We start from the raw sequence: 288,358 nt of genomic DNA on the forward strand, positions 1-288,358 counted from the left end.
AAGATCCTTAGGGATGAGGTGAGATTACTCCCTTTATCTAATCTTCTGGCACTCAAGTTGGCCCCGCACATCACATTTCAAGGACAAGAATTTCCAGAGGGACTGCTTAGCTGACTTTGCTGAGAAGGGTCATTTTATATTGTATGTTGGCACCTCCATTTTAGTTCAGGGCTTTCACCTTCAATTTCCAAGTAGAAATAATAGCTCAATGGCTTCCCTTTAGTACACATTTGCAAAGAATCACGTGTGGAGGTGGCAGTAAGGCCTGAAACACGGCAGGTCACACAAAGGGTGTGAGGATATTCTGAAGCAAGTCTGGGAAAATGTGCCAATTCTTCCCTCTGAGTTCCTACATTTTGTTATTGGGGGCACACATTTTCAAAGGAAATATCCCATTCATCTCTAACTGCAATGATTCATAGCGCCTAGAATGGCTCCTGTGTTGAAATATCATGAGTTCATAGAGCAAAGTAACTTATAACAAGTTTTAAGAAGTCAACTTTGCAATAGTTGTGGTGATAGCTATGAGGAGTCTTCAAAAAGTTCATAGGGAATTATGTTACAGCATGTATGGGCTTCAGCAAATGTTTGCATTAAATTAAACTTACATTTTTATTTCATTTTCCCCCAATTTTTTGAATTACTCTCATAACTCCATCTCCTTTAATGTTTCTGAATGTACAGTTCTACCTGAAAATTGGGAAGTAGACCTGAAAACTGGTTTGTGTCTTGTTGCTTTAGGATGAATTACCCTTTTTGGGGTTTCAGACACTTGCACAGTCCCAAAACTAATACAACCCCTATGCTTGTATTGATAGTGAAATCTGTGAGGCCTGGCACAAAAACAACACTGAGACCCCAGCTATTCTCTTCCTCTGTGACGCGATGGGCAGTGGACACTGTGAACCACGCACAGTGTCAGCATGAGTGGCAGACCCTAGTCAAAGGTAAGGTTGGTCATCTCTTTCCTGTAGATGTAGGCACTGACTAAGCAAGAGCCATGAATAAACTTTATCTGTGAAAGACACTAAGGTTCCTCATCACTGTATCCAGGGGCAGAGGTCTTAACAGGGAGCCAACATAAAACTTATTTCTTAGACTGCGAATGTGGAGGAAAAACTATTAGACCAAGAACCAGCTTGCTTTTCCTCACCATTATTCACTTACACATACATGAGCACAAACTGTAGCTCAGAACTCTGAAGAGGGCATTTAATGACTGAAGAACCTGTGAGTACTTAGCTTCCCATGAATGAGCACCATAGCTATGAGCTTTCAAAGAGTTGACCCAGAGGACCAAATGCTAACCCAGTCTTTTATTTGTTGGCTCCATCTCTGACTTATAGATGGCAACCTAGTTTTGTTTTATTCCATAGTCCTTCATCTACTTATTGATTCATTTATTCATGCAATCATGATTATTTGAACATGTCTCATTTTGCAAACAAGGTTGATGGATATACAAATGTACCACTTTCCAAAAGGTACAATCAGAATGTATACTGCTTCCAAGCATGAAAATCTTGAGTGGAAAACATGATATGATATATGTGATAAAGTAGAAAATACCACATGACTTACAAGAAGCAGAGTGCGGTTGTTGTGGAAGCTCTGAGAATGAAGAAGAGGAATGGTCTTCGGGGTGGATGTGATGTTAGAAATAATCATGGGGCTGGTGCCGCGGCTCACTAGGCTAATCCTCCGCCTGCGGCGCCGACACCCGGGGTTCTAGCCCCGACTGGGGTGCCGGTTCTGTCCCCATTGCTCCTCTTCCAGTCCAGCTCTCTGCTGTGTCCCGAGAGGGCAATGGAGGATGGCCCAAGTGCTTGAGCCCTGCACACACGTGGGAGACCAGGAGGAAGCACCTGGCTCCTGGCAGCGCGCTGGCCATAGCAGCCATTTGTGGGGTGAACCAATGGAAAGGAAGACCTTTCTCTCTGTCTCTCTCTCTCTGTCTAACACTGCCTGTCAAAAATTAATTAATTAATTAATTAATTAACTGTCAGGCTCCCGAGAGGTAAGGAAACATACTTTACTGAGAGCTGAGAGCACAGTTCAGACAAATGCACATTCGTATGGAAGTGAGTCATTTAGGAAGGGAGTGATGGCAGAAGAGAAACAACCACGGATGAGGAAATTACAGTTGTTTGACAATAGCCTTGATCTTGCAAGCCAAAAAATGGGGACTAAACCCTCAGGAATCAAACACAAGTAAGATCAAATATTTGGCATTTCAGAGAAAATTAATACAGGCAAATGCATAGGTAAGATATTCATTATTTTTAACATATTTCTGGCTTATTTTGGAAAACAATGCTTTGTAAGTACACTCTATTGTCTATCACCACATTTTTCAGTCCATCAATCTGATTGACAGGATACTTAACCCAGGCACTTCACATTGAAAAATCTATCACATGGCTCACAGTATGTGTGTTTAAGTTCATTTTTTAATCCCCTCCCCCCTCCCCCCCAGCAAGTTCTTACAAAGTATTTACCAAGTGCAAAGTTTGATTCTGAACTCTGGTGATTCATTAGTCAGAAAAGGATGAAAGTATCTCTTTCATGAAAGAGTAGTTTCAATAAAAATAAACAAGTAAATTGATAAAAACATTATAATATAGTTTCAGGCAGTGTATGTTATAAAGAAAAACATGGCAAGTTAAAGGTGAATGTGAGGACTATTTTGAATAGAGGAGCTATGGAAGACCTTGCTGAATGAACAATTTTTAAAAATATGTTTATTTAAAAGCTAATGACTGAAAAAAAAAAAAAACAAAACAGAAGATACAGAGAAATAGGGACCTTACATCCACTCGTTCACTCCCTAATGGCCACAAGAACCAGGTCTGGGCTAGGCAAAAGCCAGGAATCAGGAATTCCATCCTGGTCTCTTGTAAGAGTGGCAAGAAGCCAAAGTATTTGGGTCATCATTTCTTGCTTTCCCAGATGCATTAGCGGAAAGCTGGACTGGAAGTGGACATTGGAAGTGGGACATACAATATGGGATACTGATGTTGCAAGTGGTGACTTAGCCTGCTATGTCACAACGTTGAGTAGATAAAATTTGAAGAGAACTGTGAATTAAATGAGAGAGACAGCCATTGAAAAATGGAGAGTGGTGGTTATTTTACGCAGAAGACCAAAAACAGCAAAGGACATCACATGAGGCCTTGAATACCATGATTTTAAGAGTGTTGTTGTAGTGTGAATGAAAGCTATTGGAGAATTTGTTGTTATTTTATACTCTAAGAAAACCTCTGCTGTCTGCAGAACAAACTAGAGCAGGACAAAAGTAGAAGTAGTTAGGACACTTTCCAGGTCAGGAAAAATGGAGCCTCCCGGTAGGGCACAGTAGTGAAGGATGTGAAAAGTACTTTAGATGCATTGGGGAAATTTCTGGAAGCGGAAACCAAGACCCAAGACTTCCTTGGATATTGGGCACTTGGACTGGCGGTTCCTTATTGTTTGGGCCTAAGCAATCAGGTAAATGGTAAAAACATTTATTGAAAGGAAGACAATAGAGAGGAAATCAGCTTGAGGGGCAGGTGCGGTTAAGATGATTGTTTTTGAAAAATTAAGTTTCAGGTGAGGAGATAGGGATATACCTGGAGATCTAGGGAGAAGTTTGCAACAGAGACAATTTAAAGCCATGATCTGGGTGAGACTGCCAGGGAGAGAGTTTAGGGGATGAAAGGGCATCGGGAATGAACTTGAGAAATACCAGCAACTTCAGGGGTCAGCCAGAAATAAAGGAGCCGGGAAAGATGACACACCTCGGATGGAGAGACGTGTGAAGCCAGGTGAAGAAAGTGTTATACACATAAAGATCTGCTGCTCCCAGTGCTGCTAAGAGGCCAGGGGAGATGAAAACTGAGAAACAACCACCAGGCTTTATAATCGGATGTAGCTGGTGACCTCGACAAGTGTTAGAGTGATATTGACAGAGAGGCTGGGAACAAAGTGGAGTAGATCAAAAGTAACATTTGGGGTGAGGAAGTGAAGATAGGGAGTATGACTCATCCTGAGATTTTTGCAATCAGGGTATTAAAATTTTCAGGTGGACACTGGAGGGTGGGTGGACTACATTAGCTTACCTTTGGAAACAGCCAGCAGCCCATTAGGGAGGGAAAACTTGATGATGCATGAGAGAGATGGAATGGTTTTCTTCAGAGACCACAAAGACTTTCCGAAATCTTAGAAAAGATAGGCTACAATGTTCAAGTTGTGGGTTTGACTTCTGGTGGTAGCAGAGAGGGGGCAGTTATTGGATCCAGTTGCAAGGCAGAGTATGGGTACAGATGGAAGGCAGCTTGGCAGGTTAGGTGATGGGAAAATGAGGTCTTCCTTTCTTATTCAATGTTTAATTGAAGGAGATACTGAAACATTTGCTCTAGAGAGAGCCAAGGAAGGAAATGAGCATAGCAATGTAGTCAGGAAAAGTGCTCCCAGGCACATGGCAGCCCTATGTGAAACCCAGATACACAGTTCCTGGAAAACAGTGGGAGCAGATGGGACCCGCCTGACAGCATCCTCCGGAGAGCGAGATGGAGGGATACCAGGGGAGCTCTTTTTAAGTAAAGGCTGACGTGGAGCCGGAGGCTGATTCACCATCTGCCAACAGGCTCTGCTGTGATAAACCAAAGGGCAATCTTTCGAGGCCCATGGAAAGCAAGAGGCTATCCCCAGAAAGTGTGCATGTGCATGTGCACCTGTGCCCCTGGGCCCCGTGTGGGAAAAGCCAGGTAGCACGTTGCCAAGGAAACAGACCGGGCCTGACACTTGGGAGATCCAAGTTCCTGTTCCCTCTCTTTTTTCAAACTTGTGTGTGGTTTTGGACAAAATTAAAAAAGGCTCTGTGAACTTTTGATCGCTCAGCTGTAAAAAGATAAGGGGATATGATGCAGTAAACTCTTTCCCAAAACCTTCCAAGTAGCCTTCCGTCTCCCTCAGGAGAGTTGTGGCTCCTCGGCCAATAGCTCAAGTTCAATCTCTATCTTTGCCAGTCACTAGAGCAGAGTATTTTAGGAAGCAGGGTGGCAGGGCTTGTTACAAAGATCAGCCAAAGCATTGAGAGGAGCAAGTATTATTGTGACAACCACATTAACAAAAGAAAACAAAATAGCCAGGAAGCAGAAATTACGATTTTCATTAGTTTCTTGAAACTCATGTGGCATACACTCAAGATAGTCACAAGGAAGGGCTCCTCCCCACCCCCAACACAGAATACCTGAAGCTGCTCTAAGTCCTCCAAAAATAATGGCTGAAATGTGTTTCTGCCACACTCATTGGCCATTGCACTCAGGACAATTGTTTAGGAAAAGTGGGAATCGTGTGTACATGTTCATTTCTCTCAAGCCACTCCCTGCTCATATTCTTTGATTGACTTGTCTCACACTGGCATAATAGTCTTTCTGTTGCAAGTTGTCCCAATCAATCCAAGAGAGGGGGAGACGGGATAAACATGCAAAAAACTGGCCTTTGGATGTGCTGTCAGCCAGAGAATAACTTGGCTTAAGGCTTTATCATACATATTCTGTTTGCTTTGGATTGAGCCAGGACTAATCCTGTTCCTTAATCAAGAGACACACAGGGACCTATGCTATGGCATAGAAGGATAAGCCTCTGCCTGCAGTGTCAGCAACCCATAGGGGGGCAGGTTCGAATCCTGGCTGTTTCATTTCTGATCCAGCTCCCTGCTAATGACCTGAGAAAGCAGCAGAAGATGACGCAAATCCTTAGGTCCTTGAACCCACATGGTATGCTGGAAAGAAGCTCCAGGTCCCTGGCTTCAGCTTGGCCCAGCCCTGGCCTTTGCAGCCGTTTGGGGAATGAATCAGCAGATGGAAGATCTTTCTCTCTCTCTCTCTCCTTCTGTCTGTGTATATGCCTTTTAAATAAATAAATAAATAAATAATTTTTTTTTAAAAAAAGAGAGAAGTACAATTTTAGGGGCCCAAAACTTCCAGGTACTTGAAAATTAAATGAAGCAAAAATCAGAACAGAAAACATAGACTAAGATTCTAGAACCAAAATATGGCAGTTTTCCTATGAGAAAATATTTAGAACCTAAATTTCCTCAACAACATTCAGAAAATTTTCTTTTTGTTAATTTTCATTTTTTAACTGTGTCATAAATTTCTTTTGAAGCCAAATGAAGCGTTGGTGAAGAATCAATAATTTTCAGCTTACAGCATTTTATTGATCTTCTTTCCTCTTTCTAAAAAAATTTTATTTGTCCAAAGGAAAAGAGCCATAGGAAATAGGTTAAAAGGAAGGAGTCGTGATTTTTTTCTTTACTGCCTTTTTCCCTTTCTAAAGCATAGTTCAAACAAAACTCTCCTGCCAAAGCAGTTAGTGATGGTACAAATCAAAGACCCTCCTTGCCTTGTTGGTGAAAGCAGGTATCTCACTGTTGGGCCCAAAGAACAGCTTTTCATTACGAGGAAGACCAGTGCTTTGTTAACTTCAGAACACACTGAGAGAGAAGGGAATTTCAACTTGGACTCCTTCCTGTTTTTTGTACCATTTAATGCTCCAGCACCACTAGTACTTCCTGGAGAGGTTAAGATGCAATTAATGCCTTATTAAAGAGGACTGTGTAATTGTCCTTGGGGGATGTCTAAGAGAAGAAAGGAATTACAGGAAGAATTTTGGCACAATAGACTTTGCATTAACAAAGCTCCTTCTCTATATTTCCAAAAATGTAGCCAAAAATATTTCATTCCTCCTAGTCAGAACAAAATCCTTGAGGTAGAGAGATTCATGACCATGATGACCATGGGTTCAATGAAGAGACTCGAGGCCTCTGTCCCCACATCTATCTGCTGGCCTTCTATTTCTGCTTTCAGATCAGAAGCGCTCAAGGAAGAATTTTGCCCTAGGGATAGGCAGACTGCAACTGCTGGCATCGAATTATCTGGTGGAAAACAAGCCTGTGCTGTTGGTGGCAGCCACAAACCCATGCCCTGAGTCTTCTCACCTCACTCCATCAAGCCTAAGTGTGATTGTGAGCTCTACTGGAGCAGCAGTCCCCAAAACTGCACACTCTCAGAGGCCCTCCTTCTTCATGCAAAGTGCTGTGGGAGTGCTGACTCCTGCTGTACCCTTAGTGCAGCAGTGCCTGGAGCATCACCATGACCCCTTTAGCAAGATGATGTAAAGCAAAGGAAGAGGAAAAGCTGTACGAGACAAGGATGCAGATTCAAAGGAGGGACACTCCACTAGATATTCGTTTCTGAGTTGGCCTGGAAATCAAACATGGATATCCTATGGTGGTTTTAGGAGCTGTCTCATTGATACTGATCTGAGGGGTGGTAATTGACTAATCTCCATGAGGCCTCTTCTAGGTCTGTTCACTATTGTCCTGATCTTCACCTACTGGAGAGAAAAGGAGCTCTCACAGGAGTCTCAGTGACATTCAGACCCTACTACATGAACTGTATTTCCTTTACTATATACAGCTGTTCTACGGTGTCCAATGGGAGTTCTATTCTGCCACCCTGCTCTCTTTTAAGATTTCTTTAGGACCTAATTTTGGCCGTTTCTCAAAGCTAGTCGTTGGCTGTGACAAAGCTCAGCGTTTTCACCAACAGCTCTAAGTCAGTGTCTAAAATTAAACTCCCTAAGGATGGGGAGTCCTTAGGTGGTAGACATAGTTTTTAACTGGACTTCTCTTCACAGCCATAGTGAAAGATCAGTGCTTCTCATCTCTCCGTAGCAGTTAAGAGCATGCAGTCTAGAATGGACTGCTTGAGGTTGAATGTTAGCCCTATTACTTGGAAACAGAAGAACCAGCTATCTCAATTTTCCCATCTGTAATACAGGGGTGATAGTATATTTCATTTATAGGCAAACTTTTTCTTAAAGTATCAGATAATAAATATTTTAGGTTTCTGCAGACCAAGAGTTCAAATGGAGAATATTATGTAGGCACTTAATGTAACCATTAAAGAATGTAAAAGCTATCCCCAGATTACAGACCATAATAAAACACAGAGCTACAGCAATTCATGGGTCAAAGCTTGCTGACCTCTGAGATGGCTCATTTTATCAGATTGCTGTAAAAATTAAATATGTTGGTATACTTAAAGTTGAGATAGCATTGTAAACACTGAACAAGAGTTGTTTTTTTCTCCTTTCTTCTGTTGTGAAAAAAATAATTATAAATAGGAGGGAGAAAGGTTTAGTCCTCTTTGGCCTATCCTCTAAACTTCTCCTCTTATCATGGTTCTCTATGTCAAATGCCCAATCTCAATAGTTCGATCATGGATGTGGTTGTAAATCTATCTCTCTTTTTGCTCTCAATTGCAATAAATTCTTCCTGCTTCTTCCTTTCAGAAAATGTTAGTCATCCATATATATATATATATATATAATATATCTATGTACATATAGATACATAAAATATGTGTACCCCAAATCCACTCTTTATTTTAAAACATATGTGTGACCATCCATAAGAACTTTACTCACCCTTGAAACACTGTCTTACATGTACAGTATATTTGGCACAGACTCATTGAAGCAGCAGAGGGTAAACACATCCTACATGAACTTTGCCATTGTGAGTTCATCATTATCACAGAGAAATGACTGGTTATTTGATTAGGGAATTGCCACACTAATAGAAAAGACATATCGATGACAAAGGACAGGGTGTCTTTGTGCCTTAAATCTTGCTTACTCTTGTAGGCTTAATTATCTAGTTTCTATGTCCCTCTTAGATGGCAATTAATGTCCTTAATGTGTTGTACAATGTGAATTAATACTGTAACTAGTACTCAAACAGTATTTTACACTTTGTGTTTCTGTGTGGATGCAATCTGTTGAAATCTTTACTTAATATATACTAAATTGATCTTCTGTATATAAAGATAAATGAAAATGAATCTTGATGTGAATGGAATGGAGAGGGAGCGGGAGATGGGAGGGTTGCAGGTGGGAGGGAAGTTACGGGTGTGGGGGAGCCACTGTAATCCAAAAGCTGTACTTTGGAAATTTATGTTTATTAAATAAAAGTTTTTAAAAAATGTTCGATAGTCAGGGCCAGAGCTGTGGCATAGTAGGTTAATCCTCCACATCTGGCGCCGACATCCCATATGGGCGCTGATTCTCGTCCTTGCTGCTCTTCTTCAGATCCAGCTCTCTGCCATAGCCTGGGAAAGCAGTAGAAGGTGGCCCAAGTACTTGGGCCATTGCACCCATGTGGGAAACCCGAAAGAAGCTCCTGGCTCCTGGCTCCTGGCTTCAGATCTGCACAGCTCCAGCCATTGTGGCCACTTGGAGAGTGAACCAATGCATGGGAGACCTTTCTCTCTGTCTTTCTCACTACCTGTAACTCTACCTCTCAAATAAGTAAATAAAACCTTTTAAAAAATTCTTGTGAATGGCCAATTCCACATTTTTATTACAAACACTATCTTTAGTGGGTGTTTTTAGGTAGAGAAATTATAACACAAGATTGCGCCAAACAATGAGCCATTGGCACTGGCTATTTTTTAAATTAATTAACATATTTGACAGGTATGTATGCACGCTCACACACACACACAACACACACACACACACACACACACACACATGGTTAGAGAATGAGAGTGAGAGTGAGTGAGAGAGAGATCTCCCAAGTGCTGGTTCACTTTCCAAATGTTTACAACAACCAGGCCTGGGCCAGGCTCAAGCCCAGAGCCTAGAACTCAATCCAGTTCTCCCACATGTGTGGCAGCTATTTGAGCCATCATCCGCTATCTCCTGGGGGTATACGTTAACAAGAAATTGGTGCAGAAATGGAGGGGCTGAGGCATCACTTTGGGACGCATGTGTCCACATAGTGACTTAACCACTGTGCTAAACACCAGCCCTCATCAAGGGCTATTTTAGATTTTTTTTTTTAATTTTTTTTTTGACAGGCAGAGTGGACAGTGAGAGAGAGAGAGAGACAGAGAGAAAGGTCTTCCTTTTGCCGTTGATTCACCCCCTAATGGCCGCCGTGGCCAGCGCGCTACGGCTGGTGCACCATGCTGATCCGAAGCCAGGAGCCAGGTGCTTTTCCTGGTCTCCCATGCGGGTGCAGAGCCCAAGGACTTGGGCCATCCTCCACTGCACTCCCGGGTCATAGCAGAGAGCTGGCCTGGAAGAGGGGCAACCGGGATAGAATCCGGCACCCCGACTGGGACTAGAACCCCGTGTGCCGGTGCCACAAGGCGGAGGATTAGCCTAGTAAGCCACAGCGCCGGCCATCAAGGGCTATTTTAAAGGATAGATATGACCTGCACCTAAAACAGGCAGGTGTTACTGGGACAGAAGTCCACCTGCTACCTCCCTGTCAGAGCCTCGACCTCTCAATTGCTGTGCTTGGCTGCAGGAATGCCAGGTGGAGCACTGGGTTCCTGTGGCTTCCACCATGTGTTGGCTGTGGTTTCAACAAACAGTAGTGAGCTGACTTCAAGCAGAGATGTGATTTTATACAAGGGAAAATCAAGGCTCAGAGACATGAAGTGACTTAACTAAGGATCCTGTGAGGTGATTGAATTGAGATTTAAGCTCGGTTTTGTCTGGCTATGAAGCCCAAATCCCAAGCTTTCTATTACTATCCCGTCTCCTGCTCAAAACACTCACTGGGGTTAAGCACTAAGACTCTGCTAATCTTTTCCATAAATCATTTTCCTGGTGGTTAGGAGTTGAGCTGAATGGTGACACAGCTGGCTTTAAGGAAATCTCAGGCTGAACAGACAGTGACTAACATTGACCCAAGTCAGGAATAGGGTGAACATCACAGATGATCAAAGATCTGGATGCCTAATGCAAAACTTCTGGATTTACGTGAGAAAGACCTAAACTTAAGTCTCAGTTCATCTCTTTCTCTTTTTCTCTCTGTCTCTGTCACTCTACCTTTCAAATAAATGAATAGATAAATCTTTCTTTAAAAAGTAACAGCTATTACTTAATTTTCAGTCTATGTGATTAAATTTGATTCTTTCCAAATATGATGCATGATAATTATAAAGTAGTAAAAAAGGTAGCAAAAATCTTAACATGCATTTGTACATTTTTATGCAGTGTTCTCAATAAATAAGACTTTCTGGAAAAAAAAAAAACTTCATTAACTAAGTTACTTCATAACTCTGGGTCTCAATTGTCCTATCTATAAAATGGTGACAGTAGTATCTACCTCATGATCTCATACAAGTTAACAATAATGTGTGAAAAGCATTAGCCCCCTAGGAAATGTTCAATAAGTGATAATTAGTATTGTTAGCCCATAATCACTATGATCAATCCTTTAATTGCTTAAGGTCCTTTATCATTAACACTATATCCTCTCAGATGGAACTTGGATTAGAAATTTGATTTTCCATGTTTTGGGTGAATTTTTTTCAGAGGATTTGAAACCTGCCCGCTCACTCTCCTGCTGTGACTAATGAAAAAGCTAGATTCCAGTAAGGTGTTCATTTAACCAACTATTATCTTCAAGGCTAAAGAGCAGCTTGATAGGAAAAGTTCCTAAACACAGTCAATTGAGGGGAAAAGGAAACTGTTACCAAAACACGAAGGCAAATTCTTAGGTAAGCCCATCATTCTGAATCTTCTAAAGAGGTATCTTTTAAAGAGATAGCAGCCTAATAGACTCTTACCAGTTATTCAGAAGCTATATCATTACAAATGAACTGCCTTGACCTATATATTTTTGTTCTCATTTTTAAGAACTCAACTTAATTCCTGAGTCACTTCAAACTACTCTGTAGTTTCAAAAGAGTTTTGGTATTAATCTTCTTTCATTTTGTTTTTTATTTTTAAGACTATGTAAAGAGAGAAGCTCATTTTTCCCTTTGCTTCTATTTACATGCTCATCGTTTATGGTCAGGAACACAGGGCTCTATGTACTTAACAGTAATTTATTAAGTGCATGTATAAAGATGACAGACGCAGTCCCCAGAGTTGGGGATACACGTTGGGGATACAGCCCAGACCCCAGTCTCTGGGATCTCACATTCCAGAGCAGCCTGTTTGTAAGTAAATAGATTTAGCTTATATTAACCCTCCTAAACAGCTAAGGGAGAGAGCAATGCTGCATATTTCATTCAAAATTATCTTTCTATAGGAAAAATTATAATGGATTAAGATTCAATAAAAGCAGTTGCCAGTGCTGTGGAGTAATAGGTAAGACCTCTGCCTGCTGTGTTGGCATTCCACATGGGTGCTGGTTCCAGTCCCAGTGCTCCTTTTCCAATCCAGCTCCCTGCTAATGTGCCTGGGAAAGCAGCGGAAGATGGCCCACATCCTTGGGTCTCTGCACGCGTGTGGGAGACCCGGAAAAAACTCCTGCCTCTTGGCTTCAGATCAGCCCAGCTCTGCCCATTGCTACCATCTGGGGAGTGAGCCAGCAGATGGAAGATCTCTCTCTCTCTCTCTCTCTCTCACTTTCAAATAAATGAATAAATCTTTAAAAAATATTCAATAAAAATAAGCTGAGTTCATTTTTGAGTACTTAACTATGCAAAAGGCACTTGGGTAACATAACAATTACACAACCTAAACTATAGCTATTATGCATTCTAATTGGGTAAAGCAAGCATACACACAGAAGAAAACAAGATCACATTCGAATAATAATTTAAACAATACTGAGAGGAATTTTCATGAGGGCTGGGCATCCTTGGAGGCTCATTACCCAGAGACTTTCTGTGAATTCACAGAGTGAATAAGAAGCAGACTAGGCGATTTTTTTCTGCTGCATTTTTTTTCTTTTACTGTAAGAACAGGGAAAAAACATCTTAGGAAATAAAGCCATTCCTTCTCCTTTCTTTGTCAAAACCTGTGATGACCTCTCTCCCAATCAGGAAAAGGTTTCCCCTGGCAACCATATCTCTTGTCCTCCCCCTCAGCAGGCTGTGTAAATACAAGTTATCCTGAAGAGACCAACTAGAGATTAGTCTTTAACAAATTATCAGTTCTGTCTCACTCCAAATTAGATCTGCACCTGAAATTTTATTTAACAGAACTATATTTCCTATCCATTGCAAACATTATGAAAAAGAGTTTGACTAAGTTAAAAATACATTTATGTAAGAATAGTGGATGTCCTTTAATGTGGTAACTCAAAGCCCTCAAAGTCTTCTGCTTCTCATCTGTAAACTTTTGGATTTCAAATAGAATCATATTCTGGATTTAGATACAAATAAGGACAAATGATGAAATTAAGTAGAACAGCATGCCTTCAGAAGTCGTAGTTACGTGTATGTCTAAAATACACCTAAGCAGTACACAAAGGAGTTAAAAAGTGAGACGTAACATATTTCCTCCAAATCCAAGTAGCCCTTCTATGCAGACACATGCTGAGACTGATGTTATCCTAAGGTTAATCTTGAATCAGATCTAACTTGCATTTTTAAAAATTCAGCTGCACCATACAGCACTTTAATGATTTTTAGGAGCACAATGTTTTACTTTTTTTTTAAGATTTATTTTATTTATTTGACAGAGTTAGAGAGAGCGGTAGAGACAGAGAAAGAAGTCTTCCATCTGCTGGTTCACTCTCCAGTTGGCTGCAACTGCCGGAGCTGCGCCCATCCGAAGCCAGGAGCCAGGAGCCTCCTCTGGGTCTCCCACATGGGTGCAGGGGTCCAAGTACTTCCACTGCTTTCCCAGGCCACAGCAGAGAGCCCGATTGGAAGAGGAGCAGTCAGGACTAGAACCGGCACCCACATGGGATGCCGGTGCCGCAGGCCAGGGTTTTAACCCGCTGCGCCATAGCTCCGGCCCCCACAATGTTTTACTTTTAACATCACATACCACTTAGTCCACACCAGTAAACCGTAGAAATACATTTAAAAACTCCTACCTTAGGAGGTTTTGTAGAACTTGTCTGTGAAAAGAGTACTGTATCAGCTGCCTTTCTCCTCTCCTTTTCGAAGGAATTTATTTATTTATTTAATATAAATAAAATAAATCTTGTGGGATGAAGTAATTCTGACATGACTTGAAATGCCTTCTTTGCCCAGCTAATGGAAGTAGTAGTCCTAGCAAATATTTTAAGAATGGGTGAACGGCTGGCGCCGTGGCTCACTAGGCTAATCCTCTGCCTTGAGGTGCCGGCACATGGGGTTCTAGTCCCGGTCGGGGCGCCGGATTCTGTCCCGGTTGCCCCTCTTCCAGGCCAGCTCTCTGCTGTGGCCAGGGAGTGCAGTGGAGGATGGCCCAAGTGCTTGGGCCCTGCACCCCATGGGAGACCAGGAGAAGCACCTGGCTCCTGCCATCAGATCAGCGCGGTGTGCCGGCCGCAGCGTGCTGGCTGCGGCAGCCATTGAAGGGTGAACCAACGGCAAAGGAAGACCTTTCTCTCTGTCTCTCTCTCTCACTGTGCACTCTGCCTGTCAAAAAAAAAATAAATAAATAAATAAAAAATTTAAAAAAAGAATGGGGGAACAATTTCTTTCATTTCTGCAATCCCTTTACTTTCCACGCACTCAGAGCTATACCAGGACAAATATGCCCCTCACTTCTTGAAAAGTTTGAGGGGCACTGAGGGTTAACACCCTGGCCTGAAGTGCTGACATCCCATATGGGCGCTGGTTCAAGATCCGGTTGCTCCACTTTCAATCCAGCTCTTTGCTATGGCCTGGGAAATCAGTGGAGGATGGTCCAAGTCCTTGGGCCCCTGCACCTGTGTGGGAGACCAGGAAGAAGCTCCTGGCTCCTGGCTTTGGATTGGCACAGCTCCAGCCATTGGAGAGTAAACCATTAGGTGGAAGACCTCTCTCTCTGCCTCTCCTCTCTCAAATAAATAAATAAATAAATCTTTTAAAAAAGAGAGAGAGAAATGTTTGAGTACATAGTAGTTATATGGAATGTAATTCTGGAAAGTTACTTAAGAAAAAATAATTCTGTTCAACTCTGAAATATTTAAGAATTTTCAAGATGAGTGGAATTTAACTGCATCTGTTGAAGTAATTTTGCTTACAATTAAAGCAAAACTGAGACATCCTGACTCCCTACCACCAAGGCTCCCTCCATTTTCAGAGAGCCTCATGGTAGGGCAGAGAGACCATGAGTTTCCCCAATGGGCTGCATTTCTTTGTCCATTTTACCTAGGTATTAACTGATGTACAATCAAAGTCCCTCAAAATAGTCACTTTTTTTCTCAGCTAAATGCTATTATTCAATTTACACCTTTCCCAACTGATTACAATGTTGGATTGCTTTTGCCATCTCATCTGGAAAGAAGGTGGCAGTATTGGAGACAGAAATTATTTAGACATATTAGCAGCTGTCACCACTTTTAGATGCTGTAACAGAGCTTCGGGGGTGGTTTAGGGGCAAGGGGACAAGGGATTGGATCTCATTGCATCTTTGCTTGTGGCAATTGAGAAAAATCTGGAAGCCTCTTGCCGGATACTGTATGACTCCCCAGAGAATTGATTTGGGCCTCTTTGAGAAGCCTATTTCATCCTAGGAGACTAGGTGCATGTTTCCAGTATCCCTTCCCTGCCTGCAAGCTTTTCAGTTCTCATGAAGCTTTTCCATGTACTCATTGAATCAACAAATGTTCCTGAGCTCCTGCTATGAGTCAGATACACTGCAAAGAGCTGGGGATAGCATGGTGACCAAAGAGGATAAACCTGATCCTCACAAACCTTAGACTTAATGAAAGTAAGCGATAGATACAAAATTGTATGCAAAGTTATAACTGTGAGCCATGTTCACAAAAGAGGCTTAACACGGTGCTTTACAGCAGTTTTTGTTAATAGACAAATAGATCAATGGGACAGAATTGAAAGCATAAAAATAGTCTAGTCAACTGATCTTTGACTAAGGAGCAGAGCAATTCAATGGAGAAAAATGGTCTTTTCAACAAATGATACTGCAATAACTGGACATCCGCATGTGGGGGAAAAAAAGAAAAATCTAGAGACAGAGCTTATGAACTTAAAAAAAATTAACTCTGTGGTGGGTAATTTTATGTGTCAACTTTATGTCAAGGGATGCCCAGATCTCTGGTAAAACATTCTTTCTGGTGTGTATTGCCAGAGGAGATTCAGGTTTGGATTGGTACTAGGGAAGCTCACCCTCACTAGTGCAAGCAAGTATGATACAATTCTTTGAAAGCCTAACCAGAAGGAATAAAGTGTAGAAGGGTAAATTCAGTCTCTCTATGGTATTGCTGGGACATTCATCTTCTGTTGTCTCAGTATGAGGGGTCAGAAGGGTTAATAAGTAGTCAGGTTGGTTTCAGTGGAAATGTAGGGTGCAAAATGCTTTCTTCCCCCAAAAGTTATATTTAGCAAGGTCAAAAGTGCCTGCCCCACTCCTTGGAAGCTTCCAGTCTTATCATGAACATAGCAAGGGTGTAGTGACTCCACTTCTGAGCTCCCAGTTTACTGTAAAACAAGTTAGGTATCCCACCCTTCTGATGGCTCTTTGGTTTTATCATGCACAAGCCAGACAGGGTAAAAAGATTACAGAGCAGGTTTTTTGATGGTTTGTCCCTGCCTTGTACTGATTGGCAGTTTCTTCCCCAAAATTGTGCTTAAAAATCCCAGTACCACCAGCCCCTTCCAGTTTTGTCTCCCTTGGAGCCCTACTCCAGGCCACTCTGGCTAGAGATCTCTGACTTAAATAAATATTGCTTTTAAATACATCTCGCTTTTTTCTTTGCGTTATCTACCTGGAAATTCTTCTTCCATGTGAGACAAAGAACCACTGTAATCTTTTCCCCACTGCTGTTTCACCTGTAGCATCAGGACATGGACACTCTTTGTTCCTGGGCCTTCAGACTTAGACCAGGACTCACATCAGCGAGGACTCTGCTCTACTGCACCATTCTCAGGCTTCTGGACTGAGTTATGCCACTGGTTTTCCTTTTTCCCCAGACTGTGAATGGCAGATTGTGGTAGACTGTGGTATTTCTCAGCCCCCACAATCATGTGAGCAGTTCTTATAAGAAAGCTCCTCAGATATCCATGTCTATATGCTTATCATCCATATCAGTATCTCCTGGCTGTTCTGTTTCTCTGTAGAAACCCGATTAATGCAAATTCGAAATAGGTCATAGACCTAAATGTAAAATACAAAGTTATAGAACTCTTAGAAGATAACATAAAAGAAAAATCTAGGTGACCTTGGGTATGGCAATGACTTTTTAGGTACAGCACCAAAAGCATAATTCATAAAAGAAACAACTGGTAATATGGAATTCATTAAAACTAAAAACTTAATGTTCTTTCAAAATACTGCCAAGAGCATAAGAAGACCAGCCACAAACTGGGAGAAAATATTTGCAGAAGACATATTTCATCAAAAACTGTTATCCAATATGGGCAGAGAACTTATTAAATTCAACATTAAGAATAATGAACAACCGAATTTAAAAATGGGCAAAAAGCTGAACAAACCTTCACTAATAAGCATTAAAAAAGGTGATTTCACAATATTTTGTGAGGAAGCTGAAATTTAAAGCACAGTGAAGTACTACTGCTCAATTTTTTGGAGTGGCAAAAATCCAAAACAATGACAATACTAACTGCTGGTGAAGATGTGAAACAACAGGAATTCTCACTCCCTGCAAGTGAGAATGCAAAAATTGCAGTTACTTTGAAAAACAATGTTGTGGTTTTCTACAAAACTGATACACTCTCACCATACAACTCAGCAATTGCACATTTTAGTATGTACCAAAGTAAGTTGGACATTTACGTCCACACAAAAACTTATACTTGAATATTGATAGCAGTTTATTAATTATGTTCAAACTTGGAGGCAATGAAGATATGTTTCTTTATTTTTAAAGAGTCATTTATTTACTTGAAAGGCAGAGTGACAGAGAAAGAGGGAGGGAGAGAGAGTGAGGGAGGGAGAGAGAGTGAGAGAGAGAGAGAGAGAGATAGAAAACGTACCTCTGTTAGTTCACTTCCCAAATGGTCAGAATAACCAGGCTAGGCCTGGCTGAAATCAGGAGACCAGAACTGCATCTGGATCTCTCAAGTAGGTGGCAGGGAGCCAAGCACTCTGGTTATCTGCTGCTGCTTTCCAAGGCTCATTAGAAGGGAGCTGGAATGGAAATGGAGCAACCGGCAGGCATTGAGGCGGAGGCTTAACCCATTGTGCCACAACACAGTCCCCAAGATATCCTTCTAAAAATAAATGGGTAAACCAGAAATACAGACTGTGGAATATTATTCAACACTAAAAATAAAAGATCCCTTAGTCCTTGAAAAGACATGAAGGAAACTTGATTGCGTATTACTAATTAAAAGAAGTCCATCTGGAAAGATCATATCATGTATTATTCCAATGATTGCCATTCTGAAAGAGACAAAACATTTTTCAGAAAAAGGAAGTTATTTCCAGGAGTTAGAGGGGAGAAGATGTAGACAGAGGATTTTTAGGTGGGGGTGAAACTATTTTGTGTGGTGCTGTGTTTAATGGTAGAGTTTAATGGAATATATGGAAAATCTCTCTCTTTGTACGCATTTTTGCTGTGAATTTAAAGCTACTCTAAAAATAAGTTGTACTAAAATTATTTTTGTTATAAAAAGACATTCACACAGTAGCATAGATATTTATGATTAAGAGATACTTCAGGAGAGTGGAATAAGGTCCTCTGAAAATGTTCATAAAACAAAATAGTGGAAAATATTACCAAAGTCAACTTCTTCAGAACTATACAAATTAACCAAAGGCTTACAACAGTGTGAATAGTCTTTATCTAAGAAAATGTGATACTTCTTAGTAAGAACATCCAGGTTTAACTTGGTCAGAAGTTTTAGCTTGTCTGATTCTCGTCCTCTACAGCCCTGCCTCTGCAGCAGCAGACCTGGAAATCAACAGCCTCACACTTTGGTAGACACGAAACCAGCAGTCTAGCAGGGATAGGAAGACACAAGATATAAGAAAGATAAAGTCAGAACTCTCTAAACGTTCCACTTCCCATGAATTACCACTATTTTACTTGTCTGGCGACTAAATACAATTTTTATTCATAGGAACTGCCTTTGTTTGACCTGATTTAGTGCTTACCCCATGTGAATAGTCTATCCTAGAGCATTAGTCAAGGACAATCAATGGCAATTGTTTAACATTGCAGCTGTCCTAGGCTACAGTGCAAGTTAGGGATAGCAAAGATGTTACCAAAATCTTACAAAAAATGAGATGTTCACGGCTGGCAATGTGGAACAGTGGGTTAAAGCCCCAGCCTGCAGTGTGCTGGCATCCCATATGGGTGCCAGTTCAGTCCCGGCTGCTTCACTTCCTATCCAGCTCTCTGCTGTGGCCTGGGAAAGCAGTTGAAGATGGCCCCTGCACCCATGTGGGAGATCTGGAATAAGCTTCTGGCTCCTGGCTTCAGACTGGCACAGCTCTGACTGTTGCCGCCATCTGGGGAGTGAATCAGTGGAATGGAAGACCTCTCTCTCTCTGTCTCTACCTCTCTCTGTAACTCTGTCTTTCAAATAAATAATAAAAGAAATATATTTTTTTAAAAAAATTAGATGTTAGTAGAAATTTTTGCGAAGTTGTGACATATCCCTAGGAATCTAAAAAGGGAAAGTGTATGTATTACATAAGTCTAGGAAAGATCCAAAAAGACCTCTCATCTCTGGGTGCCCTGGAGGCTCTGCACAACACAGAGACATCTAATTGAAAAACTGTTGGCTTATTAAGACATATCTGGTCTATTAGTAACTAAGCACCAAGCAAACTGCACAGAGTGTATGTACATGACAAAGAGTGCAGATTTGATACTGTTGCATTATATTATTTTAAATTATTTTTAATAAATATGACATTTGCAAAGAAGCAGAAAAATGTAGCGTATGCATAGGGGAAAAGTTTATTGAAAGTACCTCTAACAAGGTGCAGGTATTGAACTCACTAAATGAAGACCTTAAATTAATTATTATGAATGTGCTCACAGAACTGAAAACACTATCTTTAAATAACTCAAGAAAAACATGGGAGTGATGTCCCATCAAACAGAAAATACCAATAAAGAAAGAGAAATTGTAAAAATAAACCAAATAGAAATGCTAGAGTTAGAAAGTACAATATCTCCAATCTAAATTTCCTGAAAGGACACAATAGAAGATTTGAAGAGGTAGGAAAAGCAGCCAGCAAACTTGAACACAGGTCAACAGAGACTAAGTTGTCTGAGAAACAAAGGAAAAGAGCAAAGAATGGAATCACATGTACCAACATACCCATAAGAAAAATCCCAAATGGAGAAAGAGAAATTCACAGAAAGAATATTTGTAGAAATATTGACTCAAACTTCCCAAATTGATGAGAACTAAGAATCTGAGCATTCTAAAAGCTCTACAAACTCCAAATAGAAGCTACTGACCAAATAAAAACTTTGTTTACTCCAAGAAAAGTAAAAACACCCACACCTAGAAATATTGTGACACTTTCAAAAGCTAAAAACATGAGTATAATCTAGAAATAAGGTAGCTAAACAATGTTTCCAGTAAGACGAGCAGCTGAATTCTCATTTAAAGATTGGAGGCCAGGGGCAGTAGGATGACATATTTGAAGTATAGAAAGTAAAATAAATAAATAAATAGCTACATTCAATAATTCTGTTTCCTGTAGAAATGATCCTTCAAAAATGAAGGGCAAATACAGATATTCTTAGTTAAAGAAAACTGAGACAGTTGATTGTTAACAGAAAACCCCTACAGAGCTACAAAGGGTGTTCTCTGGGATGACGTAAAAGATTAGGCAGTTGCTGAAATCTGTAGGAAAAAATGAGGAGTGTTAGTAATGGTAACTACACAGGCAATTATGAAAGAATATATATTTAGTTACAATTTTTCATTTCTATCTAATTTATACAAGCATGGCTTGAAGCAATAGCTTAAAACTGTATATATATATATATATATATATATTTTTTTTTTTTTGGACAGGCAGAGTGGACAGTGAGAGAGAGAGACAGAGAGAAAGGTCTTCCTTTGCCTTTGGTTCACCCGCCAATGGCCGCCACGGCTGGCGCACTGTGGCCGGTGCACCACGCTGATCCAAAGGCAGGAGCCAGGTGCTTATCCTGGTTTCCCATGGGGTGCAGGGCCCAAGTACTTGGGCCATCCTCCACTGCCTTCCCGGACCACAGCAGAGAGCTGGCCTGGAAGAGGGACAACTGGGACAGAATCCAGTGCCCCGACCAGGACTAGAACCCGGTGTGCCGGCCCCGCTAGGTGGAGGATTAGCCTATTGAGCCATGGCGCCGGCCTAAAACTGTATATGTTTTAACATAAAGATGAAATATGTATATGTATATGTATTATGTATAACTCATAATATATAGAAACATGTCATATATAATCTTATCTACTCTAATCACATGTCAGAGATTAGTGGAATATATGAGACATACATTATATTAAAAATTGCTGCTGGCCGGTGCCGTGGCTCACTAGGCTAATCCTCCACCTTGCGGCTCTGGCACACCGGGTTCTAGTCCCAGTCGGGGCGCAGATTCTGTCCCGGTTGCCCCTCTTCCAGGCCAGCTCTCTGCTGTGGCCCGGGAAGGCAGTGGAGGATGGCCCAAGTACTTGGGCTCTGCACCCCATGGGAGACCAGGAGAACCACTTGGCTCCTGCCATCGTATCAGCGTGGTGCACCGGCCACGGCAGCTATTGGAGGGTGAACCAACGGCAAAGGAAGACCTTTCTCTCTGTCTCTCTCTCTCACTGTCCACTCTGCCTGTCAAAAAAAAAAAAAAAGAGTAAATCAAAAATAAATAAAAGAGAATGGAAAATAATAGAGAAAAATAAATGAAACACAGAATTGATCATAATTACAAAAGTAGAATTAGACTAGCCAAAATGCTAGAAGGTTCAAATTACTAAAATAAGAACAAAGAATGAGAGGAGATATTTCTCCTAATCTTAAAGAAAAAAGAAAAGATATAAGGAAATAATATTAAGAACTGTTTACCAATGCATTAGGAAATTTAGATGTTCACATAAAAAAGATGCCGGTGAATAAAGGCATGTACACTACTCATGGTGACTCAATAAGAAAAAGAAATCTGAATATATCTACAAATCAAGGAATTGAGTGAGAAGCCAGAAACCTCACACAAGTAACAAGTCTGTCCTATTCGGCTTCTTTGGAGTTTCCTTGAAGATTTAAAGAAGAAATGAGCCAATTCTTCAGAAAGTTCCATACATGACTGGTAGGATTATGAAGTGCTTTCTTAAAAGATGCATTTTATGGTTCGTGGATTGTACCTCAACAAGCATCGTGTGTGTGTGTGTGTGTGTGTGTGCATCACTAAGCAATTTGACTGGGGTTAGCAGCCTTCTTGATTTCCTGAACTAAGGTGTTTCGTGGGACTTGGGGTTTCCATTGCTAATGCTGGGAAGACCCCAGGCAAATGGGGATGTCTTGGGCATTGCTGACCCCTGGAAGAATGTTTTGCTTTAGAGTTGAAGGTCAGGAAGGAAAGAAGTGGAAGTGATGGGGAGAGAATTGCATGTATTAAGGCTTTGTGGTAAGAGGAAGGAATCATTTACGGGACAGATAGGGGAAATTTACTCCTGGGGCGAGGGCCATGTGAGCTTGGTGTGAGCTGAGGCTGCAGAGGGGAGGTAGGGTTCAGGCTAGCATGTCGTAGAGATGGGGAAGCCCCTACGTGCATACATGTCTGGCTTCACAGACGTAACAGAACCCCTGTAAGGACCCGGGTGGGGTCTTCTTGTTCATGTCTCCTTTAGTGTTTGGGACAATGCCTGGCAGTAAAGAGCCACAAGATTGATACCTGGGGACTGTGTAAAAAGCGCAGTGTCTTGGTTTATGGCCTGTGGTTCAATAACGTGCAAATAGATGTGCTTTCTCAGCTTTGTTTTTCCTCCTTAGCCTGTTGCCTGTCCGCTGGAAAGACAAGAGCAAGCATCACAGAGCTAAGAGGAGCCCAGGTGGGTGCTACGCAAAAGCAAGGACTCCAAAGGGAAGACTGCGCTCTCAGAGGAGGAAAGTGACAACCAGAGCTAAGAGTTTTTGGCTTTTAATTAAGTAACTTATGCCTGAAACTGGCAAACCAGTCGCTGTTTCCCACACCTCCCTTGCATTAACATATGCCTGCTTGTCTGCCTTTTCCTGCCTGTCAGGATGGCAGCACCTTGTGCTGTCAGGAGGCCAAAAACAGCTCCCTGGTGGCGATCCAGGAGATCTACATGAAGCTGATCCACATGTCAGTGAGTACAGAAGAGAGAGATGGGAAGAAGCAGGCAGAGAGGGACAGAGGTAGGGAAAGAAGAAGGGAGGAAGTTCATTCTCCAGGGAGCACACAGCACAGGGTGGAAGAGGCTCAGAGCAGTAAGTCAGGAGGAGTGGAAAATGCTACAGCAACACTCAGAACAATGAGATGTGCAAAGAGAATCACTCTATCGTTTTAGTCAGAAGAGAGTCTCAAAGCTTTGTCCCTGCAGGCAGCCCAATCACTAAAATGCTGTTCATGAATTCACCAAGCTCTCTTGGAAATTGCTGATGAGCCCTACATCAGAGCAGCCCAGCAAAAATCACACTCTTCCCCCTTAAAACAGTGCATTCAATGCCGCTTTCTTCTCCTCTGTCCAATTATCCTATTTGCACTCAAAAGGAAAGTTGTACTTGAAGGCAGATTAGAAAATATTTATTTAGAATGCTATTTACCACATTGTGCCAAAGTGACAAGGCTAGGTAATCAAGAGGGGACACTTTTCTTTAGCAAAAGAAAAAAAAAGAAAATTTAAACGGTAGCATCAAAGGCAGTGTTTCTATTTCAAAACAGAAGAAAATAACCTTATAATGAGGAGTCAGAGAGAGCATGGAAGATGCTGCTGTTGCTACATATCTGTCTTCAAAACCCTATTGTTCTAGTTGAAAGGGAGAGTGCAGGAGATGGAGGGAGTCAGTAAATTAGAAGAAAGGGGAAAATATAAATAAGTTATGCTCCCTTAAAGGCACATAGGCGAGATGAAATTCATATTTTAAAAAGGGACCTCTCTCCTAGTATTAAAACTTAAAGAACTTTGCAAAGCAGCTGAATTACTTTGTACCATTTATTCTGTTAGCTTAGTTTCTCCATTTCAATTCCTAGCCTGAGACCACAGGGGAGGGGTCAGTATTCCTTTGACTTTTGTTGTTTGACATACCAGGTTTCTTTTATTCATCTATCCTGTGTGTTTGCATCTATGCCTACACATTCTCTTTAGGGAGAAATCAGTTTCCTAATTTTCTTTTTATTTCAAAATCTAAATAAAATGCACAATAAATCTTTTAGCAGCATCAGCAGGGGCTGGCCATTTAACTCTTCCTCCTGTTTGCTGTGATCCTATTATCCACCAGGTACTACACAGGCACTTCTGCACTGTCTCATTTAAGGGGTTGTTAGCCTGTCAAAGGGCGCAGGGCCCGTTGTCATTCAGGATTTTTTTTCTTCATAGTGGACTTCAGTTGAAGGAAATGAAATGAATTGCTTACTGGCTCTTGTAGCCTTGAACTGCCATCTCTTCAGCTGCTCTGAAAGATCCTCAGAAGATGGTTTGTTATTTACAGCAGTGGCTTTTGGTTTGGTCCTTCAAGTAGCAGCACCAGCAACTACAAGGGACCTGTCACAAATGCAAATCTTAAAACATTATTCATTTAATCTAATTTGGAAGGCAAAAAAGAGACAAATGGGGTGGGGGGAACAAAGAGGGAGAGGGAGAAGGAGAAGGGGGGAGAGAGAGAGAGAGAGTATGAATCTCCCATCTGCTGGTTCACTCCCCAAATGCTTGCAGCAGCTGCAGCTGGCTCATGCTAAAGCTGGGAGACTGGAACTGAATTCAGATCTCCCAAGTGGCTGGCAGCAACCCAACTACTTGAGCCATCACCAGCTGCATCCCAGGGTATATAGGATACAGGCATCCTAAGGGACATCTTAATCATTAAGTCAAAAGTCTGTCCACAAAATGTAGATTTTCAGGCTTCAATTTAGATCTGTTCAATCAAAATTCTGGGGTTGAGGCCCAACCACGTGTGATTCTTCTGCAGGCTTTTAATTTGAAGCAATCGAGTTACAAGAGCTCTGGCAAGCCACCAAACGAAGTTCTCAGGGACATTTCTTAATATAATAGTGGAATTAAGTAGATTCCAATAAGTGCAGAAAGTAAGTACAAAGAGAGAATAAACAGAGGATGGAATGGGCTGGCTTTATTAAGGCTTACTTTCAAAAACTTAATCAAGTACCCATTAGAAAACCCAGAGAAGCCCACCCATTTAATATGTTTCTGAAGAACTGCCTGGATTGTTTGTGAACCGTGACTCTCCTCAGCGTGGCTGATTAGGAAGCAGGTATGTTAACCTCATAATTTGTAAAATTTCCATGACTCTCATTTGCTGAATATTAATTAGTTCCACCCCTCTTTCTCTTCCAAAGGCTTATAACCTTTTTATTCCTCAATTAAGATGCAGAATCTCCATTCCTGTAGCAGCTTTGGCCTTTGATAGGATGCTAAATCCTGAAGTTCCAACTGCATGCCCTGGCTAGACTACTGGGAATTTAACTAGGTTACCTTATGGAAGAACACTATGTTTTATTTATATGCAATAACTTGATATGGTTTTCCAGGCCAGCAATGAGAGCAGATATTATGGTTTCTTGTAACTGGACTGAGGAAAATAGGGCCTTGGGAAGGATGGAAATGAATTTTGCCCGGCAACACAGAATGTTCCTTATATTTAGGATATTAACCTCTTTGACTTTTCGTATGCTTACTTTCTGATGCACTGTTATTTCTACTTCTCAATCTATTGCTCCCAAAGAGGAATCAGGTGCACTCCAACAGTAGGAAGATGCTGGAATGTTTGGCTGGATCCTTCAGTGGCATCAGGCTGCCCGACCAGTGCTCTGATTGTGGACAACTTTGGAGACCAAGTACTGGAATGGGATTCATAAGGCTTGGATGTGAGGGAAGGAGGCTGCATTCTAGATTTACATTGTTTAGCTTTAGGGTCACACAGCAGATACAGTCTCCTCTATGCCCGTAGCAGGGACTCTCACATAGAGATTTTCACCTCATCTGGTACTGCCTGAGAATGTCGGGCAAAGTTTAGTTATAAATGAACATCTCAAGGGTGGTATATACTTGTGAATTCAAATTGTTTTTCAATGGCACTGCATTTGGACAACCCAAAGGGATGAAAGTGTTTCCTTGTTAATTGATGTAGTGTCATCTCTGAATGTCCCTGTGGCTTCCCCTTCATATTTCTTTCCCACACCTGATTAATGTGTGAGAATCTTAGCGAGAAGAGATAGTTAAGGAAATTCAGTTTGTGAGGTGTGACAGGTTGGGATTTCTGGGAAGCAGAGATCAGCCTGCAGGGCTCTAATTAGGGAGTGCTCTTGGGATTAATACCTATGGAAGGCAGGTGGGGAGGTAGAGCTGTGTGGAGATCAAGGTTGAGCTGTGACTCAGTCCCAGTGACTTTTTCAGCTGTGATCCTGTCCTTGGCTCTGGGGTCTCAGATGTCCCTTCAGGGCAGTGCCTAAGTAGGAAGAGGGGAAAGGGGAGCCAGATGTTAATTAATCATTGTGTGTGAGCTGTCTAGAAGCAAATGTGCCAGCCAAGTTGAGAGAATCCTAAAAGATGTCTGTCAGATGAGGGCCCTTCTGGAAGCATTCCTAATAGCTGAGGAATAAATTATTCCCAGTGAGGTGTCTGGGTAGTGCATAACACTGGAGATACAGTCGATATTTTAGAGTCTATCAGATCTTAAATTGAATTCCTCCAGTAAGACCACACTGATACTTGGTTTACTCACAGTAAGTCCTGGAGGCACTCCCCTAAAAGAATCTTGGGATGATCAAATGTGCTAGCTGTATGATTTTTTATAAAAAGTATTTATTTATGTATTTGTGAGGCAGAGAGAGAGAAGGGTGGAGGAGTCCAATCTATTGGTTTACTCTTCAAATGTCCTCAAACAGCCAGGACTGTGCTGGGCTGAAGCCAAGAGGTAGGAACTCAATCCAGGTCTCCCACATGGGAGACAGGAGCTAAACCATTTGAACCATCACAGTTGCCTTCCAGGTTCTGCATCAGCAAGAAACTAGAGTCAGAAACTGAAGCTAGGTACCAAGCCCATATAATTCTCATGCAGGCTTGGGCTTCCTAATGGGAAGCTAGGACTTGCCCCAGGACCTTTCATCTTTCAGTTCAATTTAATTCGGTGGCTGAGAGAACAAGAATTCAAAATGTCTAAGAATATTGAGCTTACTGAATCTTGAGAAATATCTACTGTTACAAATCCTGCAATTAGTCCCTTAATGGTGATCTTCCCTGCATGGAAATGAAGCCCTCTCTGTCTGTCATGGTTTAGTCCATTCACTGGGAGAACTGATGGCAGTCCTCAGAGTTCTGTTGGTGGCACCTAAACTCAGACTTTTCACATAGTCTAGGAACATCAACTAGTGCTAAAGAAATTTGAAAAAAAAAATTACTGTTCATACCAACAAAGAAATTTGATGCTTAGTGTGGTTGTTTTAGTAAAATGTAAGTAGGAACCGTCCAAAGGAGATAGTCTTTGCACGACGTGGTGACTCTCTGGGAGCTATCATAGGCAGTAAAGCGTGTGTTACTTAATTTACCCAGCTGCCACCTATTGCTTTACAGTAGCATGGAAGAAAATAGTAATATAATTTTATATAGGCTTTGCTACTCCAAAATCTTGATGGATAATGATTCTCCTAGACAAGAAGCATATAGCCACAGGTACTACCTGCAGGGTTCAGAACACTGACTTTTTCATCATGCAGATATACTTCTGAAATCTCAGCTCTGTTTTATTCTAACGGCCTTGGATGATGGCTCCTCTGAGCTTCAGTTTCCCCATCTGTAAAACAGAGATTAAAATCTCACAAACCTCACAGAATTGTTTGGAGGGTTAAACGCCATGAGACACCTAGCTTTTAGCACAGTACTAGGTCCAAAGTAATAATTTAGTGTATATTAACCATTATTGTTATTAGTACCCAACAGCTTTGGATTTGTATAAACAACTAAATTCTGTCAACTAACAGGCCTAAGGGAACAATAAAGAGAGATTTGAGGTTCCTCTTGATCAATGAATCCCTGAGCCTTCTCTCTGTTCTTTCTTTTTTAATTTAAAGATTCATTTATTTATTTATTTACTTTAAAAGTCATAGTTACAGAGCAGAAAGGACAGACACACACACACACATGCACAGAGAGAGAGAGAGAATTGTCCATCTGGTTCACTCCCCAGATGATCACAGTGACCAGGCTGGGCCAGGCTGAAATCAGAAGCCAGCAGCTTATTCCAAGTCTCCCTGATGGGTGCAGGGGCCCAAAAACTTGGGCCAACTTCCACTGCTTTTCCAAGGCCATTAGCAGGGAGCTGGATCAGAAGCAGAACAGCTGGGACAGGAACTGGTGCCCACAAAGGATACTGGTATTGCAAGAGACAGCTTTATCTATTATGCCCCAACAGTGGTCCCTTCCCTATGTTCTTAAGAAGTTCTAAACTTCAGTTATTTCTGGATTAGAACCATAACTTTGGAGAGTATTAATTACTGTCAGCTAAAGTGGGGGGACTGGTAGTGTTTCCCGCAGGAAGGTGACCTACACCTCTAGCAACCCATTTTGCTTATTTTCTTGTTACTAACATTACTGAAACAGAACTCATGGGATAAACTGTCTTACACTTCATTACCAAAAAATTACGTGAATTTTGAGTACAAGGAATGACTGTGCCTATTCACTTTTTTACCCCTGCCTTTATTCTTTCCTTTCTTGTCACCCAAAGCAATAATGAGATTTCACACTGGAATCCTATTTAAACATCTATAGTTGGTAAAATGGACAGCACACTTGTGTGTTGGCCATTTGCAAATTAATGGTATATCAGGACAGTCTGTATAAAGATCGGGTATTTTGGCTCAACTAAATGTTAATTCATGGCAAAGAGAAACCCCCAAGCATGCAGCTTGGTGTCGGGTTGCTAAGAAGGCAGTCAGTAGAGAGTTGATAGTTAATTTGGATGAGTAGCTAAATCTGAATAAGACACATTACTGAAACCTCATTCCAATTTCTTGAATCATAATATTTGATATATTTATAAGGCACATGCAAATCATCAGAATCTTTCAATCTTCAAGATTTCATTTCATAGATTATTTATGAATATCTTATTGCAGAATCCCATTTATACCTCCATTGGATTCCTAGCTAAGCAATTGTACTTGTACAGTTCTCACTACATTATGTCTTACAAAATTTTACTATGTGTAAGTAAATGTATCCCCTTTCCCTACATACTCTCTTGTTTGGAAGTGCCTCTCACCAAAGGGGAAATAAGGCAGTGGGATCAGCTAGGAACAGAGAGAGCTGGAAGTATTCTTAGAAGTTCCAAGAATCACAAATGTCAAAGAGAAATAAATTCCTATGAAAATGATAATTCGGTGTTCATGAGCTGCTTGTCTACTATGGCTGAGGCTCTGTTAGATTCTGAAGGCAAAACAACAAGCATCATAACACAGTGCCAGTGCCTGTGGAGTGGGGTGCACCTATACTCATGGTTTAATCATGACACATAACACCTAAGAGACTGTGATTGCAATTGTCTCTTAGTCCTACACATTCAAGAACAGCATGTGATCTTTGTCTACATGTACTCTGTGGTTACATTTTTGTGACTGACTTACCATCACATTTCTGGTCTAGAGAGTACAATGGGGACATTGAGTCATTTGAGATATACCTAACCTAAAAGAATAAGGCAGATTTTTGCCCAAAGGATGCCCTAGAATTATTTCAGCAATCATTCAAATAAATGTATAGCTCCAAATTCGATGGCTTTGGAATACAGCACACATTTGTATACGTAAATTCTAAGGATTTCATTTGAAATCTTATTGTGTGATTTATTGATGATTTTTTTTAGCCATGAGATCATGAGTTGACTGGCAGAGTGGACTCCTGACATCATAGTTTATATACCCAATGAAAATACATGGATCTGATTATTTTTAGCAACTTAATAATCCATATCAATATACACACCTACAAATAATCTGTGGCTACCTTTCACTAGCTGTTAAGATGAATTAATTCCTCTGCATTTTCACTAGAGTATCCCTGTTTGCATGTCCCTCAAGCAACCTCAGAGACACAACCTGTCCAACTTTGGATGCTATTTCCCCTAGGAGAGACAGCACACAATCTGATTTCAATTTGGAATCTGGTTTTCATTGAATCCCCATTGAGACCTCACTCATTCCTGTCTAATGATGGTGATGGGCAGTGACCCAGTTTTGAGGCTCTGAACATCCATCCCTTGAGATTGCAGACTCAAGGCTGGAGTTCACCTGGGAAAATGGGACCAAAGTACAGAACTGACTTACAGTCAGTTATCCCATATCTTCCTCTATCATAAAAAGTCTCCATCATAAAAGATAATTTGTATACAAGAAAAAGAAAGATTACTGAATCTGGGCTCATCACTGATTCCAGTCCTTATTTCTAAGACATGGGTAAAGAATACAAGTCTTATTACCAACCGTCACTGACTGATCTTACACCAGCAACGTCCAAATCTATGATTGGTTACTTTAGGGCACAGTACAGCCTCATCTGATAAACTGCAACACATTGAGTTTTAACTATTTTCAGCAGACTATATTATCTTGCAGGAAACAGATTTATTAATAATACTTACCATTACCCTGAAGGACCCTATGGTTTGGAGGAAGACATAAATGATTTATACTCAAATAATCATAATGCAAATCTGAACATGATACATGCTAGAACACCCTATAGGTATGCACACATTTTTGCAATCAACTTCCTTATTTCTACTTCAGTTGTCATTCCTTTAATTCACAGGCATGATTTCTTCTCTTATCTCCACGACCTGCTTGCCTCCATTCTCACTCTTAATCACCTCGGTGTTTTATTTTGTAATTACTGGCTTCTGAGTGAAAGTATAAATAGGCACTGGCATTGAGGTCTTTTAGAAGATGAACCTGTCATAATTTATCTTTGTGTGTTAGATACACTATAGGTGCTCAAAATAAGTTTATGTTTGTCAAGCAAACAATTGACACAAAGCTCAGAGGCAAGAACTAAAATCTTCATGAAGAACCTTAGAGAACAAGCTGGTCAATGAGAAGAAAGACAAGTTTCAGTAAGCAGAGATAGACAGGATTACTCCAGGAAAGGCATATAGCATGGTCAGAAGGACCCCAGCTTAATCCCTGCACAATATTTGAAGGAACATTTGGAGTTTGATGTTTGATTCATGAAGGGCTACCTTTAGCTCATCAAATTAATAGTTGTTATTTTTTAAATTTTATCTAAGTTATGCAAGTTTCATGTATTTCACATATACAGATTTAGGAATATAATGGCACTCTCCCCCTCCCCCGCTCCTGCCCACACTCCAACTCTTCAGGCAACTTGTACCCAAAGAAACTTAGTTGTGATTCAGGAGAGCTTGGTAGGGGGTTGACAGTTTGGGGTGTTGCAAATGCTATGACTAAGCTATCATGCCGTGTCCTGATTGCTTGGCAAGCAAAATACCACCCCTGAGGTGGAGCCAGAGCATTTTCCTTCTTCATATCCCTTCTCAGAATTTCTATCTAACAGATAAAGCTCTGGATCACCAAACTGTGCTGTTTTTATTAATTGAAACCATAATTATTATAAGATGAGTAGAAATACCTGGTTAATGTGATGATTGACTACAGAATTAGAGCTGGTACTACATAGAAAATATCATTATGAACATTTTCAAAGTAAAACCAAAGATAAAACACATAAAAGGGTTATTAGTTTATTTTATCCCTGTAGGGACTACGACATTTTTGAAATGGGAATCTCAAGAGTCATCAGCTTCCATGGGGTGTGTTGTAGTTTCAGTAACTGAGTAGTGACAGGCTTTGCAAATAACAGTTTGAGCAGTGTCATACAGGTTGAATAATGCAGGAGGCTAAAACACTGCCCAATGGTTAAGTGCAGGTAGATAGACTATCAGGTGTTCTAAAATCCAGTCTTGCTCTACTCCCCATCAGTTTGCAAATATATTTCCTGAATGGTCTAGAAATTGCTTCTATTATGAAATTTACAACTGTCAAAATCACAAGAAGTATCTAATAATATGATTGAGTCTAATTACAGATTTAGATGATAAGTATGGATGTTTCTTCCACTATTACTGGAATATCAAGTCACCTTGACAATAGTAAGTCACCTGTACAACGGACTGTTTTTGAATGCTATTGGCTGAAGTTCTAAGAAATCACATGGCCAGTGAAAAAGGACAAGAAATAAAGTTATTCAAATACAAAGAAGTTGATAGTTTTCTTGTTTCCCCTTCCATTACAGATGATATTCATCACCCCTGGACTGCCTTTTTAATGCATCGTGTTTATTTTTACTTCCAAGACCTGGCATATTGGGTTAACATCATGGCACAGTGGGTTAAGTCACTGTCTGGAGCACCAGCACCTCATATGAGCACCAGTTTTGTCTCAACTACTCTTTTGATCCAGATCCTTGATAATATGTATGGGAAAGTAGGAGATGGTCCAATTACTTGGGTTCCTGCCACCCATGTGGAAGACCCGTATAGAGTTCCAGGCTCCTGGCTTCAACCTGACCCAGGCCTGGCCCTTGCTGCCACTTAGGAAGATTCTCTCTCTCTCTCTCTTTCTCTCTCTCTCTTTCTCTCCCTCTCCCTGTCCCTCTTTTTTTTTCTCTCTGCCTTAAAAAACAAAACAAATAAAAACATGATTTATTTATTTAGGCACCAAAATACACTGAAGGGCTGTATTAGACATGGAAGGCACATTTATTCATTCAACAAAGTATTACTGCCTTATTTCCATGTACAAGATATAGCTCGTGTTCACAGGGAAATGGTGGTACGGGGAAGAGAGGAAAGAAAGGCACTAAGACCAGTTGGGAAATTCAGGTACTGTTCCAGGAGTACAGTGCATTATGGTGGCTGAGGAGAGAGTGTGGTGACATTGATTAGTGCTTGTGAAGAAGGAGGGAATATCAAGAGGATCTTCTACAGAAAGCACCCACAGATTGCCTTAATCTACTGAGAGACTCTACACAGAAATGATTGACAAGTTGAGTGCTATTTGGAAAATATTAGCTTTTCCTGGATGTTTTTGTCATTTCTATTTTCCATCTAAAGAAATAAAAGTGTGAAAGCTTGTTTCATTCTTTCCAATGTATTCATTATATGGCATATGATTTAGATTGAAAATGCCTTAAGGGTAAGGTCTGTGTTTTCTCTATTTACCTCTGCCACAATTTTCTTTAATTTTACAAGAGATTTCGTCATTTATTTGAAAGGGAGAAAGAGAGGGAGAGGGGGAGAGAGAGACAGAATTTCCTATCCATCTTCAACTCCATTCAGTTCTCCTGTGTGGGTGGCAGAAATATTTGAGCCATCTTCCATTATTTTCCCAGGCATATTAGCAGGGAGCTGCATTGGAAGTGGAGCAGCTGGGACTTGAACTGGCACTCATACGGGATGCCAAAATTATAAGTAGTGCCTTAACCTGTTGTGCCACAATGCCAGCCCCTCTTTTTCTTAACTTTTGAGATTTCATAGGGATTAGTAAGTTTTAGGACTGAAAGTAATTGCTTATTCATTAACAGTAATTTAATAAAAATAAAATACATAATAAATAAATATTTGTGCATCTACACTTCCCTCATTTTGATCTTGATTTTGTGAAAAAATATCTCCATATACCTCTTCGTTGTAGAAAAGTGGTGGCAGGTCACCTGAATAAGGACTGACAGCTACTTTCTGGTAACCAGTCTTTCTGTCTCTAGGAATAGATATTTTTCCCTGAAGACTGGAAAAAGAGTAGTGACATTATCTAGTTCACTGGTGCTTAACTTCTCCCCATAGGGAAAATAAGGTACATTATGCACATCCACAAAACTGAACACACTCTCGTGGCATTGACTTACCTTGCCAGTATTTTATGAATCCTTCTAATATAACAAAAAATTGTGAAGCTGAGAGTCAAGAAGTACAAATTCCCCATCAACTAGTTGATTTCCATTAGTTGTCACAGAATGGTTTTCCACATGGGTTCCCTTTTCCTGTATGGTGCGTGAGTAATAGATTCTCTGTCTTCTGTTAGTGAATTAACCTGAGATAAAGTATGAGAAAAGATTTTGAGAAAAAAGCACTAAATGTATATATCATTAGGGATAATAATATTAATATAATTAATAATGATTTGTGATATTACTGCAAGGTCATTTATTTTTATAAAAGAGCAGTCTGGTTGGAAATCTTCCCAGGAGGGCCTCAGAAAATATATTTGGGTCAGAAATAAGACTGGCCCTGATTTCAATTAATAAAACCACTAAGCTTTTAAGAAATCTGAAATAGAGTTGATTAGACTTATTTTTTAATTATTACTACATTCTAAAAGAACATTTCTTCATGTGTTCCTAAAATGTACACATTCATCAGAGTTCCAAGAAGTCAAATGCATAGCATGTTTTAAAATAGTGTAAGTCTCCTCCAAGCTTTCACATAGCTGTTCAAAAACATAATGCCAAAGCAGAAACACACCATATTGCTTCACAGATTTTTCTTCCTTCCTAATATTTAATGTCAAAGTGCTGCTGAAGATTGACAGTTCTGGGATCCCGGTGGATAGCTCTGATCCCCTGAGATTGCTTGACAATCAATCCAGAGAGATTGGTAAGCGGTGTGCTCTTAACAACCAACAACCTTTAGGACTAAAGGATTCAGAAATTTTAAAACAAAAGTAGTTTGCATGTTTACTCTTTCAGTAAAAAAAAAATCTAAATATTTAAATATTATCTCAAAATATCCAAACCAGAAACAATGGGCACACACATTTTGGAGTCATCTTTAACTCCTTCCTCATCTTCTCATTATTTCCCATGAAGCTGAGCTTTGATCTCTGATCTCTTTGAGTATGTGGTTTTCTTGTATGTGACCTAGAAGGAAAGAGAATAACTCATATTGAATGACAAACCTGGATACCCGACAATCCTCTGAGCAAGAGATATCTAATTTTTTTTCTAAATTCTGAGTCGTGGTGAAAGCCTGAGAACAACAAATCTATAGGCAGACACAGTGAGTTGAAAGATAAATAGCTCTAATGATGAGTGAGACATGCAATAAATAAGTTCATGGATATAAGACTTGTTTATAGAAAAAACTTCTCAAGTTGGTTGGGCACGGATGCTCAGCTGTTCGCTAAACATGGGTTTAGCTAGGTAGAGGAGAGGTAATTTGACACAGTAGGTAACGGGATTGACTTGGTCATTTATACCCGTGTGTATTCCCCATTGGCATTTCAGAGAATAAATGCCCTGAGACCAAACTCCAGTCTGTATTCACCATCTATCCACCTGTAATGAGGCCTATGAATCATGTTTCTCTTGAAAGGCAGCCTGATCTGTCACTGCATTTGACAGATGTCAGTCACAGCAGCTGTGAGGAGCTGGTCTGGCATCACTCTTCTGATATTTATCAAATCCAATTCAACAACAAACTCCATGTAAGTGCAGATGCAGATTGCAATCGCTCAATTGTGTTAGAGTCCCGTACAATTTGTTTTCCATTATTGCTCTGGTGAAGCTCTATTCCATTAGAAGACATCAGAGTGGACTATTTTTAACCCAGAGAATTGACACTGCATACTAAGAGATAATGATCTTGGCACAAACTGCAGTCTTTCTCTGTGCGATCAACGGTAGAGGAGGAAGGCCTCCAAAGCTTCCCCTCATGTGTGAGCTAACCTGTCTACCACACTACCACAGTGTGTCATGGGAAAACTAAAACCCCTAAGGGTTTGGAGGTTGCCAAGAAATTGAAAAAGTGTCAACAAATGTTCCTTCTCAGGAAGATTTTCTAAAAACAAAACAAAACAAAACAAAACTTTATGGAGTTATAATATCTTTCTTTAGTATCGTTCCTCCAGCAGAATCCCAAAGTGTTTTATGAGCTATGTACAGGATGTGGGGAAAATCATTTTCCTGGCCATGACAGTCATCTCAAGAAAGATGTGTGGAAAGAGACAGGTAGAGCCCAGTGAAGGAATGCAACATAGCCAAAGCAGTGTCTGATGGGAGGGTGTACCTGGAATGGCCATCAGTCCAAGGTTTTGTTCTTATTTTCCATATGCTTGATGTGACTTTAAGATAACTTATTCTTGTGGAAGATTTTGAATTTCTTTCTGCGGATCATAAGCTTTTATGTACCTCTATGTGCTTCTTCAATGTCTTTGTGTGTGTGTGTGTGTGTGTGTGTGTATAGACTTAACAACAGGCACAGGGTATCTGCAATATCAAGACATGGCCAGGTTGAATAGAAGTCTTTATTCTTTCTTTTTAAAAAAGTATTTATATATTTATTTGAAAGTAAGAGTTACACAGAGAAAAAAAAGGAAAGCAAAAAGAGAGAGAGAGGTCTTCCATCTGCTAACCGGCCACAACAGCCAGAACTGTGCTGATCTGAAGCCAGGAGTCATGAACCAGGAGCCAGGAGCCTCTTCCGGGTCTCCCACATGGGTGCAGGGGCCCAAGGACTTGGGCCATCTTCCACCACTTTCCCAGGCCATAGCAGAGAGCTGGATCAGAAGTGGAGCAGCCCGGACTCGAACCGGCACCAATACCAATGCAGGCACACCAAGCAGTGGCTTTACCCACTACCCCACAGCGCCTGCCACAATAGAAGTCTTCCTATGAGCAAGGCACAACAATCCTGTGAAACAGAAAGGGAAACCATGTTATTAGCATTATTTTACAGATTTTGAAACCATAGAACTATTTTTTTATTTTTATTTGACATGTAGAGTTATAGACAGTGAGAAAGAGACAGAGAGAAAAGTCTTCCTTCCGTTGATTCACTCCCCTAATGGCCGCTACAGCCGGCGCTGTACCGATCCGAAGCCAGGAGCCGGGTGCTTCCTCCCAGTCTCCCATGTCAATGCTTCTTTTTAAGAGACACAGTCAGTAAGCTCCAGAGCTAGAACTTAACTGCAGATTGCCTAACTTAGAGTTCTAGCACACTGTTTCATAAGAATCATGGGAGTCAGTCTCTTTCTCAACTTATGGATCCCTTTTTGGAAACTCAGCCTCTATAACTCTACCCAAGGTAGAACCCACCATAAGCTGCTTTGACACTGACTTAAGGCAGCTATGAAAGGATTCATAGCTGTTGTCTGCCCAGTGCATAGAGTCAGGCACTTGGGCATTTCCACCTTCAGGATTTTCTTTGCTTTTCAAATAAATTTGTCTTCTTTTCTTAGTCTGTGAGTTCACTTTCTGCTCTTCATTGCATTGTTCAATGTCTTCCAGCTATTTCTTTCCTTTTTCTCATTTTAGGTTAGCATCACATACCAAAATAGATCTTTAGTCACAGTGGACAGAATGTGACATCATGTTTACAATCAAGCTCTGTTTAAGAATCTACACAAAGAAGGCAGAGCTACAAAGGTTATGCCTTTCCTCTCTGGCTGACATTCTGCCACAGGCAAGGATAGCACTGCAAATGTAATATTTACTTTCTGAATACAGGATGAGGCCGTGGAAGTCACAACATTATCTGACAGATTTGTATCCATTGTCTTTACTACTCTTTTAATGACAGATTAAATGCAAGCAGTTGTTTCTGGGTCAACACGATCTCTTCTAATTGTAGTCTGTTCTAATCTGTTTGGTCTGTGGCCTTGAAAATAGACCAGACCTTATAGACTGAGTAGAGTCTCTAAACTGTACTGCAAGCCACAGAGGCACTTGGAAGCTGTGGGCTGTGCCTGTTCTATCTAACTAGTACCTCTGAATGTTCCTGTCATTCAAATTCCAGCAGCGGAACAGAAAGATGCAATGCTACAAAGCTTCTCCAAGAATGTACACAAAAGCTAAGTGCTGGTGTGAGGTAGGGGTGTGCCTGTGCTCTAAAATCACTAAGCGTTAGAGTCATTACCAAAGAATTTTAAGTGCCTGCACTTTAAATCTCCAGTGGAACCTATGATAGAAACAGAAAAAGGAAACAGACAGGAAAGGGAGGGAGGCGGAGTGGCAGAAAAGAAGGAAGGAAGGGGAGAAAACAAAATCGCAGAAGCCAAGAGCAACATTTCTGTGATCACTTTAGTTTAATTGCTGCAATACTATACATTGAAAGTCTCCCCAAATCCATCACTTTTTGGGTAATTACTACTTCACCATGCTGAGTTTATAATGGTCCACTTACAGTCATGGAATGGATCAGCTCCCACCCCAGTAGCTGATTCCTCTGGCCTCCTGTTGGCCAGCATCAAGGAGGAGTTCAGGTTACTCAGGGCTGTCACAAAAGATCTGCAGAGGGAACACCAGGTGAAACTGGGGAAGGAAGTAGAGAAAAGAGGGTTAATAGCAGAGGAAAAATGTTGATTGACAGCTACATGCTCTTTAGATGAGAGTGATCTGAGGGTTACCTAAGTCATTTATATTTTTATCTTGGGCCTTCAAAACTATTTGATTTTTTAAAAAGCTGGGAACTTCTCTCCCTGGTCAAATAATAGTTAAATGGAGGACTACTCGTCTCTGGATAGACTCTGAGGCCAACTTTTAGGTAGACATTGATGTGAACAAGAATTCATGGAAATCACTGATGATGCTTTGTGCGTCACATGGATAAGAGGGGTAACTATCAGTGAGAAAAAACAGCAAAAATGTAAGAATGGGTTTTGGTGAAACGGAGAGTAGGAGACAAATAGGAGAGGTCTTCAAAATGTCTTGGAAAACATATACTATGAAAACATTCTATATAGATGTCATGTTTTGGGTATCAAAAATAAGTTATCTTTTCATTCTATTTTTTCATGACCTTTTTGAAGTTCCCTACTATTGGAAACAGGAGGACAGTGTGTTACCAAGTGAGATGGAGCAAGTGCCGCACATTACTAAGTGTGTCCCTGCGATTCATAATCTGAGGCTGCATTTCCAGACATCATGCAACAGAGCTCCTTCTTTTACTGGGGCAACAGATTCAAGACAGCTTCCTGTTCTCCCCGCCTCCAAGATTTTGTAGGCAACTTGGCTTTCTTCCCTCTCATCTACTGCTTATCTGTCTTGCATAGCCTGGCCATTCCCTGAATCTTGTATTACTTGCTTGATTGATTCCTTCGTTCTTTGTTTTTCATTCACACGTGTGTTTATGTTTCCTTATGGAGTAAACCATTGTTGGAGGGCCTTTCCTGAGCTGTAGATGATGTAGCGGCACAGGGAGTGGCACTTTGTGCAGCATGGGTGTAACAATGATATCTGCCACAGGCCAGATTTGTGCTTGTTGGTCTCCTCTGGTGTTCCTATGTCCAAGCTATGCACAATCCTTTACAAGGGATACACATGATCCAAAGAACTGTCTGAGTGGAAGGAGACTTGCCACATGCAGGACTGAGGTGAGGCTGACTGGGCATGTTTTGCACAGCGAAGAGAGGACTGGATTTTACAAGCCTCTTCACAAAAGATAACTGTAATGGTGCCATGTTTTATTGTGAGGTTCAGTGACACTGCCAGTATTACTAAAATAGTCATGTGTGGAGCATTTTCTTTGTGTTTAATACTATACACTCTGCAATACCAGGCAATAATTATTATAAGCCATTGAGAAATTTAAACCATTTTGCTGATGGTAAAATTGAGGCTTATGGAAATAGATAACTTGCCCAGGGCCACCACTTATTACACTGGAAATTTGTAATTTAAACACAAGTCTGTGTGATATCAAATGACACTCTCTTAAACACAGCTTTTCAGTAACTCACAAATCACCAGGATAATGCATGCAATGTGGACAAAAAACATAGTAGATGCTCCATAGATAAACTCTTCTTTTCACCAAAAAAGAAACTCTTCCTTGTCTTCTTTTCTTTTCATTTAGAGGTGGTTGCTGAATCTGGATGGGAGAGACTAAAAATAAGGGTAGGACACCCTGGGAAAGCATTTTATTTCCATATTTGGAAAGGACTACTCCACGAAGTGGTTACTGTGCCCTGATGGGAGAAGCTTACACATTAACAACCCCAAGACTACCTCTGTGAAGATGCTAGCAGAAGGTTCCAGAAGACCTCCAGGATCTTGTTAACCTTGACATTCCATGAGGAAGCCCATGCTGCTTGGGCCACATTTAACCCCATGCTGTCAAGTATGTTTCTGGACTACAGGTGACAACGAAGGAGCTACTCTTGTTTTCCAGCCATGTTGCATGCAGTCTTTAATGAGATAATGAGGAAAGGGTATTGATTAACAAGTGCACTTGTATGTTTAAGACGAATCAACAATTCAGCACACTCAGATTTACACAGCAGCCTCTTGCCTTAGAATGTGAGTGTTTTAATAATCAACTGCTGTTTATTTGACACATGGCTGTCTGGGTAAATTTAAATGATGTGTATTTAGGAACCTTGATATAAACCACTACCTTAGAAACATAGTCATTTATCAGGGACTAAGTTGTTGTTAATAACCTTCCTCAGGGGAATTGCAGGCAAATGGTTATGTATTTGGTGATATTGGGCCTTCAGTCAGACACGGTGAGAAACTTAATCTTCCATTTCAGAAGAATAATAGGATGTTATGTGGTAGAACAGTGACAGGGCCTGCAAAATAGAATGCATTATTCTCTCAGAGTATTTAGACAGAGGTGGGATTGGGGGCATGAATTTAGATTCAATGTGAGCTCAGTTGTGCATGAGAAGCCTTCCAAAGAAGAGAGAGCTCTTTTGGGGAGGGACCATAGATTGCTTCAGTGGTAGACTGACTTGAACATCATCCAGTGTAAGCTTAGAGGTGAAACCTGCATTTGTGCTGATGAGGGAGCTGGAGCTCAGAGAGCTGAAGGGGTGGGGTAGAGTGGAGGAGGTGGTGTTGGAGAAGTCCTGTCCAAGGAGAACCCATGCATGAGTCGCAGCAAGACTACACCCTGCATGGAATATCCAGCCCAGAGATAGCATGGGCACACAGTCCCTGACATAGCAGTGCCATGGAGAGGATGCAGCAAGAACTGCAGAGACCTTCCCCACCAACAGGGACTGGGACAACAAGTGGTATCTTATAGAGGATACAGGGGTTTGAAGTTGCTTGGCATGCAAATGGCATTTACATTGTCAACAATGAAACCCCAAGGCCTTACAGTCCTAGGAAAGGATTGGCTCATTGTTGGAATAAGGGCTGAGTGTGACATTTAGGGAAGGAGAGTGCGCACTGCCCTGAGCAGGCATGTGGCAGGGGTTACAGGGACAGTTGAGAGTACTTGTAGGTGCCCCAGTGGAGTCTGGGCGAGGAGGAAGCAAAGTGCTTCATCAAAGGATCCATAAATGTTAAGATTCTACAGTTTTATGAATTTTGTAGCTGTATGTTTCTTGATAAAATAGCAGCCAACAGTTAGACATCTTTCTATTAGAGGCTGTTTATATTTTATCTTCAATCAAGGTGCCTTTGAGAGAGGAGGGGAACTGAGATGGCATCTCCTCTGAAATATTTTTCCAAAATCTATTAGGTTTAATTAGTTCTTGTACTGCTAGAATAGCCACTCACACATTGTCTCCCAAGTTTTTCTTTGTGTCTGCCTGCCTGGATGCACTTTGGTATTTGGATGCATACCATTTGTGACTAATCTTGATAACTTGGCTATCTAGCACAGTTTTCAGGAAATAATAAATACTCAAATTATACTCAGGGAATAAATAAGTCAAAAATAATGAATGTCATGTATACAGTACTTTATAGTGATAAAATGCATGTGCATCAATTATCTCTTTTAATTATCTCAATTATCCTGAGGAAAAGCTCTGAAAATTATTCATATTTTAAAGATGATGAAGTCTGCTCACAAGGTTAATTGTCCGAGATCTTGCAATGAAGAAGTGACAGAGACAGGAAGTCTTAGAACTCCAAAATCTTATGTTCTTTCCACTTCATCATGTACTGGAGGGGGAAATGGAGAAGAAAGGAAAATAAAAAGACCAAACTATCTAGGATAATTGCCTTAAAATGCAAATTCATTTTGCTCATGCCAACCCAGCTGTCATACTAGAATGCAACTAATAAATTAATGCATAATGCTGCCCACCATCTATTCAGCTGCTGAAGTTACAACCATCATCATGTATAAAAACCATCGCGGACAAGGCTTGAGGTTAAATGGAGCAGTTGAATGATAAAGAAAGAACCTTGTGACTATAGAAGAAAATGCTATCAGTTCAGAGTGAGGGAGCTTTGTAAATTTTCACCAACAGCATGGTGTTAGACCCTAATGTTAGAAGATCATTAAGAACCTGGATTCCAAGGAAAGAAGGAAAATATTCCCAATTAGATGTAAATATTTGACTCCAAAAGCAAGACATTGTTAGTAGTGTAAAAATGTACTAGGACTTGCCAAGGATTTAGGGTTTGGAGTGGGAGATGGGTGGCAATCACTGGGAGAGCTCACAGGTGGTGGATCACAAATGAACTTTGAATTGCAAGTTGATCGTACAGAGCTACACACGCAGGGCCATGGACTTTGGAGGTCACACTGCAAGCAAGAGAGGTGTCTCAAGGTTTTAGGCTCAGAAATGACTGGGCTAGACATATGTCATAGAAAGATCATCCTGCTGACTTTGTGGGAAGAAGCTAAATCCTACCACAGATAGATGTTACAGAGCGGATGCAGTAGTCTAGATCTGTGCATTTATGTATTGATAGGCTACTTGGGGGTATGGTTGGAATGCAGCTTCTGATTGATGATGTATCTGTGGGTCCCAGCATTATGACTTCCTGACAAGCACCCAGTTTTGAACAGGAAGAGGCTAAGTGATAGAGAAGAAGTCACACTAGTGATACTGGAAAGGAGTCGCCTCTGAGACATTTCTGAGGTCCCAGAGAAACCAAACTTTACCTCTCTTGCATTGTTATGTTGTATTCTATCAGGTGTTCCCTAACATCTGTGGCTCAGATATCTGTACAAGTACTTCTAATGATCTTCTTGTTCCAGAAGCTATTTGGACATTTAGGAAGATTTTTTAAAATAGGAATTTACCAAATATGAGTGTATTTCCTAGCTCCCGTACAACATTAAAATTCCCTAAAGGTCACAGATTATATCAGCATCTTCTTGTGCACTCCAGTAAACATAAAGCAGTTGGAACTAACAAATACCTATTAAACTTAGCATGTCCCTGAAGCACACAAAAATACGGGCTTTTTGTTAAATAATTTTTCTGTTGCTTGCAAAAGAAATGGTAAGGTCACAAGATAAAGCAGATCTCTAGAAAAATAGTTTATGCTCAGGCATCTTTTTCAATTTGAAATTTTATTGAATTTATCCTATCTAACATCATGGGGTATTTATTAATGAACATATTCCCCCATAATCTCACTTTAGAAAAGCAAGACCTTACTTAAGATATTTATAAGCTGTACTTTGGAAATTTATATTCATTAAATAAAAGTTAAAAAAAGAGGATATTACTACATACATGCTTCTCCACTCAAACCTTGAGCCCCCATTTGGGGTTCAAAATGAAAATAGAAGGATTCAACAATTTAGTGAGAATAGGGCCAGTTGCGTCCCTTTCAAAGTGATGAAGTCTGATGGTAGGGATGGTAATAGCTGACACCTTTCTTCCTCAAGAGAATGGAAACAAATTGGTTCTAAATTTGATTGAGTTAACCCCGATTCTTTGAAATTGCTTTAGATCCCTGAGCTGGTACAGCCTAGGCATGGACTTGGCTTAAACTCTAGCAGTAAAATATCCTTTTAGTTTCATCAGTCTATAAATGAAGAGGCTACATCATCTAAGTAAAAGGTTATGGCCTTTAGAGATAGACAGAAATGGGTTAAAACTCTCCTGGCCCTATTGAGCACCAGAATCACTGCGTGATTGTGGCAGGTTACGTGGCTGTGCTGGGTTTTGTGTCTTCATTCACAGGAATGGTGAAAACCACACTTGAGAGGCTTGGGTGGAAACTAGAGTTGGCACTGAGCAAATGTTCTCTGTCTTTTCCCCTTCCATCCTTTCATAGTATGACTTCCTCTATGACTGATGACTAGGGTGTGGAGCAACTAAAAGCTCTGGGTGACAACAATGATAAGAAAATAGCTTCTTATCTTGTAATGACCCAAATTGTAGCTAAAGCCAAAGTTTCAGAATGTTCTCTTACTACATAAGATATCTCATACTGTCAAAGGAAGCATGGATAATATAAAGTTAATACTGCTTTATTCTCAATGTTAGGGCAGGTGCAACGTTGTGTTGTTTAGTCTGCCACCTTTTGGTTGGCTGTATAAAAATAAATGAATCTCTTCCTTGATGATAAGGTTGATGAGAAAATACAAATCTGCCATTCATTCCAGTGGGGTCAACTCTGATGAAAATTCTCTTAAAGCAAATTTTGCTTTCTTTTCAACCTTGAGCCATTTCTCTTTTGAGTCCATGATCCTTTCCCTTTATATTTTAATACAGTATTCAACATTCGTTAGCTCTGTATTCTGATGTAATCCACCTATTCTCTTTGGACCTGAATTAACTAAACCCAAATCCTGTATCCATATATGACTCATTAATATTTTAATGAGTAAGTGCTATTTATGCAGTGAAGAGCCTTCTTATCAGAAAAAGTGTTAATAAATTTAAGAATAAGTTCAAAGAAATTATGATTTTTATTAGAGATATGAATGATTGAAAGGACCTTGAGATATCATCCAGTCTACACAATCATTCTGTGTGCTGATAATAGTGTCAAGAAGAATATAATAATCACTCTTATTTTGCATTATACCTTAGAATAAGAAAATTATAAAATTGTTTAGCTGGTTTAAGAATTCTTAAATCATTCTATTATTCGTAGATTGAAGCACAACTTTACTTCATACATTTATAATTTTGTATTCACCCAGAGTATGCATTGAGCATTTAATATGTTCCAATCACTCTACTAGACTCTGGTATTAAAGTAGTGGTCAAAATATAAGTGTATATGCTTATAATGAACTTCTCCTCTAGTGGAGGAAGGTGGAGATAAACAATAAACATACAGATGGGGTGATGTGAGGAAGAAAAACAAGCAGGGACATAGATTATCAAAGTAAAAATACTTTGATAGATAAATTTTCTTAAACTTTTTATTGATTGATTTGAAATGGAGAGAAGCACACAGAAAGAGGGGGTGGGAGGTTGACAGGGTGGGTGAAGAGAGAGAGAGAGAGAGAGGTGCTATTCCATCTTCTGGAACAGTCTCCAAATATCTGCAGCAGCCTCTGGTTGGAGAGAAGCTAGGAGAGTCAGGAACTCAATCCAGGTCTCCCACGTGGGTGGCAGCAACCCAATCACTTGAGTCATCACTGCTGACTCCTAAGGCCTGCATTAGCAAGAAGCTGGAGTCAGGAGCAGAGCTGGGTATTGAACCCAGGTACTCTGATACGGAACAAGGGCAAATTAACCAGTGTCTTAACCCCGAGGCTAAACAGCTGCCTCTAATTTTTTTCACTAACTATGTAAAGGAGAGTAGAAAGAGCAAACTTGAAGGTTATCTCAGAGGAAAGCCTTCCCAACTGAGAGAATACTGAGAAGGGTGCAGGGGGCATTGCCACTGGTTTGTTGAACTCTGTGAGGTTGTGCAAAAGAAGCAAACCAAGTTGAAGGATTTGAGAGTGGAGAGACAAAAGCGTGGCAGAACACTGTGCCTTGCAGGCTGCAGTGGGTGTTTTTTATATTTTTTGTGAGTGACGTGAGAAACCCTGACAGGATTTTGAGCAGATGAGTTACTGAGCCCATCCTGTATTTCAATGATCCTCTGAGATAGCATGGAATGCCAGCTCCGATGGATAAAGAATGAATGCAGGAGAGGATGACTGAGGAGCTGGCACTGTGGCATCGTAGGTTAAGATTCCACCTGAGGTTCTGGCATCCCAGATGGGTGCCAGTTTGAATCCTGATTGCTCCTTTCTGATCCAGCTTCCTTATAATGACTTAAGAAAAGCAGTAGAAGATGGCCCAAGTCCCTGGACCCCTGCACCCATGTGGGAGCCCTGGAAGAAGCTCCTGGTTCCCAGCTTCAGATCGGCCCAGTCCTGGATGTTGCAGCTACTTGGATAGTGAACCTGTGGATGGAAGACTTCTCTCTCTCTGTTTCTTCCTCTCTGTGTCTGTAACATTGCCTCTCAAATGAATAAATGAATTATTGAATAAATAAATAAATACGTAATTTATTGTCTAAACAAGTGAACTGTCCAGAGTGAAAATGGACACTATTCATAACTATTAAGGAGAAATATGGCAGGCATCCTCCTGGACTAACCTAAATGCACATTCACCTTAAGGCAGAGAAACCAGGCAGAACCACAACAGTGCCCCAGGGAGGTGGCAGTGCGAGGGTAAGCTCCCTGCCTGTGTTGGATGTTTTCCTCTGGCCTGTGTTCACCTTGTACTCACTGCCAGGAAACTCGCCCCTATGGAAATCTTTGACGGCCTCCCATGGCCAGTGGCTTCCAAGTGAATTCAGCCAAGGGGGGAACCCAAGAGGAGATGGAGAGAGGGACTGTTCCTTCCCCTGGCTCCTTTCCTGAAGGTAGCCTCAGAAGAGCTGTATCCCCTTCCCGAGAAGGTCACTTCACTTTTCCAGGCAGCCTGTTTACGTAATTCTTTCCCCTTCCAGTTTCCCTTATCCCTTTAAATCTGGAGCTAGCACAAGCTGTCACTGTCACCCCAGGAATCCCTTGGGATTCCCTAACACCCCACTTGGACCCTCATAGTCTTTCTGCAAATAAATTCTTTTTGAATTATCCCGATTTGATGGTGCCATCTGTTCCTTGCAGGGAAATGCCTACCACGGTGTCCATCCCCGAAGAGACCTCCAGTAAGGAATCATTGCAAGATGTGCCTAGCAAGCGGGAGCTCAGGAGCACCGGCCTTGAATGGCCTCCACGAATTATAGCGTGCATTAACTGCTGAAGGAAACAAAGAAAAATCAAACAGGAGACTTTTCTTCGCTGACTCCCTTTAAACTAAGGAATTCATTAAGCAGCCCTTGAAAGGAGGCATTCAAGACAAATCTTAAAATACTGTTTTTCCACTGCTGCCTGAAAAGACTGTTTTATATTTCAAAATAGGTTATGGGATGTCTTTATAATGAGGAGCTTTTCTCAGCAAAGGGGGCTCCAGGTTGTCTCTGCCTTTCAAGGAGGTCTCCTTATTTGCAAGCCACTGGAAGGGATTCACCTCCAGAAGGGGACAAAGAAAGGACCCAGCTGGGTTGTGTTGAAGCATAGCTCTGTGATGTCGCAGAAAGGGGATCCAGGTAAGGATGATTTAAGTCAGAAATAGTTACTTAAAGTCAAGGTGAACAGGAAATTGAGTTTTTGCCAAATGAAATGCAAACTAATATTACATGGAAGCCTAGGATAATAGAGTATTGTATGTACTTTTCAGTGACCTCGCAAGGCTGAATAATCCAGAAATTCCAAATCTTGCTTTTCATAATGTTCTAGGGGAAAGAGGGGTGAGGGAGGGTTAGGGGGTGAAGATAAAATCAAGGAGATATCAGAAAACTATCCCTTTAATCAATACTAAGCACAGTACCTAGCAATGTGTCAGAAATCCATAAGTGTTCACAATAACAGAGTGACTATGCCATCCTTAAAGTTTACTAATTCCAAATTGAAGTAAATTGTTAAAAAGAATTAGTCAGGAGAACCAATAACTTTGCTGCCATCGTGTAATCTGAATACATGGTTGCTTCCTCCAATAGTTTTCATATTCAACTTCTTGCTTTGAATTAATTATTCTGATAATAAACCATAATAATATTGTGATGCTGTCTTCATGATAATACTATTTGTTTTCAACCCCGAATGCTGACAGTGTGCTTTTTTGATTAATAAAGGTAGAACTGATTTTATTGCTAGGTTTATGGGGAGAACTTAGCAATGTTTAAAGCACAAATGTTGTGCCATTTATACACAGACCAAAACTATCAATTGGAAGTCCAAGAGAAGATGACTAATGTTCTTTAGGGACCGACATTGTCCAGCTTCAGCAAAGACGGAGTTCATGAGCATAGCCTGGCAGGGTCTCAGGAAGGAGGAACTAAATGCCTTCTTTTCTACCTAGGAATTCAGTCAATGGATTTGACCTTGGATTATGAAGAGCCCCAGACTCACGTGCAGTATCCATTCACTAACTCCTCCGGATGAATGCAGGTTGTTGGATAACTTCTCCCAGAAGCATAAATATTTAGATATTAGCTTATTGATACCCTTAATAAATAAATTTCAGACCTTTGAAAAGGGAATTACAACTTTGGAACCAATGCTATATCCTTTGTCCCTTACATTGTAATCCATGACAAAACCTATTGTAATGTAAGAGAAAGTCTAAAACATTCTCATTGTGCTTAGTTCTCAGTGGAATAACAGAGAACATGAACTCCTACATTGTCCATCCTACGTATCATCTTACTGATTAATTTAAGTTAATTTTGGCTTTTAAGAGACAAAATAGCTAGTTTTAAACAGGGAGCAACAACACAGATCTCTGTTTCCCACACATAGGCTTTCTCAAGTCACAAACTGTAAAAGTGAAAGATTCTCAACATAAAACATAAGTCTCTTAAATTATTGCCCGTAATTCATTCCAAAATCTTACTTTGGTGCACTTGGCTACTTTTGACCCCAAAAGTTTTACATTATACTCTTTCCCTGGATCGTGATGCATATTGAGTGCGTTGTATATGCAAACTATTTAGGCAATTAAAACCCCAAATATATTTTCTATATAATTTTCAGCTATTTCAGGTGAAAGAATGACTTTGCTCCAATTATCTGAGTAATCTAAGTGTGTAGAATCAGTCTGAGTTTATACCCAGTGCTAATGCTCAAACCATTTTCTTCCTTCTTTCTGAGTGATAAAAATTTTAAAAGAACAGAAAAAGCATTAAATGAATATATTTTTGCGGTCGTTTGAAGGTCTGTAATGAGAACAGGAAATACATAATTGAACAGAGAGTAGTACAAGGCAAGTCATCAGTGTAATAAATTGAAACACACAGTCGTGCAAAGTAATAAACCGGAACACTTTTGCATGAGGTCAGGTGTGTCGCTTTGAAGTTGGACTGCAATTTGCCTCTCCTAAGACAGAACTGTCTCTGATTCTTCATGCTCATTGATCTACTGTCGTTTAATGAGGCAAAGGGTGACCAACAGGTAATATCAGGAAATTTGCGCTAGTACCCTAGGGCTAGAGATCAGCCAGAGCCTTGAACATGCAAAATTAGGTTTCTTTATTCTTGAGTTGATTATCAGGCTGAGCTCAGTGTGCACTGTGACATCTTTCAGGTGACTTAATATTGCCCTTTGACTTCTATTTTCTATAAATGGAAACAACAGCACCAACCAGAAGCTTCCCTCCTATCACTCAATGAACAGCAGATCAGGGGTTCTAGGCTCAGTTTTATCAAGATGCATTTTAGGAAGAAACATTTTTTCTTGGAAAGATGGAATTAAAAGTAGCTCCTCTAAATCCCCAATCACTCTCTGCTTTAATTAACAGGGCTTTTTAGAGAATGAATAAGGTTGGTATGAGAGTTGTATCCTGAAGACCTTTGGAAGGGAAGATAAATTCAAATCCCAGAAGTCGTAATGTAGTTAAGGACCTGTGGGTATGAAAAAAAATGTGGGCAGGTGTCTGGAAGCAAGCAAGGTCCAGTTAGCTAGAGAATTCTTCCCGAAGATGTTTGATGAACTTGACTTTCAGCTGGGATAGCATTACTACCAGCATTTCATTCCTTAATGACTCTCAGGGAGATCTCACAATGTTTTACCAACATCAACGAAGCCTTAGATCCTGTCTGGAAAAGATTGTGCAAGATTTGGTATTCCAGCTACTAAAGGGGCACAGGTTAGGAACAATCTAGTAATAATGCCTTTATTTCAGCTCTGTTCAGTTCTGGACATAAAGTTGAATCTGGTGTCTTCATTCGCAGCATACTTTTTCATGTCAGCAAAATCTCCCCAGGGAGGAGCATAATTCAGAGTGGCTTTGAGGATTTGCCTCCACTGTTAATTGAATTATTCAACACATTTCTTTGGAGCACTTACTATATATTCAGCCAGTATTAAGCATTTTGAGGCCTTGAAATGGGGCTCTCAGACAATGCATCATTTGATAGGGGAGAGAGGAAGAGATAGCACATAGAAAGACAGCAGGACAGTGAGCCCCAGTAGGGAAAAATAGGAAGAAGTCTTGCTTTGTAAGATCCATTTTAAGGTTAACTCATACACTTTTATCATTTTATTTATGAAGATGCATATATCCAGAATGTGGAGTATGTACAAGTTGAAGACAAGTGTCATAGACACTTCTTGTATTACCAGTTACATTTGGAAAATCATTCTCTCACCCCAACCAGTTATTCAGAGTTAAAAGCTAAAAGATATATTGATACTTGTGAATGTATGAATTGCTTGCTTCCTATTATAGCAAAACTAGTAGAAATCTGACCAAAGAGAAGCAATTTAGAAACTTTGTGTTTAAGAGCAACAAATCTAAAATCTTTCAAAAATTCAAGAATGTTCCAATCTGTTAGCAACTAATATTCTTTAAAAAGAAAGTGGTGCTGAAGTCAGCACTGTGGCATAGTGGGTAGAGCTGCCCCCTGCAGCGCCGGCATCCCATATGGGCACTGGTTCGAATTCTGGCTGCTCCACTTCTGATCCAGCTCTCTGCCATGGCCTGGGAATGCAGTAGAAGGTGGTCCAAGTCCTTGGGCCCCTGCACTCACTGGGAGACCTGGAAGAATTTCCTGGCTCCTGGCTTTGGATTGGCACAGCTCCAGTCATTGTGGCTATCTGGAGAATGAATCAGTGGATGGAAGACCTTCTCTCTCTCTCTCTCTCTTTCTCTCTCTCTCCCTCTCCTTCTCCCTCTCCCTCTCCCTCTCTCTGCCTCTCTGTAACACTGCCTTTGAAAGTCAGAGTTACACATAAAGAAGGAGAAGCAGAGAGAGAGAGAAAGAGAGATAGAGAAGTCTTCTATCCAATGGTTCACTCCCCAATTGGCCATAAAGGCCAGAGCTGCGCTGATCTGAAGTTTCAGGAACCAGGAGCTTCCTCCAGGTCTCCTATGTGGGTGCAGGGGCCGAAGGACTTGGGCCATCTTCTACTGCTTTCCCAGGCCATAGCAGAGAGCTGGATTGGAAGTGGAACATACTGGACTCGAACCAGCGCCCGTATGGGATGCTGGCACTGCAGGCGGTGGCTTTACTTGCTATGCCGCAGTGCCGGCCCCATATTAAATCAGTCTTAAAAAAATGAAAAAGTAGTGCTGAGTGTGTGGCAATCATTACTCCCATTGCAAGCCATTTACCATTTTGAGATAGTGCATATATCAACTTGACCTCAAAATGACCTTTCTAAAATTGCAGTTATCTCAAAGAAAACAATGAAGGTACCAAACAGATGCTGAATAGGCAGTGGTTAAATGCCAATTAAGGCTCCCGTGTCCCACATTCAAGTTCCTGGGTTTGATATGTGCCTCTCACTTCTTATGCCAGCTTTCTGCTGATATATACCAGCAGTAAAGGCTCAAGTAGTTAGGCTCCTGCCATTGCCATGGGAGATGCATAATGATGTCCTGACTCCAGTTTGAGCTCAACACAGCTCCAGCTGTTACAGGCATTTGAGGAGCAAGCCAGTGCATGGGAACTCTGTTTCTCTCTCTTAAAAAAAAGTAAATTTAAAAAATACATCAGCTGATCTTGGAAAGCCAATTGGCTCATTCTAGTTCAGTTTATTGTTAAAGAAGCCAAGGTTGAGTCTGAAGTCCCACATCAACTTTACCTATCTCCCTGACTCTAGATTCTTTCAACAAGCCTGGCAATCTGCTTTTATATGGATACAGTCAGAAAGCAAGGAGCTCACACAAGGAATGTACTGCTTTGTACATGCCTTGCTGGGGACTGGAGGTAAAGTTATCTCTTTGAGAAACGATGCTAAATGGGCTGATGTTGTGGTTCAATGAGTTAAGCTATTGCCTGTGATGCCAGCATTCCATCTCAGAGTGTCAGTTTGAGTCCTGACTATTCCACCTCTGACCCAGCTCCCTGCTAATGCAAGTGGGAAGGCAATGGAAGATGGTCCAAGTACTTGGGCACCTGCCACCCACATAGGAGACTCTGATGGATGCGCTTCTAGCTTCCAAAGTGGCCCAGCTCAGGTTATTGCAGCAATTTTGGGAGTGAAACAGTGGCTAGAAGATCTCTCTCTCTCTCTCTCTCTCTCTCTCTGGAACTGCTTTTCAAATACATGAAACAAATCTTTTAAAAAAAGAAACAATGCTAGCAATGGTTATTGCCAACTGCACATTGGAAAGTGACACTCTCCATAATTATGGCTATTCTAGTGTATCAAGAATTTTATTTTTTGTTCCCCAGGCTACTGCTTCTCCCACTCTCTTATACATTTTCACCCTCAACAGAGTTGACTTTTGTTTTTGTTTCTGATCTACCACAACGAGCAACCAGCAGCTGATTATAAAAGTCACATGGATCATTCTATTCTGAAACTTACATATAGAAAGAAAGAGGCAGAGAGAGAGAGAGAGAGGGAGGGAGGGAGAGATGGGCTGTGGGGCCAGCATTCTTGCACTAGATGCTGGGTAAGATACCCACATGCCATGCTGGCAGGAAGCTTGGATTGGACTCATGACACAGCTCCCAGTTCCACCTTCCTGCTAACGCACACCCTGGCAGACAGCAGGGGTGGCTCAAGTTGTTGGGTCCCTGCCAGCCACAGGAGAAAACGGTATGGCATGCCTAGCTCCCAGTTTTCAGCCCAGGGCCTAATCTCAACTACAACAGACATTTGAGGAATGAACCAGCAGATGGGAACACTCTCTCTATCTCTCTATATATCTCTGACTCTCAAATTTTAAAAAGAGTGGGTTGTGTTGATCAGATTGTCCCATGTACTTCTTCTCGTAGGTAACATGTGACTTTTGTATTTTAAACAAAAAGCCGTATTTTTCTCTATCCCTCCTTAGTGTGTTGGTCCTCTCATTAGTTCATTCAATTAAAACATACTGAGTGCCAGATCCCGTGCTAGACACGAAGCAAAAATGATGTGCAAATCAAGCAAACAAAATCCCTGCTTTGATGGAACATTCTGCCTATTGAGGGAGACAGACTTAATTAAGCAATCACACAATTAAATCGAAATTTTCCTGTGAGAAGTTCTTCAAAGAAATAGCACACAGTGTCTTGGTCTAGGTAAGTGTGATTTCTAAAAATCCTTCTTGTGACTATCCCCACTATTCAAAGCAATTTGATTCTTGGGGCTTTGGAAATTTGCACAGTAGCTGCATCTGTTTCTGTTGTACTGTTCTTCCAGTGGCAATGGGACCGGAGAGATTCTCAAGCTCCTCTAACAGTGTGGGGGGATGCTTGGGCAGGGTGGCACCGAGAGCTCTCCCGGGAAGACAGAGCTCCTGGAAGCCAGCTCAGATCAATTATTTACTCACCCTGCAACCTCGCAAGATTCTCCTATTCTTTACCTGTAATTTCCCTTCCTGTGAAATGGGCATAATAATTACCTCTCTTCTATGGCTTGTGTTGTACAAATACCCATGGGAAAGGTTTATAAATTGTGGAGTGGAACCTAAAAATGAAGTATCACTGTCAATTACAATAATTATTGCCATGGATATAATGACAAGAATGAGGAGAGCTGAAGTGAGTGCACATGAAAATCTCATGGTCTTTTTCTCTTAGCCTTGGTTTCCTAACAGAAAGCAGTAAAGCCATGGGTAGCAACTCTTCATTTTTGTGTAGGCAGGCCTTGTCACAGCATGAGTTTTCTAGCTTTGGTGACCATAAATTTTTCACGCCAAAAATTGGGACACGTGATCTGACAAAGGCCTTTTCTCCACAATTTATGACTTTGTTTCCATGAAAATCTATAATAATTACAATACTTTAGATGTCATTGTAATGTTTCAACTTTATATTAAAGAATAAAAGACATTAAAATGCCATTCTCCGAGAAATCTGAGAAATAGTGTTACTCTACTCTTACCCTGCCTTGCAAAAGACAGTGGCAGATTGGAGTTCTGCTGATTCTGGTGGCTTTCAATGCAGGGCAAATAAATCTATCCTTACAGGCCAACTTCTGAAAGGATGATCATCTAGATTCTGAAGATATTTATTTACCTCTGCTGTGATTTAGAGACAAACTCCTCCTGCACAGGTTCCCTCTGCCCTCTGCTGCTGATAGCATATCCCTTTGGATTTATGTCACTACCCAGTACAGGATGTGTGAATTCAGATTGCATTGCTGGCACCACCATGGGGAAGACATATTTATTATGGCAGCTCTGGGTCTTATTTGCATTAGATTCTTTACTGCTTATATTGTTACAACCAACTGTTTTGCACAGTGGGCTGATAGGCAGAGTGTCTCCAGGTCCTATCTATCTACACTGCAAACTTTTGCCTTTGAAATCAGGGAAGAATTTGGGGCCAGCGCTGTGGCTCACTTGACTAATCCTCCACCTGAGGTGCCGGCATTCCATATGGGCAGTCGTGGCTGCTCCTCTTCCAATCCAGCTCTCTGCTGTGGCCCAGGAGGGCAGTGGAGGACGGCCCAGGTGCTTGGGCCCCTGCACCCGCATGGGAGACCAGGAGGAAGCATCTGGCTCCTGGCTTCGGATCAGTGTAGTTCCAGCCGTAGTGGCCATTTGGGGGAGTGAATCAACAGAAGGAGGACCTTTCTCTCTGTCTCTCTCTCTCACTGTCTGTAACTCTACCTCTCAAATAAATAAATAAATAAATCTTAAAAAAGAAAAAAAAAAGAAATCAGGGAAGAATTTGACAGTAGTGGCCAGATATCTGCTGCCTTTCTCTCAGGCAGCAGAGGTCATCTTACCAAAATCTTATCAAAGAACACAGCTAGAGGATGGATCTTACAGCACCAGGGACAGAGAGATCTTCCCCAAAGGGCTGCTCCTAGGCGTGTTTGGGACATCTCAATATTAGAATGTTTACGACCCATAAGAGATCCAATGACTTGAGCTAATAATGAGAGAGAATGATCAAAGGTAAAGTTGGGCTTTGAGAGCATCAAGGCAGACAGATCAAGCTCTGGGGCTGAGCCAGTGGAGGAAGTGTTGAACAGATGTGGGGATGGGCTACCTCTGAGTGGTACTTGAGCAATTTCTCTGACTCCAAGGATGGCTCTTTGCTCCTCTTCATCTATGAAGTGCTATTTAGTAAACAAAACCAAATATTAAGTCATTTCAAGGTCTATTTGCAAAACAAATGACTTATTGTGCCTGATGCTAAGAGTTTAAAAGGCGATATAAGTTCCTGTGGTTGTGAAGGAGATTCTATTAGCTTTTGTTGCTTTGCTTCTTCTTCTTTTTTTTTTTTTTATGAAAACAACAAAGACACAGTCAATTCAATGTAGCTTCAATTTTAGATAATATCTTATAATTCCACTGTGGAACAGGTACCTGGAGTGACATCTTCGTGGATGTCTGCTGAACTAGCTCGTTGTCACGGTTTCCATTCTGTCCATGAGGTACCACCCCTTCCTACTGCATTTCCTGTAGGGAGACTGCCCCAGCTGCCCTCCCACGGACATCCATGCCGGGGAACTTTATTACATGTGGCCTCCTTGTTAGTAAAATGGCACAGTCTTATCTGTGGTGCAATCCACATCCTGACACCATCCTAGGCTCTAGTCCCCGCCACCATGGCGGGAGCCAGGTGACCCCATGGCCCAACCACCAGTGTCAGCTCCACCCTCACCTTAATGGGATTTGCTGCTCCTAATTCCCTGCCCACCTCCCTCCCCCTACAAAGTTTTAAAGGACCTGTTTGTTCTTGCACACATGTCTCTCCCTCTCTCTCTCTCACTCTCGCTCTCTCTCTCTCTCTTTCTTAAACTCTCCTTCTCCCTCTTTCCCTTCTTTGCCCCTTCCCTCCGGTCTATTGGGTTTCCCCACCAATAAACCCTTTCCCTCGCTGGGTGTGTTTTGTGGCAGCCTTACATTCCTCACGTAAGAGCTCACAGCTTCTCACTCAGCAATTACTCACACACATCCCTCGAAAATCTCCCAAGTTGTGCTCTTCCTTGATGCTTAGTACTGGATTTTTACTTTTTTTTTCATTTTTGTCTCAAAATCTCAGTGGCAAATTGCGGGAAGGGATCCTGTGCTGGCGCATTACAAAGGAAAAATCTGCTGAAGCAAATTTTGATGTGATGGTTGCTTGCCAGAGAAATTTGGGCAACTGTTAAAAAAATGCCAGTGATTTAATTTTATCACTTTCAGTCAGCCATGCTAGCTGAGAGAATACTTGGGATGTAATGGACCCACAATGATTTTGTTGCTTGCTGGTAAACTCAACTAATGTTCTTGTCATGTTACTAAGCCCGATTCAATGAGTGGGGGGTGGCGGTGAGTGGGATGCAGAGGGGCTACGTTTGGGCAAGGACCCCCTGAGGTCCAGACCACGCAGGAAGGACACAGCGGCAAAGACTATCAACAGCAAGCAAGAACCAAGGAGAACAGGTAATGGAGAAAGGGGAGGCTGCATAGAGCCAGAGCAGCTTGGAAAGAAAGTAAATGCGGGTAAGACAGCGAGGTTGGCAGCCAAGGAATTCAGGAAAAAATAGAGTGAAAAATAGAGTGAAAGTGACAGTGGAGTGCAGAGCAAGTGAAGTAAACTGTTCAGAATTCAATCCGTGAACTCTGGGCATGTGGTAGATGTTTCTTTTATGGCGCTTACAATAACAGCCAGAACAATGGCTAAGTGATAGATATTGCCTTAAAAATTCCACTGCCCAGTGCTATGATTTCTTTCACTCCCTTGCTAATTTGCATTGCTACCTCAAGGCTATAGCAGGGACAAGGCATGTCTTATGAAGAGTTCCTAGATATGGAGCCAGTGAGAATACTATTGAGGATATATGCTCGGTATGTGGGTCCCAGCCTGCAGGTGGAGCCTGTCCATTAGCTGCCCTACAGACTGGAACAGTAATCCCTCTGCAGGGTTCCACAGCTGAGGATTCAATCAACCAGGGATCGAAAACATTAGGGAAAATAATTGTGTCTGTACTGAATTTGCACAGACATTTTTTCTTGTCATTATTCCCTACCTAATACAGTATAACAACTATTTTCATTACACATTGGACTAGGTATTAAAAGTAATCTAGAGAAGATTGAAAGTGTGCAGGAAGATGTTCATTGGTTATATTCAAATACCTTTGTCTATAGTAACATGATGCTGTAGGCTACACAGTATACATAATACTATAATTATATGCAACTGCTAGTTTAGAAAAGAGGCTTGCGCATCCATGGAATTTGGTATCAGAGATGATCCTGGAATAAATTTTCTGTGGTTACCAAGGGATGACTATATTCAGACTCTTCACAGAAACCTGCATTAGTGATTTTTACCTTTTTCTTTTTAAAGATGTATTTATTGATTTATTTATTTCAAAGACAAAGGAACAGAGAGGGAGAAACACACACACACACACACACACACACACAGAAAGACAGAGAGATCTTTCATTCACTGGTTCACTCCTCAAATGGCCACAACAGCTAGGGCTGGGCCAGTGGGAGTCCTGAGCCAAGAACCCCAGCCTGGTTTCCCACATGGTGGCAGGGGCCCAAATACTTGGGATATCTTCCACTGTTTTCCCAGGCAGATTAGCAGTACAGGAAGTGGAACAGCCAGGACATGAGATGCCCCCATGGCAGGCAGTGGCTTAACACACTGCAGCCCAAACCCCAGCCCCAGATCTTTGGCATTGAGTGGGTTACTGCAATTCCATTTTCACACCACCAAAAACAATCACATGGAGCTGGGTTAATCTGAATGGCATTCCATTTTTAAATACTTGCAGAGGGAGGACATATCATGCATCTTCATTTTGCTCCAGGACTATGAAACAAAGAGAGGGTGGGGGTCATTTTTAACCTTTATAGGGGAATGAATGACTCTTCACTTTCTCTTTTGGAAAACTAGTATTATTTCCTTCTTAATTTTTCCCATGAGAAGTTGAGACTTAGAAATCCTCTCCTAGTGTAGTGGCCTTCTCCAGCTGGATGAAGGTTCTTGGGCTGTCTGGTGGGGAATTTGCTCTTGGCTCTCTTCCTATACTCTGGTTTATGCATTGAGGGGTGGGGAAGATCCAGCCCACGGGCCATATACATCTTGTGGAATCATTTGGTCTGCCCCTGTCAAGGCAACCACAAGAAGGACTCAAGATTCAATAAATCTATAGCACGATAATTTTTTTTAGATTTATTTACTTATTTGAAAGGCAGAGTAATACAGAGAAAGGGAAAGACAGGGATTTCTTCCAACTGCTGGTTCACTCCCCAAATGGCTGCAATGACTGGAACAGCAATGAGCTGAAGCCAGGAGCCAAGAGCTAGGAGGCAGAAGGCAGAAGGCAGAAGCCAGGAGCCAGGAGCCAGGAGCCAGGAGCTTCTTCCGGGTATCAAATGTGTTTGCAGGGTCCAAGAAGTATTTTCTGCTGCTTTCTCAGGGCATTAGCAGGGAGTTGGATCTAAGTGGAGCAGCAGGGAATCCAATTGGTGCCCATATGGGTTGCTGGTGCTGCAGGCAGTGGTTTTACCCACTGTGTCACAGCGCCACCCAGAACAGGCTAATTTTTGAGTTAATATTTTTTCGTATGGTCTGGAAATGATGTTATAAATTTCCAAATGGGTCTTGGCAGGAAAAAGGTTCCTCACTCCTAAAAGATGGTGTCCTCCTCTCTCTCTCTCTCTATCTCTCTCTCTCTCTCTTGCTCTTGCTCTCGCTCTTTCTCTCTCACTGGATACAGTACAGCTCCAAATTCCTTGGTATCTGCTTTTTAGCAAAACTACACTGAGAGAATCATGCTTACAGAAATCTCAGCAATTGTTTTTCTTCTCTAATAACAGAAATGAAGATGGCACATCCTGTGATTTAGCAGGTTCTCTGAATCTTGTGGATTAAACCCACAAAAGCTACTGGGTCTTTCCTGCAGTTTACCAGTGGGCCCAGTAGAGACTACAAGTGGAGTTAGGATGTATAAATGAGCCCTTGATGTGTGTCCAGAAACGGTGGTTGCCTTTGTCACTCTCACTGGCTGATGGTCAGAACAATGCTGCCATGATGAATGAGGTTGATAGCTGTGTTTCCCTTTCCCCAGCAGAGCTGATGCCACTGTTCCTTTTGAGATCTCATCTCTCCTTTGGGAGGGTAAGGTTTGCTGGTTGCAGTGCTTCTAGTTCCAAGTCATTTCCATAGTCATTACATTATTTCACCTCGACAATGAGTTAGATGAAAGCAATTACTAGAAATCCCATCATACAGATGGATAAACTGAGATTAACTGATTGTGGTGCACCCAAGGAGTACTCAAGTATCTGCTTACCTAAATGAACTCCAGAGCTGGGCCAGACACCAGCTTACTAACCCAAACCTGGTGCTCTGCTCTCAGAGCATACGAATTGTACCAAACATGCATATCATACAAATTTTACAATCCAAAGAGATCACCAGACTAGACAGGAAAATAAAATGTCACTGCACAATTGTAAAATGGCCAATCTTCAACTGTAGCTGCCTACTGTGTATCTTTGTCAAAAGTGACAAAACTGAAAATAATGCATGTGTCCTGTTCTTTTTATGTACTGTAGATTGTAGGCTTATAGAGAAGCACAAAGGGGGCTTTAAAACTTTCTGGAAAATGGAGTATTATGAAAAAAACTATCCATAAATTTCAAAAACAATTTGTGCCCAAATGAAAGCTTTAATTCCAATTTCTCACAATTTTTTGATGTTCCCTTGTATTTCTAAGTTTGTGGAAATTAGGGGGACAATGAAGCAAAGAGGACACTTATAAAGCACTTTCTCCAAGATCAGTACTGTAGAGTCTCTTCCAATGATCTTATGTCACCCTGACCCCAAGGAGATCATTTAACCTCTATGAACTTGAATTCCCTTATCCATACAGTAGAGTTATGATACCTTCCCCAAAGCTATGGACTGGATAAAATGGGTTCATACCCAAAAATATTCTCTGTTATCCTTGTAAGTGCTATTTTATATGAAGAAAACACAACTCAGAACTTTGAATACTTGTCCAAGATTATGAATCTGATAAGGCACTAGGACACCAACCCAGGTCCAAGTCCAGCGCTTCACGAACCAGAGTGACATCATTGAAATATTCACATGTTACAGCCAAGAAATTCTTCAACCCTTCCACAAGGCAAACACTCCAAGGCAGAATAGGCAGCCCAAGCTCCACACTGATAGAGAAGGAGGAGGCAGGATAGGAGAAGACTCTTCTCTGTTAGGCAGAGGACCAGGCAGAGATGCAAGAGCAGGCAGCAGGTAGACAGCAGCATCTACTGAGCATCACTGTTCTCCAGAGAAAAACAAGAGATCTTGCCTGAAATCTACAGAAACCAAAATAATGAATAGCCCAATCTCTGAGTCTTTCACATAGCATTTTTTACAGCTGACCAGTCTCTGTTTTAAGAAGCATTGTTTTAAAACACTTTCTCTATATGTCCCAATAATTCTCTTGAGGAGAAATGGATAGTTCCTCTACCCAATTAATTATATGAAAACTTTTAATGTTGATGCTGCAACAGTAGTTGCGTGCACACCACATCAATTCAGTAAGAGTTGATGGTTTTTAGCTTTTCTATTTTAAGATTAAAAGTAAAAAAAAAAAAAAAAACCTCTAAATTAGGGTGATCAACCATGCAGGACTTTTGGCATAAAATAAATCACCCCCGGTCACAGAGGGGCAGACTCCTTTGTGGAACAATCAGGTATCTGTCTGGGAGCCAGTGGGCTAATCTGGATTTCAGTTCTATGGAGCTGAAAGGAGGAAGACAAGCCGCAGGCTGCCTTGGTGAACTCCAGCAGGAGGTGGGGTGCCAGTAGGTCTTCATTAAGGAGGGGGCCCAAGGCTCCGTCATGCACCAATCTCCTAGGCTCTCTAAGCCTGCTTGGAGGTTTAACACAGAGAAGGAATGGGCTCTATGTATACTTACTGCTGTGTCTATCTTGAACCTTTGCAAAATAAATACATAAATATTATTTTCTCTCCCTTCTCTCTGTGGCAGGAAGTCACTATGTCTGAACTCGACCCCCAAAGAAAACTAGCATAATATTTCCTAACAGAAAACGGTGATGGAGGAAAGAAAGACTGTATCCAATGTCACATTAGATAGAGGCTTTTAAAAAGACTAATGCATTGAAAAGCAAATACATTGGCACTCTCCATAACCCTGACATTTTGACAAATACCTCAGTGTCTGCCTGTGTGATCAAATTGATTATCTCCATGAGTTTCCTTCAGAGCCGGTCACCTCTGTGGCACCTTCCTCGTGGTCTTAGGAAGCCCCGGAGCTGCTGCCAGCAGGCTGTTTGCATCCTAGAATCCTCTGCCACCTCCCTCCATTATTCTTATCCTCTGAAAGAAAAGTAATTCAAGCAATGCAGTGAGATCTGTTTTGAAAGTAAGATAAATAGGAGGACACTTCAAAAAGTTCAAAGGAATTGAATTTTTCAAAACAGAATTTCCAAAATTGAATTAAATGGAATCTAATTTCCAAAATGGAATTTCCAAAATGGAATTAGAATATAAGTCTATTTTGATGAAAAATAATTTTGAAATCCATGCATTTTTAACATATAATACACATTTTCTGTGCACCTTCTGCAGACCCTCTCATATGGTTAGGAGAGTTCTTTCGCAGAGGACAGTCTTGTTAGTGGGCCTTCAAAAATCATTCATTTCCTATTCTCTTGAAGTTTGTCAAGAAGTCTGTGTCCAGGAAAGTTGTCCTGGCTGGTTTAATCTCTGCCATACGAGAGACAGCTGTGGAGGCAGCAGGACCCACTTGTTGACATGAGTCTGTGGATCTCATGGACTGAAACATAGAAAATGGTTAGCAAATGTTGGTTGTTGGTGATGTTCTGAGGAGAAGGAGGAGGAGAGGGGGAAAAAGCTTGATCCCTTTAAAGAAGGCAGAGCTGCCAGAATTAATTCACCATAGTCCACACTGAGGTATGAAGCAACCTCATTCATTCATTCATTGATTCAGAAAATGTTTGTTGAAACTTCCCTGGGACTGGAGCCCTGGGCTAAACACTGAATGGTGAGGATCATTGCCCTTCAAGTTAGAGGCAATTTGCCTAATGCCTGTGCGAAAGGACTTCCCTCTATGTTCCATTTGCTAGTCTTTGGCAGGGAGAACAGAATGAGAGGCTGGGCATTGGCTATCAACTCTTTCTCAGAAAAGGATACATTAGAAAGTGAGAGGTATATGAAGGGAGAGATGTTGAAAGCACTCTGGATGGAGAATGTGGATGGAAAGTGTCGCTCCCCCTCTTCGTGGAGGAACGACACTAGACCCTGCGCTGTTCTTTTGTCTGCTCGGCCCTCCCTGGGTTTGCTGCTGGTTCTTCCCGGGTTGGCTACTGTCCCTTCCACCTCCGTGGAAGGGCGGTTCCCCCTGCCACTTTCCCCACTTCCGCGGGGGAGCGGCACACCGCCGGCCGGCTCTCTCGGGGGCTGCACAGGTGTTCCTTCACCTGTTCCTGGTGCATGTTGTCTCTCTCCTCCTTTATAGTCTTCCACCAATCCCAACTCTGCTACCCACACGCTGAGTACGCTACTCTCCTGCAATCAGGAGCAGGTCCTGCTGTTTATTGGTTGAACTGGAGGCAGCTGTGTAGAAGCTGTTTCCTCCTCTCCCAGCGCCATATTGTGGGAGAGCAGATGCATAGAATAAGTCTTAATTCCAGTAACTTAGTCTAGTCCGAGTTGCTCCCCACAGAAGGCACCTAATGCTTGACACAGATGAGTTTCTGTTAATAGCATCAGCATTGTCAGTCATTAGTCAGAAGCTATGCTGCCTCCAAAATCGTCCATTCATGTTCTCTTCTAAAATAACCAGCTTAGTTCAAATTCACATTACTGTTGTTTGCCTGGATTACTATTGCAGCTTCTAACCCATTACTGATGCCAGGCTCATCCAAAACACCTTCTTTTCAGCCACTGGCAGGAGTTTTGTGAGGCCAATAACTTCCCTACTGAATTTTCTTTCTGACTTTCCCCTCGCAATCCATTGCACATGTGACCACTGCATCTAGCCCCCTGCTGCACAACTCTGCTCAGGTAACTCCATGTTACCATATTTAACCACAGGAGGGGCCGGCGCCGTGGCTCACTTGGTTAATTCTCTGCCTGCTGCGCCAGCATCCCATATAGGTGCCGAGTTCTAGTCCCGGTTGCTCCTCTTCCAGTCCAGCTCTCTGCTGTGGCCCAGGAAGGCAGTGGAGGATGGCCCAAGTGATTGGGCCATGCACCCGTATGGGAGACCAGGAGGAGGCACCTGGCTCCTGGCTTCGGATCTGCGCAGCGCGCTGGCCATGGCAGCCATTTGGGGAGTGAACCAACAGAAGGAAGACCTTTCTCTCTGTCTCTCTCTTTCACTGTCTAACTCTGTCAAATAAAAAAAAAAATAAATAAAAACCCACAAGGATATTGTGGTCAACTACTTTATCTACGATTGAATACTCTCTGAAGCACCCTCTAGTGCTACCAATTCCCATTCCCATCCCGTACACCACACGCCAATTAAACTGGACTTCTGCCTGGTTCCTGAAGTCCTCTAGACTTTCCTGCCCCTGGGACTTGTTATTTTCTTCCTGAAGGATAGTCCTAAAAAATTCTTCCTGTTCTGCCTCTAATCGTTTTTTAAACCCATCTCAGTACCTCCTTGGTGAAGCCTTTTTGCACCTGTTTTACAAGTTGTGACAGTTCCTTCTGAAACTGTCTCTTTAAACAATTCAGAAGGCACTGAGCTGTGTTCTCCCCACCAGTTTTCTGGGGGCCCCTTGTTGACACCCCCAGTTTGTGAGGATGCCTTCTTTTCCTTGTGCAACTGAGTGCAGTGTCTTGTATTTATCATGTTAATTTTTGAAATACTAAAAAGTAAATAATTGTCCAAGCATAAAAACGTGGGGAAAAAGAGGAATTGGGAGAAAATGAGGTTCTGGAAGCCTGCCCTAAGACTTCAGTGGAAATTGTCCTATAAAATGGGTAAGAACATAGCCCAGATGATGACAATCTTGAGGACAGGGTGAATGCGATTGACCGTGGCTGCTTTTCTTTGGGTGATCCCTCTTCCCATGTGTATTGCTCCCATCCCTGCCAAGTCACCCTTGGTAATCCGCCTCTAGCAAGAGTCTTTAGATGCAGCTTTGTCATTGTGTTTTTGTTCATTCTTGTGGTTTGTTTTTAAACAGATAAAAAAATACGACTGCCAAAAGGCTGCTTGCTTATTGTGTAATCCAATATACCTGTCAATTGGACTATTACATTCTTATTGATGGCTATCTTTGTTTGTTGTGTGTTGCTCTAAGAGACTACCAAAGACTAGGCAATTTACCAAGAAATTTATTTCCTACAGTTCTGGAGCCTGGAAAGCCCAAGACTGAGGGGCTGCATGTGGGGAGTGTCTTCATGCTACATCATTCCATAGCTGATTGGGGATTAAGTTTGTAACACATGGACTTTGGGGTACGTTCAAACCATAGCAATGGCATCCCTCAAAGCTACCATCAATAGGGATCTCCCTTGTAACCCATCTAAACACTGGCCACCTGGGGTTTGGCTCCACATTCTCAGGTCATAACATGCTGAACCTGGGGCGTGGCCACAGTGAGGCAGGAAAGCATCCTTCATCCACATGAATCTATGGTGGCCACTGAAGAACATGCATGTCCTGATAGTTTCAGCATCTCTGGGAGAGAAATAAGAAACAGAAAAATGTGTAGGCAAAAGAGAAACCAAGCAAAAGCTCAAACTTCCCTACACTCTTTTGTTTCCTTTTGCAAGGAGATGTGAATAATGACACTTCCACCTGCTGCACAGAGCCAAGCCCTTCCTTGTTGTGACTGAGGGAACAGTACCGTGTGAGTGGCTTAAACCTTACCTAGAATCTTCCTTGTGCATTTCCTGACATTTAGGAGCCAAAACTCATTACCTTAAAATTGGCAAAATAAGGTCTCTCCAGTTAATTTTGCCTATGAAACAATTTTCCTATTCAAGAACACTGAACACCAGACTCCATGTCTCCTAATAAAGAGGCCATTAATTCTCTGCTACTGCTCATTATTCTTATTAACTATTCGCAGACTTTTTGCTAGAGGCAAAATGTATCTATTAGAGCCAGCAAACAAGGATTGCTAACATGCTGAGGCCAGCATCCTCACCCCAGCACCCAGCAAAGCCAGTGACATTGAACTCTACCAGCTGGTTCCTGTGCATGGCGTCTGTGCTGCCCTGAACCCAGGACCGGAGGTGGGAGAGAGAGCTGTGTGAGAAACGGAGTTGACAGGCAGAGCCCTCTGTCTCGAACACAGCAAAAAGGGAATTTCTAAGAGTAAAAGTGTAACATTTGGATTTTTATTTAATCATTAACAAAATGTAATGGGAAAATTAGGTTTCTATGAGAAGAGAATGAGTGGAAGGCAGGTGTTCTCACATTGACGCCTCCTGCAAAATCTGTCAAGGTGAATGAGAAAGTAAAGAAGTGAACATTTCAGGGCCAGCATTATGGCACAGCTGGTTAAGCTGCTGCCTTTGATGCCGGCCTCATACGGGCACAGGTACAAGTCCCAGCTGCCCCACTTCTGATCCATCTGCCTGCTAATGTACCTGGGAAAGCAATGAAGGAAGGCCCAAGTACTTGGACCCCTGGGCCCACGGGGGAGACTCAGATGAAGCTCCTGGCTCCTGGTACCTGGCTTCAGCCTGGCCCAGCCCTGTGTGTTGTGGCCATCTGAGGAGTGAACCAGCAGGCAGAAGATCTTTATCACTCTGTCTTTCCTTCTCCATCTATAACTCTGCCTTTCAAACAAGAAACATTTTTTTTAAAGAGAGAAGTGAATATTTCCAAGGCAATTGATTTACTAAATTCTTACCACTGAAATAGAAAGAATTATTAAAGTAAATAGTACATATCAAAACATTTAACTATTTTGGATGTAAAATGCAATGATTTTTACTAATGTTACCTGGATGAAACTATCATAGTAAATCAGTTCTAGAATATGTTCATGTCCTCATTAAGATAATTTTTACCCATTTCCAGTTGATGTAATCCACACCCTTCCTTAAACGCTAAGCAACCAGTAATCTACTTTATATAAACATGTGCCTTTGGAGAACATTTCACAGAAAGGAATGTTCCAAGATGCTGTATCTCGCACGTACCTTCAGATGGCTGGAGAGTGAAGGTGTATTACTGAGTAGTATGCTATGCATGGGTATAACATATGCTGTCTATCCATTCTTTAGCTGATGAACCATGAGGTCATTTCCAGCTTTTAGCTAATATAAAGATTGCTGCTATGAGCAGCTATGAACATCCTCATGCAAGTACTTCTGTGGACGTATGTTTTTATTTGGCTTGTATATACACCTGAGCAAGGAATGGCTATATCATATTGCATTTTATATTTAACTTTTCTAAAAAACTCTCCTTTTCCAGAGTTGTTTCCTCATCTTATATTCCCACCAATGATGTGTTCCCGTTAGCTTCACCAACATTTGTCTTATTTCTTATAGCCATTCTAATGGATAGAAATAGTTCTGGTTTTAATTTGCATTTTTCCAAAAATAATGATATTTTGAGCATCTTTTCACATACTCACTGGCCATTAGTGTCTTGTTTGTAATAGTATCTGTTCATATCCTTTGCCCATGTTTTTAAATTGGGCTATCTCCCATTAATTGAGCTGTAAATATTCTTTATAAATTTATGATGCAAGTCTTTTATCAGATTTATGGTTTGTAAATATTTTTCTCTGTTGTTTGTCCCCTTTTTAATGGTATCTTTTGGAGTGCCAAGATTTCAAATTGTGATGAAATCCAATTAATTAATTCTTTTTTAGTGTCCTATTTAAGAAATTTTCACTTAATACAAAGTCTCAAGATTCTTCTCTTGTATCCCCTCATAGAAAATGTTTCATTCCTTGAGTCTACCATGATATTGAATTGACTCTTTCGTATGGTGTGAACTGAGGGCCAGAGTTCACCTTTTTTTGCGTGGATATACATTTATTCCTGGACTATTTGATGAGAAGACCAGGTCTTCATCAGTGAATCAATTGCCCCAAAACCTTTGCAAAATAGTCATTTTGCACTTCAAGTTCTGATATTATCCTGCTTTTTCCAGATGAGCAACTGGGGCTGGTCAGCAGAACTGGCTTACAAAGTTAGGCCTTCCCTTCTCTTGAGTTTCTGTCATTTCCTGTTCATAAGCCTACAATATACAGTAAATATTCTTACATTTAAAATATATTGTTAAATAAAAATGAGAGAAGGCAGTTGTCTGGGACCAAGCTTTCATATGAGGCACCCACAGATCACGCTAAAAATCAAAATAGAGTCGCTCATGCTGAAGTTTCACACGACGAAGCTGAAATTAGGCTGGTTGTGTGATCCTCCCAGAAACCGGGATTCGAAAGATCACAGCCAAATTTCCCAAGCACAACAGGTTCAATGGCATAATGAAACACCCTCTGCTTGCGTCCTCATATAATCAGTTATTTTTCTAGTGTCCCATTTCCCCATCCCCACCTTACGGGGAAAGTAATTTTGAAACTGCCAATCTGTTCTTTGGTTTTGTTTATGCTTTCTCAACCATTTTTCTATCTAAACCAATCTCTTCTGCTCGGCTCATTAGAACACTTATTCTATTTTATGGAATGAAATCTTGCCTGATTCTAGGATCAAAACTAAAGGCAATTAAGGTCATCAAATTGCTGAATTTGCCCTTAGACAATATTGATAAAGGTTTCAAGAATCCAGTTTTTATCTTTAATGATGGCCTTGTCATTGAAAAGGATGTTCATTATCTTTCTTTAAAAAAGCAATATTTTTAGTTCAAAAATTTTAACAGATCTTATCTTTCAACATTATTAAAGGTGATTTATATGTACAAATCTACACTCTTCCCTGTATTTAGTTATGTTAGCTTGTTATAGTAAATGGGTATTTATGTACTCATTTATTCACACAACACATCTTTATTGAGACCCTGCAATTCAGTGGAACTTAGCAGCCTGTTGATAACAAGCATTCGTGGTTACCCTCCATATTCTTCAGGATGAGCCTCTTGTTAGCTGCTACGCCCCATCCTCTGGCAGAAATCAACTGGACCACACGTTCCCAATTACCTGCTATTCTCTCCCCTCCGCACCAGCAGGGCGAAGCTCAGAAGTCACAAAGACTGTTTTGGAAAGCAACAAGAGCTATCTGAAAAGCATTGTGCCTGAGGCAAAAACCTGTTTGCAGTGGCAGACTCTGTCTTGATTTGTTACTTCACATCTGTCCTCTCACTTGCATGGCTCTATTCCTTGATTCCCTGAATCCTTCCTCCCCGAGTATCTCCTTTATCTTTGGACTACCTGCTTTGCTCTACTTTGTTTGCCTTGCTGCTGTCATGTTTTGAAATTCCCTCTACTCTGCCTGTATCTGGCTTTCTCTGGTCTTCTCTACATGGGTGTGGTGATCTCTCATTTTGACCTACACCTTTATCTCACCCTCTTTGGTTTGGGTTCATTTCTGCTAGGAATCATAGGATTCTAGACCATCAATAACTTAGGTCTGACCTGAAACTGGCTTGTTCCTGAGTGCTTAGGTTCTGTCTTCTATTTCCACTGATATTACCTAGCTTTAATTAATATATTAGTCCACTTTGTGTCACAATAGCAGAATACCTTAGTTTGGGTACTTTCTAAGAGGTTTATTTGGCTCATAATTCTGGTGACTGGCAGGGCCAAATAATATGTTGCCAGCATCTTTTTTTTTTTTTTTTTTTTAAGAGGCATAGATAAATACAGAGAGAGAGATGAAAGACTTCCATATGCTTGTTCACTCCAGAGCTGGGCTGACTTGAAGCCAGGAGCCTGGAGCTTCTTCTAGGTCTCCCATGTGAGTACAAGGAGCCCATGTACTTGGCCAATCTTCTTCTACTTTCGCAGGCCATAAGGAAGAAGAGCAGCCAGGGTATGAATTGGATGCCAGTGCTGTAGGTAGAGGCTCAGCCTACTATGCCATAGTGCCAGCCCCTGTCCTGGTATTCTGTTGAGAGCCACCCTGTTTGTGTCACAAGATGGAAAAGCAAGAAGAGAAATAGTTGCATGTAGAAGAAACCAGGCACTTGGGTTGGCCTGGCTTTGTATCCCTTCTTTTGCGAATAACTTGACTTCTGCCAGACCCCGCTCACTCAGAGGAACCAACATTAAGCCAGTTCCATAATCCATATCCCATGCATTCCATGAACTGGCTTTATTTATAGAAAGAGAAAGACTAGAATAGATCAACTAATGCAAAGAAGGACACACAGAAGATTGTAGAACTCTCTTACTCTTCCATTTCTATTTGTAGATGAAATTACAGACATAGGGTGAAAGAAGAGAAACACTTAACTCAGATGGAGAGAGAAAATGGGTGTTAGTATTTTCCCCTTTTATTTCCACTGTTGTCAGTGGATGATGGGCTTCTTCTCCTTTTGCAAGCCCAGATGGCAGCACGTGAAATTGCCACCCAGTACAGTGTCCATGCGTGGTTTTCAGGGGAGTGTCCCCATGTATTTCATCTATCTGTCACTTTTGTTTACTCTGGTTTATATACTTAACTAATTTGGTTTGACATAATCAGGACATGACCATGAGAAGCAAGATGACGTCTTTTAAATATTTCATTTAATAAGAAAGTACTGAATGCAGACTCCTGTTCATTTTTATTAGGGAAGGAGACTTGGACTAACCTCCATTACTTACAGGGTGAGCATGCATGAATTTATAATAAAATTCTCCAAGACATATGATGTGAAACATCCACACATTAACTAATGGAAATTGATTTAGAATTGTATTCATTTTAACAAGTTATAATGAACTTATTTTTACATTACTTCCAGACACACACTAGCCCTTTAAGTGCCGTGCAATCTAAGGGAAACATGTACACTGGAACAACTTACAGTGGTATTTGCTCAGCCAATGGGTTTGTCTTTTCCATGGCCTCTTGACTGCGACATGGCACTATGCAACATAGTGGATTTCTCAGCAGTTTGGTCCTATTCTCTATCAAAAATAAATAAAGGACTGGAATTCAACTGATTTACACTTTACTGGTTGGTGAAAAATTGAGGATATATGGGAGAACTATCTTGTATTTATGAAGCTGTGGTTTCAATGAGCTGAAAATCTAATTATCTTAATAGCTGTTTTGTATTCAGTTCAGTTTCCAGAGATAAGAATGAAGTTTTCAAGGAAACCCAAGTAAAGTCTCTTTACTTTTCACATTGTACACCTTTAAAGGTGATACATCAACATATGATGTGAGCTCCTTTCTCACCCATAATGTCTGATATTTTTAGCCTCACCCACTTCAAATCAGTTGGTCTTAATGAGGAAAATATGATATGCCACCAAAGTAGAAAAAAAAAAGTAGAAAAAAAATGTCATAGCTGAAATGGCTTTTTTTCATTAAGAATGATTGAATTAGGGTGGTGTTTAGCCTATCAGTTAAGATGCCCATGTCCCACTGGAGTACTTGTATTCAATTAATAGCTCTGGCTCCTGATTCCAGATTTATGCTAATGTAGACTCTGGGAGGCAGCAGTGATGGCTCAAGTGGTTGGATTCTTGCCACCCACATATGAGACCTTGGCTCTAGGCTTCAGCTCTGGACCGGCCCCAGCCATTGCGGGTTTTGGGATGTAAACCAGTGAACGAGTTCAATCTCTCTCTCTCTCTCTCTCTCTCTTTCTCTATATCTCTATCTTTATCTCTATGTCTATTTCTATCTTTCTGTTTCGCTGCTTCTCAAATAAATCTATAAAAGCTAAAAACTATATTAATGCTGTGCCTCTTGGATTAAAGAAGCCCAAACTGGAATAGACAATATATGCAAAACACTTTAAAAAGTTAGTGGAAAATGAAATTCATATGTAAATGTGTTGCAAAAGTTTTTGAAATCCATGCATAGGTTTTCCATACTATGCATGTTCATAAACTTGGTGACCCTTTGTAGGTACTTAGAAGACTAGGAATAGCATCTTGTAGTTATTAAAAAGCAATTTTGGGTGAACTACTTTTGAGCACTCTGAGATTAATTATAAAACTTAATCATCCTAGAATGACTAAATTCTTACTGGTAACATGACACAAGTCTCCATGTCACTAGTATGACATGCACATTCAGTTGAATTCTCAAAATAACTCTATATGGTTGGTAGGTGATGGTTTCCTCCATTATTTATGTTCATGTTATCATAACCCAGCCCTCTTTTTCTTATCAGTAGCCAGTGAATGATCACAGGTGTATCAGTGTCACTAAACTATATAAGAAGTCATCAATGAAACACAGTTCACTTTGCCTCTTGAGAAAATTAGCTCACCTGTTCCTCAAGGTCAATTACTACTGACTTCAGTGCTTTCTCATGATCTTATCTATAAGAGCCAAAAACTTTGTTTCTAAAATCAAGAACTGGTTAGGAGGAATTTTTTTTCCCTGTAATTCTAGTCTATAAATATAGACCTTCGCCATCTGTTGATTCCTTTACTTATTTACAGGTAGCATAAGGCAAAGTGAGACTAACTAGGGAATGAAGTTCTACAGAGTCTACAGCTTTAGTCTTAGTCACCCATGAGGCCAAAGAATATGAGCAGATGTCTTCAAAAAGTACATATGAAGCATTCATAATCTTTTGTTTTTTATAATTTATTTATTTGAAAGGCAGAGTGAGAGAGAGAGAGAGAGAGAGGTCTTCCATCCATTGGTTCACTCACCAAATGGCCACAATGATCGGAGCTGGGCCAGACCAAAGCCAGGATCCAGGATCCAGGAGTCTCTTCCAGGTCTCCCATGTGGGTGCAGGGGCCCAAGTACCTGGACCATCATCTGCTGCTTTCCCAGGTGAATTAACAAGGAGATGGATCAGAAGTGATGCAACCAGAACACGAACCAGCACCCATATTGGATGCTGATGTCACAGGCAGCAGTCTTACTCACTATGTCATAATGTTGGCCCCTACATTTTTATTCCATTTGTCCACAACTTTTAGAAGTGCCCTTATATGGTTTCTAGGTTTGGAGAAACCAAAAGCCCTTGTTCTTCCAAATAGATCTCTGCCTTTGCAGCTGTTGCTTTACTACCACTGTCTTACATTTCAGTACCTACATTAATTCTAATTTAGAATGCTTGTCAATCAATTGTTGTGTCCTGGAGGGATTCAAAGTGGTTAGAGACTAAGAAACAATGAGTATCCCTACGTTTTAGGAGACCCAAAGTCTTGTTCATCCATGCATTCAATGAAATTATCTGAGTGTGTGTATTCTGTCAGTCACTCCTCTAAGGCTTAGGAAATCAAAATTTTAAAGCCATACTTGTCTTCTTATGAACGATGACATTTTGGAAAGGAGACACATGAAAAAAGGACAATAAAATAACTATTTCTGTATCTTGGAGGTCTATAAGCAACACAGTGGAAGCACAAGAAAAGAAATATGAAAATTGTCTGGAAACAGGAAGAAAGGAAGGCATCAAAGTGAAAGAGCATTTGGACTGTACCCTCAGAAATCTAGGTTTACCAGTATACTGGGCCAGAGGGCACCATGGGCAGAGGGGCCACATGAGTGAAGACAATGGCATGATGACGCAGAGAAGCTTCTGTAGAAGAATTCACTATTGAATGAGCCAAGGTCATTTCCTTCTCTTGGGAACCTGGAGGCCATGTAACAGGCACCTTCCTAGAAGAAAAAGGGAGAGCAAGTGCAAGGGGCTGCTCATTTATACCACTGAGTACCTGCAGGGTAGACTGTGATGCCACCTGCAATGAGGCAGCATCTTAGGTAAGAATGAAGCCTTGTTACTGCACTCTATATCAGCCAGAAATAAGGCAACGATCCATGACTTCTGTCCTTCCGATTGGGCAGAGGAGATCTGTGGGTGTGCTTCTGAAAAAGTGTCAAATAAACACCCTCCGCCGCTGCTGCCAGCTCAAATGCTGTGCACTCACTCCTTCCCTGAACCGACTGTGCTCAGAAGCATCTGCTCCTTCTCTGACACATACACAAATATTCCTGTGAGCCTTGAAGCTGAAATACTTTGCAAACTTTGTGCGGTTTCAAGAGGGGCACATTGCAAGGGTGAATTGCAAGTTCTGATTCCAGTCACTGAACTGATAGGTCACAAGAAAACGCAGTTTGCCCTTGTTGAATGAAGGTATTCTTTCAGCAAGTGTGCAGGGATATCAGACATGCTTATTCTGCTCTGGAAGTAGAAAATATTCCAAAGAAAATTCCAGCATCATTCATCCCCAGGAAGGAGGATCCCAGTAGGAACCCATCAGTTGTATGCAAATATCTAGTTTCTTCAAAAACATTATTATATATGGCAACACATGTGAAATGTAATTTCCTAGACACTAAGTCCTTTTGTTGGGTAACCATTAACTATCATATATGTGATGCTTTTCAGATTGCTGGGGCACTTCAGATTGTTCCTCTCTTTGGAGGGGACTTATGAAGAAGATCATCCCAGGAGAGATTTCTTTGTAGAGTATTGAATACTCCTTACCAACATCGGTTTGGGTATTTTCCCCACCAATTAAAAGAAAAACAACATAGAATACAAAGAGAAGAGATTACTAGAATCAGATTTATTGTGTCCTCTTTTTTTAAATTTTTTTTTTAATTTTTTGATAGGCAGAGTGGACAGTGAGAGAGAAAGAGAGAAAGAGAGAGAGAAACATCTTCCTTTTGCCATTGGTTCACCCTCCAATGGCCGCCACGGACGGCATGCTGCGGCCGGCGCACCGCGCTGATCCGATGGCAGGAGCCAGGTACTAATCCTGGTCTCCCAAGGGGTGCAGGGCCCAAGCACTTGGGCCATCCTCCACTGCACTCCCTGGCCACAGCAGAGAGCTGGCCTGGAAGAGGGGCAACCGGGACAGAATCTGGCGCCCCGACCGGGACTAGAACCCGGTGTGCTGGCACCGCAAGGCGGAGGATCAGCCTAGTGAGCCACAGCGCCGGCCCTTGTGTCCTCTTTTGTAACTGACTTTTGGACAAGGGTCACTTTGATTTCTGAGTGGATAAAATTCTAACCGTACATGATGGGGAGGACATGTTGTCATGAACCGGAGGAGGCAACCACAAGTATTAAGGTTTTATGGAGACCTGTGATGGTAAGGTGCAGTGTCTCTGAGTCAATTTCCAAAAGCAGGAACTGTAGCATGAGGATAAAGAGATGTGGAAGATATCCCTCTATTCCTTAGGAAGATATTCAACTCCAGAGACCTCTGCCTAGGATACATATTTTCCATCCATTGTCCTGTTTGATTTCATTTGTTTTATATTAGGTAGTAAGGTTTGGGGGACATTAAATATAGAATGCAAATTTATGCAAATTCAAAACCATGTTTATAAAATTTACTGTGATCATCTTATCTGAATTTCATAGGAAAAAAAATTGTTTAGTCTAATCTTAGGCAGGTTGAAAAGGATGTGACTCAGTGATGACTATGATGTCTAAAGTGGCATGGGTTCCAGGGATCATTTTATTTTACTACAGCATAACTAATATGCCCACACTATTAATTCCCTTTTCTTCTCTGCACATGTGGTGAAAACCTTGGTGTAGAGGATGGCTTTGTATAGCAAAGCACACATGCATGTAGCTATACCTTGCATTCCATCAATCAAGTAGCTGATGTTTAGGTAGAGCTTGCTGTGTGACAGGCACTATTCTACCCACTGGAAATGCAGCAGCAAATACAACGCATGCACATTCTGTCTTTGAGAATTTTACATATTAATTGGGTAGGGAATGCTGGAAGTGTGAAATATGTAAGACAGGCTGTGGTAAATTTTATGTAGAAAAATAGATCAAGGAATGGAGGGAGGAGTCTTAAAGGGGCTATTTTAAATGGAGTGATCATTGATAATTATTAATCCCTAACATTGATGAGGCAGAGTCCCAAAGCCACAGAAGAGGAAAACATTCCCAGGTAGAGGGAACACAGGTGTAAGAGTCCTTGGCTAGAAACAAGCTAGACCACTGGGCAGGAGCCAACTGAAGAAAAAAGGAAAGTAGCAGATGAGGCTGGAGAATCCCCATTGGGGATGTGCATACACAGGTGCTTTTGTAAGGGCGTTTGTTAAATATATGTATTGTGAGGGTAGAGTGGGGAGGTGGCACTGTCTTTTTTTTTTTTTTTTTTTTGACAGGCAGAGTGGACAGTGAGAGAGAGAGATAGAGAGAAAGGTTTTCCTTTTGCCGTTGGTTCACTCTCCAGTGGCCGCTGCGGCCGGTGTGCTGCGGCCAGCGCACCGTGCTGATCCGATGGCAGGAGCCAGGTACTAATCCCATGGGGTTCAGGGCCCAAGCACTTGGGCCATCCTCCACTGTACTCCCTGGCCACAGCAGAGAGCTGGCCTGGAAGAGGGGCAACCGGGACAGAATCTGGCACCCCGACCGGGACAGAATCCGGCACCCCGACTGGGACTAGAACCCGGTGTGCTGGCAAGGTGGAGGATTAGGCTAGTGAGCCGCGGCGCCGGCCCATTCAGGATTAGGAATCTCTAAGTTGAAGATGGCTCAGACCAAAAGTCAATATGTTTCCTGGGTTGTTAAACTGTCAGGGTTTGTAGAGTCAAAAGGCATTTCTTGCATCGGACATATCTATTTAACATTTTATGGCACTGCCTATGCATCAGAACACCTTGAGGCCACAGTCCTCATCTGGTTTGCTTTTGCATTTTCCATAGCACAAAAAGAATATTTTTCCAGGAATAAATGTCAACAGCACTTGTTGAATGGATAAGTGGGTGACATACAATGAGAGGTTATTAGGGCTTGATGATATATAACAACACAACACAACATAACATGGAATCCTAATATCTATCACAAGTTTTTGCTATGGAAAACATACAGCTACCTCTTGTTTAATCACCTTCTGAAGATAAATAGGATTGGCAGGCACAAGTGTTTTCACATCATACGAATGTGAACACAAAGAGAAAACCCTGTTTAGGAAAGATCATTTTTTAAAAAAAATAACTTTTTCTTTTTAGATAATGAATATAGAGGCAGCATCCAGCTCATCATTTCGAACTGCTGAGTCATTGCCACTTGAAATGAATTGAGGGCTGTTAAAGGTTTTATAGAAGAATTCATTAAATATGTATTGAGCCAGCTTAAGATGGAAATTGTTATAAAAACTGGCAACAGTTCAGACAGCAAAACGTTTCAGTTTATGATGGAGAGATTTTACTCCTGCCTGGATTCTATCCTCCATTATTCCATTCAAACTGGCGAGGTGCGATTCAACTGTACCAGGCATGATAATTGCTGTAACTGCTCACACGGCTGTTCTGGGAGCCAAGTAAAACATTGTGATTCCAGCCAGGTGTTCCCTTGCCCAGAAGGCACGGTGTGCATTGAGATCCATGCATTCGCCTAAGTGCTGATACCTTCAGAGTGCTTGCAGGTGAGATTGGAGAGCATTGGAATAAACAAGTGCATGTGCATGCCTATGGCTGCTCACTCACATGGGCACACACACAAGAACTGCATGTTCTTATCTCTGCACTATTTCTGGCTTTGGTGAAAAAAGAGGTGATGAGAAGGAAGGGAGAAGAGAAGGGAAGTAGCATGCTATGATAGAAATAGCAGATGGCTTGGAATGAGACAGACCTGGTTTCACATTCCAGTTGTGCCATTTATGGATTGAGTGACCATCCTCAAGTTACCAAAATCTTATTTCACCTTGTGACTGTATTTGCTCATGTAGTTTTGAAAGTATACCTATTTTGTGCCTGGGATTTAAGAGATATAATTCTTTTTATGTATGCCCATTATTCTGAACAATCATGCCTAAAAACAACAAACTAAAGGAAAAATATGGTTGCTTTTAAATCCTCAAATTCTGTACAATTTGCTCACCAGAACATTAATAAAATTATTTTGATTACTTTTATTTTATTTTAGAATATAACTTCAGTATGATATTTTTAGAACAAAAAGATGAAAGTGACTTGGCCAAAGGAGATGTAAGAAAGGGTAGAGTATGTAGAGAAAACCAAATGCAACAGGACTGAGGAGCTGGCTTTATTCCATCCCTTGTGACACAGACAACCCATAGGGGGTGCTGATTCAAGTCTTTACTGCTTTGTTTCACATCCAGGTTTCTGTTAATGTACCTGGGAAGACAGTGGAAGATCCAACTACTTGGACCCTTCCAACCATGTAGGGGATCAGGATGGACTTTCTGGCTCCTGGCTTTAAACTAGGCAAGCCCTGAAAGTTTTAGCCATTTGGACAGTTAACCAGCAGATGGAAGATTTCTTTCTCTCTGTGTCTCTGCTTCTTTCTCTGATACTTTGCCTTTCAAATAAATGAATAAAGTAAATCTTAAAAAGTGCATAAAGATGGGGGTAATACTTCTAAAACAGAGTCAGGAGTGAGGAAGCGCCAAAAGAAAGGAAGGTGGGTAAATGAAGGACATTGTATTTTCACAGTTTGCTACACTTACTGAGTTAGTGTACTTTGTGCTGAGGTGCCATTACTGGTGGCACACAATTTAACAGTCTGGACAAAATGTACTTACTAACCAATGAGATTTCTGAATTTTACTGATCTCATTGCCTTTTGTGAGTGAGCTCATTTGCATTATGAAAAATAAGATGGAGAGAACAGACTGCACTTAATGTGTACTTCTGAATGTAATAAATAGTACAGGATTGTGAAGAATAATGTGAGGATGCAAACGATAAAGGACTTGGCACCGTGGCTGACATACAGTATATGATAAATACATATAAGTTTCTCTCAGAAGATAAAAGCAAGAGGGTGCGTTTAGCATCGTGAGCAGTAAAGAGACCAACAAACCAACCAACGAGTCTAAAAGCCTTGCTCTGCTTCGCATTCTGCTGGAGTAACCCTAAGCGTTAAATGAGGACAGAAAGCAGCACTAAAGTGGAGGAGTTATCTATCATACGGAGAAAAACGTTGAGAACCCTAATGGGTGTGCAGGAAAGTGAATGCACAATACAGTCTGCCAAATGTCAAGATAACATCTTCATCCCCAACACCAATTATGACTTTTCAACTTGCCAAGGGATTCTTTAATTAGAAATTAGAAAATGGAATCTGGTACAGAAGGGTTTGATATACCTCCTGGGTATTTTTCCACACTGGGACTCTCATGACAGCATTAGGTCTTGCCATATGTTAATCACTTAAAACCTACCCTAGCATTCTAGATTCAAACTTGAGATAATGAGAATGAATGGCAATGAGAGTAAATACATATAAATTATATAACAACCTATAGCTTATGAAGCATTACAGAGACCCAGCTTTGGAGAAGATTTGGGTGGAAATCAGAATAGGAAAATGTCTTCATCCTCTAATTTGCTGTGGATAATCTAAGCACAAGGATTTTGAGATGACTTTCACACCATCACTTGGGTGGACACCTTATGTCTACACAACAGATACTTAGAAAATTCGACTCCCTCGGAATGCACCTGTCACACTACAAACCCACAGAGTAGGTAACTCACATCTAGTGCTGTGGTGAGATGACTTGACCCAGAATTTGAGGAGCTCAGGGTCTCACATGATGTGTGTTGAAAGGCAAGGATGCACAGGGCACACGTGGAAGGCATAGTTGGGGGCAACTCATCCTAGAGGGGAAAGGGAAGATTCCAAAGGGAAAGGATCCTACAAAATAGTCTTAAGCATGCATAAGAGTTAGTCTGGCAAAGAAAGGAAGTGTAAAGGAGACCAATGGAACCAGATAAAGACTATGTGGCCTGAAATAAACAGGAAGATGAAGTATAAGTCAGAAAATGACTATAGATAAAAGATGCAATGGGGCAATGCAATGCAAGGAAAGAGTTTTAATTTAATCTTCTTTAGCCATTAGGATAAAACAGGAGTATTGGGCCACTGCTGTGGTGTAGTAGGTTAAGCCTCCCCCTGAGGCACCAGCATCCCATAAGAGTACCAATTTGAGTTATGGCTGCTCCACTTCGAATCCAGTTCCCTGCTGATGACCTGGAAAAGCAGTGGAGGATGGCCCAAGTGCTTGGGCTCTTACACCACATGAGAGTCCTAGAAGAAGCTCCTGGCTCTTGACTTCAAATTGGCCCAGCTCTGAAAATTGTAGCCATTTGGGGAGTGAACTAGCAGATGGAAGACCTCTCTTTTTGTCTCTCCCTCTGTCTGTCTGTAACTCTGTCTCTCACATAAATAAATCTTTAAAAAATAAACTGAGGGGTATTAATTAGCAGAAGAAAATAGGGCAATTTGTAAGTTAGAACTGAATGCTCTGGATGAGAGAGATTAATCAAAATGAAGTTATGATTATTATTGCTATTATTATTTCTGTAAACCTAAGTTACGTGTACTGTGATTCCCATGCTTCAGCGCCCAGTAGTGAAACTACTTCCCCTCCTGCTTATTGTCTGGTTTCACCTCCCATAACTTTCTCACCTGCCTACATCGCTTGAAATGGGGGCTAATTAAATGGCAGGAGACTATAGAGTCAGGATCATCAGCTATTATGGAAGGCAGAGATGGTATAAGTGTAGCCAGTCTCAGAGGCTTCCTGGAGGAGGCCACTCTGGGAAACATTTTATGCAGCTTGCACAGGTGGGAAGAATAAGAAAGGACTAGGATTATAATCCAGTCTGTGTTGTTAACTCTATGTTTGCCTACATTTTAGATTATTTTACATCTCTACAAAACAGTTTCTGTATTGTTAACATTGGATGGTTGTTGGAAGGGTTTCTGACTGTGGCTGCTCTATGTGATTCTCTAAGGTCAAAGGAGTATCAGGGAGGCTGGTTTCTGTTGGATAGAGAAAAAGTGAGTCATGGATCAGGGGACAACGGATCCAGGACTGCCTTTAAAAGACCAGAAGAAAATGTTCACTAGTACAGAAACTAGCTATTATGTTTAAAAAATGTTTATTTATTTTCATTTGGAAGATAAAGAGATAAAGAAACAGAGACAGAGAGAGATCTTCCATCCTACTGGTTCACTTTTCAATGTTCACAAAATCTGTCTGTTCACAAGACAGCACCAGGAGCCAAGAACTCCACTCAGGTCTTCCACATGGTGGCAGGGACCCAAGTGCATATTAGAAGGAAGCTGATACTGATGCAGAACTGGAACTCAAACCCATGCACTCTGATATGGGAAGTGGGTATCACAGCAGCATTGTAAGCATTGTGCAAATGCCCGCCCAGGAGTTACACCATTCGGAACTAGCTCCCACCAGGGGATGGGACCTAGTTGTAGTGCCTTCTAGAATCTTCAGCCTTGATGAAAATGGAGCCTTTTCCTGAGTATGATCATTGGAAACCAGCTTGTGAGGTTGATGATGTCAGTTGAATTCCTGATACAAACCGCATCACTCCTCACGCTGCTGCGGCTATTTTTAGCCCTTACAGTATGTGCTTTTTCTCAAGGACAACAGGAGTGTTCATAAACTATGCATAGGTCATGATGGCACTTAATGGAGAAATAACCATTTGTTAACAGAGCATTAAATGTTTAATAGTCCATTAGCATAAAATCTTTTTTAAAATTTGGAATATTTTTTTAATATGCCTCATCCTCCTAACCAGATGAGAGATGCAGTATTGAAAATTCATGAAGGTGCCTAGTCTTTGACCCTACTGGAGTCTAGTGGGTTTTTCACCCAATTCTCTGGAAATGTCAAACTTAATCACTCTATAATTATCAGTTAAACAGTCAGCTGTATCTCCTCCTGGGCCCTCTGCATAAACATTTAGAACAATTAGAGACTGAATCACTTTGTGATTTCATGGTGAGTGGAGGTGGAGTGGGTGCACCCTCCCTTGTTGGAAAGGGTTCTCTTGGGGTGGTGAAGGCTACCAGCTTGAGCTGCAGGAGGAAGCTAAGCATCTGTGCTCAGAATTGCTGGCCACAAAGCCCAATTTTACCTCTATATATCTCAGCCGGGGGAATCGAAAGAGAGTTGATAGAAACAGGAGACAAAAAGAGAAAGAAGTGGGTGGTGTTGCTATCCAGAGCTTTGCCAATCAAGCTGAGAAGAACTGTACAGCAGGAAGAGCCAAAAATCTCTCCAAGCCAAATCTTCCCTCCTCCCATGGCTGGTTCAAGCAGGACTCACTGTGGTGCCAAGTGAAGTGGAGGCAGAGCTGTTCACAGAGCAGAAAAGCAGCACAGGTTCATGTCAGATCAGTTCAAAAATCTAGGCTTTTGTCTTCCCAGACCATGCCTTGCTAGAGGTGAGCTTTTTCCCTGTCTAGGGAGAAAACCTGGCATATTAGAATTCTGGATCCGGGAAGGTTAGAGCCCCATAGGCCATGAGATAGCACCAACTTCAGTCCGTTGGTGCCTGCAGGAATGCTGGCCATGCTTTGACCAGAAAGCGGGATGAAATATTCATGATTACAGAGACCTCTGTCCATTTTGTTTTCTCATAACATTGTGTCTCTGTTTTGCAAATACCCTTATGGGCTTTGGATGAAGTATTTCCCGAAGATCAATAATAATTACAATCATAGATCAAAAGTCAGCATTGCCTTTTAAATTAGACTAACTAGTAAAGTCACAAACCAGAGAGACTCAGAATATTCAGGAACCTTAGAGATTGGCTAAAATGGCTCTTTCGTTTTGCAAATAAGGACATTTACAAAGATTACCTTACTTCCCCAAGGTAGCACTGTAGCTGATGGCAGAGCTGTTCTAACAAGCCAAGTATCCTAATCCCAAAGGGGAAGCTTCATGATTAGTCTTTCTTTTTTCTTTTTTTTTTTTTTTTTGACAGGCAGAGTGGACAGTGAGAGAGAGAGACAGAGAGAAAGGTCTTCCTTTGCCATTGGTTCACCCTCCAATGGCCACCGCGGCCGGCGCACCCCGCTGATCCGATGGCAGGAGCCAGGGTGCTTCTCCTGGTCTCCCATGGGGTGCAGGGCCCAAGCACTTGGGCCATCCTCAACGGCACTCCCTGGCCACAGCAGAGAGCTGGCCTGGAAGAGGGGCAACCGGGACAGAATCCGGCGCCCTGACCGGGACTAGAACCCGGTGTGCCAGCGCCGCAAGGCAGAGGATTAGCCTACTGAGCCGCGGGGGCTCCGGCTTCATGATTAGTCTTATTTGTTATCAATAGCAATCAGAAGAACAGCAATTACATTTCCACAACCAAACAGCTTGAGGTAATTTTGTGTTTGGAAAGGAAAATGATTACTAGAAAGCTAAGAAACAGAGTGGTCACATAGGAAAACAGACATTTTTTATAATACTAAAACTGGTAAAGTTGATGCTTTGGTATCCACATAAACATGTTCTTGGACAACTCAAGATGTGTTTTAATTCACATCATTGATATAATTAAATAAGCACTCATATATTTAATAAACAGCTACATGCCTTTATCATATTGACAAAAGGAAACTTAGGCTGTTGTGTTAAGGCTGTTAGTAATTGTATTATTCATGCTGCCCATGTATTGTAATATTTTGTATCAGTTTGTGTTTGTCTCTGCATTTCAAATGCAAAACAATCTCCCTTAATGTTATGATGAGTTGCAAATCAGAAAATACTTATGTTAAAACACTCAAATTTTAAGATTCAAAAACCCTGAGGGTTTAATAGACTTATTTATAACTCTGACTATTGTACATACCTTTTCACATTTACTAAATTCTGCTGTGTGTTTTAATTTGCCAATGTGAGTCTGTTTTAAAATAAATTTCCAGGGTTGAATATCCATTTTAAAAAACGAAAATGATTTTTCCTGCTTAATCACACTCCCATTTAGATGACCTCTGTAGGCAGCAAGTTAATACCTTACAGAAATGAGTAGGTGAGGGAAGGGACTACTCACCTCATTGGTGTTCACTGCAGAATTTCATTAAGAACTGATTTCTTTGTCTTGCTTCTTTTTTTTCTACATCTCTTCTCACATTCTCTTTCAGGAGGCAGTCTCGCAAGATCCAATTCAACCTGGTGTTTGACTGCCCTTGCACCTCAGTGTTGGGGACAAAATGAAAATGACTGGAATGGACTCATCTTCTCCCCTTCCCTGTGACACCCTAACCTGTGAAGGGCTGCTGTTGTGACCACGAATAAGAACTGAGGTGAAACCACGATAGATTGTGTCTCCTCTCCACCCCTTCTAATCCATGTACAATTATTACAGTGTTCTCATGGGTGGACATTTTTTCCTAAGAAAAAATAGATTGCCTTAATGAAAATAGAGTCTTATAAGTCTTCCTTCTTCTTGGGACCTATCATTGTAACATAGCCTTCATGTTTACAAAACATTTTAAAAATCTTTTTATAAAGAAAGATCTCATAGAAGTTCTACATTTTAAAGTGCCTGGAAATGTGCCTCCCTTGGATATTTTAACTTATTTATTATCATACACAAAGTGTGAGTTATTAATTGGGGAGGGTAGCAAGCTTTGTCTACCGGGACCAAATCAGTAAGCATTCTTGGATTTGTATACTAACTCCAGCTCCACTGTGGCCTTGCAAGAGAGAATTAATCAGCACTGTGATTACTAATGTAGCTTCTGCACTGTGTGCACCTGTGTGTGTACCCAAGCAAAATGTTTGGTTATGAATATTGACTAAGTTGATTATCATGGATCCCGTCTACAGGGCTTGGAAAATATTAGACTTTCCCTCAAAGAAACCAGAGGTGCCAGATAAGGTATGTGAATGAAATGTGTGATTAAGAGCATTAATCTTATTGAGTCTCAAACTTCTTGTGATAATCTTAATACAAAATAGAAAGCTCTAGGAAACCAAAAAAATACAAAAAAACAAAAAACAAAAAACATTTGGGGCTTTGGTGGACTACATCAAGCTCTTAGAAAGATGATTTTTAAAATACTAATGTCACAAATGATTGTACAAATAAATTATAGACCATGTTTTTCCATTCAATCACTAATTTTTTTTGGTACAATAAATGTTGGTGGCTGAATATGTTCCAGGCCTTTTCCTAGACACCAGAGTCATAAACCTCTCCAACACAAGACTGGCTTGCATAGGGCTTACATTTTACATTCATTTGAAGTAAAAAAATCAATATTAGTCATGCACTGTTAACAATTCATAAGCAAAATTCAGAATAATAACTAGTTAGAGTCTTGTGGATATTCACAAATTGCTGGATTATATGATTTTCCAGTAACATAAATGTATTTCATATTCAGATAGTCTTAATTGCTTTATTTGTCGCTGAATGAATTGAGACCCTCTGCCTGTTGCAATTTGTCTTATTGATCTGAGTTAGGGCCTTCTCTTTTTCCAGCTTCATGTTCCTCAAGTCCAGGGAGGTTGAGCTGAATGGACAATGCTGCGTCATTGCCATCTGTTTTGCTTATTACCACTATGACTTGTAGATACCTCTCAGTACCACCTCTAAGTGGTTTTAAAACTCAGATCCTTGGGTGTCAGGCATTGAGAAACCATGTGGAGTCTGCCCTTGACCTTATATCTTTTCATTCCACATCTATAATAGATAAAAAAGAAATCTCAAGAAACTTATACCCCAGTCTTGGAGAACTGGAGAGGAATGATCCATGTAAATGAAATGAGCTGCTGGCTTGCTGTGCAGAGCCCTGGTTTGCTATTGGCCATTTCAGAGTCACACACCTGAATACACGGTATTGGAGTTGTGTACATGTTTATTCAGAAGCTAGATTTAGGCTTTTTCAGAAGTACTGTGTGTCTTTTTAACCAAATCATGGTTAAAGAGTAAAGTGATTGGCTCAGTGTCAAGTGGCACTAATCTCATTGACACCACAGTCCTGGTCCCAGACACTCTGCTTTTGTCTTTTGACTTTGACTTGTGCTTACCAACAGGTGAGGCTTTCTTGAAAAAGAGTTTCCTGGAGTCCTTGCTCAAGGTATCAATTGTTTTCATTTCCACAAGGAAAAAAAAATTCTCTCAAATGTGTTCTTTTCTGGAACTTAAATCCTTTACAGAGTGAAGAGCAAATGGGAAAGTCAGAGCCAGGTTTTCTCTTATTGAAGTTTTTGGTTCATCTCTGTACCGTATCAGAGCAATAAGTATATCAATGCATGTCCTTACAGTCCTCTGAATGTGGCACAGTGTGCCATTCACAGCTCTGATCTTTTACTTAATGTTTGTTTATTTTCACCTACTGGAAAGGCAGAATGAGAGTGAGAGAGGGAGACCGAGAGAAAGAAATCTTTCATCTGCTGGTTTACTCCCCCAAATTCTCACAATAGCCAGGGCTGGGCCAGGCCAAAAGCAGGAGCCAGGAATTTGCTGGAGTTCTTTGTGTGAGTGGCAGAGGCTCAAGCACTTTTCATCACTGCTGCCTCCCAGGATATGCTGGCAGGAGTTCCAACTCTGATTTTGCTTTTTAACAACAATAACAAAATACCCTGTGAGCATGCATAGGAACAACGGTCACAGTATTAAATACGGGATGGATACAATGTCTTTTTTTTAATTTAAAAAATATCTAACTCAACTCCAGACACATTAAGGGAGAATGGCCATCTAGAATTTCATTGCTTCAAGTCTGGAGAAAATGAATCTAACAAGCAGATTAAATACACAGAGTCTAAAACAAAGGACAGTCATTATTAGAGGACCTAAGAAAGATGCTGTACAAACCAGAAGGAAGTTTTCCCATTGAGAGGCATATAGAAGGCCTGGCCAGATATATGTGCAGTCTAGACCTACCTATCTCTTTACATGGGGTACTGGAAGAGACACCATAAGGGAGGTGTAAACCTCTTTAGGGAAGACACCCTGTGTTTTTTTTTTTTTCTTTTTTTGACAGGCAGTTAGACAGTGAGAGAGAGAGAGACAGAGAGAAAGATCTTCCCTCCATTAGTTCACTCCCCTAATGGCCACTACGGCCGGCGATGCACCAATCTGAAGCCAGGAGCCAGGTGCTTCCTCCTGGTCTCCCATGCAGGTGCAGGGTCCAAGCACGTGGGCCATCCTCCACTTCCTTCCCGGGCCACAGCAGAGAGCTGGACTGGAAGAGGAGCAACAGGGACAGAACCAGTGCCCCAACAGGAACTAGAACCCCGGGTACCGGTGCCACAGGTGGAGGATTAGCCTAGTGAGCTGCAGTGCTGGCCAAGGGAAGACACCCTGTTGACTCCCATTACCTAGCTGGCCTGGGAGGAGAGCTGGCCTGAATAGGAGTTTAGTATTAAATGGGCAGCATCTCTAAAGGGAAATTTACAGTTCTGCCTGCAGTGTTACTAACCCTAGGCCATCCTCTCAACATTAGTAGTTACTTAGGAAGCTGGACAAAGTGAAGGGCTTTTTCAGCTTAGGGGAAGGACCACAGGGTCTATGGTGCTGATCTAGGAGTCCTTCAAACTCAGGGCACTTCTGTTTCTGGTGGCCCAGTGTTTGGCAGAGCTGAGAGGACTCTTCAGAGGCTGGCTTCTGTCATGACTGCTGTCTGTCCAAAGCCCTGGCTTTCCACATTGAAAACCAAGGCCATTTGGAGTGGACTGGCCTTGTTGAGTACCCTTGATGGCAGATCACTGTGTAAAGCTATCATTAATTGGCCTGCCATCTATACTTACATTATTTCTGCTGCCTAGCTCACTCCTTTTCTTTCTGGTCTTTGTTAAAGTAAACCACGGAGGAAGCCTTTAGGGTGTCAGCCAAGGGTTCTGTCCCTAATCTTTGATGGCCTGAGCTAGAAATCTGTGGTCCCAGTAATGTTTTGACAGTGTTCTTTCTATGAGATAACACTGAGATAACACAATGCTCATGCGGGGAGCTATGTCCTTTTTTTTTTTTTTTTTTTTTTTTTTTTTTTTTTTTTTTTTGACAGGCAGAGTGGACAGTGAGAGAGAGAGACAGGGAGAAAGGTCTTCCTTTACCGTTGGTTCACCCTCCAATGGCTGCTGAGGCCAGCACACCGCGCTGATCCAAAGCCAGGAGCCAGGTGCCTCTCCTGGTCTCCCATGTGGGCGCAGGGCCCAAGGTCTTGGACCATCCTCCACTGCACTGCTGTGGCCTGGAAGAGGGGCAACTGGGACAGAATCTGGTGCCCCAACCAGGACTAGAACCCGGTGTGCTGGCGCCGCAGGCGGAGGATTAGCCTATTGAGCCGTGGCGCCGGCGCTATGCCCTTCTAAATAAGATAAAACATGATGACCACCTTAGCCAAATTGTCTATAAATTTTTGAAGTCATTAGTAAAACTTTTTATCTATCCTTTAGTTTGGTTTGAAAAGGGAGGTTTTGTCTGTCTGTGAAAGGTATTCCTACACTCTGACCTACAACTAATGATTATCTAAAGCAATTAGAGTTTGTAGGAATTGAGATCTGGCAAGGTAAGGAGAACATTTAAAGCATTTAGCCTGGCAAGCAAAAAAGCAGAGAGAGAGAGAAAGAGAGAGAGAGAGAGAGAGAGAGATGAGATCTTGCCAGGATTTGGGATAAGGGAGGATTCATTGAGGCATGGAGCCCAGAGCTCATGGCCTCACTCCAAACTGCTCCCAGTCTCACCGACAAACTGATCTCTGGGGAAAGAAGAACGGCCTAGGGAGATTACTGATGCCATGAACAAGAGTGTCAAATTGTTAAGTCAACAACAGGAGTCACTGTGTACTTACTTCTCATGTGGGATCTGTCCTTAATGTGTTGTCCAATGTGAAGTAATGCTATAACTAGTACTGAAACAGTATTTTTACACTTTGTGTTTCTGTGTGGGTGCAAACTGATGAAATCTTTACTTAATATATACTGAATCGATCTTCTGTATATAAAGATATAAAGATAATTGAAAATGAATCTTGATGTGAATGGAATGGGAGAGGGAGTGGGAGACGGGAGGGGTGCAAGTGGGAGAAAAATTATGGGGGGGGGGAACCATTGTAATCCATAAAGTGTACTTTGGAAATTTATATTTACTAAATGAAAAAAAAAAAAAGAAGAATGGAATGCAGTTTTTGGTCCAACACCCTACTGGGCTGTTGGAATCTGCTGTCTGGTCAAGGAGTCTTTGAAAAACACCTGAAGTGTCCCTGGCCTGAATTTCAAAGTTACTGCAAGCCCTTCTCCTGGTCTCACGTGATGGGCCGATCCCTGCAAAAGGCAACTGATTCAGACCAGACCAACATTCCCAGAGCTAAGATGAGAAGCATGAAGAGTGGAGCCTCTAGCATTATAGCTCATGAGGACTCCAAGTAAGCAGGAGACAGGCACTCAAGCCCAGGGCAAGGTAAGGAGTCATTGTGCCGTTGGGACACAGAGCCCATGGCCTTGCTGCAGACCATGCCCAGTCTCAATAGCGCCACTTCCTACAGGAAATGCGTTTCCCAGCCCAACATGAGTCTGGCTGTCAGGGTTTGGTGTCCAACCTAGAGAGCTTCTGGGAGCACTGGAGTGTAGCCCTAGCCAGGACCCATCAGTTGTGTCAAGGACTTCTCCAAGGACCTCACAAGAGCAAATCCACACAAGAGGGAGCGGGTGACTCACAGCGCAGTGCCCATATGGGCTTTTCTGGGACTGAGGTCCCATAACACCCAGCCAGAGTTCTTCAGTCGTCGCAGTAACTTTTCCCATCCCTTCTGAAGGGCTGATCCACACCAGAGCGAGGGTTTAGAACAGAGTCTCAGCTCCGAGGGATTGCTGTGGCCTGATCAGTGAACTAGCCACTGAGTCTTAAGGCTGGCAGCTGCACTAACCACTTCTAACCAGCTGACAGGGACCCAGTATTCTTGAGAGGGGGAGAGTTACTACGGAGGAGCATGACGTTCTCCAGAAAATAGAGAGCAGTGTGCAAGCTCACCTTGCCGGTCTGGCAAGGCAATCCAATGCTGGCTGAAATTGAACTGGATCCAAGTAACATTGGAGTTGAATTTGAGACATGGCACCAAAACAATGGTGAAACAATGGTGGAGAAAAGATGACCTCAGTTCTCTAACAGGAAAGAAGAAATTCCACACAGACAAGGCAGAAAGAAAAGCGAAGATTTATTTAAATCAGAAACCTGCTGCAGTGGCCAGGAGGGGGACGTTAAGAGACACAGACCCCAATAAATATATTTTAAAAATCAATATCTTGCTAGGATTGAGGTTCACATATTTCTATAATTGCACACAAGCAAAGACCAATCTATTATAACAAAATAAATCTTGACCAAAGCTGTGTCTAAGAGCAGCAGGATAGACAATTAGGGACAGTGAGCCTAGCAGAACTTCTGGACTGTCCCTTGCCTAAGCTCAGGAAAGGATCAAGCTTCTACCCTGATGCTTCACCACCAGAAGGAGGACAGTACAAGTTGAGGGTCCCATTCTAGGAAACTGTGTGCTTGACTGACTTTTTGAGCTGGGTATGAGAAGTCATAGGAGGCACAAGTAAATACTGTTCACAGAAATAGGCTATGTTGTGTTTTCTACAAGAGAATGCCACTAGGCCATGTTACCTTTGCTTAGAAGACAATCCTTGTTAGGAAACTGGCGCAGTTGTGGCCAGGTGGCCGCATGGCCCAGCTACCTGAGCCCCATCCTAATGGGATTCGCTGCTCCTGCTTCCCTGCCCACCCTCAGGCAAAGTTTTAAAAGGGCCTGTTCCTGAACACATGCTCTCTTGGCCCTTCTCTCCTGCTCTCTCTCGGTTCCTCTCTCTAGCCTCCTCCTCTGGGCTCTTGGCTCTGCTCTCCTCTCTCCTCTTCTCTGCTCGAAATTCTCTCCTTGCTAGCTCCTCTCCTCTCTGTTTCTCTCTTATATTCTCTTTCTCTCTTTTTCCTTCGCTGCCCCTTCACTCCGGTCTGTAGGGTGTTCCCCAATAAACCCTTTCCCTTACTCCAGTGTCCGGTGTGCTTTGAGACGGCTAACATTTTTTTTTAACTTTTATTTAATGAATATAAATTTCCAAAGTACAGCTTATGGATTACAATGGCTTCCCCCCCCCCCATAACGTCCCTCCCACCCGCTACCCTCCCCTTTCCCACTCCCTCTCCCCTTCCATTCACATCAAGATTCATTTTCGATTCTCTTTATCTACAGAAGATCAGTTTAGCATACATTAAGTAAAGATTTCAACAGTTTGCTCCCACACAGAAACATAAAGTGAAAAATACTCTTTGAGTACTAGTTACAGCATTAAATCACAATGTAGAGCACACTAAGGACAGAGATCCTACATGAGGAGTAAGTGCACAGTGACTCCTGTTGTTGACTTAACAAAATGACACTCTTGTTTATGGCATCAGTAATCACCCTAGGCTCTTGTAATGAGCTGCCAAGGCTATGGAAGCCCCCTGAGTTCACTGACTCTGATCATATTTAGACAAGGCCATGGTCAAAGTGGAAGTTCTCTCCTCCCTTCAGAGAAAGGTACCTCCTTCTTTGATGACCCATTCTTTCCACTGGGATCTCACTCGCAGAGATCTTTCATTTAGGTTTTTTTTTTTTTTTTTTTCCCCAGAGTGTCTTGGCTTTCCATGTGAGACGGCTAACATTAAGATATAACAATCCTAATGGAGCACACCCGTTTAGCTGGAATTGAAAAGGGAAGTGAATGTTCAAAGTGGGAAGGGGAGAAGTTGGGGTGATGGAGAAGTTTCAATTTATGTACCAGCCATCAACCATGGATTAGGTAGTTTAAAGATGTTCTTTTAAGCATGGACTATTCCTTAGGGTTATGGGATAATTGGAATAAAAATATACAATGATCCTATGTAGGAGAATCAAATATAATAAGGCAGTTCAGTTTTTCCTCCAGCAAAAGGAAACTGATCCTTCAAACCTGTTCTGTAAACGAAGTTTAACATAAAACGAAGTTTAACATAAAAAAAGGATGAAACAAGAAAGTAAAAGAAGTCTGGTTTGGGTTGTTGCTTTTCTTTTGTTTGCTGAATTCAACTCCTAATTCTGCACCAAATTTGTGTGAAATATTCAATGATCCAGTTCTGATCATTTTAAAAGTCTGATATCCTTCTAAGTTGCAATTGTTCTTTCAAGCCTCTATCCAAGTGGTAATTATTGTGGCTTCCAAAGTTTGAATTAAGCCCTGCAGTAACTACTGCTTTTGAATGACTCATAGTGATTCGCAGATTTAGCTGGATGTTTATGATTTAATAGTTTATCCCTCTTCCTCTGTTCTATTCTTCCACTGACCTTGGATGAAATCTTGCTTTTAATCAGGAAAAAAAGTTCATGCAATATTTACAACTCTTGCCACTTGGCAATAAGACCAAGCTCCTACTCATCCCATTGAGTTAATTTAACTCAGTGACAACCAATTTTAGAAATGGTTTTAAATAAGAATATTAATTATCAATAACACCCGAAAATAAAAGCAGCCAACAAGCTTAATCTTAGCACCCCATAGCAATGGTGCTCATTTGTACCTTCTACCGCGATTCTCACACACCTGCAAGATAGATGCAGAGTTATTGTATTTTCTCCTTTGCAGCCATCTCTTTCCCAGGGTCTATCACATTCATCCACATTTTATCAATTGTAGCTTACAAATACCTTTGCATTCTGATTTTTTTTCTCTTAAGATTATATTTCAAACATTAAAAACATTGCGCTCTGGAAAGTGATAACTCTGGTATTATTTTGTTGTTTTCTGAAGAGGCATTTCCTGCCTGAGGATTTCCAACAAATCATTTCAAGCTTCTGTCAGTCTCTGATGACACCGTTTAGCAAGAAGGAGAGGTAAGAAATAAAAAATAATGTGACCCTGAGAGGGAAGGAGACAACAGAGTTACCAAGTGCTGTTGTCTGACAAGGCATCTCTAGGAGCCTAGGATGAAAGCCACACAAATTACTGAAAGCAATTTAAGAAATTGGAGACCCTTCAAGTGTAGGAAAGGAAGATGTAAAGGATAGTGTGGTTTGGAGGAATTTGTTCTTTTTCTCGAGAATGTGTGGTGCAGGTGGTTAGCTAAGTGGCTTTGTGTATTTCCAAAAGAGTGCCCTCTTGGTCTGAGGAAGAAGGCACGTGGTAGTCACTCTGCAGGGGAGGGAAGGCATGGCAGAAAGCTTCTGCGGCAGTCTCCTTCAGCGCTGCCTTTAATCAGCCGTTTGTCCTTGTCCTGACCTTGCAGGCAAGGTTCTTTTACATTGCCTGTGGATATCTCAGCCATGCTTCTCCTGAAATTCTGCTGTCTTTGTGAAGCAGCACTCCCGCTGGGCATAGCAACACAGCAACAACGTGTGTATTCCGTGCATGCATGTGTGTAGTCTCCTAGCCGTTAAGGGGTGAAAAGAAGACAAACTTTCTTCTCCTCTTTTTCGCTGGGGTTTTTACCTGGATTGGGGAAAGAGGGAGGTCTAGAATTACAGTATACATGGCTCATAGGTTGAGAAAAAGCTGAGGCATTAACTCAATTCCTGCTCTGGTCTCTTAGGCTCCAGGGACACAAATGTCATCTTTCTCTTTGGTTAGTTGAAGCAGGATAGAGATGGAAAGAATGAGCTCCGCCTTTTTTGTATGTTGCCGTGTATGTCCCTGGAACATCAGGCTTGTTTACAGAAGGGCGGTATCATATTGATAAAAACCATAACCAGTCTGAATTCTCAAATCATCTTCAATCCTGGGCTCCTGCAGGAGGCTACATCTTCTTTATGTGCCTGGATATTTTTCTTTGTTCCCCTTCCTACAGTGTGGGGGAACAGACTCTGTAGAGGCTCTCCAAGATTCCTTTCAGTTCTAACTCTGCACAAGCTCATGACCTGTGTTTGATTTGCGCTGTACTGTGAGGATAGTGACTCAGGCAGAACTTAATGAGAGAAGCAAAGGGATTATTATTCACCAAGGGCTTACTGTGGACTGAGCACTGAGTTAAGTACTGTGTCTATCCTTTAATCCTTATTGAAGGTGGCAAAAAAATTCGTACTCAGTTTTTAGATGAGGGCATGGGTCAGTCAGATAAAGAGCATTCCCCTGTTTTCCAGGCAGTATGCTATAGAATCTGGAAGGGAGCCCAGCTTTCTTTGACTTCCAGCTCCAGTCCTTTCCAAACATGGTGTTGTCTGGAACATGCTACCCCACAGTCCGACCACATAGTCCTGAGCCAGTTATATCCTAACATTGAACCCTCCAACCTGAGAGTGGTGGCTACAAGAATGGGCTTTGGGATCATTAGGTCATCTGTGTAGAGAACAGAGAAATGCTCAAATAACATTAGAGATATTCTTATTCCCAAGAATCCCATAATGCCATTATCTGAAAGTATTTATTTCAATCACTGCTGTTTTACACATACATAGGCACTTAAAAAACTTCATGAAAAAATGAAATTGAAAGAAGTTTAAAAAATTAAAATTTCTGCATACAATGAATCTTAAAAAATCCTGGAAGATGCACATTTTTAAAATTCTGTGTGTGAGTTTCAAATTTTTTTACACAAAAATAAACTTACCTTTTAATTAGACTTAAACTTTTTTGAAGTATCCTCATACATGGCTACTTCCTCTAATTGCGATTAGACACTATGTACCACTTTGTTTTCCTGCTATCTTTAAGGTTAATGTTGCTTCCTAAACATCTTGAGGGATGCTTCAGCTATCCCACATGACCAGATTCCACCTCACACTCCCTCTGCTCTCACCACACGCAGAACATATGGGAAAGAATAAAGCTACTCGAGACCCAATGACGATTTATTTCTCTAACAAATTTATTTGGAATAGGTCAAAAATGGAACATATTGATTCTATAAAAATTAAGACATTCAGTATTTCAATTCTCTCTTTGTGTGTGTGTGTATTTCCTTTCTGAATAAGGCATTTATGGTTGATTCACTTTGCAAATAAATGCACTTTTGAGTCATTGATCATACATCTTACCATAATGTCACATCTAAATTTCAATTTGATAAGGAATCTATACATTTTCAGCTCCATTTGTCATCTATAAAAGTTCATTATACATCCATAAAAATTTGGAAAGCAAAGGCTTCAGTGAAAGGCTAATTCTAATTAGAAGAAATACATGGTGTATTTTGTGGAAGAAAAGCCAGGCACCATTGTTTGCTGGAGCGAGTTTGCCATGTTAATTTGATGGGAGTGTTCTGTGCAGATGAGAGGGATAAACATCACATGCAGGCTACACTGAAGAGTGTCATTGCCCTGATTGACCTAGGCCTGCAAGATAATCAGTTCCTCCTCCAAAAAAGCTTGCGATCTGAGTGCACTCCCATTTATCCCCAGAGAATTAGCAGAATGAAGTTATTGAGATAGCAGCATGTTGGATCCCACAGCTGCCCTGTAGGTTTACAGCCAGGATGAGCGACCCAGATACCATCAGATGTTAGAGCTTTGCCCTTGTCCTTCCTGACTAAGGTCACTTGTTTTATCACTGTTATTTATTGCAGATTGGATCTGTCTGCTTTATTGTACTGCTACAAATCTCCTAATCATTTTCCCCTTTAGCAGAGTAGTCTGATGATCACAAATGGCTTCGCTGGAGAGCTAGAAAGGTGAGTCTGCTGTTGTGCCCTCTCCTTTCACCTCTGCAAGCAGCAGGTGGTGAGACCCGGGCTCCCCCATTCAAACGGTGTTCTTTGTGGCTGTGGGAGTGCAGATTGCCTGCCTTGCACATGACCTTGTCAGAGCCCTGCCTAACTTCTCAGGGAGACAGCTGGCCCCCATCAGGGCACTTAGCAGTCTAAACCGGCGCTGATGGAGGTGAGCCCTCAACTGGTTAATTCCTGAGCTCTGTCCAGCACACAACTATGAAGAGCTGAGTCAGATAAGAAATCTCTCCTCCTCAGAGCTACAGGCCAACTGTGGAGGATGGGTGAGGCACAGCTGGATTAACCTGGTGTGCCTGGACTCCATTTGCTGTTCAAGATTGCTTTGTCCAGAGCTTCCAAGTGTCTTCTCTCAGCCCTTAGCAAGACTGATTAATGTTCTGTTCACTTTATTTGTAGCCCCTCTGGCCCCCACACAGGACAGGAACTATCCTCGAAAGTAATTACAAATTGGAGGGTGACTGGCCCAGTCCATAGGTTGTGCCTAAGAACTTCAGCTTCTCCTTACACCCACAGAACAGTTGGCTCACTCACCCAGATGTGATGGAGCATGTGTAGGCATTCGAGTTGCTGAGAGTCCAGTTCCAGCTTTTCCTTGTGGCGTTTGTTGATAATTAAACAAGTCACGTCATTTCACTGTGCTTCAAATTTCTCATCTATCAGATGAGCTAATAATAACTAATATTCAGAGTTGTTAATAATAAATAAGATCGATTATAGTGCCTGATATGTAGTAAGTTCCCAATGAATATTAACTTAAAAATTACTAGCTAGTGTAATATTTTATAAACCCCAGCCTTGCTGAGTATGCCTAATCCACATTAATTATATTTACTGATATTAATAATATCATGAACCCTGTATGATGATATTCTTAGAAGAAAATGATAATTAGCTTCAGGGAGCTGTTGACTGTGTGCTAAACTGAGAAAGCACAAGGTACTTGTGCAAAACTGAGGGAGGAGATGCACAAGGGGGGCCCAGGTTGGGCAGAAAGACTATGGTTCACTCATCTGGATATAAAAAAGGGTAAAGCACACGCATGCACCCAGCAGAGTTTCTGTCGAGGACTGGATGGTGTGGAAGGAAAAGACAAAGTGTATTCCATTCAATTGGCAAGAAGGTCACTTATGCAGAGAGCTCCATCAGCCAAAAGAGATGCTCTCCGATTGCCAAACTGAAATAGAATTTTAATTTTCAGATACCAAGATGAAGTATAAAGATGAGGGCAAAGATATGAAAATGAAGGCTGCATAGCCTAAGTAGAAACATTTAACCATAAGGAGCAGAAGCAATCCAGAAATAATCGACAGGAAGTATAAAATAGAGGATCCAGGGAGATTCGATATTACAGCCATTGGTGATCTCTTCCATGTTTTTACCCACACTGTTTTAAAATTTATTTATTTATGTGAAAGACAGAGTTAGAGAGAGAGAGAGAGGGAGAAAAAGGGGAAGAGAGAGAGAGAGAGAGAGAGAGAGAGAGAGAGATTTTATCCACTGGTTCACTCAGCAAATGGCAAATCCAGGAGCCAGAATTTCTTCTGGCTCTCTCACATGGGTGCCGGGGCCCAGGTGCCTGAGCCATCTCTTTCTGCTATCCTAGGCCATTAGCAAGGATGTGGGTTGGAGGTAGAGCAGTTAGGATCTGAGTCCGTACTCATCTGGGATGCTGGTGTCATGGGCAACAGCTTTACCAACTGCATCACAATGCTGTCCCCTACCTACCCTATTTAATTAATCATGGTCATAATGTGATAGATGGATATTTTTTATTCTCCTCTCCTGCACATGAGGAAGCTGAGGGCCAACATGGCTATCTGGTTGGGTCAAAGTCACACAGAAGGCAAAGGGTGGGCCGGTGCCAAGGCTCACTTGGTTAATCCTCTGCCTGCAGCACCGGCATCCCACATGGGCACCGGGTTCTAGTCCCAGTTGCTCTTCTTCCAGTCCAGCTCTCTGCTGTGGCCCAGGAGGGCAGTGAAGGATGGCCCAAGTGCTTGGGCCCCTGTACCCGCATGGGAGACGAGGAAGAAGCACCTGGCTCCTGGCTTCGGATCGGCGCAGCACCAGCCGCAGCGGCCATTTGGGGAGTGAACCAACGGAAGGAAGACCTTTCTCTCTCTCTCTCTCACTGTCTATAACTCTACCTGTCAAATAAAAAAAAAAAGGCAAAGGGCAAGGTCAGAGTGGGCTCTTGAGTTCAAAATCCAAACTTCTGCAGTTAAACAGTGAAGAGCTGCTTTTAAAACATCCTATTTTTAGACTTGTGTAAACTCTATATTTTGGATTCACTGAAATTCTCCATTGGAAGGAGCTGAAGCAGACATGATGATCTCTGTGTCCTTAATTGGCTACACATAGTAGATATGAGATTGAAGGGAAATAAACGCTAGGAAGGCATTTTAGAGATATTAGCTCTTACTGTGATGAATACTTAATTTTAAGATATCATATTACACTATAACTGCAGACTCTTGACAATCAGGTTGAAAGCATAATTTGAGCCAAAAAAAAAAAAAAAAAAGAAAAAGAAAAAGGAAAGAAAAACACAAGGAGCAGAATCATTACCTATTTTCTCACCAGTTTTATTTGGGATTAAACTAGAAGACATTTGAAATGCCACAAGGATAGCAAATGCTTTTTAGGGGAAGCTTAGGATTCATTGGTGAGATCAAGAATAGGGGTCAGTGAAATAAATAGCTCCATCCCCAATCTGCCTCTGCAGCTGGTATTTGGGCATTGATGTGACAAAGGGACAACACCCTTCCTGCAGGGGAATAGGGTCCTGATCTCTCATCTGATGGGTCCTTATGCATTTAAGGCCCTCCAGGCACAACATCTCTCATTTGGCAACATAAAGCTTGTTGTATACATTGGGAGCCATGGCAATAAGCACTGCTCTTATAAATATTAGACTATCAGTTCAAGAAGAAGGTTTTTTTTTTTTTTCTGTCCTCCTTATTTCCTAGAACAGAGGTCACACAGTTGCAGAATGTCAAATCTGAGCCCTCAGTCTACTACTCAGACTACCATTGCATGCCTCCTTGCTCAGAGGAACACACTGGGCACACAATGGATATCAGCCATTCCAGTCCAGACATGGTGGGTTGGTGGTAAAGTCAACACAACACTCATTTATTGAACTCTACAGTGCACCATGCATTGTGCTAGGCTCAGACATAGATACTACAACATAGCATTCACACTGAAAGGGTATACAGTCCAGGTGAGAGACACATCAACATCTACTTGATGCCTACTGTTTCAGATCCCAGACTTGGGATTCCTCCTGCTGTGGCTAGAATCTGTATTTCATTACTTGATACACATGACATTGCTGGCCAGTCAAAAATTAACATTGCATCTTATTGTTTCTTTTCTTTTTTTTCTTTATATCCCCTTCACCTTTGTACCATCAAGATATGGCTTTGCTCTTTTATTTCCTTCCTGTTTTTTTAAAAATGATTTACTTATCTGAAAGGTAAAGTGACAGAGAGAGAGATCTTCCATTCATTGGTCCATTTCCCAAAAGGCCACCATGGTCAGGGCTAGACCAGGCTGAAGCCAGGAGCCAGGAACTCCATCCAGGTCTCTCACATGGGTAACAGAGACCCAAGCACTTGAACCATCTCCCACCACCTTCCCAGGCACATTAGCAGGGAGCTGGATTGAAAGTGGAGCTGTGGGACTTGAACCAGAATTCATGTGTGATGTCTGCAATGCACGTGATGATTTAACCCACAATACCACAACACTGGCCCCCTTGTACTATATTTTCTATCACAAATGTCTATCTTTCTCTCATATACTTTCCCTATGTATATGTATTTTCTCTTCCACTGAACTCATGGAATGCTCTGTCCACATATTATTTATGTTGTATTTATAACTTTTGTTTTTATATTACACTTACAGATGTATAAATCATCTCTTTTCCTAAACTTTAGATATTTAGGCAAAAATTTAATTCTGACTTATCTCTATATCCCTATCATGCCAAGAAAAGTCATCACAGATAGAAATCTCATCAAGTGATTATATAAGTGAAGTAGTGATGGTATAATTTATTTAATTAAATCCAACCCTTATAGACTGAATATCTGCTATTAGCCTTCTCTGGTAGGTGATTGTGAATTTTTATTGGTAATTAACACATTTAACCTTGAGAAAACTAGATATGACTGTTCCTTTTGGTTTTATCCATGAGCTAAGTCTTGAAGGAATTGTCAGATATTGTGGAATCAGTACACTATTCAGATCATTGAAGATTTTCTGCAGATTTTCTAGATCCTTGAGATGAGTTGAAAGCTCATTTATTTGGCGCCTTTCCAATTTCTTGATGTAGGCACCTATTGTTATAAACTTTCCTCTTAACACTGCTTTTGCTGTATCCCATAAGTTTTGGTATGTTGTGCTGTTATCCTCATTTACTTCCAGAAAGTTTTTGATTTCTCTTTTGATTTCTTCTATGACCCATTGTTCATTCAGGAGCATGTTGTTCAATCTCCATGTGTTTGCATATGCTCTAGGGATTCCTGAGTTGCTAATTTCCAACTTCATTCCTCTATGGTCTGAGAAGCTGCATCGTATGATTCTAATTCTTTTGAATTTGCTGAGACTTGCTTTATGGCCTAGTATGTGGTCAATCCTAGAGTAGGTTCCTAGGTTGGATCTTAGAGAACATTTTTTTTTAGGATTTTTATTTACTTCTTTGAAAGGCAGGTTTACAGAAAGAGAGAGAATGAGATAGAGAAGAGATATATCTTCCATCTGCTGGTTCACTCCTCAAATGGCTGCAATGGCCAGTGTTGAACTGGATCAGTCAGGAGCCTGGAACTCCATCCAGGTCTCCCATGTGGATGGCAGGAGTCCAAGTAAGTGGGCCATCCTCCATCTCTTTCCCAGGTGTGTTAACAGGGAGCTGGATTGGAACAGAGCAACTGAGACTCAAACTGGTGCCCATACAGAATACTGGTGTTGCAGGAAATGACTTAAACCCCTGCCTCACATGAAAGCATCAACCCCTAGAAAATATTCTGGACACTGGACCACACCTTGTCTGTCAAGCTATGTTTGCAGGTAAATTTAATTTAAGTAAACCATTTTTGTTGTTGGCTCTCCAAACGCATTAATTCTGGCTTAAGATTTTAGTTTTCTTTTTCTTTTTTTTATTGAGAAACAGCATTGGGCTCTGTACCTTTTTGTATGTATTAATGTTGAATCTAATGGATTGAAGAGGAAGTCACTTTGCCAACTCCTTTCTTTCTTCATAGGGATGTTTTTAAGACTGGGCTTTTGTGTTTATGGTCTTTCTGGCATTGCTATTTAAGCCATTACATATATGTTCCCACTAATTGCTTTACTTTCTCTCTTCCAAATCTGATGGCATTTACACTGACCTCATTAATTAATACTCATCCTGCTTGGTATTTACAGCATTGATTTCCAGTTACATAGAACAAAAATGGGATACACTCTTTAGAACATGGTTTAGGACTTATTTTAACACCTTATAGAGAGTAGATCTCTTCAGACTTTTCCATTCTTACTTTACTAAATTTGTATGGCCTCAAAAACTCATCTTGAAGTCAGAGTCTCAGCCATATCTTCCAGCTGTAAAAATTAACATTAGGAAAGCCTTTCACACTTCAAAAAGTTCTTGTACATATATTAACCCACCTCACATGACATTTCAAGAAGGAGGCATCACTACCTTATAGATGAGGAAACGGTGGGAAATCAAATGCTCTGCTCAGCCTCACATAGGCAACGGTTGCAGAGATTGAGTTTTTTAATGAATTTCAAAAGTTATGCTTTTTTCACTCTATGTGACTCTATATGCTTATGAAACAAAGCATATGTGTAACAAGTCTATGTTTCTACTGCATATCCAAGTAATAAAATCTACCAATAAATAGTCCCCAAGCAGTCCCTGTTTGTGAGTTTATGGTTAATATGTGACAAAGGAAGCATCACAAATCAATGAAGAAGAAGTCAATTGTTCAATAAATAGTGCTGGGAAAATAGACTAAGTTTATGAGAAAAAAGAAATCAATTTAGATCCTCATATGAAGCTAAACATCAAAATAAAATCTAGATGAATTAAAGACTCCCATTAAAAAAGAAATAAATTGGAAGAAAATATAAATGAAAAATTATTTGATCCTTGGAAAGATAAACTGCCCATTCTTTAAACTAATGAGAAATATATCAGAGGAATCAATCAATATCTTGCCTAGACAAAATTTTAAACTTCTTTTGGTCAAAATAATAAATAACCAATAACAAAAGGAGAAAACATTTCCTACATACATGTTATAAAAAGTCTTAATGCCCTTAATATACAAACAGCTCATGTCAATCAATGAGAAAGTCATTCAAACAGTTAATAAGGGAAAATAAAAGAGGAATATAAATATGTGAAGATGTATCCAATGTGGAAATACAATAAGAAGTTACTCTAAAAATTAAGTGTGCAGTATTTGTAAAGGTTCATGAGATAAAGAAACATTCATGTACTTGTAAACAAATTTATAGAGCCCTTTAGGAATGCACTTGAGCTGCATATTAAAAAGTAATAAAAACATTCCTATCTGTTAACCTAGTAATGCTTCTTATGGGAACTTATCCTAAAGATAATTAGAGATGTGAACAAATATGTATATCAAGTAGTATACATAACCTATTTAAAAATATATATTAGAGGGAAATCCTAGCTATCATAGTCATTATTTTATTCCTAATGCTTACAAAAGAGATTTAGAGCAGGTAGAAACGCAAGAAAATTGGTTGAATGGTGAGACTAATGACTGGCTACAATCTATTATGTGACAGTTGAAGAATAATTAATGAAGTTGTAGTCTATCCACATAATTAAATAAACTCATTAAGTATTTTGAAAAATGTTAAGTGGGAAAATGTTATTGATATAAGATTTTAAAGGAAATAGGATACAAATTCATAATTCATATGATAATATATGCAAATACACACAGAGTGGAAAATATCAGACAGAAGTGTGATAAAATGCTAATAATGATTATTTCTTGGGATTAGAAATATGTATAATTGTAAGTTTATTGATCATAGTTGTGGTGACTTGGATAATAGTGTGCATATCCCTCAAAGGCTCATGTTTTGGGAGTTTGGTCCCCAAAGTCTTCCTGATAATGGTTAATGAATAAAGGCAGCGATTTGATCTATGTGTGACTGGAGATGGACCTAGAGGGAAGTCTGCAGATCACTGGAGGCTTGCCTTCAGAAAACAGTTTTCAAAAGAGGTTTGATTACATAAGCTGAGTTTGATCAAACTGTCATTCTCTGCTTCCCGGTTATCATGTAAGCCTCCCCGAGTGAGCATTCCACCATCCACAACTTTCCTAAGATGCCAGATGAATGGGACTGCCCAATCTTGGACTGTGAACCTCCAAAATTGTAAGTCAAAATAAATCTTCTTCCTTCCTAAGAAGTTCCTCTCAGGTGTTTGTTGTAGTAACAAAAAACTAACACACTGGAAAGATCACCAAGAGCTAGCTGAAAAGATTCACGTTCCAAAGTTAATGGTGATTATCTCCTTGTGGTGAGATACTTTCAATTTTCTATAAGAAGCTGGTATTAATCACTGAAAACATTATTTTAAAAAGAAACAAAGGCCAGCAGTCCATAGTAGGAAAAGGTGAGCAATGAAACTTAAAAAGCCTAGCTATCAGCGTCCAGACTAGAGGTGAGGGTGCAGCAAAGTGAGACCTCAATTAACCAACTACAGGAGCAACCACTTCCATATTATCAAGTGCCCTTGGTAGGTGACTGAGTGTCTTCCAATACATACTGTGAGTTGTTTGTGTGACCTGTGGTGTCCAAGGGTCTCAGCAAATACGAGTATGCAGAGCTGGAAATGGGCTTTCATACTCAGACCAATTCTTTCATTTTTAATTTTAATTAAATTAAATTTTTATTTCAAAAAGAGAGAGATTTTCTATCTGTGCTGATTCATTCCTCAAATACACAGTATGGCTGGGACTGGGCCAGGCTGAAGCCAGGAGCCAGGAGCCAGGAACTCAGTGCAGGTCTCCCACCTGAGTGACAAGGACTCAATTGCTGCTGCCTCCCAGGGTGCACATTTTCAGAAATTGGAACTGGAAGGAGAGTTAGGACTCAAATGCATGCACTTTGAAATGGGACGTAGGTGTCCCAACTGCTGTCTTAGCCACAGCACCAAACACCTACTTTTGGGGTCAGTTCTTACCCATTGACACCATCTGAGAACATATTCTATCTGTCCAGCTAGATAGAAGAAGAGAGGCAAGTGGATTCATCATCCTGATCATTACAGTTCACCAACAGCTCACTGCCAGACAAGAGGGTGAACACAGCTAAGATCAGAACCACCTAGGTAGGGGAGGCTAAACTGCTGATCCACAGACACATGATCTAATAAATACTTCTTGTTGGAAAGTATTGAGTCATGGGGTGGTTTGCTATCCAGCATTATTGTGACAATAGTTTTTGATTCACAGGGGTATAACAAGTATAATGAATATTTGTTGATTAGAAAGGTCACAACAAAATCTATGCTTTGGTGCAAGGATGTTTCTTTAAGCCTTATTGAGGTCTGCATGAAACATTTCTCTTGATAATCAACTTCCCATTGTTCAAATGTCATTCTCTCCAGTCAACTCATAGCTTACAAAGTACATAGATTTCACAAGTGGAAAAACACCATGATAAAACACTCAACTCTAGTTCCTGGAAACATTCCACCTCCCTATCACACAAATAATAACAAACCTAACTGACATTAAAATCAATTATAGATCTCCTGGAAGTTTAGCTAGCCTTAAAATGTCTCCATGGCTTCAATCCAATTTGTCCCCAATTTGGGACAATGACAAGCTATACTTTCTTGGACTGGGGATCTGAGACTAGATCCCGGAATCTGGATGGTGTACTAGATGATGGTGTTGTTTAAGACTTCCTAGCAAAGTAACAACTATATTTTCTCTGGGTGTCACTGTAGTATCTCCACAATTCACTCGCCTGCAATACCAACCATTAAACCAAGTGTGTGAATCAGAGGAGTGCCAAAATTTAAAGGCAGATGAGTAAGTGCACATGTACTCATTAAACATCATTAGGTTTCTATCCAAACACTGTTTCAGGGACAAAAACCTTGTCAGCCGATGGGTATAGCAGGCTGTCAGAGGCTGATGTCATCATCCACTTGAATTGCAAAGGAAATAACAAAAAACCACCATTTAGTGAGTTTCCAAATGGCATGAGTATTGTGTTATTTTTCTTTGCACATATGATATCATAATAACCCTGGAAAGTCCATGTTGCTTTTCCTAGTTTACAGAAAATATAAAGCATATGCATTAGTGGAGATTCAGAGACATTATGGAATAGGCTGAGCTCACACATGGGGCTGTGGCAGAGTCAGTGCTCACATCCCCTTCTGTGATACCTTGTAGTCCAGTCTTTTCTGAAAGATACCCATTCCAATTCCCATATCACTGCCTTACAGTGAGAAAACCTGCTGGTTTTGATTCATCTTGGAAGTTACACTCCCTTGTAAATCGACAGATTGGCACTCTGATCTTAGAATAGAATTTAATTTCTAATTAGCCCAGCTCTGTCCTTGAGGGACTCTTTCATTTCTTATACCATGAAGACTTTGACACTTGCCTTTTATATATATCCAATATTCTTAAAGCACTCTGAAAACTATGAATTCTCACCTAGCAATCTGTAGTCGTTTTAATATGAAGATGTAAAGGACAATGAATTTTCTTCATTTGCTGCCTAACATATGGTACTCTCTGATTCTGTTAGTAGAATATGATAATTGCAAACACACGGGATTTAATTATAATGTTTATCATACTATACTGTTCTTGGGTCTGTGATGGTAAATATAAGAACTATGATCCACACACACCTAATAATCCTCCCTAGGCATCATAGCATTTACACACTGTTTCATTCTGCTCCCTCCCCTCTCCCCTCACCCTTCCCATTCTCCTTCCTGGGTCACTTTTGGCCAAATGGCTCCCCATAGACATCCCAATGGAGCCATCTTTTCCTCTTTCATGAGAGTGCCTTGGATACAGTGAGCTGTCTTTTGGAACAATTTTCATAAAATTAGCACATTAAGATCTTATTAATGTTGAGGTTTCAAGTATTACTTTTTCTTTATGTGTTTTAATAGGGATGTGGATTAAAATAGAATTTTTATCATAGGAATCTTGGTATGTATGAAAGCTTATGAGGCAAAATGCATTTCAGAAGGGTATCATTTCTAAGTATCCCTTACTGACATTGTATAGGTCCTGTTTCTCCAGCGACATATTTTTTAAGATTTATTTATTTGAAAGGCACAGAGACAGAGAAGGACACACGCACACACACACACATACACATGCAGAGAGAGAGAGAGAGAGAGAGAGAGAGAGAGAGATCTTCCAGCTACTGGTTCACTCTCCAAATGGCTTTAATAGCCAGTGCTGGGCTAGGCTGAAGCCAAGAGCCAGTAAATCCATCCGGGTCTCCCACGTGGGAGGCAGGAACCCAAATCCTTGAGCCATATTCCTCTGCTTTTCTAGGCACATTAGTAGGGAGCTAGATTAGAAGTGGAGCAGCTGGGACTTGAACTTGCACTTTGACATGGGATGCCAACATCAGAAGCCATGGCTTAACCTACTGCACTACAACACTGCTTCCTGACATGGTATTTTCTTATACCAATTCCATTAACTCATATGGAGATTGTAAAACAGAATGCTTTCCCAAATCCACAAGAAAACCAAACTTAAAACTCAGAATGTTACACTACTGTCTAGTGCTTTTATTTTAATTTTATTTTCTGCAATAACATCTTGACCTGAATCAAGAAAAGTGTGTACACCTGCCTGCTGTAAGATACTTAAGGGAAAATATTAGTAATTACAATAAATTAAAGTGGCAACAATACCAATTTAATTTATACATGATCATGCTCAGTGTTATAGCTCCACACTTGAAACAATGTTAGGTGCATAATAGGCAGACGTTTGTTAAGCGTAGAAATGAAGGAATATTTGTGCATAAACACATGTGTGCTGCACACAGACACAATCATATACAGGCATTCTCTACATAGACACTCAAAGACAGGTACACACATTTATCAGGGAAACAAAATCATTTGCTGAGCTGTGGGGAAATTTATAATATATTATGTGTGATGCTTTCTTTATTTTGTTTTTCTGGAAGTTCCCAGCAAGGGGAACAAATGGTGCCAATTCCTTTTTATTCTTTATAAAACAATGAATCTGATTAATTGGAAGGTTGGTAGATAAATTTCCAAAGGGAATTTTGACATTTGCGTACTTGTATGAGTTATTTCACAATCCTAAAATCTTGAGATGGTGGTTGCCCAAATGGCTCCCTGAAAAACAAGGTCTGGCATAGACCTGGCCCACTGGTTTCACTTTGCTAAAGGGTCACATCTACCAGGTCTATCACCATGTTTGCCAAGAGCCTCAGGTCATTCGGGCATGGAACTCACCTGTCCATGATTCAGGATTTGGAGATATTTCTGCAATTAGAATCATATGGAAGTGGTACAGAAAAAAGAAGGAGAGTAGAATGAAACTCAAGCACCCTGTCTTTGATTCCTACCCAGTGATGTTTCACCTCTCTTCAATATTACACATTTGAATCAGCACTGGTCACCATCACACTTCTCAGAAGGGTCTCTGGCACAGACATAGGAAAGAAGACAGTAGGATTCCATAAACTAGTTTTTCTTTTTCTAATTCTCTCAAGCAAATATCTGACAAACAAGTTCCAAGCTGGAAACTATGGAAGGAAATATCATTTTATTCATCCTTTATTTAACAAATGGTTATGCCATTTTTCTAGATTCTGTTGGTAAAGCAGTAAGAAAACAGTATTAATAAATCTCACCAATGTCAAACATATGCAAAAGTCACAGAAAATAACTAAAGAAAAATAAATAAGTGAATAAACAAAAAATAGGGCTGGAGTTTAGCTCAGCAGCAAAATGCTATTTGGGGGCCAGATTTGTCACACAGATGGTTGAGCTGCTTGTAGCGTCAGAATCCCTGATAAGAGTGCCGGTTTGATTCCTAGCTTCCTTCTAAAGCACCTTGGAAAGCAGGGGAGGATGGTCCAATTACTTAGGCTCCTGTCACCCATGTGGTAGACTAGGATGGAGTTCCTCTCTCCTGGTTTTGGCCTGGTCCAAACCTAGCTACTGACGCCCTTTGGGAAGTGAACCAGCAAATGGAAAATCTCTCTTTCTCTCTCTCTCTCTCTGCCTCTCTGTGATTCTTCCTTTGTTTGAAACACTCTGCCTCTTAAGTAAATAAATAAATCTTTTAAAAAAGACTTGCTACTTGGGATCCCTACATCTCACATCAGAGGTCTTGGGTTCAAGTTTTAGTCCCATGGTTCCCTCTGCCAGCTTTCTGCCAATGCGCACCCTCAGAGAGAGCAGAAGATGGCTCATGTGGTTGTTTGGCTCCTTGCTAAACGTGTGGGAGATTTGATTAGAGTTCCTATTCCTGGCTTTGGGTGGCAAACTCCAGCTGTTGCAGGCATCTGGGGAGAGAACCAGTGGATAGGATATCTCTGTCTCTCTCTCTGTATGTGTCTCAGTCTCCCTACCTTTCAAGCAAATTCAATAACTAAATTAATTTAAAAAGACTACATAAGCCCTTCCCTCCAAATGATAAAGGACATGCAGAGCAGTGGGATGGGGAGGTTTATTTTTTTTTTGGGGGGGGTTGTGTCTACTTTGGAACATATTCAATTTTCTTGCATTGATCAGACATGAGTTGCATTCAATGAAGGTTTGGTGTGTGCATTTGTGGTATGGAAGTAGCAGTTTTGACGACTGAAGTAAGACTAAAGTGGATTAAGCACTTCTTTTTCTTACATAAGCAGATTTGCAAGGTATCAGCAATTGTGCTTTTCTGATAAGATGGCTTCAAAGAGGAAGTGTGGTTACTTGGCAGGCTTTGAATCCTGCCTGTCCTGTTTGTAGGCACAATGAAAACCAAATAAAAGTCAGCTGGGTTTCTATGAAGGCCGCCAAGAAAGCTGTGTGCCTGAGCTGCTCTTCATAGAGTCCCCTTTGTTGAGTCTATTTTTGTCTAAAGCCACAGTTGTATCTGGCAAGAGCTTGCAGACTCACTGTAGTGGGACAGAATCAGTACTGTTTCCTCTTCAGTGAGCAGAGGACTTGCAGAGGAGGTGTGTGTTCACACGACAGTGAATGCGTGTGCCCAGTCACCTCTCTGGCTGTCTTCCATCTTCAGGAAACTGTTTCATCAACTCAAGTCAAGGCTTATAAAGACCTCTTGAAGTGAACATGAAGAAGGAAGATACTCATTCAAGAGTGGAACCCAACTAGTTAGATGACCAGGATGTTTGATCTTGTAACTCAACAGAATTATTCCTCCCGTATTCCAATGTAACCTCTGTTCGAAAGCAGAGAAAGTCAAGGCAGCTGGCAAAGGCAAAAGAAAAAAAAATAGCATGTTTTTTCTTTGAATTAGATCAAGGGAGTCTTGGTCATTGTTGGCTCTACTTGTCTGTCTGCTCTGGCGCACAAAGAACTTTAGAACTTGGTTTCCTGTCGTGGTTTGATTGCATAAAAAGGATGGTCTAATGACACTAGCTAATGGAGGTTTAATGTGACTGTGTGAAGATAGGAAGTTGCGGATTCTCATATGTTGTTCTTTCCTTTATGTGCCTCCAGAATAATGCATTGTTTTAAAAACAAGGAAGCAAAATCATGTAATCATTTCAGAAATGATTATTATTAAATTATTATTATTATTAAATTCAAAATTTATTCATTAGCACACATTACTAAAATTTAGGATAAGAAAATTTCCTTATTCTTCAGAACAAATTCACCAATGCTTACCATCCAATAAGCAGCAAATTCAAAGTTTCAAAAAATTAGAAATCCTCCTGCCAATGTCAAGAAAAAGTCAACAGTATCTGATATTATCATCTTTATCCAATATTTTGCTGGGATTCATATACAATGTAAATTGAATAAAAAACAAAAACTGAATTGCTATTACCAATGGATAACATTCTAATTTCCGTGGAATATTTAGTATGGCATATACAATACTTGAATTGTTAAGATAATTCAGTAAAATTTCTATAAATCTCAAAACAAAAACATGAACAATCAACAACCAATTAGAAATTACAAATTTTAAGACAATGGTAGCTATTTACTGTAGCACCAAAAATATGAGATATGTAGAAAATAAAAGATGTGTGAGATTTATATAAAAAATTACAACTCTTTTCCTCGTGCTATTGTTTCTAAAATTCATATTAAATTATAAGAATTGAGAATTATTAAGATATTTTAAAGAGAAAAAGATATGGCATTCACCACATCAAAATTATGAGAAAGCTAGAGTAACTAAGATAAATCTATCTAGCTTCATGAATATTCATCTAAATCAACAGAACATAGCAGAAGTCTAAGAATCAGCTATGTTTAAATAGATTTCTATATTATAAGGAAGTAACCACACAGATTAAGGTAGAAGAAATATTTACTACTTTACTGGATCAATTAGGTAATCATTTTCTAAGTAGAGCTCTATCCCTACCTCAAGTACAAATGAATAAAGTATGAATGGGGCTAGAGTGCTGTTCACTGACCCTAGGAGTGCTGACAATGCCGCCACTTGGGAGACTGTGAAATGAAGTGAGGAGAGCTCAGTGAAGGCAAACTTACTTCTGTGAATGAAGAGCATGTGTAAAATAGAAAGGTATTGAAAAACTGCAAAAAAGTCCCAAAAATAGAAATATCAAACTTTTCTGGTAATAAAAGCATAAAGATTCAAAAGCATATGTGAGTCACCAAAGCTTAGAAAAAATGCTCCATATGTCATATTAAACAAAAAAAGGCAAACATTTTGTAAACTATTAAACTATTCTCAACAATTGTTTATGGAGAAATAAAGCACTTTAATTCCCAACATTCCCAATGTTTAAATTGCTGAGTACTCAGTAAACATTGACACTGCAAATTTTGTTTATTTCCCTATATATTTGTTATCCACAGTGAGAATTCTAAATGCTTTGAGAGGAATTTTTGAAGATCAAAACACAATTGTGAATTTTCCATAGATGATTTAGATCAGTTTCCATGGTTTCAGCTTGCACAATCATTTGTACATCTCCACATTAATATGCAAAATGAGTACTGCCGAATTGTTAATGAGAACAATATACATCAACCGACATGAGACAATATTCCATAGCCACCAGATAATAAATAGTATAGCTTTGTGTGATCATCCTTGACTCCTTGGTCTAATATGAAGTTTATAGAGAACGAGTTAGAAACATAAGTTTATTTGGTACAATATTTTAATTACATGCATAGTTCTTTAAAAATATACACTTTCTATGACCTTTTGAAGACCCCTAGTGTGAATGGATTTGAAAGTTTTCGCATCAAATAATTCATCTTTTAATTCTATGTTTCCTGAACTTTCTGAAGTTCCCTTTTATACCTTCCACATGAAATGAACTCCTCCAAATAAGAGCAGTGAGACACCTGGGGAGAATAATCCCAACAGCAGGTTCGATGGATTGTCTTCATAGTAGACCAACCACCAATGACTCCACTGGGAAATGAAGCTACAACATTTCCCAAACCAGGAATTTTTCAGTGAAGTGACGACTGCTGATTACCAGACAAATGAAATACTGGTAATGTTAAAACAATGTTAAACAAGAACTACATTGTTTTTCTGCTAAATTGACTGATCTTTGACAATAGAATAAGAAATATTTTTAATATTTCTAAATATGAAATGAGATATTTATTCAAAATTCCAAACTTTTAAAGAGAATCTTTTAACTACATCCAAATTTTATCTGGTAAAATTTCCCTCATGGGACTGTATATGTCCCTTGGGCAATTCTAAGTGTTGCTAATTTCTATGACCAAACATGATGTTTATATTCAATTCTTTTTATTATCATGTCATTATAGTAAGGGAAGTAGTTTGGTATTCTAGTCCTAGTTTACACCTGAAGTGTGTATGTTTTCATCCAAATGTGAGTTAATTTTTTCAACCTTTTATCTGTTTTTCAAGTTGAGTGATTTCTATTGAACTACCTTCCATTTCATTGACTGTCCTAAGTCTTGTCCTTACTGGTATTGAAGCTATCAAATAAATTTTTAATTTTATGTTTATATTTTAATGACAAATTTCTATTTGATTTTTTGTATCATTTCCATTCCTTGTCTTCAAAATTCTATTTTCCATTCATTTCAAGATTATTACCATGTCTTCATGAAACATATTTATAACATATTACTTCAAGTCTCTGATCACTCTAACATCTAAATCATTTGAGATTGGTATTTGTTTATTTTCTTTATCCCTAGGCATTAGTCCTTTAACTAGTTCTTTTTATATGAATTTTTTATTGTACCTTGGTCTAATTTGAAAATCAAGTTATAAGACTATGTTTTGTTGTAATACCCAGGAGAATGCTGTCAATTGTTTGTGTGCCTGCTTTTTTTTAATGATTTATTTATTTATTTGAAAGTCAGAGTTTCACAGAGAGAGAGAGAGAGAGAGGTCTTCCATCCACTGATTCACTCGCCTAATGGCCTCAACGGCCGGAGCCATGCTGATCCGAAGCCAGGAGCCAGGAGCCAGGAGCCAGGAGCCACGAGCTTCTTTTGGGTCTTCCACACAGGTTGCAAGGGCCCAAGGACTTGGGCCATCTTCTACTGCTTTGCCAGGCCATAGCAGAGAGCTGGGTCTGAAGTGGAGCAGCTGAGTCTCGACTGGCGTCCATATGGGATGCTGGCACTTCAGGACGGGGCTTTAACCCACTGTGCCACAGCACTGGCCCCTGTGTCTGCTTATTTGTTTAGCAGGCAATAAACCTCATTAGGCTCAAAATGCAAATTCTGTTTCATTTCATTTCATTTCATGTGTGATGGCTCCAAGTTTCATTTTAATTTTCTATTTAAAAATATTACTTATTTATTTTATTTGAAAAATAGAAGTGGGGTGGGGGAGAGAAAGAGAGATTGACAAAGATCTCACATCTGCTGGTTCACTCAGCAAATGTCCACAACAGCAAGGATGGGCTAGGTTAAAATGAGGACTCAGGATATGAATCTGGATCTCCCACATGAGTGGCAGGGACCCAACTACTTGACTCCTCACTGCTGTCTTCCTCAGTGCACATTAGCAGGGGGCTGTAGCCAGCATCACAGTCAGCAACCAAACCCAGGCATTCTGATATGGGATATGGGCATTCACAGTGAAGTCTTAATCACCATGCCAAATGCAGACCCCTTCATTTTAATTTTCAAAGCCTTGATTATGTTTCTTTGTCTTTCACATGCATGCTTCATTTAAGATGAGCCTGTCTGATAAGGTAGTTTACTTCTCATCCCCTTGGAGATGCTGTTTGAGGTCAGTTCCACAGCTGTGGCTGTCTTAGTCCATTCAGGTTGCTATAATGAAGAAAAGCCATGGGTTGGGCTGGCTTTATGCACCTGAAATGCACTTTTTACAGGTGTAGAGGTTGGAAGACCTATATTAAAGTCCCAAAAGATTCATCATGTGTGGGGACAGCCACTTTCTCCGTTCATTACAGCTGTTTTCTTGCTGAATCCTCAAGGCGAAAGGTTAGGAAAACTCCCTGGAGCATCTTTCATCAGGACACACACACACACACAGACACACAGATACGGACCAGCAACAGTCATTTCTGTTAGAAAATTTCCTCAAAGTCATTGGACTTCATTGTTTTATACAATTGAAATAAACTATAATACTGGTTGTAAGCATAGGCTAGAAGGGTGACATAAACAATGGCATTGAGTGACAGGTAATTATGCCTCTGTCTTTTCTTATTATTAGCTTTTCTCCATTCAGAGGGGAAAGGCCAATTATTCAGTTTATTCAGCTGAAAATTTTAAGATGCAGAAAATCATAACTACAATACTTTGGCAATGAATGTAGATATTATTTTCTCTATCTTGCTCTGCATGTGTGAAAGGAGGGAAAATGGCCTTTTATTTTAGTGATTTTCCAGCAGAAGGTTGCAACCCTATTTAGCCATTGTTAGCAAAGCTGACCAGAAGAACAGCACTCATTATTGTTCAGGTAGTAATCACAATTGGAAAGCAAATCCCTCTGAACTGAAGGATGAGGGAAATAACATATTTCTGCTTCTTGGAAAAAACATGCAAAAGTTAAAGTCTCGTGAAACTTCAAGTTTCAATTTCAACATATCAAGAGCTTATAAGACTTCACTGCCTACCTTACAAGCAGAAAACTGGACAAATCGAAAAACAATTGATTTACCTGGACTTATCAGATAACTGAAGTAGCAGAGAAAACCAGCATCCTAGGATCTGCAGAGACAGAAACAACGACAGAGACAAAGAGAGATCTGCTTACCTGTAGAGGAGGGCACTGGAGCCATTAATTAGTAGACACTAGTAGTTATGATAGATTTCTGGAGGCCCTGTATATCAACTAAAGCCAAAAGAGAATCTTCTGGGACTGTAATGGGCCAAGGGTATACTTGCGTGGGCCTCACCTTCAGAAATTCCATTAGATTCTCAGAGTGAAGATCTGTACAGGAAGAATCATTTTGAGACACAGCAGAGCCTCCTTGGTAGCAAAGAACTACTCTCCAGCAGAAAGGAATTTGCTGGAGTTTTATGTCAGATGGGAGAAGGTAATGTTTCACACAACCACTCCCTTCAGCCTCCCTCTTTCCTACAAAGGGCTAAGATCCTGGAATGACACAAATAGATTGTAAACAAAGCAGCCAAGATGGGGAGAAATGATCGGGGGTGGAGGGAGAAGTTACACAACTGGAGAAACACTTGTAAAAGTCATATTTTACCTAAAGAATGACATCTAATGGATGACTTCAGCAGCATTATCAACACACTTGATCTACTTACTGTTTGTAGTATATTCAATCCAACAAAGCAGAATATACAGTCTCTCAAGTTCACATGGAACATCTGTCAAAATAAACTATATTCTGGGCCATGATCCATAGCTTAACAAGCTGAAATAACTAGAAATTCTACAAAGTGTATTCTTAAGCCACAGTGGAATTAAATTAGAAAAATAATAAAAGAAAGCTGGAAAATTTCCAGAGTTGTAAATTAAATAGTAAACTTCTAATTAACATGTGAATTTCATGATAAAATAAAAATACTTTGAACTGGAGTGGGTATTTAGCCGAATGGTTAAGACATCAGTTAAGACACTCATGACCGCTATTGGACCAGCTGGGTTTGATGCCTGTCTTGGTTCCTGAATATGGCTTCCTGTTAATGCAGAGCCCAGGAGGCATCACTGCTACCCACATAGGGGACCTCAATTAAATTCCTGATTCCTGGCTTCAACCCTGCCCCAGCCCTGGCTCTGTGGGCCTTTGGGGACTGAGCCATTGAATCAGAGTTCCCTCTCTGAAATTCTCTTTGCCTCCCAAATAAGTAAATGAATAACTACTTTAAGCTCAATGAAAATAAAACAAAACTTTTCAAAATTTGATAACAGTGTTTAGGATGATGTTTATAATATTAAATGCACATATTAGAAAAGAGCAAAGGTCTCAAATCAACGGCAAACTAGAACGAATTAATAAAAAAATAAAAATTAAAGAAACTATCAACAAAATTAAAAGCAAGGAACAATAAAATCAAAGAAACCAAAGCTGTCCTTCAAAAGATGGACATAATTTATAAAACTCTAACAGAGAGGAGACGATTCCTAACACTAGAGAGGTCAGGACTATTATGGCTCTCATGTGCCTTAAAATAAGGACAAACACCAACATGAGCATCTTCATGCTTACAGATTTGAAAACTTAAATGAAACCAAATCTTTGAAATACAAAAACTATCACAATTAATGCAAGGAGAAGTAGATAACTTCAGTAGCCTTACATTTGTAAGAGAAGCTGAATAACTAAATAATGACTTTTATAAAGAAGGCACCAAGTCCAAATGGGTTCATGGGTAAATTCTGCCAAACATTTGAGGAATAAATGATGCCAATTCCTTCAAAGTCTTGTCTAGCAAGAACATTCCCTTAAGCTCTCATGGGCTTTTCAGCAAGAGCAGAATGCTTTAAGGGCTGATTCTGAGGTTCAGAGTGATACTTAAAGTAATTGTCATTCTACGAGCCTGCAGTATGGACTGCCTCCCATATTGGATCATTCACTCTTTTTTAATTCTACACTTAATCCTATCCAAATGATCACTTTAACATTTAAAATGCTGTTTTTACCACTCTGCTTAAGGGGATTTGGGGTCCCTTGGCAAGTTTTTAAACTATATCCTTAGAAGTAAATCCACAGGAATACTACAAGGAGTCAATTGTAATATTTTAAATGTAAAAACTTAAACTCATTTGGAGAACCCAAAGAGGTAATGCAGATAATGTAATATAAGTGGATTACAAATGTATGAACCAACCATACTAGAGGGAATGGATGGATAAGGCACTGTCCTTCGTAACTTTGAAAATGTATGGAGTCAATGACACTTGGAACCCAAGCAACTGTATGTAACAATACTATCTAGGAGATAATCTTTTTCCTACAAAGATAATGGGTAGCAGTAAGCATATTGAAACTACAAAAATGATATGTAAATGGATGGCAGATGGTAGATCCAGTTTTCTCACCACTAAAGTTAGAAGTTACAGATAAACAGAAAAAAGAAGTCTGGAATGATTCACAGGATTATGTTTACTCCTTAGAGACACCAGTGTCAACTAATATTTAATGTAATATAGATACAGAAGGATACATATAAAATATTTATAGATGTTTATATGAAGAAGTTAAAAAAAAACATTCATGCACATACTTCCCTGCTCTGCCAATTGACAATATCTGGACACAATTACCATGTAAAATGTTACCCAAGTGATAATGACTACATATACTGCCTAGATCTTATTTATGAAAGCTTTGGGCTATAATTTTTAAAGATAGAATCTCAACTGTTGGAATTCTGAGAGAATAAGATCCCTAAATTTTAAAATCCCTATCATTTAAAATTCTGAAAGAAAATGTTTCTAAAACATAATTCTGGAAGAAATATTTTTTTAAAAAATTAAAAGATATATATTTATGTTTTGTTTTATTGTATTTGAGAAACACAGACATGAGACAGAACCATTTGCAGATCACTTTATACATCAAAATGGGCAATGATATCTTATATTTGCAAGCATAAATACTCAATTATGCTAATGATAGTTACATGGGCATAATAGTTTTGGGCACTGGTATTCATAATGAAATAAAAATTGACAGTATGAATACATATCACCATATTCAGTAATTGTGTTCACAAAGCTTTATAACTGTGTGGTTATCAACTGTTTCAGTAGACAATGCAAGTCTTTTGATGCAATCGATCAAAACCCATGAAAGGTCATCACTGTATATGTAGTAACCCAAAGAGCAAGGTCCTTGAGAAATCTTTTCTTTCACAAATGTAGATGCACAAAAGGACATTTCTTCATTTATTGAGGAAGCTTCAATGTTTTTTGCACATGCACAATATTTACCAGCAAAGTCAACGTTGTGATATTGCACTTTCACAGGAGGCAAATCTGCAGTTACAGCATATAATAAATTAGAGCTCTCTACAAATCTGCACAATTTATACAACATAGAATATTGGAAATAATATGGAGAAAACACATAGCACAGCAATTGTAAAAAATAATGCTGAAAATTTAAAATAGCGAGAAAGCAAAAAGGAACCTTAAAAAACCAGAAACTTTGGCATTTGGAAAAAAGTGTATTGCAGAGATAGATTAGGGGCAATTTCATGGAGAAAGTCGTTAAGGGATGGCCAATGTTCATGATCACTGTATTCTAATACCTTGCATCTAAATGGATAGCTGCTCTTTTTCTCTTGCGGCATTGACTCTCCTCTGAGAATACATTCACATTCATTTTCTGCGTGGTGCTGCTCTTTCTGAAATTCTACTATGATTCAATATACACCAACATGAGCATTCCCTGTGGAATTTTCTATCTTCTATGCCATGCTTTTATATTGTTTTGGGTACTCAGAAATCCATTCTGCATGCACTCATACACAGAGCACAAAGTTGGCAGAAACAGCATTGATAGAGGAATAGCAGCACTATTGCATAAGTGTCTTTTTATCCTCTCATGCACATAATTATTTTCAAGCCAGTCAGTAACTTCACTTGGCTTTTTCAGGCAAATGCAGCTTTAATTCATTAAAATCTCCTGGAATGTCATCAGCTGGAAGGAATGCCAATGCACTAAAATGATGAATTTGTACTCTCATATTTTTAACTTAAGTTTTTGTTGTTAGCAATATTTTGTAGCCAGTACCTTTCCCATAATTTGGTTTTCTATCCCTCATAGGGCCCCCTTTTCCCATGAGAATTAAGGTTGTCAGGATTTTAGCTCTTACGTTTTCAACATTCTTGATTTTAATCTTTGGGGATTATACTTTTCAGAATTTTAGACTTCAATGATTTTGATATTTCAGGATTTCAACATTTAAGATTATGGCATTTGGGAATATAGCTTCTGAGATTATTATTGGCACCGAGTTTTCTAAAGCCATTCTCCAATAAAAGAAACAGGACTTTTGGGCAAATGGTAAGATTATCCTGGGTTAGATTGCAGTTAGTAAGGAAATGCACAAAACCACCAACCACAAAAACACATTAAGGAGAGTATGTCAATGGGACAATGGAACCACATGAAGAGCTTCCAAGGACTAGAGATGGAACATTTTGAGGAACAAACAACAAACAGAAAAAATAATACGCTACTGGATTACAATCTAGCATAAAATAATTTTCTGAGTCTTAACCCATATAAATAAATGATTGGATTAAAACGCATAGTAAGAAGAGATGAATCTCCTATAAAGAATAATACTTAATAATATTTTTAGTAAGGCATATCGCCCTGCTCTGTTAAGTAATGGCTGTGCAGTGAGATTTCCCTGCAAAGAATAAACACAGGAAAGAGTGGGGGAGGGGGAAGAGCACCTTCATAGTAGAAAATCTGACAAGCGCCATATCTACCAGGCACTCAAGGTCAATACCAACAAGATTAATCACGCTGGTAATATGTACCTTGATTTGATGTGATGAGAATGGCACTAATTTTAGTTTATTTAGTTTTATTTAATTGAAAGGCAGAGAGAAAGAGAGACATAGACATAGAGAGTGAGATCTTCCATCCTTTGGTTCATCCCAAATTCATACAACAGCCAGGGTGGGCTGGTCCAGGCCAAAGCTGAGAGCCAGTTTTGAGCCTGCTACTTGCATAGCACTATACCAAGTCCCTGAATCATCTCCTACTACTTCTAGGAATGTGCTGGCAGAAAGGTGGAAAAGGAAGCAGAGCTGGACTCAAGCAGCACCTTCATCATGGCGTCAAACACATTTTTCTTTTCCCCCTAAGTCCATAACCACAGTCTAATCATAAGAAAATTGATAGACACATCCAAATTGCGGGACAGATTACCAAAAACCTGCCTAGAGCTCCTCAAACTGTCGAGAGCATGACAAACAATGAAAGGATGAGAAACTGTCACAGCCAAGGGGAGTCTAAAGAGAATGGATAATTAATTATAATGTGATGTCCCAAAACAGAAGAAATCAGAGCCAACTATAGACTTTAAGTAATTATAATGTGTTTATATTGGTTCATTAATTATAACAAATGTACCATAGTAATGTAAAATACTTATAACACATTAAACTAATGGTAGGATACATGGAATATTCTCATTTTCTCCTATTAAGAACAATATCTTATCTTCTTTCCATTGCTTTGAAATATCATATTTAATGTTCTCTGAATCCTCTGAGTGTTTATATCTATGTGGATCTGTTTCATTAGTCTGTCTTTTTATGTGTCACTAACAAAATATTTACTACAGATTTATAAGATTTATAATAGTTTTTTATCTGGTAAGGCAAGGACATCTTAATTATTCTTGTTTTAAAAAAATCCCTTGACTATTCTCACCTGTTTATTTTTCTACTTGAATTTGAATTAGCCTGAATAGTTTCATAAATATATAGCAAATTAATGTTTTAATGGAGTCCATTAAATTATGTATTAATTTGAAAAGAATTGAAATCTTCTGAATATCGATCATTTCTATCCAGTAAGCAGATATATATTCCTGCTTATATTAGTCTTTGTTTCCTTTAGTAGAGTTTTAAATTTTATCATGTAGATTCTGAAAAATTTATTAGTTATCTTGTGAAGTATGTCATGTTCTTTTGACTGATGATAGTCATAGTTACATTTATTTCCTATTATTTTTGTTTGAATAAAATTGATAGCTATTTATCTTTCATACAATAAAACTGTAGTCAGCTATATTTTGTCTTTTAAGATTTATAATAATTTCTTAATTGCTAGAACTTTACTTACTTATGTTTACTTATTTGAAAAGGAGGGAGAGATCTTCCATCTACTGTTTCATTCTCCAAATGCTTCCAATATTCCTGGCTAGGCCAGGACAAAGTCAAGAGCCAGAAACTCCATCATGGTTTCCTACAAGCATGTGACCCAAATATTTGACTATCACCTGTTGCCCCCAAGGGTGCACATTAGAAGGAAACAACTGGAAGCAGAAGTGGAACTCGAACTCAGGCACTCCTGAGAACTCAGAACTCAGAACTCCTGCTGCTGTAGGGGATATGTGTGTTTCATGTTTTGATTAACCTGTTGCATGCAACACTTTTTCCTCATAACTTTTTAGTTGACATCGTTCAAATTTTAGGTTCACAATAATCATGTAGAACTATCATTCTGTATTTGTGAGTTTTGTATCTGTGGATTCAACCAACCATGTATCAAGAATATTCCAAAATAAAATTGCACTGAACATGCATGGACTATAGACCATAGCCTATTTTTCTTGTACTTCTTCCCTAGATAATACAACAACTATTCACATAGCATTTGCATTGTATCAGGTATTGTTACAATAGAGATGATTTAAATCATGGGATTTAAATGTGCATAGGTTGCATGCAAAGACTCTGTCATTTTATAGAAGTTAGTTGAGTAACCATGAATTCTGGTTTCCACAGAAGTCCTGGAGCAAATCCCCCATGAATACCAAGGGACAATTGTGCTCTGAAGATAACAAAATGTCCCTCCTTTTCTACTATTTCTCTGTAATCTAGTCTATAATCTACACTGTAGCACAGCTGTCAGTTCAGGACCTCTTTTCCTCATCACTTAAAAGTTCATCATTTACTAATCTAACCTTTGAAAAGACACCATCTTTATTTTAAAAGATTATTTATTCATTCATTTTAAAGGGAGAGAGAGAGGTTGAGAGAGAGAGAGTTCTTCCATGCACTAGTTTACTCCCCAACTGCTTGCAATAGTCAGTGCTGGGCCAAGCTGAAGCCAAGAGCCAGACACTTCATCCAAGTCTCCCACTTGGACAGCAGGGACCAAAATACTTGGGCATCATCTGCTGCCTCCCAGACACATCATCAGGAGGCTGGATTGGAAGAGAGCATGTGGAACATTAAGCAGGACTCCAACGTGTCACGTGGCTATTGTTTAACCAAGGTGTGGTTTAACCTGCTGAGCTGCAATGTCAACCCCATTTACACCATAGTTTTAACTGCACACACAGAATCCAGAAGTTCTCTGGAGAATGATGCTAGAAATGCACATTTTCAAGATTTCACATGCCCCAAAATGTCTTTATTTTCCTTACACTGATACTTTTTGGTAGAGTATAATTCCCACTGAATTGTAAGGCACTTCTCTACTGACTTTTTGCTTTCAACTGTTGCCACTGAGAAATCCAATGTCATACTTTTCACATTGTTATGCTCAAATTTTCCAATATCATGACAAACTCAGAAAAGTTCTAATATTTTAAATCTGCCTTTTTCCTTGAAATTTCTGGATTATGTCACTTTAAGGGAGACATTAAAAAATACTCACAGAACTGAGAAAACAGTGAGTTATTTCCATCCAGAATTCAATTTCTTTGATTCTTGAAACCTTTAAGCTTTATTTTGTTAATTTCTTACCCACTGTTTAGTTTGCACAGTTTTTGAAATTTCTTTCAACTGTATAGATAACCTGCTTCACTGAACCCTATAATTTCCCCATTCTTTTTCATTAAATGCTATATTTTTGTCTCTTTGTAGGCTATCTTTTGATATGGTCTCATTGTTATGGTTTAATCTGCTTTTAAGTAGTGTAGTCTCATTTAAAAATGTGTTTTCTGTGTTTATTTTCCATACCAGCTTATTCTTTTAGAGTTGCATAAGTTATCTGACTGCTCCAATTATATTTTTTTTGAGTTTTTTTTTCCTGCTGCTGCAAGCAATATATCTACATATTGAAAGTTTCTTTCTTTATTTTTGTTTCTGTCTTTCCAGTTGAAGGTCTCTTTAAATATGTAGCAAATACAACCCATATTTATGTAAGAGTGAACTATTTAAAGTTTACTGGAAAATACCATGAAGTCCTATGGGGGGTGGGATTAAGGATGATCCCTGACTATCATTATTTCTAGGGCTAAAAAATAGAAGGATCAGCAGTGGCAGGTTGGAAAGTGACCCCATGACTCAGCTCACTTCACGTCTTACCTAACAAATGTGGGAGAGTAAACTACCAACTCCCAAAAACATTTATAAGAATCTTAGCCAGTTCAGCAAGTTCAGAGACAACTGTGCTATGATACAAGTGAGATATTTAGACCAAAGAGCAGCCTGGTGTCTGTGCCTGTATCCTCTTTCATAATCCTTGTAGTAAGAAGACCCAGAATGGAATGGATGTGTGACCCTGAATGTCACACTTTCAGTTGTTTCTGAGCTTCCTTCTGCACAGAAATGTTCTACTTTTGCTTTCTCTGCTTGGTGAACAAACAAAATTTTTGGAAGCAGAGGAGATTGAGAAAGAGACAGAGAGAGAGAGAGAGAGAGAGAGAGAGAGAGAGGCTTTCAAAAATGTTTTGCAACTGTGAAAGAGGGAAAGAGTTTCTTCTTATAAGTAGTTTGTAGGAACTAGCCAAGTAGCCAAGCTCTTCAGGTCATTAACTCAGCCTACTGCAAGGTGGAACTGATTCTGCATTTGATTGCTCTGCTGTTGCTACAGGCAGTCCTTGTTCAGTTCCTTGGACCACTGCCTGACCTCTTCCCTGTCCAGCCTCCGTGTCTCATATCTATTTGCTTCAGGGCTCCAAGGCTACTGAACTGTAGTCTCAAAATATACAGGAAATTAAGGAGTATCTGGCTACAACATTTAGTTAACTTACCTATCCCTGCAAAAATAATGGGGTGTTTTAATTCAGAGAATAATAATCAAAGGGAAAAGATAGAAATAACAAGTCATTCACATGAACATTGATAATGAGGTAGAAATTATGCAATTATGTCACAAGGAGTTGATGCAAATCTTGCTATTCAGATCAGAACATTGACACTAACATAGGGAGAGTTAGACTGAAACATCAACACCTCGGTTAGCATACTGTGTTAGTGCATTTCCCTCCGCAGATGACTGGTGATACCATGTGCACAATGACAATACATATTTATGATTAAGCCTGTGAACAGCTCAGACAAAATCATGGAGTTTAGGGATAGTAAGAAAAGAAATTAGTCACAACCTCACTCTCAACAGCTTTCATGGGTGAACAGAAAAAATAAAATCAGAAATTTTATTACAATGACATGGATATAATTTATTCATGCATATTGTTATTGCATAACTATGAGATGATGCATACAATAGAATGTGTTTGATGTGCCAAAAGTCCTAAAATAATCCTAGATTACTTTACAACATTCCAAAATCATATAATGTCTATGAAAAAATCTAGAAAATCTCTAGAATAATTGAAATATCTGTCCATACTGCACTCATGTCCCACTATGGAAATGAGGTATCAGAGGCAGAAAAGATCTAGGAATCACGTAAATTCATGGATACCGTCTATAAGCATTGGCAGGTGAGTAGGTTGGTATTCAGACACTTGATGGTGAAAACCAGAATACAAGGATGATTGTTCTATGCCAATCTGAAGTGATACAGGAATTGGGTTGATGAGTCTATTCACATGGCTCTGTGGCTCACAAAGACAGGAGCCTCATATGGAGGGCGCTCCAGCATTGAGATCCCTTAATGCTAGAAAATGATCTGTGTCTTCTACATGGTCTGGCTCCTCTGCTATTAAATTCATTGATTGCCATATATTTGGTATATTCTATTTTTGTCTAATTTTTTTTAAAAAAAATTGTATTTAGCAGTCAGAAAGATAGAGACAGAGAGACAGAGAAAAAGGCAGACATACTCACCTGCTGGTTCACTCTCATAATATCCACAGTAGTCAAGGGAGGGGTAAAGCTGGGTGCCAGTAATTGAATTTATATCTCCCACATGGATAGTAGGAACCTTATTATGTGAGCCATCACCTCTCGCCTCCAAGGGTGTCCATTAGCAGGAGCTGGTGTTTGGAACCTGGTTCTAGCATCAGATTCTGATGTGGAGCATGAGGAACATGCCCACTCCTCATCCTGTGTTAAATATCCATGCTGTCATAGGTGCAGTTGTTAACTGACCACTGTTTTCAGCCTTGCCATATTTTGAGTCTTTCTTTCTTGAACAGTAAGAAAGGTTTATTTAAAAACCTTCAAGCTCTGCCGGCGCCGCGGCTCACTAGGCTAATCCTCCGCCTAGCGGCGCCGGCACACCGGGTTCTAGTCCCGGTTGGGGCGCCGGATTCTGTCCCGGTTGCCCCTCTTCCAGGCCAGCTCTCTGCTGTGGCCAGGGAGTGCAGTGGAGGATGGCCCAAGTGCTTGGGCCCTGCACCTGCATGGGAGACCAGGAGAAGCACCTGGCTCCTGGCTCCTGCCATCGGATCAGCGTGGTGCGCCGGCCGCAGCGCACCGGCCGCGGCGGCCATTGGATGGTGAACCAACGGCAAAGGAAGACCTTTCTCTCTGTCTCTCTCTCTCTCACTGTCCACTCTGCCTGTTAAAAAAAAAAAAAAAAAAAAAAAAAACCTTCAAGCTCATGTGATTTTTTTTTACACATTTTTATCTTTCACGCTCCTTGTTTAAGGATCACCTGGGGATTTTGATCAAAATACAATTGTTAACAAGTCTTCCTGGGAGATATTGAACTACTAGGTTTGGAAGATGCCAAATGAATCTGCTTTAAGGTGATTCTGAAATGTGCACCTTTTGTTTCACAAATGGATAATCTGCAATCTAGACAAGTGAAGTAATTTTTTTTTTTTTTAACATTTCACAGTTTGTGCCTACTAGAATGAGGTTCTCTGCATTCACTGACTGGTTTTCTTTATCCTACAATACTTTGAGCAATGACCCATGGTTATTTCTCCTACAGAAAGTCAGGAAGATGGGAAGAATAAGCTGGTACTTTCTGCCTTCAAGCCTTCCTCATTAGATCTCAACCTAATTGCAATAATCTCTTCAAACATAAACATGTTGCTCTATCTCAAATTCAGCAGCCAAGGCTTCCATGCGGGGTCTTTTGTTTGACTGTTCATCAGGAGTATTTTACTGAGAGCCAGCAACTTGGCTCACTTCTCGACTCTGTACCAGAGAGGTTCATTTGTGCTGATTACCCTGCATTTCGCATAAAAGTCATTAAGGATTCTGTTTCAGTGAATAAAAGAATGCAAATGAGGTAATTATGAGCTCCACTTACCTTCCTAACCCCATGTATTGTGCAATCATTAATGCTTTCACATGATCTGTTCACTGGAAAAATCAGGAAGATGGAAGGAAATATTGTTGGGAAAGAAAATAATATTGAGATTTATCCCATAGTGGATCTTTCTTCTGGTTTGAGGATGGGTAGGGAGCGGCTTTTATTGTAAGCTATGAAAAAGACAGCTTGAAAAATGGCTGTGTATTGCTACTCTTAACCCCACCTCCCCTTCGCATAAATTAACTTTGAGTTGCAGAGATTTTCTCATAACAACATTTCACACTTGGAAAGCGACATTCATCTGAGGAACTCTTTAAGATACAGCCATATGATTGTTTTCACTTACTGGACAAATGCATCTTCCCACACAGCATACGTTGGCTGTTGAGTGTTGGAGAACAGAATGAAGTCAGCATGCTTAAATCACACCAGGGTAGAGGACATTGCAGTGCCCGACTCTGACCTTGGGCAAGCTACTGTTCTTTCCTCTTGTGGTGAGTACTTTTCTTTAGTATTACTTGTTCCTCTACATTTGGATCCTGCTTCTCACATTCACATGTGATGATGTGTCCATTCAAGTGTCCTACCACTTTTGCCACACAAGTGGGCATCCTATGACCCAGACTGGTCCAGTCACATGTAGTCTTCCTTTTGCGTGGTATCAGTTGTGCAGAGGGAATCATAAGATACCAGTGATTCCACCAAAGTAAAGATTTGGATTGATTTCATATATGAATATGGAAGACATATAGTCTCTCTTCCTTTGGATCACAAGTCAAAAAAATGTAGACTTGGGACTGCCAGAAACAATCTTTCCTAACATGTGGAAAAAAACCAAGTGAGAATGATTCTAACAAGCAGGGAGGAGCAGAGCTGAGCAAGAGAGAAAGTCAGCATCCCAGGGATAGCCTTTGCATCCATGTCCAGTGTGCCCAAGCCTGGACAATCCTTAGGCTTTCTGGTCAAGGTGGGTAATACATTTATTTATTGGCATCTGGATCTGTGCAACACTATGACTGCTGCTTTTTCCTATCTATATATTTCCTGTTCATGAGATAATAAATCCTCTTACAATTTTAGCCATTTTCTATCATTTAAAACCATTTAAGGGGCCGGGTCTGTGGTATAACAGGTAAAGCTGCCACCTGTGATGCTGGCATCCCATATGGTCACTGGTTTGAGACTTAAAGTAGAAAACTAAATCAGATGGAAGTGAGGTGAAGGCCAGCTAGGATAGGTGGGCACCATTATCAGCAGGAAGGCAGCCAGTCTTTGCTATGTCATGGGAAGCAAATGGTTAAACTGCTCTGTATTTTTGGTAGCAAAATGTTGATATACTAAAGTCTGTTATTGCCTTTGGTAGAGCGTAAAAAATATCATTGGTCTCACTTTGTCTATTTGAAAATGAAAAATACACACCAGAATGTTCCCTTTTTCTTTATGGCTAATGACACATCACTACTGAAGAACACTGGCACTGCACCTGGTATGAACAAAGGCAGTACGTGGAAACAAACCAGGTAATAAGGTTTAGAACCAGAAGACAAAGAATTGGTGATATATACAGACCCAGCTCCAAACTATTGTGTGCATGAACTGACAATCTGTAGACAATATTCTCCTGTGAAGCACTCTCTGCTGTTTGCCTAAAATACCCAAGCTTAATGCAAGATGGAAGCCATCAATGGAATATTTAAGAGATGGTCAAAGTCCTAAAGCCTGTGGCTGAAGAGTAGAAAGTGTAATGGTAAATACTTCATCAGATTTTTAGTGTCATTTACTGACACAATAAACCACCAGGAAAAAAAAATTGCACCAGCAACTTACTAGAATTTCCAAGCAGGCATTTGTGGGCTTTCTCGCCAACTCTGGTAAACAAGGATGTGTGGTTGCAATCTCAAAACCCCGGAATTGCCACCTGCTGCCTCACCCCTATTATGGACAATAAAGTTGGAAGACCCTCTTGAAGAGCAGATCGGATGTCAATCAGATTGCCAGACTAGTTGACACTAGTTTTAGTACCCAACCTCCATTCTACTGCACCTTCTTCTTCCTTTAAGAATCTTGATTTTATCCATGTATTCCTGCTTTGTGTGCCTACCACATGATTCAGAGGGTGCTAAACTCCTCTATCTTTAACTCTCTGAGCCAGTTACAGAAATTAAGGACATTGACTGTGACTCATTTAAGTGTAAGCATGTGTCCAATATTTTGGAAGCATTGGAAGGGGAATAGGAATTTTTCTGGGAAAGTTATGGAAAATTAATTTTTATTTAGAAAGACACATCCAAAGGAATAATTCTGGTGAACTCCTGAACATGTAATATTCATATTCATCTGGAGACCTGGAATTGTAGGAAACACATTGCTCCAAGTATGAGGATAAAGACTTCACACTAGGAGGGGCAAGGCCAAGATGATAGCATCTGGATCTCTGTGCATATATTATGACTAGTGCTTTTGTTTCCTATGTGTTGTCTTTTTTTTTTTTAAAGGACTTGTTTGTTTTGAAAGTCAGAGTTACAGCAAGAGAGAGAGAGGCAGAGAGAGCAAAATCATCCATTTGCTAGTTTACTCCCCAAATGGCAAAATGGTCAGGCTGGACCAGGCTGAAACCAGGAGCCAGGAGTTCATCTGGGTCTCCCATATGGGTGGCAGGGGCACAAACGCTTGGGCCATCTTCTGCTACCTTTCCCAAGCTATCATCAGGGAGCTGGATGGGGTATTGGATCGTCCATATGCAATGCCGCTATCTCAGGTGATGGATTTACCAGCTATGCCACAATGTTGGCCCCTCTTGTCTTATTAAATAATTAATATTCTTAGGGCTAGCACTGTTGTATAGCAGGTAAAGTAGCCACCTGCAATGCTGGCATCCCATACGTGTCTTGGCTGCTTCACTTCCAATCCAGCTCCCTACTAATTGCCTGGGAAAGGCAACAGCAGATTAACCAAGTATTTGAGCCTCTGCCACCCACATGGGAAACCAAGATGAAGCTCCTGGTTCTGGCTTCCTCCTGACCCAGCCCTGGCTGTTGCAGCCATCCATGTAGAAAGCCAGTGGATGGAAGATCTTATTCTCTCTCTCTTTCTCTTCCCCTGTAACTCTGATGCTTAAATAATTAATAAATATTTTTAAAGTAAAATAATAAATACTCACAGTTTTACCTAATTTCACTCAGAGCTTTTTTTTTTTCATTTTTTGCTGCTGAAACCCTCTATCTGGTAAACTATCCAAAACCTCTCCTACTCCCCATGAAGAGAAACCTTTCTTTCACAATCTGGCAAGAAGCAGTGAATTCTATAAGCCATTGTCACTATGCTTTATGATAGCTTTCCTTGATTCACTTTCTTTCTCTCCATCATTATTGGATGTGAATTTGGGAAGTTATCGATGCATACATAAGTATATGCTGAGGAACTGCATCACAGCTAAACAAGAGATTCTGGGTATGAAAGGGAATGGAGTGAGGGAATGTGCCTTTGATTTCTGTTTGCCAGGGGAAAGGAGGAGAATTTTTTGTTGTGGTGGTGGCTGTTGTTTGTTCTATGAGAGACAGGTGGAAGAGGAGTTATTTGGAATTGTTTTATTAAGCGAATTAATTGATATTATACTTTACTGAACTGCTTTCCTTGGGGGAAACAACCACTTTCTGCTGCAGGACTGTCTTTCACTCCTACCATTGTCAACCACACGTGTGCAGCAGAAGCTGCATCAACCACAGTACCCTGGTGCAGTGTACAATGAATGCATTGTGATCTAGGTAGAGTGATGTGTAAGGGTAGTGAGTTATCCAGAGCAATAGAGAGGAGTCCTTATATGAGAAGATTTGATACACAAACATTTGAAAGTAGATGTTCTATTCATTTGGACTGGCAGACAATGTGGGTCTAGGCATCTGTTCTATCATAGTGCTAGTCTAAGAAGGAACCCAATACACAGAAGGAAGCAGAGCCAATGAGAGAGGAAGGAAAATAAACATCATAGTTTTGTCTGGGCCCCTCTATCTTTCCAAGCCGAATAGTCACTACTTTATACTTATATGAGACAGTCAGTGCATTGTTAGACCTGCAATACTTCTCACTGGGTTTTTTAATAATGATTAAAAAAAAGAGTCCTTCCGAGTAAAGCATATGTCATATGTCAAAACTTTAAATGGAGGGCCACATTTGATCTGCTGGTATTTCAACTTCCTTCCCCCACCCTGCAATCTCAAACTAACTAGAAGTGAACAACTTTAGTAAACTTACTGTATTAGATGGAGTCTCATTTTTTTCTACAATAATTAGATAAAAGCCAACTTCATCTATCTCAAATGCTTCAGTGTCAAATACAGGGATCTTATGTTAGCATTTTGATTTAAAGAAGGTCCAAATCCAATATACATTCATTGCACAAAATAAATTAAATCAAAAACTGCATTTTTCCTCAATTAGCTATGCATAACCCCAAACTCCAACCACTAATAAACTTGAGTTTATAAATATCTTCAAATATAACTCCTTAAATGACAGAAATAGGTACAGATAACCCAATAATGCATGCAAGAAATTGTTGGATCTGATTCCTACACAAAACTTAAATTGTAGAGCTAAGATTAACTTAAATATTTGCCTAGAAATAAAAAAAGTCATGCTAAACATTTGTTATGCCAATAGTTTGACTTCTCTGATATGTGTGTCTATAAATTGAATTTTAGACTCTTCAAATATGAACCTTTTAATTTAAAAAATCTTTATTTTACTTGTTGTAAAGGTAGAGTGACAGAGAAAATGAGGGAGAGAGGGAGATGGTGAGGGATTGAGAGAGAGAGAGAGAGAGAGAGAGACAGAGACAATATTTTCCATCTGCTGGCTCACTCCCCAGATGGCCACAACATCCAGAGCTAGGCCAAGCCAAAGCCAGTCCCTCCCAAATGCATGGCAGGGACCTAAGCAATAGGGTCATCATTTGCTACTTCCCCAGGCACATTAACAGGGCTCTGCATTGGAAGCACAGCAGCTGGGACTCAAACTGACACTCATAGGGAATGCCAAGATTACAGGTGGAGGCTTGACCCACTGTGCCACAATGCTAGCCCCAAAGATGAATGTTCTGAAGACCTCATTTCTTATGCTTAAGATAGTAATATCATATCTTCAGAAATAAAAATATTTCTAAAACTCTGTGCTTAGATTATCCTTACTCTTGAAATTGCATGTGATGCATGGCTATATAATTTGCTTAAAAAAACATAAAAATGTTCTCAAGTATTTTCTTTTTTAACTCTAGTCCAGAACATGTCCAACTCTCTCCAGTTCCTGGCTCCTAGTATTCCTACTCTTTCTGCATATTCTGTTGCCAGGGCATTTGCTTTTCAGGTAAGTGAGCTGGATGATGACAGCAATGAATTTAGATGAGCAGGGATAGTCCCTCTTACATAATCCTCCAGATGAGAAAATTCTGGTGCTTTTTTCAATGGCACTTTTCTCTTTAATAACCTTGGTTAGCTTCCCACCACTCACTACATGCAATTTGCCTTACAAAGTTTGTTAACTATGCTCCAATATGTAATTTCAGTCTCATCTACAGCCACCCACAAATGTTGTATCACTGCCAAAGAGTTTCCTTGCCATATCATTCTCTCACGTTCCACACTCACTACCTAAAATTCTCTTGGCCTTATTCCCTGACCAAGAAAATGTCTATTTATCATTCAGAATACAACTTAAATGACAACCCTCTTGAATATAAGCATCCTTCTCTTTCCAGGTAGTATTAGGTTGTGATTTAAAACTTTACTTCCATCTTACATGGTCTCATTATACTACAATTTATTTATATACTGTCTCTCACTAAGCTGTGACTTCCTCAACGTCTGTGGAGTTTTAAATTCATCTTTGCATCACCCTGTATGATAGCTGGCACTTGAGAGAATTTTTCAGATTTTACTGAATGAGTTTGCGGAGTGCATGGAGTGTGGGAGAGTAGTCTGGGGATATGACTAAACACACAGGAGCTGAAATGAAAATAAAACAGAGGGAAGTGATCCAGGAGAAAGAGAATGAAGAACAAGATTAAACATTCTAAAATCCCCCATCACCAAATGAACCCTAAACTATACTTATCAAAACCTTCTGAATGTAGAGCATTTTTATTCACTCTGAAGTGTTCATTCTGTGTTAACTTTCCAATTTTGTTGTGTGTTGTGCTAACTTACATATAACTGTTAAAGAGGTTATATAGTGGAAACCAGATGATAATTTTGAAGATAGAGGTCAGGCAACTAACTGAGCACCAAAAAGGAAACCTGTTAAAATGAAATGAACACTATGAGAAACGGTGACTTGATCAGCCCTTGCCCTGACTGTTGATGAGCAACTTGATATGTTATCCCTCTTAGTATTTTTGTTTGTTTGTTCTACTTAATACTTTTGGTTGAATACTGTAATCAATACACAATTCTTCTTAAGTGCTGAAACTTAACTGAAAAGTGATCGCTGTTAAATATAAGAGTGGGAATAAGAGAGGGAAGAGATGTGCAATTCGGGACATGCTCAAGCTGACTTACCTCAAACGGTAGAGTTAGAAACATACCAGGGGATTCCAATTCAATCCCATCAAGGTGGCATGTACCAATGCCATCTCACTAGTCCCAGTGATCAATTTCTGTTCACAATTGATCGTAATGATAGGACTAAGAACCAAAGGGATCACATAAACAAGAATAGTGTCTGCAAATACTAGCTGATAGAATAAAAAAGGGAGAGAATGATCCAACCTGGGAAGTGAGATACACAGCAGACCCGTAGAATGGCAGATGTCCTAAACAGCACTCTGGCCTCAGAATCAGCCCTTAAGGCAATGCGGATCCAGCTGAAAAGCCCATGAGAGTATTTCAGGCATGGAAAGCCAAGACACTTTGGCAAAAAAAAAAAAAAAAACAAAACACACACCTAAATGAAAGATCTCCATGAGTGAGATCCCAGTGGAAAGAACAGGTCATCAAAGAAGGAGGTACCTTTCTCTGAAGGGAGGAGAGAACTTCCACTTTGACCATGGCCTTATCTAAAAATTATCAAAGTCAGTGAACTCAGGGGGCTTCCATAGCCTTGGCAGCTCATGACAAGAGCCTAGGTTGATTACTGATCATAAACAAGAGTGTCAATTTGTTAAGTCAACAACAGGAGTCACTGTGCACTTACTCCTCATGTAGGATCTCTGTCCTTAGTGTGCTGTACATTGAGATTTAATGCTATAACTAGTACTCAAACAGTATTTTTCACTTTATGTTTCTGTGTGGGAGCAAACTGTTGAAATCTTTACTTAATGTATGCTAAACTGATCTTCTGTATATAAAGAGAAACAAAAATGAATCTTGATGTGAATGGAAGGGGAGAGGGAGTGGAAAAGGGGAGGGTTGTGGGTGGGAGGGACGTTATGGGGGGAAGCCATTGTAATCCATAAGCTGTATTTGGAAATTTATATTCATTAAATAAAAGTTAAAAAAAAAGAAGATAGAGGTCAGCAAAAGTGAACAGAGCCAAAATAATGCCTTTATAAAAAAGGTAGGATTTGAGTTATACATAGACAAGCAGGTGGAATTTATACAGAATTGTTAAATAGATAATATTCTAGTGGATACATCTTCAAGGATCCACTGGAATGTACTATCTGTGACCACAGAAGTCTTGCCTGTACTATTGGCCATTTCATCCCAATGTTCCATAATCATACTTGGACATGGTAGATGCATGATTAATACATGTTGAGTGAAATGCTGAATATCATAAGCCCAATGCCCTCATTTTATCTTTAAGTATGCTAATGTTCTAGCATGTATGAAATTATGGGAGGTTAGAGTATAGTTCCTTCAAGGTCTACAGGCAGAATCACAACCTCATCACTTGCTTTACTTCTTTGAGTTTCAGCTTTTTAACCTGTAAAATGAAGGCAGTGATAGAACCTATCTCAGAGTTATATGAACTCTTACGAAGTAGCCAGAGTGTAGTTGGCACCCATGGGATATTATCTACTAGGTTTAAGTCACAATGATACTCAATGCAGAAATTGAAGAGCTAAGTCTTCTGAGTTCCAGTTCAGACTCATTTTATGGAGATGAGAACAAAGTATTTATTCATAAGAAAAAAATTCAATTGGGTTAGTGAGTTTTCCAATGATGTGGAGAAAACACAAAGTAAATATCTGAAAACTCCCCTTTGGTCACCAGGGAATGGGACAGTGCACTGAATAGAAATTCTCACTGCTATAAATACCTGCAGGAATTCTGCATCATTTCAGTTTCAATGCATCTCATTTTGTTTCCATTATCCCTCCCCTATGTCACCAAGGACATTATGACACAGGTACAGCAAAACTGAAAGGGCAACTATGATGCCAGGGGCCAAGGGAGGAAACTTGACTGAGGTGAAAATAAAAGGAAGGCAAGTTGAATGAGACTCAGTGAACTCACCTAAATGTTGAAGATTCTAAGCAATCTTACTCAAACGTGAATGAACTCAAGAACTGATGCAACTTTGGGATTTTTCCATCTGATGCTAACTCTACTGAAATAGCCAACATGAGCAATATGCATGAGTTTAATTTTTTATTGGAAATGCTAAATCGAAAGGTGGAGAGGTGAAAAACATGAAGGAAACCATGGCATTGAGTGCTTTACACATTTGAGGGAACAGATTTTAAGAAAAAAACAGACACTGACATTGAATAGGATGGAATATGTTTACTACACATTCAAACTCTATTTATTTACATAATAAATGAAATGGTCTGCACTTTGTGATTTCCTGTTTTTTAAGAAAAATGTGTTTTTAAACTCTCATTAAAAGATAACCTGGCCTAGCTGGTCATCAGAAAGCTCCCAGAAGGCAAAATGTTGATGATTTAAGCATAAATGAGTCGGAAATGTTGGTTGCAATTTCCTATCGAATGAATGAGAAAAAGTGCTGCTGGAAAGAGCCATTTTGCAATTCTACTGGACCAGAACCTCCAAAATACTCTCTGAGGCACAAATCACCTGAAGCAATGTTGAAGGAGACAGCAAGGTACTGGAAGAGAGAGAGGAAGATGGAAGAGATTTACTTGGCTGTGTCTTTTATTCCATTTTGTGAGCCTTATTCTGATGATAACTACTCTTTCCCACCTGGCAGGAATGTGACAAAATGAAATTGTTAGTTATTTTGCAATTCCTGTGGGAAACATATTTTTGGAGAGAGCTGTGGAAATTATAAATTCTTAGCAATAACATTAATGTAATAAAATATGAAGGAACCTACTCTTAATTCTAGCCCTCTTAAGATCGGGAGAATTAGTAATGGTTCAGTTCACTTCAAATTGGTGTCTTAGAAACTTTAGAAATTATTTATACAGCTAACATAGGGGGTGAGACTTACTTAGAGGCACTGTTAGTAATTATACAAGCTAGGAATGGAATTATCTTAAAAAGGGGTGGCATATTTTATTTCTCCTAAGTTGATTTCAGTTTTTACTTGAGAGTGAAAGATTTCAACCTCATAGGTGTGTACTTTAATTGGATTTGAACTTAACTCTGATCAAGAAATAATATTCTCCCATTTGGAAGCCTGGACTACAGAGGATTGCAGGAGATTGAGAGTATACATTGGTGATTTTCAACACAGACACAAAGAGATTAGTATTGAGGTTAAGCCTGTTCTCCATACAGTATTTAAATGACTTATGTGATGAAATCAGGTCCCAAAGGGTATCTTAATTTGCTAATAATGGAAAGCCACATGGAGGATCAACCAATCCCAGTGACATTGAAAGGATTTAGCAGGATTTGTGCAGATTAGAAATGGTAAGTATTAATGAACAGATGTCATTCCCACCCAGTTTCAGAAAATGGCAAAATTAGTTTCTGGTATAGTAAAGCATGAGAATGTCATTCCAATGGTAGATGGGTAGGAGGAGAGAAGTAGAAGCAATGAAGAAATTGATCATAAGAATATTCTAAAAACAAATTTACTTTCTCTGGATGTGTGTGTGTGTGTGTTCACTTAGAATTGTAGATCTGGTGTTCTGAAATTTCACAAAGAAAATACATTAATAATCATCTACATATTTACCACTCACGAAATACACCTCAATTAAGTGAGACTTAGAGAATATTTTAAGACTTAGACTTGAAAGGCAGATTGGAGGATATTCAGAATGACTTTAAAAATCAAGTGGTATGAAGTAGTTGTTTTAGCTAGTATTAGAATCTATAACCAACAAATTATGGAAGTTTAAGATGGCAAAAGTTCATAGAATTTCATTTGACCTTAAAACAAATATGCTTAATTGGTGAGCATATTTTCTCCTGGTTGTTATTCACAGTCTCAGATTTTGAATTTTTGGTCTCAGAACCTCTTAAGAACTGGATCCTCCACTGATTGGGCTTCATCCAGCCAGGTAATGGGTATAGTTCACTTCTGCTTATATCCTGTTAGCAAGAACAAGGTACATGGCTCAAATTATGCAAAGAGAACTGGGAAATCCATTTCCTGCATGGGCAACCACTTGACAGCAGGAACTGGAATGCATAACTCTTTGGTACTCAACCATTGGTCTCTACCACAATTCATTCCTTCAACCACCAATTTGCTTTTGTACATTTTTCTACCCAAAATAAAATGCATGATCAGTAAAGGAGAACAACTCTGAATCAATCCCAATTTCTTTTTCTTGTTCAATGTGCAAGATCTCTTTATCTGGTTCATACATGTAAAGCTCATCTGAGTTTGGCAACTTATCAATCAGAATATTATCTGTGTAACAAACACCACCTAGTACAAAAAAATGGAGCAGGGAGACATAATGAAATCAACATTTTTTTTTTTTTTAAAGGAAGGAAGGGGAGGCAGTGCAGTCCTTGATCCATAGCAATGATGAGTTCCTTTAGGACAGGTGTTTTAAAGTTAAAATGACTTCTAGCTTTTAAATTTTAATATCATATACCACTTACATTTGATGCCAGAGATAAAAGACTCAGTATTATGACATTTGAAATGTGATTACAATGAAGACACTAATAGATCCCCAAACTACAATAAAAAAAACTTCATTATACCAAATCATTTTGCAGTTTTATATTAAAGCACACACATTTACACACACCTCCATACACACCTCTATAGCACTGAAAAATAATAATGTAGTGAGTACAATTTCATCATTGGTTATTGACTCAAATTCTGAATCAGTCACTTGGATGGTAATATGTAAAACATGATCAAAAGGAATGGACAAAGTGCAGTAAAACCAGACTCCCAAATATGTTTTTTCATTGTAGTCTTTCCTTTTTGCTGTGCTGAGCTCTTTCACATGGCCTATTGGGAAGCCTTTTGGTAGTTTAGGAATTGTCACATATTTTAATCCAGAGGGATTTAACCCCTGCCCATTTCTAGATCTGTAGGGCTAAATTACCTGGGAAAATCTAAAATTGAGCCTAATGTTTGGATATTGGCTGTAAGAGAGGTGAATAGGGATGAAGACAGATCCAAAAGTCATTTATATTTGGTGTTAGAGTATAATGACAGCTTTTCAATTTTTCCCTTTTCTCATGTGGTTTCATTCAGCCTAACCTCAACATGAATTTATGTTCCCAGGAATATGTAGAAGTACCGCTATGTAGTCAAGAATTGGTAAGACTACATTAATTTTTCCCCTATAATTAACCACTTTATTCAGGTATTTCTGACATGTAAAGCTGTACAAGTTTTGCTTAAAGGAGAGGTTTATTGTCAGGTAGGGGGAAACCCGACAGGATGAAAGGAGAGGGTGAGAGAGGGCAGAAAGAGAGAGGGGTTGAGAGACAGAGAGCACGTGTGCAGGGAAGCAGGTCCTGTTATAGTCTTGTAGGGGATAGGGAAGTGGGATCAATAAATCCTGTTTGGGTGGGGGTGGAGGTGATGCTTAAGGTTGGGCCATATCATCATCTGACTTTTAGTAAGCCAGGCTGGGCTTAGGACAGAAGCTTATTGTGCAAGATGGCGACATGTCCAGGGCCTAAGATGGCTTCCAGGGCTTAGATAAGACCACACCATTTTACCAACATTTATAAAGCAATTGTTGTATGGGATTACATTGGCCTCAAAAGCCCAGCATGGGTGGAAGGATGATGACCTGTCTTCTAGAGATACTTTCTGCTGGTATGGGGCAGTGAGTTACTCTCCATTGGCATGGGGCGATGTCTCAAGCCACAATGTCCTGAGTGGGGAGCGAGTAGTAGTATTTGGTTGACTGCCTGGTTGGTGAAGGCTTTGGTCCATTCCATTATCACCTCCTGTAAACACATAGACAGACAAGGTAGTATAAAAGCCAGGGTGAGAATAGCAGCCAATGGTCATAGGAGTGGCATTAACCAAGTAATTTAACACTTTGTATTATCTGGCCCAATTGATTAATATAATAGCAATATCACAGCTGGTGCCGCGGCTCACTAGGCTAATCCTCCGCCTTGCGGCGCCGGCACACCGGGTTCTAGTCCCAGTTGGGGCACCGGATTCTGTCCCGGTGGCCCCTCTTCCAGGCCAGCTCTCTGCTGTGGCCAGGGAGGGCAGTGGAGGATGGCCCAAGTGCTTGGGCCCTGCACCCCATGGGAGACCAGGAGAAGCACCTGGCTCCTGCCATCGGATCAGCGTGGTGCGTGGGCCACAGCGCGCCTGCCGCGGCGGCCATTGGAGGGTGAACCAATGGCAAAGGAAGACCTTTCTCTCTGTCTCTCTCTCTCACTGTCCACTCTGCCTGTCAAAAAAAAAAAAAAAAAAAAAGAAAGAAAAAAGCAACATTGTTCTCCCAGAAAGATAGAAGTCCCCCCCCCCCCTCTTTTTTTGGTTGTTGTTATAAAGTTTAAGGTCTGTTTGTAATACCATGCCTGTTAAGTGATTTGGCTTTGGAGACCTCAGATGGCATCAGCCAGGGTTTCAGTGGACCTAGTGACCTCCTCTTGTAACTGTTGGAGTTGTTTTGGAGTTTGTCTAGATGATGTTGTGGCCCAAAACTGTTCTTGAGAGCACTACTGAAGAGAGGGAGGCTGTGAAGCTGATCCCAACCAAAACTGGGAGAGAGGCAGCTCGTCTCTTGCAGCAAGGAGTTTGCCTGTAGAAAAAATTCTGAACAATCATACAAAATTCAGTAGGGGGAGAGGACCATCAACACACACGGGTCTGGAGTAGAGCCACTGATATAAGAGTAGAGGGTGGGGCCAGCACTGTGGCGTAGCAGGTAAAGCCACCGCCTGCAATGCCAGCATCTTTTATGGGCACTGGTTTGAGACCTGGCTGCTTCTCTTCTGATCTAGCTCACTGCTATGGCCCAGGAAAGCAGTAGAAGATGGCTCAAGTCCTTGGGCCCCTGTACCCATGTGGGAAACCTTGAAGAAGCTCCTAGCTTCTGGCTTTGGATTGTTGCAGCTCCAGCCCATGCAGCCATTTGGGGAGTGAACCAGCAGATAGAAGACCTTTTTCTCTCTCTTTCTCTGCCCCTGCCTTTCTGTAAGTCTGTCTTTCAAATAATAAATAGATAAATCTTTAAAAAAAGAGCAGAGGGTATGATCATGAAAGAATGAGGCCCCAAGTGGGCTAGACAGGGTCTAGAACAAAGGACAGTCATGATTAGAGGAACTGCTGTCTAAACCATGAGCAAGTTTTCCCATTGAGAGGCAAATAAAAACTGACAGAAGGGACTTGATAATAATCCGGTGGGCTTTAAGGCCTTATTAGTTATGAGGCCCAGACTAATCTATTTCTTCACATGGGGTATATCATAAGGGAAGTGTAAACCTCTTTAAGGAAGGCATCCTTGTTGACTTCCATGAGCTAGCTGGCCTGGGAGGAGTGCTGGCCTGGCAAAGGCAGGTAGCATCTCTAACAGGAAATTTACAGTTCTGTTTGCAATGTTGCTGACCCTACGTGGCCATGCCCTCAGCAATGATGGTTACTTTGGAAGTTGGGCAGTGTGAGGGGCTTTTCAGCTTAGATTTAACAGGGTCTTCAGGTCTGACCTGGGAGTCCTTCAACTCCAGGACAGTTCCATTTCCAGTGACCCAACTCTTGGCTGACAGAGTTGCCAGGGCTCTTCATAAGCTGGCTTTTGCTGAAGCCCTGGCTTTCCACATTGAAAACCACTGCTGTGGACTGGCCTGTTGGGTCTCTTTGATGGTAGATCACTGTGTAAAGCAGCCATTAATTGGCCTGCCACCTGCGTTTACATTGCCTCTGCCACTCAGCCTTCTCTTCATCCTGGTTTTTGTTAAAGTAGACCAGAGGAAACCTTGAAGAGGATGTAATTCAAGGAGTGCTCAAGTTCCATATCTAATTTCTGGTGGCCTATACTAGAAGCCTAAGTCAGAACAGGCTTGTTCTGATAGTGGTTCATCTATTAGGTAGGGTAGACAATGCCAATGGCAAAAGCTATGTTCTCACTTTAACATCAAACATTATGACCATCTTCTGTATAAAATTTGAAATCATTATTAAAACTTTATTTACTTTACTTTGGTCTGAAATGGAGGTTTTGCCTGCTTACTGTGCCCATGGCAAAGTAAATCTAGCTGTAAAATCATAATTTAAGCTCTCATTTTGGCTATGTGATTGTTACAGAAAAATGTTAGGCATTCCTTGGATAAGGTCTAAATATCAAACTGTACATCCTGGAGAGTCCTTCAGTATAGAGTCAGTTTCCCATCTGGAAGAGAATAGAGAAATGAGGGAACAAGTCAGGCTTCGCAGATTTCTTACTATCAATAACTTAATATCAAATGAAAATTTAGCAAGCAATTTTAACTGCTAAATAACTTATGAAAACATTTATCAGAAGGCCCAATGCCTTCTATAAATTTCAAGAGAAGAGGACTTATATTTGGAAACATCTAATACAAGAGTAACTTGTTTGACCAGAAAAATCCACGAACAAACATGTTAAAAATTAAACAGTTTTGGTTTCTTTCTACCGAATTTAACATATCTGATACAGAGACTTATGTCATACAAACCAAAATGTACCTTTGATTAATTTAGCAGGTTAAATTTATGAGAGATTTTTTTTTTTTTTTTTGACAGGCAGAGTGGACAATGAGAGAGAGAGACAGAGAGAAAGGTCTTCCTTTTCCGTTGGTTCACCCTCCAATGGCTGCTGCAGCCAGCGCACTGCAGCCGGTGCACCGCGCTGATCCGAAGCCAAGAGCCAGGTGCTTCTCCTGGTCTCCCATGTGGGTGCAGGGCCCAAGGACTTGGACCATCCTCCACTGCACTCCCGGGCCACAGCAGAGAGCTAGACTGGAACAGGAGCAACCGGGACAGAATCCAGTGCCCCAACTGGGACTAGAACCCAGGGTGCCGGCGCTGCAGGCGGAGGATTAGCCTAGTGAGCCGAGTTGCTGGCCATGAGAGATCTTTATCTACAAGTCAGTTAAAATGGAGTTCTTAGTAAATTTTCCCAATTAGTCATACAATATGTATACATGTATAAAGTAACATACAAAATAAAACAATAACGCAGTTTCAGTAATAGCTTCTTAAAATCTTTAACTTACTTTAAATTATCAATTGATTTGAATTACTTTCTGTTCTTGGTAACCTCAATTAACCATACTTTCTTTCAGTGGGGACCTGTAGTCGGTTATAGGCTTCATCTGCTTACAGAGCCATCCCAAAGTACTGAATACAATAGAAGTCACTGGAAAAAGTCCTTCAGGACACATTTAAACACAGAACCAACCATGTTTTAGTTTTCATGAGCAGCAAATCTGACTTTTAGTGTTTAGAGGAGAACACAAATTGTGGATGACAAAAGACTTTAAATAGCCATCTTTAAAATTGTAAACTCATTAACCAACAAGAGGCACTTGCTTACTCCACACATTATTATTTTTATTTTTTTATTTTTTTGACAGGCAGAGTGGACAGTGAGAGAGAGAGACAGAGAGAAAGGTCTTCCTTTTCCGTTGGTTCACCCTCCAATGGCCGCTGCGGCCAGCGCACCGCGCCTATCTGAAGGCAGGAGCCAGGTACTTATCCTGGTCTCCCATGCGGGTGCAGGGCCCAAGCACTTGGGCCATCCTCCACTGCACTCCCTGGCCACAGCAGAGAGCTGACCTGGAAGAGGGGCAACCAGGACAGAATCCGGCACTCCGACCGGGACTAGAACCTGGTGTGCCGGCGCCGCTGGGCGGAGGATTAGCCTAGTGAGCCGCAGCACTGGCCTCCACACATTTTTAAAAGCACCTGTACTTTTATACCATTTAGGCCTCTGGATCTTTATCATTAAGATAACTGTCATATCTGGTAACACATATCTGGTAACATTAGACTTTTTAACTTCTGGACATTTGTATCAGTAGCATTTCACATCATCGTAACTTAAAATTTAGCACCAGTTCACGTCTTGACAGGACCTTTAATATAACTCAAATAGCCTTATTAGTTGGTATCTCAACAACATGATAAACATATCCTTTGATATTTCCAGGGGCCCAACTGGAAATATTAAGTGCAAAGAATTTGGCACTTTGATTTTTTGAATCCATATCAAAAAGCCAGAGAGATTTAAAGTATCATAGAAACAGGCTCCCTTACCATCATGACATAATATAGACCAAAGTGACCATTGTTACAAGTGCTCAGGTGCTTTAGCATGAGTATACACTCACACAGATCATAACTGTTAAAACTCAGTTGTTCCTAAACAATCAGAGCTTAACAGGACAGTAGAGAACACAATAGATTACTTTAACAGAACAGGAAATCTGTCTCTGCCCATTTTAAGAATTGCAAATAGAAATAATTAGCTCATGCAATCATCCCATAACTTGGAACAATTTTAACAGGGTCAGAACTAGGGAAGAGAAAATATCTTACAGGAGCTAGCTAAAAAACTGACAAAGAATCACTAATTAAACAAAAACTATCAAAAGGAGATGCTGAATATTTTAAACAGATTTTTAGGCTGATTTTAAAATATTTACTAACATATATGTATGGCATAAACCTCATTGCTTTAGCAGAGGAATAGATTTTTCATTTTATGTCAGATAAAATAGATTAATAGTTTTGTATTCAAAATTTCCTTCTTTCATAACCTTCTGTGAATTTCTTACTAAGACCACGTTTCTATACTGCGACCTTTTCCATCTGCTGATTTCCTTGATTTACATTTTGAAATAACCTTTTAAAAATCTCCAAATTAAGACAACATTTAAGCAGAATAGTTCTGCATACAATCCTATAGATTTACTTCTAAGGGTATAGCCTAAAAACTTGTCACAGGACTCCAAACCCATAAAAATTGGTGGTATAAATGTCATCTTAATTGCTAAAATGATCATATTAAATGTTAAAGTCAACATATAGATGGGTTTAAGTGTAAAAGATATCATATAAATAATATCAAGCACCTAATAATAATAATAGAATTAAAAAGTAAGGGAAGTCCAATATGGGAAGCAGTTCACATAGCAGACTCCTAGAATGGCATTCGCTGTAAATAACAGTCTGACCTCAGAATCAACCCTTGAAGCTTCACGGTCTGGCTGAAAGGCCTGTGAGAGCATTTCAGGCATGGAAAGCCAAGGCTCTGTGGCAAAATACGTGCTACACGGCGGATCTCTGTGAGACCTCAGTGGAAAGAAAGGGCCATCAAAGAAGGATGTACTCTTCTCTGAAGGGAGGAGAGAACATCCACTTTGCTTATGGCCATGTCCAAATACCAATGGAGTCTATGGTCACAGAAGGCTTCCATAGCCTTGGCAGCCCACGGCAAGAGCCTCGGGTGATCACTGACATCATAAATAAAGGTGTTAATTGTTAAAGGAATAACAGAAGTCACTGCGCACTTACTCCCCATATAGGACCTCCATTCCTAATGAGTTGTACTATGAAAATCAACCACAAATTTTGTTCCTAAACTGTACTCCATATGTTGTGTGTGTGCATGGGTGCAAACTGTTGAAGTCCATGCTTAGCACGGAGTTAGTCCTCTGTATATAAAGTCAAACTAAAAAAGAACCATAATGAAGAAGGAGATGGCAGAGGGAGAGGGAGAAGGGATGGGAGTTGTGGGGGCGGGGGGGGGGGGGGAGAACCACTGTATTCCTAAAATTGTATCTATGAAAAAATGCACTCATTAAATAAAAACTTAAAGACAACATTTTTAAAATGAGGTCACACTTCAAATTTCAGCCTTAGTTACTTTCAAGCAGTGTTGAACTATTTTTCATAGACAATTTATGAAAACATATTGATGGCCGGCGCTGCGGCTCAATAAGCTAATCCTCTGCCTTGTGGCACTGGCACACCAGGTTCTAGTCCCATTCAGAGCGCCGGATTCTGTCCTGGTTGCCCCTCTTCCAGTCCAGCTCTCTGCTGTGGTCCGGGAGTGCAGTGGAGGATGGCCCAAGTGCTTGGGCCCTGCACCCCATGGGAGACCAGGAGAAGCACCTGGCTCTTGGTTTTGGATCAGCGCGGTGCGCCGGCTGCAGCGTGCCAGCTGCAGCAGCCATTGGAGGGTGAACCAACCAACGGAAAAGGAAGACCTTTCTTTCTGTCTCTCTCTCTCTCTCACTGTCCATTCTGCCTGTCAAAAAAAAAAATATTGGTTAACAAGCCCAAATAGTTTTTCTATAAAATATAAGCTGTTAACAGTACCAACGTTTATATTTAGACACATTTATTATTTGTCTTTACCCAATTTACATTTAATAATTTCACCTAGATGACTGAAGATGCTATTACATCATACCTCCATCTGAAGTAAGGTCAAAATTGCATTTATATGGAATTCTACTCCTTTTAGCTATGTTGATGACATTAAACCAGAGAAACCCATTGTTATCAGACACCTATTAAACCAAGTTGCAAAACAAGTTTCGCAAGTTATTGTTCACCATTATGTTAGGTTTAATGGGAGAGGGCATCTCTCAGAGCAGATGGGCAATGACCTACAAGGAGGCTCCTATAAGAGCCCATGAAGAGACAGAAAAACTGGAGGCCCTACAAAGAGACAATAACCTATGCCCCCAAATCAAAAGCCAATACTAGAAGTGTCTAATACTGAGGCTATCAGTCAAACCAGCCTCAGGGATGAGGGGTCAGGTGGGGAGGTATCTCAAAAAGTATTCAATAACATCTGAGATTATTGGGGCTAGATTCTTGCCTAGAAGCCCCTGGGCAAAATTACAACAATGGGAGCAATCATCACCTGATAAAAGCTCTCCTCCACCAGGATTAAAAGCCTAAACAGTAGCCAAATATGATAACAGAAGTCTTCTGGTGACTCACTAAATAGACCCACGGGCCCTGTGACACTCTGGAAAAGAATCTAACACATATTGGAGAACGTGCAGGGTTACAGAGGCAAGAGGCCAGTTAGGAGACAGAGCTCTGAGACAGAGGATCAGAGTAGAGGGGCTGGCATTTTTTTTTTTAAAGATTTTATTTATTTGAGAGGTAGAGTTATAAACAGTGAGATGGAAAGAAAGAGAAAAAAGGTCTTCCATCCACTGGTTCACTCCCCAAATGGCTGCAATGGCCAGAGCTGGGCCGATCCAAAGCCAGGGGCTTCTTCTGGGTCTCCCACATGGGTACAGGGGCCCAAGCACTTGGGCCATCTTCTACTGCTTTCCCAGACCATATCAGATGTCGCTCCCTGTCTTCGTGGAGGAACGACACAGGACCCTGCGCTGTTCTTTCGTCTGCTCGGCCCTCCCCGGGTTTGCTGCTGGTTCTTCCCGGGTTGGCTACTGATCCCTCCACCTCCGTGGAGGGGCGGCTCCCCCTGCCACTTTCCCCACTTCCGCGGGGGAGTGGCCCATCGCCGGCCGGCTCTCTCGGGGGCTGCACAGGTGTTATTCGGATAGATGTTCCCCCTAGATGTTCCTGGTGCATGTTGTCTCTCTCCTCCTTTATAGTCCTCTTCCACCAATCCCAACTCTGCTACCCACACACCGAGTACGCTGCTCTCCTCCAATCAGGAGCAGGTCCTACAGTTTATTGGTTGAACTGGAGGCAGCTGTGTAGAAGCTGTTACTCCCTTCTCAGTGCCACATTGTGGGAGAGCAGATGCATAGAATAAGTCTTAATTCCAGTAACTTAGTCTAGTCCGAGTTGCTCCCCACAATCAGAGAGCTGGATTGGAAGAGGAGCAGCCTGGACTGGTGCCCATATGGGATACTGGCACCACAGGCAGAGGATTAACCTACTGAGCCACAGTGTCGGCCCCCTCCAGGGCCTGGCGCTTTTTATAATTCACTTGAGGCTTCATGGTGAGAGCTTTAGCAAAGTTGTTTTTAAGCTAGAGAGTACCATCCCTGGTTACTACCTAAGTTGGTGACTAGGCAGGTGAAATCACATAGAAGCATACTGGGGGAATAAAATTCTCCCCAGTAAAACTCCTATGAGGTATTTAGCACATAAGAAGGACCAAACAGAAGTTATCCAAAAGAGGGAACTTAAGGAGGAAGACAGGTGATACCAGAGGCATACTGAAAGTTGTCTATATAAGTTCAGGCCATGTGGAGACTGTATCTAATGTGAGTCCAGATAGAAAAACTGCCTGTCAGCAAAGGGGATAATTAGACTTAAACCCAGAGCTAATGATCAAAATATCTAGGGAATGCTCGCTAATGGGACCAGGAAATCGAGTTTGTAGGAATTAGGAGACCTGGCAAAGTATGGAAGTGTTGCTCCAGGTTGTGCCCAGTTCCCTGACAAATTAATCTCTGAAGAAGGAAGAACAGAATGCAGTTTTTGGTTGACACCCTGAGGGTCTGAAAACCCATCTAATGACCTAATTATCCTGTCTGGCTTGCTCAGGATAAAACAAATAGCCACCAAAAAGGTGGGCTAGGTGACTTGTTTACAGTAAACTGTGAGCTCAGGAGGATGGGATCCCCACTCTCTGGCTATTCTTATTCTAAAATTGGAACAGGAAGGGGAGGGGTGAAGACCAGTTGGAGGACAAGGGCCTGACCTCATATAGACATGCCATTCCCAAACTCACCTCTGCTTCTCCAGGAGGAGAGTGTTAGAGAAGATCACAGTTAGGGCAGGGGGAGCAGACATGGGCGAGGGCTGGTTCTGAGATAAGAGCAAGCGGGAGCTTGGAATTCCCAGGTTAGAGGGGTAGGTACATTGAACAAGACAGTGAGAGCCAAGCAGTGAACATGGAAGAAAGGGGGTTTGGCTTTTTAGTGAGAGCTTTGGAAGTTAAGAGAACTTGAGCTGGAGAGCAGAAAGTGTAAAGAGATGGTTTAGATCAGAGATAGGAGAAAGCTTAAACATAGGGAATCTTCTGTTTCTCTGAAAGCTCACAGACATGGTAGAGATCCCGAATAATATTGGTGTCAAAAGTGCCATTAAGCAGCTTTTTGAACTCGTTGTCAAGTTCTGAGGCCAATCTGAGATTGATTGTGGGATGAGGAAGTTCCCATAGCGACCTGTAGAAGTTGGACTGGCAGCTAACAGGCATCCCCAGTATCACAGCAGTCTGACGGGGAGCAGAGAGTTGGGTCATCACCCACACCCACTGTGGCCTGGAGCTTAAAGCCCATAGCAGGGAAACAGGTTGAGCCAGCCCCACACCCACTGTTGCCTGGGACACAAAGTCTGTAGAGGCACCAGGCTGTAGGCGTTGTGGTGCCTGATCCCGGGACTTCTGGGGCAAAGTTGCATAGAACTGCAACCCATAAAAAGTCACAATGAGAGGATCCTCCATCTACTCAATTTTGCATTGGGAGTTTTGAAGGGCCGGTGTTTGGATGAGAAGCATAGAGCATTCAGTGGCAGGGAAGGAGGTCTGGGGGTATGCTTTGTGGCTTGCAGAAGTCCAGGATCCTGAAACAGCACAGAATCCTGAGGGGAGAGCAAAGTTGACAGGAGAGCCTGGATCCAACTCACGGTGACAATGAAAGGCCACCACAAAACACACCAAACACTGAAGTTAAAGGAAAGGTTTATTGTCATGTGGGAGGAAACCCAACAGACTGGAGGGAGAGGGTGAGAGAAGGTGGAAAGAGAGAGGGGTCTAGAGAGAGAGGAACTGTACAAATTTGATGTAGACAATTACTTGGGAGAAAAGTATACACTCACAAAGTCATCACTTCAAACTATGTCATCGAACTATCTATCACCTCTGAAAATTGTCTGCCAACTTCTTTGTAAGAACAATTAACACAACAATATATTCTATTAATTATATTATTATTAAATGTAGACCCTGTGTTATAGTCCTTATTACCCCACACCCTATTCACCTTGCATAACTGAAACTTGGTGCCCTTTGACCGACACTCTCCCGCCCTACAACCCCAGTAAACATTATGATACTGTCAGGCTCTATGGTTTGACATTGTGGATTACTCATAAAAGTGGGATCATGCAATGTTTTTTATTCTGTGTCCAAGTTATCAAAGTGTAACATCCTCAGGGTCTACCTCTGTTGTTGCACTCAGCAGCATATTCTTTTTTATCTAAAGAACATTATAGTATATGTATATATCACATTTCTATTACCTCTTCTTCTTTCTATGGGCATTTAAGTGGTTTTGATATGTTGACTACTATGGGTAACGCTTCATTGAAAGGTGCAGATATTTCTTGGAAAGTTGATTTCCATGTCCTTGGACATACGAGGGTATTTCAAAAAGTTCATTGAAAAAGGTAATTGTACATTTGGCTTAGGAAAAACAGCTGAAGATGGCCCAAGTGTTTGGGGCCCTGCCATCCACCTGTAATTTTAGGGTCACATCCAGGAAATAATTACAAAATCCAAAGTCACGAAACTTCTCTCTGTGTTTTCTGAGAATTTTACATCTAAGTCTTTAGAACATCTGGAATTGTCTTGTTTTAGTATGAAATAAGTACCTAATTGCATTCTTCTGCATTGAATATCCATTTTTTCCATCACCATTTATTGAAGACTGTCTTTTTCCCCATTGTGTATTGTTAATACTCTTAATGAAGATTAATTGACCACATACATATGTGTGGGTTTAGTTCTGGGTTATCTATTCTATTCCAGTGGTCTATATATATCCATGTTTATGTCAATAACATTCTGTTTTGATAATTGTAGCTTTGAAATATATTGTGAAGTCAGGAAATGTGATACTTCCATATTTGGTCTACTTGCTCAAAATTTCTTTGGCCATTCAGGGTCATTTGTAGTTCCAAAGGAATTTAGTCAGTTTTTTTTCTGTAAAAAATTTCTGTTTCTGTAAAAAATTCCATTGAGATTTTAGTAAGGATTGCATTGAATATATTGATCACTTAGGGTATATATTGAATTCTATTTGGAGAATAAATTATGTTCTTTTTCTTTGTAAAACACATCATGGTTTGTTTCAACTAAGTCATCATCTCATTAAAGGTCAGAGCAACCTCAACATATACCAAGTGTTTTGAATCCTGCTCTACAGTTGAATTTCTCAAAGAAATCAGACATTTGAGTTCTTCTTTGAATGATAAAACAGTAGTTCTCTATTTACGGTATATATAGGTTATTACTCAGAACTATTTAGTTAGGAGGACTGTATCTAAATCATGTCAGAAATGTAGACAGATGAGTAAAATCAGAAATATTTGGTGGATTGATCACAAAAAAGTGGGCTTTATATGTGCAAGCCTAATAAACCATACTTTCTTTTTAATGGAGAGTATCCACTGATTTTCAAAGTATCTGATATGGGATGGATCAGGAAGTCCTTCATCAATGAGAGTGAAGCAGGTTAGCTAAAGGAATTTACCTAGGAATTATTTGGAAGTTGAAAACATTGAATATCTAAGACCATTTTAGTCTGTTATGTGAAAGTGAGTGTGATTGGGCTAGTGGTTAAGACACTGGGTTGGGACTCCCACATCTTATATCAGGGTGCTTAGTTTGAGTCTGGGTACAACTACGGATTCCAGATTCCTGCTAATGCAGGTGATGGCTCATGTAGTAAGAACCCTGCCAGCACGTGAGAGACTCAGATTTAGTTTCTAGCTCCTAGCTTCACCTGCACCCAGCTGGTCATTGCAGGCATTTCGACAGTGTGTCTGCTGATGAGAGCTTTGTTTCTCACATAAATAAATAAACGTGCAAATAAAAAATTTCACACCTGTTACTTTTCCCAAGATAGGTACTCTATGATACGGCTTTTTACTATTGTCATGGTAGGCAAGCTGTGTCAACTCTGCATAGCAATCAACTTTTAGCTCCTCATTCATAATCCAAATTAAAAGGCAAAGATGAAGTAGGAATTGAAGATCAATTTCTTCTGTTTCTGGTAAATTATAATTACCCCAAGTGATATTTGTATTTCCATTTTTGAAACTTTATCTATTGCCTAGAAGTATTAGATAATGTAGCATATTCTGGATAGTCAGACACAGTAAAGAATCAAACAAAATGTCAATAGTTATGTGTGGCTGGATTCCCAAGACTGGAAACCCTATTTACGAATAAGGATTCCCTGCCTTTCTTCTTAGCATTCCACCAATCATATTGATTTCAGCATTAATTCAAGAAAAACAAGAACTGAAAATACTGAAAAGTCAAAATTCATAATATCCAGCCAGACGGGAAATATGCAGATGCAAAAGCAAATGAATTATTCACACACACTATAGGTTGTACTTTTTTTCCATAAAAAAAAGAAAAGAAATGTCTAAGGAATGAAAGTTATTAAACATTGGAAATGATAAGTTGGTAACTGCAGCATGTCTTCAGGAGGCCTATAGGCATGGATGAATTCTCACTGGCTTCACAAACTTGTAACATACTGTAGGGGTTAGAGTAGACAGCATTTTAGGTCTAAGCCTATTTACTTGATAAAATTTTGTCCACTTTACTGCATTCACTATATACCCACGTGCGCACATTTGTACAAGAGTCTTTCCAAAATCCAAGGAATATATTAATTATGAAAAAGCTATATACAGATTTTTTTAAAAAAAAATTGCACTAAATAAAATTGTCTTTTAATTCCATGTTTCCCAATCTTTTAAATTACCCTTCTATGTGTATCTATATAGGAGTGTCTGTGTATTTAAAAGGTACTATTATAGAGGCTCAATATCAGAGCTGAAATTCTAATGAGCTGGAATTAGAATTTTATCTTGTTGAAAGTTTATCAGAGCCAAAAATGTGATTGGAGGAGTCTTCAGAGTTAATGACTAAGACAAGTGACTAAGACATGTGTTCAGTCCAATGGACATTAAAGGGCCTAGAGTCAAGAGACAAAGCCAAGGCAGAATGGAAGCCCCTGAACAGATCTCCACGAGTGAGAGCTGAGCCAAGGAACACAGCAGGTTAGATGTTTCAGAGTCTCCATGGAAGACATAGGGCTGTTTTTAAGCACCACACTAAAAAACTTTAACTGAACATAAGCCCTTTCTTTACAAGTTAGGTTTCCAAAGTATCTGTTCATTGCACTGCTGGGGAAATACAGGTGGTAAGGGAAGACAAATATTTCAAAGATCTAGGTGAAATAGCAGTGAGTGGGAGATAAAAAACAGAGAAAAATAAGTACATCAGAAGAAAAGGAAAATGTATGATTCAAGAAAATGTGTAAAAAGACAAATGGGAATTAGAAAACATCCTTGGGAATCCCATAGCTGGAACTACATTGACAGGGCCTCTATCAGTAATGAGCCTTGGGGGACAGTGGTAAACAATATGAATTCCTTCTTTGTAGGAGAGAATATAAAAGTGAGCCAACTTGGAAAGAATAGAGACAACTAATATTTAACCATGTTCTCATGTTCTGTAGTTGATAAATGCAATGAAATATGTTCTCTTTTTTGAAAACTTCCAGTTCTTGTACTATGTGAGTAAGCCAATATCTTTTATGTATCAAATGAGTAAGCAGCTCATATATTTGATAAATAGTAGAATAAGGACTTAATCTCAAGCTTTTATCACAATTCCCGTATTATTTTCTAACACGGTGGTATAGGTAAACATAGTATGACTATGTGAAGATGAAATTCAGAAAGAGGAGTATTTCATCTGAAAAATTTCTGCAATGGTGCTAACAGATGCTACTAAATACAAAGAAAGTTCAAACTCCTTAAGTGGTTTGTCCAATTATAAAAGTCACATAAAATAAAGAAAATCAGCACCAAAATGATAACTCCTTGAGTTTTTTTAACCTACAGCACGAGCCTCCTAATGTGAACACCATATCCCTGATCAGAACATGACGTGGAAACAAGATTCAGTGGTCTAGAAGGGGAAGGGCAATGCTCTCCTTGGCGATTGCACATACAAACACAAACTCTCCACCGTGGCCTCACCCCTTCTCAGACAGTCAGGCCCACAAAATGAGAGCACAAAAGGTCAGCCATTGAGTGTAAGGGGCAAATTCTGTGTCTTTGAGTAGTCTTACACAGTATAAAGATATGCCTGAAATCCTGGCCTTTATGTATGTCAAAAGCTCAGAGTTGAGAGAACGTTACATTGTGAAGTTTGCATCAATGAATCATTGAGTTTTCAAGTCTTAACATATTTTAATATTTGCATTTTATGAGTCCAATTGGTGATTAGCTTGAATTCTAAAGACTGGACTTAATATATATAGAGATGTGTGTGTATAAACAATTCTACCTATATCTTATATAGTATTCTCTATTCTAGAAGTTCTTAATCACTATAATAGAATACTATCATGTTATCTGTTAATTCATCTATTTCATCATAAACACAATTAGATAACATTTTATTCTCTGATACACCACTTTTTGATTCCAATTATCACATTCTTGTGAAGAAAATTGAATGATAAAGTACATGTTTCAGAGAGGATTAGTGGTTTCTATGAAAACTTTGTCTCTCTCAGGCATAGACGTGCCCATTACAATGAACAATTTCATACACAGTATTACATTCAAGAAATTACTTTAGAAATTTTCTGATTAAGTTTTTAAAAGATGAGCTAAATGAATACTCAGAAAGACAAAGAAATATTTACATATCATTAGACAGTCTCACCATTTACAAATTAACAAATATAGTTCCATAATGCCCCTGAAGGGATATTAGTTCATTAACATACCAAACTATGTTGATCTGAACTCTAAAGAAACATTCTGGATTACAATTTGGTTTTTGTCCAACTAATATGTGATGGTCTATTTTTACATTTGTGGTTCATAAACTTTTCACAGATAAACCATTAAATGTTATTACTGCTGTTATTATTTATTTTCTCTTGTTTTTAAATTTTAATTGTTTTTGTAACTAGTAAACACATGGACATGATTTAAAAAAAATTAAAACGTGGCAATGACCACAACAGCAAACTCTGCAGTGCTCCATCCTTACCACTCCTAACTCTTATTGTGTGATATAGAGAACTAATTTAAACTCTGAACTTTTTTCTTGTTATCTTAAAATGTGTATCTAATATGTTTATACCACAAAATCTTTATTCATTTAATTTAGACATTGTTGATAAATTCCTTACTCTGATGGTTTGATTCAACCTCGAATCTATTTCTCTCATCCTGAAAACATAATATTCCAAAAATTATTTAACTCCACACTTATTATATTGAACTTTATGGCCAGGCAGACATTATTTGCTGTGGGTTCTTGTTGAACACTACTATTAGGATCCTTTTTTTTTTTTTAAGATTTATTTATTTATTTGAAAGTCAGAATTATACAGAGAGAGGAGAGGCAGAGAGAGAGAGAGAGAGATAGACGCCTTCCATCCTCTTGTTCATTCCCCAGTTGGCCACAACAACTGGAGCTGCGCCAATCCGAAGCCAGGAGCCAGGAGCTTCTTCCAGGTCTCCCATGTATGTGCAGGGGCCCAAGGGCTTGGGCCACCCTCTACTGCTTTCCCAGGCCATAGCTGGATTGGAAGAGGAGCAGCAGGGACTCGAACCAGTGCACATATCGGATGCCAGCGCTGCAGGCAGCGACTTTACCCAGGATCCTTTTTTATATATAACATTTCCCCTATCCCCGATCCACAAAGAAATTAACAGATTTTTTTGTTGTTCCTTTAGTTTTTTTTTTCTTTTGGCCAAATTTTCTTATTCCTACTTGGTAAATATTTCAGTTGTCACAATTTTTCACATAGGCAATCTTGCCTATCCATTTACGGTTCCTCTGCTTAACTTGAGCTGTTTCTCAGAACTTGATGTGCTGGCTATTTGGAAGGCGTGTAGCCCTGTTTTCTCGGTCCCCGACCTCCAGTCAACATTCTCCTGAGAATTCCTTTCATTCTTCTACTTTGGGTGCCCGTATCATTCTTTTTCTCCTGGTTTTAGTGGGTCTCGTCTTCTGGCCGCTTCCTGAGGCAGAGTTCACAGAGGTAAATATTTCCTCTAATGGTCTCAGCACGGGCTTTTCCTTTGTCCTTAAACTAGATCCTCAGTTTGGCTGGGTATAGAATTCAAAATAGGACTTTACTCTCCTTAGTACTTTGAAGATATTCTTCCACAACCAACTGGCCCCTGATGGTAAACATGTGGTACCATTTTTGTTTTGGTTATTCTGTATATTGTGGGCATTTTCCAAAGGTATCCTCTTTCCTTTTTCCCTTTCACTTTCTTCTCACTTGATGCCTTTCAATTTGAGGTCCTTTTTTTTTTTTTTTTTAAGATTTCTTAGAATATTTGTACTGAATGAATTATTTGATAATCTCTTTCCATCATTTTGTGTGTTCTTTGTTGCGTGAGAGGGGGAAGGGACTCCTATTAGTGGGAGACAGAATGTGCTGAACTTACCTTCTAGTTTTCTTACCTTTATCATTTTCTGTACATTTCAACAATTCTCCTGTGATAATTTTGCTACTTCATACTTCAGTGCTGATGTTTTAAAAGCCATTGTAGTTGTGCTTGTTCATGGAGTACAGTGTGATAATTCGATACATGTGTTCAGTGGGTAGTCATCAAATCAGGTTAGTGAGCATTTCTATCTCATTAAACTTTAAAAACAATTGATTAACATTCAACAACTGCACATATCTACGTGACACAGTGACATTTCAACACATGTACACAGTGTGTGCCAAGCCAACCCATCAAAGCAGTCAACATTTCCCTTCCCCCATCACACACTATTGGTGGAGCTGTTGAGTTGCTCTCCTCCAACCATTCATGAAATATATAATATGCTGTTATGAACTATGGTCACCCTACCGTGCTGTAGACTAGGAGACCTTATTTCTTCTATCTAAACCTGTTTTGACCTCCATTATCCAAAAACTTTCCTCTGTTCCTCCTTCTTGCTATTTTTTACTTAGAATAACTTTGAATTTTTTTTATTTAAAAAAATTTTTTTTTTGACAGGCAGAGTTAGTGAGAGAGAGACAGAGAGAAAGGTCTTCCTTTTTCCATTGGTTCACCCCCCCAAGTAGCTGCTACGGCTGGCGTGTTGCAGCCGGTACGCTGCGCTGATCCGAAGCCGAGAGCCAGCTGTTTCCTTCTGGTCTCCCATGTGGGTGCAGGGCCCAAGGACCTGGGCCATCCTCTACTGCACTCCTGGGCCATGCAGAGAGCTGGACTGGAAGAGGAGCAACCGGACAGAATCCGGCACCCCAACCGGGACTAGAACCTGGGATGCCAGCGCCAAAGACGGAGGATTAGCCTAGTGAGCCACGGTGCTGGCCAGAATAACTTTGAATTTACAGAAAAATTGCATGGATTGTTTAGAGAGTTCCCTCATACCCTATTGTTAACACTTTATAATAATAGTTCAATACATTTATCAAAACTGAGAACCCATGTTACTATATAATTGTTAAATTCTATGGTTTATATTTCATGTATTTCTTCACTATATTCAATTTTCTACTCCAGGATTTCATCTAGAATACGAAGTTACCTTTAGACATCATGTCTCTTTTGGTCTTTAAGTTATTCTAGAATATGACAGTTTTTCAGATTTTTCTTGTTTTTGATCATCTTTATAGTGGTGATGACTTTTTTAAAAATTAATTTACTTTTATTTATTGGAAATGTGGGAGAACACATGCATGAGAGAGCGAGAGCGAGCGAGCGAGCGAGAGAGAGAGAGATTTCCTTTCCACTACTTCACTCCCCAAAAGCCTGCAACAGCCAGGGCTGGATCTGGCAAAAGTTAGGAGCTGGGAACTCAACCCCTATCTACCAAATGATGTCAAGGACCCAGCTACTTGAACTATCACCTGCTGCCACCCCGATGTGAATTAGCAAGAAGCAGAAGCAGAAGTGGAGTAACTGGAATTTGAACCACACCCTCCGATATGAAGCAGACTTTCCAAGTGGCATCTTAAGCATTGTGCCAAAAAGCTACCCCAGTACAGATTATTTTGAGAAGTACCGATCAGTAATTTTGAAGCAAGACCCTCAATTTGAAACTGTTTTCTCTTTTATCTTGTAGTGAAATTGGAATCACAGTTTTTTTGCAGGAAGATCACAGTGGTGCAGTGCCATTTCACACATATAACTTCAACAGCACAAACAATCAATATAACACCCCTACTGATATTGTCCTTTAGCACCTGGTAAGGTACAGTTTGCAGGTTTCTCCACTGTAAAGTTATTTTATTCTTCTTTCCATATTGTACTCTTTGAAAGCAAGATTCAGTGAAATCTTTGCTTAAGGAATGAGAGTTATATTTTACCTCTAAAATGATAGTAGCAGTGTATATTGCTTGAAATTCTTCTCTGTGAGAGATTTGTTTAATCTCTATTTAGCGGAATGTTCAATTATTTAGTCATATACATATGGGCTCAAGGAAATTCATTTTCAACTTGAATTATAGCTTCATAGTGTGTTATTTACTTGGTTACTAAAACTTTTTTTCAGTTTTGAGCACTGGGGGCTCTGTCAGTTGGCTTCTGCATCCTTTCGACATACCTTTGTCACTGTGTTACATTTGTTTTGCTTTCTTTTTTGTTTTTTAAGATTATTTAAACACCTGTATTACCATTCATGTTCAGATTCTTTTTGTGATACTAGTTTTCATATCAGTTAGTTTAATATCTGAAACACAATTTCTGGAGTATATGTTTGGCTTTGTAAGAAGCTGTCGACTGTGTTTCAAAGTGGTGGTGCCATTTTACAGTCTCACAAGCAACAGGTGAGAGTTCCCCTTGCTTCATATATGTGCTTGACAGTGACTGATATTGCTAGTTTTTAAAAATTTTAAAAATTGCAGTAAGTCTAGTGCTATCTTATCGTTCTTTTTACTGATTTTTAAATTTGAGTTAAAATATATTTGAATAGCTGTCAATATCTATAATTTAGGAATCTTGTATACTTACATAAGTGGACAAATACTAAGTAAACAATGCAATGAATAGTTCATAAGTGAACTCAAGTGTCTAGCACTCACATAGAGCTGTGAACAAAACATTGCAAATAGCAAAGAAGAGTTTTCATATGAAAATTTACTCATCATCATATGTAAAATACATATATAATAATATATATAATATATAATATATATTATATATAATATATCACATATATATACTGTACATGATTCTTTGATGGATTTATGAATTATAAATAACTTCAGTTTATGGTTTATTTGGAAGATCTTTTACTTGTGATTTTTGGTAAACAAATATTCTTATTTTATTAATAGAATCTATTTTCTCTTTTTTCTTAAACAGCTAATGCTTTTTGAAGTTCTGTTTAAGAAATCTTTGCTTAATCATGATCATGATTTCTTATAGAAATTTTGTAGGATTACCTTTGTCATTTAAGTGTACATTCTGTCTGAATGTATGTTGCTTTTGCATGATCTAAGACAGGAGCAAATTTATATTTCTTTTTATATGTAAAGTCAATTGATCCAACATTGTTTATGGATTAGATATTTTCTCTAAGTGTGGCTTGGCCATTTCCAATAAATCTGGTTACCATACAAGTAGAGTTTATTCTCTATCACCTCCTTTCTTCCCTTGAATTGGTTGTTTAGGCTGGTGCCAATGCTGTAGTACTATTTCAAAAGTAATCTCTCTTTTTTTTTTTTTTTTTGACAGGCAGAGTGGACAGTGAGAGAGAGAGAGAGACAGAGAGAAAGGTCTTCCTTTTGCCGTTGGTTCACCCTCCAATGGCCGCCACGGTTGGTGTGCTGTGGCCATCGCACCGCGCTGATCGGAAGGCAGGAGCCAGGTGCTTCTCCTGGTCTCCCATGCGGGTGCAGGGCCCAAGCACTTGGGCCATCCTCCACTGCCTTCCCAGGCCACAGCAGAGAGCTGGCCTGGAAGAGGGGCAACCGGGAAAGAATCCGGCGCCCCAACCAGGACTAGAACCCAGTGTGCCGGCGCCGCTAGGTGGAGGATTAGCCTATTGAGCCGCGGCACCAGCCTAAAAGTAATCTTGATTTTTAGTGTAACTATTTGAGCTCTGCTCTCTTTCTTTAAGAATATCCATGTAAATTTTATATATTAGTCATCTGGATTTTAGAAAGAGCTTGCCACTTTCTTTAAAGAAAGAAAGAATAACAGCAACAACAAAAACCTCTGGGATTTTAATTGGAATGTCTTTGAACTTACAAATCAATTGTGGAGAATTGACATCTTTATAATATTGTTTCTTCCAATCTACAAGCATGGTATTCCTGCTATCCTTAGATCTTTATTTTCTCTTTGTAATGATTTTGGTTTTACATGTAGAGGTCTTCAACACCTGTCCTTACATTCATTACTAAGTGTTTGATGTTTCTTTCATGTTCTTTTAAATAGCAAAGTTTCTATTTCATGTTGTAATTGAATTTGCTAATATGAGAAAAATACAATTGGCATTCTGTATTTTGACCTTGTACTATGTTGCCTTGTTTAATCCACATTTTAATTCCAATAGCTATTTACAGACTATTTTTGAATGTCCGATGCATAATTATGTATCTGGAAATAGTGATAATTTTTGTTTTTCTCTCTCAGTACTTACACTTTTTTTTTCCTGTTTCTCATTAGACTGGCTAGAGCTGTCATTATTTGTTTAATAGAACTGAGGATATCAGGCATCGTTGTCTCCTTTCAATCTCAGGGGGAAATATTTTTTAAAAAAATCACTCTTAAGTCTAATGTTTACCATGTGATTTGTTTTCTAATAGTCTTCATCAGATAAGATACATCTATTCCAAATGTTTTAAATATTATTTACTTTATATGAGAAACAGAGAGAGGAAGGGATGGAGGGAGAGACACCAAGGGAGGGAGAAACAGAGAGGGGGTGGAGGGGGAGAGAGAGAGAGAGAGAGCGAGCGCGCGCAAATCTACAGGTTCACTCCTTAAATTGCTGTTGGAGCTGGGGCTGGACCATGATAAAGCCAGGGGTTAGGAACATAATCTGAGTTGTCCATGTAGATAGTAGTAACTCAGACACTTGTGTCATCATAGCTGCCTCCTAGGATAACCATAAGCAGGAAGCTAGAATCTGGAACAGAACTGAAGTTGGAATCCAAGCACTCCAATATGAGATCTTGAGTGGTATCTTAACTGATACTGTAAATTCTATCCATTTTTAATATTTCAAATTTTATTTATTTGTGTTTTTTGAAATACAGAAAGACAGACAAAGATCTATTCCTAATTTTTTAAGGAGGTGAAGAAAGATTACACTTCTTTGGTTATCATGAAGTCATGTAGAATTCAAATACTTTCTCTGTATTGATCAAGATGATCAGGTGGGTTTTCTCTGTGTTCTATTAATGTGAGTGACATTGATTATTTTTAATCTCAAGATTTACAGCTCTAGAATAAATTGTACTTGAATATGACATTTTCCTTAATTTGATTTAATAATCATTTTGGAAATTTTTCAATAGTATTCACTTTAAAGATTATTTTATCAATTTTTGTGTCTGTTAAAATCCTGTGATGTTCTTTAAAGTGACTTTTAAATATTGTGCCATGAAGTCTCTCCACCTATTCTCTGGAAGATTCTAAGAAAGCTCTATTCTATTTCCTCTATTAAAGTTGGGAAGAATTTACTAGAAGCCAAATTTTCCTTCAAATTTTCTTCTGCCTTCTGTTGATGGTTTCCATAGCTATGAAGAATCTCTTTAGCTTGATGAAATCCTATTTATCTATTTTCATTTCCTGTCTTCTTGGGATCTAATTCAAAGAAATCTCTGTCCATTCCAATATTCTCAAGCGTTTCCCTCGTTTTCCAGCAACTTCAAATTTTCAGATCTTACATTAATCTTCAATCCATTTGAGCTGACTTTTTTGTACTCTGTGAGAGATAGGGACATTTTTCTGCTCACGGGTATCTAATTTTCCCAGCATCATTTATTGAAAGGACTTTCCCTTTTCAAATAAATGTTCTGAGCACCTTTGTCAGAGAATCAGTTGACTGCAGATGTGTGGGATTATTTCTAGGGTCTACTCAGTTCCGTCGGCCTGTGTGTCTGGTTTTATGCCCATACCAACAATGCTGTTTCAATTACTCTAGCTTTGTGAAGTATTTTCTAGTAAGCAGAGTAGCACATCCTACTTTTAAATTTTCTTCAAGATTGCTTTTGTCATTCAGGATCTTTTTTGATTGCATACACATTTTAGTAGTCCTTTTCCTAGTTCTGGGAAAAAATATCAATGGTATTTTGGAAGAGATTGTGTTAGATCTTGAATCATTTTGGGTGGTATGGGGCATTTTAACAATAATGATTCATTCTTCCATTTCTTCATTAACTGTTGCTTTGCACATTTTTTTGAAGATTTATTGTATTTATTTGAAAGACAGAGTTACAGAGAGAGGCAGAGACAAAGAGAGAGAGGTCTTCCACCCACTGGTTCATTCCCCAGATGGCTGTAATGGCCAGAGCTGCTCCGATCTGAAGACAGAGCCAGGAGCTTCTTCTGGGTTTCCCACGTGGGTACAGAGGCTCAAGGACTTGGGCCATCCTCTACTGCTATCTCAGGTCAAAGCAGAGAGCTGGATCAGAAGAGGAGCAGCGGGGACTAGAACCGGCACCCACATGGGATGCCAGCGCTTCAGGCCAGGGCTTTAACCCACTGCGCCACAGCAGCGACCTTGCTTTGCATATTTTGAGGCTACATTTTAAAGTACATGCAAATTTAGGACTGTTTTATTTTAATTTATCAGTATGAAACATCTTTATCTTTGGTGATGCTATTTCATTAAGTCTAATTTTGATAATAGATTAAACAATTTTTTAACTTTTTTTCTTCTTCTGAAGCATATTTTTCAGCCTTTTATTTATAATCTTTCTGAATTCCTATCTCTAAAGTATGTATTTGTGGGGCTCAGCTCAGCTCCTGCCCTTGTGGTCATTTGGGGAGTGAACCAGCAGAATAGAAGACCTCTCACTCTCTGGCTCTACTTCTCTCTGTAACTCTGTCTTTCAAATAAATAAAAAATAATTCTTTAAAAAAAGTACGTATTTTTAAAGGACAACCAGTTAAGTCTTGTTATGTTATCAAGTGTCATAATCTTTGTGCATTAGCACACTCCAGCATTTAGTCCATAACTCTTAATGCCATTCCTGATATATCTGATTGTATTCCACCGAGGCATTAATTGTTTTCTTCTCAGTTAATTATTTTTCTGGTCTTTTTCCTTCCTCATTGCCTTCTGTTACCATCATTAAGCGATTTTTGTTATTTCATTTCCTCATTTCATTTTATTTAATTTTTCATATACATTTATTTCAAAGTTTATAACAACCACTCTTTACATAATAAAGCCTATTATTAATTTTTCTGCTATTCCTATAAAAGACTTTAGGGTGCTTTATTTCCCTCCTGATTGTTATGGGCTTCAATGTACCTTACTCCTTATGTATCCTAAATCTCAGAGGACACATTTATTATGGTTTTAAACAGTTAATTGCCATTTAGTTTTATTCACTTTATTCACAATTTCCTTGTCTTCATTGCTGTTATCCAGATGAGACAATTTTATTTTCTAAAAGTCACCTTTCAGAGTTTATTTTTTGTTACTCTATGGGTGACAGAATCTATGAAGTTCTGATTTTCTGATAAGTCTTTATTTTTCCTTTGTTTTTGAAGTTGACAATGAATATAGAATTCCAAGTTGAGAATTGTTAACATTTTTATGTAAGTCATTATATTGTCCTTTGATTTTCAATTTTTCCATTGAACAGGCAGCTCTCAGTCTCTGCTTTGTAGAAATGATATATTCATCATTTCTCTCTGCTGGCTTTTAAGTTTTTCTCTTATTCTTTGATTTTCAGAAGTTTTACTATTATATGCCAGTAAATGCTATTCTTTTATTTATACTGCTGGGGCTTTATATATCATCTTGAATCTGTTACTTCCTAATTTTAAAATCAGATTTGCAAAAGTTTGAGATAGAATTTTTAAAAATATTTCCACCTCTTACACTCTCCTTTCCTTCTTTAATTCTTTAATTACATGTTAGGCTTTTTCAAAATAGGCAAAATCATTTGTTTCTTATACTACTCTCTGTATTTATTACCTTTTTTCTTTTTTATCACAAATTTAATATTTGTGAAAAGCATAGTAAATTAAAAATGTTTGAGGGGCCAATGCTGTGGTGTAGTGTGTTGAACCTCCACCTGTGGAGCAAGCTTTTATGAGGGCGTGGGTTCGTGTTCCAGCTGCTCCTCTTCTGGTTTAGCTCTTTGCTTATGGCCTGGGAGGGCCATGGAAGATGGCCCAGGTGCTTGAGTCCCTGCACCGATGTGGGAGAACTGGAGGAAGCTCCTGGCTCCCAGCTTCAGATCAGCCTGGTTCTGGCCATGACAGCCATCTGGGGAGTGAGCCAGCAGACGGAGGATCTCTTTCTCTCTCTCCTTCTCTCTGCCTGTAGCTCTAACTCTGACATTTTTAAAAAAAGTTTGAATAAAATGGAGCAATTTTTTTTTCTTAATCCCTTTGAGAATTTGAGGTGTTTTTCCTCTGTCCTATGTCTCCTTTTGAGTCTACTTATCTCAGTTGCCTCCTATTTGTTTATTTTGCTCCTGTGTTCTTGTTAGATTTCTTTTTTTTTTTTAACTTTTATTTAATGAATATAAATTTCCAAAGTACGACTTATGGATTACAATGGCTTTCCCCCCATACCGTCCCTCCCACCCACAACCCTCCCCTTTCCCACTCCCTCTCCCCTTCCATTCACATCAAGATTCATTTTCGATTATCTTAATATACAGAAGATCAGCTTAGTATACATTAAGTATGGATTTCAACAGTTTGCTCCCACACAGAAACATAAAGTGAAAAATAATAGATGATTTTTTAAAATGATGATGAAATCAGAGCAGACCTATTGTCATGTTTAATCCCAGTGAGAGTCAAGTTGGGAATTGATCATTTCTTTTTTTTTTTTTTTTTTTTTTTTTTTACAGAGGATCAGTTTAGTATGCATTAAGTAAGGATTTCAACAGTTTGCACCCCCATAGAAACACAAAGTGAAATATATTGTTTGAGTACTCGTTATAGCATTAAATCTCAATGTACAGCACATTAAGGATAGAGATCCTACATGAGGAGTAAGTGCACAGTGACTCCTGTTGTTGACTTTACCAATTGACACTCCTGTCTATGGCATCAGTAATCTCCCTATGCTCCAGTCATGAGTTTCCAAGGCTATGGAAGCCCTCTGAGTTCTCCGATTCTTATCTTGTTTAGACAAGCTCATAGTCAAAGTGGAGGTTCTCTCCTCCCTTCAGAGAAAGGTACCTCCTTCTTTGATGGCCTGTTCTTTCCACTGGGATCTCACTCGCAGAGATCTTTTGCCAGAGTGTCTTGGCTTTCCATGCCTGAAATACTCTCATGAGCTTTTCAGCCAGCTCCGAATGCCTTTAAGGCTGATTCTGAGGCCAGAGTGCTATTTAGGACATCTGCCATTCTATGAGTCTGCTGAGATTCTCACTTCCCATGTTGGATCACTCTCCCCTTTATTTACTCCATCAGTTAGCGTTAGCAGGTACTAGACTTGTCTATGTGCTCCCTTTGACTCCCAGTCCCTTCACCATGACCAACTGTGAACTGAAACTGATCACCTGGAACAGTGAGATGGCATTGGTACATGCCACCTCGATGGGATTGAATTGGAATCCCCTGGTATGCTTCCAACTCCACCACTTGGGGCAAGTCAGCCTGAGCATGTCCCAAATTATACATCTCTTCCCTCTCCCATTCCCACCACCATGTTCAACAGGGATCACATTTCAGTTAATTTTCAACACCTAAGAATAACTGTGCATTTTTTTTTTTATCTGTTCTACTTAATATGACTGGTTTAGATCTGTAATTGATGCACAGTTATTCTTAGGTGTTCTTGTTAGATTTCATCGACAATGGGTCCCTCTGATCAATGAATGGATGGTTAGATGTATGAAAGGAAGGAAGGATAAACAAAAAGAGGATAGATGGATGGTGATAGATACTGATAAGTAGATAGAAGATAGACGATTGGCCATTTAAGAGTGAGACACCAAAATGTAGACTGGTAACAGAGGATATAGGGGCATGTCTTGTGAACCGTGAGTACCATTATAGAGTAGCAACTGGCTACCTGTTCTTTTTAAATTATACTTATTATATAATTTAATATATAATATAATATAATATATATAATATATATACATATGTACATATATACACATATATACATATGTACATATATAATTATATACAATTATATAACATAATATATAAATTTATATATAAAATTTATAAAAATAAATATATAATATATATTATATAAATAGAAATATATAAAATTTATATATATATATAAATTGACAGGGACCAACATTGTGACACAGCAGATTAAGCTGCTGTCTGCAATACCGACATCCTGTACGGGCGCTGGTTCATATCCCAGCTGCTCCACTTCCAATACAGCTCTCTGCTAATGGCCTGGGAAAGCAGCTGAAAATGGCGCAAGTGATTGAGTGCCTGCACTCACGTGGGAGATCCAGGTGGAGTTCCTGGCTTATTGTTTTGGCCTGGATCAGCCCTGGTTGTTGCACCCACTTAGGGAGTAAATCGGAAAATAGAAGATTCTCTCTCTCTCTCTCTCTCTCTCTGTAATACTCGCAAATAAATAAATAATTTTTTTTGTAATTTCGCAGGTAAAACTATGTGTATTTACAGTGTACAATATATTATTTTGAAGTGTACAAAGTAGTATTTTTTTATACAAAGACTCCCAAGTGCCAATATTTACAGCCAGTTTCTTAGAGATTTCAATTTTTTTCCAGAGAACCTTTCACTCTTCCTTTTTGCATGGAGATGGAGGCTGACTTTCTCGTGGTTTTTCAGGAGCTGGTAGAGGAAGGTGATTGGTGTTGCCTTCGTTCAGGGTGTAATTTTAAGTTAAAGACTCTTTGCTTAACAGAACCTCAGAGCTGCCTTCTCTGTGCTTGCCCTGTTAGATTCAAAGCTTCTCTGCCTTAATCTCACTGGAGTAAAATTTCCCAATTCCTAAATTGTTAGTAAAAGAGCAGTTTTCTCTGCTGGGTGCAGTAGGGCACAACCAGGAGCTCTGAAGCATCTCCCATACGTTTTCACCTAAGCCCCCTTTTCACGCTTACTAGTTTTCTTACCTCCACTTTCTTTGCTACCCAGAGTCTCCGATTCTTTATTCCATCTAGGATTTCTCAGAGCAAATGGGCCTGCTGTTGTTAGTCTACCTCTTTGTAGGCACTTACTTTTGCACTTTCCTCACTGGGCTAAGCCATTTAGATGCTTCCAATGGCACAGAATGCAGCAATAAGAGGTTACAAAAGCTACTCAATATTTAGAACCATGGCCTTTGGAGGTAACTTCCTTCCTCTAATCTAATTGGAGTAGGATATAGTTATGCTGCTAATGCCAGGCCCACTGCATCCCCAGTCTGCCCTGCCCAGCTTTCCAAGCCTACCTTCTGCCCAGTTAAGGCACTGTAGTGTTTGTCCTTTAGCAAAGATACCAGAGTGGAAATGCAGGTGCACCTGAGGTTGTCTTTTCATATCAGGCAGTCTGAAATTCCTTAAATGTCAGAGAAATAGAAATCTACAAATATGAAAAAAGTAACTATATTATTAATTGTATCCAGTAGAATATGTCCTTGGTACTCATGTATTTAGGATACCAAATATAGTAAAAGGTAAGATAACAACACTTTAAAAATTATTGATAGATTCAAGGTGGGCTTCCTCTACTCTGGACAAACTAATGAATTTCTTCAATAAGATTGGGCATATAAAGAAGAAGAAGACAAATGGCACAATTACTGCCATCGTATTGAAAAACATTGGCTTTGAATTCCAAAAATATTTTAAAAAACTTATTATACATGAGATTTAAATTTGTCTTCAAACGATATATTTTTTTCTAAATTTTCAAACAAACACAGATTCACCAAAGGCTTTCCTGAGAAATAATACAAGATTGTTCTGATTTTTTTCTGTATTTTTCAGTTATTTAGATGTATTTTCATGAAGTACTTTATAAACCAACAGAGATTGTGAGTGAACAAACTTGAATTACCAAATTTTTTTATTTTTAGTTGTCACTCTCAATTTGTTTTGGTTTTCACATAGTTCTACTTGAGAGTGAAAAAGCATTTTAATTAAAAGCATTTCTGCAATAGGTGATTAATTGCTTTTTAAAACACAGAGAAGCACAAACAGTAAGCACCAGGACTTTCACCTTAGTATGGTAATATAGTATGAAAAAAATAGTGTCCCTGGATGAAAGCTTTGTATTAAATTTGAATGTCAACAGTTATATCAACAATGAGTATTCAAAAATTGGCTGTGGTAATTAGAGGGTATGGCTAATGTTCAATTGTAAATAACATTCTAAAAAATCCAGATACTTAAAACTAAAAAGAAAATTACCTTTGGTATCTTAGATTATCATTTGTGATTGACATAATGTATTCTGCTCCCATCCTCGGAACAGTAGAGATGAGGTTTGTGAGATGAGGACTGGGAACTCAAAATAAGCTTTTTTGTGATAGCATCTATGTTAAATTCTCAGCAATCAATACTCTTGCATTCACAGTCTAATAACATAAATTGCACATGTGTAATACATGTACACACACATAAATTACCCCTAATGGTGTTTCTGAAAATGTGATCCACAAATGAGCTACATCAAAATAGCTAATATACGCAATAAAACTGATTACACTTATTCCTGGGCTTCACAGCCGACTGGCCCAGTCCTAGTCTCTGAGCCTGAGGCCACAGAATCTGCATGCATGTGACAACCGCAGGTGAGTCTCATGTAGAGCACTTGAAAACCACCTCGGGGAGGGGCTAGAGGATTGACCTGGGCTCGTCAATAGACTCCTTCTATCCCGAGAAAATAAATAAGGACATGTAAATCCCTGTAGTTCATGTGGTCTGCAGAATTCTAATCTCTTCCCTCTTCATCCTTCATTTCCTTTCTGAACAATGCCTTCTGCTGTAATCAAGAACCATTCTCAGAGCTGTTGCTTTGGTTGTTTGTTTTTGTGCCTATTGACTTGACGGTTAGAGGATCAGGCTCTTGGGCAGACACACATGACCTACTTCTTTTTGCTCATCTCTTTTGCCTTTCTTTTATTTATTTATTTATTTATTGACTGACATGCAGAGTGGACAGTGAGAGAGAGAGAGAGACAGGGAGAAAGTTCTTCCTTTACCGCTGGTTCACCCTCCAGTGGCCACCATGGCCGGTGCGCTGTGGCCGGTGCACCACGCTGATCTGAAGCCAGGAGCCAGTGCTTCTCCTGGTCTCCCATGCAGGTGCAGGGCCCAAGCACTTGGGCCATCCTCCACTGCCCTCCCGGGCCACAGCAGAGAGCTGGCCTGGAAGAGGGGCAACCAGGACAGAATCTGGCACACCGACCGGGACTAGAACCCCGGGTGCTGTTGCCGCAGGTGGAGGATTAGCCTATTGAGCCGCGGCACTGGCCTCTTTTGCCTTTCTGATGTGGGTATCAGCATTGAACCATTGCTTTGCAGTTGGTTTAGACTAGAGATGGCAAGATTATTGTTAATTTAGGCAGCATGATTATATTCAGTGCCAATCATGAAGAGCATCGTGCAATACAAATATGTTCGCCTTTTACCTTCTCTGCTTACATGAAAGGATTTCAGGTTATCGAGAACAAAGAGGAAATATATTCTTTCTCAGCCTTCCTCTCTGCTTCCAGCCCAACCGACATCCTTGAACTTGAGTTAATTTTCCTTAGAGAACTTTACTTTTCCTCCTCTTATTTTTAGATTCAGCCTTGTGGCCTTTGTTATTGAACTTGTGAATTACAGCCTCCTGGAGCAACGGGAGCTTTCAGCCTTCACTGAGGGTCTCTTTATGCTGCTCTTACAGACATACATTCTCACTAAACCCCGTTCCTCACATTTCCAGAACAAGCGACGTCCATCCTTTTTCCGATAGTTTTCTGCCTCCCCGGATTTATGCATCACCTGAGTTCATCACATCCTAGCCTCGGGGTGCATTTCCTAATGAAATTTTAAAGCAGGAAGGCCATTCTCTTGTGGTTAAGGAACCAAAATGACTTTTTACATTTGTGTGAGGAATACCAAAGCTCTTCTGCAGGGCTGACAGAAGGAGGGGTGGGGATGGATGGCAGGTGATGCTGCTTTGTGTATCGATAGAGGCAGAAGCGAGATGAGTTTAATTCAGTTCTAGGCACAGTTCAGAAAAAGCAGTGATGGACTGGAGAGAAGACTACTGACTCAGGCTGCAGGCATCTAAAAATAAGTCCTCTTTGTCCTTGTAATTGAACTTGCTGGATTAGCAGTGAGGTAGAGTCATTGGGAATTTGGGCTCTGGTGTCAGATTATGTGGGTTTAAGATTCTGATTTGACCATTTACAAGGTGTAGGCTGTTGGCATGTTGTTTTACATCTTTGTTCATCAATTTCCTCTTATGTGATGTAAGATGGATCATTACTCCTGCCTCATAGGTCAATGGAATTAACTGAGATAGCTGAATTTCAGCATTTTGCACCTAATGAGTGTTTACTAAGTCTGGACAATTGATACTCTTCTGGTAGCCGCTTGGACTCTGCTGTCCACTATAGTAACCACTTACCTTTTGACACTTTCAGCTACCACTTGGCTCCAAAACTCTGGGACCCAATCACTATCATTGTATTTTAGTTTCTCAATTCAGTGGCTGCCATTCTCATTGTAAGGTCTGGCTTCGAAGAGAACAATCACAGAGTCTTCAATAAAGAGCATTTTTGGGCTACAGTGATGAATAACCAGGGTAATATCAATCTGAAGTTGAACAAGCAGATGTTGGGCAGATATCCTTGTAGAAGTGCCTTTTGTTTAAGGTTGCAGTGGTCTCTATGCAAGCTAATGATTTGGACAATCTTTTGTGGAAGTTACTGCCAGGCAATCATACATAAGGACCTGTGATTCATAACCTAACCTTACTTATTTGATTTTTTGTTAGGGTTGACACAAGTCACTCCATTTTCCTACTGATAACATTCACGTTCCTTTCATAATTATCAAAATCTAAGTTAGATAAAATAGCCATGAAATATAGCACAACCCAGCTGGCTTTTGCCAAGAAAAAGGTGCCAGCAGGGTCGTTCAGTGGTGATACTTCTCTCCTTGTCCTGCGGATGGCTCTCGTGTCCCTTTGTCATCCTATGGTTCTCTTCTGTGAGTCTTTTCCTCTTCTAAGGCCAGTAGTCCTATTGGATTACAGTCTTGTACGTTATGACCTTAGTTAATGTTAATTGTCTCTGTCAAACCATATTCCCAAATACAATCATATTAGGGGCAATGGCTTCAACAATCTGAATCAGGGCAGGCACTGTTCAGTCCTCAACTGGTTGACATGAGTCATCTGGTCTGTCAATCACCTTGTGAGTATAACCCCTTTCCAAAAATTCAGAAGTCCAAAAATTTTTACATCTCTTTATTTTTTCTTACTTTCTTTTTTTCACTTTTATTTAATAAATATAAATTTCCAAAGTACAGCTTATGGATTACAATGGCTTTTTCCCCTCCATAACTTCCCTCCCACCTGCAACCCTCCATCTCCCACTCCTTCTCCTATCCATTCACATCAAGATTCACTTTCAATTATCTTTATATACAGAAGATCAATTTAGTATATATTAAGTAAAGATTTCAACAGAGATCCTACATGAGGAGTAAGTGCACAGTGACTCCTATTGTTGATTTAACAAATTGACACTCTTGTTTATGGCATCAGTAATCTCCCTAGGCTCTTGTCATGAGTTGCCAAGGCTATGGAAGCCTCCGATCTTATTTAGACAAGGTCACAGTCAAAGTGGAAGTTCTCTCCTCCCTTCAGAGAAAAGTACCTCCTTCTTTGATGGCCCGTTCTTTCCACTGGGATCTCACTCGCAGAGATCTTTCATTTAGTTGTTGTTTTTTTTTTGTTTTTTTTGTTTGTTTGTTTGTTTGTTTGTTTTTTTGCCAGAGTGTCTTGGCTTTCCATGCCTATAATACTCTCATGGGTTCTTCAGCCAGATCTGAATGCCTTAAGGGCTGATTCTGAGGCCAGAGTGCTGTTTAGGACATCTGTCCTTCTATGAGTCAACTGTGTATCCTGCTTCCCATGTTGGATTGTTCTCCTCCTTTTTAATTCTATCAGTTAGTATTAGCAGACACTAGTCTTGTTTATGTGATCCCTTTGACTCTTAGACTTATCATTATGATCAATTGTGAACTGAAATTGATCACACGGACTAGTGAGAAGGCATTGGTACATGCCACCTTGATGGGATCGAATTGGAATCCCCAGGCATGTTTCTAACTCTCCATTTGGGGCAAGTCAGCTTGAGCATGTCCCAAACTGTATATCTTCTCCCTCTCTTATTCCCACTCTTATTTTTAACAGAGATCACTTTTCAGTTAAATTTAAACACCTAAGAATAATTGTGTGTTAATTACAGAGTTCAACCAACAGTATTAAGTAGAACAAAAAAAAAAAAATGCTAAAAGGAATAACCATCCCATCAAACATAGTGGGGCAACTTCCAGGAGTCATTAATTCAAATGCTGTTTACAGAATGTACTAGAAAACAAGTGAAACTGAGATCTATGCTCCAGGGATGCTGGTTTTTCATTGCTCTTCTATGTGAGTTTGAAATATTTTTTGTTCAAGTAGAAATCAGCACAGGTTATCATTGTATTTTCAAGTGTAACTCAGTGCAAACTCAGTCCCCTCACTTGCTTTGACTTTCTGAGAACTATTAGTTTAATATTTGAGTAATATGAGTATACATCAAAAGCTTTGTGGAAAAATGGAAAAACTAAATTAAAAGGTAAGTTTATTTTCTTGTAAAAATTTGAAATAATGTACAAGTTTCTCATGATACACATTTTCATGAAGTTTTTCGAGGCCCCTTGTATGTGTGGATTTCAAAAAAATTGCATCAAAATAAATTTATCTTTCAATTTCATTTTCCATGAACTTTAAGTCACTATCATTCACTACTGGGGACTTATTTTGTGCCACATACTGGGTTGTGTGCTTTTCATATATGAACAGTAGTCCTTACAAAAACTCTGCATAACCCAACACAGTTTAATGGCTGATACAAAAGCAAGGCTCCATGCTGTTAAATAATCTGCCCCAAACTAAACAGCTCAGGACATCCCCTATTTAAGCATGACAGTCTTTAAATATTTTGTGAGCCTTGACTGTGTTCCACTAAATTTTACACGTTAGGAAAGATAAGGCTAAGCCTCTGAGAACAAATTTATGTCACACCTGCTTACCAATGGCTGCATTTTCTGCATATCTTTAAAAAAGAGCATGCATTTCTAAAAATCTCTGTCAGCAATGAATTGACACCTCTAATGGAACTAAGACATTCCACAAAATATTAGGAAATACCTGCAGTCTAAAGTATAATCACTTTCCTATTCTGAATATCTTTTTTACAGTGATTCCAAATCTTGTTGATTTACAACTCTGTAAAAAATACACACACAGTTCTGAAACATGCAATGTTTATGTATTTTATTCTTCCTCCAAGCAACCCAAATCTCTTGCTGACACATTCCCACAGCCTCCCTGCTTTCTGGTCTTCTTATTCTTTCCTTACAGACTATTTTCAGCACAGAAGCCAGGGCAATCCTTGCACATGCACATCAGTTCATGTGGTCAGATCTCTTCCAAAGAGTACATTCTCACGCAGAATCTGATCAAATTCCTCACCAGTGCCTCCAAGGCCTTGCAGGAAGTGCCTGTCCCATCTGCCTCTTGGAACCTTTATCCTCCTTTTTGTCATCTTCTCACTCTGCTATTCTGCTCCATCCACATCATTAGCTCCTTTTCCTTCCCTCCAATATGTCAAGGCAGGTCAGGAGCATCCCTAGTGACATTTTCTAGATCTTTGCCTGGTTCCCTACCTCCCAACACTCAGATCCTGGTCTAAATGTCATCTCTTCAAAGATGCTTGATCCAATCTCCCTTCCTACAGTACTGCCCTCTCCCAGTCAGCTAGGCTCATTCCTGTTCTGTTTGGCATCTGATTGATTAATGGATTATGTGCGATTTCTTTTTTGTTTATAATTAATATCATCTATCATCATTTGATATGGATTTAGATGTTCTTTAGTTTATTTCTGTCCCACCCTTAAAGATTATATGAGAGTAGAGATGTTGTCATCCTATTTATGTGTATATTCCCATGGCTAAAGAGTAGTTTTGACACATAGAAGACATGTGACATTGTTGAGCAGATGAATGGGTAAATTAAAGGATATTTTTTATTGCTGTATGACAAATTATGTGTTTTATAAAATGTGTACAAAATAGACATTTCTTTGAAAGGATACCATGAAAATACACATGAAGAGAAATTCTGTTTTCTTCTTTATCTCTTGGATACACTATAAAACAGAGGGATCAAAAGAGAGAAAGGAGAATCCCACCTTTTTTTACATTGTTTGTTTCATAGAGCTATTCAATTTATCCTCCTTTTGCTAAAGCATTTATTATAATTACCTCATAATATCTTAAAAACAAAAAGAAAGTCACAATTTGTTCCAAATCTAGGAGATCATTTGGGTCTGTTCTTTCTCCTGACCCTGTGAATCTGGCTGACTCTCCCTCCTGCCCCTGTAAAGCTCACATATGTACACCAGCGCCTCACACCAGGGCTGACTTCCTCAGCCACTTTACTTTACTTGGCAGCACTTCTTGTCTCCCCAGCCTTCTGGCATCTTTATTTTCCTTCTGAGTTCAGCTTCTTATGTTGCCGTATTGAATCTGATTCAGTCTTCATTTGCTTCAAGAAGGAAATGGTGAACATTGACTCTGATGTAGGCAATGATGATTATTACAAAGCCTGACAGATGCACAATAAAACCAACAGACTAGAGAGAAACCATAGATTTTGCTGACAAAAGTTAAAATGTCTAGAGTAACCACTGAAAAAGACATCCAAAGAAGAAAGCTAAGGTCAAACATAAAAAACACCAACCAATCAACCAACCAAACATTCCATCTAGATGTTGGTCAAAGGTGAGGGAGAGAAAAGTAAACATAAACAAACAAAAGCAATAAAAATTTACAAACAAAAAGTAGTAGGAGTTTGGCCTAGCGTGAAGGATGCTGGTTTAGAGACCGTGTCAAATATTGGGTTCCATTTCTTGCTCTAAATTGACTCCAATTTTAATCTCCGAGAAGCAGCAGTGATGGCTCAAGTGACTAGACTCTCGCCACCAATGTGGGAAACCTGGATTGAGCTCCCAGATCCCAGCATCAGCCTGACCCCGTCTGGATTATTCCAGGAATTTGGTGATTTAATCAGTGAATGCAAGTGCTCTCTCTCTCTCTCTCTCTGTATCTCCCTCTCAAATAGAAAAACATTAAAAAAATTATAAACAACAAAATAACTGTTATGTTATTCATAATTTATTAATATGCATATTAATGTGTACAGACATAATTCTCAAGTTAAAAAAGGAATGCTTGCCAGGCACAATTTTTAAAAGTCCAGCCATAATATATAACTTCAGAATTATGTATATAAAACATAAACTCCCGTATATCTGAACATAAGAAAAAAAAATGAAAGATTTTCTTGTTTTTATTATTCAAAAAAGACAGCCTCTTGTAGAGAACATTATTTCTGATATAATTACCTCATATTAATTAAACTTTAAGTTCACTTGTTAAAAATTTGAAGTTATATACAGCAATATTATAGTTTTATAGTTTTAAAGCAATACCTCACAGAATTGCCAGAAGGAAGTATTAAATTGTCCATCATATAAGAGATTTTAACACACTTTTCTCAGAAATCAATAAACCAAGCAGTCAAAAAGTAGGAAGGATATAGAATATGTGCCCCAGAAAAAGCAACTCTCTGGAAGACTGCATCCAGTAGCTGAGGGATTCACTTTATTTTCAGGTAGGCATGCAGCATTTTTCTTTTAAATTGAAGAATCATTATCATATAGAACACATTACTTGGCTATCTCACAATTAAGTCAGACATCTGTGACAAGAAACCCATTTTTAAAGTAAAATATTGAATATTTAAAAATACACTTAAAATCGTGATTCAAATTAGAGAACATTTGGAAATCTGGAAACACTGAAAAAAAATGACTGCAAAAATACTACCAAGAAAATTTAGGCATTTGTGATAATATGGTTTAAGATTTTTTTTTTTTTTTAAGTCCGAATTACAGAGAAAGAGAAAGAGAGAGAAAGGGGTTGGGGGAAGGTATCTTCCATCCTCTGGTTCATTTCACAAATGGCTGCAATGGCTAGAGCTGGGCTGATCTGATGCTAGGAGCCTGGAGCTTCTTCCAGGTTTCCCACGTGGATGCAAGGCCCATAGACTTGGGTCATCCTCCACTGCCCTCCCAGGTACATTAGCAGGGAGCTGGATGGGATGTGGAGCAGCCAGGACTTGAACCAGCACCCATATGGGATGCCAGTGCTGCAGACGGCAGCTTTATCCACTACGCCACAGCCAGCCCCGATAATATGATTTAAAAATATGTAAGTAGAAGTTTGAGGAGCCAGCACTGTGGAGCAGCAGATTAAAGCCCCAGCCTGCAGTGCCAGCATCCCACATGGGCACTGGTTCAAGTCCTGGCTGCTTCATTTCCAACCCAGCTCTCCGCTATGGCCTAGGGAAGCAGTTGAAGATCCAGTTCTTTTCCATGGCCTGGGAAAGCAGTGGAAGATGACCCAAATACTTGGGCCCCTGCACCCACATGGGAGACCCAGAGGAAGCTCTTGGCTCTTGGGCTTCAGATCAGCCCAGCTCTGGCCATTGTGGCTATCTGGGGAGTGAACCAGTGGATGGAAGACCTCTCTCTCTCTCTCTCTCCCTCCCTCTCTGACCTCTCTGTAACTCCAACTTTCAAATAAATAAATAAATAAATCTTTAAAAAAAGAAAATAAAATAACAGATAAAAGTAGAAAATAAATAAATGATGAAAATACAAAAGAATAACAAAAATGTTTGACTCAGTGGTGAACCATTCAAAACATTTTCTTAAAATGTAGAAAGATGGTAGGACTCCCCAGTAATATTACTCCTATTTATTTATTTGTATTTAAAAGATTTTATTTATTTATTTGAGAGGTAGAGTTATAGACAGAGAAAGGGAGAGACAGAGAGAGAGATCTTCCATCTGCTAGTTCAATCCCAAAATGGCCAGAATGGCCAGAGTTGGGCCAATCTGAAGACAGGAGCTTCCTCTAGGTTTCTCATGTGCGTTCAGGGGCCCAAGCACTTGGGTCATCTTCCACTGCTTTCCCAGGCCATAGCAGAGAGCTGGATGGGAAGTGGAACAGCCTGGATTTGAATGGGCATAGATGTGGGACTCTGGCACTGTAGGCAGAGGCTTAATCAACCACACCACAGTGCAGGCCTCACATGAATATCAAAGATACAATTCTAAGAAAATAACCGTATCCCCCTCCTTTTTTCCTTCCTTCCTTTTTAGTTCTTTTAATTTTTGCTAAAACATAATTTCCTTTTGTAAAAAAAAGATTCCTTTTTTTTGTTTGTTTTAATTAAAAGGCAGAGATACAGAGAGAGAATGAGCGAGGAAGAAAGAATCTTCCATCCACTGGTTCACTCCCCAAATGGCTGCAACGGCCAGGGCTGAGCCAGGCCAAAGCCAGGAGCCAAAAGCCAGAAGCTTCTTCCAGGTCTCCCACATGGGTGCACTGGCCCAAGTACTTAGGCCATTTTCTGCTGCTTTCCTCGGCTAACTAGCAGGGAGTTGGATCTGAAATGGGGCAGGTGGTACTTGAACTGGCGACCATATAGGATGCCAGCACTGCAGGAAGAGGCTTAACAGAGTCAGCCCTGCAGAAACATCATTTCAATCCACTCTATACTCACAGGATTAATGCACTACTAACCACAATATTCAACAAGCAAAAAGAATGAACAAGATAATTTAGCAGTTTTGCTGTACTTAAGTTCAATAGCAAAATAATGATTCATATAACATCTTATATAAGGAGAACATTTTACGAAAGGCAATGAAAATATAAGAAACTAAGATTAATTCTAATGAAAATGCAAGAAGTCATCTAAATTAAATATATTTGAGGTTACTGTGATACAGAAAATTACAACGGTTAATAAAAGACATTAAAGAAGTCCTACATAAGTGGAGAGATAGGTCGGTAAATAGAAAGAATCAATACAATAAAAATAGCAATTCAGTCTAAAATGGTCCATAAATCAAATACAATTCCAACTCAAAACCAACGAAATTTTTATGAAATCTGACAAGATCATTTTAAATTTATTAAAAGTATCAAATGCCAGTACTCAGTTCTGAAAATTAAAAACAAAGTCTTCTCCCTCTGCAAGTTAACCATGACCTATTAAGAACAGAATAAAGAAACAGACCCAAGCTCTACGGGAGTGTAAAATACAATGGAGATTACATGCAGAGATGGAGTATTTAATTATTAAAAAAATTCGGGTGAATTGAGTACTGTAATAAGCTGTAAAAATGTAGAAGACAACTATGTGGGAATATTTTAATGCTGTCATGTAGGCAGGGTAAAAAATTTGTAAAAAAGTTCCTCAAACCACAAAATCATAGTAGAATGTTAATAAATTTAATCTCATTAAAGGTAAGAACTTTTGTTCATCCAAAGATGGCATAAAGAGAGTGGAAAGGCAAGCCCCAAACTAGGAGCACCTATTACCCACACATGTGGGCGACAAATGGTTCACATTTGGAACATGCTAGTAATTTCTCAGGATAAATTGTTTAAAAGACAGGGAACCCAACAGAAAAATAATCTAAGAATTTAAGAGGCTTTTCTTAGAATATGAAACTGAAATACTCAGTATATGTATAAGAAAACAATCAACTGCATTAGTAAAACAAGAGAAAGAAAATTAAAACCATAATAAGATAGCATTTTGAAACCAAATAGTTACTCAAATTAGAGTGTCTCAGTGTCACTACTGATGGCCTTGAAGAGCAATACAAAACGCATTACACTGCTGGTGGGATCTTAAGTAGATTTAACTATTTTGAAAGCAATTTGATAGTACCTTGAAAAATGAATACATTGTAGATGCCTTACACCCCAGCAACTGCAGTACTGCATGCATAGCTTTGAGAGAACCTTGAACACACAGAAGATAAATACACAAGAGTAATCATAGCAGCATTAGGTACAATAGAACAACATTCTTTAAAGGAAAATAAAAGTGTGCTAACAGTTCACTGGGCAATTCTGTTGCACCCACACAACAGAAATGTTATACAACACTGAAAACAATTACCTGTAGCACTGCCACAGCTGCAACAGTCAGCGACAGGACAGGAAGTAGCTGCCACACTTAAACTGGGTCATGTGAGGTTAAGGGCTTACAGAGGGTACCTACAATGCTCCAGGTGTATTTCCCCAAGGCTGGGAACAACGTGGATCATAATCTCCCTTACACCTGAAGGAGTGAGGGACAGAAGCAACTGCTGGAACCCCTAATAGGCAACTGGGGAACAGCTCCGCTGGCTGCATCAGTAATCTCCTGTTGAGACCCCACAAGGAGGCAGCCTCAGAATCACAGAATTGATGTCCCCTCCTAACTCCTTCCAGTACCAAGCTGGTAGATGTCTAATATCTGGGGGAAATAAAAGGCTTAAACAAAAGCATTTGCCAAGGGCCCAAATATCCTTCCTCTTCCTTCGTTAGGGCTGAAGAGGACCACCTGGGCTGTTTTCATGATTAAAGAAGACGTGACAGATGAGCTCTAGGGCTTCTTGATTTGAGGCTGGGGAGGGGAGAAAGAGGAGCTGATGTTTAAAAGACAGGGAACCCAACAGAACATCAGAGAGACAGTAGGGTCTTGAGCCTTGCAAGGCGGCTGTCCCAGCTGGAATCCTCACTTGCTTCAAAGGCTACTGATTAGTTGGTAGGCAGGAACCTACTGGAAGTTGCCCATTGCATTCAGCTGTGCTGAGGTCCTGGTCAGCTGGACAGAGCTGTTCCTGCAAAGGATTGGGCTAAAAGTCTGAAGGCGTGCATTGAAGAGAAGTGGAGAATGGGTGTCGGAAGCAGCAGGGAAACGCATTTGTTTGGCGGAGCCTTCTTTTGCTGGACACCAGAGAGCAAGGTAAAGGCCCCAGGGGGATATGAAATGAAGCGATTGGTGGGGAAGGTTGGTTTTAAAGAAAGAAGATATTACAGCATTTTTACATGGATGAGAATCATCAAAATGTGTTGTGTTATGTTTTTTGATCCCTGGTAAAAAAAGATATTTGGGAATTCTCTTTGTAATTTGTTTTCTTCGTTTTTTCTTTTAAAGATTTATTTATTTATTTGAGAAGCAGAGTTAAAGAGTGAGGGAGAGACAGAGAGAAAGGGCTTCCATCTGCTGGTTCGCTCCCCAGATGATCGCAATTAGCCAATCAGAAGCCAGGAGCCAGGAGATTCTTCTGGTCTTCGCACGTAGGTGCAGGGAACCAGGTAGTTGGACCATCTTTCACCACGTTCCCAGACCATTAGCAGATAGCCAAATCAGATGAGGAGCAGCCAGACACGAACCAGCGCCCATATGGGATGCCAGCGTCCCAAGCGGAGGCTTCGCCTACTATGCCATAGTGCCAGCCCCTGTAACTTGTTTTCAAAGATTAGAAATAACTTTTCTAGCTGTTTGAAAGCAGTCAGCACTGCATTCTCCTTTACTGATTGTATTGGGTTCCCTTCCACTCCACCATGTACAAACATTCTCTTCTGTAAAGTTTTTGGAACAATATTCTAAAATTACCCTAAGGAAAGGGAACTCTATTGTTTATGTTTTCAACTACAATGTGAACATTTTTTGAAAATTGAATATAGATCTCATAAGAAAAGCCATACAGAATATGTAACGAAGGGTCCCATATGGTCTTGCGCAAATCACAATACCATTTACTCAATCTTCCAGAATTTTCCCAGTAGATTCATTACATATTTTTTTACCATGGAAAGATTTCTGTTAAAGCACAGTGACTGATATTTTACACATGCACACACATTTATTCATGTATGTACTCAAGTGTCTTTTCATATAGAGATATATATATAGGTAGAGATAGACCCATATATATAGGCACTTCCAAAAGTTCATGGAAAATCACATTGAAAAATAAGTGTATTTTGAGGCAAGGAAAAAAATTGAAATTCATGCCTACAAGGGGTCTTTAAGAAGTCCATGAACATAGTTATTATGAACAAACTGTGCATGGATTTCAAAACCTTTTGCACCAAAATAAACATATCTTTTCATTCCATTTCATGAAACTTTTGGGAGTACATTATACATATGTGTGCCATGTGTATATGTGAATTGTATGTATGTATGTATTTTTGTCTTTTTAAAGATAGATTTATCTGTTTATTTGAAAGGCAGAGAAAGAGAGAGAGAGGGAAAGACTAACAGAAAGAGATATTGCATCTGTGGGTTCTCACACCAAATGCCCACCACATCTGTGGTTGGCCCAGACCCAAGCCAAGAACCCTATCTCGATTTCCCACATTGTCGCTCCCCCTCTTCGTGGAGGAACGACACAGGACCCTGCGCTGTTCTTTCGTCTGCTCGGCCCTCCCCGGGTTTGCTGCTGGTTCTTCCCGGGTTGGCTACTATCCCTTCCACCTCCGTGGAAGGGCGGTTCCCCCTGGCCGCTTTCCCCACTTCCGCAGGGGAGCGGCACACCGCCGGCCGGCTCTCTCGGGGGGCTGCACAGGTGTTCCTTCAGCTAGATGTTCCCCATAGATGTTCCTGGTGCATGTTGTCTCTCTCCTCCTTTATAGTCCTCCTCCGCCAATCCCAACTCGGCTGCCCACACGCCGAGTACGCTGCTCTCCTCCAATCAGGAGCAAGTCCTACAGTTTATCAGTTGAACTGGAGGCAGCTGTGCGGAAGCTGTTTACTTCTCTCCCAGCGCCATATTGTGGGAGAGCAGATGCATAGAATAAGTCTTAATTTGAGTAACTTAGTCTAGTCCGGATTGCTCCCCACACCACATGAGTAGCAGGGACTCAAGTACTTGGACCATCTTCTGCTTTCCCAGGTTCATCAGCAGGAAGCTGGAGAGGAAGTGGAGTAGCTGAAACTCAAACCAGCATTCTGATATGGGATGCTGGCATTACAGGTTGCAGCATAACCAGCTGCACCACATGCCAGTCCTGTGTGCTGTATTTCTATACAGCTATGGCCTTCTAAATAAGGTTGGCTACATGTCTAAATAATTAATTAATTTTGCGAAACTTTTTTTCTGATGGATAATGCATAGCACAAAGCAACTGAGGTTATCCAAAGATTATTGAAACATGCTTTTCAAATGGTTTGTGTATCTAATATGCAAAATAAAACATTTACTTAAGTAGTGATTGTTTTTTGAGCTGGAAAGTGCAGCATCTCTGAAAAGGGGTAGCTAGCAGACTTTGAGTGTGCAGGAGATGGAGCATAGCACAGAATCCTATGTGGGTGATGTAAAATTTGACTTTTGCATTGAAGGTCTAGGATATTTGAGCCATGCAGAGATGGGAAGTTGAGAAGCAGACCTCATGGAAGGAAAAATGGGATTTGTGATGGGAAGTGCACCCTTGGCATCCCAGGAGGCCCAATAGATTCACAAAAGAGCACTGTATGAGGAAACTTCCAGGAGAAAAAGATTCAGGTGTCACAAGTTTAAAGATGAAATATATTTTTTAAAGATTTATTTATTTATTTTAAAGGCAGAGTTGCAGAGAAAGAGGGAGAGACAGAGAAAGAGAGCTCTCCCATCTGCTGGTTCACTCCCCAAATGGCTGCAACAGCCAGGGCTGGACCTGACCAAAGCCAGGGGCCTGGAACTCCATCTGGGTCTCCTGTGTGGGTGGTAGGGGCCCAGCACATCGTCGGGGAGCTGGATCAGAAGTGGAGCAGCTGAGATTCAAACTCTTGCACATATGATATGCTGGCATTTCAGGTGGTAGCTTATCTTGCTAAGCCATAATGCCCTCCCCATAAATATACAGTATTAATATTCAATATTCAAGATAAGTTCATTTTAAATCTGAGCAATAATGGTGATATTACACTCATCGATGTAATAAAGAGTATATAGAAAGGTATATACTTATTGTAATATATAACTGTATTATATACTACACATAATTATGTATTGCGTGCAAATTCATTGTATACCTAAATTCAGTGAAGATGATTTAAAACATAATAGAAGGGTATGCAATTTCACAAAATCCTCCTGGCGTATTCCCTATCCCTGATTTAACATATCAGAAACAACTGCCTTTCATTCTTTCTGCTTTTGTTCTAGATCTCACTGCCACATCTTAAAACACAGCAGTTATTGCTCCATTTATTGCTTTACCATGTTTAGAGAGTGTCCATTCAATGACATTAAAGATGGGAACCTTAGCTTGTGTAAGTTAGTCTGCTTCACACACCCCTCTGCCTTCTCCTTCCAAGTTTAGTCTTTTTTTAGTCTTTATTTTTTTTTCTCAATGGCCATTTAACATTTTACATTCAAATCCCCTTTTTATTGAGTAAAGAATAAAATCAATCAAAAATGCACGAAATAAGTATAACAGAGCATGATTTTTCATCTCTATACTTATCTCCAATCCAACTCTCTATCTGATACTTTCAGAAGTTAACTATTATTCCACATTGTATGTTTATTAGTCTTTGACTTGTGGCTTGGTTTACTGTTCTACCAGACACTTGTAACTTTAAATAATGAAGCCTTTACTTTATCATGGTTTTGGACCTGACATTCATAGACTTGCACAGAATGCATTTATCTATGACTTGTTTTTCTGCTCAATTTTTGTCTGTGAGGTTTATCCAAGTGGTCATGTATTGCCATATTTCATTTTGAATTTCTTTAAGTTCCAAAATAGTCTTTATACCTATCCTGTTGCTCATGCACATTTGTGTTGATTCCAGTGTTTTTATGAAAACAAATAATGCTAAGTGTATGTTCATATTCTTGCACATGTCTCCTTATGCACAGGACTTCCTCCAAGGCAGAGATCAGAAACTATGTATGAAAGGAGCCAGACAGTGGCAGGCCACATTCTCAGACTGCTTGTCACATATTCTTCTTTGACACATCTTTTGTGAAGCTGCTTGTCATATATTCTTCTGCAATTTTTTGTTTATTTGATTTTTACAACTACTTACAAATGTAAAAAAAAAAAACACCCTTAGCTCATAGGCTGCACCAAAGCATTCCCCAGGCTGAGCTGACCCAGACAATAATTTGCCAACCCGTGCTGAAAGCTTTAGTTTTCAGCCATTTAAACATGAGTCAGAGTAAGCAAAAATATTGTGTATCACAATCCCTGTACACATACATGTACAAAAATAAATATGTTATATGAAGCCATACCAACTTCCTATGATATGGCCATTCTATCCCTTTGAAAAACGTTGTATCTATTAGTGATTAATTTTACAGACCACTGGCACCTTCAGACTTGTCATGTGAAAAACACTGCATTGGGAATGGAAGTTTTGGCTGCAGAGGAATCCAGATCTTTACCAGGTAACAAAACGCTTTTCAGAGTGGACACAAATTTGTAGCCCCATCAGAAGAGTGTGAATTATTTGTTGCATGTAATTTCTTTTAAAGATTTTATTTATTTATTTGACAGGTAGAATTACAGACAGTGAGAGAGAGAGAGAGAGAAAGGTCTTCCTTCTGTTGGTTCACTCCCCAAATGGCCGCAACGACCAGAGGTGCTCCCATCCGAAGCCAGGAGCCAGGAGCTTCTTCCAGGTCTCCCACATGGGTGCAGGGGCCCAAGGACTTGGGCCATCTTCTACTGCTATGTCAGGCCATAGCAGAGAGCTGGACTGGAAGAGGAGTAACCGGGACTAGAACCAGTGCCCATATGGGATGCAAGTGCCACAGGCAGAGGATTAACCTAGTGTGCCACGGTGCTGGCCCCATGTTGCATGTAATTTTGTTGGAATTTTATGTTATGGTTTTCTGTTGGAAATGAACGTATCTCATCTTAGTTTTTACTTTTAAAACTGTTTATTATATTAAAATGCACACAGTGTGAAAGTTTCCAGTGTAACTATCTCTAAAGGTACAGTTCAGCGGCATTCATTGCATTTCACACTGCAGTGTAATCATCACTACTGTGTGGCTCAAGTGGAACTGTGTGGGCATTGAACACTGCCTCCCCAGCCTCCCCTCATGGCAGCTACTGGGAACCACTTCCACCTTCTCTCTCAGTTTGGCTTCTCCAGGGGCCTCAGATGAAATCACGAGCAACTGTCCTATTGTGGCTGGCTTTCCATATCGTCCCCAGCTTCACACATATTCTAGTTTATGTGTAAAACGTTAGTTTTCTGAATTTTAATGATCTCAGTTGCTTTTTAATGTATTTTTTCTATTGACATTTCCCCTTTTGTGATGTTTTTTGCCCTTTCTGTCCTTCTTTCCTTCCATCTTGAGCTATTTTATATATTCTTTATTCTAATATTTTTTCAATTGTTAGAACTCCAATGTGGCTAGCATTGGTTGAAGGTATTTTGTAAGATGAGCAAAAGCATAACAACTTGGGATCTCTCTAAATTCTATCTTAATATATATATTTGGGTTACCTTTAAGGGGGCAAATTTGATGCTTTAACTCACCAAGGAGAGAAGGTTTGTTATAGAGTCCCAACAGTTTATTGCTGTTTCTCCAAAGTGTTGCAGCAGCGTTGGGGATGGAGGGGGACGTTCTCCCGTGCAATTAATAAAGCGGCAGCTTCACAGCCCCATACTCGTGCATTACCAACTTCACATTTGTCCTGTGAGATTCTCCTTTCTTAAAAAAAAAAAAGCCTTAAAATTGTATCAGCTTCTGACACTCACAGCTGCCTACGTTCACCTTGATGGCTGTGTTCTCTAATAGCTCCCTGAGCCCTATCCTGAACCCTGGACTTGATACCTTCTCTTCTGTGATTGGCCAGCCTTTGAAGATGACAGTCAAGGTGAAGTTTACCAGTTTCAAGAAATAACCTGAAGGCAAGGACTAGTTTCAGAGTTCTGATGACCTCTATCAGATTCTTGCTGTCACTTCATTATTGGCTTCAAAGGATTTCTTATTTTCCTAACAACTTGATGATGTATTTACAAATATTTTTCGAAGTGTACTTTGTTCAGAAAGTTCAATTGCTTCAAGTGGGTGATTGGTCAGAGTATCTAAAGTGATGTTGTTGAAAACGGAAAACTCTACACTAATAAAATTTAGCTTATATGTCCTCAGCTATTAGTCTATATAAATTATCTTGAGGCTGGTGCCGTGGCTCACTAGGCTAATCCTCCACCTGCGGCACCAGCACCTGGGGTTCTAGTCCCAGTCGGGGCGCTGGATTCTGTCCCGGTTGCTCCTCTTCCAGTCCAGCTCTCTGCTGTGGTCCGGGAAGGCAGTGGAGGATGGCCCATGTGCTTGGACCCTGCATTCTCATGGGAGACCAGGAGAAGCACCTGGCTCCTGGCTTCAGATCGGCGCGGTGCGCTGGCTGCAGTGCACCAGCCAGAGCAGCCATTGGGGGGGTGAACCAAAGGAAAAAGGAAGACCTTTCTCTCTGTCTCTCTCTCATTGTCCACTCTGCCTGACACAAAAAGAAAAAAAAAAAAAGAAAAAAATTATCTTGACTCCACGTCAGGCTAAATGAGAACTGTTGAGCTGACCTCCTACACTTATCACCCAATTTCTACAAGGTAGAACTCACATTGGCCATTCTATAACATTTATATTATTGTAAGGCCATTTGGGTTCTGTCTGGAAGTTGATTATGACATTAAAAGCAAATAAATACTGGGGCGCCGGATTCTGTCCCGGTTGCCCCTCTTCCAGGCCAGCTCTCTGCTATGGCCAGGGAGTGCAGTGGAGGATGGCCCAGGTGCTTGGGCCCTGCACCCCATGGGAGACCAGGAAAAGCACCTGGCTCCTGGCTCCTGCCAGGATCAGCGCGGTGCGCCGGCTGCAGCGGCGGCCATTGGAGGGTGAACCAACGGCAAAAGGAAGACCTTTCTCTCTCTGTCTCTCTCTCTCACTGTCCACTCTGCCTGTCAAAAAAAAAAAAAAAAAAAAAAAAAAAAAAGGCAAATAAATACTATTTACAATATTAAACCTTTGTATGATTATTAACTGCAGAATTAAATTTCATAATTTAAGCTATAAATGTAAGTCCTGTTTATTGTCACTTAAATCTTATAGTTCATCAAGTGCTCAGCACGCTACCATGTAGAAGCTTAAGCCAAACTAGTTTTAAAAAATTGTATGTGTGTGCATGATCCTGCCATGTGGCCTATGCATTGAGACACCATGTCTCATATTTGAATGCTTGAGTTTGGCTCCTAGCTCTGGCTCCTGATTCCAGCTTCTTGCTAATACAGACACTGGGAGGTAGTGATGATGGTTCATGTTGGGTTTCTGCCGTTCATATAGGATACATAGATTGAATTCCTTGCTCCTGGTTTTGTTCTTGTTCTAGCTCTGGCTGTGGGGGAAATTTGGGCAGTGAACCAATGGGACCTCTCTTTATTACTTTGTCTCTCTGCCTTTCAAATTAAGTTACTAAGTGTATCTTTTACATAGTGAGTGATATATAAACAATATATATGTATATACATTATATAGACACACACACACATATATATATAAAGTCAATCTCCTTTATTTTCAGAGTCCACATTTGTAAATTTGCATATTTACTAAAATTTATTTGCAATCCACAACTGAATACAGTCATGTTTTTATTAATAATGAGAACTAGAAATTCATCATTAGATAATTTCATGGTTATATAAACATCATGGAATGTCCTTATACTATGACATCACTAAGCTATGGAACTTTATTGGAATATCATTTTATATGTGAACCCTTCTTGACTAAAACATCATTAAGCAGAACATGATTTTTGTAGTATTTTCTTGCTCATTCAGGGGCATGTGCAAAGCAGTGCAGATTTGCTGTACACACATGTTCCCAGTTAAAGTTGAATGAGAAAGTGCTCAGGCTTCTTTAAACTCTTATAATGTAGAACAAGTATTCTTTTTGCATCTAGTTATTGCAACATTTTCCACATCTACGCCCCCAAGTACAGTGTTGAAATGCTCTCTATATTACCAAGTACAAGAAGGTTGTGATGTCTTTACTAAGAAAATGCATATGCTAGGTAATTTTCATCCAAGCATAAGTTATAGTGCTGTTGACTGTTAGTTCCATATTAATGAGTTAACTGTATGGTATAAACAGAAAGAGAAAAAGAAATTCACTGACACAAATGTTAGATTCCTCCAGAAAGTGCTAAAGTCACATCTCTAGTGCATATATATTGAGGTTTGGAAAAGATAGCAAAATGGCTTAATTTGTGGAGTCATGAGATGATGACCAATAAAGTATAGTTAGCAGCACTGTTGTGAGACTAGAAGCCAAAAATATTTACAGTCATGTTATACTAGATCAGGAGAACATTGGCTCTCCTGAAGTAGTGCTGGGTGCCATGAACACTTCAAAAGTGAAACATGCATGAAAAATGTAAAACTTTCCAGTGAGACAGATTCTGCAGATCAAACAAATTAAATTAAAAATAGCAGCTCAGTGTTACAGAGGCAAAATTATGTGGAAAAGCAGGCTTTTCAATGCTTATAAGAGTGGCTTATTTTACCAGGAAATAGACAAACTAACCTGTATACCACAAATGACATTTCAGTTGATGAAAATGTGCCCACAGGCTCAAGGGAGCATAATTTTGTATTTCTCCTACAAACAAAGCAGTGATTCAGTATTTGCTAATTCAATGTTTATGAAGATCTTATAGAATACTACTGTAAAAAATGAGAAATGAGCATACATATATACAAGGGTTTGCAAAAAGTTCATGGGAAAATAAAACTAAAAGATATTTGTTTTGATGCAAATAAATTTTGAAACTCATGCATAGTTTTTCCATAAAATACACATTTTATGAACTTTTTGGAGAGTCATTATATACATGAAGTTCAAAACATTTTATACCAAAATAACAGTACCTTTTTATTCCATGTTTTTCGAACTTCTGAAAGCTCTCATAAATATGTCTCTATATTTATATGTGTATGTAACCGTCTTTCTATCAGTCTATATTATGTTGGGACAATTGAGAAATTTTTATATGGATATGATTGATATTCAATTACATGCAAACATTATTTTTAGGAGAAACATTTTTAAACTACGTTGAAAATGTTCTTATTTTAAAAAAGTATACAAAACATGTATTGGTGGAATGTCCAGAACGCTTCTGGTTGATTTTAAAATAAATAAACAAAACAATTGAAACAATTAAAATGACTAAATTTATGTCTTTCTCCCATCTAGGAAATTATTTTATACTTAATTTTTTTTATTTTTTATGTATTTGAAAGGCAGATAGAGAGAGGGAGGAAAAGAGACTGCTTTTCTGCTGGTTAACTCCCCAAATGCCCAACAATAGCCAGAGTCAGGAGTCGTGAACTCCATCCTCCTGGGTCTCCCAGGTGTATAAACAGGGCTCAAGTGCTTGAAAGAATTTCTGATGCTTCCCGGGTGCATTAGCAGGAAACTAGAGTGGAAGCAGATGCAGAAATCAATCCCAGGCACCCCAATATGTGACGCAGGCATCCCAAGCAGCAGCTTAACACACTGTACTGTAATACCCACCCTCCACTGTTGCTAAATCATCAACTACATCTTACTTTCACTATATATACCCTTCATTGTCCTTTACACTTTTTTTCATTTTTTTTAAATCTTTTCTCTATCAGACTTTTGAGACCCTACATGGACTCCCATTTATGTCTCTTAAATTGTATTTCATATTTTTTTCTTATGCATTACAGTTTGGGCCTATTTCCTTGAATATTTTTCTTTATCTTCCAATTCTTCTACTGCTTTTTTTGGTGATTTTTTTATTTAAGCAGCTATGTTTTACATTTTATATAGTTCCTATTTTTCTCCATTGTTCCTTTTCACAATGGTCTGCTCTTGTTTCACCAATATAATATTTTTGAAAAAATCTCTGAAATATAATACATATACACATATGTGCATGTATGAACATACAAAACTTCATGGAAAAATAAAATTGGAAAGGTAAGTTTATTTTGGTGAAAAAAGTTTGAAAACTGGGCTGGCATTTTGGCATAATGGGTTAGACTGCCACTTACAATGTGAGCATCCCATATGGGCACCACTTCAAGAACCAGCTGCTCCACTTCTTTTCCAGCTCCCTGCTAATGTGCCTGGAAAGGCAGCAGAAGATAACCCAAGTCCTTGAGTTTCTACACTGCTGTGGGAGACCTTGAAGAAGCTCCTGGTTCCTTACTTCAGCCTGGCCCATCCTAGCTGATGCAGCCATTTTGAGGAATGAACCAGCAGATGAAAGATCTCTCCCTCCCTCTTCCTCTCCCTCTCCTTCTCCCTCTCTAACTCTTCTTTAAAATAAATACAATTTTAAAAAAATTGAGTTTTTTCCATATATGCATTTCCAGGATAATTTTTAAGGGTCTCTCCTATATGTGTGATTGTGCATACACGTGTGTGTGTGTGTGTGTTTGTATGTGTATGTGTTATGAAGGTAACCTAACATGTATGCCACTCTCTGCTCCAGAACTATGAGCAGGCTGCCATTGTTAGTGAAACTGGTGCCATCTTATCTGAGGTGCCATCTTAAGCCTTGAGCGCCATCTTGTACAATAAGTTTTGGTCTTCCAAAACTTGCTTCAGTCAGGTGACCAAATGGCCCAACCATACGCACTGCCTTCACCAAATCCAGTGGAATTTGCTGAGTTTACTTCCTTCTCTCTGCTAAGCTATAATAAGACCTGTCTTCCTAGTATAGGCTGCTCTTCTATTGTGCATGGAAAGACAGCCTGTCTGTTTTTGATAATAAACCTTTTCTTTATTCTGGTGCTAGGTATGTTTTGTGGTAGCCATGACTCATTGGTGCCATGACTCAGATCCAGGCTCTCCCATCGACCCTGCTCTCCCTGCAGGGATGTGAGCTGCTTTGGGATCCTGGATTTCTGCCAACAAGGAAACCACCCCCAGACCTCCTTCTTCACTGACAAAAATGATCTGTGATTTCCATCCACCCATCAGCCCCCCAAATCCTGAGGTAAGAAAGGGAACAGGAAATTTTCCCACTGTGACCTCTGCCTCGTATCCGAGTCCTGGTACCAGGCACCACAACTCCTCTGTGAGTTATTCCCCAGGTGACAGTGGGTGCAGGTGATGACCGCACTCCCTGCTCCCTTACCACCCTTGTCAGACTACCATGATCTCAGGGACCCCTCGGACCCCTCAGATTGCTAAAGTTGCTTCCTCATCCCACATTGCATCTGACTCTCCTTTTGGTTCTCTCCTAAATAATCTTGCTCCTCTCAAATTGGCCCCATATCTCAAACACCATCACCTCATCTTTCTTTGTAATCAGGCATGGCCCATGTACGACCTTGACTAGCAGTCCAAATGACCACTTAATGGCAATTTGACCCCGACATTATTTGTGATCTCTACCACTTCTGTGAGCATTCGGGAAAGTTGAAGGAAATTCCCTATGTTCAAGCTTTCTCCTATTTCTGGTCTAAACCTTCTCTCTGCACCTCCTGTTCCCTGGCCCAAGTCCTCTTGGCCACTAAGTCTCCTACTATAAATCCAGAGCCAGGGACAAAGCCCCTGCATTCTGTATTCGATCCTGAAGATGAACCTGCACCTTACCACCCCCCACCACAGGCACTGGCTCAACCCCTTCTTACTCAGGCCCCAGCACAGTCAACTCCCACTCAACAACCTCAAAGCCCATCATCCACTCCAGCACTGTCCACCCAGGCTCTCACTGTCTCATCAACACCTCCCCTTCCTGGCCAAAAATTCCAGGAGGTGGCATCTGTTTCTACTCCCTCTGTCTCCTGCTCACCCTTATCTCAAAACCAGCCCTTGTCCATTTCTGCTCCCCCTGCCTTATCTCAAACCCAGTCCTCACTCTGACTTTTGCCCTCCCCTGTTCTTCTGGGCCAGCATACTATTCTCACCCTGCCACCCCTGCCTCAAGCCCTTGACGTCCCTTCTGTCCCCAGTCCCCAAGTCCCTCACTTTTGTGTGGCAGCTAGGGAGCCTCCTCCATGTTGCTCCTTTTAGAGGTGGTAGGAAAGGAGGGCAGAGTCAGGGTCCATGTCCCTTTCCCACTTGCTGCTCTCTCATAAATCCAAAACTGGGTTTCTTTACCTCTAACCCAACATCATACATTAAAGAGTTTCAATATCTAACCCACTCCTATGATCTGAATTTTCACGATGTCTTCATGATCCTCTCTCCAATAGCCTCCTACTAGAGCCATGAAGGCAGGTTTGAGAATAGGCCCATTTCCATGTTGATGAGACCCATCAGACTGATCCTGCCCATCCCATAGGAGCAGATGACGTCCCTGAACAGGACCCCAACTGGAATTACAACTCTCCTAATGGCATAATGGACAAAAATTGTTTCATCATCTGCTTATTAGCTTATTTCCCCCAGAAAGTCTATAAAATTATGATAATATAACCATCATTTCCATTGCTTCCTTGTCTAGCCCACCCGGAGCCTCATTTCTTTGAAATTATACCATATAGACTTGTATCAGCAGTTCTATGCCTGGTCCATATGTTATGGTGATCCTTTCCTGCCATCTAACATTATATGACTACTTAGAGTTCCTTTTACAGGCTAATCCCTCTGTCCTCAAAAGACTGGTGATATTTCTCTCAGTCTTGGTTGTAATCAGTTTTGCAGCTTCCCTCTTATTGGTGGTGATCTTAGGAACTGCTCTAGACCATGATGCTATGTCTGTTTACCGGTTCCAAGAACAACTCCAACTACTAAAGGGGAGGTCACCAGATCCAATTAGACTTCAGCAGATGCTATTAGGGGCTTTCAACATCAGAACACATCACTAGTGGGTGTAATGCTACAAAATAGATGAGCTTGGACCTTATAACAGCTGAAAAAAGGGGAATTTGTGTTGTTCTGGAAGAACAACGTTGTTATTATGTTAATCAATTGAGCCAGGTAGAACGAAATATAAAAAGGCTCCAACAAATTGCCATATCTATTAAATCTGTCCTAGGGTCCAGAGAACCTCTCCTCTCTCCCTTCTTATGCAGTACGCTCATCACTTGGTTAATGCCACTCCTAGGACTATTGGTTGCTATTCTCGCCCTGGATTTTATACTATCTTGCCTGTTTAAGTGCTTACAGGTGATAATGGAATGAATCAAAGCCTTCACCAGCCAGGCTGTCAACCAAATGTTACTACAGGGATATATTCAGCTCCCCACTGTGGAGATCACAGCTTGAGATGTTGTCCCATACTAGCAGGGAGTGACTCATCATCCTATGTCATTCCTATGTCAGCAGGAAGTAGCTCAGAAGACAGATCTTCATCCCTCCAACCCTCCTGGGCTTTTGGGGCTGATTTAATCCTGTACAACATTTGCTTTATTAAAAAAAAAAAGGAGATAATGTTAGTGAAACTGGTGCCATCTTATCTGAGGTGCCATCTTAAGTCTCAGGCTCCATCTTAGGTTCTGGCCCAGTCGCCATTTTGTACAGTAAGTTAGTTTCAGTCTTCTGAAACTAGTTTCAGTTTCCTGAGTCCTGCCTGGCTTACGAGAAGTCAGGTGACCAAATGTCCCAACCATACGTGCTGCCTTCACCCCACCCAGTGGAATTGGCTGAGCTTCCTTCCTTATTTCTGCTAAGCTATAACAGGCCTGTCCTCCTAGTAGAGATGCTGTTCTCTCATACAGAGAGCACAACCTGTTTGTTTTGGCAATAAATCTTCTCTCTATTCTGTTGTTTGGTGTGTTTTGTGGTGGCTTTTCAATCATGACTGGCATGTTAGAGCATATGGATAGAAAAAAGATAAGCTGGTTGTGCCTCATCTCTTCCCCAAATACTGACATTAAGTCACTGTTTAAAAATATTTATTTAGCAATCAGCATTGTGGAATAATGGGTTAGGCTGCCATTTACAATGCTGGTATCCCATATGGGTGCTGGTTCAAGTCCTGGCAGCTCCACTTCTAATCCAGCTCTCTGCTATGGCCTGGGAAAGCAGTGGAAGATGGCCCAAGTTCTTGGGCCCCTGCACCCACATGGGAGGCCCAGAAGAAGCTCCTGGTTCCTGGCTTCTGATCAGCTCACCTGGCTGTTGTGTCCATTTGGGGAGTGAACCAGTGGATGGAAGACCTCTCTCTCTCTCTCTCCCTCTCTCTGTCCATAACTCTGCCTCTCAAGTTAATAAATAAATCTTTAAAAATATTCATTTAAAAGGGAAAGACAGAGAGGGAGAGGGAGAGAGAGAGAGAGAGAGAGAAGGAGAGAGAAAGAGAGAGAAGGAGAGAGAGAGACATAGAGAGTTCCCATCTTCTGGCCCACTCTTCAAATGCCAAGTTCCCATCTTCTGGTACACTCTTCAAATGCCTACAGTAGCCAAGTTCAGGCTGCACCTGCGAGTCAGGATCTCAGTCCATATCTCACACATGGGCAGAAGGAACTCAACTACTTGAGGTACGCCTGCTGTCTTCCAGGGTCTATACTAGTAGGAAGCTAGAATTAGGAGTAGAGCTGAGACTCAAACCTAGGCACTCTGATGTAGGATGCAAGTTTCTTAACTGCTGGGCCAAATTCCTGCTCTTATCAGTAGGCTTTAATCTGGATCTCTAACCTCTATACAGTAAAATAATTTATTTTATTAATTTATTATTTTTATGGTGTACCCATTCTTCTTATAGGAAAAAAGTCAAAATGTTACAAAAGAATATAAGGTACAAAGGAAATGTCCTCTTCTCTCTCATGTTGATCAAATCCATTCCCTCTCAGCAATCATTGTTTTATGCTGTATGATGTGTCTATTGAGGCATTTTCTGCAGATATATCATATACATGATTTATACTTCTATTTTATATCCTCATGACAACAAAAATTGAATCATACTGTTTCTGTGACTTGATATTTTAAAATTTAATAATATTAAGTCAGTATTTTGGTTTCTCTGTCTGAATATACGCCTGTAGACAAACATGCTTTCTTTTCTGATTTGGGTCATTTTATTATGATACTTAAAACTAATCTCAAGTTTTTATAAAAGTTGAAGAGTGGTACCAAGAATGCCTGTTTGAGAGTCCTGTTTTTTAAGGAAACTCCACACTATTTTTGTTAATGGTTGTGCTAATTTACATTCCCACAGAAAGTGTAGCACATGAATCCCCTTTTCTCTGCATTGTCACCAACAATTACATTTAACCTTTTAAAATTTATTTATCTATGTATTTTTGTATTTAATTGTTCATTTAAAAGGCAGAGAGACAGAGGCACACATAGTTAGGGAGGGAGTTTAATCCAATCTAGTCACTTCACAAAGACCCTAGCTTCAGATGCCATGATTAGACTGAACTTCCAACCTAATCCGATAGCCATTAGCATTAATCCATTAAACCTTAAAATTGACATTGGGGCTCAAATGCAAGCATAAATTTGGTAAGACAAGTCCCATTCAATTCATAACACTCTCCAAAAGTCTGCAATGACCAGGACGAGCTGGATTGAAACTGAGAGCTGGGAACTCAACCCAGATTACCTAGATAGGCAGCAGGCACTCAAGTACTTGAGCCATCACTCCTTCCTCCTAGGGTCTACATTAGCAGGAAGCTGGTATCTGGAGCCAGAGCTGAGTTTTGAATCCAGGCACTCAAATATGGGACACAGGCAACTTAACCAGTTTCTAAACCACCAGGCCAAATGCTTGTATCATAGCTCATCTTTTGTATACATGGCATAATAGGTATGAAGTCAGGTTTTATTGTGGTTTCAAATTGCATTTCTCTAGTGACTAGTGATGCTGAGCGTTTTTAATGTACTAGTTGATCATTTGTATTTCTTCTTTTGCGAACGTTTGTCCAGGTCCTTTGCCCAGTTTTTAATCTGGTTATTTGTTTTCTTGTTATTGAGTTCCTTATATATTTTCTCTACTAATTGCTGTATCAAATATGCAGTTTGCAAATATTTTCTCCCATTCTGTGGGTGGTCTCCTCACGTTTTCTTTTTTTTTTTTTTTCCTCTATGAAGCAAGTGTCACTATAGCTTATCTCACAGTATGGGTAGCAATAAGAAGGAGATAAGGGTATTTTATGTGGCATAATTTTTAAATCATTTATCTTTTTTCTGAGTTCTCAGACTCTCTGCACTTGCCACTGTAGATCTTGGAACGTCTCTGTACCTCAGCCTGGAGGAATAGCTTTCACTTCCGCTGCAGCCATCTGTTTTGATTTTCTGCTGAGATTCTTTCTCTCCTCTCTGAATTTGTCCACACTGAGAATCTTCATGCATTACATGTTTTAGAAATGTTTCTGGTTTTCTCCTGCATATGCTCTCTACTCCACTTTTATTTAAAGAAAGTATGATCTACTTTTAAAACATAGTTATGTTATAACTTCATATTTACATACATGTTTTACAGTTCACAGGGGATATATTTTAATTTCACTTTGATCAGCGAAGGACATGAATTCATTTCCTAAAATTTAAAAAAGGCTATTGAAGTAAATGCATTTCAATTTTTTAAAAAAGATTTATTTATATGAAAGGCAGTGTTAGAGAGACAGGGAGAGAGAGGGAGAGGGAGAGGGAGAGGGAGAGAGAGAGGGAGAGAGAGAGAGAGAGAGAGAATGAGTCATCCATCTGCCAGTTCACTCCCCAAATAGCCACAATGATCAGGGCTGGACCAGGCTGAGATCCAGAGCCAGGAGATTCATCTGGGTCTCCCACGTGGATGCAGGAGCCCACACATTTGGGTGATCCAGATCACCAGGCTTTCCCATGGCTTTCCTAGGCCACAAGCAGGGACCTGGATAAAAAGTAGAGCAATTGGGGCACAAATCAGCACCCATGTGGGATACAGATGTTTCAGGCAGAGGATTAACTCACTAAGCCACAACACTGGCCCCTAAATGCATTTTTCCTAATTCATAAATTGAACAAAGGATATATCCAGGGGCTAACTGTCCTTGGGTTTGGACTTTGACCCGCTGGGTTTCAGGTTCTTCACTCACTGGAAGGTAAATTCAGCTATAGTCCCCATTTTGACATATTGTGACTCTGTCTGTCCTTAACCAGCTTTTTCTATCCATTGTAGACATCTTACCTTCATTTTTAATGAAGAAAATAGATTATTAAATATCCTTGATAAGATATGTAAACACCCAAATATTGCATGCTTGCTGTGGAATGGTGCAAATGCAATAGTCTGATATGAAACTTCAAATCAAGATGTTTAAAGAATAAAACGGCCCATAGTCAATGTCATGTTTTGTCATTTTCTCTGTAGGAAGAAAGGCAATAAAAGTATCTGTCTACCTCCTGAGAACAGCCAGAGCACACAGTAATATTCATAAAGTGCTTCCAAGAAGCAGAGGGCTGGCCTAACGGTGAGGAAGATCAGATGAATATGGAAAGTGCTCTCCTGTGATAGCAATATTCTCCCAAATGACAAGTCAGGGAGGTGTTCAGGAGGCCCTGTGTCCTGTCCTGATTATTAACAAACTGAAATGGCCCTTTGCCTAAATGTTTGCAGTCACAACCCAAGGCAATAAGATTTAGCCTGAACCAGCTGAGATCACTTCCATGCTTCATGATCATGTATTTCTATAACACTAGCAGAATGTAATTAGATATTTTTTTAACACTGAAAATAATTTCATGTATTAGGAAAAGGCCTCATTGGCATGGCTGGACTTTTGGTATTAAAAATATTATCCATGTTTAAATGACATCAGTTATTATCAATAAGTATTACACTGGTGCATTTGGGAAGGGGGAGATGAAAGCAGTTTTTATCTCATTAGCATGTCTTCACTGTTAACTGTTTGTAATATTAGTTCCCTTTGATCTTCCTTTTGATTATAGTGTGCAGAGCTGATATAATCTGTTATTATTTCCATTAATAACTAAGTATCTCTTGTGGTTGACAAGGCAATTTGTTATTATCAGGCTTCCTTTGTGCAGTGCAAAGAGGGTTACATGCACTCCCCCACCCACCCTATGTAAAACAACAAGCGTTTATCTGCTCTCAGCAGCCTGGAGATGCTGCGCCCTCGGAGTGAGTCTGTGAATGCTATCTTGCAAAGAACGAGCACCTTGACAGTGACATGGGGAGTGAGGGGTGCAGATTCTAATCTGAATACACTTTCTGCTTCGAGGGCTTTAGCAAATTGGGCAGTGTAGCCCTAACATATTTTGCTGACCCTGGTTTGCTTCCTCGAAATTTAAGGTGGACAAGAGAAAGGGGAGGGAAGAGGAGATAATGGTGGTGAAGCTCAAGTTTCCCTTGCAACAAAGTTGCAATTTCCTCAACCTATCCTCAGTATTTGGAGCCCTCACAACTTGAGTTTTGGCAGATTATGAAGGTGAAAGCTTTGGAACTCAAGAGACTTTATTGTCAAGTTTCTATATTTGTCTAGAATTTAACGTGTTTCTGCCATCCCGATTCCCAGAGACTGAGCTGTTTGACAAACTTTGACACATACATGGATAATTCTCTTCTGCTTGCAAAATGACTCCACCTCCAAGAATACTGCAATGGTTGACTCATTAGGAGAAGAAAAACCACGAGAAGAGTTGAGTTCAAGATATGACAACTTCACGTCTTTTAAATAGAATAGGCCAATTTCAAAATACAAACTTTTCTACGTGGATTGAGTTGACACTCTGTCATCTGTCAGCAGATGTTTTCTTTTCTTCTAAATATATTGGTTTGCAGCACAGATTATATTCTCAGAAGCCTTGCTGGTCCCATGAATTCAATCAGACTGACTCCAGCAGCTGCACAGAGAAGGTGAGGGAATTATCGAAAGTGACAAAGTTGCAGGCAGCAGCTGACAGCTACTCAAATTTCCAAGGCAACTTTTGGGTGTGGATACAGGTGCTGCTGCATGAATAGATGTTAATGATTGCTGCATGTAGCCATGGAAATGTACTTGGCACCATTTTTGTGGTAAAAAGACCAGAGAAAGGAAGGACGTGGGTGAGTCAGAAGGTCCTATCATATATTTCAGAGCCTGGTTGCCCCTGAAATTGTTGGAGTGTTTTTTGATGCTCTTTTGTCCTATAAGTAACTGCATTCATGGTAGAGGGCCCTGGAAGTTGAACACATAGGTTTTTTTTTTTTTTTTTTTTTTTTTTTTTTTTTTTTACAGGCAGAGTGGACAGTGAGAGAGAGAGACAGAGAGAAAGGGCTTCCTTTTGCCGTTGGTTCACCCCCCAATGGCCGCTGCAGCCGGTGCGCTGATCCGAAGCCAGGAGCCAGGTGCTTCTCCTGGTCTTCCATGGGGTGCAGGGCCCAAGCACTTGGGCCATTCTCCACTGCCCTCTCGGGCCACAGCAGAGAGCTGGCCTGGAAGAGGGGCAACCGGGACAGAATCTGGTGCCCCGAGAGGAACTAGAACCTGGTGTGCTGGTGCCGCTAGGTGGATGATTAGCCTAGTGAGCCACGGTGCGGGCCCTAGCTCTTTTTTTCATCCATCTTGCTCGTATTAGTCATGCATTCTCCAGGCTAGGTTAGAGCAAGATAAACCCCTTATTCCTAGAGCATCCACTATAAGAATCTCTTTAACTAGCCTGGTTGACTGCCTGGATCTTACTTGGCTGTACTAAGCAGTGTTTGCTCACTCCCACCTTAGTAACAAGCAAAATCGGGAAAGCAGCTACCTTCCTCTGAATGCCTAATTATGGTGCTTTCCTGAGCCATAATTCAGGATGACTTGTATTTTTGCTGTGTAAAAATGTTAGCACAAATAAGAATGAGGCCATTAGCCTGAGGTTGTCTCTGTAACTGGAATCCTTCTGCAAACAAACTAAAATTGTATTTAGAGGCATTTCTTGTAACTGACTTAAAATTAAAAAGATAAAAAGGAGACCTAGTGAAAGACAAACAGCCAGTAGCTGATTGGTTACTTACATCAGCCCATGCCAGTGCAGCAAACACCCAAATGTAGCCAATCAAGTAATTTATTTTGTTCCTTTCAGAGTTATTTATTTACTTCATAGGTGAGGTGGAGAAAGAGAGGGAAAGAGAGAGAGGGAGAGAGGGAGAGAGGGAGAGAGGGAGAGGGAGAGGGAGAGGGAGAGGGAGAGGGAGAGGGAGAGGGAGAGGGAGAGGGAGAGAGAGAGAAAGAGGGAGGAGATTCTATGTGTTGGTTTACTCCCCAAATGTCTGCAATGGCTGGGGTTGGTCTAGCCTAAAGCCAGGAGCCAAGAACTCCATCCTGCTCTCCTGCATAGGTAGCAGGGACTCAAGAATGTGGGCCATCATCTGCTGTTTTCCCAAGTGCATTTGCAAAGAGCTGGATGAGAAACGGGGCAGCCAGGACTCCAACTGCTGCTCCAACATGGGTTGCCTGTGCTGCAAGCAGTGGCTTAACCCACAGTGCCACAACCCTGGATCCTCAAGTAACTTATTTCTGTTAAGCCTATAACAGCTCACTGCCCAAACTACTAGAGTGCAGCTCTCTGAAACCTCTTCCAGTTTTGTGTGCCATTTCAAACACCATCGCTTTTCTTTTAACAAAAATGACTGATTAGGCAGACATTTCAGGACTGAATGAGCCAAGACAAGTAGAAGGTTTTCTTGGATCTTGTTTTTCCTACACAACCTAGAATTAGACAGCACTAAGGTTTTATTCCCATTAATTTCAGCCTCTCTGCTTTTCACACATCCAAGCAGTTCTAGACCACCTACTTTGTTCAGGGGACACCTTTGAGCTCCATGTACCCTGGCTATTGCCCTCTGAGATAGTCTGACCCCTGTTATTATCTGACTAATTCAGAAATAATTGGTAGCCTTAAGGCCCCTTCCTGCCTCCTTTATAACTGGTTCATAGAAACCAGAGTAGATCTCTTGGTTCTTAAGAACCAGCATTCAGCTGTGTGCAGGAACATCTTGTTCCATTTGTTGCGAGGTACGGAATTTACCTTCTGGGAAAGTTGCACACAGTTGTTAATGTAACTCACTTTCCCATACTAGAAATCTGTCTCAATTCACTAATTTTATCTGTCCCTTCACAAGGAAGGAAAAACCACTAATTGTGAGGTGTTGGCAGAGGTTTTTCAGGCCATAAACTGAAGTCTGACCCATGTTTTTCCAGAATACAGCTTTAGGAAGTAGATATCATCATTCTAATTTCAAGAACAAAGAAACCGTGTTCAGAGAAGCTGAATAACTTCCCCACTGTCAATGCATTATGAGAGCCAGAAATATTTTTGAAAGGCAAATCCAACATGATTTACAGTAATACATATTTACCTACTGTTTTCCCTGTTGCTTTATCTCTTGAATGAAAGAGAAGAAAAAAGTATAACATTTGTAGTGAGTGGGCTTAGGGAGATTTTTGGAGTGCTGAACTTTTTGACAAGAAATAATTCGATTTTTACAGTTTTAATCATAACCATTGTAGGAAATGTCAGAGAAACTGAGCAAGACTGAGAGTATTAAATGTAATTATTTTGTTGAGCTATTATTACAATGACAACATACCAGAGAATATTATTTAAAACCTACTTCAGTATAGAATAAGCATACATTGATTGATGTGACTTGTTTTTCTTAATTGTTTATTTCTGAATTTTTATTTTATTTGAAAAGGAGAAACAGAGCAAGAGTGAGAGGTCCAATGGTTCAATCCTTATTCCACAGGTGTCTACATCAGGCAGGACTGGGACAGGCTGAATCTATGACCGTGGAACTCCAATTGGGCCCCTCATATGGGTTGAAGGGACTCAAGTTCTTGAGCCATCATCTGCTGCCTCCCAAAGTGTGCATTAGCAGGAAGCTGCATCAGAAGGAGAGGAGACTGAACTCAAACCAGGCACTGTGATATAGGATCTGGGTGTCCCAAGTGGCTATGTAACCACTGTACCAAAGACCCAGCCAATGACTTCCTTGTTTACCAATATAAAAGTATATTCATTTTGGTGCCAGCATCGTGGCATAGCAGATTAAACTGCCACCAGTATCCCATATGAGAGCTGGTTCGTGTTCCAGCTGCTCCTCTTGCAATCCAGCTCACAGCTATTGGCCTGTGAAAAGGAGAAGAAGATGGCCAAAGTATTTGAGCTCTTTCTATCCACTTGGGAGGCCTTGGTGAAGCTCTTGGCTCCTGTCATCAGCCTGTCCCCAGGGCTGGTTGTTGGAACCGTCTGGGGAGTGAACCAGTAGGTGGATGATATTTCTTTGTTTCTCTTCCTCCCTCTTCATCCCTCTCTGTCACTCTGACTTCAAAATAAATAAATAAATCTTTACATATTTATATATGTTAATCTTTAACTCTGAGCCATGTAATCTGTCATCTTGGAAATTCCTGTCTATGAGGAAAGTTGGAGTGCCCCCGCATGATTTGATCATGCCCCTCTCATGGATGGTTCAGAAGAGCTGGTGATTGGCCTTGAAATATGCCACCAACACGCTAGAGCACAGTGCATTGGACGTGGAGGAAGATGTAGTTTTGCAAACATGTTCTGGAACAACTCACATGCCCTTAACAAAGTTCCAATTTCCTTAAAAGCTAGACTTTAAAGGGATACTGTAAGGATTAAATGCTATAGATATGTGAGTAAGTCTAATAATATTTTCTATAAATAACAGGTGCCCAGTAAATGTTTGTTGAATCTAAATCCATTTGCAATGCAAATTGAAGATATGTGAATATTTTTCTCCTAACTGATGAGGAAAGCTTTTTGGTTTTTCCTTTACTCAGCAACCAGATTACATTGGTTAAAGAGTACAACTGCATAGAAGTCTAAGAAAAGTGTGAAAGTGACATGCATTTTTGTGACAGCCCAGTTCTGAGAGGACAGATGTGAAAGCGTACAACATTGAAGAATAATGTATTCTGGCTAAGCCAGACCTGTATAGCCTTCCAGGAGCTCCTGTTATTAGCCAGGCTTGTCAAGAAGTAATCACCAGCTTTCAAGTTTTGTAAAGCTATTCTGAAGGTTTACTTTAACCTTACCATACACAAAAATGTTTGTATTGCTACCCACTGATAAGAAAACTATTAGCATTCATTAAGTACTGCCATAAATCTCTCCCTCTTGGAAGAGCAATAATGCAGAGCCTTCCAGCTGCCATAATGAATGCAGTGTTTAATCTCTCCTTGGGAGAATGTCCTACAGACAGACCTCTCCTGGAGCAGGCGCCCTGGGAAGACCACAGCATTCTGGGAACGGAACTGATGACAAAGGGTTATACTCTCGCCTTCTTTTAGGCCCAGAAAAATGCCAAGTTGCAATTAAAGCAGAAGCCTTGATTTTAAAGAAGAAATGGAAAGAAAAGAGAGACTTATTCAGGAGGGTGGAGAATTAACCCTTACTGAGCACTTAACTGAAATGACAGGTGCTGTAGAAGCGACCTTTTATTTGTATCAGTTCATTTTCTCCTTATAACTACCCTCTGAGTCATCGCTCTACCAATGTTACAGAGGAGAAAGGGAGGGACTCTGAGAGATTGATTCAGCAGCCCAAGATCCGAGCTACAGTGCAACAGAAGCATGGGAGCGATCTGAATTTAGCTATTTCTGACTCTAGAGCCTGTTAGCATCGTATACTACTAGATGCTGTCCCAAGAGCAATATCTTATGTTGTATTTTTAGAAATCAGACTTCTCTGAGTGAGAAAGATGTATGACCTCCAAGGTAGACCATGGAGGATTGGAAACGCATTTCTATTTTAGAGAACATCTATTGCTTACGGTGAAGTCTTCTCTCTCACTTTGCTGACATACAGTTCCACGATTGGCTTTTAAGAGCAGCCTCCCTAGGTTGCAGCCTTCTTAAGCATACTTCCTCTGGGACCTCTTCCTTCTCCTTCCACGTTGCCTGAGTGGAAATACCCAGTGGTCCATGCCCTCTGACAGGGTTGCACAGCTGAGCTTGGGAGCACCAGAATCAATGGCCCGGGGCCAGGAGAGTGTTTCTTTCTCTGTGGAGCAATAAGAAAGATATCACCTAATGCTGTGTTCAATTAACAACGCGCTTGGGAAAAGTGCAGGCAGAGAATGGCTCCTTGTCTGACCTCCTCCATAAGTTTCTTGCACAGGAATCAAATTTTCCAACATTTTATAACCTCTGAGTTTCTTGAGCAGATGGTAACGAATGTTCTTGATTTCCAGGGAGAACTGGAAGAAGAGTAGAACCAACTTCTCCAAGTCGGAAACATAACCCTCCCATAGGCAATGTCATGTAGTAACCACCCTCATGATGACAAACTGTAGACCTTTTGTTCCCAGAGAAGATGGGACGTGGAGCATCAGGGGGCTGCTTCATTTCACCTGGGAAAACCTGAAGGTCACCTAAGACATAAGCCTCAGCATCTAGAATAGCAGAGTACACATACAAAAAGTGATGGCCACTTACCCACTAGCTAAACAGGGAAAACAAAACCAAAATAAAAATAAACAAATGATATGAGTTGATATTTGGGGAAGCTGGATTGAAGCTGGCATGTGATAAACAAACTGACCAATCACATGAGAAGGTGGAGAGCATCTCCAAGGGGCAGAGGTGTGGGTAGAAGCTGGCTGTGTCTTCCAAGCTGGTAATTCCCTTGACTGTGAGGTAAAATACACCTGCCCCATTTTGTTTGACCAGCAGTTCCTCCCTTTTTGAGTCACTATGTAAATCCTATACTGAAATAGCTTTAAACAAGCTTCACATGTGATTGCTAGAGACTACTTATCACTTTGTGTTTTATCTGTTCAGTTTCCTTGAAGACATTTGCACAGCCATTCTAATAGGAAAAGAAGAGAAAAAAAAAAAAACCAGGAAAGTCCTGTTTAAAAGGAATCATTTGTTGTAATTATTTCATCATCTAGGCAGTGGTTAAGTCTCTAACTTGGCTGTGAGTCATATGTGTAGTATTTCATCTTTCTAAGAATGAATTAATAGGAATGTCCATGCACTACAGAAAGAATGTGTGTGTGTGTGTGTGTGAGAGAGAGAGAGAGAAAGAGAGAGAGAGAGAGAGAGAGAGAGAGAGAGAATGCAGAGAGAAAGAAAATGCACTAGGGTGAAGGGGTGACTACAAACCTTCCTTCAAATGAATTAAAAATAAGCCCTGTGCAATCTTATCATGTCTAATAAACTGTGGAAATGGTATCTCAGTCTCAGTAGGAGTTTAACCATTTCCATGTGTTTTTAATTCCTTAAGGCACTTTGAAAAAATAAGTAAGTGGAACATTATTAGTTTCCTCTCTAGGAGTGAACTGGTAGATCCCACAGCTTAGGATGATAGAATTCTTCTGAAAGGTCAGTGACTGGAAAGAGGCCAGGAACAGGTTCCAGTCTCTTGTGCCTTCTCAACTCTGACACCTGGGGCTCTCATCCCTGTGACCTATATTCCTGCCTTTATCCTGATATGAAACAAGGTAGTAAGAGAAGGGGGCTCAGTTACCTCCCGTCTAGACACACTGTGAGCTTTCTTCACTTTGGAGGGTGGCCATGTTTTCCAAAAACCTGGACAATTTTTTTCCTACTAATTTCCATTATATAAGTAGAGATTTTTATTGATGTTTTGTGGAGCAGGCAGAGCACCGAAATGCTGGTGTTCAGTAGAGCCAGGGATTTTCCAACAGACTGATCTACCTAATGCTAGGAATAAATGGATTGCCGTAGCCTGCCCCGTGGAATGCTGGGAATTGCTCCAGGTAGCATTCAGCTATGGGTTGTTGTTTGTCAGGTAGCAGCAGTCATCTGGCACTCAAAATCTCAGAGTGTACTCAGACCTCAAAATCTCTTCAGTTGGTTGTTTCAACTTGTTTTATTGATCCAATTAGTAAAAATTTTAAATGGAATTTTATTTACCCATTTCTATGTAGAGTGAGCAAAGTCTGTGTAGCAAAATATCATTGATTTGATTTTGATTTACTCCTAATACTGCCTAGCTGTATTCACATGTTGTTCCCCATTCACCCAGTTAGATGAAATTAACAAGGTAAATAAGGAAAATCTAATGTATGCATGATATTGAAATTGAAGGAAATACTATGTCACTTGACTTCTTTATCTCATTTGTTGCATAAAGAAAGTTGCAAATCAGATCTGTGAATCATGGTGATGGCTTGATGATAGGAAAAAGAAAAAGATGGGATTAGGGGAAAATCCTATATTCTCTTAACCTCCCTCCTACACTGTTCCTACATGGGAGGGTGCATCAAAAAGTTCATGGAAAATGATTGTGATGGAAAAACTATGCATGGATTCAAATGATCCCAGAACTTGCTATGATTTCTGTCTTTTCATCTCAAAATCATAAATCTGATATTTTAATCCATGCTTTTTGCAAGATATTTGTTTAGTTACCTAAGTTTACTAAATACAAAATATTCTAGGACTGCAATCCTGCTATTAAACCTGTCTATTTAGCACAATTTCTTTTTTTTTTAATTTTTTTTTTGACAGGTAGAGTGGACAGTGAGAGAGAGAGACAGAGAGAAAGGTCTTCCTTTGCCGTTGGTTCACCCTCCAATGGCCGCCGCGGCCGGCACGCTGCGGCCGGCGCACCGCGCTGATCCTATGGCAGGAGCCAGGAGCCAGGTGCTTTTCCTGGTCTCCCATGGGGTGCAGGGCCCAAGCACTTGGGCCATCCTCCACTGCACTCCCTGGCCACAGCAGAGAGCTGGCCTGGAAGAGGGGCAACCGGGACAGAATCCGGCGCCCCAACCGGGACTAGAACCCGGTGTGCCGGCGCCGCTAGGTGGAGGATTAGCCTAGTGAGTCGCGGCGCCGGCCCCTAGCACAATTTCTTTTATTTCTTTATTCTTTGTTTAAAAATGTGTAGGAGCCAGCACTGTGGCAAAGCAAGTTAAGCCTCTGCTTATGAGGTCACCATCCCATACTAGAGCACTGGTTCTAGTCCCAGCTGCTCTACTGTAAAGTCAGCTTCCTGCTAACGCACCTGGGAAAACACTGGATGATGATCCAAACATTTTGGCCCTTGTCACCCACATGGGAGAACTTGATGGAGTTCCTGGCTTCTGGCTTTCATCTGGGCCAGTCCCAGGCATTATGGTCATTTTGAGAGTGAACCAGGGAATAGAACACACACACTCTCTCTCTCTCTTTCTTTCTGTATCACTCTTTCAAATAAATAAATCGTAAAATATTTAAATGTTTATTCATTCTTACTTTTTTCATCTGAAAGAGAGGGAGGGAGAGAGGGAGGGAGGGAGGGAGGAAGGAAGGAAGGGGGAGAGAGAGAGAGAGAGAGATTTCCTATCTGCTGATTCATTACCCAGACGTCTGCAACAGCAAGGTCTGGGGCAGGCTGAAGCCAAACTCCACATGTGTCTCCCGCTTGGGTGGCAGTAGCTCAAGAACTGGAGCCATCATCTGTTGCCTCCCAGAAAGCATTAGCAGAAGCTGTATGGGAAGTGAAGTTGCCATGACTGGAACTAGTCCTCTGTTATAGGATGTGAGTATACCAAGATATGCCTAACCCACTGCGTGCACCAGAGTAGCTGCCTTTTTTTCTTCTTTTAAAACAACTTCATTGATATATAAAATAAATACAGGAGGAAAACTGCTGAACCTAAAATATACCACTTGATAAGTTGAGATAAATATATACACTGTGCAAACAATCACCCTCATCTGGATAATTAAATTATCATGACCCCCAAAAGTTTCCATTAGCCCATTTGAAATTTCTCCTCGTTTCCTTTTCTACTCTAGTGTATGTCTCCAGATAATGACTGATCTGTGCCTATGGATTGAGTTTTTTATTATTCTATATAAATGGGGCTGTACATTCCATATTCTTATTGTCCATTTGCTTTCTTTCAGGGTAGGAATATACTGTGGTTATACTGCAGTCTGTTTATCCATTCACAAGTTTCTGAGTTGTGTCTAGATTTCTTCTGTTACATAAGTAGTTGACAGGGACATTTGTATAAACAACTCTTTGAGCATATGATTTCATTTCTCTTGGAAAAACATCTAGGAGTAGAATATTGGATCTGTGTAAGTGAATGTTTAGCTTTTTGAAAAAATCGCTAACAGCTGTTTTCCAAACTAGTGGTACTATTTTGCATTTCCATCAGAAGTCTATGAGACTTTTAATATCATCTCACCCTCCCCAAAACTTGTTATGCTCAGTGTTTCAAAGTTTAAACACCTTAGCTGATGTGTAGGGCATCTCATTGTCATCTTAATTTGCATTTCTCTATTGACTGCTGAGATGGAACATATTTATATGTCCTTATTTATGAGATTTATATATATATATATATATATCGTTCCATGTAGCATCTATTAAATATGAAGTATCTTTTAATTCTGTTTTCCATTTTGGTACAAAACAACTTGAAATCCATACTTTTTTATAGTACATATTTTTCTTTTTTAAATTTAATGTAAGGCCAACACTTTGGTACAGAGGATTAAAGTCCCAGCCTCCGGTGCCTACATCCCATGTGGGTGCCAGTTCAAATCCCAGCTGCTCCATTTCTGATCCACTTCACTGCTAATGCTTCTGGGAAAACAGCAAAATATAGTCCAAGTCTTTGGGCCCTTGCACCTACATGGGAGACCCAAAAGAAGCTCTTGGCTCCTGGCTTTGGTTTGGCCCTACTCTGGCTTTTGCTGCCTTTTGGGGAGTGAACCAGCAGATAGAAGACCTCTCTCTGTCTCTACCTCTTTCTGTAACTCTTTCTTTCAAGTAAATAAAAAATAAATCTTAAAAAAATAAAATTTAGTGTAAACGGATTTCTGATAATTCATATACACAGATTAAGGAACATAATGATATTTTCCACCCAACTCTCCTTCCCACCCAAGCTTCCACCCTTCTTCCTCCTCCCTCTCCTATTCCCTCTCTTAATTTTTAAAACGATCTGCTTTCAGTTTAATTTATACTTATAGGATTAACCCTACCCTAAGTAAAGGGTTCAGCAAATAGAATAAAAAAAAAAAAAAAAAAAGAAAGAAAGAAAAACACTGTTCCACAACAGTAGACATAGAGACTATAAAAAATCATTGAATCTCAAAATATGAATTTCATTCCTACACATTACATTTTTGGTGCTGTATTAGTTATCACAGATCAGGGAAAATATATGATAGTACATATTTTCCATGAACTCTTTGAAGACCTCTCAAATGCATGGATTTTGAAAGTTTTTGAACCAAAATAAACACATTTAATTCCATTTTTCATGATTTTTTGAAGAATTCTCATATCTTGCTGTTTTTATTGACTTTTCATGTTAAATTTTTAAAAATCTTTACATAATCTACATGCAAGGCCTTTATTATTTGTGTAATATACAAATATTTATTTTCAGTCTGCAATTTTTCTTTTCAATCCTTTACTAATACATCTCAAAGAGAAGAATGTTTAATATTTATAAAATCAGGTTTATAATCTTTCCTTTATGAATTGTGTTTTTCTTACTAAATAAAAGAATTATTTGACTATCCAATGCCATAAGAATTATATTCTATGTTTCCCTAAAGACCTAAAAATGTTAGTTTTTACATTTACATCTGTGATCCATTTTGAATTAATTTTCAAAGATGATAAGTGATATGGATCAAACTTCATAATTTTGCATTTGGATATCCAATTATTCCAAACACCTTTTATGGAAAAGCCTGTAAGTTTCTGATTATACTAAGCATGCGTTGTGTTAAGGATTAATTGAGCAAATATGTGCTGATTTATCTCTGATCTTTCAATTCTGTCATTGATATGTCAATATAATAGTGTCTTAAATTAAAAATGTACAATTCCTACAAGTCTGTTCTTTCTAAAAAATTGTCCTTAATATTGTAGGTCCTTTCGAATTCTGTAACAATTTTAGAACCAGTTTCTCAATTTGCAAGAATGCCTGTAGTAATTTGATTTATTGTACCATTAAAATAGACAGTCTCTGACTTAAAATGGTTTGACTTATTTTTTTTAATTTTAGGATGATTCCAATGATGCGCATTCAATAGAAACCATACTTCAGTTTTGGAAATTTGATCTTTCCCTGGGATATGACTTGCAGAGCAATATTCTCTTGAGATACAAGGCAGCAGCAGAGAGGCCACTGCTATCAGTCAGCCACACAATCACAAAGGTAGACAAATGGTTTTCTACAGTATACTGTGCTGCTAAGCTATGATGGGTGGCAGTTTTGGCATTTTAAATGCATTTTCTATCTACTATATTTCAATTTACGAAAAGTTTCTTCGAACATAACCCAATCATGATCGTGCAGCATCTGTATCCTATTTGGAGTCCATTAAGCTTTCTAAATGTGTATGTATGTTCTTCAATACATTTGGGAAGTTACGTCCATCACTTCTTTAAATATTTTTCTGCATCTTCCCTTTTCTTCAGGTGACCCCATTCTATGTGCATAGATACACACTTAATAGTGTCACACATTTCTATGCAGCTTTCTTCATATTTCTTCATCCTGTTTTCTGTGTGTTCTTTGTACAATCTCTACTATCCCAGGTTCAAGTTTGTTCTGACTTTCAAACCTATAGTTGAGTTCCTCTAGTGAATCTTGTATTTCAGTTATTGTATTTTCCCTCTTTGGAATCATCTTTTTTTTTTTTTTATAATTCCTGTCTCTTTACTGATAGTCTCTATTTCATGCAATGTTGTCATCATACTTTCTTTTACTTTAATCACAGCTTCCTTTAGTTCTTTGCACATATTTGCAATAGCTAGTTTGAAAGATTCCACTATTTAATTCAATATTTAATTACTGTCAGTTTCTACTGACAATTGTTTATTTGTTTTTTTGCTATGTGGGTCATATTTTCCTGTTTATTAGCATATGTCATAGTTTCTTGTTGAAAAGTGGACATTGAGAGAATACGTTGCACTAACTTTGTATACTGGCTCTCAACCTAATATTGTTTTTATAAACTTGTTTATTTGTTTGTATTAGTGGTGGGTTTCCTCCCTCCCTACAGTATCAAGCCCTTGATGTTCCTCCTCAGGTTGTTCAGCCATCACCGTATGTGTAAGATCACCTTAGGGTGACAGCGGCTTGGGCCTGGGCTCCCTGACTGTTCTTTTCTCTGATCACACCCAGTTGTTAAGTCCCACTGATTGCTGACTGAAAGCATTGCTGTTTTTTTTTTTTTTTTTTTAATTTATTTGACAGGTAGAGTTATAGACAGTGCGAGAGAGAGAGACAGAGAGAAAGGTCTTCCTTCCGTTGGTTCACTCCCCAAATGGCCACTATGGCTGGCCTTGCACCGATCCAAAGCCAGAAGCCAGGTGCTTCTCCTGGTCTCCCATGCGGGTGCAGGGCCCAAGTACTTGGGCCATCCTCCACTGCCTTCCCGGGCTACAGCAGAGAGCTGGACTGGAAGAGGAGCAACCGGGACTAGAACCCGGCGCCCATATGTGATATCAGCACTGCAGGCGGATGATTAACCAAGTGAGCCATGGTGCCAGCCCCTTCTTTTCTTTTTTTAAAGATTTATTTTATTTATTTGAAAGACAGAGTTACAGAGAGAGGTAGAGACAGAGAGAGAGGTCTTCCAACCACAGGTTCACTCCCCAGATGGCTGCAATGTCCAGAGCTGCACTGATCCGAAGCTAGGAGACAGGAGTTTCTTCTGGGTCTCCCACATGGGTGCAGGGGCCTGAGGACTTGGGTCATCTTCTACTGCTATCCCAGGCTATAGCAGAGAGCTGGATCGGAAGAGGAGCAGCCAGGACTAGAACCGGCACCCATATGGGATGCCAGCACTGCAGGCCAGGGCTTTAAACTGCTGTGCCACAGCACCAGCCGTGCATTACTGTTTTCATCAGTACCTGCTACTACTTGTTTTATGTTCTGTCACTTAGAATATTTTACTTGGAAGTGCCAATTCCTGTATACTGACATAAACAAAAATTATGGGGGTTCATTTTTATATCTGAGTAGCACTCCATAATTTATATATATATATATCATAATTCTTTTATCTGGTTTTCAATTGGTGGACATCTGGGTTGATTCCATATCTTAGCTATTGTGAATTGAGCTGCAAGGAACATGGGGGTACAGTTAACTCTTTCATATGCTGATTTCATTTCCTTTGTGTCAATACCTAGGAGTGGGATGGCTGGGTCATATGTTAGATCTATATTCAGATTTCTGAGGTATCTCCATACTGTCTTCCACAGTGGCTGCTCCAGTTTACATTCCCACCAGCAGTCGTGTGAAATAAGGCAGTCCCAAAAAGGCAAATACTGTATGTTCTCCCTAATCTGTGTTAACTATTAGGGTACCTAAAAGGTAATCTATAGAAATGAAATTGACACTTTGAGATGCAATGATTTTGAACAGCCCTTGTCTTCACTTGAGGAACACTTTTGTTGTTGTTGTTGTTGTTGTTTTCATGTTTGTTGAACTCTTAGTCTCTTAGTGTAGGATTAATCTAATGAGTATGAAGTTAGCTGAAAATAGATCTTTGTAAAAAATAAGAATGGGAATAGGTGAGGGAAGAGGGTGTGGGGTGGGAGTGCTGTCTGGTGGGAGGATAGAGTGAGGAGAATCATTATGTTCCTAAATTTGTATATATGAAATGCATGAGTTTGTATACTTCACATAAAAGGTTTCTAGGTAAAAAAATTTAAAAACATTAAAGGGTCCTTTGTTTTGGATTAAGTTCCTGTACTAAGTCTCAACTCTGGGCTAAAAATCAAAAGTGATTCACTCACATTTTAGTTCTATGTAATCAACCTGAAACCAAGCTGTCTGTGTAACTTTCCAAGAAATCAGGATTAGAAGGATAACAGTCAAATTTCCCAAAACAAAACAGTTTCAGCTGGCATGATAATGAGGTTCCCTCTGCTTTCATCCCTACACAAAAAGAGTAAATTGAAGCGATCTGATGTTGACCAATGGTTTTTTTCTATTGTTCTGTCTCCCTGTTCCTGCTCTTAAGGAAAGAAACTTTGAAATCATCAATCCATTTTTTGCTCTTTTATTTCTGCTTTCTTCAGCCTTTCTCGGGCTATAAAACCAACCTCATCTGCTTAGTGCATCACAACACTTATCATCTTTCATGGAAAGAAGCATTGTCTGATTTTAGAATGGAAAATAAAGGGGCCAGCACTGTGGCGCAGCGGGTTAATACCCTGGCCTGAAGCACCGGCATCCCATATGGGAGCCATATGGGAGCCGGTTCGAGTCCTGGCTGCTCCACTTCCGATCCAGCTCTCTGCTGTGGCCTGGGAAACAGTAGAAGATGGCCCAAGTCCTTGGGCCCCTGCACCCATGTGGAAAACCTGGAAGAAGCTCTGGGCTCCTGGCTTCGGATCAGCGCTGCTCTGGCCATTACGGCCAGTTGAGGAGTGAACCAGTGGATGGAAGACATACCCCCTTCTCTATCTGCTCTTCCTCTCTCTGTGTGTAACTTTGGCTTTCAAACACACCTTAAAAAAAAAAAAAAAAGAATGGAAAATGAAGTCAATAAACTAAACTAAACCAACTAAACTAATTTAAAAGGCTGAATTTTCTCCTTTGGAAGATAAATCCTTTATCTGTTTTGGAAATTTTTCAGTCACTGTTTTTTCAAATGTACCTTTTCCTCTATTTTTGTGTTCAGTTAACCTTATGTTACATATCATGAAATTCTGTCCCTCTCTACACTTTGTTATAAATTTCTTTATAACTTTTATTTAGTGAATACAAACTTAATGCATTTTTAAGTACAATTTTAGAAATATAGTGATTCTTCCCACTGTGCCTACCCTCCCACTTCTACTCCAACCCCTCTTCTTCCTCCCTCTCCTATTCCAGATCTTATTTTTATACTAATATCTATTTTCAATTAACTTTATGCACAGAAGATTAAGTCTATAGTATGTAAAGAGTTCATCAATTTATATGATAAAAGAAAATATAAAAAAGAAGAAACTGTTTCTCAACTGTTGAGACAAGGACTGTTCAGTCACTGCATCTCAAAATTACTTTCACTTTTTTTTAGAAACTTAATTAACTTTAAAGAAACACCCAAGAATGATACATTTTTGTGAGCACTTAGACATAACTAGTTTGTGAGACAAGAGTATCCTTCACTTAATACATTAAGCGAAAATAAGTCTTTGGGAACAAGTTTGGTCATTAATTAAAGAAGCACCTTGCTATGGGACCCCAAATCCTCTTAAGTGGGGGGGGGTAAAAGTAGCATTTTAGGTGTTAAAGTGGTCTTATAGATACAATTACATGTTAAAGTGATCATATAAATAGGATTAAGTGTTCGGTAATAATAATGGATAGGATTAAGTAGCATTCTGACCTCAGAATCAACCTATAAGGCATTATGGTTTGGCTGAAAAGCCCACAAGAGCATTCCAGGCATGGAAAGCCAAGACACTGTGGCAGAAATTATCCTACATGAAGGACCTCTGTGGCTGAGACCCCAGTGGAAAGCAGTGGTCATCAAAGAAGGATGTATTTTTCTATGAAGGGAAGAGAGAACTTCCACTTTACTCATGGCCTTGTCTAAATACTGACAAACTTTGTGGATTCAAAAGGCTTCCAAAGCCTGTGTAGCTCATGTCAAGTGTCTCAGATGATCACTGAGGTTGTACATAAGAGTGTTAATTGTTAAATTAATAGCAGGAGTCACTGTGCACAAATCTCTCATGCAAGACCTCTGCCCTCAAAGAGTTGTATTAGGATAGTTTGTTTTCAAATATTTACTAAATTTTAGCATATTAAGTGGGAAATATACTTATGTCTCATAAATTTTAGTTAGGCCAAAATGTCCAACTCCATTGTTTGTTTTCTTAGGTGCTTCTTTAATTAACTACAAAACTTGTTCTGAATGTTTTCTACTTTACTATCTTTCACTTTGCCAATCTTCTGTTTTATCTAATCAAGAAGTCCACATGTTGAAGTCTTGCTTCAGTCATTGTATTTTTACTTCTAAGTTTTTCACTTCACTTTGTTATTTGTAGATTGAAATTCTTTTGGAGGGAGCAATTCTTTACCTTTTTATCAATTTTTGAATATTTTAAGGCTACAAAAATCAGTAGCTCAGTTATTTGAGTGTGCTCTGTGCCCTTCAAATCATTTCTAAATTTTCTATTAGTTTTCAGTCACTTGCTCCTGTATATTGATATTCCTGATAATTTTTTCTGAATGTTGAACATTATGTATGGGAAATTGTGGATCCTTTAGATGATGTCTCTTCCTTCAGAGAAGATTTTGTATCATTTCGCATCATGTTCATTTATTGAATCATTGACATGACAAAATGCTAAACCTAAGAGTTTTACAGATGGCTTTATCTCTAGTTTGCCTTTAATTCTAAAACATAGCCATTCACAGTTCTAAAATGAGAATTGGGGATACTTATTCATCTCCAGAAAGGACTGTGAATTCCACTTTTTTTCCCCAGTCATCTGCTCTACTGAATTTCAAAATGCCCTTCTTAGTCTTTTGTGTTCTCAGCAACACTTCTTGTTTTATCTCTCTCCTAGGTAGCGTAAAGTACATTGAAAACTTAGAAAAAAAGTCACACAGAGTGCTGATGTCCTGTCTTTGTAGTACCATTCTTCCATGTTCCAGATTATGTGTGACCTGATTGCTTGTTATCCATGATTCTTAACAGTCTGCTTTCCTGTCACATGATATTTCCAAAATGTCCTGTCTTCTGTGATATTCATGTATTATGCCTCATGGACACCTTGGAAAAACACAAGTGGAAGCACCAGGAAGGTACTTGGACTTGTATCAACATGTCCCTTTTCTCCAGGTCCTTCTAGTCCAGAATTTATGGAGTGATTCTCGGGAAAAGGATCCAGCAAATCCAAACTGCTCTACCATATGTAAAAGCACAAATTTCCCTTGTGTTAGTGCTTTGTGTTCCTCACAGCCTTCCTGAAAAATATCATGTGTTTTCTCTTTTTCCAATGGTTTACATGAGGAGTTAGGTAGCAATCTTGGCTTTGAAATTTTATACAGCTGACTACTATTTTGGACCCTAGAAAATGATGCATTCAGAAACAGACTATTACTCTGACCTCCATCAGATTTAAAGTATATCCAAGCAGTCTTATCAAAGTCCTTTTCCCTATTCATCATGCTTATTTTTTGCTTTCTCCGTACAAAGAGATTCATTCAAGATAGAGCAACATTTTCCCTAAAAAAGAAATACTGAAGTAGACATTTGGCTTTCAGATGCTGCTTGGAATACTCAACCCATTTGGAGTACCTGAACGTTAGCCTTGGCACTGGTTTGGATTCCAGATTCCTGCTAATGCACACTTTGAGAGACAGTATGTGATGGTTCAAATAGTTAGGTCTCTGCCACACACATGAGATACCTGGATTGGATTTCCAGCTCCCAGATTCAGCCTGGCCAAACCATATTCACTGTACAGAGTTGGGGAATTAAGCAGCAAATGGGAGTTCTGAATTTCTATATCTGCTCCTCAAAGAATACACACACACACAATCAGTTATCAGTTACATGGGATTTAGAAAGAGAGGCTATTCAGAGAGAAAGGATCCTAATAAAGAAAAAATAGTAATAACACATACAAGGTGTTTTAGAATTCGAAATCCATGAAGATTTTCATTATATGTAAGGCCTTCTCCAAAAGATGTAACTGAATAGTGTTTTGAATCATTACCTTATCAAAATTTATCTTCTGTTTCCTCTTACTCATTTCCCTTATTCTTTGTATTATCATTGAATATATTTATTAGGAAGACAACTACATCAGGATATCTAAATATAAATACAGGCCAACATTCCTGACCTTTGGAAGTACGTGGTCTGAAAGCAAATGTGAGATTATGGATAAGGATACATTCATCTGTATAGGAAATGGTTAGAGAGAAGATGCAACAGCCAGATCCAAACTTGTGATTAAATGAAATAATTCATTGTATTAGTAATAAATTCAGTGTTCTGGTTTCATGTTGAGAAACTGAGCAGGGCCTCGATGGGGGAATAAATTTTCTCATTGGGGAAGGATTCCTACTGCTCAAGACATAGGCATGAATCAGCCTTGAAAATATTTTTCAAGGCTCAGCTGGTGCCATCATATTTCTTGATACTCAATTCTTTTTCCTCCCAATCCATCTGCAGATCTCTCTGTTCGACTCCTCTGTAAAGCACATATCCAAAATCTGCCCTCATTTGCACAAGAGTATTACTAAATATAAAGAACCATTTAATATTAAAAATGAAAGAGAGCTTATATATCACATTGACCAGAGATGAAAACTAAGTTTTATCTAACACACCAATCAATCAAAAACAATTACTTGGAAAGCCAAGTTGAGAAGGTTATAATACTATGTTCAAATTCACAGAAAAAAGTGAGTAATGATTTATTACAAGAGTGTAGACTAGGGTATTCGTATGTTCATCATGTATTTGTCATGTCAGATTTAACCTAACCCCTTGATTTTTTCAATGAAGCAAATGAAACCCAAATAGTCTCATAACTCCCCCTAAGTCATATCTAGTCATGTGGCACTTAATGACAGTGATAACTTCTGAGAAATGAATTTTCAGGCAATTCTGTCATTGTGCAGACATCATAGAGTATATCTGCACAAATTGAGATGTCTATGATGTCATTAGGTTATATAATCTCAGTAGACCACTATGGTATGTGCGATATGACCAAAACAAAATTGTGAAGATGGGTGATCAGATTAATTATTGGCAATAGTAAAGTCAAATCAATGCCTTCTTTTCCAGTTCCTCAATGCAATGTTTGATCTCCTCTGGCCTATGCCCTTGTAAAATGCTAGAGTAAAATATTGAAATGTACTAATTTTGAAAACTAGTGGGAAATCTATTGCCAGAATTTGAATCCCAGATATTATATTGGTTTAAAACATTTTAAATTTTATTTATTTTTAATAATTTTATTTATTTATTTGAGAAGTAGAGTTATAGACAGAGAGGGAGAGACAGGAAAAATTTCTTCCATCCACTGGTTCACCCCCCACATGGTTGCAGTGGCCTTGGCTGAGTGGATCTGAAGCCAGGAGTCAGGATCCCAGATAGTCTTCCTGTCTTCCACACAAGTACAAGTGCCCAAGCACTTGGTCCATCCTCCACTGCTTTCCCAGGCCATTTGCAGAGAACTTGATCAGAAGAAGAGCAGCCAGGACACAAACAGGTGCCCATGTGGGATGCTGGTGCCTCAGGTACAGGCTTAGCCTACTGTGCCACAGCACCTACCCAATATTTTTTTATGCAATGTGTAATTTATTTATCTGTAAATTGAGTTTATTATATAAGCAAATTTCAAAGCACTTGGAGCAGAACCTGTCAAGTAATGATTGCTCAATGAATATTTAGCCATAATAGTTACCTTTTTTCATTGTGATAATATACTTATTCAAGGTATTTTTTCAAGATGAAGTAATTCTAAAATTAATTGTATTGTCATTTCTTCTTCCTATATTTAATCAGTGAGATTTTACATGAAAAATAAATCCATTAGACTTACTAAAGTTTTACAAAATAATAATGATTATATCAGGCATAGAAGATAAGGTCCAAATCTGGCTAATATTTGTATTTATCCAAATCTTTTTATTTGACAGGTAGAGTTATAGACAGTGAGAGAGACAGAGAGAGAAAGGTCTTACTTCCATTGGTTCACTTCCCAAATGGCTGCTACAGCTGATGCTGTGCTGATCCGAAGCCGGGAGCCAGGTGCTTCTTCCTGGTCTCCCATGTAGGTGCAGGGGCCCAAGCATTTGGGCCATCCTACACTGCCTTCCCGGGCCACAGCAGAGAGCTGGACTTACCCAAATCTTTTTACTTGTTACATATATGTACTATCGCTTGGAGCCTTACATGTTTTACTTTCAAAGAATTGAATTCTTATTAAGTAGGAATCTTTAGATCCTTTAATCTTTTCTAACCTGTTCTTGAAGTTCAGGGGGAACCTACCTTGCACTGTTAGGGAGAAAAAGAAAAAAATACACACACACACATATCAGAATCAAGGATCACATTTGTAAGAATTGTAGCAGAGAGTTGCAGCTAGTGGCAGGGAGGGCTGATTCCGTTTTTGGACATAGGCAGGTAGAGCCACCCCAGTTGCTGTGTGCTTACTCAGCAATAACTGGAGTCGCCCCACACCCCCAACCCATTTGGTGAGGACCACAGCAGTTCAGAAGAAACCTAAGAGGAAAGCCTCTACCATGCCAGTTGCACCACACCAGTTGCCCAGCAATGGGAGGGGCGGAGGAGCCACCTCTCTGAAGGGGATGTGCTGCCTGCAGGACTCTTTCATGTGCCCAGCACAATTGAGAAGCAAGTGGGGCTGCCTGCAAACTACATCTCTAACCAGAGAGAAAAACCTCCCTTCCCCACCACACCAAATCTGGCTGGGAGGACCACACACAGACAGTGGCACTGATAACACCTAGGTTTCCTTATAGAAAGGACTGGCTAGTGGGGTACAGTGGCCCCACTAGCACTCCACAACCCAGAGAGCCCTGGGAGCTGAGCCTGAGAAAACAGTGACTGCATAATAGGAGGCAGTGTGGGTAGGTTCTGGGCAACCACCGAGCATTTCTCCATACTCTCTGAGCTCCTTGGTTGCCTATAGCAGCTCATAGCAGAGGGAACTGTGCTCACAGGTAAGACCACAGATTGAAAGTGCCGTTCATAAAGCAGGATGCATGAGGGCTGAGCACACTGGGAGCTAACACCTAGGCACTCCTCAGCTGGGAGGAGAAGGGCTGGTCGCATCAACAGAAGTGACCATTCCTCTCTATCCAGATAACCAGAGGCGAGCTACCATGCCCAACTGGGGTCTTACCTGGATACTCACCTCACTCTGGAGTACTGAATAGAGCACCCTGGCCACACAGCACCCAACTCCTGGTATTCACTAAAAGTTTAGATGCCCCACTAAGCCACAGAGACACAGGTCAAAGATAATAGCCATCAGACAAAAAAAATGCTAAAAATGCCAAAAAATAAAGGCAAAATACAAGAAACGAGAAAAAGGAAGACACTATGAGCTCCCCAAAGGAACACTGCAACATTTCAGTATTAGAATGTGAAAATGAAGAGATTCAGGAAATGCCAGAAATGGAATTCAAAAAACTAATCATTGGATTACGCAGAAGCAATCAGAAGCAAATTCATGAACTAAAGAAAACTATATATGATATGAATGAAAATTTTTTTCCATGTAATTGAGACTTAAAGAAAAGTCAACATGAAATACTAGAAATGAATAATTCAATAGATCAAATAAAAATGCAGTGGAAAGTCTTAACAACAAAGTTGGCAAGGCAGAAGAAAGAATGTCTGAGCTAGAAGACAAATCTCTGGAAATTTTACAGTCAGACCAAAAACAAGAAGAAGAAATTAGCAAACTAAAAAAAAAAAAAAAACTGTTGGAGTTCTGTGGGACACTGTCAATGACTCAGCATACTAGTATTAGGAGTACCTGAAGGTCTGGAAACAGAGAAGGGACTAGAAGGCCCACTTAGTGAAATAATTATAGGAAATTTCCCTAACTTGCAAAAAGAAAGGAATATTCAAGTACAGGAAGTGCATAGAACTCCTAACAGATATGACCAGAAGAGATCTTCACCATGACACATAGTAATCAAACTTTCCACAGAAAAGAATAAAGATTCTAATAATCATGCAAGAGAAATGCCAGATAACTTTCAGAGGATCTATAATTCGATTCACAGTGGACTTCTCATCAGAAAAATTATAGGCTAGAAGAAATGGCAAGATATAGTCCAAATCTTATGAGAGAAAAACTGTCAACCCAGAATATTGTACCCTGTAAAGCTCTCATTTATAAATGAAGGTGAAATAAAAGCCTTCCATAACAAAAAGAAATAGGAAGAATTTTTCACCCTTTGTCCAGCCCCATAAAAAAATGCTTAAGGACGTGCTATACACAGAAACACAGAAAGAAACTATCATCATGAAAGAATGCAAAGACAGAAAACCCCCAGTAAAAGTACAAAAGAAATACAAAGCAAACAATAGGAATATTAGCAGAAAAATGACAGGGCCAAATGGTTACTTATCAATGGTTATCCTGAATGTAAATGACATCAAGTCTTCAGTTGAAAGATACAGACTGGCCGAATAGATTAAAAACAAGACCCATCTATTTGCTGCCTAAAAGAAATGCATATCACCACCAAAGATACACACAGACTAAAAGTAAAAAGATGAAAAAAGATGCTTCATGTTAATGGGGAATTAAGGGAAGGTGTGGCCATCCTAATATCAGACAAAATAGACTTTAACACAAAAACTTTTAAAAGAGAAAAAGAAATACACTGCATCATGATCAAAGGATCAATACAACAAGAAGACATGACAACAATATACATATATGCACTCAACTACAGGGTACCCGGCTACCTAAAAGAAGTATTAAAGGATCTAAAGGGAGATATAGACTCCAATACAATAGTAATGGGGAACTTCAACACCCCAATTTCATCACTGGATAGATCAACCAGACAGAAAATCAACAAAGAAACAACAGAGCTGGCCGGCACCGCGGCTCACTAGGCTAATCCTCCACCTTGCAGCGCCGGCACACCAGGTTCTAGTCCCGGTTGGGGCGCCGGGTTCTGTCCCGGTTGCCCCTCTTCCAGGCCAGCTCTCTGCTGTGGCCAGGGAGTGCAGATCTTTTCACCCCACAGTACCGGAATACACATTCTTCTCAGCAGTGCATAGAGCTTTGTCTAAGATAGACCATATAGTAGGCCATAAAGCAAGCCTCAGCAAATTCAAAATATCAAAATCATGCTATGTACCTTCTCTGATTACAATGGATTGAAGCTTGAAAACAACAACTCAAAAATCTCAAGAACATATGCAAATACATGAAGACTGAATAAATAAATCAAAAGAGAAATAAAAAATTTCTGGAAACAAATGAAGGTAACAATACCTCATATCAAAACTTATGGGAGGCCGGCGCCGCGGCTCACTAGGCTAATCCTCCACCTGCGGCGCCAGCACACCGGGTTCTAGTCCCGGTCGGGGCGCTGGATTCTGTCCCAGTTGCCCCTCTTCCAGGCCAGCTCTCTGCTATGGCCCAGGAGTGCAGTGGAGGATGGCCCAAGTGCTTGGGCCCTGCACCCCATGGGAGACCAGGATAAGTACCTGGCTCCTGCCATCAAATCAGCGTGGTGCGCTGGCCACAGCGCGCTGGCCGCGGTGGCCATTGGAGGGTGAACCAATGGCAAAAGGAAGACCTTTATCTGTCTCTCTCTCTCACTGTCCACTCTGCCTGTCAAAAAAAAAAAAAAAACAACTTATGTCATACAACAAAAGTAGTGTTAAGAGGGATGTTTATAGCAAACAGTGCCTATATCAAGAAATTAGAAAATCACCAAACAAAATGAGCTGTCAATGCATCTCAAGGACCTAGAAAAACAACAACAACCCAAACATCAAATTAGTAGGAGGAAAGAAATAATTAAAACAAAGGAAGAAATAAACAAAATTGAAACCAAAAAATGCAAAAGATCAATGAAGAGCTGTTTTTATTAAAATAAACAAAATAGACACACCATTCTCTCAACTGACCAAAAAAAAGGAGTGAGAACACCCACATCAACAAAATCAGAGAAGAAAAAGGAAATGCAACAACAGATACCACAGAAATAAACAAAGAATCATCAGGAATTACTACAAAGAACTGTATGCCAGCAAATCAGATAACCTAGAAAAATGGATAGATTCCTTGACACATAAAACCTACCTAAACTGAATCATGAAGACATATAAAACACTAAACAGACCAATAACCAAGATGGAGATTGAATAAGTAATAAAGACCCTCCCAACAAAGAAAAGTCCAGGACCAGACATTTAAAGAATTAACTCCAATCCTTCTCAAACTATTCAAAACAATCAAGAAGGATAGAATCCTCCCAAACTCCTTCTATGAAGCCAATATCACCTTAATACTTAAGAGAGAACAAGGCACAGCAAAGAGAACTATAGACCAATATCACTGATGAACATAGATGCAAAATCCTCAATGAAATTCTAGCCAATCTAATCCAACAACACATCATAAAGATCATTCACCACGGCTGGCACTGAGGCTCACTAGGCTAATCCTCCACCTTGTGGCACTGGCACACTGGGTTCTAGTCCCAGTTGGGGCACCGGATTCTGTCCCAGTTGCCCCTCCTCTAGGCCAGCTCTCTGCTGTGGCCTGGGAGTGCATACATTTTCTCAATATATGCAGAGAAAGCTTTTAAAAAAATTCAACACCCTTTTGTAATGAACTAAGTTAAGCAAATTTGGTATAGAAGGAACGTTTCTCAACATAATCAAAGCCATTTATAGCAAACCCAAAGGCAGCATCTTACTGAATGGGGGAAAATTGGAAGCATTCCCATTAATATCGGGAACCAGACTAGGATGCCCACTCTCACCATTGCTATTTAGTATAGTCCTGGAAGTTTTAGCCACAGCCATCAGGCAAGGAAAAGATGTCAAAGGATACAAATCAGAAAAGACAAAGTCAAATTTTCCCTATTTGCTGATGACATGATTCTATTTATAGGGAACCCAAAAGACTCCATGAAGAGACTATTGGAAATCATAAAAGTGTTTGATAAAGTAGCAGGATATAAAAGCACACACACAAATTGATAGCCTTTAAATTCACAGAAAATGCCATAGCTGAGAAAGATCGAAGATTAATCCCATTCATAACAGCTACAAAAAATTTAAATACTTTGGAATAAACTTAACCACGGTCATCAAAAATCTCTATGGTGAAAATTATAAAACATTAAAGAAAGAAATAGATGAAAACACAAAATAGCTGAAAAATCTCCCTTTTTCATGGATTGGAAGAATCAACATCTTGAAAATGTCCATACTACTGAAAGCAATTACAGATTCACTGTGATCTCAATCAAAATACCAACAAAATTCTTCTCAGGTATAGAAAAAATTATGCTAAAATTCATATGATAACACAAGAGACTCCAACTAGCTACAGAATTTTAAACAATAAAAACAAAGCTGGAGGCATCACAATACCAAACTTCAAGACATAATACAGGGTAGTTATAATCAAAACGTCCTGGCACTGGCACAAAAACACACAAGTAGACCAATGGAATAGAATAGAAACCCCAGAAATTAATCCAAACATCTGCAACCAATTTATCTTTGACAAAGGAGCAAAAATCAACCCCTGGAGCCGAAGACTGTCTCTTCAGCAAATTATGCTGGGAAAACTGTATCTCCAATGCAGAAGTAATAAACAAGACCCTTACCTTATACTTTACACAAAAATCCACTCAAAATGGATCAGAGATCTAAATCTATGACATGATACTATCAAATTACTTGAGAACATTATGGAAATCCTATAAAACATTGGCATAGGGAAAGACTTCTTAGAAAAGAGCCCTGAGGCACAGGCAATCAAAGCCAAAATTAACAAGTGGGATTATCAAAATGAGAAGCTTCTGCACTGCAAAAGAAACACTCAGCAAATTGAAGAGGCAACCAATAGAATGGGAGAAAATATTTGCAAGCTATGAAACTATCAAAGAATTAACTTCCAGAATCTATAAAGAGCTCTAGAAACTAAACAACCACAAAACAAACAACCTAGTCAAGAAATGGACAAAAGACCTGAACAGACATCTTTCAAGAGAAGAAATTCAAATGGCCAGCAGACACGTGAAAAATGCTCAGGATCGCTAGCCGTCAGGGAAATGCAAATCAAAAGCACGATGAAGTTTGACCTCACCCCCGTTAGAATGGCCCTCATATAGAAATTAACAAACAGCAAATTCTGGTGAGGATGTAGAGAGAAGGATACCTTAACCTGCTGTTGGTGGGAATGTAAATTGTTATAACCACTGTGGAAGACAGCAGGGGGATATCTCAGAAAGTGGAATATAAGACCTCTCATATGATCTCACTCCTGGGTGTTTATACAAAGGAAATAAGATCAGCATGTGAAAGAGTTATTGATCTGTACCCCCATGTTCATCTCAGCACAATTTACAATAGCTAAGAAATGGAATCAACCCAGATGTCCATCAACTGAAGACTGGATAATAAAATTATGGTGTACATACACTATGGAATACTACACTAAAGAATACTATAGAAAAAGGAAATCCTTTCATTTGCAAGAAAATGAATGCAACTGGAAACCATGATACATAGTGAAATAAGCCAGTCACTAAAAGACAAACACCATACGGTCTCTCTGATCTGTGGTAAGTAGTAGAGTACCTAAGACATAACCTATAGGAGCAAAACTGATTTTTTTTTTTTTGACAGGTAGAGTGGACAGTGAGAGAGAGAGACAGAGAGAAAGGTCTTCCTTTGCCGTTGGTTCACCCTCCAATGGCCACCGTGGCCGGCGCACCGCGCTGATCCGATGTCAGGAGCCAGGTACTTATCCTGGTCTCCCATGGGGTGCAGGGCCCAAGCACTTGGGCCATCCTCCACTGCACTCCCGGACCACAGCAGAGAGCTGGCCTGGAAGAGGGGCAACCGGGACAGAATCCGGCGCCCTGACCGGGACTAGAACCCGGTGTGCCGGCGCCGCAAGGTGGAGGATTAGCCTAGTGGCGCTGGCCCAAAACTGACTCTTTAAGATGCATTTGTTTTGAACAGCTTTTCCCTTGACTGTCAAGGAACAATATTTTTTTTTTCTTTTTTCTTCAAATGAATCGGTGAACACTCTACTTAGTGTAGGGTTATTCTCAGTATAAAAATTATCTGAAAAAAAATGATTTCTTTAAAAAATAATAATGGGAAAGGAAGAAGGTGGAGAAAGAAGGGGCAGGAGTATTGGGTGGGAGGGAAGTTGGGGGGAAGAATCCTCATGTTCCCAATTCAGTATATGTTAAATGCATGAAGTTAAATGCATTCCTTAAATAAAGTAAAATAATTTAAAAAATAAAAAAGGAGGAATAAGTGAAGATATAACAGAAACTTTCATTTTTCTTATACTGAAAAATAAAAAGAATCCCAAAGCTACAGAGCAGAGTTGTGCTTGATATTTTCATTTTTACATATTAATAGTATAACATTCTTTTCTTCACTGTCAGAACTATTGAAGCTTCTAAAAGATTCTGCAAGTCATTGGCTAATCTCAAGGGCATGCACACCTGTGTAAGGTGTTGACACAGGCCCCGCCGTGCACCCCTCTGTCTTGTGCTGAGACTAACCTGTGTGCAGTGGGAGTCCACCTGGAGAGGAAGATATGAGGAAACACCAAAGTGCACCTGGAGAGAGCTTTGCTTTGCTGAAGTCTCAGTGCCAAGGACTCTGAGCACCTTGGAGAGCATGCTAATTGGAATTCTGCCTGTGTGTCTTCTGCAGATGAAGTCTCGTCTGGGGCCGGGCAAGCTGCAGGTGTGTGACAGGGCTCTGAGGCTGGGGGAATCTCTGACATCGCCATAAGGTGAAATTGCCACAGTGTGGCAATTGATTTAACGTTTGAGAAAAAATATAATGCTACCTCTTCTAAGGGTGAAATTTTAGTCATCCTTTTTACACTTAACTTCTGCAATACCATTTTCCAATTAAATGACATCATGGTTTACTGGATTACAGAAATGGCTTAGATCTTCTGTCATAGTTTGGATGCGGTTTGTCCCCTTCCAAACTCATGTGGGAATTCGCAGTTATGGTGGTGTTGGGTGGTGAGACCTGCAAGAAGTGAGGAAGTGGAATGCAGTTCTCACAGGCTGGATTAATTACCACAAGAGCAGGTTGTCGTGAAGCAAGTGCCCCTCTTGTTTCTTCTCTGTCATGCCGCTGCTTGTCCTCTGGCTTCCCACCACGTGCTGGTGCTGTGCCCAGCACATGCCAGAACCATACTCTCGGGCCTCCCGGCCTCCAGATCTGTGAGTCAAAATATAAAATAATTGGGCTTTATCGATGATCCTGTCTCAGGTATTATAACAACAGAAGACAGGGTTTAACATTTTCCTTCTGATGGGTAGATGCTTCATTAATCTTCCATGTTTAACAATCATGTGGACTCACAGGCATGAGTGCTGACAGCAAGATTTCTAAGCAGCGGATTTGTAAAGTTGTTTAAAAGACGTGGAAAAGTTGATCGTTTTTTCCTGTTAACAGGCATCACTGTTAACAGCTCTTAAGTTCTAATGTTGATGTAATAGCCATACTCATTAGAGGGCAGAGGTTCTCAGAACTGTGTGTTCCAAGAGCCATTTGAAGCAAATTTATTCCTCTAAGACCTCAAGAATCCAGCCACAGATCTCAATTTGAGAAACCTAGAATTCAGAAAATAAGACCTTATACTTTGGAAATGTCTTTTGATAAGAAATTATTACTCTAAAATAGTCTGGAAGAGTGAAAGTAAAGCTTGAAAATTATGAAATGCAAGGTAAATTTTATAAAGATTATCATTGAAATAAAATTCAAAACATAGCAAAACTTAGCATGGGCCCGTGAGTGTATGTGAAATTCAGTTTGTAAGAACCTTGCTATGTTGCTTTAGGGCTTAAGAAATACATTCACACAGCCATCAGCTCTTTTATTTCTCACAAAAGTGCTGTGCAATGATAGGCAACGTCATCTTTCCAGAACATGTACATTTTCTTGGTGGGGCAGGTATGTGAGCTTAGCGTATAACCTGGAGTTGTGCTCATGCCATGTTGCCTTCCTAAGTGTAAGCTCTATGTTGGTAGTGCTTAAGAACTGATAAATCTGTTACATAGCTCCCATCATAGGTGGCTTTATAACCACCACCAGGATAATGGGCTAGATTTGTGAGCAGCGTAAAGATTAGGTCCATGTGCTCTTTATTGCTTTGCTGGGCCCAGCCCCTTATTTCATTACAAAGAATCTGTTTTACATGGGCATTCATTTTAAGCTATTTGGTTATTATTTTTTAACAAGAGGCAGATTATCCTTAACAACTAAATCAACAGGTGTTTAATAAGCTTTATTGTATGTTTAATGCTGAATAATAATCAAGTGCTCTCTAATACTTTTTTTTATTTTCCAGAGTAAGATTCAAAAGAAAATTAGTTATCCATGTGCCTTGAGGTGAGGAAGAGAAAGAGAGAGCCAAATCGGTTAAATTGTCTATCACCTTTTTAAAGATTCACAAGGGTGCCTTTAAAGCTATGAGGATTTCTGCAGTGTAAGTCCATTTATTTCACCCAGCATTTCTTAGACTTATTTGCTCCCTTGTATGCATGTGTTGTGTATATCAATCTAGATGCCATGCCACTTCCGAAGGGGCTTACAGCTTGTAATAAATCGAGAGCACACTCCCTGATGGTTGATGCTCTACCATATTTTAGAATGTCCTTATGAATTCTTCTGCAGTCCAAGCTCCTCATCTAAGACAGGCTCTCCTAGACTTCATTGTCTTGTTCCCTGAAGCTGTGAGTGTGAGATAGTCTTTAACAACCATCTTTGCCTGGAAAAGGGAAACCAACAGTATTCTATACTTTGTGTGTCTGTGTGGGTGCAGTCTGTTGAAATCTTTACGTAGTATATACTAAGTTGATCTTCTGTATATAAGATAATTGAAAATGAATCTTGATGAAGAATGTATTGGGAGAGGGAATGGGAGATGGGATGGTTGCAGGTGGGAGGGAGGTTATGGGGGGGGGAACCACTATTATCCAAAAGTTGTACTTTGGAAATTTATATTAATTAAATAAAAGTTGAAAAAAAAAAAGAAATAAAGAAAATGCACAATGAAGAATAAAAAGGAAAACCAAGCAAGGATTTGCATTCCTCTATTTAATACAACATAGTATCACATGTATGTTTTCTAAATATTTATTTATTTATTTTGTTTGAAAGACAGAGTTACAGAGAGAAAAGAGAGAAAGAGAGAAAGAGAGCAGGTCTTCCAGGTCTCCCACGTGATTGCAGGGTCCCAAGGACTTGGGTCATCCTCTACTGCTTTCCCAGGCCATAGCAGAGAGCTGGATCAGAAGTGGAGCAATCAGAACTCGAACTGCTGTTCATATGGGATGCCAACACTGCAGGTGGTAGCTTTACCTGCTATGCCACAGTGCCAGCCCCTCACATATATTTTTTAACCTCACTCAATGTCACTCAATAGGGCAATGTAACAACCAGACATTTGAGTAAGCAACTGAGCTACCCATGATCATAGAACACTGTGAAACAGGCTTTTGTAGAGAAATGTTAGATGTTAGTTATTATTATTACTATTATTATCATTGTATGTCACCTAATCTATAAAGCTGTTAACCTTATTTTATGCAATGAGGTGTTCTGACCATAGGAATATATTACATTTCTATAAACTATATGTTTAACGCTCACTGCTGTAGTTGAAATATGTTTGGCCCCCTCTGAAGCTCATGCTGAAATTCAGTCTTCAATGTGAAGCCCTAAGATGTGGGATTAGGTGGGATGTTCAAGAGATGATTAGGGCTCTGCCCTACAAATGAATTAATCTACTCCTGTGATTAATGGATTAATGGGTCACTGGACTAGCTCCTTACTCAGACTGGGTTTGCATTAAAAGCCAGTTTGGCTGAGTCTCCCACATGCCCCCTGTCCCTTGTCATGAGCTGCTTTGTGTTGCCTCAGTCTCTGCCAGCAAGAAGAGCATAGCCAAATGCAGCCCCTCAGCCTTGGGCCAGAATTATGAACTGAAATAAACATCTTTTACTCATAACTTAGTCTGTGGTATTGTGTTATTAGCAATAGAAAATGTACTGGAACTTGGAAAATTACAATTGATGATTCCTGTCAACACGATGATAATCCCAACAGTGATCAACAGTATAGGTTTTTCTATTATTTGGAGGACTTTGAAAATTGGACTATAAACAGAATTGTGAACAGGCATCCATATGTGGAATACAAGGTTCAAAATAGCAAGAGTCCATGGATGACTGGCTCTACAGGAACAGAATTTTGTAGAGACAGTGAGGAGTGATTATGACTATAAGAGGAATATCAATGCATTTAAAATTTTGGTTTGTAATTGGCAAATAATAGTAATTGGAGTGCAAAGTGATATTCCCATGTATATATTGTGGAATGAGCAAATCAAATGAGCATATCCATCATTCTGAAGTTGTTTTCCTTCAGGAAAATCTCCCCTGAAACTCTCTAGCATATTTCATCGTTGAGGCATTTATTCAGGAAATTGTTTCCAATGTCCTTTGCTCTAGATACTCATGCTCTGTGTTTTGCAAAGGCCTTTACATGCGTGTTATACACTGATGACATTTTCATTGTGGAAATGTATTGTCTTTATAATTGAACACCTGCCACAAGGCACAACGTCAGACTCAGAATGTGCATTCAAATATTCTAGAGTCAATATATTAGAAGTTATCAGAACATATTGCTCAAAAACACAAAAAATTAATCAAAATGTCCTATTTTAGCTTTTGTAGCAACAGTAGGGCACAGCAGACTGCAGAGCTGATTAGTTACTTATTAAATAAGAACAGTGGTGACAGAGTTTTAAAATATCAAATTAGCCTCACAGAGCTCCCCAGGAAATGGAAAAACTGTAGCACCAGTTGGGATGCATATGCAGCAGCAGCCATCTAAGAGAGGTGAAAATAGCACAGGTTCTTGCTGATGTTGCCTTCTGCCAAAATTTTCATCATCTTAGGCCTTAAAGAGTTGTGCTGTCTTGTTCTAATTTCTATGATCTCTTCCCATGAGCAAATTTACCTTCTTGATTTGAGATGATACCAGGGGAATAAAGGACCCTCAGGGCATTAAGCCTGATTCACAGAATGATTCTCCATCTGACATTGTCTTGGTTGCTGAGAAACTGAAGATGCACTCAGGCTTGACAGCAGGTAAAATCTTTGAGGAGCATCAACAGACAAGGCTACTAACCTATTCATATCAGAGAAGTAAAAGAGAGTTTTACATAGAAGTGAGCATGGATCCTACCAATGCCTTACATGTATTGTGGGTCAGGTTGATGGTTGCCAACCAACTGACAAAGCAGGAGCAGTAATTTCCAGAAACTAGATAGTAGGATAGCGTGGTAAGAGCTGACTTTTCATGTCAGATGAGAATTCACGGATGTGGGATGCTGCCTGTGAACCATGAATGTTGACAACTGATTTTAAAGTGGGATTTTGGGGGCAGACGTCTGGCTCTGTGGATAAGACACCCTCTTCTGTCTTCCTCATCAGAGTACCTGGGTTTGAGTCTTGGCTTCACTCCTAAATCCAGCTTCCTGATAATGCACACTCTGGGAGGCAGTGGTGATGGCTCAAGGAGTTGAGCCCCAGCTACCCACATGGGAGATCTCAACTGAGTTCTGGGTTTGGTCTGGCTCAGATCTGGCTATTTCAGGCATTTGAGAAATGAATTAGTGAATGGAAGATCTCTCTCTCTCTCTCATGCAAAATAACCAACTAACTAAATAAATAAAGATTGCTGAAACGATTGAATATACAACTTCCTTTAAAGCTTAGCATCATTCCAACTAAGGAGCCAAAATATATAACAACTGTGTAATGTCTCTCATTTTATCATCCACCATTTTTTGTGAGCATTATCAAGAATCAATCTTTGTTTATTGGTCAAGGTGAGTCCAAAGAGATGAGTAAAGAATAGAAACCAGAAGCAAAAGTGTTAAGGAGACATTGTCCAGTCCGTATTTTAATGTCTCCCAATAGCTGTATAATGTTATGAGGAATTCATCCCCAAGTTCCCACATGCCTTGGAAGAGGTTGGCTGTCTTTCCAAAGCCTTTCGTCTATGTAAGGTGTTTATTATGGGACTAGGTTTGGGAAATGAAGGCTGTTTGTATCTCAAATTACCTCCTAGTCAGGCTCTCCTCCACAACTAATTGTCGTGACCTTGGATGTATCTGCTTTTGAATATCCTTAGCATCCATCTACTGTGAAGATGAATTAGTTATTTAGGTAGCAATCAGATTCCTGGTTTAGCCAAAGTACATCCATTCCTCTTCAGGCCTATTAAGCGAAGGGTGAACTTTCAAGCTAATGCACAACACAATCACTACTCCTCTGGACATGTCAGGCACCGAAATATTTTCTATTCACTGATAAAAAAAAAAAAAACAACTCCTTTCTAAAATAAGAGAGATGGAAGGGAGGAGGGAAAAGTCAATGCAGTCCTAAAGATTCAATTAAGAGTTTAGGTATCTGCCAGCTTTGATCAGTTCCAACTTTGACGTTTTCAGTGGAGGTCAGCAGGGGGTCAGTGTGAAAGCAGTGCAGGGGAGGGCAGGTGCATCAGAGACTCAGATGGAGAGAACATGAAGACTCCTTCATGGGTACAGAGAGACAATTGGCCCTTGTGATGGGTAAATTCAGAACTGGTTACTGAGGAAGGATAAATTTGTCTACAGCAGTCTAGGCAACATGACAGGTTCTCCTACTACTCTATGAATTATCAGACTTGCCATCAAAATCCTTACAGAACACTTACTATTCTCTCTCCCTTTGCACAAAAAGGCACAAGCCTTAGAGAAGTAAGAGGCTTGTTGGCCAGATCTGACTTTAAGCAACAAATGATCTGAGATATGTCAAAAAGATTTCTATCAACAAAGTATACATGCAAGAAAATACTACACACCAGAATTTGTCTGATTTGGGCTATGTATGTTGTCCCAGGATGTCCTCAAAGCAAAATCATTGGGTAAACACCCTGGTCCATGTTTCAGATCTAAAGAAATGGATCTCAGTGTAGTGACTACCTTGCTTAACATAATCCAGTTGTTGTCACTCGCCATCCAAGTATTCTTATGTGGCAATGTGTTTATTGCCGCCACTCCATCAATACATGAGAGAGGCTTTTATTTAGCACCTACTATGCAGCAGTCAGTGTGCTAGACAACAGACAACAATGAGTAAGACAGAAATCCATGGCTTAATGGATTTAACATAAACAAGGTATTCCATGGCCTGTTTATTTTCCTTTTTAGTATTTGAAGACAATATGTGGATGGAATTTTCTTTTTATTTGCTTGTTTCCTATGTCAACATATCTTCTTTGTTATCCTGAGTCACATTATATATAAGAGAGTCATGTCACTTTTCTTTTATCCTAGTATTTATTTTTAAGTACCTCTTATACATTTGTGACTAGATCAGGCACTAGAAATACACAAATAACATTATGACACTAGAGAGTTGAAAAGAAAATAGTTCATATGATTTAAGGAAATAATAGAAATTCTGATTTAACATTGTGAATTGAACACTGGCATTTATTATACCTGCTCTTGAAACAGTACTATTATGAAATTAAAGTTCAAGTTTACAGGGGCAGGGTTAGGACAGAAAGAGGTAGCAAAGGCTACAGTTGATTATAGGCAGACAAAAAGCAAGTAGGTGAGAGGAAATTACTTGGTTTTGGGGGAATAGGTGAAATCTCTGTGCCTACAGGGGAAGGTGCTTTGGTGGCAGCAATAAATAGGCCAATGTGTATTTGAGGACCCTGGGGAGATTCAAGAGTTAAGGGGAGCATTGGTGAGCTTTTCTTTACTGCAATGGTAAAAATTGGTTACCCAAGGCAACCAATTTTCAAAAAGAAAAGGTTTAATTAACTCACAGTTTGGAAGTTGAAGTTCAAGATCAGCTAACCCCATTGATTTGGCCTCTACTGAGGATGGTGGAGCATGTGTGGACCATCCAATGGTAAGCCAGGAAATAGAGGTCAGGGCCAAACTCTGGCATTTATAACAGCTCTTTTTTGAGAACTAATTTCCAAGGGCATACCCCCAGTGCCATAAGGACCTTCCACTAGACCAGCTTCTTAACGCTCATCACCTTCCAATAGTGCCACCCTGGAGACTAAGCTTTCAACATTTGGACATTTAGGGTCACACAAACTGATACCCAAACCATGCCGAAGGGCATGAAAGTTGCTAGTGGGACTGTTGATAAGAGTGCTTCCAATCTGTGTAAGATGCATGGTACTGCAGGTATCATTCTTCACCCTATATACCAGATGGCACCACCATCCAGACCCCTGTTCAATACTCTCTGGAGGAGTTGGATCAGAAAGCTTTATGCTTCGGGCCATTGAAAATAGCAGAGTAATATTACAGTCATGTTATTTAGATCAGCCTGCCTTGAATCCCTCCCTCACCCAGTTCCATTCTCTTATTTGACACTGTAGTGGGAAACTTCTGTCATATCACTCAGTGTTCCCCACTTTCTGGAATTTAGGCCTTTCTGTAATGCCCTCCCATTAGTAGAAGCTGGATCTAGTCATTTGCTTATTTAAAATGTAATTATTTATTTGAAAGTCAGAGAGAGAGGGATAATCTTCCATTCACGGGCTCATTACCCAGATAGCTATAATGGCCAGGGCTGGGACAGGCCAAACCCAGGAGCCAGGAGCTTCTTCCAGGCCTCTAAGGTAGGTGGCAGGGGCCCAAGCACTTGGGCAATCTTCCACTGCTTTTTCCAGGCCATTGGCAGGATTGGAAGTAGAGAAACTGGGACACAAACATGTACCCATGTGGATTTTATCCACTGTGCCACAATGCTGGCCTCCTAGTCACTTGTTTCTAATGAATAGAACATCATCAAGTAATGGGATGCCCCTCTACCCCATGTTTAAGTCACAAAACTGTGACTTCTGTCTTCCTCACTTTCTTTTGACTTCCTACATGCTCAGCCTGATGAGGCGAGCTCTGTGGAGAGGACAAGAAGGAAACAAATGTAGGGAGACCTCTACCCAACAGCCCATGAAGAATTGAGTCCTTCCAGCAACCACATGTGAGCTGGCACAGATTGTCCCCAGCTGAGCCGTAAGATGATGGCAGGCTGCAGGGTGACCATGTGTCCTGGTTGGCTCAGAAATGAGGGGTTTATAGGGTATGGGACTTCTGGGGCTAAAACTGGGAGCATTCTGGGGAACTTGGATGATTGTTCATCCTGCTTATGAGAGATTCAGATTCAACACCCTTGCTAAGCTGCATCCAGATTCCTGACCACAGAATCTGTGAGATAATATGTTGTCTTTAAAGCAACAAATTAGCAACTGCGCTAATTTGTTATGCTGAAATCATGAATTAAAACAGACTAGCAGAATGCTGGCAGCCAGAATTATGCCAGCAAGGCAGGATATATGAGTTCTTCTTTCGGGTACAATGATGGCCAGACAACACATGATTTCTTACATACAGAGGTTTCTCAACAAAAGCCTATGGTTCCTGCCCAAATACTTCAAAATGAAGTCTTCTTCTTGTCAAAATCTGCCATACACACGGAGCTTCCTTAAGGCTTTTGACCACTTCACTCATAAATCAACTGACAACTAAATTAATGCTATTATTAAATGATATTTTAAAGAGAACTTCTAACAGAAAGGTCAAAGAGCACAGGAAATGAGCAGGAAAAAAAAGGAAATTAGAGGATAAGGTGTAAAGGACAAAGGAAAACTTCACCAGAATCACAAATGCACTTGTGAACATACACAAAAATGTACAAGAAAAGAGTACATCCATGAAATAAGAACCAATTGTAGGGGCTAGTGCTGTGGCATAGTAGGCTAAGCCTCTGCCTGCAGTGCTGGCATCCCATATGTACACCAGTTAAAGTTGAGTTGCTCCACTTCCAATCTAGCTCTCTGCTATGACTTGGGAAAGAAGCAGAGGATAGTCCAAGTGCTTGGGCCCCTGCACCTGTGTAGGACAGCCGGAAGAAGCTCCTGGCTCCTGGTTTAGAATCAGCTCAGTTCCAGGTGTTGAAGCCATTTGGTCAGTGAACCTGTAGATGGAAGACCTTTCTCTCTATCTCTTCCACTCTCTGTAACTCTGCCTCTCAAACAAATAAATAAAAATGAACAAATTGGATAAAAAAGGAGTACTAATGGAAGAAACAATATTGGAAATGGATACTATTATAAAAGGTATTCAACCTTCAGAGAAGTGCTAGAAAATAGAAGCAAGTTCTCAGAAAACTGAATGGTAAGAACATTGAGCCGGCGCCACGGCTCACTAGGCTAATCCTCTGCCTTGCAGCGCCGGCACACCGGTTCTAGTCCCAGCTGGGGTGCCAGATTCTGTCCCGGTTGCCCCTCTTCCAGGCCAGCTCTCTGCTGTGGCCAGGGAGTGCAGTGGAGGATGGCCCAAGTGCTTGGGCCCTGCACCCCTTGGGAGATCAGGATAAGTACCTGGCTCCTGCCATCGGATCAGCGCGATGCGCCGGCCGCAGCGTGCCAGCCGCAGCGGCCATTGGAGGGTGAACCAACGGCAAAGGAAGACCTTTCTCTCTCTCTCTGTCTCTGTCTCTCTCTCTCACTGTCCACTCTGCCTGTCAAAAAAAAAAAAAAGCATTGAAAGCACAAAAGAGGAAAAATAACTAGTCTAAGATTGATAATATTCCAGAAAACCAGAGTTGAGAAAACAAAAAAATGCAAGTAATTAACAAAATATAAATTGAAAGGGGCCATCAAACCCCAAGCATATAAATAAGAACAACCCACACAATGACAGAACTATTAAAGAAAAACTAAAGTCATAAGATTTATTATAGTAGGAATAAAGAAATAACATAAAACTATTGAATAGGGAAAATATATACAACAGATGAAGAATCAAAACAGCATTATATTTCTGCACAGCTTCATTGGATTCTAGAACATAACAATAGAAATATAAAAGCAATGCTTAAACAACCCTCAAATGAAATGATTGCCAGTTGCAATTCAGTTTCCAAAAACCAGAAAAAAAAAGACTAGTTAGTGGTTTTGTTACAAAAGAAATGTGATAAACAGAAATGCTCATGGTATAATGCAGACCATTCTGTAGCATTTCGACTACAAAGTGTGGGAGACACCTGTGTAGGCGAGAGGGCTGTGTGTTTGTGGTAGAGGTTAGCAATGTGCATCAGTATTTTGAGAATTCACAATCAGGTGGCCCTTTATGATCCCTAAATTTAGACATGGTCTTGTGACTTCTTTAGACATAAAGTAAAAAAGAAAAGTGACATGTGATGCTTCTGGAAGAAGCATTGAGAATTGGTGCTCAATTCTCCATCTTCTTGCTGCATTAAATGCTGAAGCCTGGTGTTAAAATGGTGGAACTTGTGTTGTCTTCTGGATCTGAGAAAGTAGAAGGAGCAAAACTCTGTGAATACCAACAAGAAAACTGTGGGGTGAGTAGAAAGTTAATTTTGTTTGTGTCCAGGCATTAATGTTTGGGGGCTAGTTCCGTAGTTTAGACATCCTAGTGAATGCGATGTGTTTGCAGTCTGCGCATTTGTGTTCAGTATGGGTGATCCATTACACAGTTGTATGATTAAAGAAAAAGCAGCTAGAGGAGGAGAGATAGAACATTCCAGGCAGAAGGGCAGAAGGGCAAACAAAAAAGATACATAAGAGAAGAAGAGAGACCGAAGGGTCACAGATGAAGAGCTAACCTTCAACAGACAAAGATGACTTGTCCTTGGGGATAGAAGGGAGTGAGCTAAAGTGCAGTGGAAATGCAGTATGATCATAAGTACGAGATCAGAAATTTTTCTAGAGAGTCTCTGTTTTCAAAGATTGAGAAATGAGATCATTTGCAGTGCATAAATGATATTGTGGAGGAAAACGGTGGAATGTGGAAATATTGTATTTCACTGGGAAAACAGAAGTCATTCAAATCAAGGCAGGAAAGATTTTACTTTAGAAATTAGTAGTTTATACAAATATTGAAAAAGCTGAGAGGGTGAAGGCCAAATAGCCAACGTGAAATAGCTACACCTTCACTTACATGGAAAAGAACAGAAATCTCAACACTCTCTGGAATACTCTAATCAGATATTTTGATGAGCAGAGTGAAGTGAGTGTACATTCTGTATCTGCCTGCATGTATGCCTGCAGCTGCCTCCAGAGGATAATGGCTTCTCCTTCCCCTCCACCTGGCTGATCCCATGTGATGGCCTCTCTTTGGCAGACACTAAGTAGCCAAACCTCACAGGTCAGGGGATCCTGGGAAATGAATATCCTTAATTGATAAATATGACACTGAAGTGCTGCTCCCAAATCCAAAACTTTTTGAGTCCCAACATGACACACAAGTGGAGAATTCTACACCTGATATCGTGTGACAGGTCTTAGTCAGAAATAGGTCACCAAACATATTATATATAATTATCTTCAGGCTATGTATCAATGATGTATATGAAACAAATGAAATCCCATGTAAACATTCAGAGGACATCTGTAATTCAGAGGACACCTGACCGGTGCAGTGATGATGGCGTGTCAACAACAGGGCACTCCTGGGAGACAAGTGTTTTGAGCGTGTGTCATTGTGGCAGCCTCCTCTGCCTTGAATGTCCTTTCCCCAGGGTGATGGTTCTCAGCATGCAAATCCTGATTTGTGTCTCACCCCAAAATGTGTCTCCCAGCTTCCCTTGTTGTGAGAGGCTAGACAGGCGTTCCAGGCTTTTCAGGTACATGCATCTGAGAACAGAATTGTTGGCAGAAAGAGGCACGACAAGGAGCGTTCTCATGTCTCCTTACAGATTGCAGCAGAAGCAGCCCAGTTCAGGACTCAACTGAGCATGCTCCTGGTTTGAATAACGCTGAGCAGGGGAGGGGAAGCAGCTGCTTTGTTGAATCATGTCCAGGATGAGGCTCTGGGAGTTCTTCCTGGAACGTTCTGAATCTGTTCTTCAGCCCTCCAACCATTCCCTGAAATGTTTATAGACTTAACAAGGCATTATCTATTTAAACTAGGCAGGATTTTCTGTTGGCTGTAGTGGAATGCTTGTCAATACTATGTGACTATGGAGAGTAGAACATGTGGAAAGGGTGCTGTGGTGATGAGCAAAGGGATGATTGGGGGAAGGTAGAGAAAGAGCCGGAACATCCGCTCATGCTGTTGTATTGACAGTGACTCCAGTCTGTGCTATTTTTCTCTAGCAGTCTGAGAAGTTCAAGTTATGACATGGAAAAGGTAGATGTTTGGATTAACCTAGAGCTCTCCTAATTTTACAGTTGGAAGAACTGAAAAGCATTATTGCTGTCTTAATGGATAGGTTGAGAATCTCATATCTGAAATGCATGGGATAAGAAGTGTTTCAGATTTTACATCTTTTAAAGACTTTGGAATATTTGCTTAGATCCAAATTTACATGGGATTTCATTTGTTTCATATACATCATTGATACATACATGAAGATAATTATATATAATATGTTTGGTGACCTATTTCTGACTAAGACCTGTCACACGATATCAGGTGTAGAATTCTCCACTTGTGTGTCATGTTGGGATTCAAAAAGTTTTGGATTTGGGAGCACTTCCGTGTCATATTTATCAATTAAGGATATTCAACATGTATATTTATATTTACTATGACATATAAAACTATACATATTTATGGGATATTATGTGATGTTTAATTGCATACATACATCGTATAAACTGAGGACACTTAACATTTCTTTGTAGTGAAAACATCCAAAAATCCTATCTCCTAAGATTTTTTTAAAGACAGAATTAAGGCTGGCACCGTGGCTCAATAGGCTAATCCTCTGCCTGCAGCGCTGGCACCCCGGGTTCTAGTCCTGATCGGGGTGCCAGATCCTGTCCTGTTTGCTCCTCTTCCAGTCCAGCTCTCTGCTGTGGCCCGGGAGTGCAGTGGAGGATGGCCCAAGTGCTTGGGGCCCTGCACCAGCACGGGAGACCAGGAGAAAGCACCTGGCTTCTGGCTTTGGATCAGCGTGGTGCACCGGCCATATCACGCCAGCCGCAGCGGCCACTGGGGGGTGAACCAACAGAAAAGGAAGACCTTTTTCTCTCTCTCTCTCTTTCACTGTCCACTCTGCCTGTCAAAAAAAATAAATAAAGACAGAGTTAAATTAATATTATCTATTTTCAACCTACTGGCAGAAAAAACCCAAAACTTCTTTAATCTAGCTATAACCTGCTTTCCCAATCCTTCCTACCCAACTCCCCTCCCCAACCTCTGGTAACCATTTATATATTTAACTTCTAAAAGATCACCAATTTTTTGATCTCTGAATATGAGTGACATCATGTGATACTTGTCATTGCTGGCATATTTCATTTAACATAATGGCCTTCAGTTCCATCTGTATTATTGCAAATGGCGACATCTCAACTTTGTAATGGCTGAGTGGTATCCCATGTGTTTATGTATCACATTTTCTTTATCCAGTCACCAGCTGATGGACACTTGTGCTGTTTCCATTTCCTGGCCATTGTGAATAGTGCTGCAATAAACAGGGGAGTGCATGTGACTCTTCAACAGATGTATTTCCCTTAAATATTAATTTTTTTCTTTTATTAATTTTAGATTTGGATTGTTACTTTTCTAGTTCCTTGTGATGCAGTAGTAAGTTGTTTATCTGACACTTTCTGGTTTTCTGATGCAGGCTTTGACTGCTCTATGTTTCCCTCTGAGTATCGCTTTTGTTGTATCAAATAGGTTTTTGTATGTTTTGTTCCCATTCTCATTTATTTTCAGAATTTTTTTTGTATCCTCCTGGATTTCTTCCTTAGTCCATTAGTTGTTCAAGAGTGAGTGGCTTAATTTCCATGTATTTGTGTAGTTTACAATGTTTTCTTGTTGATTTCTAGTTTTATTGCATTGTCAGAAAAGTTACTTAATATGATTTATATTCTTTTAAATTTTTTGAGGATTGTTTTGTGACTTCCCAAATTATGCAGCTGTTGGATGGAAAGTTCTACAGATGTCTGTTAAGTCCAACTCATTTCTGTTGTTACTTTGTTGATTTTCTGTCTAGATATCTGTTCATTTCTGAAAGTAAAGTGTTAAAATCCCCTACTATTACTGCATTGGAGTCTATAGCTCTCATAGGCTCATTAATATTTGCTTTATGTGTTTGGGTGCTCTAATATTTGATATATATATATATATATATATATACTCTTTACAAGTGTTATTTTCTCTTGCTATATTTAATCTTTTATCATTATATGATGACCTTTCTGATCTCTTTTTTGCTGCTTTTGGTTTAAAATCTATTTTATCTGACATTAGTATGGCTAATCCTGCTTTATTTTGGGTTCTATTTACATAGAATATCTTTTCCCATTTTTTCACCTTCAATCTACGGGTTTCCTTAGAAGTAAAATGAGTTTCTCATAAGTAGTGTATAGTTCCATCTTATTTTTTAATCCATTTTTTCACTCTAGGTCTTTCAATTGAAGACTTTAGTTCATTGATATTTTAAGGTGATTGTTGATATGCAAGCTCTTACTACTGACATTTTGATACTTGTTTTATATATTTATGATAGCTCCTTTGTTATTAATTTATAATCTTCATTTGTGGCGAAATGATTTTCTCTAGTGGTGTACTTTGACTCTACTTATTGTTTTGGTGAACCTTGTGGTTGCCTTGAAGTTTACAGAAAACTTTTTTGGTCTCTATCAAGCTATCTTGAAGTGTTAACAACTTAATATTGATTATAAAAACAGGAAAAGAGACAAACACAAAACAAAGATATAAGAAATCCTAATAAAAAACTCACAATGTGTACTCCATTCCGTCACACATTTTGAATTTTTGATGTTACATTAGACCTCTTTCCTATTGCCTGTTTCATAAAGTTTCAGTTTAGTTAATTTTAGTTTTCATGGTAAAGATATAAATGATTTACATACCATGTTTATAATATTAGAGCATTCTGAATTTTTGTTGTAATAACTCTTATCTATGAATTGTCTGCACTCTGATATTTTCTTATTCACTGTTAACATCTCTTTCTTTCAGTTTGAAGAACTCCCTTTAGCATTTCCTACAAATCTGGTGGTGATGAATTCTCTCAGGTTTGGTTATCTAGGAATGTCCTTAGTTCTAACACACAAAGGACAGTTTAGCTGGATATACTATTCTCGGCTGACAATTTTCGTTGTCTTCAATACTGTAGAAGTCTCATCCCACTCACTGACCTGTAAGATTTCTATTGAGAAGCCCGAAGTCAAGGGAACTGGGACCTGTTTATTTGTTATTTGCTTACTTTAACTTGTAACTTTGATGGATCTTTCTGACATCATTAAACTTGAGTAGCTTGACTATCATGTGCTTGAGGTAGATTTGGTTGTGTTGAGTCTGCCTGGTTGAGTTTTGACCTTCCTGTATGTAGATAGTTGCATCTTCCTTTGGGTTTGGTAACCTTCCTGCCAATATCTCGTTGAATGTCTTTTCTACCCCTTTGGCATTCTCAAGTCCCTCTTGAACCCCAACAGCAAGAATGTGTGCTGTTTAATGCTATTTAATATTTCCTGTAAGCTTTCTTCATTTCTCTTGATTCTTTTTGCTTCTAAAATTGTGTATTTTCAAATAGCATTTTTAAGCTCAGTGATTCCTTTATTCTGTTTGATATATTCTTCTGTCTCATTTTTAATTTCTTTTACTGCATTTTTCAGTTAAATGATGTATGCTTGATTTTGTTTAATTACTTCCACTTCTATCAAATCTGTGAGAATACAGAAGTATTTTTCTGTATTCTATTGAATTTTGGTGAGTTCCTTTAAAGCATCTATTTTGAAATCTTCATCCAACTATTTGGAAATTTCAGTTCCTAGTCGGCTCGTTACTTTGCTCTTTAGGTGAGGTCATGATTCCCCAGATGTTCCTGATGCTTGTTGGGGTACAATGTCTTCTGGGCTTTGAAGGGATGTTTTTGTTGTCTGGTTCCATTTATGGCTGTCCTAGAGATTCTTAGGAGTCTGTTCTGCCACTAAGGTGGACTATGAACTGTCTGCTGCTGAGGTGAGCTCACCGTTCAATTTTGTACCTATCAGACATTGATGATGCTGGCTGAGGCATAGGCTACTCAACCAGGACCACGGAACCTCCGTCAACACTGAAGTAGGTCCAGAGGCTCTGTCTGCAGATACTGGCCTGAGATTAGGGCCCATTAGAATCTGCTCAAGTCTGGAACTGACTTCCAAAACAGTCCTCTGATTCCCTTTGTCTGTCTAGGGTTGTAGGAGGGGTGGAAGAGGCAGCTCCTCATTATTCAGGAAGATGTGACTCTGGTCAGTCACACCTGGGTCTCATGGTCGCCAGGCCTGTGAAATCTTGGAGCTGTACACTAGGCCTGTGAGAGACTGGTGGTGCTACAAAATAAATTTGTCTCTCCAGGTTGCAGGTCTTTGCTTGCTATTAGGGGAAGCCTGTTTACATGGCCCCAACCTGTCTTCTGTAGCTCTTGTGAAAATGACTTGGTGTATATACAGTTGTTCACACCAATGTCTCTTTTGGGAGGTAGTTGCAGGAGCTTCTTAGCTGTCATCGTGTCTCTGCCCCCCTCAACCTGTATTTAACTTGAATGCATTCAGAAAGAGACTTCACATAAGGAAATGTGGACGTTGAAAATTATCGCTAAAGCATATTGTTATACCCATTCCTATTTTCCCATTCCTAATTCCCCTGGATCTCTTACATTTATCCATTCATAAATACCAACTGTTACAGGAAGGTAGGAGTAAACAAAATTTAAAAGGTCACAGCTCCTAAAGAAGTATATGGTTTTGTGGGAGAAAGTGACATTTAACATATGTTTAAATACATAAGGCATCACAACTTTCTATAAAAGTGCTGAAGGTAAAAAAAAATTAGCATGTAAGAGGCATTCAAGTTTATATTTGGTAAATTAAGAAGGTCTTTCTGAGAAAATTATTGATTAGCTAAAACCTGAAGAATGAATAGGGGTAGTCCACTTAAGGAAAAGTATCATTTCATTTCAAACAGAAGGGTCATATGTGCAAAGATCCTCAAACAAGACAATATTATATCGGACCCTATACAGAAATAACACTTTGATAAAATAATCTAGAACATGCAATTTTGATATTTGAGGCCAAATCCCTGTGATACCCATACACATACGCAGTGCATTCACTTACACACATTGTGCTTTGCCTTCTTATGACTTCTAAAAGCTCTTCTGTGCCAGTGTATTTGGATAGCCAGATTTCTAAATTTATGTGGCAGGCTCAGCAATACTAGGAAACTTTAACCATATTACCAGTTGAGTGTCTGAAGGCTCTGGGACGCAAATGGAGTGGATCTTCCTTGACCAGACTTCTTGGATACGCTCTTCTCTGCACGTGGCCACCCGGTGGTTAAGCCTTCATGTTTCTGTAGCCCCCGTATGAATGGTTTGTGTCCTTTTTCACTTCATTTCAAATCTGTCTGGCCCTGGATTAACCTCCTTTCTTGAGCCCCAGGTTTTCTAAACGAGCAACGTTACCTCAAATGACTAAAAAAGATTAGAGAGCTTTCTAAACCTTGCTTAAGAAAGTACTTCCTGAATATACTTTAATCTGCAGCTATGAATTTGTCAGCAACAGTGAAAGAGCATTGGCTTTCCATGCATAAGCAAGAGAAATGAACACCCAATATGACAATGCAAAGAAAAAAAAATGAGAACTGCCAGACTCATTGTCAAATAAGCAGTGTCTATTCGAACAAAAAGAAAAAAAAGTTGGCTCGTGGAAGCTTCTGTAGAGTTATAATTGATGACAAGAGAAATAGAATTATGATCAAGTGGTATTTTCAAAGGAAGACTGGCATGAGGGGAGTGGTGGGTGTTGAAGAATAGAACTGAAAAAATGAACTGTGCTCCACTCAGAACAAGGTCGAGGTGAACTGCTTGCTTTATTTATGTGTTTGAAGAAAGGTAGTAGAAATGCTAATTTTGCCATTTTTAAATTTACTTAAAGCTGAAATCAATAGAGCAAAAGCAAAAGCCCAAAAGGCCAGCCAGCCTTATGGTTTGGATAATGCCCATTGTGTGGTTCATTAATTGTGTGTCTCATCCATCATCTGTCTTGTGCCTTGGGGCCTCCCGGGAGTAGGGCTGGAGGCATCCTGGGAAATGTGTTGAAGACTGGGAATATGCTTCTCTGGGAGTCCAGGGTGGGCAGAGATTTCAACCTCACACAACACAACGCTTCCTTTTTATCATAGATTCTTCACAAAGCCCCTTGATGATCTTGAAATGTCTCCATTCATAGGCACACACACATGCTTTGCCATCCTGTCAAGGGAGATGGGAGCCAAAGACTTTCCAGAGAGGGGAAAAATGAACACTCCTGCAAACCCTGAAAATAATGTAAGGCAGAACAAAAATAAGTTAACTAGTGATAATTTTCTATCTGCAATCCAAAGCAAAAAGCAATATTTTGCTCTAGAACAGTATTATTTTCCTGTATAAACACCCAAAGATGCAACATCCGGGGCCAACATGAGATATTTGCTTCTGTATTCTGAAGCGGTCTAAAAGCAATGGCTCCAAACACAAAAGAACACAGCCATATTGTGGGGAATTTAATTACTTCAAACAGCATTGCCGTCAGCAATGTAACTTTGTAAAATGGGAAATAATTCTTCTTGAAACTTCTGAACAAAACTTAAGAGTAATATTTCCTTGATTTACATAATAGTTGCATTCCAAGGAAATTCAGTATATATTGGAACTGCACAAAATGCATTTTTGTTTTTATGTAAAATTGAGTTACAGACTAATCACAGATAATTATAAGCTCTTTGTTCTCCTACACTCTGTAATTTTACATCTCCACGATGGAAATGTGAATACATAGGTGTGTGTGTATTTATAGCTCTGACCTGTACCCCTGCTGTCATCTTAGGACTGAGATATCCATACTTCCACTCCTGTATTTTTACTTAAAGATCGAACTGGGGTTTCAAACCTGCTAGGTGCAAAACCAAATGCCTGATCTACCAAGCATCCTCACCAAAATAAAATACAGTAATGAAAACAAAATCCATCCCTTTTGACCTTTGCTATACATCATCTCAGTAAATCACCTCTATAGTTTTACTTGCATAGTCCAAAATTTTGGGCACGTTGGTGATGCCACTCTTTGGATGTGCCCTGCATACACTTCACCAGGAAAGCCCAGAAGCTCTCTGCCCAAAATTATCCCAAATTCAGTAATTTCTCGATCACAGTTATCACCCGCATTCAGGATGCCAACCGCATTCACCTGCTCTGTAGCAGCATTCTCCTAAGTTTTCCTCTTCTTTCGTCCCTTTTCCTCAGTCTATGGCAACACGGCTGAAACTCAAGTCTGATCAGACCTTGGTCTCTTCACAAGCAGCACCCTCAGAGGCTCCCGTTTCTCTCAGAGCTGAAGTCGATGCTCTTCTCAGCTTTTCCCTGCCTCCTCCCTTGCCTCTCTCACCCAACCTTCCAATCTCTCTTTACCACAGCAGTGCCCCAGCCAGCTCCCGAAATGCACTGAGCTCACTCCAGCCTCTGGGCATTTGCACTTGACCCTCCTCCTTGCCTGAGCTTGACTTTCCTCACTCCTTCTTCAACTTCTCATTGTGCGTCCTGAAAGGTTGGGAAGGAAGTACATGGCCAGCATCAAAGCTGACCCAAAAACCTTGGAAATGGCAAAGAAACAGTGAAGCGTGTGGTTTCCCTGTGGTTGAGAGGGAAAAAGGAGAAGTAACTCTGAAAAAGTTACACGAGGGAGTTTTTGAAGGATGTTGAATCTTGGCTGAGGAGTTCGACTTTTCCTCCTGTAGTTAATGGGAAGTTGCCAAGACTGCTTAAGCAGGGAGAGAAATAAGTCAAAAAGGTTTGTCTGGATAGCGTGGGATGGGTCACTGGGGAGAGGGATGGATATTGAACAGCTAAGCCATAGTGCAATTTCAATCGTACAAGTACAAAGTAATAAGGCACTAATATAGAGAATTTATCATTGAATTGGAGAGATTATCTGCAGAAAGATTATCCATAAAATATATCAACTGGATTGATTTGGAAGGTAGGCAGCATTTGCTCAGATGATAACACTTTCTTGGTGAGGCTTTTTCTGAAGACTCCATCCATTCACCCAGGATATGATATGATACGATATTAGCAATCCCACACATCGCATCCCTTCTCTCTGCTTTATCTGATGTCACTGCATTCACTGCAAACTGAAATACTATATACCAGCGGTCAGCAAACTTGCTCACGAAGGGCTTGAGAGCAAATATTTAGTGCTGGCAGACCGTGCAGTCTGGTTTGCAACTCTTCAGGGCTGTCTTTGTCTAATGAAAGCAACCATAGATACCATAAAAACAAATAGATGTGGCTGTGCTCTAATAAGGCTTTGTTTGACAAAAAACAGGTAGCAGGCCCCTTTTGTTGTAGGTACCAAATCTGGCTCTAATGATAGTTTGCTTTGTTTTCTTTGTTTTCAGATTGTTTTACTCCCTTCTAGAATGTCGGGGCCACAAGGACACATACATTTTTATTTTGTTCCTTGCAATAGCCTCAGCCTTTAAAATAGCATGGGCACATAGTTCACATAAGGCATACTATCAAATGATTAGTCAGATGAAATTGGAGAGACAGAATGAAGACTAAGCATTCCCTCTGCTCTTCCTATCCATACTTGATAGTTCTAAATATTTACTAAGATAGAGATATGCAAATCCTTTTCTAAAAATAAGCATTGGCTCTCCATTGCTGACAAATTAAATTTAAAATTTCTAGCATGACATATCAAATATTGAGGAGAAGAACTGTGTGAGTGGATGTGGAGTGATCTGAGAATCAGTCATGTTTTTAAGGATCAGAAGCTCTGTGTGAATGGCCAGCATTGTGGTGTAGAAAGTTAAGTCTCCACCTGCAGTGTCACATTCAAATGGGCACTGGTTCGAGTTCCAGCTGTTCCATTTCCAATCCAACTCTCTGCTAATGTGCCTGGCAAATCAGCAGAAGATGGCTCAATTGCTTGGCGCTTGTACCCACGTGGGAGACTGAGAAGAAGATCCTGGCTCCTGGCTTCAGCCTGGCCCAGCCCCAGTCATTGCAGCTGTTTTGGGAGTGAACCTGCTGATAGAAGCTCTCTCTCTCTCTCTCTCTCTCTCTCTCTCTCTCTCTCTCTCTCTCTCCTTTCCCCTCTCTGACTTTCAAATAAATAAAATAAATAAAAGCAAATAAATCTTTTTTTAAAAAAAAAAGAAGTACAATATGAGAACACTAGAATTAGATGGAGTCAAGTTAACAAGACTCAAAAATGAACAAACCAGAAACCCAGTATATTAACTGACATGAGAAATATTTCTGTTAGATGGGCTATTTGTATTTAAGGTACAAGGGCATAGCCTGCCTGTTTTCTGCTCCCTGCCTGCCTCCCTGTAATCAAATCTCCGTAAGGAAAAAACTCATACTCAGAAAGTTTCTCAGTGAGCTCAGAACTGTCCCACACAGATGCCATTCATTTCAGAAGTCAATATACCATTGTTATCAATGTGAAGGAAACTCAGTTCCCTGGGAACTGGATCCTCCAAGCCTCCTACCTAACTGGGAGTGGTTGGCATTGTGGCCTAGCAGATAAAGCTGCCATCTGGAAAGCGGGCATCCCATACAGGCACCAGTTCCTGTCTAGGTGCTCCACGTCCATCCAGCTCCCTGATGGATGGCCTGAGAAAAACCCTTGCCACCCCTGTGGGAGGCCCTGGTGAAGCTTCTGGCTCCTGGCTTCAGCCTGGCTTCAACCATGGCTGTTGCAGCCATCTGGAGAGTGTACCAGAGAATGGAAGATTCTCTCTCTCTTTCTCTCTTTCTCTCACTCTCTCACTCTCTCTCTCTCTCTCAGTCTCTCCCTCTCTCTATGTAACTCTGACTTTCAAATAAATAAATAAAACTTTAAAATAATTCCCCTGGGAAACAAGATTTGCTATGAAAAATACATCCCCCACCGAGTTAGTTTGGTGATAGCCCTAGTGGTCTCATTATTTTGTGATATTCTCATGAATGTCTTGATGTCAAACATACTCTATACACTGGATTGTGTATCACACACTACAGCTGTTTGCTTCCTTCACCCTTCCTTCTGTGTAATTTTATTACTAGAAAAAATAGACTTTTAAAAATACTATTTTATATCTTTAATCAGGTCACAGTGAAGCCTTAACCTTGGCAAGAGTGAGTCTATTTAAAATGAATTGATATCTCAGTTATGATCCATTATATATTTATTTCATATTATAACTTTCAGAGGTTAATGCTATTTGCTATTTCCAAATCCTCATTGTTCCCCCAGTTATTATCCACCAAACTCTTCAGCTCACCTCTAACCTTTCTCTCAGTGTAACTTATATTTAAGCTGCCCTAAAATCCTCTCTTTTGTTCAAAACAGAAACCTCATAGACTCATCTCTTTGCATTCAGTTTCTCCTTCCTTGGTATGCATAGTGCCCCCTGTGTCCTTTTATTCTTCTAAATAGAATTTAAATTATGAGAACTGTCTAACTGAATGTAAAGCTCAACTTGGTTGAGTCCTAGCTGAATGACCAGAGGGAATTTAGTTAACCTTTCTTTTATTTATTTGAAAGGCAGAGAGAGAAAGAAAGACAGCAAGAGAGTTTCCATCTGCTGGTTGGCACCCCATATGCTTGCCAGGGCTGGCCAGGCTGACACCAAGAGCCTAGAATTCTATCCAAGTCTCCCATGTGGGTGGTGAGGACTCAGGTGCTGGGGCCATCACCTGCGGCCTGTAAGTGTGCATTAGCAGAAGCTAGAATCGGAAGCAAAGCTGAGCCCCAGAGCCAATCACTCTGCTATGGCATATAGGCATCCAAGCAGCATCTTCACCACTGTGCCAACTACCTTCCCCTTGACTTAACCTTTCTGTGACTCAGTTCTTCATTTATGAGATGCAGACTAATAAGATGAATTTGCAAGTTGCTATGGAGATTAAATGAGTTAATCATTTCTGGCATATAGCAGGTGCTCAATAAGGTATACTCATTTTTCTCATTATTTTGACTTGTCCTTCAAGTCCCACTTCAAATGTCACCTCCTGTGTAATGCCTTCTCCCAGGGCAGACAAGACAATGTTTTGATACTGTGCTGACAATACCCCTACCCCTACTGTGACACTGAGGCAAACAAGAGAGGTTAGGAAGTCCCAGGGCCGCCAGTGGGGAGCATTGAAGTAGACCAGAAGGGAAAGGTCAATTTGGAATTACTCGAGATTTTCTGGGGCTTCCGCAAGAATCATCCACCTCTGGATTTCTTTCATGCCTGTAGGCAGCCTTGCCATGATGAAATCAAAAGGCCAGGATAAGTTATTATTTTATTAAAGTTTTATGTTAATAAATTGGTTAAATAAGGATGCTGCTCCCTGAGGGATAAACCAGGAGTCATTTAGATGGAAGAAAGGAAATGTCTCATGGCCCAGGAATTTATGCAAAATGAACTGCAGCATTAAGCATTTGGAATGGAAAAAATAAATGATAGGGAAGGCAAAGCTATTCAGCCAAATATGACGAAATTTCACTGAAGCTGACTCTCCCAGTGCCAGGACTGCTGAAAGGTCTGGCATCTGTTGGACTTTGCATCTGTTCTCAGATGTGCCTTCTAGGGTTTGTAGTTGGGCATTAAGCTGCCGAGGGGCTAATAAAGAGGAATCAATTTAGTACATGTTTTTGCACATGCCCTGAACCTACGACCCTCTTCCAGCCTGCAGTGTGCCAGACAGATTTGGCCTTCCAGAGACAGCTAACTTTATATTAACCAGTCGGTGGATGCATATTTTAATTTTATATGAAGCCTAAGGTAAATAGAAAGGGAAGTCTGTTATAAAAGGGCAATAGCTCTCTGAGCTGCCTATGATAAAATAGTAACAGGAGTCAGTGATGCTGGGATTTAGCATAGACTATACTCCACGGACATCAGTCCACTGCACTTCCGTAACTAGTAAATGACAGACATCTTAAAGAAAATAAGAAATATAATCTTAAAAACAAATGGCTCCAGTTGGAAGGTATCCTCCAAATGTAAGTTTCCATTCTAAAACCTTTGTTCATGCCATTTCCCTACATTTGGGATTCTTTCCATTTTCCTTGTTGTCAGACCCAGAAGTCCAAATTGTTCCAGGAAGATTTCCTGTTTACATCAGTCTGAGAATATCTTGTAAACTTTAGCATTTCTATAATGCCTGTTGGTTATCCCAATAGAAATGGCAAAATGTAACAATAGCCCTTGAGAATATATTTCCATGTTTCACTTGAATTCTTTTCTATATTAAAATTAATTTTTGCTTTTCTATACTACTATAATAATTTCCTTGTTTTCAGTTATATTAATATTTTATGATAATGAAAGTGACAGGTTTATCCAAGACTATTTGGAAAATGCAAAAATACGGGCTGAGTTTTCAAGTATTTTTCATAACCTCATAATGTTGCTGTGATAGATGCACTTCACCTCCAAAGATATAAATAATTTGAACGTGTAAGAATGGGGGAAACATATTTTTGCAAATAGCAACAAAAGGATAGTTTGGGTGATTTTTCTATTTAATAGAAAAAGATAGAAATGTCAATTCTTCAAGAAGACACAATTTGCACCATGTGACAGAGCCCCAAAATACATGAAGCAAACATTGACAGAGCTAAAGACAGAAATATGTCTGACCCTTCCCCCCAAATTATCAGGACATAATAATGCACTGTTAAACAACAAATGTGTAAAAAATAAGGAAAATAAGAGATTGATTTGAGATGAATGAAAATGGGAACAGAAAATACAGACTAGAGTATGCAGAGCCTTGCAGCATTTGTCACAGTAGCCGGCATGTGGGAACTCCCCGAGTGCCCATCAGCAGATGAACACGTGCTTTACCCACAAGAAGGTCATGTTTTTCAGGACTGCTGTTTTATTTAGTGAGTCCTCCAGCCAATAATCTAAGCATGTAGCCAGAGGTGAGTTCATTCCTTTTTAACATTAATTAACAAATAAAAATTGCACTGTTTGGAGGTGCAAGTGTTCTATTACCATGCATGTTTACAATGTGTATTGCTCAAACCAAAGGAGTTGGCACTTCCATCTCATCATTTCTTTATACACAGAGCCCTCATATTCCTTTTTTCTATTTGTTCCAAAAATATTAGTCTATTTTGAACTACAGTCACCCCACTGTGCTGTAGGACTCTAGAACTTTCTCCTCTTGTTGGTGTTTTGGTCCCTGTTACTGAGTCACCCTCTGTTCCTATCACCACTATACTTCCTGGTCTAGTACTTACTGTTTTCCTCTGTTACATTGAAGTTAATTGTTTTAACTTTCACATATGACTTGCTTCCCTTCAGGTAGTGTTTCAGTTTCATCTCTTTTGACACAAGTACCAGGATTTCATTCTTTTTATTGCTGAATAATATTCCATGTATGTATGTATAAACACAATTTCTTTATCCAGTTATCCATGGATGTCATCTAGGCTGATTCTATACCTTGGCTATTTTAAATAGTAGTATAATGAACGTGGGAGGTTAAGTACCTCACATACTGATATCATTTTCTTGGGATATACACTCAGCAATGGGATAGCCAGTTCATATTTATTTATTTTCATTTTAATTTGTCATTTATAACTACCAAATACTTTTTTTAAAAAAGATTTATTTATTTTTATTTGAAAGACAGAGAGTTACAGAGAGAGGTAGAGAGAGAGAGAGAGAGAGAGAGAGAGAGGTCTTCCATCCGATGGTTCACTCCCCAATTGGCCAAAACGGCTGGAGCTGCACTGATCCGAAGCCAGGAGCCAGGAGCTTCCTCCAGGTCTCCCACGTGAATGCAGGGGCCCAAGGACTTGGGCCATCTTCTAATGCTTTCTCAGGCCATAGCAGAGAGCTGGATCAGAAGAGGAGCAGCCAGGACTAGAACCAGTGCCCATATGGGATGACATCACTGCAGGCGACGGCATTAACCCCCTGCGCCACAGTGCCAGCCCCACCAGACTTTTTAAAAATGAATTTATTAATATATTAGATTCTCAGAGTTATAGCAAATGCATGATAATTACTATGGCACAATTCTCATCAATTATCATGTTAATGTGCTATTTAATACAAAGAGAACAAATTCACAATAGTTCATAGATATAATTATAATATGATGGTACATATGTTAACCCTTCTCTCCCTATTTCCCCTTTCTTCCCTCCTTCCTCTCTTCCTTTCCTTTTTTAATATTTTAGATGACATATTTATAACTTAGAGTTAAAAGCTGAATGCTCCACTAAATAGTTTAACAAGTAAAAAGCAATAATGACTCATAGTTCACCAGGAATATAGGCAAGGGCTAGAAATAATAATCAAATGAAAAGACGTCCATTTCACTCATATACAGTAAATTTTAAAATGATATAGATCAATAAAAGTATTATCTATAATAGTTTATATATATAATTATACTATCACAAATAAGAGCAAATGTGATATTTTTCTTTTTAGGTCTGACTATTTCACTCCAGTTCTGTCCACTTTGTTACAAATGTCAGGATTTCATTCTTTTTTTATGGCTAATATTCCATCATATACATATATATATATGTTACATTTTCTTTACTCTGCCATGTTAAATTTGAATTTCTTTACTTTTATCTTCTTACTGGTTTTTATTTATATTATATGTTCTTGTGTGTGTGTGTGTGTGTGTGTGTATATACACAGATATATATTTATTTGCTCTTATAGTACCAAACCATCTACTTGACTTGTATTATTATTTGTAATAGTTTTTTAGTTGTTACATGTGAGGAAACTTCATAAAGTACATGTAAAATGATATGATTAAAAAATGTGTAGATTTCAAAATTGTGTGTCCAAATAAAGTTTTCTTTTAATTCCATTTTTCATGAACTTTTCAAAGTCCCATCATATGCTAAGTAAATAGTTTTACCTAACTAAAAGAAAAAGATACATGCTGCAACATGTATAAACCTCAAGTACCATGCTGAGTGAAAGAAGGCAAACACAGAGGTTATCCACATCCAAAATAGATACATCCACAGAGACAAGATGAGAACAGTGTTTGCCAGGAGCTAGGGTTAGGGGAGAGTGAGAATGGAGAGAAGCCACTCTACATATGAAGGGCTTTACTTTGTGCTAATGGAAATACATTGAAAGAAGATAGAGGTGGTGGCCGGCGCCTTGGCTCAATAGGCTAATCCTCTGCCTGCGGTGCCGGCACCCTGGGTTCTAGTCCCAGTCGGGGCACCGGATTCTGCCCTGGTTGTTCCTCTTCCAGTCCAGCTCTCTGCTGTGGCCCAGGAAGGCAGTGGAGGATGGCCCAGGTCCTTGGGCCCAGCACCCACATGGGAGACCAGGAGGAAGCACCTGGTTCCTGGCTTCAGATGGGTGCAGCGCCCTGGCTGCAACGCGCTGGTGGTAGCGGCCACTTGGGGGATGAACCAACAGAAAAAGGAAGGCCTTTCTCTCTGTCAGTCTCTCTGTCTCTCTCTCTCTTACTGTTTAACTCTGCCTGCCAAATAATAATAATAATAATAAATCAATTTAAAAAAGAAGATAGAGGTGGTAATTGCACAATACTGTGAATATACTAAAGGCTGTTGAATTGTTCACTTAAAAATAATCTTATGGGCTGGTGCTATGGCGCAGCAGGTTAAGCCGTGGCCTGCAATGCTGACATGCATACGCATGCTGGTTGAAGTCCCGGCTGCTCTACTTCCCATCCAGCTCCCTGCTAATGTGGCTGGTAAAGCAGCGGAGGATGGACCAAGTCCCAGGGCACCTGACACCCATGTGAGAGACACAGAAGAAGTTCTTTGCTCCTGGCTTCATTCTAGCCCAGCCCAGGTCATGGTGGCCATTTGGGGAGTAAATCTGCAGATGGAAGATCTCTCAGTTTCTCCTTCTCTCTGTAACTCTGCCTTCAAATAAATAAATCAATCTTTTTTTTTTTTTTTTGACAGGCAGAGTGGACAGTGAGAGAGAGACAGAGAGAAAGGTCTTCCTTTTTGCCGTTGGTTCACCCTCCAATGGCCGCCGCGGCTGGCGCGCTGCGGCCGGCGCACCGTGCTGATCCAATGGCAGGAGCCAGGTACTTCTCCTGGTCTCCCATGCGGGTGCAGGGGCCAAGCACTTGGGCCATCCTCCACTGCACTCCCTGGCCACAGCAGAGAGCTGGCCTGGAAGAGGGGCAACCGGGACAGAATCCGGCGCCCTGACCGGGACTAGAACCTGGTGTGCCGGCACCGCAGGCAGAGGATTAGCCTAGTGAGCCGCGGCACCGGCCCTAAATCAATCTTTTTAAAATCTTACATTATCTAAATTGTGCCTTAAATTATTGTTTTAAAATATCAAGTCAAAAGGGTATTTTTAAAGGTAAAATGAAAAGTGAAAAATGTTTTAAAAAGTCACTTGCCATATTTATGTGGATTTTAGCTGGACTCCCTATTTTGTCTTATTGTTCCAGTCTATAACCAAGCATACATTTTGATTATTGGGGTTCTATGGTGACTCTTGAAGTTCAATAGTATAAATCCTCTTTACTTAATTTTAAAATTAAGTTAGAGGATAGCTGTTTGGCATAAGAGTTAAGATGTCATTTTGGGGTAGACACTTCCCATATCAGAGTGTCTGGGTTCCTGTTCTGGCTCCAGTCCTGATTCTAGCTTCCTGCTAATATGTACACAGGGAGGCAAAAAGTAATGGTCTGAATACTTGAGTCCCTGCCTCTCATGTGGGAGACCCAGCCTGAGCTCAGGCTCCAGCCTGGCCCAACTTTGGCTCTGGCAAGTATTTGGAGGGTAAAGCAGCAAATGAGAGATCTCTCCTTGTCTATTCTTCCTCATCCCCACCCCTTTCAAATAAATTAAATAAGAAAATATTTTTCAAATAAAAATAATTTTGCTGATAGTCATATAAATTTTAAAGTGGACTGGTCTGTATCTATCAAAAATAAATATAATTGATATTTCAACTGGGATTGCATTAAAAGCAGATTATTTTGGGAGAGTTGGTATCTCTCTAGCTGGAATCCTCTTACCCATGAACTCAGTGTATTTGCCATATATTAAGATCTTTTTAAAATCTCTTTGTCACTAGTATGTAGTTTTCAGTTTACAGATCTTGTACTTGTGTTATAAGATTTTTTTCTTTCACATTTGCAAGTGCACAGAGAGAGGAGAAGCAGAGAGAGAGAGAGAGAGAGAGAGAGAGAGAGAGAGGTCTTCCATCAGCTGGTTCACTCCCCAAATGGCCGCAACAGCCAGAGTTGCGCTGATCCGCAGCCAGGAGCCAGGAGCTTCTTCTGGGTCTCCCATGTGGGTGCAGGGGCCCAAAGACTTGGGCCATCCTCCACTGCCTTCCCAGGCCGTAGCAGAGAGCTGGATTGGAAGAGGAGCAGCCGGGACTAGAACCGGTGCCCATATGGAATGCCGGCGCTTCAGGCCAAGGCGTTAAGCCGCTGCGCCACAGCACCAGCCCCATGATATAAGATTTTTACTCAAGTAATTCATTTTATTTGGAGAAATGAAAATAGTACCACTTAAAATTTTTTCTTTTCTAATTGTTGATCACCCAAATGTAGAAACAGGATTATCTTTTGTATGTTGACCTTGTATTCTATACCCTTTCTAAATTTTATATTAGCTACAGGAGCTTTGTAATTTTTATATATTTTACAGGGTTTTTTAATATTTCTTTAGATAGACCATTATATCATCTATGGATAATGACTTACTTCTCTCTTTGCAATCTGTGTACTTTTTATGAATTTTTTCACCCTACTCCATTTGCTAAGAGTTCTAGTACAATCTAGAATATGATAAGTGAGAGAAAAAAGCCTTGTTTACTCTTGATAATTAGATTTTATCATTAAAGATTATGTTATTTGTATGTTAAATGCAATGTTAGCCCTTAATTAGGTTGAGAAAATTCAATTTCTCTTTTGTTGAGTGTTCTTACCATAGATGTTAAGGTTTTTCAGGTTTTCTGCCATATTTATTGACATAATCATAGTTGTTTCTTGTTTGATGTGTTAGTGTAGTGAATTACAATGATTGACAGTCTAATGCTGGGCCAGCTTTGCAATCTTGTGCTATACTCTGCTTGGTTGTCACATATTGTTCTCTTCATGTGTTGCTGAATTCAATTTGCTAATACATTTCTTCAACTCTTCCTTTGAAAGAGCTTGAGAATCATATAGGAGATTCAAAAATAATAGTGACAGTTCCTGTGTACCCTACAACCAGCTTCCTCCCTAACATATCATATAAGCATGGTGTGATCATCAAAACTAGGGAAGTTATTAGATAAATATTATTGTATAAGCTATGGGTTTAATTTGGATTTAATCATTTTTGCATGCAGTTATATGTGTATACACTTCTATGAAATGTTATCACAGATATAGATTCATGTAACTATCACCACAGTCAAGATAGCAATTGTTTTATCAGTGTTTAAACTATAGTGCTTCTTTCCTTATCCCTGGGCAATGTTTTCCAAGAACCCGCCCATGCCCCAGGGGACTCCTGAAATCACAGATTGTACTGAACTCCATAATTTGATGGCTTTTCCATCTTAACCAAGAACTTCCTGTGCACTGTTGCAGCTGGAGGTGAGATGTCAAAGCTAGCTTGAATTTCCTTTTCCTTCTTCACAAATCCCCGGATGGAAGATTCATTGTTACCATAGATGTTAGTAACCTCAGCAAACGTTTTTTTCTTTCCGTGTGAAAGGAATGCACTCTCTGATTTCTTTCTGGCTTATTAGAATTGCATGTATCACTAAGTAAGTGAGGGTGAGTTAGACATAAGTTTTGAGTGACAGTAGATCTGCTAACTGAAACGGATAGCAAGCAACTAATGGGTTAGCAACATATATAACAAGGATACACTGGACGAAAGAAGGATCCATATAATGTAAGATTTCATCATGCTACTCAGAAATGCTACCCTCAATCTCCTGGAACAAAACTTGACACTTTTATTCTAGTGTCCCAGAAAAGGCCGACTCCAGTTCTTTTCTCATAGTTCACCTCCTGTCTTGGTTTTTACTTTTAGCAATTATTGGACATTTATTAGAGCAGCAATCTTGAATTATTCACTCTGATTCTGTGAGATGCTATATAAGGGTCCAGTTGGCCACTTCACCTCTTGGATCTCTGTGTCAGCCACTCAGGACTGTGGCACCAAGCAAAACCTCCCATACTAACACGACAGCACCACCCTTCCCCAAGAGCAAGCAAGCCCTGGATGAGCTGCCAATGCCAAAAGGTTTGCCTCAGGCTTGAAACCACACTAGTTCTAGGTTAGGGACAGTCCCGTTCGGGGCATCACCAAATAATCAACCTTAAGCCAGAGTTGCTCATAGGAAATCTCTATTTACTTGTGACCATAAAATCCAGTGGAAAGGTGTAGTTTCTTCAGGAAGTGATGTCCTTGAGAAGCAACTTGGCAATTTCTTAGAGATTCTATAGCAAAGGTTAGGTGAGCATCCAGGATGGAGAAAAATGGGAGACAGGAGGCCCTTCTGACTTGCAGAGTGCATCTTGATGTATCACACGTTCGAAACTCTGGCTCAGACTGATTCTTTGTGTTTTTCTTGTTCTTGGTGATCTACCCTCCTCTGAGGACAATGTGCAAGATGAGCCTTCCAGGAATGTCCTCTGAAATATAAGCGTGAGTCAGTAAACTTGTGAGGATTCCCTGCCTGTGTTCCATTGCCTTCTTTGCCCAAATCCTACTGCCTTTGTTATACCTTGACCAGACACCAAATCTGTGAATGCCTTGATATTAGATTTCTCAGTCTGCAGAGCTGTGAGAGAAAATTCTGTTGTTTATAAGTTACTCATCCAAGATATTTTGTTCTAGTAGGCTCCCTCTATCATTATAATTATTTTTTAAAGATTTATTCATTTATTTATTAGAGACAGAGTTGCAGAGTGGCAGACACATAAAGAGAGAAAGGGAGGGAGAGAGAAAGAGAGGGAGGGCAGGAGAGAGAGATAGAGAGAGAAAAGTATTCCATCCACTGGTTCACTCCCAAAATGGCCGCAATGGCTGGAGCCAGGCCGATCCAAAGTGAGGAGCCAGGAGCTCCTTCCCAGTCTCCCACGTGGGTACAGGGGCCTAAGGACTTGAACCATCTTCAACCGCTATCCCAGGCCACAGCAAAGAGCTGGATTGGAAGTGGAGCAGCCAGGACTTGAAACAGTGCCCATATTTGGATGCTGGCGCTGTGGGCAGCGGTTTTACCTGCTATGCCAGAGCACCAGCCCATCTATCATTATATTTAAAATAAGACTTTAGTGGACACCATATAGTTGGCTCTGTTTTCTCTTAAATATAAAATTATACATCTTTAAATTAGTGTGCATAGACTGTTTGCAGTTAACATAAGTATTCATAATGCTTGGATTAGTCCTATCTTTTAAGTATTAATTTTCTCTTTGCCTTTTCTTGTTTTCTATTTTTTCTGCCTTGATTTTTTTTCTGTTTGAATATTTTTTAGTATTCTACTTTAATTATCTGTTGTGTTGTGCTTTCTATGAATCTATTCATTCATCCATCATCCATTTATCTGTGATTGCACTGGAGACATTCAAACTTTACATACAGTTAATGTTCTACCACTTCACATAAAAAATACACATCTTAAAATAAAGGTCCCATTGCCTTTCTATGTTTGTGTATAGTTATATAATTTCATCTACATACATTGAAATATCTCTCTGATAGCATTGTGAGTTTTACTTTTGACAGCCTTATGTATCTGAAAAAACTGCAGAGGAAATTTTATATTTATTTATAATAATAATTAATTTTATAATATTATTTATTGCTAGTATATTTCTTTCATTCCTAAATTTTTTATTTTTTTGCTATTATTGCTGTCCTTTTCCAAGGAAAACTACTTTTAGCCTTTATTTTAAAAGAAATTTACTAGCAACAAATGCTTTCTTTCTTGAAAATGTCTTTATCTCACCTTCATTCATGAAGAATCTAATATTCAGGATTGATATTTCCTTTTCATAGAGCTATTTTCTGACTTCTGGTGTGAAATCTACAGCCCTTACAGTCATTGTTTATATGTAGTGTGTTTTTATTTCTGAATTTTCTTTTGTGATTTTGCCTTCATCTTTTGTTTTTGATTATAATGTGTCTGAACTTTTCACATTTCTTTCCTTTTTGAGAAAGATCTTTTTGGATTTGTAAATGTATGTCTTTCACCAAATTTGGGAGTTCTCAGCCATTGTATTTCTTGTTAATTTTTTCCTATACTAATCTCTTTTCTTTTTCCTTCTGGAGGTTCACTAATATGTATACCAAACCTTTTGTTATTGTTCTGTAGATCTCTGAGTCTCCATTTATTTGGTTTCAATTTCCTTTATCCATATTGTTTTGATGAATTTCTGTTGACCAATCTTCAGCTTACCAACTTGAAATTCCTGTGTTCCTGGGTCATTTCCATTCTACTGAGCTCCTTAAATGAATTATTTTTATTTTAGCAGTCGCAATTTTTAGTTTTCTAATTTGTTCTTTATTTGATTCAGTTCCGAGATGAAAACTCTTAGTTTGGGGCCAGCACCCTGGCCTGAAGTGCCGGCATCCCACATGGGCGCCGGTTCTAGTCCCAGCTGCTCCACTTCCCATCCAGCTCTCTGCTATGGCCTGGGAAGGCAGTGGAGGATGGCCCAAGTCCTTGGGCCCCTGCACCTGCGTGGGAGACCCGGAAGAAGTTCCTGGCTCCTGGCTTCGGATTGGCACAGCTCTGGCTGTTGCGGCCATCTGGGGAGTGAACCATCAGATGGAAGACCTCTCTCTCTCTACTTCTCTCTGTGTAACTCTGACTTTCAAATAAATAAATAAACCCTTAAAAAAAAGGAAACTCTTAGTTTATTATTCATTTAATGAATCTTATCTTTCGCATCACAGACCCGAGTGGTAGAACCTGTTGTAATGTCTTTGTCTAAGAGTTCCAACTCCTGAGGTATCTGTTGATTCTATCTTCTGCTGATGATCGGCCACATTTTTCTGGTCATGTGAATGCTATGTCGCATGAACTTGGGCCCCATTACCTGCTGGAGGAGGGTTGGAGGACATGCTTTTCAGGACCAGTTAGTAAACATTGTAGATTTTGTGGGACATGCAGTCTCTGGTTAACACTTCAACTCTGCTGCTGTAGAGCAAAACCATTCATAGAATGCATGTAGATGGATGGGAACAGCTGCATATCACCAAAAAAAAAGTTTATTTACAAAACGGTGGTGGGTCAAATTTGCCCTAGCATCTGCAGTTTATCAGTTCCTATTCCAAAGAATTTTGGTGTTTTTAGAAGCGTTTGCTCCTCTCAGCAGTTGACTTAGTTATGCCTGACTGTGAGGGCTGAGTCACTGTCTGTGGGCAGTAGCTCAAATCTCAGTCAAGGTCCCTAAGCATCTGCCAGGTAGTTGGCAGTGGGGTGCACTCACACTGAGAACTGTGGAGGTACTTTCCCCAGCACACACCACTCCAGGATTCTCTTCTACCCTTCAGCCTCTAGCACTCTTCATAGTCCTCATTCCCTCTGGCCCATACGACAGTTCTTCACTGAAGTTTTGCTCAAGCACACAACTCCTCTTGACTCCAAGACTGCAGCCCACTCATGAAGGAAAAAAAAAAAAAGATCAAAAACCATGAGACACTGCTCTTTTCTGTTGAATTCTGACTTGACTCCAAAAGTCACCTGTATTTTAAGAGCCTCCAAGTACTTTTTTTTTTTTTTGTCTACTTTCTTTGTTACATTTTCTTCACAGTTTCTGGTCATGAGATTAAGCTGCTAAAGAAGAACCAGACCCAGCCAAACTACTTTTCACGTATAGCCTCACTTCTCTACCTGAATCATAAGCACTGAGAGACAAGGACAGCTCCCATTCCTCAAAGCATTTCTCTCACCCTTGAAATATCAGCCTCTGCAAACAGAGCAGACCTCCAAGTGTGGAGAGTCAAAATGAGTGCAGGAGGATCAGAGCATCTGGTGAAGACTGTGTCTGCACACACCTGCAGAGAAAGACTTCCAGGAGGATGGGTAGAGACGTGTTAGCAACTTCCTGCTCCTTTAGCCCAATCCTGGCTAGCGTGCGTTTGGTTTACTTCTTGTTGAATGGGGAAATAAAGACAACAACACTGCCATAAGATCATAATATATAAAGACATTAGTTCTGAAAATATGAAATACCTAGCTAATCTGGATGCTCCTGTCACTGGGGCCATCCTTATGGGTAAGTCACTTAGTTACATCTTACAAAAATATCTACACATATCATGGAAAACTGTTACCATGGCCAAAGACACTAGAGTGCTAGATGTGTTCATGTCTGTTATGGTGTTGTTTAATGGTATTTGAGTGGGGTGAGGGTGGGAAGTGTAATAGGGAGATTTCCCAGGAGAAATTACATACAGAAATTTGAAATTTGGGCCAAACAAAAGAAGGCATTGCATTCCCCAGTGGGCAAAATAATGATAAAATCAATTTAACTTGAAATTATACTTAATATTCTCTTTTTTTTTATTTTTTGACAGGCAGAGTGGACAGTGAGAGAGAGAGAGAGAGAGAGAGAGAGAGAGAAAGGTCTTCCTTTTGCTGTTGGTTCACCCTCCAATGGCCGCCACGGCTGGCACATCGCGCTAATCCGAAGGCAGGAGCCAGGTGCTTTTCCTGGTCTCCCATGGGGTGCAGGGCCCAAGCACTTGGGCCATCCTCCACTGCACTCCTGGGCCATAGCAGAGAGCTGGCCTGGAAGAGGGGCAACCGGGACAGAATCCGGCGCCCCGACAAGGACTAGAACCCGGTGTGCCGGCGCTACAAGGCGGAGGATTAGCCTAGTGAGCCACGCGCTGGCCTAACGTAATACTCTCTTAACCTATCCATGTTAAGCACAATTCCAAGTACTTTTGTGTTCCTTATTTCTTTTCTTGTGGTTCTATGAGATAATTCCTGTTTTCAGTCCCATTTTAAACATAAAGAAACTGAGACAGGAAGGAGAAGTTTATCCAAGGTCTTCCAACTGATTCATAATCAAACCAAGATATGTTAGCCACTATGTTTTCTATCATGGTCAAGCATGTATGAACTCATGAGTGTGCATGTTTGCTTCTTTACAGCTCTTCCAGGGGGACTTCAATTAGTAGCCAAGGTTGAGAAATACCACTTCACTCTCTCTTGTTAGGTGTGATACACTGGAAAGATATGCACTGCTTTATGTGGAAAGGCACGGCTGTTTAACCAAATTCAATTTCTTAGAGTTGGAATTAGGATAGGCAACAAATTGCACTCATCTATTTGTTAGTTAAAAATCACTTGGACGTTAGAGAAATGGGCAACAGACATGGACAGAGGATGGTATCTAAATGTAGCTGGAACTAATCCAGGTTCCGGACAAGGTGCCTCCACTGTTAGCATGCTTGGTTAGCTGTGTCCTCTCGTTGAGCCACTATTTCTAGACCTGAACAATGACGTTTTGCAAACATTATGTCTCATCAACCTGTTGTACCACTGTTTTAAGGATGGATGATCATTAGTGAGACCCAGCATAGCATTGTATTCTTATTCTGAGTGAAGGACAACCTCATGAAACTAAGAAATGTGTCTGCTTTTGATTTTATTTCTGGAATAGAGCTCTCTTCTTAGAGCATGCATGCAAGAGAGAATGAACTTGAGTACCTTCAAAAGAGCAGCTATGCTTTCTACACCTGTTCCCCTCACAACGCCTAACTTAGTGTCTGGTTGACACAACTAAATGTTCATTAGTTTTCTTCTGCATGTTCTAAATATGAGAAAATCACATTTAAATTTTATTGTTGCTTTGTTTTATCAACTCTCACATATCTGGCTCACTGGCTCTTTTGTTTGCATGGATAATTGAGAACGGACTTGTAAGAAAAGCTTTCCAGCAACTCAACCCTATTCAAAAGTTCTTATAGCACATAATGTGTACAAGCACCATTCTTTACCTTGTCCTGAGAAGTCACTAGCACATCTCCTCAACCTGGTTGAACCTCACAGTCTTTGGCCGCACTTCAGATCAATTAAATAAAATCATCTAGGGGTAAAGATGGGGCACAGATATGTTCAAGAGGATCCTCAGGTTATGAGAGCGATAAGCCCACATTAAAAATAGCTGCAGGTGTGTTACAGCCACGATATTGCTTTCCTGTTTTTTTGCCTTCTCTTTGGCTAGGGCTTGGGCTATCTAATCCTTGTGTTCACAACTGAATTGATTCTCCAGCAAGTTCAGGAGCCTGCTTCATTAGTAAATAACAAAGGGCACCCTTGATGTGTGTTTGTAGCTTCCAACCAGTTATGCCAAGATCCAGCTGTTTGTTCTGAGCATTTGCTCAGACTCATTTAAGTGGTTAAGATCTGTGATCAGGGCTGGTACTGTGATGCAACAGCTAAAGCTGCTGCCTGAAGTTCTAGCATCACCAGCATCGCATCTGGACACCAGTTCCTGCCCCGGCTGCTCCACTTCTGATCCACCTCCTTGCTAATGTGCCTGGAAAAGCAGCAAGAGTATGGCCCAAGTCCTTTGGTCACTGCACTCATGTGGGAGACCCAAATGAAGCTCCTGGCTCCTGTCTGCAGTCTGGCCCAGCCCTGGCCATTGAGGTTATTTGTGGAGTGAACCAGCAGATAGAAGATCTCTCTATATATATAACTCTGACTTTCAAATAAATAAATGAATAATTTTTTTAAAAAAAGATCTATGATCAAAGACCTGCAGCAAAGGGAGCCTTGCAGAACAGAGGAGGACATTGGAGCAGGAGTCAAGGCAGAGTCTCTTCAATAGAATGAAAGTGTTGGTAATACATAGAAGTTTTGCTCTAGGGCCAGCATTGTCATGCCTTAAATTAAACTGTTGCTTGTGACGCCAACATCCCATATAGGAACATTGCTTTGAGTTCCAGCTGCTCCACTTTCGATTCAGCTCCCTACTATGCACCTAGGAGAGCAGCCAATGATGGCTTGAATACCCAAGTGGGAGACCTGGGTAGAGTTTGTGGTTCTTGACTGTGGCCTGGCCCTACCCCAGCTATTGCAGCCATTTGGGAAGTGAACCAGTGGGTGGAAAATATTCTCCTCCTGCCCTGTCTATTTTTCTATCTCCCTCTTCTCTCTCTGTCATGTTGCCTCTCAAATACATAAATAAATATATTTTTAAAAATTGTTCCATCCTATTTACAGAAAGGAGAACAAAGCCCCCTCGCTGCTAGTAACAGGTAAAACAAACAGTTCCCCATGTACTCCACTTGGTTCCGGATATCCTGGGCTGGGCTGGGCATGGGAGCCCAATAGCCTGAGCAGATTCCTAAAAGGTCCCTAGGAGCCTTCCCAACTGAGAATAGCACAAAGTAATGTGCAGATGTCAAGGTCATCAAATCAGCCATTCTGGAATGTGGGCTGATTACTTGTACCATCTCTGAACAACTCCCCATGCACCCTTAGTCCCAGCAGTCTGTGTGAGATGAGCCTCATGGCCTTGCTGGGAGGAGCTGAAGCAGCTGGGAGCAATGTCTTCTCCTCTCAGTGTAGCGGGTGTGAAAATCCAATTCCCTGAACACAGGGAGGGAAATCTTCCTCTCGCCTCTTCAGAACCATGTCCCCATCGGATCTGCAGAGGCAGAGGAGGGAGCTGGCAGGTGGCTTTCACAGTGGGGAGCCCAAGGGGAAGGAGTGAGAGCTGGGGCTGCTCCTCTGGGGGCGAAGCTGAGCATCCTACTTCTCTTTAATGTCGCTGTTCGGGGAATGTGGGCATCCATTTGTGTCAAGAGCATCTTGCTTCTGCCCCCTCCTTCCTTCCTCCTGCCCAGATACAAGCAGAAGAAGTCGCTTCAAGAGTCTTTCTGAGAATCTGTGTCTAGGAAAGTCCTTGACCTGCCACTAATGGTTTTTCAGAATTTGAGGAAGAACCCTAGCCTCTGTTTTCATTTTAGGAAAGCCAGACAGTCTGTAACCCCAGCCCCTTCCCACTGGCTTCCTTGGCCCTCCACGTTCCCCCTGCAGCTCCCCCAGGCTCCCACTGTTCTCTCTCAGCTTGCACTGAGTGACCTTGTTACTTCCTCTAGCAGGAGCCTTGCCTGATGGTAGAACAGGAAACTGTAAGGAGATCAATGTGTCCAGATTAGAACTGCCAGGCTAGAGATTGCCCCTGCAGACATTGAAGTCTGATCTTGATTCCCATTTTGTGTAAAACTTCTCGGTTGCAGTGTTGCACTCAGCCCACAGCTGCCTCTGCCCACTCTGCACCACACACGTATAAGCAGATGCTTGGATAAGCAACCAGATAGAAATTTCTGTACACATCCGCTAAGATCCCACTGTAGATAAATGTGTATTCTGTTGATAGTATAGTGGAATAGCTTGTTTGTTTTGTTTGTCTTTATATTTATGTTCAAGTGTCACTTATTGCATGCAGGCATATCTTGCCAGCTTTGTAGCACCAACATCTTTTTTTGTTTTTTTAAATATTTATTTAATTACTTTGAAAGTCAGAATTACAGAGAGAGATGGAGAAATCTTCCTTTGCAGGTTCACTCTGCAGATAGTCACATAGCCAGCGCTGGGCCAGGCCAAAGCCAGGAGTCAGGAGCTTTATCTGCGTCATCCACGTGGGTGCCAAGGCAAAGGCACTTGGGCCATTGACTACTGCTTTTCCCAGGCTGTTAGGAGAGCTGGACTGGAAGCAAAACAGCTGGGACATGAACCAGCACCCTTATTGGGATGCTGTGTTGCAGGTAGCTTTACCTGTTAGACCACAATGCTGGCCCTGGCAACTAACTTCTTAAAGTTTACCTGTAGCGTTCACGCCTCAGTCACGCCAAAATACTGGTAAGCCTGAGGAATATTAAAGATTTAAAAAAAAAAAAACTCAACAACAAAATTTCCAAGAGTCTCTTGTTTTCTAAGTTCTAGGTTTAATGGTTCAGCATTTTCTAATCCACTGTTAAGGAATTTGAGACAGACGCCGGCTTGCCTCTTTCCCACCTGCAATTTCTCCCTTCCTTCTCCCTATACATCGTGTTGTACTTATGTTATGGAAGACACTCGGATAGATTCTGGAGAAGAAAAGAACCCAAACCAGCCTCAGATTCTATGGTCTTTCATGTCTTGACTCTCCTGAATTAACTTTTGTAAAGGAATAAAACTTTCTCTGTGTATGTATAGTGTGATATATATATATATATATATATATATATACATACATATATATATAAAATACGTTTGTATTAATAGACAAGTCAAAGTAAAATTAAAAATCACCCAGGGCTCCACCACACAGAGAAAAATGTTGTTTTATTTTCTTCTGCCATGCAATTTTTCTATGTCTTTCATTTTCCTTATTGTTATATAGTTTAATCAAAATGGTTCTTTTCAGCCAGGTGTCCTGTGGTAGACAAAAAGCTGGAAAACGCAGCTGGAATCTCACTCTGTGGCCCCAGCTGGGACCTAGACCTCTCAGAGAGTCAGAGTCAGGGAGGCCTCTGTAGGACAGTCCCCTTCAGAAGAGCTGGCCTCCTGCTTTTAATGATGGGCCCTATAAATATTCAACTGCACAGGCTCGCATTTGTATCTCTCAAGTACTTTTCGGTGTAGCAAGTGTGTAAGGGCACATCATTAAGAACTCAGGGGGGACATTTCAGAGCGTGCCATGCCCAGCAGATTAAAACTAAAGCTTTGAAAATCACCCTGCTCCCTAGGATGTGACTAATCTCTCTCTTACAGATGCACTGCACAGCCTGCACAGGAGGAATTACTGTATGTTGGTGTGCCCGATACTAAATAGCATTGAACGTTTTTAAGATTTGGCAGAATACGGAGAGCACATTAATAATTCCCTTTGAATAAGAAGTTCTCTTTCTCCTTATGAGTTGGCAATCATTATTCCTCCTTTTGCCCCATATTGGCTCCATAGCAAAATCGATTTTTTTTTTTAAACCTGGAATGTATTAGGTCACAACAGAGAGGAAATGCAAAGCTCTCCTGGTCTGCAGTGAATTTCTCGGGCCCGCTAGCTGCTCTACCTCCTCCCATAACCATAACCGGTATTACCTGCGTTACCCCCTGTAACTCTCAGTCAGCCACTCTTCTCTCTGCCCTTTGCTGGTGGGGAGGGTGCACTAAAACCCATGTCCCAGCTTCCAGGGTCCCGCAGCTCTCATTGTCTTCTCAAAGACTTCCCTTTCTGGCTGGCTTCTGAGGTTTTCCCACGTGCTTCTGAAGCCCCCATCCCCGGGCCCTTGCTCTACGCCCTGCAATCATGGCCAGGCAATCAGTGCAGTTGAAGAGGACCCTGCTCAGAGGGGATTCCTGTTTATGTTTAGCATCACAGTCATCATCTTGAAATTCTTTTTTTTTTTTCTAAATGGAAATAGGACCATTTCACTCATGTACAGTAAATTTTTAAATAATCACAGTACCGTATCATTCTTAAGCATTGTTTTGACAAAAATAGAAAACACAGGTTGATGAAACTGTATGTGCAGCAATCTTTGATTCTGCAACTATCTGTCTTGGATTCTACAACTCATACACCAAGTACAGGTGCTCCTCGACTTATCAGAGGGTTATGCCCTGATCCACCCAGTGTGAGTTGAAAACACTGTAGGTTGGCATGTGGAGTTGTTATCCCTAACTCCTGAACAACCTCGTTCAGCAGCACAGCGCACTACACAGCATCAGCCGCTTTCCTTTGTGATCATGGGGCTGGCTAGGAGCTGTACTCACTGCTGCTGATCAGTACTGCAAGAGGATCAGATTGCACAGCATTGGCCTTGGAAAAAGATCAAAATGCAAAATTTGAAGTATGTTTTCTAATGCCTCTTGTAAGATTGCAAAGCCAAAAAATCCTAAGTCGAACTATGATGAGGCGGGACCCTCTGCACAGGGGACGGTGGAGCATATCCTTGGTGTGGATCTTCAGCTTGTATGTTCCTGCCTCCAGCTGCCTCTCAGCCTCTCTGAGTCCGTGCTCAGTTGTCTGCTACCCTTTGTGTATTTGTAGTTGACTTTGGCCTTCCCTCCTTACCCAAGCTTGGTGACCACTGTCACTGTCAGCCTTCCCTCTGCCCCAGCACAGCCTGGGTACAGGTCTGGCAAGATCCTGTTGGGACTTGTATCCTCTGTGCTTTTGGGGTGAAGCAAGGTGGGGGCCATCCCTGCCAAGGCTGGCAGTGCTGTAGTGCTTTGGCAACTGACTGGATACAGAAATGTCAGTCATCTAAAGCTGCTGTCACTCAAGCTGATTCCAGCGCAAGTGACAATCCCATGGAGTTGTGCAACTGCTATGGGAAGGCAAGACTGCATTTTTTTTTTTTTTTGCATTGGCTCTGCAAATTAGTTGTCCTTGACTACCTGGCATCCATCCCCTCCTTCTTCCTTGAGAGAACTCTGCTTTCCAGAGCCCATGCAACCATGTGCCTGGGGAGGAGTGGACTCAAACCTTAGCAACAAGAATGCACCTGATGTGTCCCATGGACAAATGAATCTGTCCTTTCCTCTAATGAAGATTATGAGTCCAAGAATGCATTTGTAACAAAATTCCAACCACAGAGATTTGAGGGATTGCTGAGAAATTTCAGAGGAATTTCTATGGAAGCCATAGCCACAGGAAAAGAGACGTCACTCTCTCCACTTCAATTGAATGCGTTAAGGCAAATCTTATGCCTGGACCTGAGCAGCCACATGGTAGCCAGAGAATGAAGCCACACCTGGAGAAGGCAGGGCTGAGATGGCAAAGAACCTGGCTCTAAATACAAGGTGTACACACTGAACTTATCCCTTCACCTGGACCATTTTCAACTAAGACACAGTGATTTGGGGTTGCCTTTAATTGCAGCAAAATTTGGAAAAATTTATAGCTCCTTTTCTTCCTCTTTACCTTTGGTTTCTAATTTCAGTAAGTCAGTACCATTTTTTCTGTTGTCAGCAATCCTTTAAACAAGCGTATAAAAAGCTATGAAAGACACATACAACGCCTATTTTTGTTTCTGTTTTCTTACATTTTGAATAGTTAGCAGTCTCACCATAGAAGTCACAGAAAACACACCTGGAGTAGACAAAAATATGTACTCCTACAGTACGTATGTCTGTCAACTTAAACTTCCTCCCTGCTTGTTTATGGAAGCCAATGTAAATGGAAACCAAAATGCTTGGTGTTTCTGACATGACACCTCTACCACCTAAGAGGAAACTCAGAGCAGAAGAACGCAGTCACTTCTCGGTCTGTAAGTTCTCTCTTCCTGAATGCACTGCATATGGAGAAGGAACTCATTACCTGTGAACAGATTATCTCACCTGCAAGAACTTCCATATTTACTTCTCACATTTTTACAGGCGAGTCTCCGGTGTGTTTCACTCCCGACTATGTTATCAACAAAGGCAGAAACAGTATCTACCTTTGAGACTCCAGGAGATTTTAACATGTAGAAAGTGCCCAGTAAGGACTTCTGGGCTAATAGGTACATTTATGAATATATAAAAGAGTTAACGATATCATAATAAGTGAATGAACACATGTGAGTATGCTTTGAAAAATTTGTGGAAAATGAGACTAAAAGATAAGCTTATTTTGGTGTAAAAAGTTTCTGAAACCTAGGCCTATTTTTTCAATAATATATTTTTTCATGAATATTTGGAAGAACTCTCATATGCATAGATTTCAAAATGTTTTTCAACAAAATAAACTTATCTTTAAATTTCATTTCCCACAAACTTTTTGAAGTACCTTATATTGTACCTGCTATTTGTAAATTGCTATTTCACTTGTTTTTAATGACCTTTTTTCCATTGTTTTCTATGCTTTAATTGAGGTTCTCCATGAAACAAAAGTTTGAAGGTTGGGAGCATTTTATACTTTATCACTCACTCAGAAAAATTATCAGGTTCTTCTATGTATTAAAATGTTGGGGCATGTTGTTCTTATTGACTGGAAGTTATAAGAGAATGGATAATTCTGTATTTATTGGCTTCACAATTCTAGGATCCAGAATATTACCAGACCTCTCTGCCCAACAGGTACTTTTTGAGCACTTGCTTTATGAAATATACTGATCTAGATTCTTGAGACTAAAATAATAAGCTAAATCAGGTCCCCCTTATCAAAAAATTATAATCTAGTGGCCAGTGTTGTAACACAATGTGTTATCCTGCCATCTACAATGCCAGCATCCTACCTGGTCACTGCTTCATGTCCCAGATGCTCCACTTCTGACCCAGCTCCCTGCTAATGGTCTGTGGAAAACAGCAGAGAATGGTTCAAGTGCTTCAGCCCCTGCATCCATCATGGGAGACCAGGATGAAGCTCCTGGCTCCTAGCTTTGGTATGGCCCTATGGCCATTTTTGGGAGTGAACTGGCAGATGGAAGATCTCTGTTTCTTTGCTTTCTTTCTGTAACTCTGCCTTTTTTTTTTTTTTTTTTTTTTTTTTTTTTGACAGAGTGGATAGTGAGAGAGAGAGAGGGACAGAGAGAAAGGTCTTCCTTTTGCCGTTGGTTCACCCTCCAATGGCTGCCACAGCTGGCGCGCTGTGGCCGGCACACCGCACTGATCCGAAGGCAGGAGCCAGTGCTTCTCCTGGTCTCCCACCGGGTGCAGGGCCCAAGCACTTGGGCCATTCTCCACTGCCTTCCCGGGCCACAGCAGAGAGCTGGCCTGGAAGAGGGGCAACCGGGACAGAATCTGGTGCCCCGACCTGGACTAGAACCCGGTGTGCTGGTGCCGCTAGGTGGAGGATTAGCCTATTGAGCCATGGCGCCAGCAACTCTGCCTTTTAAGTAAATAAACATCAACTTTAAAAAAAAAGAAAATTATAATCTAGTGTGTATTAACAGAAAATAGATAAATAACCAAATAAATGAAGAAGATAATTCTAGTCCCTGTCAGATGTAATAAAAAAGTCAAGAAAATTAACAAGACCAGTGAGTGGCTAGGGGGAAGGGAGAAATACAGTTTTGGAAATAGAGGTGGAAGTTTAGCCTAACCATTAAACAATAGTTAAAAGGCCCACAACCCTTGTCTAAGTACCTGGGTATCAACCTGGCTCTGGTTTCTGACTACAGCTTCTGGCTAATACAGACCCTGGAAGGCAATACTGATGGCTCAATAAAATGGGTTTCTGCTACCCACCTGAATTGAGTTCCTCATCCTGTCATTGGCCTGGCCTAGTTCCAAATCATTGTGAGCATTTGGGGAGTAAAGCAATGGATGGGCATCTCCATCTTTCAAAACAATAAATACAAATTTAAGGAAAACAAAACAAAACCTTTGGAAGTAATAGAACTGGAAACTAGTGAGTAGGCTGGGTGAATAGTATGGATACTGAAGTCATCAACAATGATGACAAGACAGAAGAACTTCAACAGAAGAAGCGAGAGATGGACAGTTGGTAGGTGACAGACACAGAGTAAGTAAGAAGTTGTGGAGACCAGTGACATAAAGTCCAAAGGGTATAGAATGTTGGAGGAAAAACTGAATGAATTGATTGGAAGTAGAAATGAGGAATAAGCCAAACGCTGTAATCATCTGATTTGGTGGTTTGAGTCCTTTGAAAGGTAGTGACATCCTTAGGTGAAAAACCTTCATGTGGGACCGTAGGTAAAGAGAGATTTCAGTACAGATTGATTAAAGACATTGCAGAGTTTGCAAAGAAAAACTAGGACTATTAAAAGTCAATGGAAGGATCTGAGAGTCAAGAAAGTTGAACACCTGGGTCGCTCTCACAAATAGTCAGCATGGAGATGAACGCCCCAGCGGTAGTGGGCTTCTGATGGTGACTTAGGACAATAGGTAATGAGGCATGAGTTCTGATGGTGACTTAGGACAATAGGGATATGAGGCATGAGTTCTGATGGTGACTTAGGACAATAGGGATATGAGGCATGATGGCTTACTTCTATGAGCTTCTGTGGGTGGGATGGCAATCAGTACCTGTGGAGGAACTGGGGAGACCAAACAACTAATAATTTAATAGTCATGACTAAAATTCTTCATGCAATTTGAATTTGTCTCTGGTTCACTGAGGAGCAGTCTCTCTATAATGATGGAACTGCTAATGGACAGGATATTGAATTTGTATGCCAGTTCCAGTTCTTCTAACCACCTGTCTGTATTCTGTCCCATTTCCTAACTCCCTCACCTGTGAAGTGAACAAGTGGGACTGAACAGCCTGGGTCTTACCTCTGAGAGGAAATTGGTGAAAATGGGTTTCTGTGGATTCTAAAGTAGTTCTCCTTGAACATACTCATTTTTCTGAAAAGTATACACTCGGTAAGAGCTCTGGCTCAACAGTTAACCAAAACTGGATTTTCACCCTAAATCTACAAGTACTAGCTCTGCTACCCAAATCTCTAAAATTTCCCATAACTCTAATCTTCTCCTTTGAAAAGCAAAGTGACAATAATAATATAAAATATTTATTATGAAAATGAAATAATATGGTGTCTGGAAATAGTGGACAATACATCTTAGTCATTTGGTTTTAAACAGAAGAAATGAGTCTTGATTTCATTCACTTAAGTATTGAAAATATATGACATTTCCTTTATTCTTTAATATTTTAAGATGCTAAAACTTCAGTATAATGGTGATTGAGTATACAGCCTCTGTTGCATATGATTTTTTTCAGATAAAGAACAGAATCACATCTAAATTAGGATGAAAAACTCAGCAATAAGCAACCCTACCAGCTGAAACTAAGCCTTATTTTTTCCATTTAGTCTTCACTTTATCAAGCCAATGGCATTAGAAATGCGAAAATAACCAGTTGTCCTCTAAACTGATTATTTTCTCATATTTCATCAATACAGTTTAGTATGCATCTTCCTTGAGTTATTTATCTGTGGTTCAAAATACAGTACATTTTTCAACTTTTTTTTAAAGTATGGCTTCTGTTTTTTTTTATTTTTTATTTTTTTATTTTATTTATTTATTTTTTATTTGAAAGGCAGAGTTACACAGAGAGAGGAAGACGAAGAGAGAGATCTTCCATCTGCTGATTCCCCTCCCAAATGGCCACAGTAATCAGTTCTGGGTCAGGCCAAAGCCAGGAAACTAGAACTCCATTCAGGTCACCCATGTGGGTGTCAGGGGCCCAAGTACCTGAGTCATCTTCTGTTACTTTCTCAAGTGCATTAGCAGAGACCTGGGTTGGAACCAGAGTGGACTATAACCAACACTCTGGTATAGGGTGTGGGTGTTCCAAATGGTGGCTTAACTCTGTTATGACACTTGCCCCAAAGTTGAGAAAGTTTTGAGAAAAAAACAAAACATGAACAAACAAGTACTACCAAGCTGTGTATATTAATCAAGGAACACAGATGGGTCACGAGATGAGATCAAGTCAATCTCTCTCTTTTTATATATATATATAATTTTAAATATATTAATATATAGCATATTAATATATCAACAATACATTAATGTATATTAATGTGTATATTATACATAAATATATAACATGCATTAATAGTAATTAATATTTAATTAATTAATTTAATGTTAATATAGTAAACAATTATAAATTATATATAACTTTAAGTATATATATATTCAAGTATATAAGTATAGTTAATACAGTTTTTTTTCTTTTCTCACCAGCATTTTGTGCTTTAACTAAGTAACAAGTAGAAAATTGTGGAGATAAAAGACTTGACTCACTGTTAGTTGGAGGAACCATGCCCATTATCTGTCTCCTCTGTTCCCTGCTTCTGCATAATCCACCCACATTCACCCAGAAAACCTTGTCTTCCCTACCACAGCCAGAACCTTCAATGTTGATGTCTAGCTCAAAGTCTTTAGCTGCTTTGGGATCAGAAAAAGTGCCCTCACTCCTGCAGTAAATCTGACTGAGCACACGTGCTCTGACGAGGACTGCAGGAGACGGCTATATGCATACAGGACTGGGATGCATTATTAGACCAGGGCAGAGTCAGACTGCTTATTAATTTATCTATGCTTGTGTATGAACAGTAAATTCAAGAAAAACCTGCTCATCGGTTCAATAATTATGCATTGGTGCTCTCTGCGGCTATGCCTAAGGAATATGGTAATGTGTAGAACAGACATGATCTCTGACCTTTCTTGATATATGTGAACTTGTGGGGATGTGATTTACCCTTAGAAGATGGATTTTGTGTGTGTGTGCATGGAAAAAGCAATTGGGTTGGAAATTGGGAGATCTAGGTTCCTGGCCCCAGCCCTGATACTAAATAGCGGTATAAGCAGGGGTCATATATCCTCTCTCCCCGATCAGTTTTCTAATCAGAATAATGAAGGGGTTGCCCTGGATGATCTGTAAGTGTCTTCAGAGATTACAAAAAAAAAAAAAAATTCTATGAAGCTCTGATTATTTCTGTTTCCTGAGTGGGCCCAATGAATAGATTATGAGAGTCAGTATTGCATGTGTGCCTTCCTTCTCCCACTTCTTGGGAGCAGTGAGCTCTTCTAAGGACACACAAGGGGAGGGCAGGGAACTGGAGTTTGGGAAACAAGGGGTAGGCAAGAGCAAGCCTACAAGAACTAGCTTCCAGGGCCTGCCCTTACAAGTCACTTTTAAGCCAAACAGCCAGGAAACACAGCAGTTCCCCTTTGATGCATAGAGTTGACATGTGGTCCAGGAACAAAAAGCAAAATCCTTGTCAATACGCTGTAAAATATTAATGAAAGTAATTTTGGTTAAATAAGATTTTTAAATGGCTTTACAAACAACAAGATTTTTTGTCAATACCTAATCAACAGCTAAATCATTCAAAATAAAAGTTAAAGAGAAGAAAGGAAAGCAGAGAAGCCAACAAACAATATTAGGATAAAATGATTTTATTACATAAATCGATATTGTGATTTTTATTTTCATTTCAGAACACTTTCCAACCATGTGGATTTATACGTGTGTGCATTCGTGCTTTAATGTACATACCTTATGTCCAAAACCAAAAAAGCTTCAAAATTTAAAATACAGACACACAGGCCAGCGTTGTGGCAGTGGTTAAGCAGCTGCTTGTGATGTTGGCTTCCCATACTCGAGTACCAGTCTGATTCCCAGTTGCTCCATTTCTGATCCAGTTCCATGTTAATATGCCCGGGAAAGCAACAGATGTCTCAAGTGCCTGGATCCCTGCCACCTACTAAGGATATCTGGAGAGTTCCAAGTTTTGGCCTTTAAGGCCATTTGGCAAGTAATTAGTAGAAAGCAAACCTCTCTCTCTGTCTCTCATTCACTCTGCCTTTCAAATAAATAAAATTAAAATATTGACATAGAAATGCCAATGCACGAATGTGGTCAAGGTCATAATCCCAGACTTGCCTTGCTGCTCAAGTTCATTGGTACTCCTGAAGACGCACACAGGCAGCTGTGAGCACTGACTGATGAGGGACTCAGAAAGGCAGCAGGAAGCAGCAGAACTTCTCTAGTTTTACAGGCTAGGCAGTTGATGTCTTTTACAAAACCGAATCATATTCCCCGTGAATGCTGCTAAACCAGAGACATTCTCTGATCCACCTTAGACCGGATGCTTCATGTGTAAGTGGATCTTTTTTAAAAATGTGTGTTCTGATTTGCTAGACCTGAGTTAGAAACCAAGATTTGCATTTCAACCAGATGCCATATATGCCCATCACATTTTAACAAAAATCCCAAGGTGCCAGTGCCGTGGCACAGTAGGTTAATCCTCTGCCTGCAGCGCCAGCATCCCTTATGGGCTCCTCTTCCAATCCAACTCTCTGTTGTGGCCTGGGAAAGCAGTTCAAGATGGCCCAGGTGCTTGGGCCCCTGCACCCATGTGGGAGACCAGGAAGAAGCACCTGGCTCCTGGCCTCGAATCGGCACAGCTCCGAATGTTGCAGCCATTTGGGAAGTGAACCAACAGAGGGAAGACCTTTCTCTGTCTCTCCCTCTCACTGTCTGTAACTCTGCTTCTCAAATAAATAAATAAAAAATCTTTAAAAACAAACCAAAAATCCCGTATATCTTATTTGTGGACAGAATTACCTGAAGTCATTTCCCTCATGCTTTAGAATTAATATATATGCATATATATGTATATTTTGTGCACTTCTTTCATAATCTCACAAACTTCACAAAAAAGAACATTGTTTTAAATATGTATTTTGTTTATTTGAAAGGCAGAATGATAGAGGGAGAGACAGAGACAGAGAGAGATCTTCCATTCTCTGGTTCACTCCTCAAATGGCCACAATGCTCAGGTCTGGGACAAGCTGAAGTCAGTACCTGAAGCACCATCTAGGTCTCCCATAGGTGGGAGGGGCAGAGGCCTAAGCACTAGGCCCGTCTTCTGCTGCTGTCTCTGGTGCATTAGCAGGGAGCTGGATTGGAAATGGAGCAGCCAGGACTTGAATGGGTGCTCCAATCGGGGAAGCTGGTGTTGCAGGCGGCCGCTTAACCCACCGAGCCACAGTGCCAGCCAGGAAAGAGGTTGTCATACCATAGTCGGTCCCATTTCTCCCCATTTCTTCCTCAGGGAAAAAGATCTAGTTCTTCTCAGTTTCAGTGAGAGGATTAGGTCACAACACTATCCAACACTTTGCCTGGTTTATAAATCCCAAGCTGGCTTTCTTTTTTTTTTTTTTTATTTCAGTACATTTCCAAATTGATTTGGAGATAATTCTTAAATGTTTTTCCTTGAATTTTCCCAAGTTGGTTGTTCTTCACTGTTTATCTCTTGCCTATCTTGGGTACAGGATATCCCGCCACAGCCTGGAGTCCCTGATGCACGATAACACAGATATGCCCCCTACATAGCTACCATTTAGGGACATAAACACGAGAATATACAGTGTTTCCATTATTTATTTATCGCACTGAGAAAATGCCAGCACAGAAATGCACTGGGGTGGCGTTCTCCAGATGTTGAAGAGTCTGGCTTGGTTTTCAGGCCACTGGTGACTGTTTTCTATCCTAATGTAGTCGTAGCACCTGGCGGGAATCTTGGGTCCCTGAGCATGAAAGATGCAGAGAGATGGTGACTAGAAAGGCCCCTGTGGGTACAAGTGTGAGCTGACTGACTGTGACTGCAATGGTGACATTCATTTCCTGCCTGCTGTCAGTGCCACAGCCGTGGTTAGACAGAAGAGCAGAAGTTAATTGCCTCAGGGATAAGGTCCCTGCGTTAATTGTCACGTTAAAGTTCACATTGCAGTAAAGCTTCCAGCTCAGGTTCATCCCAGCAGCTGGGCTCAGAGGAGCCATGGAATCTCATGTCTGTACATAATGACTCTTCTCCAGAGAAATTTTCCACTTCCTTTGAGAATGAAACGGGAAAACATTTACTTGAACTATAGATTGAAAACCTCAGCAGGAGAGATTGGAAGACTGGATTTTGTCAAAGGAGGGGAGTTTTGGGTCGGGTCAGAAGAGGAGGGCTAGCGCATAGGAGACGGTGATTCAGGGGGGCTAACACGATGATAGTAGATCTGAGAAAATGGCTCCGGAACATGAGATCAACTCACCACAGTGACACTGATGGCAGAGACACGCAGCTTAACAAGGACACCACGGGAGCTGTCAACGTGTGATTGGTGGACTAGGGCGCTAGAGGAAGCTTCTGACAGCAGTAATAGCTGGGGGTCGTAGACCAACGTCATCATTTTTAATTTACTTATTGATTTATTTTCAATTTATTTGAAATGCAGAAAGACAGAGAGATCTGCTGACTCACTTCCCAAATGTTTGCAAGTGAGGGATGGGCCAGGCCAAAGCCAGGAACTGAGCATTCAATCTGGGTCTCCCACATGGGTGACAGGAAATCGAGTCCCTGAACCATCACCTGCTGCCTGCCAGGGTGTCCACTGGCAGGAATCTGGAAAGGGGAGGGGTAAAATCAGAATTTAAACCAGGAACTTTGATATGGGATGTGGGATCCAAGCAGCAACTTAATTGCTGTATCAATTACCCCCCCCAAAGTCATAATTTTTATGAATACATAGCATGTCATTCTTGCTTTCCTTGTAAACTACACCCTCCTTCCTCCTTTTCCTTCCTTCCCTCCCTCATTTCCTATTTTGTTTACCTCATTCCCCTCTCCCTTCTTTTCTTCTTCTCTTCCTTACCACTATATTTACAGGGCAAATCTGCAGAGTGTAGAAGCACTTGGCCAATGCTGCCAAGGTAACTTGGACTCCATTTATGAGCACAAGGGAATTATTCCATAGAATTATGTGAATATAGGCAAAATATGCAGTCTCTTTGACCCTCATTTTTCCCATCCTTGAAGTAGAAACAATAACATATTGCAATTTAGAAATATATTAAAAATTCTGTATTAAGGGGCTGGTGCTGTATCATAGTAGGTTAAGCGTCCCCCTGCAGTGCCAGCATCCTACATGGATGCCAGTTCAAGTCCTGGCTGCTCTACTTCTGATCCAGCTCCTTGCTAATGGTGTGGGAAAGCAGTGGAAGATGGTCCAAGTGCTTGGAACCCTACACCCATGTGGGAGACCCAGAAGAAGCTCCTGGCTCCTGGCTCCTTGATTATGCTCCATGACAGCCATTTGGAGAGTGAGCCAGCAGATGAAAGACTTCTCTCTCTTCTCTCTGTCTCTCTCTCTCTCTCTCTCTCTCTCTGCGTGTGTGTATGTGTGTGTGCGTGTGTGTGTGTGTTATGTCTGCCTCTCAAATAAAAAAAAATTGTGAAAAACTTTTGCATTGAACAAAATGTTGTATGAGAAATAATGTTTAACACTATGTGGAACATACCCACTTGACAATTTTGGGAATCTTATTTAAATCTCAACTTTCCTGATCCATGTCTTCCCAAGGATCCTAATATGAAGTTGTTGAATTGTGTCTTGGTGAGGTTTTGGCATTTTGTTCAATGTGTAGATGAGGTTTGTTTATTAAATGTAGAAGTCAGGTCCCCAGTGATGATATTACATCATCCACTGCTTTGAATTTCCCTGAGAGACCCAGATATTTCTGTTCATTTCAGTTCATTTATTTGGCCTCTGCTTATGCCAGGCATCCTGCTGGGCATGGTGAATTGTACAACAGTGAACAGGACATGGCAACCGTCATGAGGAAATACGGTATTTATTAGAGCTCTGCTGGTTATATCATAAAGAATATTCTGATAAACAGCATAAAAAGGTAGTATTAATAGGGAGAGAAAAATTAATTATCCAGTGAAAGTAATGAGGAGGGAGAAATTAACTATGCGCTGGAAGTAATGAGAAGGGAGAAATTAATTTCTTCTGAAGAAGTGGGGGAAGACATTTAGAAGAAGTGGTATTTACGCTAGACCTTAAAAAAAGAGTTGGTTTGAGACCTCTGCCTCATCCTCCTGTCCTTGCATAACTTAAAAGGCAGGAGTTCTTTGACTCTTACTAAATGGTTGGTAGTCAAATGTGAAACCAGCTCATAGCACTGGCTTCTGAGTTTCTGGATCATCACATGGACAAAAAAACATAGGATACTTGTTTAGAGCACAGCTCAGTTTTCAGGAAAGGCATTTAACTTTTCAATACAGGTCATTGTCTTTTGGTTTTATATTTTGTTGTGGTTTGAATGCTGTCCCCTGCAAACTCACTGAAATTCAATGCCATTGTAACAATAGTGATAGATGGGACCTTTAAGAGTTTGTTTGGTCAAGGGGCTCTACTCTTATGAGTGGGATTGATGCTACCCCTTACAGAAGAATGAATTTGGCTTCCACTTGCCATTCTGCAGTTTGATGATGCAGCCAGGAAAACTCTGCCAGATGCTTGAACCTTGATATTTGACTTCCTAGACTTTGGAACTATGAGCTAATAGATTACTGTTTGCTGTACATTAGCCAGTGCTGAGGATTCAGTTACAGCAGCACAGATGGACTAAGGCACACTTCTTCACAACGTCTTACCTTGGTACAATATAAGACCAATGTTCCTCTTTTTTTTTTTAAGATTTATTTATTTATTTATTTGAAATAAGAGAGAGAAGAGAGAGGGGGGAGAGAGAGAGAGAGAGAGATCTTCCATCCATTGGTTTACTCACTATATTGGCCACAATGGCCAGAGCTGGGCCAATTCAAAGCCAGGATCCAGGAGCTTCTTCTGGGTGACCCATATGGGTGCAGGGTCTCAAGCACTTGGGCCATCTTCTACTGCTTTTCCAGGTCATAGCAGAGAACTGGATTGGAAGTGGAGCAGCCAGGACTCGAACCGTACCCATATGGGATACTGGCACTGCAGGCAGTGGCTTTACCTGCTACACCACAAAACCAGCCCCACAATGTTCCTCTTACTCAGTACAATGCTCCTCCTTGACATGTCTTCATATTCCAGAAGAAAATCAGCTTTTCTTTTCACATAATCATAATTGTCTCTTATCTGTTCTCTTGCTGGAAAAGCATACTATTTTGTACTCATTATTCATTCTGGAATCTCTTCCCTAAACCCTCTCACCTCTCCAGATCTCCTATACAAAAAGATACACAGGGGTCAGCGCTGTGGCTCACTAGGCTAATCCTCTGCCTTGCGGCGCCGGCACACGGGGTTCTAGTCCCGGTCGGGGCGCCGGATTCTATTCCGGTTGCTCCTCTTCCAGGCCAGCTCTTTGCTGTGGCCCGGGAGTGCAGTGGAGGATGGCCCAAGTGCTTGGGCCCCTGCACCCACATGGGAGACCAGGGGAAGCACCTGACTCCTGGCTTTGGATCAGCGCAGTGCGCCGGCCACAGCGATCATTGGAGGGTGAACCAATGGAAAAGGAAGACCTTTCTCTCTGTCTCTGTCTCTCTCTCACTGTCCACTCTGCCTGTCAAAAAAAAAAAAAAAAAAAAAAGATACACAGAATTAGGTGAGGGTGCTGGAAGGCTGCAACCAGGAATTAGAACCACACAACTGATTGCCCTCAGCTCCCCTTTTTGCAGGCCCAGCCACTGGTCCACACCTACAGTAAAAGTGAAGCCCTACAGGCTCTCAATCAGTTGGCCTAAATTCTCAGTGTTATCGCTGAGAAAATTAGAGTGTGAATCCGCATCCAAGACTATAATAAATGAAGAAGTGATATGACATTTTAAGTGTTTCTCTAGGTCCCCAGGTTGTGTCTGAATGGGTCATCCAACCTTGTGGGTGCTTGCCCCTTTACTGGGTAGTTTGTCTTTGGACACTCTGCATCAGAGACAGCTGAGATGCAACCCCCGCTCTGCTTACTTTCTGCAGAATTTCCCCTCCTGTGTTAAATGTGCTTAACCTTTGGAAAAAAGCTATATGATATTCAAACATCTTCTAATGAGGCTCTTCAACTGAGGTCTTTGAGGTTTTATTCACCTGAGTGGTTTCTCTGCAGTCTGTAAAAATGACATTGCTAAGTTTAGTACCATTTCTCTTCTTGTTAGGAAACCAGGAACCAAAACTGTCAGTCCACTTAAGACACTGTGATTGTGTTAGTGATTCAGCCACATGAAAGCACAGACACATTGCTGCTCAGACTCAACTGAGGTGTGGCCTGGGTTAACACCACTGACAGTATCAACAGCTTCTCATGGTCTGTGAGAAGAACTATTTCCTGAATGTGCAGAGGTAAGTGGGAGGCTATTATCTCTGTTCATGGGTGATATGTACCATATTTATTATATTGTTACAGGAGCAGAAGAATCAAGCACCAAAAACGAATCTACTTCTACATAACTATGTAGGAGCATGGCTATATTTTACTGTACAAAGCTAAGGGAAAGAAGCATCCTAGGTTGGCATGGGGTTCAGAAGACCCACTACTGAATAGCCCTGTCAAGTCTAAGTAGATTATGACATCCGTTTGGACTTCAGTTTATCTCTATGAGAGAGATGTTAATCATCCCCCCCCCCCCCAGCAGTAAAGGATCTTGGGTACCTCCCATGATGCCAAAGATGTGAACAGTGTTCGAATGTAAGGGAAAACTGTGTTTCCTTTTTAGTTCAGCTTCCTAATTACTCTGAAAGAGTGAATCTGACTCATTTCCATCACCTTCTATTTGCTCATACAAAGAGGCTTCAGGGTTGAGGCTGTCAATAGTTTTTGGAAGTTCCCTAGTTTGGAAGCAAAGTAAAGCTTGGAAAATTATTGGGTTGATGATTCTAGATGAGGAATCGTCTGAGCCTGGGGCAAGGGCAGTGGAGGTTCTCTGGCTAAACACCCACTTCTCAGGGTTATCATTGGGATTTAAGGGATGGGAAGATACAATCATTTCCCATCCTTCAGAGAAATGAGACTTTTATAAATGAAAGTCTCTAGACTAAATCACATGGTTCCCAAAATAAGCAGGAGGTTTCTGTCTGAAAACTGAGACAAGTATGTTGGCTGGAGAGTGATGTCGGAACTGAAGCTCAGTGTTTTTAGTAGAAGACATACAGAGCTCCTTACCAGTTCCCATCCAGTTCCAGGATAATGTTCCTGGGAAGGCAGCAGAAGGTTCCCCCAAGAACCTGAGTTCCTGTCATGCACAAAGGAGACCAGGATGGAATTCCAGGCTCTGGCTTCTGTCTGTCTCAGACCTGGCTGTCGTAGCCATTTGGGGAGTAAACCAGCGAAAGGGAAAGAAGATTCTCTCTCTCTCCTCCTCCTCTCCTTTGTTCTCCCCTTCCCCTTCAACCTCCCCACCCCGTGTATAACTCTTCATTTCAAATTAATAAATGAAATAAAGAATCGAGCACAGTCCCCAGTCTTCAGCAGAAGCAGAAAAGTGATTTAACTGGTGTCTCCTCAGGAATGGGGAATTCAAGGGCAGGGCTTCAGGAGTCCCTGGTCGTGATTTGGATTGATGAACAGGCTTGTTCAATTCTACCAAGGCACAGTCAGACCATGCACAACCAACCAGTTCAGTGCTACCTTGGAGGCAAGGCTCTGTATGTAACTTCGTTCTAGTTGCATCAGATTGGCCACACAATCCACAGAAGGTTGTGCTGGACATGGCTCTTGTCACCGTATATGATTCAGAGAAATGGAGTGTGGACTTGAAAGAGAATGGAGAGCAAAATATTAGCTTCTGGGCCAGACCAACACAGAGTCAAATCACAGCTCGAGCAACCATCCAGCAAACCGTTTGTTCTCCCTGTGTCTCAATGTCTTCATCTGTCAATTGGCAACAATCATGCCTCCCCTCTGTGGCTGTTACGAGGATTACCATGCAACCAGCATTCATCCTGGCACAGCCGGAAGTTCTGAGTGATGGTTCACATCTCCCTCCTGCAATCTTTATGTGTGGTGCACAGCAAGTACCTTGCTGAATCTGTACAGGTTTAGGAGAAAATGTAGTTTGTGCTTAATGAGATGATCATTTACAATATTCCTAAAGGTATAAAATCCCAACTTCTCTAAATATGGGTAGTATGTCATTAGGCAATTTTTGAGAAATCAGAGTTTGGTTTTATTGTCTGTTGGCTATCTTGCTGATTTTCCTGGCTGCTGAAATAAAGATAGTATCAGCATTACTACTTGGGAAACTTTATTCACAGCTTGGGAACTATTTCCCAATCATCTAAGTGGCCCAAGGTCTTCCATGAAGTGTTTGTTTAATCAGCCCCAAATTGTTTTACGTTCAGTAACTGCTAAACCTGGGAAATGTTTCCTATCTTTCTGGAGTAAATTCCCCCTTTCTGTAATATCAGGAAATTAGAGTAATGAACAACATTGCAATCTTTGTGCTTCCTGGTACGAGGTACAGAGCCAAGCACGAGTACACCCCAGAACATGTCTTTCTGGTAACAGGTCACTTTCACCGTTCACTTCCTGGTGATTCCCCCTCAGCACGACCAGGAATGAAGGAGGTGCATTCTTTCCTGCTTTGTGGATGAGCAAACTCTCAAGGGCTAAACGCCTGCTCACAGAAAGGTTGGAGTCTCTGTCAACACGTGGATGATGAACTGTAGTACAAATATGAGAAACCAGCCCTGGGAACAGGTATCCCTCATGCCCAGTGGGTTCTGGCTCAGATCAGATTTGGGTTTGAATTTTCTTTCTGCAACTTATTGGTTGTGCAGCTCTGGTTAAGTCACTAGAGTCTCTGGAACTCAGTTTATTTCCTTTCTAGTGTGGATATCAAAACAGTAGCATGATTTTTAAAAGGTGCACATACAACCCTGATATGCAATCATTCAATTTAAGATTCTTCAAGTTTACAATAGTGTGAAAGCTATGCTTTTTTAAAAAAGATTTATTAAATTTATTTGAAAGTTGGAGTTACGCAGAGAGAAGGGGAGGCAGAGAGAGGGAGACAGAGAGAAGTCCTCCATCTGCTAGTTCTCTCCCCAAATGGCTGCAATGGCTGGAGCTGCGTCAATCCAAAGCCAGGAGCCAGGAGCTTCTTCTGGGTGTCCTATGCGGGTGCAGGGACCCAAGGACTTGGGCCATCTTCCACTGCTTTCCCACGCCATAGCAGAGAGCTGAATCAGAAATGGAGCAGCCGGGACTCGAACTGGCGCTCACATGGGATGTAGGCGGCAGCTTTACCTGCTACACCACAGCGCCAGCCCCAAAAGTTATATGCTTTCAGTAGAAACAACACTAAGTTTTTTTTCCTTTTTCCAGGCTGGCGGTGTGTGGCACAATCCTGTCTTATGACACTGGAAGGCAGAAGTGTATGCTGCTCCCAGTCAGCTCCAATTAGAGAAAATGACACACTGTACAGTGTACTAAGAGTTAAGGATACACAATGCATTTTTTGACTTAAAAGGGGGCTAGTTAAACTTATTGTAAGTTGACTAGTACCATTGTAGTGCCCTGACAGCAAGCCCTTGGTATGTCTTAGTTTGTTTTATCTGAATTCATTAATCTAGCTGGTATGTTTATTATATCAATTTATTGCTAGCATTTCATATGGAAAGCATGGCCTTGTAGAAGTTATATACAAGAAGGAGTTACAATGGCAATAGAGCCTAAAACACGCACCCCCCCCCCCCCCCCCCGCCAATTCTAGAAGGCAAGAGAGGAGGGAAACTGTGGGAGGAGAGACTGACATGTGGGTAATCTCCGTGAGGATTAAATCAGGGTTGTTTGCACACACAAAGATTCAGGGAATCTGTAGGTTTCAGGAAGGAGACACTTGTACAGACAGCACTGAGCATCTTTCACGCCCACACTTGAAGTCCTAAGCAGCATTCCGAGTCATGCTTTTGTATGACTCAGGCATGAGGCAAGTTTCCGTGTGATGTCCATTCTGGCTTTCAGGAAGCCCTGCTGGTGGTCCCTAGAGCCTTTCTGGGTTGACACATAGTTTCCAATCCTCTAAGACTCTGATCTATCTTTTGATGGGAGCTTGGGGATAGCCTGGGAGGGGAAGGAGGAAGGACACATGGAGAACAGGATCAGTGGAGCCTCAGTGAAAGCTCTGTTCACTACAAGTCCTGCTTGTATCAAGGAAAAGCTTTTGATTTTCCCAGGCACACACTCGGGTGTTGTCTCAGTGTGGCTCTGGGGTTTTTGGAAGGTCCCCAGAAAAAGAAAGAAAAAGGGTTTGGAGAATTTGCATAGCTTTTCATGAATCTCACATTTGAGAGGTACACCTACCTGAGTTCAATTCCCTAATCTGTCTCTTGTCAACAATGCAGACTTATGCTTGCACAAGTTTGTTTAATTTCTTATGGACCCATTTTTCTCCACCATACATGGAGCTCATGATATATACAACATTGGGCTTCTGAGATGCAGAGCTATCACTTCTAACATATTCCAGCACCTGGTCCTCAATACACAGAAGCTGATGTCATTATTATTTATTGGTTATTTGAATTGCATGTAGTCTGAATGTATTAAGGAATCATACCATTTCAGAAATGAGATCTATTAAAGAGAAACATACACTATAAATTGTAAAAAAGGGAAGAAGAGGAGGGCCTGGGATGGTTGAGTGGGGTGATCTGATCTGGTAGAGTTGGTGAAGGACCTTAATGCAAGGAGGAAGGGGTTAAACTCTGGGCAATTAGGGGAGGGACACAGCAAGTGTTGAGAAGAGGAGGGGAAAGGATGCACTTAAAGAAATAGGCAAAGAAGACAGCTTTAGCAATTCATACCTTCCTAGTCTCCATGGAAATGGGAGAATTAATGAACTAATATCTGTAAAGTACTTAGAGACTATCAAATAAAAGAACTATAGAAATCCCAAGTAGTATTATAATTTTATTAAACATTTATTGAGCATGGTGCAGAACATATAGGAGCTATACTTTCTGCCCAGAGGGTTCAGAGTATAATCACAATATTTTTATTAATAATCTGGAGGGCAGAGGTAATTCTAGATAAACAATAACTTCAGCATTTCTCTGAAGAATTCAAGTGGGTATTGCATCTGGTTGCCCTATTTGGTCCTTGGATTTCCAGAATGTGATTTTTGCTGTCATTATACAAGATTTATACTAATGATAATAATAAAAGTCAAAGAAATAATATGCCAGATACTGTGCTGGGTACTCCATGTATTATCTCTAATCTTGGTAACAAATTCTGAGCCATGATATTAATATTCCCATTATAATTATAAGGAAATTGAGGCTCAGAGAAGTTAGCCAACATTACCCAGATAGGAAGTAATATATTTGACCTTACAAAAAGAGCAGAGATTAGCTCTTAGACCATGCTTTTCTCAAAATCATTTGAGCGGTTTGGATAGTTTGGGAGTATAAGAGCAACATGACCCTGGTCTCCATCTTAAACTAAAAGTTCTTAGTATATTTTCCATAGACCCTCTCTCAAGCATCTGTAGAACTCTGTAAAATTGTTTGCAAACCTGAATGTCTAATGTGTTTAAGCATTATTCTGGGGAATGGGCATTTATTAGATTCTTGAAGGAGCTCATAAATGAAATAACATTAAGAATGACTGTGTCCATCTTGAGCCAACTCTGTGTTAGACAGGGACAAGAAATATGCTGGGCATGAGCCCAAACCTTGACTATTGTACCAAATACAAGGGCAATCAGAAACAGATATGCGGGTGGCAAATTCAAGGGTCTTTCTTGCAGTTTTCTCCAATTAATTCCTAAGCTTCCTGTCATTCAGTCTTCCATTATGAAGCAGAGATATTCAATCAAATAACAAGAGATACTCCAGTCTGGTCCATCTCAAATCACATCTCTGACGTCATATGTTTCCTGTTCCTCACAGAAGAGTTAGTTGTGCCATCATTTGTGTACATCTCAACACAAACACCTATATAAGGGCCGGCGCTGCGGCTCACTAGGCTAATCCTCCACCTAGCGGCGCCGGCACACCGGGTTCGAGTCCCGGTCGGGGCGCCAGATTCTGTCCCGGTTGCCCCTCTTCCAGGCCAGCTCTCTGCTGTGGCCAGGGTGTGCAGTGGAGGATGGCCCAAGTGCTTGGGCCCTGCACCCGCATGGGAGACCAGGAGAAGCACCTGGCTCCTGCCTTCAGATCAGCGCGGTGCGCTGGCCACAGTGCACTGGCTGCGGTGGCCATTGGAGGGTGAACCAATGGCAAAGGAAGACCTTTCTCTCTGTCTCTCTCTTTCACTGTCCACTCTGCCTGTCAAAAAAAAAAAAAAACAAATCAAAAAAAAAAAACAAAAAACAAAAAAAAACACCTATATAAGACACCATGTTACATTGCAATTATGTTCTCGCTCTACCCCTCTCTCTCTCACTCCCTCTCTCTCTCTCCTCCATCTATCTCTCTCAAGATTTATTTATTTATTTATTTGAAAGACAGAATTACAGAGATAGAGAGAGAAGCAGAGAAAGAGAGACCTTCCATCCTCTGGTTTACTCTCCAAATGGCTGCAACACCATTTTGGACTAGGCCACACCAAAGCCAGGGGCCAGGAGCTTCATTCAGGTCTCCCACATGGGTTCAGGGGCCCAAGCACCTGGGCCATCCTCTGCTGACTTCCTAGGTGCATTATCAGGGAGCTGGGTTGAAAGTAGAGCAGTCTGAACAGGAACCAGCGCTCATGAGGGATGCTGATGCTGCAGGTGGCAGCTTAACCCACTGCATCACAGCACTTGCCTCTGTATTCATCTCTTTCATTAGACTTTGTGTTTCCCTTGGGCAAGAGCCATATTATATTTGCATCTTTATTCCATATATAGCATGATGCCTAGAATAGAGTCAGCACTCAACAAAAACTTAGATGGTTTGTTGTATAGATTGACAAATGAATACATTTTTTATAGTCTTGCTAAAACATTGACAGGCATTGAATCATAAGAACACACTAATTTTAGGCTAGGTTATACACAGATTATGTTAGTGAAATGTGTGATGATCATGGGAAGGGAATATCTATCGGGCCGGTATTGTTGCTTTACTTATACCAATGGGTATAGCAAAATGATTCAGTGTGATAGAATTTTGCATAGCACATAGCTTTTCTACTTAGGAGGATCAAGTTGGGTGATTGGAAAGTTAGAGTGTGCTGTGAAACTTATTTCCGTCCTCTATCCCTCTGCAAAAGGTACATTGCAGTTGACTTTCCAGCTCCTACTTTGTGTAATTTGACTAAATGGAGAGTGAAAGCTTTTCATGCCCACAGAATCCTAATATTAACATCTTAGTAACGTATTCAAGTTACCACCTACCTGTGTGGCCTGTAGATCCTTGGAGAAGCCTATTAGGACAGGAGGATTCCTGCTATTTTAGAGTATCTTTGACAGTAGAGAGGATAATAATCCTAAACAATCTGTCAGGGTTATATTTAGTGAAAATTCCTGGCTTGTTAGCCTGGCTAATCTTTGAGTGATCTGTGTTTGAACAGAAAATGCTGTTATCTCTTATCCCATCTATTCCTGTGGTGAGCAATGGGACTGCTGAGCCAGTCCTGATGATGTCATCTTCATCACCATGGGAACATGTTCCTTTCACAAAGATGAGAGTTTAGTTCATCCTAAAAATGTCCAAGAGGTCTCTTGAAGTCTGGTCAGAATTTTCCAGTGGGATTTATGTATAATCCATGAGAGGTGACTTGAAAGAATACACATTGCTGCATTTTACTGAGGGACCTTGAATTACAAGACTTAAAAAAGAAAGCCTTGTCTTCAAATACAGAGATAAAGAGGCAAAAGGAGCTCACTTTCACAGAGGCAGTCAGGTGTTTACCCAGTAGGGTAACCTGCATCATTTATTCTTCCCTGGGTACTCCAGGGGATGCTTCCCACCCTTCAGTTTGCTTTGTAGCCTGACATCGCAAGAGAATACCTTCCTAGAGTAGAGAAATGTTTTCTGGACTATATTGGCATAACTCTCCTGTCCCTGTCCCTTCAGGCTCTGAAACAGAATTGTACATGTGCCTCTCTTTGGTAAAGGATCCTGACTTCATGAATCTGAGGTTCATGTTTTTCCCACTTGTTGAGTGAAGTTTACAGCAGAAAAGTTCTGAGATGTTCACTTTGGCAGCAACATTTCACGTGGCATAAATGATAGTGCTTTGGTTCTAAAGGGACATGTTATATATTCTTTGAATCCAATAGCCTCTAGGGAAAACCCTACCAGGGCCACCATGGCGGCTACAGAGCAAGATTTATTTTTTTAGATATAGTCTATTACTCAAGTTTCAAGCCTATGAAGAGATTATTCATCCTGTAAAACCTGTAATGTCAGAAGTCATGGAAAAAAAAAACCCATGGAAATCTACAGGTATTGATATCATCACTGTTTTTCATCCTAAGAAGTTTCCTGGCTGTTAGTTGCAGTAGCCTGATCCTTGAAAGAGCTGGTAGAGAGTCCTTTGAACTGTCTGCCCAGTAGCTTTCTGTGAAAACTGAGGAATGGAGGACAAGGATGGGGACCGGATCCGTGCCTCTAATGTTATAGGCCCCGACTCTGAGATGCACACATGGTGAAGAGCTGACAGCTGAGCTAAAGGCACTCTAAGATGTGAGACAGCATCCCCTCTTATGTCTGGGCCCCACATTCCCTAGGCTCTGGTTCAGAGAAGTACAACAATTTGCTCAAAATCCCAGACTTGTTAGGTGACAAGCTTAGACTTGAATCTATACCACAAGATCCATGCCACAAAATCTCTGCCCATTTTAGTAAAAAGACTAGAAGCTGTTAAGGGCTGTTGAATTTTATCCTGATGCTATTTTAGTCTGTGAGTTGCTTCCTATGTTTCCTTTATCCCCTTACCCCTATCCCACAGGTATTGCAGTTTCACCTTCACAAAATCACAGCAATATCCATAAAGCAAAAGTTCATCTTTGCCAACATTAGTAGAAGACAGTAAAGAGAAGCAAAGATACATCCAGCAAAGAAAGGCTTAGCTATTACTTAACTTCAACAGTGAATCCAGTGCAATTTAAGAAACTAACTAACTTTGAGAAGCTTTGGAAATTCTGCACTTACTTGAGGATTATAGGAAATTGAATTAAGCTCTTTGACTCTCTGCTAGCTGGGATATAGATCAGGCGCAGACTGGCTGCTGCCTTACGTTGGCAAAGTAATTTGGGCAATTCGTCCACAACCTTCCTTTTGATCTGTAACGTAGCGGTAAGAACTCATGATTGTTTTAGTGCATTGATTTGGTGCTCAAGTGCTTGTGGGAATGAGAATGCTGTGATATCACAGACACAGTTCAATACTCCGTCCACAGCGCTGTTAAAAAGGAGTCCTTCTAAAAGGCAAACCTGATCGTTACCCCCACCTCCCACTCCAACACCTTCAGTGACTTGCTTTTTTTCACCAGAACAATACCAAATTCCTCTTTCTGATGCACAGGCTGGCCCCAATTTAGCCTCTCTTCAGACCTATCTCCTGCCCTTTCTATTTCATGCATCAGCCCTT

At 40.3% G+C, this 288,358-nt stretch overlaps 1 long non-coding RNA gene across 2 annotated transcripts; it reads left to right on the top strand.

Annotated features, from left to right (window-relative positions):
• The first annotated feature begins 176,576 nt into the window (after nt 1-176,576).
• LOC149128598 (uncharacterized) lies at nt 176,577-187,298 on the top strand. 2 transcript variants are annotated; one of them, XR_016213379.1, is made up of 3 exons: nt 176,577-176,955; nt 181,292-181,378; nt 187,089-187,298. It is a non-coding gene; the product is annotated as an uncharacterized LOC149128598 (long non-coding RNA). The 2 variants fall into 2 exon arrangements; XR_016213378.1 differs by lacking the exon at nt 187,089-187,298 and adding an exon at nt 181,488-183,068 and having other exon boundaries at nt 176,579-176,955.
• Nucleotides 187,299-288,358: the final 101,060 nt, after the last annotated feature.

The sequence above is a fragment of the Oryctolagus cuniculus genome, chromosome 1, assembly GCF_051225735.1.
Source record: "Oryctolagus cuniculus isolate XC-2025 breed Fujian yellow rabbit chromosome 1, ASM5122573v1, whole genome shotgun sequence".
NCBI classification, from domain to species: Eukaryota; Metazoa; Chordata; class Mammalia; order Lagomorpha; family Leporidae; genus Oryctolagus; species Oryctolagus cuniculus.